The sequence below is a fragment of the Heptranchias perlo genome, chromosome 24 (assembly GCF_035084215.1).
Source record: "Heptranchias perlo isolate sHepPer1 chromosome 24, sHepPer1.hap1, whole genome shotgun sequence".
Taxonomy (NCBI): domain Eukaryota; kingdom Metazoa; phylum Chordata; class Chondrichthyes; order Hexanchiformes; family Hexanchidae; genus Heptranchias; species Heptranchias perlo.
The window spans coordinates 6,684,668-6,918,867 of NC_090348.1; the positions used below are offsets into that span (position 1 = coordinate 6,684,668).

A 234,200-nucleotide genomic window follows, 5' to 3' on the forward strand; every position below is an offset into this window, starting at 1 on the left:
GAGCCAACCACATTGGTGTGGGACTGGAGTCCCAGACCAGGTTTCCTTCCCTATAGGACATCAGTGAACCAGTTGAGTTTTTAAGACAATCTGGCAGCTTCATGGACACTTTTTACCGTTTCCAGCTTTTTATTTCCAGCTCTTTTTTTTTTAAAAAAGCTGAATTCAAATTCTCAGCCATGATTTGAACTCCTGTTCTCTGGATCACTAGTCCAGTAAGGTAACCACTGCACCACCGTCCCCCTGTTCATGACAGAATACCGGTAGCTTTTCCTACCTGTTAAGATATTTGAGCAAATCAGCATGCTTAACTGATTACTTAAGGCAATCAGAAAATGTGAGACATTCTGGGTGTGACGTAGACATTAAGTACGACGTACAGATTTAAGGTGCGACAGGCACTTAATGCAAGACTTCCAGTTATACAGATAGACATACTGCATTTTCATTCAAGGGCATGAAGTTTATTCTACTCTGCATTTCATATTAGCAGAATATTATGGTTCAGAACAATGCAGTTTAAAATTCACAATGTTACAATTTTAAGCGATGAAAAGAAAGCATGGTAAAAATCTATTTTGTTTTACAGTGCGTTTCTTTGCACCAGATAATACTGAAATATTAACACTTAGCAATAATTGCATGCTTGCATTTGAAACTATATAGTGTGACGTGAGTCTTTGTATAATTCAGAGCGACGGTACTTAATAAATAGGATTTACAGAATGATTGTTCCAACAGCCTCACCTGCCAGCTTCCCGGACAGTGAAATACAATATTACGTGTTCAGACTGTGTGTATTTGTCCATTTTTCATTTTAATCACTTGGCATAATATAAAAGTACAGTTATTAAACAGAATCTTATATTAATTGTACATACCAATATACACTGAAGTGTAGCCAAAAATACGATCTAAATATTTTGTTTACTATATACATAATACACTTGGAGTCAGGCAAGTTTCCTTTGCCTGGGCCAATATAATAATTCCCCACATCAGCCAGCCACGTGCTACTTCAGATTCACTGAAATATACATTCCTGTTCATCAGTATGCAGATCCATTTTTAGTAATGAGCAGTGTGTGTGTGTGGGTGTCTGATTTATTGAAATTTGCAAACATTGCAAGCTAGGCTTTGAATCAACAGCTTTAATGTGCTCACTTGTCGGGAGCACACAACAGCAATTACTTTTTATATAAACTAATTTCTATTATCTGCAGACAGACCTCCTTCTGTTGGCTTGTAGTGGCAGAACTGATCACGAGGGTCCATGTATCCAGTAACTGTTAAACGATCGCAGCAGCAGTGCAGGAATCAGCCCTCATTTACAAGTCTCGAAAGGTACGATGCAGAATGCAAGCCACAAATTCAAAAGACAACCCCTGAAAATTGTTTTAGACAAGATTGGATATTTGGCATTTTGGGACCAAAACCGGGACAGACCCAGAGTTGTTTTTTTTTTAGAAAAGAAAAGGTGCTTTCTTTGAATTGTGTTTCCATCATCGCTTAGCAATGCTCGCCGACTACACAAGGAAACTTCTAAAAAGACATGTAAAGTCCCAGACAAGAGGTGTAATATTCTTCTGTAACCAGAGCGTGCAGATAAAGCTCAGCAAACAAATTCAGACCCAATTTTGAAATACTGAGAAGAATTTTTAACCTTTATTACTGAGCAACTTCCTGTTTTTTTTTCCCATGGGGGGGGGGGGGGGGGGAGGGGAGGGGTGGACTCCAAATGAACCGGATTGAAAAAAAACCTCGGATGAACACAACCAAAAACGCACCAGTCAGCAATCCTTTCCCTACACTCCAGAATTCCCACAATAACTTCTGTTTCCGTTTTATAATCTGTCAAGTTGGATCGAAAACCAAACAAATTTGCTGTTAGCAGAATCGACACGCTACAAATAGTGGATTTGCACTAGTTAACTTTACACAGACATTCACGCTGCTGTTCGGTCAGCCAGCCTTGCACTTCCAACAGTTGCCCCCTCCCCCAGCATCAGTGGCTTGGTAGTTTCATGGCTCAAGTCGTGTAGACTGTTAGTGCACAAGGCACATAAATCAATGAACTTGTTAAAACAAGTGGCTACCAGTCACCGACAGACTCTTTCAGAAAGTAAGGAGTATGGTACTTTTGAAACTCTGAGGATGGTTCGGTAGCTGGGAGGTATGTAGTTATACATAGATACCCTCTGGGTTAAAGCCCGAAATCAGCGGGTTCTGAAGAATTCTCAAGTTACTGGGCAGCTGCCGTGCAGACCTGGGCCATTTCAGTGAACCCGTCGGAGTCGGTGACTCTGCAGGAGGGAAAGAAAAAGCAGCAATAAAGCCATGTTACACAAAATATTTCAGGTGACAACCGTACAATGTGTACAAACATAGATAGAATTACATCAAATTATACAGCACAGAAATAGGCCATTCGGCCCAACTGGTCTGTGCCGGTGTTTATACTCCACACGAGCCTCTTCCCTCCCCTACTTCATCAATCCCATCAACATATCCTTCTATTTCTTTCTCCCTCATGTGTTTATCTAGCTTCCCCTTAAATTTATCTATGCTATTCACCTCAACTACTCCTTGTGGTAGCGAGTTCCACATAGTTAACACTCTCTGGGTGAAGAAGTTTCTCCTGAATTACTTATTGGATTTATTAGTGACTATCTTATATTTATGGCCAAGAGTTTTGGACTCTCCAACAAGTGGAAACATCTTCTCTATGTCTACCCTATCAAACCCTTTCATAATTTTGAAGACCTCGATCAGGTCACCCCTCAGCCTTCTCTTTTCTAAAGAGTCCCAGCCTGTTCGATCTTTCCTGACGGTTATAACCTTTCAGTTCTGGCATCATCTGTGTAAATCTTTATTTACACTTTCTCCAGTGCCTCTCTATCTTTTCAGTGTTCAAATTGGCATAAAACTCAATGTTTATAAAAATTAATTTGAGAAGTGTCCTCATGATTACCATTGGTTTGTGAGCACTCTGCTTTAGGACGACATTGATCATTGGGTCCTCAGCAATTCCGTGAACTAGGGCACCCTCCTGTGGTGGAAAGTAGATACTGCGACACCAGATTTTTCTACCAAAACTTTCTCTAGGTGCTCAGGCCTTAAACCAGCAATTTATGTACAAATGCATCTTTAAAACCAAAGGCTGGAAATCTATAATCTGCGCCTGAGGCTTTCAAAATATTAGGCTACGAGCTTATACAACGTGACAAGTGTAATAGGTAGCGGTAACACAGTTACTGTTGGCCACCTGGTGCGGAGGGGGGAGGGGAGCGGGTAAGTCAGTGGAGCTTCTCATGGGTCTGCTCCTGGGCCTGGCCAAGGTGGCCACCTATAGGTCCAGGAAGGACGCGGCCTGGTTGGCGGGGGGGGGGGGGGGGGGGGGTGGGTGTCTCTCTGGCTGCCCGTCTCTGCCGCAAGTCTTGTCCGTGCCCGGGTGGCCCTGGAGAGGGAGCATGTGGCGTTCATCGGTACGCTCGGGGAATTCCGCGACCGGTCGGCACCGCAGGGTATAAGAGTTTCTTATCGACACAAGCAATAATATGATTTAGCTTTCTAAATTTCCTTTTGTTTTGGTGAAAGTTGATATTATGGTTCAGTTCCTTTATTGGTTGAGCTCATTTTAAAAACAAGGGGTGGCGGGGGTAGTTGTACAAATTTGTTTTTTTCTGTTGGTGACACTGGGGCAAACCAATATCATCCTTATGGATCATTTAAACAAAACACTGTTACAGCTTATAGGCACCGACTGTTCTACAATGAGATGCTGTTTAATTTATTTTGGTTACTAATTCAATATCCTGAAACAAACTATCTGGCACAACAATTAACCATTTTGAGTATATTTTAATTAGAGAAACGTGCAAAGCACACTAAAGTCCGCAGTGTAAATAATTTCACACAAAACCAGTCGTGAAACGACATTCAATCCAGTGCTTATCCGACGCTGGTATACGTAAACTGATTCCACAAACCAGTGATCTGCAAGAAGTTGGTTCCTGAACAGGATGTGATGTTTAAAATCTGTAACCTCCTCCAGCCCTCCTACAACTCTCAGAGATCGCTGCGTTCCTCCAATTCTGACCTCTTGCGCATCCCTGACTTCCTTCGCCCCATGATTGGCGGCCTTGCCTTCAGCTGTCCAGGCCCTGAGCTCTGGAATTCCCTCCTTGAACCTCTCCACCTCTCTCTCCTCCATTAAGTCGTTCCTTAAAACCTAACTCTTTGACCAAGCTTTTGGTCACCTGTCCTAATATTCTCCTTATGTGACACGGTGTCAAACTTTGTCTGAATACGCTCCTGTGAAGCGCCTTGGGACGTTTTACTATGTTAAAGGCGCTATATAAATGCAATTTGTTTTTGGGAAGCCCAAATCCAACAGAAATGGGACCTACTCCAGCTAGATGTTCTGTACCGAACACCTTCACCACATGGACTGCAGCGGTTCAAGAAGGCGGCTCACCACCACCTTCTCAGGGCAACTAGGGATGGGCAATAAATGCTGGTCTTGACAGCAATGCCAACATCCCAAGAACAAAAATGTTCACTACATGGCTAAGTGTGTAACAATCACCCAGCTACCAAAATCCATGTCTACCATACTGACAAACTGGTCAGCTTCAAAGTCAAAGAAGGTTAATGTACTGTAAACTCACAAAGCATGCACCGTATGATGAGACCTCTTTAGAAAGAACTTAGTATATTATCAGGACATCCCAAAGCTTTTTATAAGAAAAAAAACTTGCATTTCTATAGCGCCTTTCACGACCCCAAAACGTCTCAAAGCACTTTACAGCCAATGAAGTATTGTTGAAGTGTAGTCACTATGTAGGAAATGCGGCAGCCAATTTGCGCACAGCGAGGTCCCACAAACAGCAATGTGATAATGACCAGATAATCTTTTTTTTTTGTTATGTTGGTTGAGGGATAAATATTGGTCAGAACACCGGGAGAACTTCCCTGCTCTTCTCTGAAATAGTGCCAAGGGATCGTTTACGTTCACCTGCAAGGGCAGATAGAGCCTCAGTTTAACCTCTCATCTGAAAGACAGCACCTCCGACAGTGCAGCACTCCCTCAGTACTGGAGTGTCAGCTTAGATTCTGTGCTCAAGTCTATGGAGCGGGGCTTGAACCCTCGACCTTCTGACTCCGAAGTGAGCGAGCTGCCCACTGAGCCCAGTCTGACACCCAACATTAATAATTTACAACAATTAGATCACTTTTTGAAGTGATGCGGTCTTGTAGGCAAATGCAACAGCAAGATTCCACGAACAGCAAATGAACGAATAACCGGATAATCTGTTGTTCGTGATGTTCATCGAGGGAGGAATGTTGGCCAGGACACTGGGTGAACTCCCTGCTCTTCCAATATTGCCTATGGGATCTTGTGTGTTCACTTGAGCAGGTGGATGGAGTTTTGGTTTAACATCTTAGCCAGAAGATGGCTCCAGTGGAGAGACTGGAGAAGCTGGAATTGTTCTCCTTAGAGCAGAGAAGGTTAAGGGGAGATTTAATAGAGGTGTTCAAAATCATGAAGCATTTTGATAGAGTAAATAAGGAGAAACTGTTTCCACTGGTAGGAGGGATGGTAAGCAGAGGACACGGATTTAAGTTAATTGGCTAAAGAACCAGAGGGGAGACGTGGAGAATTTTTTTTGCGCAGTGAGCTGTTATGATCTGGAATGCACTGCCTGAAAGGGTGGTGGAAGCAGATTGTACAGTAAGTTTCAAAAGAGAATTGGATATAAACTTGAAAAGGAAACATTTGCAGGGCTATGGGGAAAGGGCGGGTGAATGGGACTAATTGGATAGCTCTTTCAAAGAGCCAGCACAGGCATGATGGGCCGAATGGTCTCCTCTGATTCTATAATGTAGAACTCCTTCAGTACTGCACTGAAGTGTCAGCCGAGATTAGACGTTCAAGTCCACATTGGGACTCGATTCCACAACCTTCTAACTCGAGGTTAAATTGCTACCAACTGAGCCAAACCGGCAGTCACAGAGGAACCATGCAAAGCAGCCCATAATCGAACACACCCCTTTATGCAGCATATCATGTGCAATTTCTAATGATCATGCTGTAAACGGTTCACTGCATTAAAACAATATTTTTACATCTAGAATGCTTTTTGAAAACATGCAAAAAAGCAGGGGAAGAGTAGGAAATTGGATTAAAACGGGATGGAAGGGAGGGAACGAGAATAGGAGTTAAGGACATTCTCGGAGTGGTTGGAAGTTTGTAGCGGTGTCCCACAGGGGGCTGTTCTGGGATCGCTTACATCGCTGTGTACATCAATGATTTGGATACAGTGCTAGACTGAATGGTGTTCAAATTTGCGGATGATCCTGAAATAGGAGGCATAGGAAATAATTGTCAGGACCAAGGGGAGCTGCTAGAGGATACTGATCAGATGGATGAACAGGCAAAAAAAGTGGTGGATGGAATTCGGTATCAGTAAACGTGAGATGGTGCATTTTGGTTAAAAGAAGTAGTAATTATATTTTGAACGCGGGAGTCTGGGTGATGTAGGAGAGCAGAGATTTGGGGGTTCAAGTTCACAAGACATTAAAAGCAGCACCTCGAATGGATACGGCCACAAAAAGCTAACAGAATACTGGGTTTCATGGCAAGAGTGTAGAATATGAAAGTTGAGACGTAATGGTGAATCTGTAGAAAACTTTAGTAAGGCTACGGTTAAAGAAATGCAGTTCTGGGCTCCACCCTATAGGAAGGATGTTGAGGCAATAGCGAGGGTACAGCACAGATTCACCAGGACGCTGCCTGGTATGAGGAACTATAAATATGAAGAGTTGAAAAACTGGAGATGTTTCCATTACAGAGGAGATTAAGACTGGGATTTGATAGAGGTTTTTAAAATTACAAAGAGATGGGAGAGAGACGCAAGATTAAATGTAAGAGATATAGACATGGGGACTTAGACATAAGATTAAATGTAAGAGACTGAGGACAGAGAGCAAGAGAAACTCTTTTATTTCACACACAGAGGGTTGTGAGACTGCGGAATGCACTCCCAGAGTTACTGTTTGAAGCAGAGACCATGTCAACATTTAACAACAGATTCGATAGATGGTTGAAGGCAAGGAAGGATAAAGGGATCGAGCACATGGGACTAGGATGCTGCCCATGTGGAGGATAAACACCAACATGGACTAGATGGGCCGAACGGCCCGTTTCCATGTTGTAATTACAGCAAAAGTAACTGAAACACAAACAATGCTTCACCTCTCTTTTGGGGTGGAGGCTGTTCCTCATCGGTAGGTTCAGCGGGCAGCACCGTGACCTTTGTTCCAGTCTGTTGAATGAACTGTTGAAGGTTCACTTGCCGTAGCTCTTTGGTCAGCTGCTCCAGCTCCAGTTCTTTCTCCTGTTGGGACAGGCGAGATTTGTACAGTTTTGGAATGGATATGTGGAAACAAACCAATAAACTAGAGAAACACTTTACTTGCCTATCTCGATCCCGATCTATTAGCCTTACTTACAAACCAAACAGTTGCACAACTCTTTCAGAAATCAAAGAGTCTTATTTCCAATTTTAAGCACTAGAGGAACATAATTAAATTGATATTTTACAAATAGAAGGGTATGCAAAGTAGCAACACAGGGACTACCCTGTGGAATATCTATAGATTGCAATAGGATGCACACTTACTGTCCACAAACCTTACTTTCTTTTGTCACTATTTTTGGTCCTGCTTTTGTGTCAACATTCACCATTGCAAATTGCTATGTCAACTTTTTCCCCATTCAATTTTGCCGTGTCAATGGGTCACAGTGTAGTTAACAAATTCTGGCCACTAGGTGGCCCTGTGGAGCAAGTTTCTGACACGTGTCTCTCTCTCTCAACTCTGTTGCCCTTTTGTATATTATAAACCTTTATTCATCAACTGGGAGTGAGTTACACGCTCGTTGATGAGACTTCTTGCAGCATTCGTGGTAACTAATAACCCAATCATTACCGTATTGTTTGGGGAGGAGGGGGATAGAGAATATCAAATTATTTAGGAAAATGTGCAAGACATCCAAAAACATTAAGTATGTATAATGCTTATTGCATTTGTAATCAATATTTTCAGTGCAGGACATATGAAGATTCTGAGATTATGAATGGGTTAACGTAACTGCAAGAATGACAAGGGTCAGAATGAGTTACAATTAGCAGCACAAGTGAATACAGGTAATTCCCATGGCTCCTCATGTATTCACTTTATAATAAGTTAAGATGGAAATTAAGTTACAAAGATGTAACTTATATTGAAGTGTGGTCTTGAACGGTTCTGGTAACGTCACTGACACTTGTCACGCACGCTGCCAGCTCTTCTTGATTAGGTGATCAGCTTTATTAAATAATTTTATTGTATTTCAGAGATCAAATGACCAATGTACACACTTTTACCGAGAGTATTTTGACTCCAATCTCACCATATATTAAAAACTGACATCATAGAATCAGAGTTTACAGACAGAAACAGGCCATTTGGCCCAACAGGTCTATGTCGGTGTTTATGCTCCACACAAGCCTCTTCCCAACTTATTTCATCTCGTCTTAAAAACATATCCTTCTATTCCTTTCTCCCTCATGTGTTTATCTAGCTTCCCCTTAAATGCATCTATGTTATTCGCCTCAACTACTCCTTGTGGTAGTGAGTTCCACATTCTCACCACTCTCTGGCTAAAGAAGTTTCTCCTGAATTTGTTATTGGATTTATTAGTGACTCTCTTATATTTGAGGCCCTGAGTTCAGGTTGATATAATGAAAACCCTTAAATGTTTCTAGATGTTTTTTTACTCTCTCAAATTCTGTAAATGTTTGGAACAAGAGAAAGGGGAAACAGTCTATTCTGAATTCAAAATTGGTTAATTCGAATTAATCACTAATTTGAATTTTTTTTAGCTTTTCTTTATATTTCCATTTTATTTAAGTTGCTCAATTCAGTTTTGTTTTTCCGTGCAAGAGGCAACTTTGAATTAATTACACCCAAACTATATTTGGCACGTTAAAAGAAACAACTGAAGTTTTAATTTGATTCAAAAATAGATTTTAAAGACTGGTACAAATTCTTTTAATTTGCCAGGGCCATGATTATGGCAACCACTAAATGGGGTACAGGGGCCTAGTAGTTCTGGTACTAGACGAGCAACCCAGATGTCATGAGTTCAAATCCCACCATGGTATAGAAGATTAAGGGGTGATCTAATTGAGGTGTTTAAGATGATTAGAAGGATTTGATAGGGTGGATAGAGAGAAACTATTTCCTCTGGTGGGGGAGTTTGTAACAAGGGGGCATAATCTTAAAATTAGAGCCAGGCCGATCGTGATGTCAGGAAGCACTTCTTCACACAAAGGGGAGTGGAAATCTGGAACTCTCTCCCCCAAAAAGCTGTTGAGGCTGGGGGTCAATTGAAAATTTCAAAACTGAGATTGATGGAGTTTTGTTAAGTAAGGGTATTAAGGGATATGGAACCAAGGCGGGTAGATGGAGTTAAGATACAGGTCGGCCATGATCTAATTGAATGGCGGAACAGGATCGAGGGGCTGAATGGCCTCCTCTTGTTCCTATGATCCTAAGTTGTGAAATCGATCTGGTAATTTGTAGGCTGGCATTGGGAAAGATAAATGACCAGTAAAGCTGCCGGATTGTCGTTAAAAACCCAACTGGTTCACTAATGTCCTTCAGGAGAGGAAACCTGCCGTCCTTTACTGCTCCCACACTATGAGGCTGACTATTAATGCCGTTTGAGGTGGCCACTCAGTTGTTGGAGGGAGGGACAATAAATGCACTGAGAATAAGTTTTTTAAAAAAAAATTCAGGACACTGCACTGTCTGCTGAAAGATCTCTGGAGAGCAGGCTGTGCTGTTGGTCCCTAATGGAGTTAAATTCAGTCTTGTTTCACACTCTCCCTCCTCCTTTCCAAGTGGCCAGTGCTGAGTGAGCATTATTCTTTAAAAATATAATATATATATATCCTGCATTAAAATATATAAACCTTTTAATTAAAGTGAAAAGGATTCCTAATCCAGTGAGGCTACAGGTGTTCTCTGAGATCCTAAGCACTCAAATTCCATACACGTTCCTTGTACTATTTTTGTGGGCGCAGATTGTAGAATAATCAGTTGTGTTACCTGAAGCTTTTTATTGGCATGTCCCAAAGTCCTTTCTACAGCCCGTAGGCTGTTCTGCAACCTTGCGCTATGTTGACACTTGAGCTCGATATCTCCTTTGATTTTAATAAGATTCCCTTTAACCTCCTCCTCATTGACTTGCGACCCTCGCAGCTCCTGCTGAAGCTTCTCACTTTCGATGCCGTTCTCTATCTTCTGAACTTTGCGCGTGTAGTCCTTCAGCTTATCCTCACATTCCTCGATCCTCAGCTTCACCTCCTCCAGCTGGTCCTTCAGCTGCTTCTCATTTTCCTGTTCTATTTGCCACTCATTCTCCCAGAATTCTTCTTCCTCAATCTCGATTTCATTCTTTTTGATTCTTTGGCCCAACCTCAGAATTTCTTCCTCGATTCTGAAATTTGCCTTCCCCTCCCAATATTTCATTTCCACCTTACTAGACTCCAGTTGCCTCTCTAGAGTGTGAAGCTTCTCCTTCTGCAGGAGAACCAGTTTCTTGAACTCCTCTGCTGTGGTTCTGGAGTTGAGAACTTGGTGCTTGATCTCCGATTCCTTACCCTTACCAAAAATGTCAATGAACCCTTTGGGGCATCCTGTGAAGGTCAAGGACTTCCTTTTAGGTTCTTTCCTTTTTAAAGATCTGTCGTTTTGGGGCCTCAGCTTAGCCAGTGGCGGAAGGCTTTGTCGATATAAAGTTCTCTCTGGCACGCGACCGACACTGTCCGATGTAGGTCGTTCGCTCAGTGACGGGCCTGTACGACGTAGTATTAACTGCACATCACTGGCATACTGTCCCCATTTATTCAGGGCGACTAGTGGATTCTCGTGTGGTGCTAGATGTCGCTCCGTTTCCCTCCATTTTTCGATGAGTGTGTAGCGACCAGTTCGTCCTATATAAAAAAAAAAGGATTGGAAAATAAAAGTCTAAAATATAATAAAACTGCTCCAGGTTATTTTTGACTTTTAGAAAATTCCACCAATACGAGTGCAGCTTTTCATACACTGATAAAGGGAGTGCTTGCGCAGTTTCCCAGGAGAGTTTTCAGTAGCTGTTAGGACAGCTCATGCTTTGCCTCCAATGTGTCAGCCGTGTCTCAGTGGGTAGCACTCTCGCCTCTGAGTCAGAAGGTTGTGGGTTCAAGTCCCACTCTAGAGACTTGAGCACAAAATCTAGCTGGACACTCCCAGTGCATCCCTGAGGGAGTGGGATGCGACATTAAACCGAGGTCCCGTCTGACCTCTCAGGTGGACGTAAAAGATCCCACAGCACTAGTCAAAGAAGTGCAGAGGAGTTCTCCCTAGGGTCCTGGCCAATATTTATCCCTTATGACTTATAACCAATATGACTAGAAAAAAAAGATTACTGTGGGATCTTGCTGTGTGCAAATTGCCACGTTTTCTACATTACAACAGTGACCACACTTCAAAAGTACTTCATTGGTTGTAAAGAGCTTTGGGACGTCCCGAGGTCACGAAAGGCGCCATGTAAGTGCAAGTCTTTTTTTCAAACCACTTTCCGACAGACAACTGATACAACCTTCACAAACCCCAATTTATTCAAAAGCGAAATCAGTAAATTTTAAAACTGAGGTTGCAGTCACGTATTTGGTACATTACAGAATTGCACGGTACTGCTGAGTTACTTAGAAGCACAAGGAAAGAGATTAGCTGAAGGTCTAACAATTCAAAGCCTTCCATCCGAATTAAGATTTTAAGCTGGTTAATGTTGGCACAATGCATCAGTTCTCCTTTATCAACCATAATTAACAAGCATGTACCAACAAGCTACAATCTAAACCCTGGTGTTATGCTGTGTTGAATGAAAGCGAGCATTTCTCACAGTAACTCTATTTATTGGCCATTGTCTTCAAGCACTTTGCTGACTAAAGCAGATGTCGGTTAATTGGACATATTTATTTGTGGATTTCTCGGGCACAAATTGATTGCCAGTGGTTTCGAAACAGCAGATGGATCATTGGTGCAGAGAAATACTCAGTGGGACAAGAAACAATTTCATGATTAGTCTGCAAACCAACCCACAATGAAAGGGACGGCAAGAAACAAAGATTCCCCCAGTGCAGCTAGTTCAATGTAGCATCTGTAAGAGACAAATATGGAACTGCGAATGAAAGTGAATAATCTATATATTAAAAGTTTTGAGTCTTTTCATCCCATGTGCTGTGGTGTTGTAGGGTCCCTGCAAGCAATCAGATTGTAGAACGAGAGGTTAATCACATTCCAGGAACTAGTCAGATCCTGATGCCATCTCTGCAGTTATATTTAAGAACATAGGAACAGGAGGAGGCCATTCAGCCCCTCGAGCCTGCTCTGCCATTCAATTAGATCATGGCTGATCTGTACCTCAACTCCATTTACCCGTCTTTGCTCCGTATTACTTGATACCCTTAACTAACAAAAATCTATCAAACTCAGTTTTGAAATTTTCAATTGACCCCCAGCCTCAACAGCTTTCTGGGGGGAGCAAGTTCCAGATTTCCACTACCCTTTGCATGAAGAAGTGCTTCCTGACATCACCCCTGAATGACCTAGCTCTAATTTTAAGGTTATGCCCCCTTGTTCTGGACTCCCCCCACCAGAGAAAATAGTTTCTCTCTATCTAATCCCTTTATCATTTTAAACCCTCAAATAGATCACCACTCAACCTTCTAAATTCAAGGGAATACAAACCTAGTCTATGCAACCTGCCGTCGTAATTTAACCCTTTTAGCCCCGGTATAATTTTGGTGAAACTGCGCTGCACCCCCTCCAAGGCCAATATATCCTTCCTGAGGTGCGGTGCCCAGAACTGAACGCAGTGCTCTAAAGGGGTACTTTAAATACTTCTTCCAACAAGCTTTTTTTTTTGAAGAAAGGAGAAATGGAAAGCAGCGAGAAGCTTCTTCACCAACGGAATGGACAGGGTTCAGAATATCCGCAGCCCGTGACATAAAAAAAATCATACTTTTTCTTTTAAAAAGGGATAAGAAATCCAGATGTTTTATCCTGGATTCTGAGTTGCAGCATAAATAGTAATTAGATTCTGATTGACCTCACCCTGCCTCGAGAGGCTGAATGGCCCACTCCTGTTCCTACGTTCCTATTCTTCGAACAAATTCCGTTCACCCATCACCCCTGTGCTCGCTGATCTACACTGGCTCCTGGTCCAGCAACACCAAGATTTAAAAATCCTTATGTTCAAATTCCTCCAGGGCCTCGCCCCTCCCTATCTCTGTACCTCCTCCAGCCCTACAGCCCTCTGAGAACTCCGCATCCCTCCAATTCTGGTCTCGTGCATCTCCAATTTCCTTCGCCTCACCATTGGCGGCCGTGCCTACAGCCGTCTAGGCCGTAAACTCTGGAATTCCCTTCCAGAACCTCTCCGCCTCACTATCTCTCTCACCTCCTTTAAGATGCTCCTTAAAACCTACCTCTTTGACCAAGCTTTCGGTCATCTGTCCTAATCTGTCTGAATATCTCTATGCGGCTCGGTGTCAAATTCTAACTGATGACGCTCCTGTGAAGAGCCTCGAGACGTTTTGCTACGTTAAAGGCACTACATAAATGCAAGTTGTTGTTGTCCGTAACTGCGACGCAGAAGCATGACACGACAGACAGGATCTGCACACACACGTATCATTTTATTACTGTCACTGGGTCAAAGTCCTGGAACTCCCTTCCCAACAGCACTGTGGGAGAACCTTCACCACACGGACTGCAGCGGTTCAAGGCGGCGGCTCACCACCACCTTCTCAAGGGGATCTAGGGATGGGCAATAAATGCCGGCCTTCCCAGCAATGCCCATATCCCGGGAATTATTAATAATTTAAAAAGAAAGCTATATGAATCCTTGGGATGGTTTTCTATGCTAAAGGCACTATATAAATGCAAGTTGTTGTTGTTGTTGGTCTCCCTTAGCTTTGTTCACAGGAACTCGGAGGACATTATTTTATAAAGAAGTGGATTTGCTGCGGTGCTGCTCAAGGTGAATTGGAGGAGACATATTGTAGTGCGTCAGCTGTGGCTCAGTGGTAGCACTCTCGCCTTTGAGTCAGAACATTGTGGGTTCAAGCCCCACTCCAGAACTGTGAACACAAAATCCAGGCTGGCTCTCCAGTGCAGTTCTGAGGGAGTGCTGCAGTGTCAGGAGGTGCCGTCTTGCATGAGTTGTTAAACCGAGGCCCTGTCTGCCCTCTCAGGTGGATGTAAAAGTTGCAATGGCACAATTGGAAGAAGAGCAGGGGAGTTTTCCAGGGAGTCCTGGCCAATATTTATCCCACAACAGATTATCTGGTTATTATCTCATTGCTGTTTGTGGGATCTTGCTGTGTGCAAATTGGCTGCTGCGTTTCCTATATTACAACAGTGACCATACTTCAAAAGTAATTCATTGGCTGTAAAGTGCTTTGGGATGTCCTGAGGTGGTGGAAGGCGCTATATAAATGCAAGTTCTTTATAATTGGTCTAGACAGAGTAGATAGAGAGAAACTATTCCCATTGGCGGAAGGGTTAAGAACTAGAGGACGTAGATTTAAGGTGATTGGCAAAAGATCCACAGGAGACATGAGGAAAAACTTTTACACAGCGAGTGGTTAGGATCTGGAATGCACTGCCTGAGGAGGTGGTTGAGGCAGATTCAATCATGGCCTTCAAAAGGGAACTGGATAAGTAATTGAAAGGAAAAAATTTGCAGGGCTACGGGGAAAGGGCGGGGGAGTGGGACTAGCTGGATTGCTCTTGCATAGAGCTGGCGCGGACTCAATGGGCCGAATGGCCTCCTTCCGTGCTGTAACCTTTCTATGATTCTATGTATCAGAGCCACTGATTTACGATGTTGAGACAGTCAAATGGCATTTTCATTAGATATTATTCTGGGAACGTTACTGGTATTTCTTTTGGGCTCGAATTCTGTAACAATGTGCATAATTTTTGTGGAAATTGTGAATTGGTGACCTTGATTATTATTTTATGTTGCTTTGCTTATGTACTTAGTACGCCAGTTTAATCTCCACCTTCCTTTTCAAAAAAAAACACAAGATAAAGTTCTGAAGAAGGACGTGCGGTGGTGTTCCCGCTGGGTCAGCAGAGAATCACTGCACTCTCCTCAGCCCCTGGACTGTGCCTCTGACTTCACACTCCTTCCCCACTATGCCCCCAAACCCCCTCACAGTCACCAGCTGCCCAAAGAGGGCAGGTGGGCAGCTGTGACCGGGGAACGATCGTGAGGTTAATTGTGGAACAGGTCAGGAGGGGAGAATGAGGGACCGGTGGGGAGAGGAGACTGCCAGTTGTTTTTCTTTAGGGGTGTGGGACAATGGAGACCAACAGCCTTCATCGTGTCAGATAGATTTAAGCGGATTGGCGGAAGGATTAGAGGGGACATGAGGAAAAACCAGAGGGTGGTGGGTGTATGGAATTTGCTGCCCGAATTGGTGGTAGAGGCAGGGACCCTCAACTCTTTTTAAAAAGTACCTGGACCTGCACCTAAAGTGCTGTAAGCTGCAGGGCTACAGACCGGGTGCTGGAAGGTGGGATTAGAATGGGCACCTGGTTGTTCTTCGAGCAGGCGTGGACACGATGGGCCGAACGGCCCCCTTCTGTGCCGTATCTTTTCTATGGTTCTATGGTGTCTGAGTCCCATCCTCTTCACACCCATCCCTCCCAAACCCTTGCGTCCTCCTTTCTCTTTCACCTAACTGCCCCACCAGTCTGGCTTATTCTCTTCGCCAGTTTCACGGCCTCCTGTGTTTAAAAGGGTTTGGTGCGTATACACGACATTCTCCTCCAACCCTCCATCAGAAGTAAGCAAAGTCAACTGTTAGGAGATGGGCACTGGGTTCTGGGACCTGGGAGCAGGTGGGTGGTCCTGGGGTCAACGAAAGCTGTGGAGGGGGTGTGAAGGTTCGGCAGGATCAAGAGCCCTTGTGGTGGGGTAGGCACTAGGGGGATGTCCTGAGATCTTGGGGGGGGGGGGGTGGCTGGTCCTGGGGTATCTAAGTATTGGAGGGTCTCAGGGTTCAGGAGTAGAGAGGAGCATGGAAGTATTGATGGAGGGAATGACTATGGTCTGGCAGTGTCGGTGGGGGTGGAGGAGGATGGCATGGTTGTGGCTACACTGATTGGTGGTTGGACTGGGCCCAAGATCCCCCCGCTGCTTTGGGGCCGTTAGGCCCATTCTCCCCCCCCCCACCTCGGTAATGAACTGGATAACTAGGTGAAGGATAGAATACTAGAGCCTGATCTTCAGTTGCTTCCAAGCCTTTATTCACAGAGCTCCAGATTACCCCCTTCCACAGCCTGGATAAGCTCTCATATAAATGGATACAAGGGAGTCCCCAGTTGATATGCACCACCTGAATACAATTAACACTAATTGATATAAATACTATGGATACAATTAACACCTCTCCCCACCTCCGCCATTTCTGACCATCATTGAGTCAGCCGTGGCTCAATTGGTAGCACTCTTGCCTCTGAGTCAGAAGGTTGCAGGTTCAAGTCCCACTCCAGAGACTTGAGCACATAATCCAGGCTGACACTCCCAGTGTAGTACTGAGCGAGTGCTGCACTGTTGGAGGTGCCGGTCTTTTGGATAAGATGTTAAACCGAGGCCCCCTCTGCCCTCTCAGGTGGATGTAAAAGATTCCATGACCACTATTTCAAAGAGAAAGGGAGTTCTCCCCGGTTTCCTGGCCAATATTTATCCCTCAACCAATATTACTAAAATAGGTGATCTAGCCACTATCACATTGCTGTTTGTGGGAGCCTGCTGTTCACAAATTGGCTGCCGCGTTTTCTACATTATAACAGTAACTACACTTCAAAAGTACTTCATTGGTTTTAAAGCACTTTTGGACATCCTGAGGTGGCGAAAGACGCTATAGAAATGCAAGTCTTTCTCTCCCCCCTCCCCCTCCATGGCTGTCAGCTGTTCCCATCTAGCATTCCCCAGGCCATCAGGGGGTTGGCCCATTTTGCTTCGTTTAAAGTACAGGTGTGCTCTTACTGCCTTTATTGACGAAAGTCGCGGCCACACAAGGGAAGGCGTAAGTGAAGCTGGAGTTCAGACGGCTGAAGGAATTAGCAGCAGCAGCGGCGCCATTGGATGAGAGGCCTGATTGGAACCAGTGCCTCATCTGACGAGGAGGTCAGAGGTTAGACAAGGGGAGGAGACAGAGACAGAGAGTGTTCAGAGCTTACTGTCATCTAGTGAATTGGAGCAGAGAGGACCACCTTGGGATAGAAAATTGAAACTGGAGAGAAGAGATCTACATAATAATGAATTTATAAAGTGCTTTTAACGTAGTAAAATGTCCCAAGGCACTTCACAGAAGCGATCAAACAAAATTTGACACTGAGCCACATAAGGAGATATTAGGACAGGTGACCAAAAGGAGAGAGGTAGAGAGGCGGAGAGGTTTAGAGAGGGAATTCCAGAGCTTAGGGCCTAGGCAGTGAATAAGTACAAAATAAGCAAATAGAAAAAAAGAGGCTTAAACACAGCCATTGAAAATGACAGAGGGCTCGGTGCTCATGATGTACATGATGACACAAGAAATTTCATTATAAAAGGGTCTGTATACAATCATTCTGTAATGGTGTACTTGAAGCAAACAAACACACAGCACGCCTCTGCAGAATGCCAGAGCACCAGCGCGTCGCATTATTGAACGATGGAGCAAAGCTCAGATTCTCCACTCTGCTGAGTTCCTGATCTCGGTCAGGTCACTCGAGGTTGTTGTGAAACACAGGTCAGGTTGTTTCCCCACAGAGGAAAAACAAATCTTTCACACCCACGCACGCACGCAATTAAACAATCGATTAACAGCATCTTACCTATGGCTTGAGCAAGGGCAATGACAACCTCCTGGCAGGTTGTGACCTCTGTGACACCGCACACGATGCGCTGGACTCCATCTACCCATACCTTCAGCTCCATTATGTACCATCAGCTCATCCTCACAGCCGAGCAAATGTGGATATAGCAGGCTTGAAGTCACCAACTGTAACACATGATAAAACTCTAATATTAGACATGATTTTATTTACTGTATAGATTAACAACCAGACCGCCAATCACAGGAAGCTATAAACTGTTCGCACATTAAGGACATTGTTGAATTCTGAAGTGTTAAATGGTACTATACTAAAGTAAATGGGCCTGATCGTGCTGGAGCGAGGCATCTCATGGCACGCCCCATTAGTTAGACCTTTTTTCCTGCAACCATCAGCTCAAAATCTTTTTGCACTGTAACTTGCTGGAAGTGCGAGCAGATAACGGTGTGACGAGGGCAACGGGCCATCTGGGACCTTAGTGAACGGTGGGAGCAACAGTCTATCTCCTTAACCAGTGAGATTTAAGGAGTGAGAAAGGAAAAGGAATTACAAATTCTATATGCTGCAGCGGCTGAAGGTGGCCAACTAGGGAAAGGCAGTAAATGTGGCCTTGCCAGCATCATCTCCAACCCGAGATTAATATTAAAAAAAAGTCAACATCGCAGAGCGTGAAATCAGGGATACGTGGTGCCCCCGCCGGCGCATCGCACGGTGCCCGCGCATCGCACGGTGCCCGCGCATCGCACGGTGCCCCCGCCGGCGCATCGCACGGTGCCCCCGCCGGCGCATCGCACGGTGCCCCACTATCTTATTAAAAAAATCACTGAACAAAAACATTGCAAAGGAATGAGGAAAATCACCACAGTGATTTATTGCATTTTTTATTAGGAAAGGGTGACGAGTGTAAAATGTCCCATGGAATGCCAGGAACTCAATATATTCAAATTAAAACATTGGTAGCACACCCTGAGCAAAAGGGCAGTGGTCAGCAAAACTTAACAGGGAACCATCAAGCTAATTTTAACTGTCACTAGCAACTTAATAACAGGCCCCATCCATCAGCATAGCCCACGGGCTCGCCTCCCAGGAATCACAGCTCGCTAAACAAACAAGTTAATTTCAGAGTGAATCTTTATGGAATGATGCTAATTAACCGGGGGACAATGCTGAGGGAGGCATGAGTTGTTATATATTTGAAGCATCTTTAATTTTATGTGGAATCATCCTGCTCAGCAGTACTGGCCTGATAAAGCCAACGACATCAATAGTGACTAAAGAGATAGGAAATACCAACTACAAGCAAACTGCCAGGGGCCAACGCCACTGGTGAAATATGTACCTTCATTTAAGTGACAGATATGAACTCATTGAATATCTGAGACATTCTCAGAAGGAAAAGTACCATGGGGGAAGAGAAAACCACAGAGATGATCATGGAATCTATGGAAATCAGTGAAAACTGGGAATGTACTAAATACATCTACTGAGGGATGGGTTTTAGTTTTTAAAAAACAAACACTGCATGTTCCTTTAAACTCATTCAGTACATCTTCTACACTCAAAAGTATTGTTCCAACACAATGAACCGCTTTAAACTGCATCATAATTCCCTGGGCCTTAATCCTTGTTTACCACTAACAACAAAAAACAGTTTGATATTTTCCCACAAAAGGGACTTTCAAACCTCACACTGCATGTACATTTATACATGACTGAAGGCACACAGATCAAATTCAGTTATGATCTGAATTCATAGAATCAGGAGGCCATTCGGCCCATCGTGCCTGTGCTGGCTCTTTGAAATAGCTATCCAATTGGTCCCACTCCCCTGCTCTTTCCCCACAGCCCCGCAAATTTCTCCTTTTCAAATATTTATCCAATTCCCTTTTCAAAGTTACTACTGAATCTGCTTCCACAACCCTTTCAGCCAGTGCATTCCAGATCATAACGTGTTGCTTAAAAAAATTCTCATCTCCCCTCTGGTTCTTTTGCCAATTATCTTAAATCTGTGTCCTCTGATCACCGACCCTCCCACCAATGGAAACAGTTTCTCCCTATCTACTCTTATCAAAACCACTCATAATTTTCCTCTCTCCAGCTATTAGATGAAAAATGAACGAGAATGGGGATTTGCTCAAAAACCAGTAATTATACACTGCACTGACAGCAGAGACAGTAGTTCTGAGCATTGCCCGCACAGGTTAAGTCATTACACAGAAGAGCTAAAAGTAACAAAAGAGGTGACCATTCTGCATAAGTCTGACCCGCAGCCCCTCGACACTTGCAACAACGCACGTAATGAGAGAAGTCCAGGTTTATTAGTTACAAATCTACTGTATATTAACCTAGATTGGACAGAGGAGCAGGGTGATACAGATTTATAGTGCCACAGTATTCAATTTATACACACTGAAACCCAGACATAGAAAAAGCAAAGATTGGATCACTGTATAGTCTAGATGTGCAGACAGCTACTAGGGTTTAATCTTAGTCACAATGTAATCACAGATGAGAAAAAACTTGCATTTATATAGCGCCTTTCATGACCTCAGGACGTCCCAAAGCGCTTTACAGTCAATTAAGTAATTTTTGAAGCCCACTCAGCTTTAGTTCACTCAAAAACGCCCTCCAGCCTCTCCACTGCAGCATCTAATTGTTCCTCAAGTTATACTCACTTTAGGTGGTGGAAAGGTACTCAGAAAACTAGCAAACTTTAAAAACGGTTGAAAGACAATAAAAATTGCCCACTGCCGACGGCGATTACACCCAGCGACAAGCATTGAGATGATGACGGGCTCTGCACTGGAGGAGATCGCCCCTTTTATATCAATCCCATCACTTGCACGAAGTCATATTATCCCCATGTGTGAGCACCATGTGCCCCAGTCATTGCTGCCAACCGGCAACGTGATACTCTGCTGCAGAAACCTAAACAAACAGTACAATAACCCAGCGTCAGCTACACAATACCTCAAACACTGTCCAAACACCAAAGGGAAATAGTTCCGTGGGAACCCCCCGCAACTTGTAGCTTGAGTCAGTCCAAATATTAATGAAATTTGAGACACTAGATGTCCATCATCTGCAGATCCGGATGCTAAAATGCACCAAGAATGCGGAGAGAGGAGGAAAAAAAAGTAACAAGAGTCCACAGATAAGGCAAAACTCGAGAGAGAAGATATCTCACTGCTGACAGCAAGTTATGCAACGCTTAATACTTGGATCTCACAAGAGTACTTTGTATTGGGCTGGAAGAGAAAATGTTCAGAGGGGAAAGGAAAGGACGAGGGTGAAACTGAAGACAATATCCCCTTATTGTTGGATTCTTAAAACCACAAAGTATCCTTATTTTTAGAACAGGCTCCTTCCTTATGTTTGTAACACGATTATACCCAGTGCTTAAATACAGGAGGAGGGAAAAATCGGCTTTTAAAGCTTTAGTATCCACATGGTCAACAGACATTGTTTATCATTGGCACCAAGGACTACTAAATTGCTACTAAATTACCTACTGCACACATGTGTCCGACTTTTTGTTTTGGCTCTCGTGCGTCCAACGCAACAGCAGATACTCACTGTCTTAAAAGTTTGAAACCTCCCCGAAAATCGTCCATGCCAACATATTTTCAAAGCAAGAAATAAAGTCTGGATTCAGTTAACAACGAACAACAACAAAAAAAAAACTCAACTCGGTATAAATCTGACAAGCTGCTCAGACCCAGTTAGAAAAGGAAAGAGCGCTTGACGTTGCTGAATTTTCCACCGGCTCTATCGACCGTCTGGACTTCAATGAAACAAAACAAACACAAGAGGTTTACTTTTATTTTATGTGTGTTAAATTGTCCTCACCTAGCCAGCAGTAACACTGCAGCTTACCAGACTAGCGACATTATCAAGTTTCCTTACCTACCGGGAATACAGTGCTTCCTTCTAACATCAGCTCCAACTGAGTGGCAGTAAAGAGGCTGCGGGATAACCGTGGGTAATTCAGCTTTCTGTAGTTAAACATTCCATTGTCTGGACTCTCTGTGCTGGCCGCTGCTACTCTCAGTCTCCATATCCCTCAGGGCAATATGTCCTTCACGCTGTTCTGCACCGAACTAGAACACCAGAGGAAAAAAAAATTCTCTCGTGGTCAATGAAAACTACAAAAAAAAACTACCTTGCAAGGCTTAATAGGAACAAGCCCATCAGCTGCATCATTCCGTGACTCCCTTCCTTCCTTCCTCCCTCCCCCTCTTTACCATCCGGAATTTTAAAAGAAAACAGTAATGTGCAAGTTAGAAACTTAACTTCAAAGTATAGAAATAGAGGGCTAGGTTATTTAAACACCCCTTGCTGGGCTGTACAGTGCAGGGGAAGAGCTGACATCAGCTGCTTTATGGAAACTGATCCTATTTGCATTTTAATGGTGTCAGATCTGGAGTTTGACCAAGCTCCAAGACAAAAAATAAAATGAGTTTCCAGCACTTTAATAAAAATGGCAACTTTTAAGGTCTCATTTTATTTTTGTCTTGGAGATCTCCAAATTTGACACCATTAAAATGCAAATAGGATCATTTTTTCTGATTTTCTTCTTAGTTTCCTGCGCTTTAAGAAAAAAATGACAACTTTTAAGGTCTCAATGAAAATGTTCTCCTGTTTCTTTTGAAGGGGAGGGGGAGGAGAGAGAGAGAGGAAGAAACAAAACAAAGCACAAAGACTTTCAGATCCAAGAGTAAGACTGACCAGTTCCTGACATGTAAATGTTTACGCATCGAGACAGTACTATACATCTTAAAAGGGGCCCTCACGGGGAATATTCAAGCGAGCTCAACTCCTAGAATAGCCTGCTCCCAAAACTCATTTGAACCACTGCCACATTGGCTGTCTCAGCCAAGTCTTGTACCAAAGTGCAGCAAATAAAATCAACTTTTTTTTTTGCAATGAAGCTTTACTATTTCTATTTTTTTTTTAAAAACCATAAGCAATATTAATGTTCCTTTATTTAAAGCGACAGGCACAGTCCGCAACGTGACATTGTACGCCCCTCCCTCATTTACAAGCATGGGTCGGGTTTCTCACAGGTCATTTAACCAGACCAGACCCCTTTAAAAGTTTCTGCCCCATTCCACAGCCGAGGGGAGGGGGTAGCACTCACTTACAACAACAGCTTAGAACAATCTGAGCTGCGACACTTACAGTCAATGCCAAGTACCGGAACTTTAATAACTTAGGATACCGCTACAGTCGGAAATGTAAAGATCACTATTAAGAGTCGCCAATCCTCCAGGATTGTCCTGGAGTCTCCAGGAATTAAAGATTAATCTCCTGGACACGGCTGTGAGCAACACACGGGAGAAATAAATCACAGGGGCATTTAAAAAAAAGTGTGCATTTTCTTTTCAACGCTTTCACTTATTAGTTATAAAAATACTGGCGATGGAAAAAAAAGTTATTGGCCGGGCGGGGCTGTTGGAGGCAGAAGGTCATGTGATGAAACCACCAGCAATACATCCAATCAGAGTTGGTGACCCTAATCACTATATAGAGTACAAGTCAAATTTTAGATGAATTTTAAAGGTTTAACAGCTTTAAGAAAAATTAGACTTGTACTCCGAGTACTGCATCGCAAAATGAATGTTCGCAGGTCTATTTTTTTTTTGAACATCAGTAATCAAAGCTACGAGATCTCCTCATCCCGCACACAGTTTACTTCAGGGCAGCCACCCACTCGCGGAATAGCAGCTCACTGTGAAATACCAGAGGATTACAAAACAAAATCCCAGCAACACCTTTTACTGAGAAACAGCAGGGGAATGGGATTGGAACAGGTATCTGCAGTCGAAGAGATAGCACCAATTTAGTCACAATGGACTGAAGGGCCTTCCTCTGTGCTGCACTTTGACGCTTCTATGAAAGTTGTAGATTCAATTTGTATTTACTGGAGTTACAATGTATTTTAGAGTCATAGATTCTTACAGCACCGAAGGAGGCCATTCGGCCCATCATGCCTGTGCCGGCTCTTTGAAAGAGCTATCCAATTAATCCTACTCCCACCGTTCTTTCCCCACAGCCCTGCAAATTTTTCCTTTTCAAGTATATATCCTTCTTGTAACTTCTGTATTTTGGATGCCGTAGCAATTTAAAACTGTGCACGAGATTTCATTTCACAGGCATGCATTTTTATTACAAACTGCTAAAGAGACTGAAATATGCAAATTCTTGACTTGTTCTAGCTCCACAGAGAAATAGCGGAGCACTGAAGAAGGACAAGCCAGCTGCAATTTTTCTGGCTACTTTCTGCCCAGTTGTACTATCCCAGTGTCGTCCAATAGAAGGCACTGACTAACCAAAGGTGACAAACCTTATACGTGTACCAACTATCATTAAGAACCTCCTCTTCCAACCCCCCAGCCAAAGCATAACAGCTATTATTCAATGCCAAATTAAGCTGACGCAAAACTTAGCTACAGCTAAGGGCTGAAGTATTAATATAGAGTAAAACCAGGAAGCTTCCTAATCTTATTATCTCTCCAGGGACTCCTCAGCCTCCTCCCGATAGCCCCATTATCACACAAGCCAGCCTTCAGTCAATTCGATTCACTCCATGTGATATCAAGAAACGGCTGAGTGCCCTGGATACAGCAAAGGCTATGGGCCCCAGCAACGTCCCAGCTGCAGTGCTGAAGCCTTGTGCTCCAGAACGAGCCGCGCCTCTAGCCAAACTGTTCCAGTACAGCTACAACACTGGCATCTACCCGACAATGTGGAAAATTGCCCAGGTATGTCCTGTCCACAAAAAGCAGGACAAATCTAATCCGGCCAATTACCGCCCCATCAGTCTACTCTCAATCATCAGCAAAGTGATGGAAGGTGTCGTCGACAGTGCTATCAAGCGGCACGTACTCACCAATAACCTGCTCACCGATGCTCAGTTTGGGTTCCACCAGGACCACTCGGCTCCAGACCTCATTACAGCCTTGGTGCAAACGTGGACAAAAGTGCTGAATTCGAGGTGAGGTGAGAGTGACTGCCCTTGACATCAAAGCAGCATTTGACCAAGTGTGGCACCAAGGAGCCCTAGTAAAATTGAAGTCAATGGGAATCAGGGGGAAAACTCTCCAGTGGCTGGAGTCATACCTAGCACAAAGGAAGATGGTAGTGGTTGTTGGAGGCCAATCATCTCAGCCCCAGGTCATTGCTGCAGGAGTTCCTCAGGGCAGTGTCCTAGGCCCAACCATCTTCGGCTGCTTCATCAATGACCTTCCCTCCATCATAAGGTCAGAAATGGAGATGTTCGCTGATGATTGCAGTTTTCAGTTCCATTCGCAACCCCTCAGATAATGAAGCAGTCCGTGCCCGCATGCAGCAAGATCTGGACAACATCCAGGCTTGGGCTGATAAGTGGCAAGTAACATTCGCGCCAGACAAGTGCCAGGCAATGACCATCTCCAACAAGAGAGAGTCTAACCACCTCCCCTTGACATTCAACAGCATTACCATCACTGAATCCCCCACCATCAACATCCTGAGGGTCACCATTGACCAGAAACTTAACTGGACCAGCCACATAAATACTGTGGCTGCAAGAGCAGGTCAGAGGCTGGGTATTCTGCGGCGAGTGACTCACCTCCTGACTCCCCAAAGCCTTTCCACCATCTACAAGGCACAAGTCAGGAGCGTGATGGAATACTCTCCACTTGCCTGGATGAGCGCAGCTCCAACAACACTCAAGAAGCTCAACACCATCCAGGACAAAGCAGCCCACTTGATTGGCACCCCATCCACCACCCTAAACATTCACTCCCTTCACCACCAGCATACTCTGGCTGTGGTGTGTACCATCCACAGGATGCACTGCAGCAACTCGCCAAGGCTTCTTCGACAGCACCTCCCAAACCCACGACTTCTATCACCTAGAAGGATAAGGGCAGCAGGCACATGGGAACAACACCACCTGTACGTTCCCCTCCAAGTCACACACCATCCCGACTTGGAAATATATCGCTGTTCCTTTATCGTTGCTGGGTCAAAATCCTGGAACTCCCTTCCTAACAGCACTGTGGGAAAACCCTCACCAGACGGACTGCAGTGGTTCAAGAAGGTGGCTCACCACCACCTTCTCAAGGGCAATTAGGGATGGGCAATAAATGCTGGCCTCACCAGCGACGCCCACATCCCATGAACGAATTAAAAAAAAACTTGAGCACATAATCGAGGCTGATACTTTCAGTACTGAAGGAGTGCTGCACTGTCAGAGGTGCCTTCTTTTGGATGAGACATTAAACAGAGGTCCAGTCTGCCCTCTCAGGTAGAAGATCCCACGGCACTATTTCGAAGAGTAGGGGAGTCCTCCCTGGTGTCCTGGTCAATTTTTATTCCACCACCATCAGTAAAAACAGATTATCTGGTTATTGTCACCTTGCGGTTTGTGGGATCTTACTTTGCGTAAATTGGCTGCTGCCTTTCCTACGTTACAACAGTGACTACACTTCAAAAGTACTTCATTGGCTGTAAAGCGCTTTGGGACATCCTGAGGTCATGAAAGGTGCTTTATAAATGCAAGTTTTTTTAAAAAAAACAGCACATTAAATTTATAAAGTGAATAGTACCTCCATTCTGAAAAGTCTAGAATTCTAGTTTTAAGTAGGAATAGTTTTCAAGGTGAAAGACAGCGTGGATGTCGACGTAGATGGGTGGTCCGATGGTGCATGGTCCTGGAGATCCAAAGCTATAATTTTGTAACCGGCAATTTGTGCCAGGGTACTTTGGTGAATTACACATTGCTGGCTTCTAATGAAATGTCAGAAAATTCTGACCTCAGTATTTACATTCTTTTAAATCTTTGATTGCCTATATGGCAACTCTCAAACAGTATATCTGTGAGAAACTCAAAGCACAGTCCAGTAAAGACATGCATCAAAAGAATGCATGGTGCTGATACAGTACGCAGCAATGCAATATCTAGGATTATGTCATACAAAGTGCGATCAAATGCTGTACAACACTGCATGAAAAAAAGACATAAAAATCACAATTTCAGTGAGTACTAATCAGTGAAGGAGCTGGAGGGAGGGGAGGAGGGGAAGAAAATGATTTGCTCCTATATAGTTCAATCACACACAAATAGCTCACAATCATAGTGGCTTTAATAACACGTTACATTGGTTTGAACCCAGAGTGTGTCCCAGGAGGAGGAGAGATTGAGACAGGAAGAAAACCATCGAGTTGCCAACCAAAGTTCAGGAGATACAGGATTTCTATCAAATATATTCAATCAGCTTTTCCGCACCCCCCACCCCCCACCTTTTTTTCCTGGGGTTCGAGGATGGAGATGAGAGGAAGAAAAGGCCTAATTGTTTCCTATTGAGGACATGAGCCTCACCAATGGTATCAGTGCTTTTGGGAAGGAAGGGGAAAGACAGACATTCGAATGGGTGAATAACAAAAGGGACTGTCTGGACTCTTAAGCAAATATACACTTAGATTTTTTAAAAATTAATTCTCGGGATATGGGTGTCACTAGCAAGGCTGGCATTTATTGCCTATTCCTAATTGCCCTTGAGAAGGTGGTGGTGGGCCTTCTTCTTGAACCGCTGCAGTCCGTGTGGTGACTGTTCTCCCACAGTGCTGTTAGGTAGGGAATTCCAGGATTTTGACCCAGCGATGATGAAGGAACGGCGATATATTTCCAAGTCGGGATGGTGTGTGATTTGGAGGGAACGTGCAGGTGGTGTTGTTCCCATGTACCTGCTGCCCTTGTCCTTCTAGGTGGTGGAAGGCATGGGTTTGGGAGGTGCTTTGTGAGGAAGCTGGCCTTGAACACAAATTCTGATACAACACTCGTTTCCTTATAATCCTCACTTGTTGGCCAAATTCCCAAATTAGAAAAAGCCGAATCAGGGTCTTCACCTGAATATCCTGAGCTATGGCCGACAGACAATGATGTGTCCACAGACCTGACCTTAGCTGGTTTGTATGGAGAGACCAGGTAACTTTTAGGTGAAGCCAAATGATAGAACATTTTCCCACTTGGTTGACATCAACATCAGGCACTCCCAAGTCAGGTACAGCACAAGTTCAATAAAGAGTAAAGCTCTACACTTCTAAACAACAGACTGCAACATTAACCTCAGAAAAGGCCCCTTACCGCATCCATTTCCCACTCCAGCCATGCCTGAGCAAGAATGCAACTTTGGTGCTAGATAGTCCTAAATTAAAAGGAAGTTTTGTGCTGTGCAGTTCACAAGGATTCGCTTGAGACCAGCCAAACTCATTTCTGCTGAAGACTTGTACAGCAACTAAAAGAGGTTTTCATCCCAACAGTCTGGGTTGCACTTGAATATAGGGCCCAAAAGTGAAAAGGCAGAGTTAGCCCACTGTACAGCACTTGTTCAACTCTGCTTTTACTGTCATCGGTAGCAGCTTTAGTGTGACCCAATCACAAAGTTCAAAATCAGATATCTTATTTACTGTCAAAGAGCGTAGATATCTTGTGCAACTATCATTCTGAAAATACAACAAGCCCCAATATTACAATTTGAGTGAATTGAAGTTGGGGGAGGTGCTGCAATAATAAAATTCAAATGCCTGTGGCAATACAGCTTTCCCTAATTTTATAATACTTTACTCAGACTGAGAAGATTAACGGGCAATCTTTGTGACAGATGTAGCTTCGAGAAAACATGCACTAATTAGTCAACAGAATGCCATCCAAGTGTAGAAGCTCTGCGAAGCTTCTGCTCCCAATAAGTGTTCCCTTGTAGCAACACAAGAGGAAATTTTGAATTACTCGTGTGGAAATGATCAATTACCAATTCCAAGAAAAAAATATTCCTGAATATTCTGAGCACCTGCGTGAAACGGTTCTCTATTTTCACATTCTTAAAAAGGTTAATATTAAGGTTTGTTCCTCCAATTCTGGCTTCTTGTGCATCCCCAATTTCCTTTGATTCACCATTGGCGGCCGTGCCTTCAGCTGCCTAGGCCCTAAGCTCTGGAATTCCACTCTAAACCTCTCCGACTCTCCACCTCTCTCTCCTCCTTTAAGACGCTCCTGAAAACCTACTTCTTTGACTAAGGCCTGTCCTAACATCTCCATGTGGCTCGGTGTCAAATTTTTGTCTGATTATGCTCCTGGTGAAATGGCATGGTACGTTTTACTACATTAAAGGCGCTATATAAATGCAAGTAGTTGTTGTTAGTGGCTCAGAAATTTGATTCCATCCCCAAACTAAAACCCTACACTGGGGTTCACCATTATATAGATGAAATCGCAAACATGCAGTCACCAATATTCTGACAGAGTACGACTCGGAGTTAAAGGTCGTTGCGATCTAGTTTCCAATCGCCATGTAGGGCGTTACAGTGAAGGAGGGTTGAATACAAGAACATTGATCAACTCCTATTATAAATCTCAAACATACGGTTTTGTTCAGCTGCAGAATCTTTAAGCTCCTGAAGTCAGAACTGCTATTTGGCCAAGGGAGCCCAGTGCAGCACTGATTGTAAAAACAAAGGCACAGGTGCCTCTAATGGAAGAGTAAAGATTAATCCAAGGGGTGCATTTTAGCACTCTGCTTTACTTCACTCCACTCCTAAAACTATATATTAATGCAGGGCTTCTGGTTTGCAAAAAAAATTGCCTATTTAAAAAACGCATTAATGTAGGAGATACTTATAGGAATAGGTTCAAAGAGAAAATAGCTTTCGAAAATTGATGTTATGCACCCAATTCTGGCATTCTCCAATCCATCCTTAACTTCCATCATTGGAATACATGCACATTGAAAGTGCTAGGCAAAAAGGCAACTCCTGAGGTTTATAGCAACGCCATTCAACGGCGGTTAATGATTAAACATTAAAGTCACATTTTAAAAGCTACCATTGTCGAATGTGAATAGAGATAGCCACTTAACCCCAATAGAATACACCCCTTTAATGCAAATTGCGCACTGCATTATTTTACTTTCAGAATGCAGAGTATAAAAACACAAAGGATCGAGTCAGCCTGTCAGCAGAACAATATCACTTTTACAAAAAGAGATCGGTTTGTAAAATTCAAACAAATGGCCATTCTGTAAAGGAAGCACCCAGACTCGGAACTGGCTGAACTCTGGAACGGTTCATAGCCCTGGGCAGATTGTGCGCCTAAAAACCAGCTCCTACGGTCCTGGCCTTCTCACTCAACATCTTTCTCTCACGTACCTTAGCAGCTGCACTGGGAGTGAAGGTTTTGTCTTTGGGGCTCATCGTGAACACACTGGCTAATCCTAAAGTTTTCTGCTTCTGTGCTACCCCAGCCTGTGATTTTCCTATCCATTAAAATGGACGGGGAGGAGATTTGGAGGGGGCGGGGGATGGAGAAGGAAAAATAAACAAATAACAGGCTGGCAAGTGCACAAGCAGATAACCCTGGCCCAAATCTATTGAGTGTATGTTCATTTGTTCATTTTCTTCTTCCTCACTGGTCAAATGCTTTTTATTTTGTTTTCTAACTGGTTATTTTCTATTTTTGTTTTCCCAATAATTTTGCACAAAACTTATCTCCCGAAGTAAGTTTCTCAAAATCACGGGGCACCAAATAAATTCCACCCAATCATGCAGCAGCAGAATAGGGGTCTCCCCCCCTATTATCTCGCAGTCAGAGTTGGTCACCTAGAAAGTGCAGAGTGTAAAACACATCCCACCAACTTAGCTCAGTTGATATCACTCTCACCCGAATCAGAAGTTTGTGGGTTCAAATTCTACTCACGGGCAAATACTCTAGGCTCACACTTCATAGGAACAGGAGTAGGCCATTTAGCCCCTCGAGCCTGATCCGCCATTCCATGAGATCATGGCTGATCTGTGACCTAACCCCATATACCAGCCTTAGCTCCATATCTCTTAATACCCTTGGTTAAAATAAATCTATCAATCTCAGATTTAAAATGAACAAGTGAGTTTGCTGCATCAAATGCCTTTGCAGAAGAGAGTTCCAAACCTCTAGCACCCTTTGTGTGTAGAAGTGTTTCTTGACTTCACTCCTGCAATTCCTGGCTCTAATGTTTAGGCTATGTCCCCTAGTCCTAGACTCCCCAACCAGCGGAAATAGTTTCTCTCCATCTACCCCATCAGTTCCCCTTAATATCTTGAAAACTTCAATCAAATCACTCCTTAATCTTCCAAATTCCAGGGAATACAACCCTAATTTGTGTAATCTCTCCTTGTAATTTAATCCTTGGAGTAGTCCAGGTATTATTCTAGTAAATCTACGCTGCACTTCCCCCAAGGCCAATACATCCTTTCTAAGATGCGGTGCCCAGAACTGAACACAGTGCTCCAGGTGTAGCCTAACCAGGGCTTTGAGTAGCTGTAGCATAACCTCTACCCCCTTGTATTCTAGTCCTCTAGATATTAAGGCCAGCATTCCATCAGCCTTCTTGATTATTTTCTGTACCTGTCCATGACATTTTAATGATCTATGTACACGGACCCCTAAGTCTCTTTGGACCTCCACTGTTTCGAGCTTTTCACCATTTAGAAAGTACTCTGATCTATCCTGTTTAGATCCAAAGTGGATGACCTCACACTTGCCTACACTGATATCCATTTGCCACAGTTTTGCCCATTCACTTAATAGATTAATATCTCTCTGTAATCTTATGCTTCCATCTACACTGCTTACAGTGCTGCCTATCTTTGTGTCATCGACAAATGTGGATATGTGGCTCTCTATCCCGTCACCTAAGTCATTAATAAATAGTGAATAGTTGAGGTCCCAACACAGATCCCTGTGGGACACCACTAGTCACATCCTGCTAATTTGACTACCTGTCCATTATCCCTAATCTCTGTCTCCTGCCGCTCAGCCAATTTCCTAACCAGGTCAATAATTTGCCCTCAATTCCACTAGCTTCAACTTTAGCTAACAGTCTCTTATGAGGGACTTTATCAAGTGCCTTCTGGAAGAGGATAGCATGCCAGACACCCCAAGGAAACTAATTTTGAATCAGGGACGGGGACTCACCATAATTAATGTAAGCAAATTAACAGTAATGAAGAAAATAATGGCATTAAAGAGTGACAGATCCCCAGGACCAGATGGTTTCCATCCCAGGGTTTTAAAGGAAGTAGGTGAGAACATTGCAGATGCCCTAACTATAATCTTTCAAAGTTCCTTTAGATTGGAAAATTGCATGTCACTCCGCTATTTAAGAAAGGTGAGAGAGGGAAACCAAGGAATCATAGACCAGTTAGCCTAACATTTGTTGTCGGGAAATTACTAGTGTCAATAATTTTCAGCTCATTAGAGAGAGCCAGCATGGATTTATAAAGGGCAGGTCATGTCTGACGAACCTGATCGAATTTTTTGAAGAGGTGACTAAAGTACTGGACAGGTTCATATAGTCTTCCAGAATCGGCTTTAAGCAGGGGAGGGACTTCCTGCTCTCCACAGGCATACAAATCTGCCTGGGTTAGACCCAGAAGTGAATGTGTTGGAGCCAGGATGCGATTCCACTCCGAAAACGTAGCATTTTCACTGCCAACCGCCCCCAACCCATCTTTTCTTGGGGGTTAAAATTTACCCCTTTGTTGCAGAAAGCCGTCCTGAACACACAAGAAATTTGCTACCTTTCTGACATGAGCTCACCTGCTTATCCCAATTAGCATGAAAGTTAAAATCCCCCATTAAAACCTCTCTGCCTTTGCTACATGCTTGTCTAATCTCTGCATTTATACATTCTGCCACTTCACAGCTGCTACCAGGGGGCCCGGCCTATACACAACTCCCACTACAGTCTTAAATCCTTTTCTATTTCTTAATTCTACACTGCCTGCTTATCTCTTGTTATATCCTCTCTTATCATTGAAGTAATTTCATCCTTAATCACTAAGGCTACTCCTCCCCCTCTACCAGTTTCCCTATCCTTCCTATAGACCTTATAACCTGGTATATTCAGTTCCCAGTCCTGACCGTCTTGCAGCCGTGTCTCAGTAATGGCTACCATGTCGTACCCTCTAAGTTGAATTTGTGCCTGCAATTCATTCAATTTGTTCCTCATGCTCTGTGCGTTTGTATAAAGAACGTTTATTTGGGCCACACAACGTAACCTGTCCTTCTGCTCTAATGTTTTTCTCACAAATTACTTATTTCTCTCTCCTGATTTAATTACTTTACACCTTTTAGTTCTCCTTCACCTGTAGTGCCTAAAGCATAATTTCTGACTATTATTCTACTAGGACCCTGGTCCCAGCCCGGTTCAGGTGCAGCCCGTCCCAGTGGTACAGCTCCCTCCTGTCCCAGTACTGGTGCCAGTTTCCCATGAAATGGAACCCCTCTTTCCCACACCACTCTTTCAGCCACGTGTTCACCTCCCTAATCTGCTTATCCCTAAGCCAATTTGCATTTTTCAGAGATTATAACCCTTGAGGTCCTCTTTTTTAAATTTAGCTCCTAGCTTTTGGTACTCGTTGAACAGGACCTCTTGCCTACTCTTTCCTGTGTTGTTGGTCCCAACATGGACCACAACGACTGGATCCTCCCCCTCCCTCTCCAGTATCCTTTCAAGCCGGTTCCAGCTTCAATGCAGCACTGAGTGATGCGCTTGTGAAACAATAGCGGTTCCCTGGGACGCCATTCCCTGATGGAGACTTCTGCCAGTCTCATTCTGCACAAAAGTTGTATGCTGTTTGACTGCCCATCTCTTCCTCCCTCTCACCGGGGAAAAGAAACAACTTGCATTTAATATGCCTAATTACATCCCAAAGCACTTCACATCCAGTGAATGACTCTTGAAGTGCAGTCACTGTCATGTAGGCAAATGGGCATAGAATTTGCACACAGCAAGTTCCCACAAACAGCAAATTAAACGAGCGATCGCCTGTCATAATTCTTCTTAAAAGAACCCATTGTTTTCTACCTTTCAGCCAATTTCTTATCCATTCGCAAGATTTACCTTGAATCCTCACAGCTTTAATTATAGCAGGGAAGTTCTCCCCGGTGTCCTACAGAATCACAGAAAGGTTACAGCACGGAAGGAGGCCATTCGGCCCATCGAATCCGTGCCGGCTCTATGCATAGTCCTGGCCATTTATCCCTCAACCAACATCACTAGAAAACAAATTATCTGGTCATTATCTCGTTGCTGCTTGTGGGATCTTGCTATGCGCAAATTGTCTGCTGCTTTTCCCTACATTTAAATGTACTTCATTAGCTGTAAAGTCTTGAGGTCGTGAAATGTGCTATAGAAATGCAAGTTTTTTTTTTCTTTCTTTCATTTGGAACTTTGTCAAATGCCTTTTGGAAATCTAGATATAGCCGTGAGGTTTTCTACAGTCCACTTGGAATGTCATTTCCTCAAGGAAGTTAAAGAAGTTGGTAAGACAGGATCTACCCCTTCTGAATCCATGTTGACTGATGTTAACTATGATATTATTATATAGATAATCCCTTTGAAGAAGAGCATGGGGTTCTGCCAGTGTCCTGGCCAACAATCCTCCCCAAACCAATACCATCCAAAAACAGATTAACTGATCGCTCGTTTAATTTGCTGTTTGTGGGAACTTGCTGTGTGCAAATTCTATGCTCATTTGCCTACATGACAGTGATTGTACTTCAAGAGTCATTCACTGGATGTGAAGCGCTTTGGGACATCCCGAGGACGTAATTAGGTCCTATATTAAATGCAAGTTGTTTCTTTTCCCCGGTGAGAGGGAGGAAGAGATGGGCAGTCGAACAGCATACAACTTTTGTGCAGAATGAGACTGGCAGAAGTCTCCATCAGGGAATGGCGCGTAAAAAAAAAAAGGAACAGACAACAACAAACAACAACTTGTATTTGTATAGCGCCTTTAACATAGTAAAACGTCCCATGGTGCTTCACAGGAGTGATTATCATACAAAAGTTGACACCGAGCTACAGAGATATTCGGACAGGTGACCAAAAGCTTGGTCGGGGGGTAGGTTTATAAGGAGTGACTTAATGGAGGAGAGAGAGGTAGAGAGGCGGGGAGGTTTAGGGAGGGAATTCCAGAGCTTAGGGCCCAAGCAGCTAAAGGCACCGCTGCCAATGGTGGAGTGATTAAAATCGAGGATGCACAAGAGGCCACAATTGGAGGAGCGGGAAGATGGCGGAGGGTTGCAGGGCTGGAGGAGGTTACAGAGATAGGGAGGGGCGAGGCCATGGAAGGATTTGAACACAAGGATGAGAATTTTAAAATTGAAGGTTTGCCGGACCGGGAACCAATTTAGGTCAGCAAGCACAGGGATGATGGGTGAACGGAACTTGCTGCAAGTTAGGATACAGGCAGCAGACAAAACGGTGAATCATTAAATTGACAATCAATTAGATGAATGGTGTGAAACGTCTCTGATGACTAGTTGAAGCTCCAAGTCAGAGATGAGAATCCAGTAACTACTATGAATTAGTCTCATAAATGCACTTAATTAAAAACAAAAATCACATTTCATTTGTAAATGTAAAGCAGTTAGAAGTGTAAATGGAGCCATTGTCACTATTTCCTGATTTAAGTCTACACGGGCCATTCCAAACTTGCCCACATCAGAATCTGATGAGAAATTCTCTCCACTTTGAGTAAATGTGCCAGATTTTTTGTAAAACCAAACAGCTTGATGCAATTTTCAAAAGCCGTACACAAGAGTTTTACAAGGGGAATTACAAATAGACTGCTTTACTGGTTATGGAAATATAGCAGCTTTTATGAAGAATATCTGAAAATGACATTTTGAGAGCACAAACTGGTGTTCAAGAACGTTACACTTTTAGGTGCTACAACTAAAAAAACAATAATCTCCAAAGAGCTTTTAGAAAGGAAACCAAAGCAGGATACAGGAAGTCACTTATAAAGTCTGGCAAAATTGAAAAATATTTTTCAATGAGGTAATTACTGACAGACACAGCAGGCTACCGGCAGTTACAAAGGTTGTCCATTTTCAAAAAGGAATATTGTTTGTTGGAAAGACGTTACAGGTAAAACATTTAAAGTGATTGGTAGAAGGATTAGAGGGGAGCTGAAGAGAATTTTTTTCACCCAGAGGGTGGTGGGGGTCTGGAACTCACTGCCTGAAAGGGTGGTAGAGGCAGAAACCCTCAACTCATTTAAAAAGTACTTGGATGTGCACTTGAAGTGCCGTGACCTACAGGGCTACGGACCAAGTGCTGGAAAGTGGGATTAAACTGGATAGCTCTTTTTCAGCCGGCATGGGCCGATTGGCCTCCTTCTGTGCTGTAACTTTCTATGATTCGATGATCTATGAAAACAATTGGACTATAAAATTCATTGGAGAGCTTAGATTCCAAGGCGAGCGCACAGCTGGCCAGCGGCATAACATTCCCCGTCCGTCTACTCACCTTTAAATAAACGGCCACTGTCTTGTTCAGATGATCAGTACCATCCTGTAGAATTCTGGAACATTCTCCCTACCAGGCCAAATGGTCAATAATTTCTAAATTCACATCTCTTTTTCAACAGCAGCACATTTCCCCTGCTCGTGTACAATTTGAACCTTCCAGAAAATATTAATCAAAACCTCATCTATTTCCTTGCTTCGTTCCGTGAGGATTCTAGGGTGTAGCCCATCTGGTCCAGATGTTCTTGTAGACATTTAGCTCCTCATATTTCTTCTCGACATATGCTTTGTATAGATTCCTCTGCCAAAACGACTGGCTCGGAAAACTGTACACCGTTTTCATTTACTTCTGCTCCTCATACTCTAACTGACATCTGGATCTGTGGGCGATGGGAGGAGGTTGGGGGTGGGGGGTGTGGGGGGGATAAAGAAAAGATGCCAAAAAGGAAAGAAAAACACGACCCAGAATCCAGCCCAGCAGAAGTTTCAACTTTTTGCAAGGCTCGCATTTTTGCAACACGTGTCCTCTAAAACACACCACATTTAAATGCAACTGAGCTCGGATTTAAAAGCTACAAGTAAACCTTTTTGTATTCATAGAAGCCTCACTATTAATGACCTGAGGATTAACAGAAAGCAGTAAATGCCATTTAATTATCTAGGTACGAACTGGAGTTCTACGAATACACGGATAAGTGTTGCAACTGGAATTTTTTCTTTTAAAACCCTGTAAACATTTTATCTCGATTATCCTCTGCTGCAGCAGTACCACAGCGTGATTGCAAACATGCTGAAACTTCTATTAATGAACTTAATCTAGCGCTAAAGAGTTCCAGACCTGAAAAATCGCAAGCCACATGCCTGAATTCCCTGAACAGAAAGTGAACGGGTTTACATAACAAGCTCTAAGATACATGAACAAGAAAGACTAACAGAATGTGTAAATCCTAACCATTTTCTTAAAAAAGATGATTCAGCATAGGGTAGTGTGGTGGTTATGTTCTTGGACTAGTAATCCAGAGGCCTGGACGAATAATCCAGAGAACGAGAGTTCAAATTCCACCATGGCAGTTTGAGAATTTCAATTCAGTTTTTTTTTTAAAAAGTCTGGAAATAAAAAGCTGGTATCAGTAAAGTTGTCAGATTGTCGTAAAAACCCAACTGGTTCACTAACGTCCTCACCTGGTCTGGTCTATACGTGACTCCAGTCCCACACCAGCATGGCTTCTGAAGTGGCCTAGCAAGCCACTTAGTAGTACCAAACCTTTCCAGGGCAACTAGGGATGGGAAATAAATGCCGGCCTTGCCAGCAACGCCCACATACCACGAATGAATTTTAAATAAATATTTCACTGCCAAGCAAGTGAAGATAGTAAACAGTAGAAAACCTTGCCAGTTTGCCACCCAATGACAGCATCACATCCTCCCCAAGTCAAGTACAGCATAGGCGAGATGCAGAATAAAACACCCCCCTCCCCCTCTACGAGGATGTTGCCAGGACTGGAGAATTTTAGCTACGAGGAAAGATTGGATAGGCTGGGGTTGTTTTCTTTGGAACAAAGGAGACTGAGGGAAGATTTAATTGAGGTATATAAAATTATGAGGGGCCTAGATAGAGTGGATAGGGAGGACCCATTTCCCTTAGCAGAGGGGTCAGTGACCAGGGGGGTCAGTGACCAGGGGGCAAAGATTTAAAGTAATTAGTAGAAGGATTAGAGGGGAGCTGAGGAGAATTTTTTTTACCCAGAGGGTGGTGGGGGTCTGGAACTCCCTGCCTGAAAGGGTGGTAGAGGCAGAAACCCTAAACTCATTTAAAAAGTACTCGGATATACACTTGAAGTGCCGTAAACTACAGGGCTAGGGACCGAGTGCTGGAAAGTGGGATTAAGCTGGAGAGCTCTTTTTCGGCCGGCACGGACACGATGGGCCGAATGGCCTCCTTCTGTGCCGTAACTTTCTATGATTCTAGTCCAACTGCCACTTCCAAATCCTGGGCTCTGATTAAATTAACTAGCTTAATTTTAAACTGCAGCCTACCAGGATCATAAAAAAATGAAAATGGGCGGGGGCAGAGTTTTCGCTTTGGATGCAATCGGGAAATTGCATCCAAACTCACTTGCATAATCACAAACATAAAATCTTCCATGAACCAGCACAATCAGGCAGTGTAACAGAACATAATCCATTAAAAAGTATTCCATGATGTATTTAAGAGTGGTAACTTGTCGCAATTTTCTTAATACAGCTGAAAATGGGTTTATTACCAAAAATAAACATTCTTAATAAGGGTGTCCAGTCCTCCACCTGTGAGTAACCCGATTTAAAATCACTCAAAAGGTCTTTTTAAAAAAAAAACTATTCCGAATCATTTAATAGTTTCGTTGGTGTACACTAGTCAGTTTCTATATTTTTTGATATGAGAAAACTAATGGCCCAGATTTTGCTGGATGAATGACCCTCGCTGACATTAGCGTGCAAATCGGCCAGCAGCTTGTGGCGAGGAAGAGATACCCCGTGAATTGCGAATCGCCACAAGTTGCTGGCCGATTTGCGGCGGTCCGTCGTTAACATTGTGGCATCTCCCGCTTAACCTCCCCGTGATTTTCATGAAGTTGCTGCATTTGCCCATTAATCTCACCACAGAAAATTAAGTCTAGTAATTAATAGTGCAAGTACCCTTTTAATTATTAATGACATTCTGTAAGCTCTCTGGCCCAGAAAGTGAACAATTAAAAGTGTGGAATCTCATTCCTTCAGGTTGTGAATTGTTCTTGGAGATTTTAAAAATGTCAAATTTTAAATTTAATTTTTATTCCTTTCCCTCTCTTTATTTCTCTTTCTGTACCTGATTTCACTCTAATTCACCGTCAGTCTTTCCTCTGTTTATTTTTCAATCCTTTAATCTCTCTGGTTAAGGAGATACACTGGTCTTGCCATTGACTAAGGTACCCGATGCCCTCTTGCTCCTCACTGCCCCGTTATCAGCTCGCACGTCCAGCAACTTGCTGAAGGGTGCAGGAACAAGCCTAACTAATCAGTCAAGCCACGAGATGCCCCACTCCAGCAAATTCTGGGCCAATGTTTTTTTGATATGAAAAGACTTTGAAAACGTGCCTACCAGTGCCTGTGCGTCTATAAAAACTAGCACGATTTGAAGAGCCTTCCTGAACCAGCCCAATCTCACAATCTCAACCTGGGGGCGTGGCCAGTTTTGTGGGCGGGGCCTGATCCGGCGAATTGAATCTTGAACCAGCGTAAAAGATCGCGGAAAACACAAACGGAAGTAGTTTTGGGCGTAACTCACTTATGTTTAAAATTCCCCGCTCTTTTGCGCTGGTTGGGCCGATTCCGCCCGGATTGAGCTGATATTACTGGAGGAAACAAGCGGAAACTCGACCCCTGGGTTTGTATTTAAAGAAAAGATTTAGTAGACTTTAAAAGCCAGAGCTGGCATTTCTGACACTAGAACAAGGAAACACCAGGCTTTGTCCCAGTGAAAAGAACTATTCACAAAATAGGTCACCATTAATTTGCATTCCCTGCCTGAAAATAAGTCACTTGAGAGATTTAATATCACATAATCCATTTGTTGATTGGTGCCTGGTTTGTTAATCTGATTTAACCGGCTAGTGAGATAATCTCTTCACAAACAGACAGCAAAATACGAGCATCAGGAAGATCAACAAGAGACCGTGGGCATTATCAGTAGAGGAGAAAAACTGTCTGAAGACACACTGAACTCTGGCACATCAGCTACCAGGGTCATCCACAGGTCAGCTATCACTGCACCTTAAATATAAAAGGAGCACAACACACATCAACTGTGTATTGTATCATAGGCTATCAATTAAACAGGTGCAAAGGAAACATGTTCATCATCGACTCAGATAATGTCATGTACTTTTATACATGGAGGATTGCACACAATTGATTGGGTTGCCACTGCATCTCAGTTTTAATACTGTGCGCAAGGAAGAACAAAAGTATAGAAGAGAGGTGTACAGCAAGCACGCTGCAACATACAGTAAACGGATCGGACTGATCTGTGACAGCAAATGTTTACCTAGTATACCTGTATCATTCCTTTACATCCCTGTTTTAACCACTAATTAGTAAAAGATCCTTTCCATTTTAGACAATGATCTCTGATAATATTAATATAGGAATAGAAGTAGGAACTGAGGATTCTGTAGTCCAATGGATGAAGACAAAAATGGAACGATTAACAAAATGGAATTTTTAATCCATATCATCACAATTGGGAGCTAGATGTAGGAGTGTGTGTGCTCCTGTAATTACTTCAGACGAGCAGCCCTTTTAATTGCACTTGCCAGCCGACCCAATTCTGTACTCTACTTACCAGCACAGTGCTCCTGGGGATAAGGGAGAGAGAAAAAAAAAGAGGCAGTGTTGAAATCTGAAATTTAAAAAAAATAGAAAATGCTGGAAATATACAGGAGGCCCATCAGCATCTGACAAGTAAGGATAACATTTTGTGTTCTGATGAGGGGTCTCCAACCAAAACATTAACCCATTCCTTTCTGTTTCAGATGGAAGATCACTAAAACAGATGATCTGGTCATTTATCTCATTTCCGTGTTTGGGACCTTGCTGTGCACAAATTGGCTGCCGTGTTTCCCTACACCACAGCAATGACTACACTTCAAAAGTACTTCACTGGCTGTAAAGCGCATTGGGACATTGAAGTTGTGAAAGGCGCTATATAAATAAGAACACAAGAACTTAAGAAATAGGGGCAAGAGTAGTCCATTCAGCCCCTCGAGCCTGCTCCGCCATTCAATAAGATCATGGCTGATCTTCTACCTCAACCCCACTTTCCCGCCCTATCCCCATTTCCCTCAATGTCCAAAAATCTATCTATCTCAGCCTTAAATATACTCAATGACTCAGCATCCACAGCCCTCTGGGGTGGAGAATTCCAAAGATTCACAATCCTCTGAGTGAAGAAATTTTTCCTCATCTCAGTCCTAAATGGCTGAGCCCTTATCCTGAGACTATGCCCCCTAGTTCTAGACTCTCCAGTCAGGAGAAACAACCTCTCAGCATCTACCCTCTCAAACCCCCTCAGAATCTTATATGTTTCAATGAGATCACCTCTCATTCTTCTAAACTCCAGGGAGTATAGGCCCGTTTAACTCAATCTCTCCTCAAAGGACAACCCTCTCATCCCAATGCAAGTTCTTTCTTTCTAGATCATGGTTTCCAACATTTTGTTTTTATACTACATGCCCCTGTTCTTCGAGATACTCTCCTAGCAGTACCTAACTTCCCTTCGCTGCAGCAAAGTTAAAAGAAACAAATGCAACCACTATGTTGAATACTCAAAGATAGCACTCAAAAAACCTAACACTTCCATTTAACCAGGTGGTTTTTGAACTGCACGCCCAGCCTGCTGCAGCATCCTCACCATTTCGATTTTCGGAACGTTGTGCTCGCTTCAAATTCAACAACAACTTGCATTTATTTAGCGCCTTTAATGTAGAAACAACATTACGAAGGTTGTAGGTTCAAGTCCCACTCCAGAAACTTGAGCACATAATCCAGGCTGACATTCCCGGTGCGGCACTGAGGGAATGCTGCACTGTCGGAGGTGCTGTCTTTCGATGAGACGTTAAACTGAGGACCCGGCTGCCCTTTCAGGTGGATGTAAAAGGTCCCATAGCATATAGAATCATAGAAGTTTACAACATGGAAACAGGCCCTTCGGCCCAACATGTCCATGTCGCCCAGTTTATACCACTAAGCTAGTCCCAGTTGCCTGCACTTGGCCCATATCCCTCTATACCCATCTTACCCATGTAACTGTCCAAGTGCTTTTTAGAAGACAAAATTGTACCCGCCTCTACTACTGCCTCTGGCAGCTCGTTGAAGACACTCACCACCCTTTGAGTGAAAAAATTGCCCCTCTGGACCCTTTTGTATCTCTCCCCTCTCACCTTAAATCTATGCCCCCTCGTTATAGACTCCCCTACCTTTGGGAAAAGATTTTGACTATCTACCTTATCTATGCCCCTCATTATTTTATAGACTTCTATAAGATCACCCCTTAACCTCCTACTCTCCAGGGAAAAAAGTCTCAGTCTATCCAACCTCTCCCTATAAGTCAAACCATCAAGTCCCGGTAGCATCCTAGTAAATCTTTTCTGCACTCTTTCTAGTTTAATAATATCCTTTCTATAATAGGGTGACCAGAACTGTACACAGTATTCCAAGTGTGGCCTTACTAATGTCTTGTACAACTTCAACAAGACATCCCAACTCCTGTATTCAATGTTCTGACCAATGAAACCAAGCATGCTGAATGCCTTCTTCACCACCCTATCCACCTGTGACTCCACTTTCAAGGTGCTATGAACCTGTACTCCAAGATCTCTGTTCTATAACTCTCCCCAACGCCCTACCATTAACGGAGTAGGTCCTGGCCCGATTCGATCTACCAAAATGCATCACCTCACATTTATCTAAATTAAACTCCATCTGCCATTCATCGGCCCACTGGCCCAATTTATCAAGATCCCGTTGCAATCCTAGATAACCTTCTTCACTGTCCACAATGCCACCAATCTTGGTGTCATCTGCAAACTTACTAACCATGCCTCCTAAATTCTCATCCAAATCATTAATATAAATAACAAATAACAGCGGACCCAGCACCGATCGCTGAGGCACACCGCTGGTCACAGGCCTCCAGTTTGAAAAACAACCCTCTACAACCACCCTCTGTCTTCTGTCGTCAATCCAATAGGCTACCTCACCTTGGATCCCGTGAGATTTAACCTTATGTAACAACCTACCATGCGGTACCTTGTCAAAGGCTTTGCTAAAGTCCATGTAGACCACGTCTACTGCACAGCCCTCATCTATCTTCTTGGTTACCCCTTCAAAAAACTCAATCAAATTTGTGAGACATGATTTTCCACTCACAAAACCATGCTGACTGTTCCTAATCAGTCCCTGACTCTCCAAATGCCTGCAGATCCTGTCTCTCAGAATACCCTCTAACAACTTACCCACTTCAGATGTCAGGCTCACCGGTCTGTAGTTCCCAGGCTTTTCCCTGCCGCCCTTCTTAAACAAAGGCACAACATTTGCTACCCTCCAATCTTCAGGCACCTCACCTGTAGCTGTCGATGATTCAAATATCTCTGCTAGGGGACCCGCAATTTCCTCCCTAACCTCCCATAACGTCCTGGGATACATTTCATCAGGTCCCGGAGATTTATCTACCTTGATGCGCGTTAAGACTTCCAGCACCTCCCTCTCTGTAATATGTACACTCCTCAAGACATCACTATTTATTTCCCCAAGTTCCCTAACATCCATGCCTTTCTCAGCTGTAAATACCGATGTGAAATATTCATTTAGGATCTCACCCATCTCTTGTGGTTCCGCACATAGATGACCTTGTTGATCCTTAAGAAGCCCTACTCTCTCCCTAGTTACTCTTTTGCCCTTTATGTATTTGTAGAAGCTCTTTGGATTCTCCTTTGCCTTATCTGCCAAAGCAATCTCATGTCCCCTTTTTGCCCTCCTGATTTCTCTCTTAACTCTACTCCGGCAATCTCTATACTCTTCAAGGGATCCACTTGATCCCAGCTGCCTATGCATGTCATATGCCTCCTCCTTCTTTTTGACTAGGGCCTCAATCTCCCGAGTCATCCAAGGTTCCCTACTTCTACCAGCCTTGCCCTTCACTTTATAAGGAATGTGCTTACCCTGAACCCTGGTTAACACACTTTTGAAAGCCTCCCACTTACCAGACATCCCTTTGCCTGCCAACAGACTCTCCCAATCAACTTCTGAAAGTTCCTGTCTAATACCATCAAAATTGGCCTTTCCCCAATTTAGAATTTTAACTTTTGGGCCAGACCTATCATTCTCCATAGCTATCTTAAAACTAATGGAATTATGATCACTGGCCCCAAAGTGATCCCTCACTAACACTTCTGTCACCTGCCCTTCCTTATTTCCCAAGAGGAGGTCAAGTTTTGCCCCCTCTCTAGTCAAACCATCCACATACTGAATGAGAAATTCCTCCTGAATACACTCAACAAATTTCTCTCCATCCAAGCCCCTAATGCTATGGCTGTCCCAGTCAATGTTGGGAAAGTTAAAGTCCCCTACTATTACCACCCTATTTTTCTTGCAGCTGTCTGTAATCTCCTTACATATTTGCTCCTCAATTTCCCGTTGACTATTTGGGGGTCTGTAGTACAATCCTATCAAAGTGATCTCTCCCTTCTTATTTTTCAGTTCTACCCATATAGACTCAGTGGGCGAACCCTCGGATATATCCCCTCTCACTACTGCCGTGATGTTCTCCCTAATCAAGAACGCAACTCCCCCTCCTCTTTTACCTCCTGCTCTATCTTTCCTATAGCATCTGTACCCTGGAACATTGAGCTGCCAGTCCTGCCCCTCCCTTAGCCATGTTTCAGTAATAGCTATAACATCCCAGTCCCATGTACCCATCCATGCCCTGAGTTCATCTGCCTTGCCCATCAGACTTCCTGCATTGAAATAAATGCAGTTTAATCTGGACTTCCCTTGGTCTTTGCCCTGCTTTCTCAGACCATCTGTCCGGTCATGTTTTGTACACTCTCCCTTACTGCCTTTTGTTTCTGTCACCACTTTACTTCCCACTGACTTCCTGCATCGGTTCCCATCCCCCTGCCACATTAGTTTAAACCCTCCCCAACAGCACTAGCAAACACTCCCCCTAGGACATTGGTTCCAGTCCTGCCCAGATGCAGACCGTCCAATTTGTACTGGTCCCATCTCCCCCAGAACCGGTTCACACCAATGCTGCAGCCAGGGTTGCCAATCCACCACGATTGCCCTGGAGCTTTTCGAAGAAGAGCAAGGGAGTTCTCCTCGGTGTCCTGGGCCAACATTTATCCCTCTACCAACACCTAGAACTGATTATCTGGTCATCATATTGCTGGGACCTTGCTGTGCACAAATTGGCTGAATGCAGGGCGTTGGAAGCAGAGAGTGGATTCGCAGGGACAGCATCTAACAGAGACTCTCGAGAAAGCTGCTGTAGTGTGCGGCCAGTCTAGTATTTACACAGCAAATCCAGGGAAAACTAAATTAAATGTCTGGGACGCCAAAATCATCCTCATTCACACCAACAATTTGACAATAAGTTAGCAGGGGGAGAGGTTGGCAGAGCCACATCCTTTGGCACCGCATTCTTAAGGCACGGCTGTAGCTAGGGTTGCCAACTCTGGTCGGACGTATTCCGGGAGGTTTCATCACCTGACCTCCCGCCGCCAACCGTCCCGCCCCCACACTCCTGCCATTGGTCACCTGACGTCCAAGCACACCACCTTCCCACAGCAATCGGAAAGCGAACAGTCTGCGTTACCCGATTGGATAATTCTTGACTGTCAGTTAATCGTTCTTTCCCCTGCCTTCTCCAATACTTTTATAACTAATAAACAAAAAAGTGTTCAAAGAAAATTAAAGAAACACAATATTTATAATGCCCCTGTAATTTTACTCCCGGGTGTTGCTCGCAGCAGTGCCCTGGAAATTAATCTTCAATTCCAGGAGACTCCAGGGCAATTGTGGAGGATTGGCAACCCTGGCTGCAGCATTGGTGTGAAGTGGTTTGGCTTCGTACAGATGCTGCCATTACAGTGTGAATGGAGCCTGAATCCAGAGCCAGGACCCGACCTGACACCAGGGTGAAATGGACAGCTTTAGAGTCAGTCCAGGCCTCAACACCCGATTTACGCACTGCTCAAGTTTAGTGTTGGCGTGAAGCTGAAACCACTTCACATCAATGCTAGATTCCTAGTGTAAATGCACTGTTACTCACTGTCTGTTCACGAGCTGAGATCCTGAAGTGTGAGCAGAGCCAAAAGGCTCTTTCACCCTTCCAAAAGAAACGAACACAAGCAGTTTTATCAGCCCCACAAAAAAAAACAAACATCATTAACCAATTAAGGATTTAATTCCAATTGCGTTGCTAAACCAAATGACCTACTTGTGGGGTTAGGGACAGGTCATACAAGAATTGTGAGTAACTCAGAGGAGATCACAAAGCAGTTAGCGATTAGAGTGATTGATACATTACAAGAACAATGCTAACATGGCCTACACAATTTATGTGGCAAGTTTAGTCAGCTGTCAAAGTGTGCTGCTTGCAGCTGAAACAAAAGTGCGATTGGCATTTAATTGGAAATGCTCGTTTGGACTTTCCTCTGTGGCCAAATTGTGCCCATTTTGCCAACGTCAAGTTTCGCCCAAGCATCCTCCCAATCTCATTAGAATACGGCCAAACTTTAAATGGGCATAAATCAGCGTAAACAATCGGAGCCCAAGGAACCACAAAAGTACATTTCTTCTTTGAGTTTTAAATTTTAAGTTTCAACTCATTTAACCATCATTCACGTACATTAGGCACAGCATGTTTAAGAACCTGCAATCGGGGAAGCGTTTCAACTTTTAAGGCGATTTACACTTTGCCATAAAAATGCATTCAAAGAAACAAAAAATACACAGCAGGTCTCAGTGAGGATAATTTTTTTTAAAAATGCTCTAAAAATTGCAAATAAAAGACCGGAAAAATGACCTTGTTTCCTGCTGCTCCTGAAAATCTGGTCGCAATGTTGAGAGACCCTCGAACGAGCTCAATCGGAGGATACTCGCATTTGAGAGTCGGTGGCATGGCTAGTTTTATGGGCGGAGATTAGTTTGGACGGAAGATCTGATGGACGGATGTAAATGATTGAGGAGACTTGGGCATATCGTAGTTACGCATGTAACTCACTTATGCCCAAAATTCCATGACCTTTTCCCCAGCCACATAATTGGTTGGCGTCCAGATTATGATTGTCTCGTGACGTAAATGCAAAGGACACTCCAGGCCGCTGCGCCCATTCTTGCATCTTTTGTACTCTGTATTAAGAAAACTCACTGCCTGTTTAGTCCAAGGCGGGGAGGCCTTCGACTAAATGATGTCCCAGTATTTGCATATCTACAGTTATTGTATAATGCACAATTTTACAACTTTGATAAAAACCACACAAGAATGAATGAAAAACAGTCCTTAGGACGTCCCAAAGTTCTTCATAGCCAATGATTTGCGTTTGAAGTGTAGTTACTATTATGTACGAAAACGCAACAGCCCCCAATTTGCGCACAGCAAAGTCCCACAAACAGTGATGATATAAATGACCACGTAACTTGCTTTGCTGGGAAGAATGTTACCCCGGATACCAGGTGACGCCCCTGCTCTTCTTCGGATAGTGCTATGGGATCTTTACCTCCACCTGAACAGGCGGGGGGGACCTCGGTTTGACGTCTTATCTAAAAGACGGCACCTCCTACAGTGCAGCACTCCCTCAATACTGCAACCAAGAAGTGTCAGCCTGGATTATGTGCTCAAGTCTCTGGAGTGGGTTTTGAACCTGCAACTTTCTGACTCAGAGGCAAGAGTGCTACCTACTGAGCCAAGCTAGCACCAAAGCCAACCTAAAACATAAGGAGACTACAGCCATCATTTTCTATGAATGAGACAATGGTACTCACAGCAAAGAGATGTGAAAGAGATGGCACCTAGATCTCAGCTGATCACTTCTTACTTTATACTGGTGCTGAGGCTGCACAGCAGGATCCTTGCAAGGAAGTTCACCTACTCGTATGAAATTATCCTTCCCCTATTTGCGGAGCCAAAGGATTAAAGAAATTAAAAAATAAATCCCTGGGGGGTAGCTCAGCTGTTCATCAGGGTGAGAAATTACATAGCAGTAAGAACCTGAAGTTTTGTAGTCTATCCTCCTCCTTTTAAGAAAGACTTGCATTTTATAAAATGCCTTTCACAACCTCGGGACGTCTCAAAGCACTTCACAGTCAACACTGGCCTAGATTATGCTCTTCTACTTTATCCAGCCTGTGTTGAAATTTTCACTTTCACCTTCCCCTCATCCTCAATTTCACCCCTAGCTGGTTAAAATAAAAGTCATGCACCATCCCGACTTGGAAATATATCGCCGTTCCTTCATCGTCGCTGGAGTCAAAATCCTGGAACTCCCTTCCTAACAGCACTGTGGGAGAACCTTCGCCTCACGGACTACAGCGGTTCAAGAAGGCGGCTCACCACCACCTTCTCAAGGGGTAACTAGAGATAGGCAGTAAATGCTCGCCTTGCCAGCAACACCCACATCCCAAGGATTAATTTTTAAAAATCAAACTGGGGAGGGGGGCTCCATTCACTGGACCGGCCAAATCAACCGCGTGGCATTCTCTCCTCCCGTACTTTCCTATGTTTCCGAATCAAAGTTACAAAGCAGACGTTTAAAAATATCACAACCGCAGTTCCTTTGTTGCCCAATAAAATGGAGCCACTTTAGCTTAAAAACGTCAGCCGGAATGGATGTACAGACAATGAAAGTTTGTTTTGTGTAGACCTGCCCTCCCAGGAGAGCTACCACAGCTGTTCGATGGCTTGTCCTTAAATAAGGACTGATGGAAAGACAGTTAGAGGAGTCGAGTCAAAATTAATTGAAACTCCCAGTTAATCACTGCATCAGACTGTCTCGGTGTGAAGTGAAGTGAGATCAGCTGCCTCGAGTAATCAAAATGCGGGATAACTCCTCGCAGGTCAGCTGTCCATAATCCCAAACCTACATTACGCTGTGATTCACTTCATGCAGTATCACAGTGAAGGTTGATAATGTGAGCCCTAAGACTCCACACACATTTTTATTTAAGATAATTAGCTGGGCAGGCCTGCAATAGGCAGAACTGGTTAATAATCGAATGCATCCACACCTGCACAACTAGATTAGCCTCCATCAGAAATCAGCGGGGTTGTGAGGAACAGTTCAGGGACACACACTGCCCAGAGATGCTGAAAAATACTTAGCTCCTGATTCAGTTCAAAGAGCCTAATTATTTGGAAAGTTACAAGCGACTGGGCAATATAATAGTGAATGGTCAGGATGTTGTCGTTTCACGTCTGGAATCTGAGTTTAAGTCTAGTTCAAACTGGCGGGAGGAAGGCAGACTCTCTTTCATCTTGACGGCTGCAAAGGTCCCAAATGAAAAGGTTTGACAGCATCAATCTAATTCCCAGTGAACACAAGCTTGACCATAATTGAGCACCAAATTGCAGACTTACTAGGAGTGCATTTACACAAACAAGTCCTGCTTGGATATGGAGCAGTTTTAATTCGCACAAACACTACATATAGCCTGAATCCAGAGTCAAGGCCCTGACCTGAAACCAAAGTGAAGCAGAGCGAGACTCCCGAGAGGAGGGAGTGCCTCTCTGCTTTGCTTTGAAGTCCGACCAGACCTCAACTCACAAATTTAATCTCGGCAAGAAGCAAAGTCACTTCACATCGACACTAAAACGCACCCTTGGAGATGCCACACGGAAGGGTGGTGCGGGAAATGAAAATGTCACATTTAGTATAGTACAGAAATATTCTTCTGAAGTTGGGGCAGTGAAGGAGTTGTAACCTTCGTCTAGAGTGCTATGCCCTGACTTGGGGACTGTTTGATGTGCAGACTGGTACACAGGACAGAAGATTGCTGCATTCTTTGCACAGGCATCCCTTCCATTGATCAATATAAAGTCAACCCCCAAATGTACTCCTGTAAGAATCGTCAAATCACAAGCCACTCCAAAGTCAAAAACCCTAGTGCTGAATTTCTTTACTCAGTGGAAGTTCTCAATGCACTGAGCTGTTCAAAGCCAAGAGCTTCAGATATAGAATTACATAGAATTTTACAGCATAGAAACAGGCCATTCAGCCCAACAGGTCTATGCCAGTGTTTATGCACCACACGAGTCTCCTCCCACCCCGCCTCATCTCACCCTCAGTATATCCTTCTATTCCTTTCTCCCTTATGTACTTATCTAGCTTCCTCTTAAATGCATCTATGTTATTCGCTTCAACCACTCCATGGGGTAGCAAATGCAAGGATTTGATATGGTAGACGCAGAGAAATGTTTCCACTTGTGGGGGTGTCCAAAACTAGAGGTCATAAATATAAGGGTCACTAATAAATCCAATAGGGAATTCAGGAGAAACTTCTTTACCCAGAGAGTGGTTAGAATGTGGAACTCACTACCACAAGGAGTAGTTGAGGCGAATAGCACAGGTTCATTTTAAGGGGAAGCTCGATAAACACATGAGGGAGAAAGGAATAGAAGGATATACTGATAGGGTGAGATGAAGAGGGGTGGGAGGAGGCTCGTGTGGAGCATAAACGCTGGTAAAGATCAGTTTGGCCGAATGGCCTGTTTCTGTGCTGTGGACTCTATGTAACTATGTATGAATTCCACATTCTTATTGAGGGAGGAATTAAAAAAAAGGTACAACACAGCTTCAAATAGATCACCAGGTCCTGTACAGAACAAAGGACAATGGACTGAACGGATCTCATGCAACCGCTGATTTCCTATTACTGAGGAGCTAAACAATGGATATGACTCCAGAAGGAAAACTGGAGAACAAATCTGAAGACCAAATGGATGCCTTTCTTCCTGTTGAGCAATTCCCCCCCCCCCCCGCCCCACACAGTGTGGCAAGGGGAATACTTGAGATTGATGGGGCTTTGTCTTCCTTTTATCCCCTCCACTCACCCACCCCCACCATCCTTCCCCCACCCCCAAAAAACGTTGACCCCTTCCTACGGTTTCATTCCGTCGGTGCGGGTTGTGCTCCACTTAGTTGTCCAAGCAGCCATTATTCACGTGCGAGTTTTGACGGTAAACAGCGGAAGATTATCCAGGGCTTCATATCCAAGGCCAATCTGGTCTTAATCTAATGTAAACAAGTGCACATGTGCATGCACAAACTCACACTTCAAGGAGTAGGAATCCTGGGTGATTTCCACCACCCCCCCTTCTTAACCCAAAGGTTCTGAGGCCAAATGTAGTGCCCCTACTACCGTGCCCCTTTCCAATCCATACATACCTGGTGTCAAATCTCGATCACAGGTGGCTAAAGACAAGGCTATTTAAGATCGTGCATGATTTCGTTCTGAATATCCAACTGCCAAAAAGGCTGTGTGCAAACGGGGGATGTCATGATATTTGGCTTTCATTTTTTTTAAGAAAAGGGACAGTCATGTTTGAAATTGTTCCCAGCTCAGTTGGCTACCCACCTATGCTATGTAGAGTATAAGAAATGAGTCACAGCTAAATTTGCGTGGTTTGCTCCAGACGCACCCAATTAACAAAAATACAAAATTAACAGATGTATTAATATTAAAAATCCTACATTTGCATGCATTTGTCAATTTTTTTTAATAGGAATTTCTATGCCCACATTAATCAATGCTGCCTCTGTAAACTTGTCACCTCACCATCAGTACAGCCACTCTAGCACCACCACAGGTGGGATGGTGTAATTACAATGTGACACGTTTACATAGGCAGTTTCCATTATAAATGTGAACAGAGGAATTTATGATGGAAATATAAAAATAGGAACAGAACATATGACTTTAAAATGGGGGCTGATTTCCATCTGCATGCCCTGGCCCAATTATACCATCTCCTTATCACATGAAGACAACACTTGATCTGAACTCCTCGCGAGCAATGCCATGGGAGATCGACTAGTGCCTTGTTAAATCAGTTTCATTTTTAAACAGTGAAGCTTTTACATGAGTGTATACGAAGCACTGTGTGTTTTTTCTGATATTTATTGCTTGCACTACATCTAACAAATAGAAAGACCTGCATTTATATAGCGCCTTTCACAACCTCAGGACGTCCTGAAGCACTTTGCAGCTAATGAAGGATTTCTGAAGTGTAGTCACTGTTGTAATGTAGGAAACGCAGCAGCCAATTTGTGCACAGCAAGGTCCCATAAACAGCAATGTGATAAATGACCAAATCATCTGTGTTGGTGATGTTGCTTGAGGGGTAAATATTGGCCAGGACAGGGGGAAAACTTCCCTGCTCTTCTTCGAAATAGTGCCATGAGATCTTTTACAACCATCTGAGAGGGCAGGCAGGGCCCTCTGTTTAACAGCTCATCTGAAAGATGGCACCTCCGACATTGCAGCACTCCCTCAGTACCCAAGTATAAAGTTCAAGATCTCGTACAACCAAATACAGAGGGTGGTTCTGGAATAGCATCTTAAACAAGAATGGTTGTGAAAAATCACCCTTAGAAGTGGAATAAAGATCTAGGGGTCTACAGTCACCCATGCTATAATTTCTTGAAAATTCAAAACATGAAAATATTCAAAGAACTGTCAGTGCAGCAGATACCTTAATGCTACTTATCTATTCACACAAGGCTGCATCTCTCCTCAATCGTTATCTGCATAGCTCGAGACTTGCACAAGAACCATAGGGGCTGACTCGCCTGCTTTCTTAAACCTCTTGTGGGAGAAATTCTTTGCCTCTGCTTTGCAGACCTTCTCCCCTGACCTGCACCACCAGAACAACAGATTAACTGGCCGTTCATCTCACTGCTGTCTGTGAGATCTTGCTGTGCGCAAATTGGCTGCTGCATTTGCCTGTACAACAGCTACTGCATGTTTAAATAATTCCTTGTTCGTGAGGTCCTTTGGGATATTTTGGAGATGAGCAAAAGGCCCCGTATCAGTGTAATTCATTCTACTTGGAGACCCAGTCTTCAACATCTTATCTTTGATCAAACTTCATTTCAGGAATTATGAATGCAAACCATCCCAAGTTAATGAAAACATGTACACCTAGTCACAAAGCTGAAAGATTTATTTGAAAGGTGAACAGGTGCAGACCCAGTCAGGGAACTGTCAACATGCTGAGCAGACTGGTCCTTGGCTCAGTTGGTAGCACTCTTACCTCTGAATCAGAAGGTTGTGGGTTCAAGCCCCACTCCAGATATTGAGCACATAATCAACGTTGATGCTCCAGTGCAGTACTGAGGTAATGCTGTACTGTTGGAGGTGCCGTCTCTTGGATGAGTCGAGTGCCCTTTCAGGTGGAAGTAAAAGATTCCATGGCATATTTGATGAAGAGCAGGGGAGTGATCCCCGGTGACTTGGCCAATATTTATGCCCCAACCAGCAACACTAAAACAGATTAGCTGGCCATTTATTTCACTGGTGTGCATGGGATCTTGCAGTGCGCAATTTGTTGCCTAGTGACTACACTTCAAAAGTACTTAATTGGCTGTAAATACTTTGGGATGTCATGTGGTCGTGGAAGGTGCTATATAAATGCAAGTTCTTTCTTTACCTCTTTTTCCTCCAACAGTACCAAATGATTACACACAGCAAGAGCCATATAGAAACATAGAAAAGATACAGCACAGAAGGGGGCCATTCGGCCCATCGTGTCCGCGCCGGCTCGAAGAACAACCAGGTGCCCATTCTAATCCCACCTTCTAGCACCCGGTCCATAGCCCTGCAGCTTTCAGCACTCTAAGTGCAGGTCCAGGTACTTTTTAAAAGAGTTGAGGGTCCCTGCCTCTACCACCAATTCAGGCAGCGAATTCCATACACCCACCACCCTCTGGGTAAAAAAGTTTTTCCTCATGTCCCCTCTAATCCTTCTGCCAATCAGCTTAAATTTATGTCCTCTAGTTCTTGAACTCTCCGCTAAGGGAAACAGGTACTTCCTGTCTACTCTATCTGGGCCCCTCATAATTTTGTACACCTCAATCAAGTCTCCCCTCTGCTCCAAGGAAAACAACCCCAGCCTATCCAATCGCTCCTCGTAGCTGCAATTTTCAAGCCCTGGCAACATTCTTGTAAATCTTCTCTGCACTCTCTCCGGAGCAATTACGTCCTTCCTGTAGTGTAGTGACCCGAACTGCGCACAATATTCCAGCTGTGGCCTTACCAGCGTTTTATACAGTTCCATCATTACATCCCTGCTTTTGTATTCTATACCTCGGCTAATAACAGAGAGCATTCCGTATGCCTTCTTCACAACCTCATCTACCTGTACTGCCACCTTCAGGGACCTGTGCACATGCACTCCAAGGTCTCTCACTTCCTCTACCCCTCTCAATATATTCCTGTTTACTGCGTATTCCCTTTTACTGTTTGCCCTTCCTAAGTGCATTACCTCACACATCTCCGGGTTGAACTCCATTTGCCACTTTTCCGCCCACTCCACCAACCCATTGATATCTTCTTGGTGTCTACAGCTATCCTCTTCACTATCAACTACAAGACCAATTTTTGTGTCGTCTGCAAATTTGCCAATCATGCCCCCTACATTCAAATCCAAATCATTAATATATACCACAAACAGCAAGGGACCCAACACTGAGCCCTGTGGCACACCACTGGAAACGGATTTCCATTCGCAAAGACATCCATCGACTTTTACCCTTTGTTTCCTGTTACTGAGCCAATTTTGGATCCAATTCGCCACATTTTCCTGTATCCCATGGGCTTTTACCTTTCTGACCAGTAGTCAATCCTTGTGGGAAATAGTGTCTCACTATAGTGCCAGCACTTGCACAGCACACAGAACTAGCAATGACATTATCCCTTCATTTCCAGCCCAGTGCTAGAAAAGTAACCCGGCTTTAGAGCTGACCAGTGCTGCTCAATCTAACACTCGACAAGTATTGGCAGTAACCGCCGCACTCAGTTCCTCGGTTTCTCTCCTCATTCCCTCATTTCCCCTTCTCCTTCCTCCCCCCCAGTTAAGAGTCGCTGTCTGAGATCCATAGCTATCCTTTTCAACCTTCCAGCATCTAAAGACAAAGTAGCAGTAAGTAAAAACTGGGCAGCAAAATCAGTCTGGAAATAGTCAGCAAAGTTGGGCAAAAGTAGACCATCAGAAACACTCGCAGGAAAATCAAGGACTGTAGACTTTGGTCATCTTCTGCATTAGAAAGCCAAATGAATCTTTGAACAGCCTCTATGTCTGAGAGGTTCTGTGATTGATATTTTATTGCTAAGTAAAACAGATTCCACCTCCTTCGCCCAGTCGTATGTTCAAGGGAGACACTGAAATTTTAGCTAAGAAAACAAAAGGTTATGCAACGTAACACAAACTCTGAAGACCACCATGGGAAAACCCTGGAGGCCAACAGCTCTACACCACGGTAGCAAAAGGTTGTAGCATCTCGACATTCACTCATTTTGCTGGATTTAACATAGAACGATACTCAGACACTGACCTCAGTTACGTATGGACCCTCTCTTTAGACTCCCTCATGTGCATTGGGCAGCAAGATGCCTGTCAAGACGCCTAGCAGAGAGGGAGTATTGGCCAAACACTTTCAAATGAGCTGGTGCTCGTCTCCGCAATGTTCTGCATTTTTGAAATTGCATGACTGTTCATCAAAGAACATTCATTTCGCTATCAGCAAGAATTAAGACATGCCATGCCTTTAGTGTTTAAAGACAAGAAGCTGAAGTACAAGATACTTTTGGCACTTCAAGGCTATTTCAAGGCTCAACAAGCGCACTAGGATTCTACCACATGTAACTGAAGCTGTAGGGGTGCCTTAAAGCAACTAATGAATCAGAGGTTTTTAATTAAAAAGTTCATCCCCGTGATTCACTAGAGGAAGAGTAGATCAAGTCACAAAACTATTATTGGTGCTCAAGAAAAACTGTTACAAAATTGGCATGTGATAACAGGAAGGTCAAAAACAAAATATATTTTTAAAAATGTTTAATATTCATTCTTGTGATGTGGGCATCGCTGGTAAGGCTGGCATTTATTGCCCGTCACTAGTTGCCCTGATTTGATACAAGTGAATGGCTTGCTAGACCACTTCGGAGGGCAGTTAAGAGACAACCACGTTGGTGTGGGACTGGAGTCACATATAGGCCCCGGTAAGGATGGCAGGTTTCCTTCCCTAAAGGACATTAGTGAACCAGTTGGGTTTTTAAACAATCCAATAGCTTCATGATCACTTTTTTAAAAAAACTGATACCAGCTTTTTATTTCCAGAATTTCTTTGAACTAAATTCAAATTCTCAAACTGGGATTCGAACTCACGTGCTCTGGATTACTAGTCCAGTTAGGTAACCACTACACTGCCATACTCCTTCCATGTTCGGTATATCTAAGTGTTACAAAGGTTTACTTCCATAAAGCTACAACCAAGTAGAAGTCTGGTTGACCTGGAGTTGCTTGTATGAGACAATTACCACATATCTGCCAGAACACGAGTCAAGCCAAAGTAATTTTTAGTAGTTAGAACAGCGATGGAATCACCCAATGGCACACAATTTCACTGACACTATGAACAGACTGAGGGAATAAGGGCACTTCAGCATAAAGTGAATGGATTCTGTAATCAGGAAACTTGCCAGCTGGGTAAAGATGCTTCGACCCTCTTAAAAACCCCGGTATAATTGAAAATGTGGACGCAGGAGTTGCAAGTTGGGGTCTACAAATCCTTCATCCTTTTAAGAACAAACCCTTTGAAATGAACCTGTCATCATCCTTATTCCTCTTCCAGACTTTGAGCTCACCCCAATACACACACACACTCAGTTCATTGACGTTCCCTAAATGGCAACTTAAACTTTTCAAGATGGAAATGATGCAATTTTCTCCTCAAAAACATAAACAGCGTGTTCAGATTTCACACAGTGCACTAGCTGTTAGGTATTTTAGTTAAGGTGTCAGCCAGGGCTCAGTGGTAGCACTCTCACCTCCGAGTCAGAAGGTTGTGAGTTCAAGTCCCACTCCGGAGAATCCAGCTGGCCGCATTCCCTTTTGTTCGATGTGCGGTTACCTTTGTTGTTGGTCTCCTACATGACATTATTACAAATTTCAGATCTTCACTGGATGTTCTCTTGGGTTCAGCATCACTGGACTCTCTGTTAAGTGGATCCTGCATCCCTTATGATCAGGAGTTCACCTTTACTGCCCAATATCTCGTTCTACTCGGGGGCCGTGACAACAAAAACCCCTAGTTTCCTGAAGTGGATACTGCAATCCCGTGTGCTTCTCCAATCTTCCGAAAGGCAGACTTGTTAACACTTTAATTAGACGGAACAAAATATAAATATGTGCTGGTTTCTTTTATAAACCATAAATGGACGATCAGAGTAACATTTATAGTACATCTCTCCTTGCTTTAACTTAATTCAGTAAAACTTATAATAAAGAAATTAATAAATGCGCCATATGCCTCAGTTGGCAGGCTTTAATATAAAATTTTACTGACCGGTAATTCCTCTGAACTAGACTGGTTCTACCAGAATGAGAACACTCACTCCCACTATCTGCTTCTCTTACCAGATCTTCTAAAACTGACTTGTCTTTCCGGACTGTGTGTTCTTTTGTCCTTTTTGTTTCGTAGCTGGATCGTAAGCCAAGGGTGTGATCTCTGACTCCCTCCAGCACTTTGTGTCTGGGTACGGCCCAGCTAAGCTGCACATTAAGCCAGTTACCACACTCTGAAAGCTGAAAACTCCCAGAAAGTAACTCCTGGGGAGCTCAAATGGATGGCGGAGTCCAACACTTAAAGTGCGGATTAAACTGGTACGATAGTGTAGTGGTTATGTAATCCAGAGGCCTGAACTAGTAATCCAGTAGAACGTGAGTTCAAATCCCACCATGGGCAGTTTGATAATTTAAATTCAGTTTTTAAAAATCTGGAAATTATTTTTTTTAAAGCTGGCATCAGTAAAAGTGACCACGCATTGTCGTAAAAACCCGACTGGTTCAGTAACGTCCTTTAGGGCAGGAAACCTGCCGTCCTTACCCGGTCTGGCCTATATGTGACTCCAATCCCACACCAACGTGGTTGACTCTCTGAAGTGGCCTCGCAAGCTACTCAGTTTGTATCGAACTAGGGATTGGCAATAAATCAAGGCCTTACCAGTGACCCCCACATCCAGAGAATGAATCTTAAAACATAGTTACAACATTAGCACCTTCTGTACAATGCACGTAGGGCTCATGACTCCAAGACAAAGACCCACTTGTCAGAAACCTTTGTACAAGGTCAGGTATTGTGAAATATTTGAAACATTTTATCCCACATATCTAGGACGTTGTGAATTCCACACCAGCTAATTTGCCACAAACACTTCTTTTCAGCAACTGATTTACTAGTTTTCTTTGCAACAAGCACATCTTGCAGACTGTTGGAAGACATATTGCATCCACTTGATTTGTGAGGCACTCGAGAAAACACTGGCGATTCCAGGAATTGAACAACTGTGTCTGTATCCAAAAGGACTTCTTTGGTAAAGTTTAGGAACTCACAACAGTCAGCTTTTGCCCTTTGTTCCTTGACGTGTATTAGTCACGCTATTAAAGCTAATTACTGAAACACATTTATAACAGCATTTTAAGTAAATCAAGTCTTTGTAAGGCCCAGACATGTTAACATCCAAAAACCCCTGGGTGGGCTTCATTCCCAGGCCAAATTTTACAGCTCATAAAAGTGCAACTATCTAACTCACAAGAACTGAACATAATGTGCCAGTATCTCCCTCAAGTGTTACAAACATAATTAGTGCGTAAAGTATCTATCAGTAACTGACCTGCAATAGTTACCAGTTCTGTCAGTGTATTTCCCTATTATTCACAATTGCTGGCAAGTTACTTCACACCAGTAAAAAAACATGTTAATACGCCTACTAAAGAGGCCTTGACACATGCTGCACTGCAGCTATAAAAAGGCATTACATCATAGAATCGTAGAATCTTACAGCACTAGAGGTCGCTATTCGGGCCATTGTGCCTGTGCCAGCTCTTTGCAAGAGCCATCCGATTAGTCCCACTCCCCCGCTCTTTCCCCATTGCCCTGCAATTTTTTTCCTTTTCAAGTATTTATCCAATTCCCTTTGGAAAGCTACCACTGAATCTGCTTCTACCACCCTTTCAGGCAGTGCATTCCAGATCACAACAACTCGCTGCATAAAAAATTCTCAACTCAACCCTGGTTCTTTTGCCAATTATTTTAAATCTTTGTCCTCTGGTTACTGACCCTCCTGCCTGTGGATACAGTTTCTCCCTATCTACTCTATCAAACCCCTTCATTACACAACCAACTTACTCAAAAAGGATTACTCCTCTGCAATAATGTCACATCAAAAGTGCATTGATAAGTAAAAACATTCTAAAGTTTCATGTTAAACATTTGATTCAGTCGTGTATCGCTGCTTCTTCATTGTCACTGGGTCAATATCCAGGAATTCCCTACCCAACACCATTATGGGAGCACTGTCACCACACGGACTGCAGCGGTTCAAGGAGAAGGCCCACCACCACATTCTCAAGGGGCAACTGGGGGGGGCAAGAAATGCCAGTCTTGCCAGTGCCCATTTCCACCGCGCCAGGGCACAGTGCCCATTTCCACACCAGGGCACAGTGCCCATTTCCACACCAGGGCACAGTGCCCATTTCCACACCAGGGCACAGTGCCCATTTCCACACCAGGGCACAGTGCCCATTTCCACACCAGGGCACAGTGCCCATTTCCACACCAGGGCACAGTGCCCATTTCCACACCAGGGCACAGTGCCCATTTCCACACCAGGGCACAGTGCCCATTTCCACACCAGGGCACAGTGCCCATTTCCACACCAGGGCACAGTGCCCATTTCCACACCAGGGCACAGTGCCCATTTCCACACCAGGGCACAGTGCCCATTTCCACACCAGGGCACAGTGCCCATTTCCACACCAGGGCACAGTGCCCATTTCCACACCAGGGCACAGTGCCCATTTCCACACCAGGGCACAGTGCCCATTTCCACACCAGGGCACAGTGCCCATTTCCACACCAGGGCACAGTGCCCATTTCCACACCAGGGCACAGTGCCCATTTCCACACCAGGGCACAGTGCCCATTTCCACACCAGGGCACAGTGCCCATTTCCACACCAGGGCACAGTGCCCATTTCCACACCAGGGCACAGTGCCCATTTCCACACCAGGGCACAGTGCCCATTTCCACACCAGGGCACAGTGCCCATTTCCACACCAGGGCACAGTGCCCATTTCCACACCAGGGCACAGTGCCCATTTCCACACCAGGGCACAGTGCCCATTTCCACACCAGGGCACAGTGCCCATTTCCACACCAGGGCACAGTGCCCATTTCCACACCAGAGCACAGTGCCCATTTCCACACCAGAGCACAGTGCCCATTTCCACACCAGAGCACAGTGTGCATAGGAGCAGGAGTAGGCCATTTAGCCCCTCGAATCTGTTCCGCCATTCAATGAGATCATGGTTGATCTGTGACCTAACTCCATATACCCCCCTTAACCAAAGGTATTAAGGGCTATGGGGCTAACAAAAATCTATCAATCTCAGATTTAAAATTAACAATTGTGCTAACATCAGCTGCTGTATACGGAAGAGAGTTCCAAACTTCCACCACCTTTTGCACACCACAGCACGGTGGTCATTTACACTACAACCGAGCACGGTGGTCATCTTTCTTAAAGCAGGAACCCAGGTAGAACCGTTCAAACTTTATATACTTGCTATAATTTTCAATACTGAGGATTAAAAAGATAACAGAATAGGTCAGCAAAAAGAAAGGTTTTCCCACTTGAAAATGGGCCGTAAAACACAGCTGGCAATTCAGTTTATAAAGATTAACCACACGGTTGATTGCCAACAGTTTTCGGAAGTAAGTTTTTCCATGCAGGAGCTTGGTTTGACAGCCACACCCAACAAGAAGTAACTGCTTTGCTGCACAGATGTTTCATCAAGGAGGTTAGCAGCAGGTTTCTGGTTACAAATTTAATTCACTGACCGTAAATGTTTTCAACCCATACTTGGTGGAACGTCAAGTTTTTGAGGATCATTACGGACCAAAAGAAAGGAAGGGAAAGATGTCAAATGCAAATATTGACATGCAGAGCGAGCCAATAATTGGAGTGCAATATATTTGTGGTCAGATTTTATACGCGTCCTGGAAATTGCAACTCACAGGATTTGATGTTACTAAGGGCAGATTTTTGTACCGATGTATTGCTAACTGATTTAATTCTCTTTCCTTTGGCAGCAACAACGGCCAGAACCTACCCAGCTAATTTTACACATTACAGCAGCTGACAGCCCATGTCTCTGATGAGTAAATGGGCCTTCTATATAAAGCAGCAGTAGTGTCTTGCCCTACATTACTCTACTTGGGATGGGGAGGCAAATCAAAAGGACAAAGAGAGTACTCCCTATCATATTTGTTACACTAACAAAACCTTAAAAAGTAGCAGAGTTTGGTGGGGATTTTTCCATTCTCTGGATGTGGGTGTCACTGGCAAGGCAACGCCCACATCCCTAGTTGCCCTGAGAAGGTGGTGGGGGGCCTTCTTGAAACGCTGGTGGCGCTTTTGATTCAACTGAATGGCTTGCTAGGCCACTTCAAAGGGAAGCCGAGAGTCAATCACGTTGGTGTGGGACTGGAGTCACTAATAGGCCCAGACCGGGGGAAAGACAGCAGGTTTCCTTCCCTAAAGGGCATTCATTGGTGAACCAGTTGGGGTTTCACGACAATCCAACAGCTTCATGTTCACTTTTGACAGACTTCAAAATTCTCGAAATGCCACGGTGGGATTTAAACTCAAGTTCTCTGAATTACTAGTCCAGTAACATAACCACTACACTGTCACACCCTACGTAAACACACACCAGTAGTTACTACTGATTAGTATGGATATAAAAAACATTAGCCTTTATCAATTTAACTCTAATGAGGCAGGCTTTTTGTAGCTCAAGTTTACTTCGTTAAAACACAGTGAACTGGGAGGTGCAGTAGGCTGGCCAATGTTCCTTTCACCACTGGGCCTACAGTTCGAATCCAGCCCCATGTTTGAAATGGAATGAAAGTCTATTCTCTGCATTAGCTGTAAGAATCCCAATTAAGAGGCGAGTCTGGTTTATCTCAACCCAGTCCCCAGGTGCAGGTCAACAGCACAAAGCTGCCCACAAAAAGCCTCACAAACAGGCAATCCCAAGCAGAGAGGCCATAAAGATGCGGGAAATGGAAAATTTACAATGGTGCAATAGAGGTGACCTTATGGGGGCCTGGTTTAATATTGTTGTTTATCATTAACCTGGAACATTAACATGTGAATGCAAGTTATTGTTGGGTCAGAGCAGGGAAGCATTCTGCTCTGCATCTAACTCATGCCACACGTGGGGGTGTGCGTCTATGCTGTTACTGACATCCCTCACTTGACAAACACAATTTTTGTTTGGCGCTTTCACCGCACCGAGAACTGATTCAGTTTCCTTCCCGCAGCGACCGAGGCAGTTAGAACATCTCAATTTCCACTCGGCCATCCTAAATGTTGCAGCAGTCATTTTCACCAAACAGCTAACTCATCTGCCCAATGAGTAAATGGCTCTTTGAAACCCAGCAGGAGCCTTTCGAAACTGGCGACGCTGCGTTTGCGCTGGTTTTACGCCGGCTTGTACTGTCCTCCGTAGGAAAATGAGGACATTTCTGCAGCAATTCCCGTCGGCAGGATCGCTGCAGAAACTGGTATAACGTTCGGCATTTCTTCAGTGTGAGCGCGATCCAGGAAATTTGGAGCCTTGAGGAAGAAGATGCATTTAAGGGGAAGCTAGATAAGTACATGACGGAGAAAGGAATTGAAGGTTTTGCAGATAGGGTTAGATGAAGTAAGGTGGGAGGAGGCTCGTGCGGAGCATAAACACCAGCATGGAGCTGTTGGGCCGATTGGTCTGTTTCTGTGGTGTAAAATTCTAAGTAATTCTAAGAAAGAAACAAAGACTAAAGTAGTAGGTAAGCACACCCCGTGCGCACAATACATCAATTAGTCAAAGGCATTATACAGAAGAAATGGTATGCACTACAATACTGTATCAGCAATTGGAGTCAGTGATATCAAACTGAACAGAGTAGAGCAGACTGAACAGAGTACCCATTCTGATAGAATGGGTTAGAATATCCACAAGCATTACCACTTTTTAAAAATGTTATCTCCAGGGTATACAAGATAAAATATCGTGTACATTTGGCAGTCTATTATTACCACTGCGATTACCATCATCTATAAGCAGGCGCATGGGAACACCATCACCTCCAAGTTCCCCTCCAAGTCACACACCATCCCAACTTGGACATATGTCGGCCGTTCCTTCATTGCTGCTGGGTCAAAATCCTTGGACTCCCCACCCAACAGCACTGTGGGAGAACCTTCGCCACACGGACTGTAGCGGTTCAAGAAGGCGGCTCACCACCACCTTCTCAAGGGGTAACAAGGGAAGAGCGATAAATGCCGGCCTTGCTAGTAAGGCCCACATCCTGAGAATGAATAAAAAAAAACATACTTCATGCAGCGTATTACGCACAACACACAACTAGAATATCAATGACGGCAGAAGTGCCCCAAGGGAAAAGCAATGTAGAAGCCCTAGAGGACGAGAAGTCAGAAAACAGCAATTTCGTTCAAAAAAACATGGAGATGGTTAGGGAGGAGACAATGAGGAAACACTGTGCATGCTTCCCGCATGGTACATTGCATGCTCCTGTCAAGTGTGCCAGTGCGGCAAATCAGCTTCTTTGGGCTGGAAGGGCAACACGCAAGTAAACAAAGGGCGCATCAGCCTTGGGGAGGGGTGGCAGAGATGTTGAATGCAATGTCCCACGCCCACCTCACTTAGACTGAAGTCAGGAAGAAGCTACAGCAAGCAAGAGGCACAAGGCAGCTAACCCGTTCTGTTGAGTGTTATAAGGGTCGTGTGCAGGGCTCATTCTTTGAAGATATCAGCAATATGTACTGCCCCAGCAGTCTCCCTTCCACACGGTCTACCCTGATGGATCTAATGCCCTGGCATTATCCAAAGCACCTTTCTATGCCTCATGCTGAGGCCTCTTTCGCTAGCAGTGCTGTGGAGCCAACAGAACACAGTCACTGTGGAAACCCTCTCTGAGGCAAATTGTTAAGGCCCCTTAATATCTGTATAACGAGCCTCCATATGCCTTGCTGTAGTTCTGCTGGGGTATGGTGTGCGATGCACATGCGTCCTTAACCATGGTTACAGCTCGTAATCAAGGTCTTTCAGGAGTCGACCTTTGAACCACGTTGAGTTGGGTCGTGCGTGATTGTCTGTAAACGTACCAATCACGAGCACTCCCAAAGGAGCACGCATTCACAAGGGTAATTTTTATGCTATGGTCACATACAATTTGTATCTTCATGGAGTAGTAGTCCTTCCTGTTTATACAGGGCACAGAATTGTGTGCCGTCTATGATACCCTATGCCCTAACCAAGTCATATTTGTAGAAAAACAACATACCGTCACCATACATGTCACTCAGGGTTTCTTACTCTTTTCACATTCTTTTGATGCTTTGCCACTTTTCTCACTCCTCCAGTTTAAGCTGCACTCTTCTCCGTCCGTCCGTCCGTCCCTCCCTCCCTCCCTCTCCCCTCCCCAACCACAGTCCAGTTTCATACTGGCAGTCTAGCCTTCTCGTTCAGGCCAGTGTTGAGACTCTTCACCCTCCCACCTTCAATCCCAAGGCTACACTCTTCACCCTCCCACCTTCAATCCTAAGGCTAGCACTCTTCACCCTCCCACCTTCAATCCCAAGGCTACACTCTTCACCCTCCCACCTTCAATCCTAAGGCTAGCACTCTTCACCCTCCCACCTTCAATCCTAAGGCTAGCACTCTTCACCCTCCCACCTTCAATCCTAAGGCTAGCACTCTTCACACTCCCACCTTCAATCCTAAGGCTAGCACTCTTCACCCTCCCACCTTCAATCCTAAAGCTAGCATTCTTCACCCTCCCACCTTCAATCCTAAAGCTAGCATTCTTCACCCTCCCACCTTCAATCCTAAGACTAGCATTCTTCACCCTCCCACCTTCAATCCCAAGGCTACACTCTTCACCCTCCCACCTTCAATCCTAAGGCTAGCATTCTTCACCCTCCCACCTTCAATCCTAAGGCTAGCACTCTTCACCCTCCCACCTTCAATCCCAAGGCTACACTCTTCACCCTCCCACCTTCAATCCTAAGGCTAGCATTCTTCACCCTCCCACCTTCAATCCTAAGGCTAGCATTCTTCACCCTCCCACCTTCAATCCCAAGGCTACACTCTTCACCCTCCCACCTTCAATCCTAAAGCTAGCATTCTTCACCCTCCCACCTTCAATCCTAAAGCTAGCATTCTTCACCCTCCCACCTTCAATCCCAAGGCTAGCATTCTTCACCCTCCCACCTTCAATCCCAAGGCTACACTCTTCACCCTCCCACCTTCAATCCTAAGGCTAGCATTCTTCACCCTCCCACCTTCAATCCTAAGGCTAGCACTCTTCACCCTCCCACCTTCAATCCTAAGGCTAGCACTCTTCACCCTCCCACCTTCAATCCTAAGGCTAGCACTCTTCACCCTCCCACCTTCAATCCTAAAGCTAGCATTCTTCACCCTCCCACCTTCAATCCTAAGGCTAGCATTCTTCACCCTCCCACCTTCAATCCTAAGGCTAGCACTCTTCACCCTCCCACCTTCAATCCTAAGGCTAGCATTCTTCACCCTCCCACCTTCAATCCTAAGGCTAGCACTCTTCACCCTCCCACCTTCAATCCTAAGGCTAGCACTCTTCACCCTCCCACCTTCAATCCTAAGGCTAGCACTCTTCACCCTCCCACCTTCAATCCTAAAGCTAGCATTCTTCACCCTCCCACCTTCAATCCTAAGGCTAGCACTCTTCACCCTCCCACCTTCAATCCCAAGGCTACACTCTTCACCCTCCCACCTTCAATCCTAAGGCTAGCATTCTTCACCCTCCCACCTTCAATCCCAAGGCTACACTCTTCACCCTCCCACCTTCAATCCTAAGGCTAGCACTCTTCACCCTCCCACCTTCAATCCCAAGGCTACACTCTTCACCCTCCCACCTTCAATCCCAAGGCTACACTCTTCACCCTCCCACCTTCAATCCTAAAGCTAGCATTCTTCACCCTCCCACCTTCAATCCTAAAGCTAGCATTCTTCACCCTCCCACCTTCAATCCCAAGGCTACACTCTTCACCCTCCCACCTTCAATCCTAAGGCTAGCATTCTTCACCCTCCCACCTTCAATCCCAAGGCTACACTCTTCACCCTCCCACCTTCAATCCTAAGGCTAGCATTCTTCACCCTCCCACCTTCAATCCTAAGGCTAGCATTCTTCACCCTCCCACCTTCAATCCTAAGGCTAGCACTCTTCACCCTCCCACCTTCAATCCCAAGGCTACACTCTTCACCCTCCCACCTTCAATCCCAAGGCTACACTCTTCACCCTCCCACCTTCAATCCTAAAGCTAGCATTCTTCACCCTCCCACCTTCAATCCTAAAGCTAGCATTCTTCACCCTCCCACCTTCAATCCCAAGGCTACACTCTTCACCCTCCCACCTTCAATCCTAAGGCTAGCATTCTTCACCCTCCCACCTTCAATCCCAAGGCTACACTCTTCACCCTCCCACCTTCAATCCTAAGGCTAGCATTCTTCACCCTCCCACCTTCAATCCTAAGGCTAGCATTCTTCACCCTCCCACCTTCAATCCTAAGGCTAGCACTCTTCACCCTCCCACCTTCAATCCTAAAGCTAGCATTCTTCACCCTCCTGTTGTAAGAATGGAGCGGTCACGGGCTGTGGGAGCAGCTGCACCGAGTCGGAAATAAGCCGGGAATGAACAAACCATTCCAGATACTTGCAGCGGTCACCAGGACAAGTTTTTCTTCCAGGTTGCTCACAGCAGTGCCAGGTAGTCTCCTGTCTCATCCATTTCAACCAGTGTTCTCCAATCAAAACACTAGACCACCCACAGGAAAGAATCAAATTCTTTACTGATGTATCTTGGCTCAAGACACCGATGTTAATGAGAACCTATTACACAATCTCAAATCACAACAATCTGTCACCTCCTTGGCAGGCTGGCTTCAAAGCAAAGTCGATCAACTTCCCACACTTAGAATCTCATAACTTAGAAATGAAAGAATCCCTTGTCCCCACTGTGAAATCTGAAATGTGATCATCAATATTCAAAGAATGAACTTGCATTTATATAGCGCCTTTCATGATCTCAGGACATCCCAAAGTGCCTCACAGCCAATTAGATACTTTTGAAGCATAGTCACTTTTGTAATGAAGGAAACGCGGCTGCCAATTTGCACACAGCAAGATCCCACAAACAGCAATGAGATAAATGACCTGATAATCTGTTTTTAAGTATTGGGTAAGGGATAAATATTGACCAGGACACCGGGGAGAACGTCCCTGGTCTTTTTCAAAATAGTGCCATGGGACTTTTTACATCCACCTGAGAGGCAGACGGGGCCTCGGTTTAACGTCTCATCCAAAAAATGGCACCTCTGACACGACAGCACTCCCTCAGAACTGCACTGAAGTGTCATTGAGATTTTGTGCTCAAGTCTCTGGAGTGGGGCTTGAACCCACGACCTTCTGACAGAGAGGCCACAACACTAAGCCAAGACTGGCACCCAAATATTGTTACAGAACTCAGTAAAGTAGGATATGCCTGCTGCCCCTGGCATATTTGAGCAGTTGTCGAACTGAATACGCAGGATGTAGAAATCGGGTTACAGTAAATGGGCACTCATTTTTATCCCAACAGCTACTGATGGAAAGCATACTTAGCTTCATTCAGTCATCATCAGGGATGTGATGAGTCATCAAAAATAACATTCTTTGCTGATTACAATTCCCAATACAGAATAGTAACTCCCTGTCCTAAGGAAAAGCAGTGATCAAATCACTTGGGCAGTGGCACAGAATCGGACAAATGGTGCATTATGTTCAGCGTTAGTCAAATAAAGTCAATAACTTGACCATGATGTCCTGACCATTGATGCTCACTAATCAATGGGAGTACCAAACTCTCTTCAGTTACCAGCACTGACTTCTGTGGTTGCCAAACAATTTTCAAAGTTGGCTAGAAAAGCTATTTCAGGAGTAGAAAACATCAAGGAATCTGTGCTCCACTTGTCACTTAAGGAATTTTAGTGCTTCACAGTGTAGATATCCACTTAGTGATTGCAGCCTGATCTGGCAGGCTGCAGGGAAAAATCCATTCCTTGCTACTTAGGGTCACACTGTTCAAAGTTGGGTAAACCAGTAGGCTGGATAACAAAGTCTGAGTCCAAATCCGACTCCTTCAGCCTCATCCTTTACAAGATCAAAGCTGAAGAGTTGTTGACTTGCAAGCGAAGACAACAGCACCTTAACATTCTGCGATAATGTTAAGGAGTCAGCCCGGAACAAACGATACAACACGTCCCCTGGCGTGTGAAGCCTTTCTATCAATGATACCATTGTCAGGAGCTCAGTCTCTTGTATGTGAAAACTTTACTTAAAAGTTGTTCCCACCAATGTTCTCCGTTCCTCCATACACACAGTATATGTAAGTCAGAACGCTCTGGAAGGATTTGGAATAAACTTTTAAATCATTTTTTTTTAAATACAGGACTCAAATGTTCCACAAGACTGTAAACAATAATCTCAAGCTGAAGCAGTACAGAATGACAGAGGATTACTGATGGGGATTGAGTAGTTCAATCCAATGGGTTCAGCAAGCTGAGCATTCACCTCTGACACCTGGGTTTGAATCCCACCTGGGTTTCATGAGAAGAAAGTCTCCTTTCTTGTAACTATAATGGCCCTACATGAAATACACATCTCGGTCTCAACCCAGTTCCTATTGGGAGAAGATGTTTTGGTACCAAATTGGCACTCACTTGAACCCTCAATGAATAATTCTCTACTGGTGTAAGTGTGCTCCTGAGGAAGGTTAACACTCTTTGTTGGGACAAAGTAAAACAAAATAACACATATGAATGTGCAATAGACATTACTTACATAATACTGTTATGATGTTTGGCTGCATACCAATAATGACTACGCTTCAAAACAAATAATTAATTGGATCTGGAGCTCTGAGATGTCCTAAAGGCAAAATAAGATGCTGTATAAATACAAGTTATTTCTTACCAAGACAGGTTTCACATTCCTTACTAAATATAGTGTGACTATGATAAAACTTTTAGGGGGGGGGGAAAAAAACTTTAAAATGTAACACAGCTGAATAACTCTGCATAACCAATCCTAGTATCCATTCGTATTCCAAAGCAGATTGATAGTGTGACTAGTTCACTCGCACAACTCCTTATACTTCAACTTTGGTGAAATCCCTATATTGCAGGAGAGATTATGTCAGAAAAAAGTCTTCCCAGTTACTGTAAAAGGCCATTTACATGCTCTCCTTATCCTTTAAAAGAGGCTTACAAGTGCATGCAGACTATAACTGTAGCACTGATGCAAGGTCATTTCCCATCAACACTGCAGTTAAAAAAGATGAATACAGTCCGAATCCGGAGTCAGGACCCAAGCTGACACCAGGGCGGAGGAGCAAAGCTCCCTGGAGGAGGGAGTCTCACTCCGTTTCAATTCAGAGTCAGCTCGGGCCTCGGCACTCGATTTCCAATCCACAAGTCCAGACAAAAAAGTACTTCATTGGCTGTAAAGCGCTTTGGGATATCCTGAGGTCGTGAAAGGGGCTATATAAATGCAGGTTCTCTCCTCATTGATTCAAAGCCGAAACAGCTTTACACCATCGCTAAACCTTGCATGGTGAATGCACTGCTAGCTCTCAGCCGAGTTTCACACTCAAAGTGGCACATATCTGATGATTTCGATGAAAATTTAGGGGAAAAAAGTCAGAGTTTCTCTTAAAAGGAGAGCTCTTCAAGCTACTTCTATTGCAAAGGAAATTTTCAAAAATATATTTTACATTCAGTGTTCCCCTTTATTTCATACAGGTCTCTCTGAGCCTTAGTAAAAAAAAACTCCAGTTGATAAGCTATACTACAAGCAGGATCAAGTGTGATAATTATACAACTTGCTCTACATTCAAAACACGAATGTGAAAGCTATTCATGTAACAGATCACCTTGTGCGTTGTGGTCAGTCCAGCTTATTGCAGGGGTGATACATTTCGTCTCTCACGGTAGGCGTGCCATCCCCAAATCCAATCAGCCCGAGGAATCTTGTACGGATATTAGTTTAGAGGCATCGGGGGAGCTTAATGAAGAAGCTGTCAAGCCAGTGCAGAATACGCAAACAGCCAACTATAACAAACGGTGCCCGTCAGCTTTTCACCAATCTGATGCTCTCATTCAAAAGGTGCAGTCTCTATCAGCTCTCCCATTTCCCCAAAACTCCGTATTATCAGGAGGATGAAAACCAGGTGAAGACTAGCTAAATTAAATTTCACTTTAGATTCTTAATAGCTTTGGATTCAAACTCGGGTCCCATGGGAAACGGGTAATGTTTCTAACCCAGAGTCTCCTTTTTATTAAAAAAATCTTTTTATATTAGTTTATCAAGTAGATGCCCAGAAACTGTTGATCACTCAACTCCTGGAAACAAATTGTTCTGAACTAACCCATGCTGAAAGCCTGCCTCGGACAGAAAATTGTCAAGGACACTCAAGCACGCAGCTTTATGGAGGAAGGATGAGTCCACATGGAGACAGCTCACAGCTGGACCAAGCATCCTCACACGTCACACTTCATACACTACGCCAACATTTCTTCCCCTCCCTCTCAGCCATTTCAAAAGACAAAAGTCTTCTGTCCCCAAACCAAGCTTTCTTCACACTTCAAAACCTCTGTCACTTGTATTGGTTTCAACAGCTATCTTGATGAATGCATGAGTGAATGAGTGAGTTTGTACTGTGCAAGTCCCTTGGATGTTTTAACAGGCCCAAGTTCCCCTTGGAAAAACATACATCCTGAGCCGTCAGTCTCAGTTATCGAAGTGTTAAATTCCGCAATCATCACAAACCGTAGCCAACAATGACTGCAAGTAGACACGTTTCTCTTATATTATTTTTTTTTCTTAAGCAGCAGATTCATATTTACAAATACGCACACTTTCAGATTTTCCACAGCAAGCACCAACAACTCAATGATTTCAGGTGTTGGCCGTGACTCAGTGGGTAGCACTCTCACCTCTGAGTCTGAAGGTTGTAGGTTCAAGTCCCACTCCAGAGACTTAAGCACAAAATCCAGGCTGACACTCCACTGCAGTACTGAGGAAGTAACTGCACTGTCGGAGGTGCTGTCTCTCGGATGAGACGTTAAACCGTGGCTTCCTCTGCCCTCTTAGGTGCACGTGACCGTTCCCATGGCACTATTTCAAAGAAGAGCAGGGGAGTTCTCCCTGGTGGCCAATATTTATCCCTCAACCAAAATCACAAAAGCTGATGATCTGGTCATCATCATATTGCTGTTTGTGGGACCTTGCTGTGCACAAATTGGCTGTTGCATTTCCTACATTGCAAGAGTGACTACATTTCTGTACTTCATTGGCTGTAAAGTGCTTTGGGACGTCCTGAGGTTGTGAAAGGTGTTGTATAAGAAAGAAAGAAGGGACTTGCATTCAAAGTACAATACATCAGTGACTCAAAAATCATTTGCAAATCACGGTGTATCAAAAATATAAATCACTGAAATATATTCAGAGGTTTCTTCAGAGATAACAGTCTTTATTGGTGAAAATGAACACAATTCTATAAATATTGACACTTAATTTTCAATGGTCAATCTTGTATCTTGGAGGGAACCCAGATTATTCAGCAGTTTCCATATTGTCTCCTCTTTTCTCCATTCAAGGCAGGCAGCTCACCTGCCACTGGGTCCCTCACAATACTAGTTTCTAACTGCAAGGGTAGATGCACAATACCTCAACTCTCAGTTTCCCCATTCTTCTCTCTGGCAGAGCATCTCACTACCTCACAGTTCAACCAAGATCAGGGGCTTCCTTTGTTAGAAATGAATCTTCATTCAACGGTGTTACAGTGTTAAACCACAAACCGCAAAATCCACATCTCATTGTCCAACCCAGTCACATAGCCGACTTTATAGAGAAATAAAAAAGTGAACACTGACCAGCGGGTTATTGGCTCGTACCGTATCATGATACTTCATGGAGCCTTTCTGATACTGGAAGAAGAGGAAATTGAAAATTGTATTTAATATATTTCACTGAAGGCTGGAATCATCGAATTATAGAGCACAGAAGGAGGCCAATCGGTCCATCGTGCCTGTGCCTGCCTAAATTCCTGGGCCTTGACCCTTGTTTACCACTAGCTACATAAAACATTTCAATGTCTTCCCACAAAAGGGACTTTCAAACCAAACATTGCATGTACCTGTGTATATGACTGAAGGCACACAGATCAAATTCAGCTATGATCTGAATTCATAGAATCTTATAGCACAGAAGGCCATCCGGCCCATCGTGCCTGTGCCGGCTCTTTGAAAGAGCTATCCAATTAGTCCCGTTCCCCTGCTCTTTCCCCATAGCCCTGCAAAATTTTCCTTTTCAAGTATTTATCCAATTCCCTTTTGAACGTTACTACTGAATCTGCTTCCACCGCCCTTTCAGGCAGTGCATTCCAGATCATAACAACAGAAAAAAAAATTCTCCTCATTGCCCCTCTGGTTCTTTTGCCAATTACCTTAAATCTGTATCCTCTAGTTACCGATCCTCCTGCCAGTGGAAACAGCCTCAGTGATCAATCTAGATCACCCGGTTTCAAAAGGAACTTCCTTGCCCTTAGTTCAAGGAAATGTCTGTTAGTATGGTCGTTCAAACGCTAACAGTACTCATTGCTGTCCTAGTTATCCTGATTGAAAACATTCCCTGCCACAAAATAGTTTTGTGATGATTTGCAACGGTTTGCAGGAAGTGTGTCATGGTGAAGTGGACCAGTGAGCATAAGTACCACCAGTCCACAGAGATAACTGCCCACATAAGGCTGACTGACACAAGCAACCACAACTAACTCTCTAATGTCTCCTTATACCCTGCGACAGAAAGCACTTTCTAGTTAAGAATGGATTACATGACGATGTGCCTCACAACACTAACCACTGCATTTATAATAACTCTACCAGTTCCACTTCACTCAGCAGGTTGGGAGTTAAAATTATTCTTAAGCAACGCTTAAGTAAGCCTTGGAAACGATTTCGAAATGATTTGCACATCTGAAGGACAAAGTTGTTTTTACATTTTTCCAGATTTGTTTGTCTCCAAGTCTGTTCAGCATGTCCTGTCCTGACACGATTGATTATACAACAAGCCAACAAGGCATGATATTGGCTGCGCTGCATATTCGGCCTTATTGCTGCTTTGGATTATACCTCGGTGTCATGTTGCAGCAACTTCCCCCCTGAAGTTTGCACAGAACACAAGAGTACTATTACGGCAATAAAATGTCGACATATTAAATTCTTGACCTCCTTGAGTCACCATTGGCTTCAAATTACAATCCATTTGTGCAGCCGAAGGACCGCAAAGAGCGGCAAGAGGTTTGTCTGGCATCACAATCTGGCCGTGCTTGGTATCTGGGTGAGAGTTTGTACCTTGAAGTCAGAAAAGAGAGAAAGTACAGACTTCTGATAGACAGGAGTCTGAAGAAACGACTGTAAGGTCACGACCTACAGGAGCATCTCGATCAGCAGTGCCTTTGGGAATGAAAGCTTGGAACCATGTAGGATTTGCTAAACCCATAGCTGGATAGGAAGTTTCTCTCTGTGCTGAATTGTTATGCATACAAGTTATTTTGAGTCGAAATATTTAGTCAGTCAGGGTTATATAAGCATAAAAAAACGATTGCAGAAAGTATGTGGGGGGAGGGCAGTATGGGGGAGGAGGGAGGAGAGGAAATACTATTTGAATAGCTAGTTGAACTAATGCAAAGCCAATCATCTCTGGACATAATTCTAACTAATTTTTCTACATTCATGTTCATTTTGTTAACCAAAAAAGTACAACCGGTGAAGCCTTTCCTTTCATTAAACATACCTGATTGTCTGAAAAATGGCATTTTCAATCGATAGAGTTGTACCATATGGGCAAGCAATAAAAAGGATGGCCAATTATCTAAGGGGCTCATTTACAGAATGACAATGCTCTGTAATTGTCCAATTCCTTTACTATAAACAAGCAATTTACAATGCATGACTGATACAAGATAAGAGTGGCAGGAGTTTTACATAAAGAGCACTGGCCAGAAATCTTACCAACAGAGTTTTAATTTTCAAAATGCAAAGCTAATGGAAAAGTACATTGGTTTTCTGAGAATCCTTCAAATGTAATTAAATATTATTTAAATTATAGGACACAGCAACCTCAAAGAGGCCATTCTGTACAATAAGACAGGGCTACAAGAAAGTCAGATCGAGATGACAGCATAAAGCTGGAAATAAAGCTCAGTTATTTGACATTACAATTATTTTGCAGTCTTGAATCCAGGATTCTTACAAAAAAAGCAGAAACCTCACTAGTAATGTGAGAATGGTAGCTTTGGGAAGTACTGCGAGAATCCTTGCAAGATACAACTTTCACTCAGCTATTTCTGTTAACAGAACAGGACATGCTCACTGTTTAATTAACTGTCTCCCCTGTACTCACACATGAGGGAAAACAGCACACAACACAAACATTCTCCAAGCAACCACGCAGCTAACAATAAACAAGAGGGTTAATCAAAGGCACTGGTCTCTGTTTCTTTTTTGCTATCAAATGTCAAATGAGCCAGTCACTTTTAATCCTATTTCCCGAGCTAGTCTCAAACATTTGTATTTCTTTCTACCCATGGTTGGTGTTATTTTCCTATCTTCGCACTCTCCCCTTGGAGAATAGCGTGGAGTTGTGGAGGGATTCGCAGGCTGATTAACAGTCTGACAGGGTGGCGTTATTGTTATTTTCATATCTTCACACTCTTCGCTTCGACAATAGCACGAAGCAGTGGAGGGTTTCACGGGCCGATTAACAGTCTGACAGGCCAGAATGTGATCGCCCCTTCCATGGCTGTAACCATCTTTATGCCAGTCGATAGGGTGCTTAGTCCTATATGGTGGGAGGACTTATGGGCTCCCACAACCCATACAATGAGCGGGGGCCGCCCACACCCACCAGTAAAAGTTACCCGCTGGATGTCAACCCAGAATTCAGAGCCGGAGCTCCGGTCTCCGTTCGCCAGGACTGTCCGGAGCGGGGTGTTCAAACTCTGCACCTTCTGACTCAGAGGCAGGAAAGCTACCACTGAGCCAAACACTCACCAATGGTGCACACAGCAATGACTAAGTATTTGTTTATAGGGCACTTATTCACTAGCCTAACCCAACAACAACTTGCATTGATACAGCGCCTTTAACGTAGTAAAACATCCCAAGGCGCTTCACAGGAGCGTCAAACAAAATCTGACACCGAGCCACATAAGGAGGAATTAGGGCAGGTGACCAAAAGCTTGGTCAAAGAGGTAGGAGGGATTTAAAAGGGGAGAGATAGATAGAGAGGTGGAGGTGTTTATTGGGGGGGGAAAAGAGTTCCAAAGCTTAGGGCTTAGGCAGCTGAAGGCCACTAATGGTGGAGCAATGAAAATCGTGGGACCCACAAGTGGCCAGAATTAGAGCAGCGCAGAGATCTCGGAGGGCTGTAGGAGTTACGGAGATAGGGAGGGGAAGAGGCCATGGAGGGATTCGAAAATAAGGATGAGAATTTTAAAATCGAGGTGTTGCTGGACCGGTAGCCAATGTGGGTCAGCGAGCACAGGGGTGGTGGGTGAACAACATCTTAATGCACTTGTGGAAACTTTCTGACGAGCAGTCAGCAAGTTTACAGAAGCAGCATTGGTTCAACAAAATATAATTTCTAACTTAAAGTAGCATCATTGACATGAAGTAAGTACAATGTCAGATGAAGGGAACACATACAGGCAAGGTGAAAGCACAATAATTTAACACACACTGCGCCTATGCCTGTAACGTCTTCAACCATTACTAAACACTGCGACTTACATTCAAACGATGCAACTCATTTTGGAGGACGGGAGTAATTGTAAGTGACACATGCAGCTGCCACGCTAAAGCATTATTTTCAGGCAAGGCCCTGCCTTCAAGCTCTCTACAAGGCAGTGACATAATTGCTATTTACCTTTATATAGTACATTTCACATAATATAGTGTGCCCAAGATGCTGTGGAGGAGCAAAGGCATCTGGGTGTCCATGTACACAAAATCATTAAAAGCCAGAGTGCACAGGTACAAAAAGGAATCAAAAAGGCTACTGGAACGTTGGCCTTTATCTCAAGGGGGTTGGAATTCAAAAATGGGGAAGTGAGGCTTCAGCTGTACGGAGCCTTGGTCAGACCCCATCTGGTGTACTGTGTTCGGTTTTGGGCACCAAACCGCAGGAAGGATATTTTGTCTTTGGAGGGGGTACAATGCAGATTCACTAGAATGATACCGGGGCTTAAAGAGTTAAATTATGAGGACAGGTTGCATAAATTTGTATTCCCTTGAGTTTAGAAGGTTGAGGGGTGATCTAATTGAGATATTTAAAATTTATAAAGGGATTCAACAGGATAGATACAAAGAAACTATTTCCTCTGGTGGGGAAATCCAGAACAAGGGGACACATTCTTAAAATTAAAAGGAAGGCCATTCAGGACTGAAACCAGTTAGTGGAAATTTGGAACTCGCTCCCTAAATGTCAGTGGATGATGAGCCAATTGGAATTTACAAGACTGAGATCGATAGATTTTTTTTTTATTAGGTAAGGGTATCAAGGGATATGGAGCAAAGGCAGGTAAATGGAGCTGAGGTACAGATCAGCCATGATCTAACAGAATGGCAGAACAGACTTGAGGGGCTGAATGGCCTACTCCTGTTCCTATGTTCCTATGCCTTACAGGGGAGCACGGACACAGAGAAAGAAGTTAGAGAGAAGTTGGGAGGTGAACAAAGAAGCTGATGTCGAGAAACTTTTTGAAGGTGAGAGAAGAAATGGCAAGGTAGAGGGGTTTAGGAAGAGAATTCTAGAACATCGGGGCATAATGGCTACACACACTGTCATTGAAGGGTTGGGCAACTGGAACAGTGGAGGGTGCAAACTGGAATGTAGGTCTGAAGGACTCTGCAGAGGTAGGGTGGAGTAAGGAATCTGAATTTTGAAGCTGACACACTGGGGATAAGGATTCAGTAAAGGTATTCACTGGAATTTGTGCTCGATAGGGCACAGGCTGCAGACGTCTAGAAGAGTAGCAGTTTGTGCACAGTGGGCCTAAGAGGGCCTGTGAGGAGAGCACTGGGTGAAAATCAAATTATGAAGTGACAAAGGCAAGGTTGAAGGCTCCAGCAGAAAAAGGGTTGAGGGAGGAGCTTAAGAGGGCGATGTTCCAGAGGTGAAAACAAGCTGTCTCGGCAATCCATTGGAGGAGGGGTTTGAAGCTCAGCACAGGGTCGAATAAAACGGCCAGGTTGCACACCTGCGGGTTCAGTGTGGGCGAGCTGGTGGCGAGGGAGATGGAATCAGCAAATGAGGCAAAATAGCTTTGGTCTTGTTGATGTTGAATTCTAGAACGTATCTTGGCTTACTCCTAATTAAAAAGCCTTATTTGTCCAGCAGTTTTGAAAAACGTGCATAAATTACCAATATATGGAATTATAGTAAGAAACAGCAACAGTTGAGGGAACACCAATGATTTAGCAATGAACTGAACAATCTGTAGACACCAGGGCAGCAGCGACAAGCAGCGACAGCAGCTTTCAAGGTCACCTGCCTGCCAACTCTATGCTCCACAGCAATCAGCGATGCAGTATCATACTGCTGTAGCCACTTGACTGGCACTATGTCACTTGACGCAAGTGGTACTCCATCTGTCCCTGGCAGTGCTAAGCACTCCGCACAGTTACCCAAAATACGATTTGTAATCAGAGAGCCGTGACACAAGACAGTACGTGACAATCTACTCGATGGACACCCGAAATTCCGAGATAGAATTGGACCGACCCAGCACACGTGGGCAATACATATTTGAATGCACAAGTATATATGCAAATTAACCATGATTCAACAGCAATAAGAGGTTTTGTTCAAATAACATGATATTGATATTAATACCTAGGACTACTTATTGACAAAGCTTGCTTTTGATAAAGTAGGTAGAAGAATTTGCATTGATTTCATTACTTAGAGCCATAAATGTGCCTGATTTGATTATAAGTGTATCAATTTTTACAATGGACCCATTAAGACAAAGCATCATTTTTTTTAATAGAATACATAAATCTGTGAAGGCAGCAGGACAAGTTGATAAAGCTGTTAAAAAAAGCATACGGGGTCCTTGGCTTTATTATCAGAGGCATAGAGTACAAAAGCAAGGAAGTTATGCTAAACCTTTATAAATCACTGGTTAGACCTCCATTAGAGTATATTTGTCCAATTCTGGGCACCACACTTTAGGAAGGACGACAAGGCCTTGGAGAGGGTGCAGAGCAGATTTACTTGAATGATAATAGGGATGAGGGGTTTCAGTTATCTGGAGAGACTAGAGAAGCTGGGATTGTTCTCATTTAATAGAGGTGTCCAAAATTATGATGGTTTTGATAGAGTAGATAGGGAAAAAACTGTCTCCACTGGCAGGAGAGCCGGGGGGAGATGAGGAAAAAATGTTTTACTCAGCGAGTTGTTATGATCTAGAATGTACTGCCTGAAAGAGTGGTGAAAACAGGTTCAATAGTAACTTTCAAAAGGGAACTGGATCTCAACTTAAAAAAGGAAAAAGTTGCAGGGCTATGGGGAAAGAGCACGGGGAGTGGGACTAATTGGATAGCTCTTTCAAAGAGCCGGCACAGGCATGATGGGCCGAATGGCCTCCTTCTGTGCTGTATGATTCTATGATTCTTTATAGTAGACTGCATGGGACTGCTACTTAATCACAAATAGGGCAAACACTTGCTTTATCATATGCAACCCAAAAAATCACTTTGCCACATTCGACCACAGTATCTACAGTAGAGTAACATTTGATAGTTGCTGAGTAAATACCAGCTGTGTTAATAACTACCTACTTTTCTACACTCCACACTGCAGTAGAAACTAAAAAGTGCACCAGTTATTATTTGCCCCAGAATACAGCTGAGATGTCAAGCACACCGCACAGCTTCACACCAGCCTCGACATGTTTTCCAAAGTCCTAGCATTGACGTTAAGTTTTTTTTGGATGGATGATCTGAAATGGAATGGAGGAGGACCAGGAATAGGCAATAAATTGGCACTTTGCCCAACAAAAGCTTGCCTGTCCCAGACATGTAGTTATTTCAGTCCCTGACTCACTTCATCTTGCAAGGCATCAACCCATGGTACATACCCATAATATAGTATAGTGACACATCATGGTGTTAGCTGTAGCACTCACCTCTCAGTCAGAAGGATGTGGGTTCAAGTCTCACTCCAGAGACTTGAGCACAAAATCCAGGCCTACTCTCCAATGTAAACTTTGTCAATAAGTAGTCCCTGGTATTAATACCAATATCTTGCAATTTGAAACAAAAAACTCTTAATGATGGCAAATCTTAGTGCATTTGAAAAGAAAGAAGTGATAATGACCAGATAATCTGTTTTTTTTAAAGTGATGTTGGTTGAGAGATAATTGTTAACCAGGACACCAGCGAGAACACCCTGCTCTTCTTTGAATAGTAGCCATGATGTGGAGATGCCGATGATGGACTGGGGTGGACAAATGTAAGGACTTGCACAACACCAGGTTACAGTCCAACAGTTTTATTTTAAATCACAAGCTTTCGGAGCTTACCTCCTTCGTCAGATGAGTGAAGGGTTCTAAAAACGCATAGCATATATAGTCAGAGAACAATGCCTGGTGATTACAAATAATCTTTCCAACTGCCCCCTATCACATCTTGGCTGGGAGACGATCACAGCGATCAAAGGTGTCATTGGTGTTCAGACAGGTTAGCCACGGAAAACATTACATCCCAGTATACTGAATACACAATGGGTCAGATTACAAAGACAGAGAGAGAAAGAGACCCGAAAGGCAGAGAGAGAGAGAATGTCCAGTTGTATTAAAAACAGATAACTTTTTTTCGCTGGTGGGGTTACATGTAGCGTGACATGAACCCAAGATCCCGGTTGAGGCCGTCCTCATGGGTGCGGAACTTGACTATAACCTGGTGTTGTGCAAGTCCTTACATTCTTTGAATAGTGCAGTGGGATCTTTTACATCCACCTCCTGCATGTAAATGTTTATTGATTACGCGGCCTGGATAGGTCCAATCGGCCAAGGTACATAGACTGACACAATGTGAAGAGGAGAATTCCAGGGCACTAATGGTATGTTGAAGATAGAACGCCGCAACATGTACATAAATGTGGTCCCAGTGATGGGTTATCGAGGGTTAAAATCACTTGTTTAACGTATAGTCAAATATTCCTCAGATGCACAGTGATACTATGTTCTTGTTGACAACAATCTTGCATGGACTGAGTAATTTCAGCAAATGATTAATTCACAGCCATGCATTACTCAATTTTCTATCTCTACAGCTATCCATTGTCTACATGTTTTGTGTCACCTTATTGTCAGCTATACTAAAGTTCCATCCACCACATCAGCATAATAAACATAATGTATCTCGCTCACTTTAAATGATATCACTCTCTCTTGCAACTGGTCACCTCATCTCACAATGTGGAGTCATCATCAAATTTGTTAATAATATGGAGAGTATTTCTAGCAATGTTTATCAGAGCTGTAAATGGCAAGGAGCCCAGAACGGACCCCTGCTGGACTATGTACCATGGGCAACAGTGTAGTGGTTTTGATACGGGGCAGAATCTCGAGGTGTCAAACCCCACCGGGAAAGTTGCGAAATTTAAGTAATTTGTGGACTGGCACCAGAATCTGTGAGCAATGAAAGCTGCCAGATTGCTGTAAAAACCCAACTGGTTTTCAAAGCCAACTAATGTCTTTCGGGGAAGGGAATCTGCAGCTCCTACCCCAGTCTGACCTACACACGTCAATGCGGTTTACTATTTTGAAGTGTCCTGGGCCTAGAATGCCACTCAGACGTACCATGATTGCTTCAAGAAGGCTCACCACCCCTAGGGACGGGCAATAAACCTGGTCTTGCCAACTTTCTGTTTTTCATTAACCAAGGCCATCTCCAATCTCAGCTCGTCAATTGGTCATTAATTCCACACACCTTCAGCCAGGTGTGGCTTTATTATTTTGAACACACATTGAATTCGTTATTCGTGCCCATTTTCAACTTTACTAGAGGGGGAAAAAAAATACTAAATAAATCCTGGCTGCAGACTGGTTTCTTTCCCAGGTGGTCTTGGGAATAGGTACCACTCAGAAAACGCTGCTCATTAGCTTGCAGAGTTTTTGCCAAGGCTGACCAGCAGGCAACAAAAACATCTGGAAGGGCTCGACGCAAGTGAAAATGCATCCTTTGTTCCCCTGCCATGACTCCTTTTATTTGCTAACTTTGAAGTTTGTGCCACAGGGGGAGGCCACAACAGCTGAGGAACATGTGTTAAAGGTAACCGCAACAGCTCTACAACAGACTGAAACTGCGACAAAAGGGGAAAACTCAACAACGCTAAACAGAAACACAGCCTTATCTTCAAACCCTCTAGTGTCTGCAACAAATAATCAGATTCACAACCAAGGAGAGAGTGGGAACGTGTTTTTCTTTTGAAATAAATGCCATTTGTCCTGTGTTCTCCCAGGTTAGCCTCTGTATTCCAGAAAATATTTTAACAAACACACTGCTGGCAACAGAAAACAAATGTTAACACACTTCAAGGTGTCAGCTGTGGCTCAACGGGTAGCACTCTTGCCTCTGAGGCAGAAGGTTGTGGGTTCAAGTCCCACTCCAGAGCACAAAATCTAGGTTGACACTCCCAGTGCAGTACTGAGGGAATGCTTCACTGTTGCAGATGCTGTCTTTCAGATGAGGTGTCTGCCCTCTCAGGAGGATATAAAAGGTCCCATGGCAATATTTTGAAGAAGAGCAGGGGCGTACTCCCTGCTGTCCTGCCCAATATTTATCCCTCAACCAACATCACTAAAATATATTATCAGGTCATTGTCACATTACTGTTTGTGGGAGCTTGTGCACAAATTGGCTGCTGCATTTCCTACATTACAACAGTGACTACACTTCAAAAAAGTACTTAATTGGCTGTAAAGCACTGTGGGAGGTCGTGAAAGGCGCTATATAAATGCAAGTTCTTTCTTTCAAGTATCAGAATGTTAGCAAAATAAACATTAAAATTTGGGTTGTCGCAGATTTAAATTTAGTTTTGAGACAGATTACAGATCTGCTGCAAGATGCTTCTGTGATCAACCCGATAACCCACGACTTCATAAAGTGCTAATTGCTGATTCCAGTGCTATTTTTATTACCACTCTATGAAGATTCAGTTGGTACTGTTTAGTATTGCTGAAAGAGGGCGGACACAACTACAGCCCATGAACAACCAAGCGATATCTGGTTTTCCTGTTGCGTTACACTCTGTTATTGTTGAGGACGGGTGTTTCATTGGGTCTCCTCCTACTTAAAGGTCATCAATCAGTAATGTCAGGCTCGGAGAGGACAGAGTGTGACCAGTGGTTGACCAGCAGTACTAACCCTGTAAGGATTAGCTTCCCGCCCACCATTTTGTGAAAGCCCTTTTCATTACTTGTTTTCTTCTGTCCCATGAGCAACTAACGGAGTGGAGGAGTCATCAAATGGGAAAAGTCTTGTGTAAGTGGAGTTTACTAAGTCCAGAGATATATTTAACCAGTTCATGCCCAGATCTTCCATTGAGCATAGTGCTCAATGCCATTTTGACCAAAGTGTAGGGGCTCGATTTTGATTTTGTCTTGAATTTAGCAACGAATTACATTTTTATGTTACCTAGTCAACACTTTATTTTGTCATAATGATAATTACGTCGAATTACATAGAGTTTACAGCACAGAAACAGGCCATTTGGTCCAACTGGTCTATGCCGGTGTTTATGCTCCACACGAGCCTGCTCCCACCCTACTTCATCTAACCCTATCAGCTTAACCTTTTATTTCTTTCTCCTTCATGTACCCGATCTAGCTTCCTCTTAAATACATCTATGCTATTCGCCTCAATTACTCCTTGTGGTAGCAAGTTCCACATTCTCACCACTCTCTGGGTAAAGAAGTTTCTCCTGAGTTCCTTATTGGATTTATTGGTGACTATCTTATGTTTATGACTCCTAGTTTTGGACTCCCCCAAGTGGAAACTTCTTCATAATTTTAAAGACCTCTATTAGGTTACCCGTCATATATCTACAACTAACAAAGCATTAATGACAAATCCTCAAGCGAAGAGAGTGGACAGGGGAGAGGGGATAAAAAAGACAAAACCCAATCAATCTCAAGTACCCCGCTCACTTTGCTTGCTACACTTAAGAAAAACTTAAAACAAACCAAACAAATCCACCAGAAAAATAAAAAATACCTTCCCCGAGAACCACATCAGTCTGAAAAAACCCACTCACATAATACCCAATAGGTACATCTTCAGCTGTGTGTCATTAGAGCTGTGCTTCAGGAGGGATGAAAAGGGAAACATCCTTTTCAGCCGTGAGTGTTGACACTTATGTAAACACAAAAAAAAATTAGATCTGACCACGGACTGAATCCAGTTACATCATCGCTGCAAAGTTGATTTAGGAGTCTTCCTAAATCTCTCTCCTCCTTTAAGACGCTCCTAAAAACCTACCTCTTTGACCTGTCCTAATGTCTCCTTCTTTGGCTCGGTGTCAATCTTCATCTGATAACGCTCCAGTGAAGCGCCTTGGGATATTTTGCTATGTTAAAGGTGCTATATAAATGCAAGTTGTTGTTGTTCTTAAAGGGAAAATGTCTTTCTTGGGCTGCAGGGGACGAGGCAGCAAAGAAATGTTTTACTTCTTCATTCTAATAACTGACTACTCCTCTTCTTCCTCAGAGCTCACAATATTTTGCAAGCTATATTGACTCATCTGTTTTCTTTCTGGGGAGGGAAGGGCATTACAAACTCCTTCCCACTCCCACTCTGACCTCTCCCTCTTACATTGCTCCAATGGAGCTCAATGGAAGCTCAAGGAACAGCACCTCATCTTTCGTTCAGGCACTTTATAATTTTCCAGACTCAACATTGATTTCAATAACTTCTGATCATAACACTGCTCCCATTTTTTGTCAGCTAGTGCTGGTAATGGTTCTGCTGCTGCCATTTACAGCTACTCCTGATCAATCTTTTGTTTTTTAACCTGTCCCATTACCACCTTCCTTGCCTTGCACCATCATCCCGTGTCATTTAATCCCTCGAGCCCTCTACCCTATCACAGACCTTCCCTTTTGTTCTTTCCTCTCCCCTACCTTTCCCTGACTCTGTACTTGCTCAAAAACTTTAACTCTTTTAACATCTTCCAGTTCTGACGAAAGGTCATTGACCTGAAATGTTAACTCTGTTTCTTTCTCCACAGATGCTGCCTCACTTGCTGAGCTTCTCCAGCATTTTCTGTTTTTATTTCAGATTTCCAGCATCTGCAGTATTTTGCTTTTGTTTTGTTATTACAAAGATGGTGATTTCTCTTCACCCGCTCCACACACCAACTACACAAAGATATCGGGCTAAAGTGCCAACTCACAGCCACGTTGCTACAACCATTGCTATTGGATAAATATGTCTGCAGGTGGGATTGTCCGATGTAATGGTTCCAGAGGCAGCTCAGCTACCCATGCTCCCCATACAAGCCAATCCTCAGTCAATGCAGGATGCAATCCTAACATTTCTGATCCCATCCTTCCCCACAGTATTCTTAAGGATTTTAAAAACAGAACTATACAATACCCAATTTTGATTCTTCCCTTCGTCCCTGTTGAAAAGCTCATAGCTTCTGCTCAGCACTTCCTACAACAACAATGCCGAGAATGAGAATCAATATGGGATGGGGGAGGAAGAGAAGGGTTGCGCAACAGGCTGAAGGGGCTGAATGGCCTAAGTTAGGTGCTAGCCGTAGCTCAGTGGTAGCACTCTCACCTCTGACTTATTTGGTCGTGGGTTCAAGTCCCACCAGAGACTAGAGCACATAATCCAGGCTGACACTTCAGTGCACTACTGTACTGTTGGAGGTGCTGCCTTTCGGATGAGACATTAAACTGAGGCTTGTCTGCCCTCTCAGGTGGGAGAGGGGAAAAAAAATCGAATTGGAACTATTCGAAGAAGAGCAGGGGGAGTTCTACTGGTGTCTTGGCCAATATTTATCCCTCAGCCAACATCACTAAAACAGATGAACTGGTCATTATCGCATAGCTGTGCACAATTTGGCACATTACAACACTTCAAAAAAGTACTTAATTGGCTGTAAAGCACTTTGGGACGTCCTGAGGTTGTGAAAGGCGCTATATAAATGCAAGTCTTTCTTTTAGGCAAATAAAAATCCATTCCATAACAAAAATAGTAAAATCATTATAGCCTTCCTAACACAGCCAGCCTAACAGCAGAGTTAGTTAAATCCTGCTGCTAAATCCAGAAATAGCAGAGCAGCAACAAGTCTCGCTGTGTGTAATGGGACGAGCCGGTCGCTGCCCGCGAGCCAGTTCCATACCTGTCAATCAAGAGCCCGGCAGCCCCGGGATCGCTGCGGGTTTATCCTCCTCAGCAGGACGCGGCTGACAGTCCCAGCCCCCGGTGGAAAGGTTCCCCAGCAGGCGTGCTGTCCCCCGGCACCTGTTGCATTGGGGAGGGTCCCGCAGGGGAAGCCGTGCAGACGCTTTACAACTTGCATCCAACTCACCGGCTCCCAGAGTCCCGCAGATGAGCGAGTACCCCCCCTGGAGCACGGATCACCCCCCCCCTCCCCGGGGGAATGCACTGCCCTCCTCCCCGAGACCCGGTCCACTTCCACTGGGGTAGAGTGCAAAGCAGCCCCCGGCCGTTGCCTGCGATCCAGCTCCCTCTCTCTGTGACCCAACTACAGGCTCGCAATTAGCCGGCCTGCCGACCGACCGTCCCCCTCCCCTCCCGCGAGCATGCCGGGATCGTTTAAAGGGGACATGCACTGCCCGGGCCCGGGGTCCGGAGGCCGGGGGAGGGAGCGGACCGATTGCAGCGCAGGTTCGGGACGGTGTCTGCAGCCCCGGGAAAAACCGGGCTCGGGATTCCCGCCACCCGCCGCTCGCGCCCCGGCCAAGCGTTGTGACGTCATTGCACACCTTCGGAGCATTGTGATGTCAGCGTCGAGTGGAATGTTCCCACTGTGAGGTCACAGAGGCAGGGACACACATATCACACACACATGATGTATACACAGACATGAACACAAACATATCACACACACACATGATGTATACACAGACATGAACACAAACATATCACACACACATGATGTATACGTAGACTGGTACATACAAACATATCACATATACATGATGTATTCATAGACATGAACACAAATTTATCACACATGATGTATACATAGATAGGAACACAAACATAAACACACACAAACACATGGTGCATACACAAGACAGGAACATATATACATAAATGCACATACATATAGGACTGCAACACTCAAACATAGAAAGAAAAGAAAGAACTTGCATTTACATAGCACCTTCCATGGCCTCAGGACGTCCCAAGGTGCTTTACAGCCAATGAAGTACTTTTGAAGTGAAGTCACTGTTGTAATGCAGGAAATCACACATAAATATACATACAGACACATGATGTAAACACAGACAGGAACACACAAACATCATATATATATACATAAACTTACATACACATAATATATACCCAGACAGGAACATACAAACATATCGTACATAAACACATGCAAATACATAATATACATGGACAGGAACACAAACATATCACACATACGTAAACACATGATATATGCACATACAAACATATCACACACACACATATGCAAAGATGATGGCCCAGAATTTGTTGTCAAAATAACGGTGATGCTAATGGTGCTCACCATTATTTATGCACAAATCGCACAGCAACTTCAGGCGAGGGCAGATGTGCAGGTAAATGCAAAAATCCAGAAGTTGCTGTCTGAAGTGGGCCGCTCTGCTGTTAGCTTCATTATAACGGCATCTCGCTGCCTGCCTCACCATTGAAACACATTGAACGGCCTGAAGTTCCTGTACTTGTTTGGTAGATACGAACTAAACTCGCCACAGGAGGTTAGGGCTTGTCCATTTCAGTCTAAGTACCCTTTTTGACAGTGTGATAAGTGTTAATTACTGTCAAACAACCTCTCTGGCACTGAAAATTAATTATTACGTGTGTGGAGTCTCATTCCTTCAGCTTTTAATTGTTGGAGATTTTTTTTTTAAATTTATTACATTTTATTTTTTTTACTTTTTCTTTCTGTCTCTTTTTTCTCTCTCTCTTAATCCAATCTTTCTTTCCCTCTCTTTATTTCTCTTTCTGTAACTGATTTGACATTGAATTTACTATTCTAACTGACACTTCCTGATTCAGACCTTGTGCTGGTCATTTCACAATCCTTCAATCTGATTGGTTAAGGAGATACACGGTTGCTTGCCCCGTTCACACAGATCCCAGATGCCCTGTAGGGGGCGCCTCATTGTTTCCATCTCCCACTTCCAGCAACTTCCAGTGAAAGATCTCATAGAAATTAAACAGGCAAGGGTAAGTCTAACTAACAGTGAGCGTCATTCTGCGAATTCTGGCCCATCACATACTCATAGCAAAAGTTCTGCTTAAAGTAGGAACGAGTTAAGTAGCAACTACTTTACCAAAGTTGTCGTAATGTTGATACTTAAGCTTTTGTACCCGCCACTGACAAATTAATCCTCTTTTGACGTAAAAAAGGCAAATAATAAAGTACATCCAACAAAGATTAATACTTGGTTGATAGTAAATATTTATACCATGCCAATAAAACCAAATTCAAAAAAAAATGATGTAATTTTTTGGCTGCTTTCTGTCCAGACTGAGCAGTGCTAAGGAGAGTTTATGTGAATCTCTATTAAGTTTATTTGCCCGTGTAAACATAATGTTTGACTGTGTTTAACCAGTTTCAGTTTCATTAGTAAAACAGAGAACTATACCCAGAATCAGAGAGTATTATATTATAAAAGGTATTAAATTAAAGCTAAGTAACAGTGTCAAATAAATGGGAGAAGTGAGAGAGGTGGATTTCACTCGATCAGAATTGGCTATCAAATCATAATTTAAGATTTTGAAATATTATATTGTTCTGGGGTGTATATTTTAGGGTTTTTACATTAGATATTTTCTCAGGTTGAGTGTCTCTGACCACCCCCCTGTAATCCGAAGTGTACTATTGCCACCCAAAATCTAGGTATATAACAGCAAGATCCAGCGAACATGACAGGGAGCCCTTCATTTATACACCAGCTACTGGGGTGTATCATGTGCCACCATATGATTCCCCTCTCTTTGAAATGAAAACTGAATATATATACTCTCTATTAGACCGAGACTCAGACTCTAAACCAATTGACAGATTATTTAAATAAAGCAAGTAAACAAACAGTGTGAGTGTGAAGCAGTGATTCATACACTTCTCTATTCTCCTTGATACTTCAATGCAGTACTGAGGGAATGCTGCAATGTCATCTTGCGGATGAGTCGTTAAACTGAGGCATCATCTGCCCTCTCAAGTGGACGTAAAAAATTCCACGGCACAATTCAAAGAAGAGCAGGAGAGTTCTCCACGGTCTGGCCAATTTTTAATCCCTCAACCAACATCATTTAAAAAAAAATTGTCTGGTCATTATCACATTGCTGTTCCTGCGATCTTGCTGTACGCAAATTGGCTGCCATGGTTCCTACATTACAACAGTGACAACACTTCAAAAAATTACTTAGTTGGCTGTGAAACACTTTGGGACTTTCTGAGGTCATGAAAGGCACTATATAAATGCAATTTCTTTCTTTACATAAAATAATGTAAGATGTAAAATAATAATAAGATATTTTCTCCATACATAGAGGTGAAAACAAAAGCTCACTTCCTGAACGGGACCTGGAGTCTGTGCTGCAGGACAGAAAGGGTGAAATTGGTCTTGAGTGGTAGTGCAAAAACAGGCGATAGCGAATCAAATTGACGTTAATGGAAAAGAAAATCAGGTGGGGGACAAAATGGGCGGCCGATTCGTTTAGACCAATTTCACCCCCAGAGCGCTTCAGCGGGATGAAAAGCAGACTGTCCATCCGAACCCCCCCACTTCCCATAAATAGTATGAATATTATACATGTTAAATTGTACATGAAGGTGATGATTCGTTTTTTTCCATGAAGTACTTTTGAAGTGTAGTCATTGTTTTAATGTAGGAAATGCAGCAGCCAATTTGCACACAGCAAGGTCCCACAAACAGCAATGATACAAATGACCAAATAATCTGTTTTTAGTGATGTTGGATGAGGGATAAATATTGATTAGGACACCGGGAGAACTCCCCTGCTCTTCTTCGAATAGTGCCATGGGATCTTTAACCTGAGAGGGCAGATTTAACACTTCATCTGAAAGATAGCATTCCTTCAGTACTGCACTGGAGTGTCAGCCTGGATTTTGTGTTCAAGTCTCTGGAGTGGGGCTTAAACCCACGATCTTGTGACTCAGGGGCCAGAGTGCTACCAACTGAGCCAGGCCCGACACCTATGTGAAGTTCAGTTGAAATGGTCCTATTGATCTAATTCCCCCCATCATAAACAAAATTGCAGATAAGCATTTTAAATTGATAAAAATTTAGCAGTGGAGTTTCCTGCACCTCACCAGTCTTTGACTGGGCTCCCAATATTCAATTTTTGGTCATGCTTCTGTGTGTAAGAGAGTCCTTCCAGTCTGCATGCTCTCAAAGTGTATGTTAAAAAGAAGAAATTCTGTACAATGGAAGCTGTGTTTATATAACTCCTTAAACACGAAGCCAACTTCTCGTGATTTACAAACAGAACAATCTGTTTGGCCGGTTGCTTTGTTCTGCCATATATTTTATAGATATTTGTGGTTGTACAGATGACATCACAATTAAAAAAACATAAGTGTACAGCAAAAAATGTCCGGAAATGTTGTTCATTTTTCTTATTGACTCCTCATCATATCACAGTCCAGACATCAAGACTACTTTGGGCAAGATTAATGGTAGTTTGCAAATTTCAATCTAGGTTTAATACAGCAGTAAATTATTCTTAAGTTTCATGGCGGGGTTTGTTATTCAAGAGATAGCAAAATACATCATACACAAACGGTCACAGAATTATTTGGTAAAGGGAACAAAAAAGTTTTAAACAGTCAAAAGATTGGAAAAGGATAAAAAGTAAAATAATATTTTACTGCTCTTGCAGACCACATATTGTGAAGTGAAGTGAAGTAAAGAAAGGGGAAGAGAGAGAAAGGGATAGAGAGGGAGAAAAAGAAAGAAAGTAAAGAACTAACTTGCATTTATATGCATTGGTTTTGATCTTCCAGAATTCCCCAGAATTCTAGAACGGTCCCTGTGGATTGGAAGGTAGCGAATGTACATAGGAACATAGGAACAGGAGTAGGCTATTTAGCCCTTTGAGTCTGTTCCGCCATTCCATGAGATCATGGCTGTTCTGTGACCTAACTCCATATACCCGCCTTAGCCCCATATCCTTTAATACCATTCGTTAACAAAAATCTATCAATCTCAGATTTAAAATTAACAATTGACCTTGCATCAAATGCCATTTGCAGAAGAGAGTTCCAAACTTCACTCTAACTTTTTTCTAACTTCACTCCTGAAAGTCCTGGCTCTAAGTTTTAGGCTATTTTCCCTAGTCCGAGACTCCCCAACCAGCAAGAATATTTCTCCCTATCTACCCTATCAGTTCCCCTTGATATCTTGAAAACTTAGATCAAATCACCCCTTAATCTTCTAAATTACAGGGAATACAACCCTAGTTTGTGTAATCTCTCCTCGTAATTTAACCCTTTGAGTCCAGGTATCATTCTAGTAAATATACGCTGCATTCCCTCCAAGGCCAATATATCCTTCCTAAGGTGCAGTGCCCAGAACTGAACACAGTACTCCAGGTGTGGTCTAATTGGGGCTTTGTATAGCTGTAGCATAACTTCTACCCGCTTGTATTCTAGTCCACTAGATTTAAAGGCCAACATTCCATTAGCCTTTTTGATTATTTGCTGTACCTGTCCATGCAACCCCATTATTCAAGAAAGGAGAGAGAGAGAAAACAGGGAACTATAGGCCAATTAGCCTGACATCAGTAGAAGGGAAAATGCTAGTATCTATTATTAAGGATGTAATAACAGGGCACTTAGAAAATCATAATATGATTGGGCAGAGTCAATACGGTTTTGTGAAAGGGAAATCGTGTTTGACAAATCTATTAGAATTTTTTGAGGGTGGCACATAGATAAAGGGGAACCAGTGGATGTATATTCGGATTTTCAAAAGGCATTCGATAAAGTGCCACTCAAGAGGTTGTTACAGAAGATTAGAGCTCATGGGATTGGGGGTAATATATTAACATGGATTGAGGATTGGTTAACGGTCAGAAAACAGAGAGTAGGAATAAACGGGTCATTCTCAGGTTGGCAGGCTGTAACTAGTGGGGTGCCGCAAGGATCAGTGCTTGGACCTCAGCTATTTACAATCTATATCAATGACTTAGGTGGGGGGACTGAGTGTAATGTATTCAAGTTTGCTTATGACTCAAAGCTAGATGGGAAAGTAAGCCGTGAGGAGGACTCAAAGAGGCTGCAAAGGGATAAAGACAGGTTAAGTAAGTGGGCGAGAAGTTGGGAGATGGAGTATAATGTGGGGAAATGTGAAATTGTCCACTTTGGTAGGAAGAATAGAAAAGCAGAATTTTTTAAAAATGTGAGACACTAAGAAAGTTTGGCATTCAGAGGGATTTGGGTGTCCTTGCACATGAATCACAGAAAGTTAACATGCAGGTACAGCAATCAATTAGGAAGACAAATGGTATGTTAGCCTTTATTGCAAGCGGGTTGGAGTATACGAGTAAGGTGATCTTGCTGCAATGTCCTTTAGGGAAGGAAACCTGCCGTCCTTACCTGTTCTGGCCTATATGTGACTCCAGACTCACAGCAATGTGGTTGATTCTTAATTGCCCTCTGAAATGGCCTAGCAAGCCACTCAGTTGCACAATCTCGCTACAGAAACTCATAAGAATAGAACCAGATGGACCGCCCGGCATCGGGCCACTAGGCGCCGGACACGACAAAGGCAAACCAAGCCCAGTAGACCCTGCAAAATCCTCCTCACTAACATCTGGGGACTCGTGCCAAAATTGGGAGAGCTGTCCCACAGACTAGTCAAGCAACAGCCTGACATAGCCATACTCACAGAATCATACCTTTTAGCCAATATCCTAGACTCTTCCATTACCATCCCTGGGTATGTCCTGTCCCACCGGCAGGACAGGCTCACCAGAAGAGGCGGTACAGTGATATACAGTCAGGAGGGAGTGGCCCTGGGAGTCCTCAACATTGACTCCGGATTCCATGAAATCTCATGGCATCAGGTCAAACACGGGCAAGGAAACTTTCTGCTGATAACCACCTGCCGTCCTCGCTCAGCTGATGAATCAGTCCTCCTCCATGTTGAGCACCATTTGGAGGAAGCACTGAGGGTAGCAAGGGCACAGAATGTACTCTGGGTGGGAGACTTCAATGTCCATCACCAAAAGTGGCTCGGTAGTACCACTACTGACCGAGCTGGCCGAGTCCTGAAGGACATAGCTGCCAGACTGGGCCTGCGGCAGGTGGTGAGTGAACCAACACGAGGGACAAACCTACTTGACCTCGTCCTCACCAATCTACCAGTCGCAGATCCATCTGTCCATGAAAGTATTGGTAGGAGTGATCATTGTACAGTCCTCGTGAAGACGAAGTCCCATCTTCACACTGTGGACACCATCCAATGTGTTGTGTGGCACTACCACCGTGCTAAATGGGATAGATTCAGAACGGATCTAGCAGCTCAAAACTCGGCATCCATGAGGGGCTGTGGGCCATCAGCAGCAGTAGAATTGTATTCCAATACAATCTGTGACCTTATGGCCCAGCATATTCCTCACTCTACGATTAACAATAAGCCAGGAGATCAACCCTGGTTCAAAGAGGAGTGTAGAAGAGCATGCCAGGAGCAGCACCAGGCGTACCTAAAAATGAGGTGCCAACCTGGTGAAGCTACAACACAGGACTACATGCATGCTAAACAGTGGAATCAACATGCTATAGACAGAGCTAAGCGATTCCACAACCAATGGATCAGATCAAAGCTCTACAGTCCTGCCACATCCAGTTGTGAATGGTGGTGGACAATTAAACAACTAACGGGAGGAGGAGGCTCTGCGAACATTCCCATCCTCAATGATGGTGGAGTCCAGCACGTGAGTGCAAAAGACAAGGCTGAAGCATTTGCAAACACCTTCAGCCAGAAGTGCCAAGTAGGTGATCCATCTCGGCCTCCTCCCAATATCCCCACCATCACAGAAGCCAGTCTTCAGCCAATTCAATTCACTCCACGTGATATCAGGAAACGGCTGAGTGCACTGGATACAGCGAAGGCTATGGGCCCCGACAACATCCTGGCTGTAGTGCTGAAGACTTATGCTCCAGAACTAGCTGCGCCTCTAGCCAAACTGTTTCAGTACAGCTTCAACACTGGCATCTACCCAACAATGTGGAAAATTGCCCAGGTATGTCCTGTCCACAAAAAGTGGGATAAATCCAATCCGGCCAATTACCGCCCCATCAGTCTACTCTCAATCATCAGCAAAGTGATGGAAGGTGTCATCGACAGTGCTATCAAAGCAGCACTTATTCACCAATAACCTGCTCACCAATGTTCAGTTTGTGTTCCGCCAGAACCATTCAGCTCCAGATCTCATTACATCCTTGGTCCAAACATGGACAAAAGAGCTGAACTCCAGAGGTGAGGTGAGAGTGACTGCTCTTGACATTAAGGCAGCATTTGACCAAGTGTGGCACCAAGGAGCCCGAGTAAAATTGAAGTCAATGGGAATCAGAGGGAAAACTCTCCAGTGGCTGGAGTCATACCTAGCACAAAGGGAGATGGTAGTGGTTGTTGGAGGCCAAACATCTCAGCCCAGGACATTGCTGCAGGAGTTCCTCAAGGCAGTGTCCTCGGCCCAACCATCTTCAGCTGCTTCATCAATGACCTTCCCTCCATCATAAGGTCAGAAATGGGGATGTTCGCTGATGATTGCACAGCGTTCAGTTCCATTTGCAACCCCTCGGATAATGAAGCAGTCCGTGCCTGCATGCAGCAAGACCTGGACAACATCCAGGCTTGGGCTGATAAGTGGCAAGTAACATTCGCTCCAGACAAGTGCCAGGCAATGACCATCTCCAACAAGAGAGAGTCTAACCACCTTCCCTTCACATTCAAGGCATTACCATTGCCGAATCCCCCACCATCAACATCCTCGGGGTCACCATTGACCAGAAACTTAACTGGACCAGCCACATAAATACCGTGGCTACAAGAGCAGTTCAGAGGCTGGGTATTCTGTGGCGAGTGACTCTCCTCCTGACTCCCCAAAGCCTTTCCACCATCTACAAGGCACAAGTCAGGAGTGTGATGGAATACTCTCCACTTGCCTGAATGAGTGCAGCTCCAACAACCCTCAAGAAGCTCGACACCATCCAGGACAAAGCAGCCCACTTGATTGGCACCCCATCCACCACCTTAAACATTCACTCCCTTCACCACCAGTGCACCGTGGCTGCAGTGTGTACCACAGGATGCACTGCAGCAACTCGCCAAGACTTCTTCGACAGCACCTCCCAAACCAGCAACCTCTACCACCTAGAAGGACAAGGGCAGCAGGCACATGGGAACAGCTCCACCTGCACGTTTCCCTCCAAGTCACACACCATCCCGACTTGGAAATATATCGCCGATCCTTCATCGTCGCTGGGTCAAAATCCTGGAATTCCCTACCTAACAGCACTGTGGGAGAACCTTCACCACACGGACTGCAGCGGTTCAAGAAGGCGGCTCATCACCACCTTCTCAAGGGCATTTAGGGATGGGCAATAAATGCTGGCCTTGCCGGCAACGCCCACATCTCAAGAAAGAATGAAAAAAATTATGTAGGGCTCTGGTGAGACCGCACCTGGAGTACTGTGTACAGTTTTGGCCTCCTTACTTAAGGAAGGATATCCTTGCCTTAGAGGGGATGCAGCAAAGCTTCACTAGATTGATTCCTGGGATGAGAGGGTTGTCCTATGAGGAGAGATTGAGTAGAATGGGCCTATATTCTCTGGAATTTAGAAGAATGAGAGGTGATCTCATTGAAACGTATAAAATTCTTAGAGGGCTTGACAGGGTAGATGCTGAGAGGCTGTTTCCCCTGACTGGAGAGTCTCAAACTAAGGGTCATAGTCTCAAGGTAAGAGTTCGGCCATTTAGGACCAAGTTGAGGAAAAATATCTTCACTCAGGGGGTTGTGAATCTTTGTAATTCTCTACCCCAGAGGGCTGTGGCTGCTGAGTTGATAGATTTTTGGACACGAAGGGAATCAAGAGATATGGGGATAGTGAGGGAAAGAGGAGTTGAAGTAGAAGATGAGCTATGATCTTATCGAATTGCAGAGCTCGAGGGGCTGTATGGCCTACTCCTGCCCCTATTTCTTATGTTCTTATGTTCTTGTATAGCATCTTTCACAACCTCAGAATGTCCCAAAGTGCTTTATAGCCAATGAAGTACTTTTGGAGTATAGTCACTGTTATAATAATGTAGGAAAAATGCAGGGCTGCTAAGACAGACTGCATATTGTCAAAAACCTTCACTTTGCTGCAGTATAAAATTGATTGCTCCCACTCTATATGAATGGCAGTGAAAATTGTGAGAAGCTAAAGAAATATAGTCTAGGGATAATTCAGTTATTGGTTGTGAAGATGGGCTTGTCATTAGTCTCATCTATAGCTGTAATTAAAGTTACCTGGACAATGGTTTAAGGATATTTGCGTATTTAGGGCAGCCTGTAGTTGGGATTACCTAGGCAACAGATTACATTATTTTGGTAAGTTGCAACTTTTTGAATCTTGTGCTGTTTTAACAGCCCTGCTTTTGGCTGTCATTTAACACTCACCACTATCATTTATGTTATTTCTGAAGATGCAGACGTTTTACTTTTTTATGCTCTGTCTGTCTTTTGTCATTCATTATTCCCTTCTTCAAATAACTCTGTAACTGGCAGTGTATAACTCATTTCGATGAACAACAGTGTCTGTTCAACACTGAGCCAATTATTGTACATTCGGAATAATAATGAGGTCAGGTCATTTTGTTTTAAATGGAAGCCTTCCCAGCAGTGTCTGCTTTAAACAGGCCTGTTCCTACCTCCTGGTTGCATTGGCAGGAGGCTTCCTCAGTTAAATGAAATTGTAGGCTATAATGAGCTTTGTGCACATTCACTGAGCAAGCTTCAAGCGCATGCTGTGCACTATGATGCTGTGTCGGCACGGACCTCATCACTCGTTAGTATGAATACCCCACACCTGATGCGCTTGACATCAAATTATCGACTCCCATGGTGTCCTTATCCTTAGTCAGTTTGAACATGATAATTGAAAGCGAGGCTGGCTTTTGGAGGATCATGGTTGCAGTCTGAAACCATTTCACAATTTAGAAATGACAGGAGTAAAGTGTGCCAGCCACATATGGTCAATCAACTTGGTGATTTCGAGCAACTTAGGCGAGTGCTTTACAATACAATCTATCCAAGGTGTGTTGCATGACTTTGCTACTCATCCAGTTGGATGAACACCTTCTGCCGCGGCTATAATAATAAAAATAAGATTCCAACAGCCTGTTCCAGCAGATGAACCATCACTACCTTGAGAGGTTCATAGAAACCTCATTTGCATTGCTTTTGTTGTTCTTTCCAATATTGAGATACGTTAAAGGAATGATTTGGAACTGAGAATAGGGTAGCAAAACTCTTTAGCCAAGACATTTGAAGAGGGCAGCAGATGTTAATCTGGGAATCCCCTCTACTGATTCTGGATAGGATCTTCCTCATCTTCCCAGGTCAATGATGAGGCTGCTAATTTGATGTCTTAACAAACCATTAGTACCACGTCAAGTTGCCATGTCTCAGAATATGCAGCATCCACGGTGGACTAGTTAGTGCCTATGCATTTACCAGCGTATAACTGCCCAACGAGCCTTAACTTAGTCTGAATTTTGAGAAAGAATGTGCATTCTTATAGCTCCTTTCACACCCTCAGGACATCACAAAGCATTCACAGCCAATTCAGTACTTTTGAAGTGTAGCCATTGTCGTAATGTAGGGAAACGCACAGGACATACAAACAACAATGAGATTAATAAGCAGATAACCTGCTTTTGGTTGAGGGATAAATATTGACCAGGACTCTGGGAGAACTCCCCTGCTCTTTTTCAAATTGTGCCGTGGGATCTTATACATCCACAAGAGAGAGTAGACAGAGAATCATCTGAAAGACACCACCTCCGACAGTGCAGCACTCCCTCAGTACTGCACTGGAGTGTCAGCCTAAGTTACGAGCTCAAGTCTCCTGAGTGGGGTTTGACACCCCAACCATCTAGCTCAGAGGTGAGAGTGCCACCAATTGAGTCAAGGCTGACACCTACATGTTACCTATTCCCCGCATTGATCAGCTGTTTCTGATATCAGAACTACCTGTAATTTGAATTTGACTTAGTTACCACTAAATTAATTACTGAAATTCATTGAAAGGGGTCAAATATTAGGGTAGTCATATCTACAAATATAAGTACTGAAGGAGTGCTGCATTGTCAGAGGCGCCGTCTTTCCAATGAGGTGTTAAACTGAGGCTCCCATCTGCCTTCTCAGGTAGACATAAAAAATCCCACGGTACTATTTGAAGAAGGGCAGGGGAGTTCTCCCCGATGTCCTGGCCAAAATTTATACCTCAACCAACGCCTAAAAAAAACCAGATCATCTGGTCATTTATTACATTACTGTTTGTGGGACCTTGCTTTGAGCAAATTGGCTGCTGCGTTTCCTACATTACAACAGTGACCACAGTTCAAAGGTACTTTCCAGCAGCAGTTTGGTAGCGAGTCTGAGGGGGGTATTTCCAGGCTATCCCAGGAATTCCACCCAGCCTTCCCATGGCTGCTGAGAACAGTCATGTCTCCCTATTACAACGGTGACCATGCACCAAAAGTACTTCACTGGCTGTAAAGCACATTGGGATGTCCTGAGGTCGTGAAAGGTGCTATATAAATGCAAGTTCTTTCTTTATTTCTTACAGAGACGTTCCCTTGTGCGTTTCTAATAACAAGAACGATGACCGTTCAGTTTGAAATCCTGAGGGAGTTATTGTGACGCAGTAACCAATTAACCAATCACAGCCCGTGACATTTATTTGACCAACACAGGTCTCATTATGATATCATTGTGTAACTTTTACCTATAACATTTTTTGTTGCTTTAACTTTTTTATCTCTAACAGTTCTTATTGATTAAACTGCAAACATATGACCAGAACAGAGATTTCCTATTGGATCAGCGTCCACAGGTGTAGTATGATATTTTAAAATATGTATAATAGGCCAGATCTTGCTGGAGTGTGCACCGTTGGTTGGACTTTTTGCTACACCCTTCAGCTCCAATATAATTTGCCCCCTAACTTGCTGGAAGTGCGAGCTGATACTGGCGTGGGGAGGGCAATGGGGCATCTGGGACCTTAGTGGGACCAACAGTCCATCTCCTTAACCAACGAGATTTAAGGATAGAGAAAGAAACTGAGGAGCGACAGAGAAGGAAATAGGGTGAATTAGTGTCAAATCAGGTTCAGAAAGAGAAATAAAGAGAGGGAAAGAAAGATTGGATTAAGAGAGACAGAAAAAAAAGACAGAAAGGAAAAGTAAGAAAAAAATGTAAGAAATTTAAATTTTAAAAATCTCTAAGAAGCATTTACTATATGCAGGAATGAGACTCAACAGTTTAAACTGTTCCGTTTCTGGGCCAGAGAGGTCGATTGGCACTGCATTAACAATAATCACATCATCAAAAGGGTATTTACGCTGTTAAGTACGAGTCCTAACTTTCTGCGGCGTCTTTAATTCGAGTTTAATGTGCAAATCCAACAAGTTTTTTAAAATAATGGTGAGGTTGACGGTAAGCTTCCGTTTGTGCGAGGCAAACGGTGAGGCGGCATAAATCAACCAGTTCTGGCGATTCGCAATTCACGGCGTATCTCTTAATCCCCTGAATTTGCTGCCTGATTTGCGCATTATTAATGCCGCAAGTCGTGAACTCGCCATTATTTTACAGGAAGATTTGGCCCAATGTTTGCTTTTCCCCAGCCTTCTTATTTTCTGCTGGTGAGTGGGGCCTTCTGGGTGCAGACTACTTTTGGGACTATTTACATAAATAATGCTGATAAATGTGATGGCTTTGTAGTTGGTTGAGGCAACAATATTAGTTTGTTTTGCTTGGCTTGTTTGCCAACACTCTCGCCTATGATTCAGACAATTGTGGATTCAAGCTCCGCTCCAGGACTTTTGCACATAATCTTGGCTGGCATTTTATTGCGATCTTGAGGGAGTGCTGCACTGTCCTCAATCCAGACATTAAAACAACATCTGCCTGTTGACGTGCACAAAAAAGATCCTGTTGCATTTTTTTTTCAAAGATGAGGAGGGAGTTCTCTCAGTGTCCTGGCCAACTCCACCAAAAACAGATGAACTGCTTATTTATCTCACTGCTGTTTGTGGGACCTTGCTGTGTGCAAACTGACTGTCGCATTTGCCTACATTACAACAGCGACTAAGCTTCGAAAATAATTCATTGACTGTGAAGTGCTTTGGGGCACCTGAAGATGTGAAAGGTGCTATATAGTTGCAAATCCGTTCATTCTCAAGGAAGAAAACTCTGCCACGTTATTATTATTCTGTCTCATGTCCCAGCTGCAAATTGGCTGAACTTGCTTTCAACTAGTGGCAGACAAACTGGAGTGCCTCTCAGGCCTGAATGCCCAATTAACTAGTTGGCATACAGACGGTCTATTATCTTTGGTTCTGGGAAACCCTAGCCCAGTCGTGCTGTTTCAAATAAATTACGCTATATTTTCAAAAGCCAGTGTGTGTGGCATAAACCAAAATAATCTTGTTTAATGAAACAATTACTGCATCAGTATTTTGCTTTAATTCCCATTGGCTTTAATTTCCATATAGAGGATATCTGGAATCTACATTCTGAATTAGAAATAAAGTGGCATTATCTACAGATTAGGAGAAGTTTTAAAAAGTAATAAACTATGTGTCTCTAATTTTAAATTGGGACATGCTTTTATCAAAGGGGTAAGAAAGATCCAACAGTGTTTGGGAAGCCAGAATCTCTTCAGCATGTCCCAGTGACTATTCCTCCAATTTGGCAGGGCTGGAACAATAATTAAAGCTTTTGTCCAACTGTCTGGATTTATTCAGTGCAGTCCCAAGTCTGACCCCAGTGGCACCACATTTGGATGACATGAGCAGAATGTGGTGGTACAGGCGGCTTACATATCTCTGCAAAGAATCCACGTTCCTCTTTCCATGTTTGCTGTATCAGATACACTGAATGTCCTAGTATAGGTATTAGCCTTGGCTCAGTTGGTAGCAGTCTCATCTCTCAGTCAAAAGGTCATGGGTTCAAGCCCCACTCAGCACTATGACTGAGTACTTAAACAAATATGGATTGATTAGAGCGAGCCAGCATTGGCTTTGTTAAGGGTAAGTCATGTCTGACTAATCCAGCTGAATTTTTTGAGGAGATCATTAATAAGGTAGATAAGGAGTGTCTATGGATGTTGTCTATATGGATGTTCAGAAGGCATTCGATAAGGTTCCACACAAGAGGTTATTAGCAAAAATGAGAGTGCACGGAATTGGAGGTACACTTTTAATTTGGATTGGAAATTAGTTGTGAGGGAGGAGAAAGAGAGTGGGGATAAAGGGCCGGTACCCTGATTGGTGGGATGTGACATGTGGTGTTCCCCAGGGATCTGTGTTGGAGCCTCAATGTTTCACCATATTTATTAATGACCTGGATGAAGGAATAGAGAGTTGTATATCCAAGTTTGCAGATTACACTGTTAGGAGGGACAGAAAATAGTGCACATGGGAGTAGGAAGTTGCAAAGGGACATAGACAGATTAAGTGAGTGGACAAAACTATGGCAAATGGAGTTCAATGTGGGCAAGTGTGACGTCATCCACTTTGGACCCATGAAAGATAAATTGGAGTATTTTCTAAATGGTGAGAACAAAAAGACTAATGGAATGTTCGCCTTTATCTAAAGAGGGCTGGAATACAAAGGGGTGGAAGTTATGTTTCGGTTGTATAGAGGCTTGGTCAGACCCCATCTGGAGAACTGCATTCAGTTTTGGGCACTGCACCTCAGGAAGGATATATTGGTCTTGGAGGGGGTGCAGCACAGATTCACCAGAATGATACCGGGGCTAAAAGGGTAATATTATGAGGACAGATTGCATAGACTAGGCCATGATTCCCTTGAATATAGAAGATTAAGAGGTGATCTAATTGAGGTATTTAAGATGATCAAAGGAGTTTATAGGGTAGATAGAGAGAAACGATTTCCTCTGGTGGGAGAGTGCAGAACAAAGGGGTATAACCTTAAAATTAGTGCTAGGACATTCAGGGGTGATGTCAGGAAGCACTTCTTCACACAAAGGGTCGTGGAAATCTGGAATTCTCTCCCCCAGAAAGCTGTTGCGGCTGGGGGTCATTTGAAAATTTCAAAACTGAGATTGATAGATTTTTGTTAGGCAAGGGTATTAAGAGTTCGGGAACCAAGGCGGGTAGATGGAGTTAAGATACAGCCATGATCTAATTGAATGGCGGTACAGGCTCGAGGAGCTGAAGGGCTTACTCCTGTTCCTATGTTCCTATGCAGCACAGGTTCACCAGAATGATACCGGGGCTTAAAGGGTTCAATCATGAGGACAGGTTGCACAAACTTGGCTTGTATTCCCTTGAGTATGGGAGATTGAGGGGTGATCTGATTGAGGTTTTTAAAATGTTAAAAGGCTGTGGATGCTGGGGGTCAATTGGAGCTTTCAAGACTGAGATAGATAGATTTTTGTTAGGTAAGGATATCAAGGGATATGGAGCAAAGATGGGTAAAAAGGGTTGAGGTGCAGATCAACCATGATAATTGAATGGTGAAGCAGGCCCGAGGGGCTGAATGGCCTACTCCTGTTTCTAATGTTCCTACGCTCCAGGCTGATACTTCAGTGTAATGCCATACCATTATTTGAATAAAATCAGGGCAATTCTCCTAGTGTCCTGGTTAATCGTTATTCCTTAACCCAACATCACTAAAACAGATTATCTGGTCATTAATTTCATTGCTATTTGTGGGACCTGTCTGTGCGCAAATTGGCTGCCACGTTTCCCTACATTACAACAGTGACTACACTGAGAAATACTTTGTTGGCTGTGAAGCACTTTGGGGCATCCTGAAGTTGTGAAAGGTGTTATATAAAGTTTCTCTTAGACGTAGAGGGTTCCTTTATAGGAAATGGTGTACACTGAGCCTCAGAACAGAAAAGGACTTGAGAAATTTGGGAAGTAATGTTAAACTATAAAAAATAGTTAAATTAGACTTCAGATTATGCTAGGTACGATGTAAATTTGAGTATCAAAGCACTCTGCCCATGGACTTTGGTGCCCGTGATGTTCCCACACGATGAATTCATGGAAATGTACAGAGAGCAGGCTAGTTCTTCTGCATACAGGGGTGGCAAATCAGAAGGCAAATATTCCCATGCCTCTCATGATGATCAATTACATTATAAAATTAGCAAAGAGGTGGACATTTGGACAGCTGCCCATTCTTTCACTAAAGAAATAGTGCATGGCAAATGGGTGCTTAAAGAGACAAGGCAAAAAAATTGGGGACATGGAAATCATCAAAGTATGTTTCATTTTTTTGCACTTTGAAGGAATGGTTTCAGAGTAAATGATTGGCTGTTGTTCTTGGCTCCTTTCCTGATGCACGTTCTTAGACTTTTGGCACCTTAATGGAACTTAAAATTTCAGTTTCTCGTTCTAGGCTTTGGATCCGCGGGGACCCACTTATGTTCTCATGCAATCCGGTACTTCCGGAACAGCTTGCACCCTGACCAATCCAGAAAGTCTTTTCTCGCCTTATGTCCCCATTTATTCTGCCACTGACACAAGAGCACGTCTCAATTCAGGCACAGGTAGGTTGTGAAAGGCTAAATTTTTGGTTTACTTTTGGTGAAAGAAAGCAAATTCTAGTAAATCTACATTATTGGTGCTTGGTAGAATTCATTCACTGTGAGCCCAACACCTAGAACTTGTACTCACAAAGAGTCATCTCGGTGACAGCTCTCAACCAGAGCACAGCATGGGATTAAATATGAGCATACCAAAAATGATGGACAGGAAAAGACCTACTCGTCCATCCAGCCTGGTGGATCTGATGCCTTATACAAAGCAAACACTCCCCACCCGCCAGGAGCCATGCAATCTCCTGGGAGAGGCGAGAAACCAGATTAAAAACCCAGGCCAATTAGAGGAAAAAATCTGGAAAACTCCTCTCTGACGCCCTTAGGCGATTGAAACTAGTCCAGGAGATCACCCTGGCCCTGATTAACGTTACAGGGTACCTACCTCTTTATGAGGTGATCACCACCCCAAACAGAAACAAGTCCACCTCTCGCTTGAAAGAATTCAGCAAAACAGCGTTCATGCACAAGCCGGCAACCTGTTCCACAGGTCCACCATTCTCAGGGAAAAGAACCACCTCCCAACACCTAACCTAGATCTGTCCTTGTATAACTTATAAGAGTGACTCCTGATATTCCCTGACCTATTCAGTTGAACAACTGGTCTACACAAATACAATCTTGTCCCCTCATTATCTTATGAACCTCATTGAAATCACCCCAAAGTCTGCGCTTCTATAAAGAGTACAGACCCAGCTCTTTGAGCCTACCTGGGTAACCAAGATGCTTTAAACTGAGAATTAATTTTGTGGCCCTTCTCTGCACCCTTTCCAAAGCTTCACCATCAATAACAATACCCTCAATAACAAGCATTCCTTGAGAACATTTTATATTACTAAGGTAAGTATAAATAAAGTATAAAATAATTCTAAATGATGTATGCAGCAGAAATGTTCCTTTTTTGAATAGGACTCATTTATTATAGATTGATGGACCGATAGCTACACAGATAGATAGATAGATGAGAGAGTTGGATAGATAAATAGACAGAGACACATTTATCACGGTTACACTGGCAGTGCCAGGCTGTAGGGTGGAATCTGTAAGCCCGGGTTAGTGCAGTCTGATTATTATAAAGTGTTGGTCAGATGAACTGACCCGAGCCCCCGGGGGGGGGGGGGGTGGGGGGTGTCCGGTCACCCTGTCCTCCCGTGTCCCTGGGAAGCGGTGACAGCCCGCTCCCCTCTCCCCCGCCAGCCGCAGCTCCATGGAAACCGTCAACAAACCGCGCTCGCAAACACGGAAATCCCGAGCGGCGAGCCCGCAAGTATGGTCCGGCGGCCGGCGGCCCGAGAGCGGGGAGAGCGGGGCGGACAGGAGCCGGCGGCGGTGCGGGTAAAGTCCCATCTCCCTGCAGCTGTAGCCGGGAGCTCGGGTGTTGGGGACCGGCGTGGGGGGGGGGGGGGGGGCAAGCGAGGTGTCTGGACACACGGAGAGTTTTGCCTCCTCTTTAGATCCGCTGCCTTTACCTTTGCCCATGTGTTTTTTTTGGGAGGGGGCAACCCCATTTTTAATTGTGTATGATAAGAAAGACTTGCATTTATTACCATGCCCCAAAGTAAAGAGGTAGACAGACAGGCAGGTACCGTCTCTGAACAGTGCAAAGCCCATGTGGGTTCTTAGAAATACAACTTACCCGATCAGGATGATACCTGGGCTTGGAGGGTTAAATTATGAGCACAGGTTACATAAGCTTGGCTTTTGTTCCCTTGAATTTTGGAGATTGTGGGGTGATCTGATTGAGATGTTTAAAATCAGAAAAGGATTTGATGGGGTAGATACTAAGAAACTATTTCCTCTGGTGGGGGAATCAAGAACAAGGGGGGGGGCATAATCTTAAAATTAGAGCCAGGCTGTTAAGGAGCAGTATCAGGAATCACTTTTTCACACAATGTGTAGTGGAAATCTGGAACTCTCTCCCCCAGAAGGCTGTGGATGCTGGGGGTTAATTGGAGCTTTTAAGACTGAGATCAGTTGATTTTTGTTGGGTAAGGGTATCGAGGGATATGGAGCAAAGGCGGGTAAATGGAGTTGAGGTACAGATCAACCTTGATCTGACAGAATGGCAGAACAGGCTCGAGGGGCAGAATGGCCTCCTCCTGTTCCTATGTACATAAATCTTAATACTATCCTTGTCAAAATTGTAAATGGTATAGTGTACATAGTATTTGTAACAGAACTGATATATGGGTTGTTAGTTAGTTAGAACATAGAAAACACAGAACATAAAAAAATTTACAGCACATTCGGCCAATCTTGTCAGTGCCGGTGAAAAAAGAGCTACTCATTAATCCCACCTTGCAGCACTTGGTCCGTAGCCAAGTACATTTTAAATGTGATGAGGGTTTCTGCCTCTACCACCCTTTTAAGCAGTGATTTCCAGACCCCCATCACCCTCTGAGTGAAAATATTTTTCCTCAGCTCCCCTCTAATCCTTCTACCAATTACTTTAAATCTGCGCACCCTGGTTATTGACCTCTCTACTAAGGGAAATAGGTCCTTCCAATCCACTCTATTTAGGGCCCTCATAATTTTATACACCTCAACTAAATCTCCCCTCCGTCTCCTTTGTTCCAAAGAAAACAATCCAAGCCTATCCAATCTTTCCTCATAGCTAAAATTCTCCAGTCCTGACAACATCCTCGTAAATCTCCTCTGTATCCTCTCTAGTGCAATCACATCTTTCCTCTGATGTGAAGACCAGAACTGTACATAATACTCAAGCTGTGGCCTTACTAGTGTTTTATACAGATCTAGCATAACCTCCCTGCTCTTATATTCTATGCCTCGGCCACTAAAAGAAAGTATCCCAAATGCCTTCTTAACCACCTTATCTACCTGTCCTGCTACCTTCAAGGATCTGTGGACATGCACTCCAAGGTCCCTTCCTTCCTCTACACCTCTCAGTATCCTTGCATTTATTGTGTACTCCCTTGCTTTGTTTGACCTCACACTTCTCCGGATTGAATTACATTTGCCAATTTTCTGCCCACCTGACCAGTCCATTTTGTGTCATCTGCAAACTTCTTAATCATGCCCTCTACATTTAAGTCTAAATCATTAATATATACCATAAAAAGCAAAGGACCTAGTACTGAGCACTGCGGAACCCCACTGGAAACAGCCTTCTAGTCACAAAATCACCCATCGACCATTACCCTTTGCTACCTGCCACTGAACCAATTTTTGGATCCAATTTGCCACTTTCCCTTGGCTTTTACTTTTTTGACCAGTCTGCCACGTGGGACCTCGTCAAAAGCCTTGCTAAAATCCATGTAGACTACATCAAATGCACCACTAAGAGTGTAAGGATAAACCCAATAACTATAGACCAGTCAGTTTAACCTCGGTGGTGGGGAAACTTTTAGAAACGATAATCCAGGACAGAATTAGCAGTCACTTGGACAAGGGTGGATTGATTAGGAAAAGCCAAAACGGATTTGTTAAAGGCAAATCGTGTTTAACCAACTTGATAAAGTTTTTTGATGAGGTAACAGAGAGGGTAGATGAGGGCAATGCAGTTGATGTGGTGTGTATGGACTTTCAAAAGGCATTTGATAAATTGCCGCATAATAGGCTTGTCATCAAGTTTGAAGCCCATGGAATAAAAGGGGCAGTAGCAGCATGGATACAGAATTGGCTAAGTGACAGAAAACAGAGAGTAATGGTGAACGGTTGTTTTTCGGACTGGAGGGAGGTGTACAGTGGTGTTCCCCGGGGGTCAGTGCTGGGACCACTGCTTTTCTTGATATATATTAATGACTTGGACTTGGGTGTACAGGGCACAATTTCCAAATTTGCAGATGACACAAAACTAGGAAGGGTAGTGAACAGTAAGGAGGATAGTGATAGACTTCAAGAGGATATAGACAGGCTGGTGGCATGGGCTGACACATAGCAGATGAAATTTAATGCCGAAAAATGCGAGGTGTTACATTTCGGTAGGAAGAATGAGGAGAGGCAATATAAACTAGAGAGCACAACTCTAAAAGGGGTACAGGAACAGAGAGATCTGGGGGTTTATGTGCACAGGTCATTGAAGGTGGCAGGGCAGGTTGAGAAAGTGATTTAAAAAGCATGCGGGATCCTGGGCTTTATAAATAGAGGCATAGAGTACAAAAGCAAGGATGTCATGATGAAACTTTACAAAACACAGGTTCGGCCACAATTCTGGGCACCGCACTGTAGGAAGGATGTGAAAGCCTTAGGAAGGGTGCAGAAGAGATTTACTAGAATGATTCCAGGGATGAGGGACTTTAGTTATGTCAATAGACTGGAGAAGGTGGGGTTGTTCTCCTTGGAACAGACAATGTTGAGAGGAGATTTGATAGAGGTATTCAAAATCATGAAGGGTCGAGAGAGAGTAGATAGAGAGAAACTGTTTCCATTGGTGGAAGGGTCAAAAACCAGAGAACATAGATTTAAGGTGATTGGCAAAAGAACCAAAGGTGACATGAGGAAAATCTTTTGAATGCAGCGAGTGGTTAGGATCTGGAATGCACTGCCAGAGGGTGTGGTTGAGGCAGATTCAATCATGGCCTTCAAAAGGGAACTGGATAAATACTTGAAAGGAAAAGATTTGCAGGGCTACGAGGATAGGGCGGGGGAGTGGAACTAGCTGGATTTCTCTTGCATAGAGTTGGCATGGACTTGATGGGCTGAATGGCCTCCTTCTGTGCTGTACCTTTCTGTGATTCTATGATTATACCCTCGTCAACCCTCCTTGTTACCTCCTCAAAAAATTCAACCAAGTTATTCAGACACGACCTTCCCTTAACAAATCCATACTGATTGTCCTTGATTAATCCGTGCGTTTCTAAATGACAGTTCATACTGTCCCTCAAAATTGATTCCAATAGTTAGTTAGTTAGTGCTGAGTGCTACATGAGGTAACCCATTTTTTTTATTCGATCATGGGATGTGGGCGTCTCTGGCAAGGCCAGCATTTATTGCCCATCCACAATTGCCCTTGAGAAGGTGGTGGTGAGCTGCCTTCTTGAACCGCTGCTGTCCATGTGGTGAAGGTTCTCCCACTGTGCTGTTAGGAAGGGAGTTCCAGGATTTTGACCCAGCGACAATGAAGGAACGGCGATATATTTCCAAGTCGGGATGGTGTGTGACTTGGAGGGGAATGTGCAGTTGGTGTTGTTCCCATGTGCCTGCTGCCCTTGTCCTTCTAGGTGGTAGAGGTCATGGATTTGGGAGGTGCTGTCGAAGAAGCCTTGGTGAGTTGCTGCAGTGCATCCTGTGGATGGTACACACTGCAGCCACAGTGCACCGGTGGTGAAGGGAGTGAATGTTTAGGGTGGTGGATGGGGTGCCAATCAAGTGGGCTGCTTTGTCCTGGATGGTGTCGAGCTTCTTTAGTGTTGTTGGAGCTGCACTCATCCAGGCAAGTGGAGAGTATTCCATCACACTCCTGACTTGTGCCTTGTAGATGGTGGAAAGGCTTTGGGGAGTCAGGAGGTGAGTCACTCGCTGCAGAATACCCAGCCTCTGACCTGCTCTTGTAGCCACAGTATTTATGTGGCTGGCCTAGTTAAGTTTCTGGTCAATGGTGACCCCGAGGATGTTGATGGTGGGGGATTCAGCGATGGTAATGCTGTTGAATGAAAATGGGAGGTGGTTAGACTCTCTCTTGTTGGAGATGGTCATTGCCTGGCACTTGTCTGGCGTGAATGTTACTTGCCACTTATGAGCCCAAGCCTGGATGTTGTCCAGGTCTTGCTGCATGCAGGCACAAACTGCTTCATTATCTGAGAGTCATAGAGTCATAGAGTCATAGAGTTATACAGCACGGATAGAGGCCCTTCGGCCCATCGTGTCCGCGCCGGCCATCAAGCCCTGTCTACTCTAATCCCATATTCCAGCATTTGTTCCGTAGCCTTGTATGCTATGGCATTTCAAGTGCTCATCCAAATGCTTCTTGAATGTTGTAAACAATTTTACAACACCAAGTTATAGTCCAGCAATTTTATTTTAAATTCACAAGCTTTCGGAGGCTTCCTCCTTCCTCAGGTAAACATTTACCTGAGGAAGGAGGAAGCCTCCGAAAGCTTGTGAATTTAAAATAAAATTGCTGGACTATAACTTGGTGTTGTAAAATTGTTTACAATTGTCAACCCCAGTCCATCACCGGCATCTCCACTTCTTGAATGTTGTGAGGGTTCCTGCCTCCACAACCCTTTCAGACAGTGAGTTCCAGACTCCAACCACCCTCTGGGTGAAAAAGTTCTTTCTCAAATCCCCTCTAAACCTCCCGCCTTTTACCTTGAATCTATGTCCCCTTGTTATAGAACCCTCAACGAAGGGAAAAAGCTCCTTAGTATCCATCCTATCTGTGCCCCTCATAATTTTGTACACCTCAATCATGTCCCCCCTCAGCCTCCTCTGCTCCAAGGAAAACAAACCCAATCTTCCCAGTCTCTCTTCATAGCTGAAGCGCTCCAGCCCTGGTAACATCCTGGTGAATCTCCTCTGCACCCTCTCCAAAGCGATCACATCCTTCCTGTAGTGTGGCGACCAGAACTGCACACAGTACTCCAGCTGTGGCCTAACCAGTGTTTTATACAGCTCCATCATAACCTCCTCGCTCTTATATTCTATGCCTCGGCTAATAAAGGCAAGTATCCCATATGCCTTCTTTAGTATCCCATATGCCTTCTTATGGTTGTGAATGGAACTGAACTCTGTGCAATCATCAGCGAACATCCCCATTTCTGACCTTATGATGGAGGGAAGGTCATTGATGAAGCAGCTGAAGATGGTTGGGCCTAGGACACTGCCCTGAGGAACTCCTGCAGCAGTGTCCTGTGGCTGACATGCTTGGCCTCCAACAACCACTACCATCTTCCTTTGTGCTAGGTATGACTCCAGCCACTGGAGAGTTTTCCCCCGATTCCCATTGACTTCAATTTTACTACGGTTACATTTCTACCGCTGCCGTCTGTCCAGAGCAAGGTATTTGACTCCATTGGAATATCATCTCGCTGAAGATCTGCATTTGATGTTTATATTTGCCAGTCAAGCACAGACTCATGTTGTCTCTGGATTGCTTCCGTAATGAAAGGTATTTTTATGTAGACAGGTCGTTTGCGGGTTTCACAACCCTTTACCAAGAGGACCATATATGGGTGGTGGAGAAGCAAGGATGATTCAAGAGGCATCACTTTCATGGGCAACACAGAAATCTATGCATAATTTCCATAGTGTTTAGTGAATTAAATTCTAAGTCATGCTAGCAGCGTTTTAATATTCATTGTAGTACTATAGGAGCTATGAATTTTTTTCAAAGGTGGGAATCCCTCTTCAAGGATCTTTTATTTACTTAGCTCCTCTCTCTCCCTCACACCATGATCCGCCCGAAGGTTAAACCGGTCTCCCAGGCTCCCGTCAGTGCTGCTATGGCACTGACGATTCGGAGTTGTGCAAGAGAAGTGCAGGATGGCTCTCTATTTTACCCTCCCTCATCCCTCCCTGCAGAGAAATAACTGGCTTAAACTCCCCGCAGCAGCACAGTTGGGATTGGCAGTTTAGTGCACAAGGCATAATAGGTGCAAAACTGTTTTAGCAGATTAGTGTGAGGGGAATGTCTTTTAATGGAATGTGAAACATTTTCTGAAGACTGTATAATATTAATTGGTATTTTTGGGTGTATTTGATTAGAAATACAACCGTAGTAGCTTGTGAGATTTCACTAAGTAAATAAGAAGGTTGCTGAAACCACATCAGCTAGCTCTTTCGGATGAGATGTTAAACCAAGGCCCATTCTATTCTCTCAGATGGCTGTAAAAGATCCCAAGGCATTATTTCGAAGAAGAGCAGGGGAGTTCTCCCCGATGTCCTGGCCAATATTTATCCCTCAACCAATACTAAAACAGACGATCTGGTCATTATCACATTGCTATTTGTGGGATCTTGCTGTGTGCAAATTGTCTGCCGGGTTTCCTACATTACAACAGTGACTACACTTCACAAATATGTTTCAATGGCTGTAAAGCGCTTTAGGATGGCCTGAGGTCGTAAAAGGTGCTATATAAATGCAAGTCCTTTGTTCTTTCTTTCTTTCTAAATGTAATCTGTTTAGTGATGTTGGTTGAGTGATAAATATCGGTAAGGACACCAGGAGAATTTCCCTGCTCTTCTCCGAATAGTGTCATGAGATCTTTTACATCCGCCTGAGAGGGTAGGTGGGGACTCGGTTTAATGTATCATCCAAAAGAAGGCACCTCCGACAGTGCAGCACTCCCTCAGTACTGCACTGGAGTGTTAGCCTGAATTATGTGCTCAAGTTCTAGAGTGGGGCATGAGAGTGCAAGCAACTGATCTGTGGCTGACGCCTGATGTAGCATTAGCTGTTCTGTTCAGTTTAGCGTCTTTATCAATCCTAAATTAAATATTCGGGTCCATTTATATAGCCATCGTTTCGATTGCACAACAAGGCAAAAGTGGTGGCACACCTCCTGAGTCAGGACCTGATCTGTCTTCAGAATGAACCAGTTTGAGGCCCCCCCCCCCCACCACCTCCCCCAAGGGAGGCTGCCTCACACAATTTGGGTTTGAAATCAATGTAAGTGCAGTGTCAGTCTAGAATTACAAAGTGGTCAGGGGGGTGTAGACCTCCTGGGTACTTTGTAAACTCAACCTGAGCTCTTTGTTTCATAACGTTATGAAAAAGTGTCTGCTGCCCACACTCTCAAAGGATGAAGATTTATGGGCCGGAGAGCCAATGCCTGGTGGTCAGAATGTGTTTCTCAGTTTGCAGCTTAACTCAGCTGCAGCAGCAAGGAGAGGCTAGCTGGTTTCTTTGGCTTCCCCAAGATTCGGGGCGATGCAGGTGAGACCCATTCAGACCCCATCCAAGGAACCTATAAACCTCATGAAGAGGAAGGGATTGCACTCCCTTAATGTGCAACTAGGATGCAATGTGCAGCAGCTCATTTTACGTTGCGAGCGCCTGCTCTGCTGGTGCCTGCCATGATTCTTCCGTCTTCCAGCGTGCCAGATCTAATCGCAGAGGGCAGGATGAATCCTGGAACAATGAGGCCTATTCACTGCTGCCACGGCTGATGGCACTGGTTGCACTTCAACCCAGTGCAGCACACAGTCTCAGTGCAATATAACCGCAGCGTTAAAACGCAGTAAGTGTACATTCATGCAGGATTTATATTATGAACCCGGATTTCTTGGCACCGTTCCAGTAATTTTGAATTATGTTTCAGTGAATTGAATTACTTTGTTTTTCCAGCTAACATGATGGCCGATTGTGGATCTACTAACCGACGGAATGAGAAAGCTCAGTTACAAGAGCTGAATGACCGATTCTGTCACTATGTACAAAATGTGAAATGTATGACAGAGCAGCTTGGAACGGTACAGTACTGAAAAGTGTTCCTGAAAATTCTTTTCTAAATTTTTCCTTTGTCTGCTCTGCCCTGTTTTTCGGTTGTCCTGAGGTTGTGAGAGGCGCTATATAAACGCAAGTCTTTCTTTCTTTTAATCATTTGAAGCGATCTCACCCACGTGGAATGTAACAGCAGAAGCACCTGTAGAATTGGAGACTTGAAACCGAATGGTTTCTGTCCCTTCAACTGTTTTCAGATGAGCCTCTAGGTAGAGAGCTCGACTGGAGAAAACCGACCCACCAAGCGCACAGCAGGAATTGTTTCTCCCGCATTCCCCATCCTGAGGAGGATGGATACGGTGATGATATTGAATTATACAAAGAAGCAATAAAGGGGGGAAGGAGTAAAACATGTTATTTTTTAGAAATCCAATTAAAAGTAACATTTCTCAAGTATTTACTTGGGTACTGCATGAATTAATTTTCTTTTAAAAAATATGTTTGTGTGTGTGATGGGGAAATGAAGGAGAATCATGATGGCCTAGTTGTTACAACACAAACTTTTAAACCAGAAAATCTGCCAGCTTTTGTCTTTCAAACCATCTCCCATCATAGAATTGTTGCGATGTGATATGTATATCTAATTTTTTATATTTATATGGTTAAAAGGAATTTCAGGTTTTTAACACCTATGAAAAAAAATTACAGGAAGATCTCAGAATCCTAATATAAGAGAAGCATTGCTTTTTGTCTCAAACATATTTTTGTAAAGGCGGAGAAACAAACATGTTGTGACAGTTAATTTGGTTACAGTAATAGAGTCAAATAAGTATGTGCCTTTATATGCTGGAGTGTTACTGTACATGCTCATGCTTAAAGTGAAAATGTTATGTCCCCATTTTTGGTCCATAACTGTTTGTGGGTGGTGGCGGGGGGTTATCTCATACTGCAGGTGATAGAGTGGAATCCAGTTATAGTGGTTCATTTGGTCAGATCTCCAAGTGACCCAAATTATCAGTAAATCAGAAGATGATGGTTCCATGATGCCCTGTGGGGTAGCTATGAAAAGGAGCAGGAGAATATACTGGAGGAAGAAGAAGTGGCGGAGGAGGAAATGCTGGAAGAAAAGGAATCATAGAATCATAGAAGTTACAACATGGAAACAGGCCCTTCGGCCCAACATGTCCATGTCGCCCAGTTTATACCACTAAGCTAGTCCCAATTGTCTGCACTTGGCCCATATCCCTCTATACCCATCTTACCCATGTAACTGTCCAAATGCTTTTTAAAAGACAAAATTGTACCCGCCTCTACTACTGCCTCTGGCAGCTCGTTCCAGACACTCACCACCCTTTGAGTGAAAAAATTGCCCCTCTGGACCCTTTTGTATCTCTCCCCTCCCACCTTAAATCTATGTCCCCTCGTTATAGACTCCCCTACCTTTGGGAAAAGATTTTGACTATCTACCTTATCTATGCCCCTCATTATTTTATAGACTTCTATAAGATCACCCCTTAACCTCCTACTCTCCAGGGAAAAAAGTCCCAGTCTATCTAACCTCTCCCTATAAGTCAAACCATCAAGTCCCGGTAGCATCCTAGTAAATCTTTTCTGCACTCTTTCTAGATTAATAATATCCTTTCTATAATAGGGTGACCAGAACTGTACACAGTATTCCAAGTGTGGCCTTACTAATGTCTTGTACAACTTCAACAAGACATCCCAACTCCTGTATTCAATGTTCTGACCAATGAAACCAAGCATGCTGAATGCCTTCTTCACCACCCTATCCATCTGTGACTCCACTTTCAAGGAGCTATGAACCTGTACTCCTAGATCTCTTTGTTCTATAGCTCTCCCCAACGCCCTACCATTAACGGAGTAGGTCCTGGCCCGATTCGATCTACCAAAATGCATCACCTCACATTTATCTAAATTAAACTCCATCTGCCATTCATCGGCCCACTGGCCCAATTTATCAAGATCCCGTTGCAATCCTAGATAACCTTCTTCACTGTCCACAATGCCACCAATCTCGGTGTCATCTGCAAACTTACTAACCATGCCTCCTAAATTCTCATCCAAATCATTAATATAAATAACAAATAACAGCGGACCCAGCACCGATCGCTGAGGCACACCGCTGGTCACAGGCCTCCAGTTTGAAAAACAACCCTCTACAACCACCCTCTGTCTTCTGTCGTCAATCCAATTTTGTATCCAATTGGCTACCTCACCTTGGATCCCATGAGATTTAACCTTATGTAACAACCTACCATGCGGTACCTTGTCAAAGGCTTTGCTGAAGTCCATGTAGACCACGTCTACTGCACAGCCCCCAGGATATGCTGGAGGAGCAGGATATGCTGGAGGAAGAGGAGGATATGCTGGAGGAGGAGGAGGATATGCTGGAGGTGGAGGAGGATATACTGGAGGAGGAGGATATGCTGGAGGAGGAGGAGGATATGCTGGAGGAGGAGGAGGATATGCTGGAGGTAGAAGATATGCTAGAGGAGGAGGAGGATATAATGGAGGAGGAAGAGGATATACTAGAGGAGGAGGACATGAGTGATGTGATGTGCTTCTGCTGAATTTGTTTCATCAAACATGCCCTGGATGAACTTTGTCACCTTTTGGGTCCCTACCTTCAATCATGATCTTCAACATGCTCCATCTTGCCAGTGGCTATCAAAGTCACCATACCTTTGAACGTTTCTGCCACTGGGTGTTTCCAGGCTGCCAGTGGTGATCCCTGTACCAACAGCCAGGTTGCTCTACGATGCTGCAACCAGCAGATCACAGACCTTCTCTTCCAGAAAGCCCCACGGTTAATCCATTGGAGGACAATGGCACAGCAGCAGCAAGGAGTAGCTAGTTGGATTCTTTAGCTTCGCCAAGATTCAGGGCGGTGTAGGTGAGACCCATTCACACCTCGTCCAAGAAACCCATAAACTGCATGAAGAGGAGGGGATTCCACTCCCTTAATGTGCAACTAGTATGCAATGTGCAGGCGCTCATGCATTTTTGCATGTGAACGCCCGCTCTGACTGTCCGCGTCCGGATGAATCCTGGGAGGACGAGGCTTACCCATTGCCGTCACGGCTGATGGCACCTTGGCGAATGCCCGCCTCGTCAGGTGAACACTGGCACGACAAAGGCACAGGCAGCTACTGGAAGGGTGACCAAGCGGACTGTCGGGATCCTGAGCGGTTCGTTTCTGCTGGCTGGTTCGTTCGGGCGGGAGAGCCTTTGCGGTGCACGCCAGAAAGTCTCTCTTGCATTGTGGCGGCTTGTTGTGTTGGTGCACAATCTTGCCCAGCAACAAGGCCTTGAAGTGGAGACATCAGAGAGAGGGAAGGCCAGCGTCGCATTGAGGAAGAACAAGCATCCCAGCAACGAAGTGGAGGAAGAGGAACTGGATGAACCAACAATCCCAGGGGTGAGAGACATTCGCCAATAGATTATAAATGATTCCATCAGGTAGCTGCCATCTGTGTACTCTGTACCTTTGCCTCTTTCACAGCTTCAATGCAAAACCTTATCTTCACTCAGTACAAGTGATCCCTTTTGAAATCGACAATTTCACAGCCTGCCACCAGCACTCTCTGCCATATTTTTGCTGTATCCCAGGATTCTTTCTGGCTTTTTGGAATTATCTCCTTTATTATTATATACGGAAGCAAGTATTCAATCTCCCAATTTGTTCATCAATGTGCCAGGTATTGTTGTTCAAATCTTTGACTGTGGAACTCTCCATGAGACCTGGCACTAAACACTGTCCTCTGATATCCTCATGAGCCCTGGCATGAAACACTGTCCTCTGGTGCCCCAAGTGCCCTGGCACTAAACACTGTCCTCTCATATCTCCATGAGCCCTGGCACTAAACACTGTCCTCTGATATCTCCATGAGCCCTGGCACTAAACACTGTCCTCTCATATCTCCATGAGCCCTGGCACTAAACACTGTCCTCTGATATCTCCATGAGCCCTGGCACTAAACATTGTCCTCTGATATTTCCATGAGCCCTGGCACTAAACACTGTCCTCTGATATCTCCATGAGCCCTGGCACTAAACACTGTCCTCTGATATTTCCATGAGCCCTGGCACTAAACACTGTCCTCTGATATTTCCATGAGCCCTGGCACTAAACACTGTCCTCTGATATCTCCATGAGCCCTGGCACTAAACATTGTCCTCTGATATTTCCATGAGCCCTGGCACTAAACACTGTCCTCTAATATTTCCATGAGCCCTGGCACTAAACACTGTCCTCTGATATCTCCATGAGCCCTGGCACTAAACACTGTCCTCTGATATCTCCATGAGCCCTGGCACTAAACACTGTCCTCTGATATCTCCATGAGCCCTAGCACTAAACACTGTCCTCTGATATCTCCATGAGCCCTGGCACTAAACACTATCCTATGATATCTCCATGAGCCCTGGCACTAAACACTATCCTATGATATCTCCATGAGCCCTGGCACTAAACACTATCCTATGATATCTCCATGAGCCCTGACACTAAACACTGTCCTCTGATATCCTCATGAGCCCTGGCATGAAACACTGTTCTCTGGTGCCCCCATGTGCCCTGACACTAAACACTGTCCTCTGATATCCCCAAGTGCTCTGACACTAAACACTTCCTCTTTTGCTGTCTCCCTTTAAATGCCCAGAGAACTTTTGACCTACCTGCTTCTCCCTAATTCTTCTGTTGCCCCTTTAAACAAATGCCTTGCAGCACAGGAAGTAGCTGAGCCTCAGCCTCCCCCCTCCCACCCACCCACAGGATGTAACTCCCCACTCAGAAGGGGGAGTTATGTTGCCGACCCTCGTTGAGATATTAAAATTAGCTGATGCTGGAAATTCCCACAGGGTCAGTGTCAGAACCATTCAGCTGTGTAAGTCCCACTCTGCTACTGCTGCACCTAATGGGTCGGGACTTGTGGGTTTTCAGGACCAGTATGTTGAGTATTAAATGGGATGAGAAAAGACCATTCAGCCCAACAAAGCTTGTTCCTTTTAGTACATCAATCTCCTATTATGGCCTCTAATTGTATTTTGAACAACCCCAATGTTTTTTCCCCTATTACTTTACATAATCGATTATTCCAAACACTTCTCATTGTTTGAGTAAAGAAGCTTTTCCTGTTATCCATTCTAAATTTACTTTTCACCAATTTCCATTTGTCTAGTTCTCTGCTTCTACTTTTCTGACTTGCACTGAAGAAACTATCCAGTTTTACTTTATCTGTGCCACTTCATATGTTCGATGATTTGAGGAGGTCCCTTCCTTAGTTGCCTTCTTTCTAGATAATAAACATTAAGCATCTCTAATCTTTCCCTACAGCTCATCCCAAACATGCAGAATGAATCTTCTTGTTCTTTTCATTATCCTGTCTAACATATAACCTCCAGGGGAAGGTAACAGATAAAAGGAAAGATAACTGACTTTCCTAGAAGTAATATGGCCAAATGGCTATATATACTCTATCTCTCCACTTTGACAGCACCTCCCAAACCTGTGCCCTCCACCACCTAGAAGGACAAAGGCAGCAGGTGCATGGGAACACCATCACCTCCAAGTTCCCCTCCAAGTCACACACCATCCCAACTTGGACATATATCGCCGTTCCTTCATCGTTGCTGGGTCAAAATCCTGGAACTCTCTCAGTAACAGCACTGTGGGAGGACCTTCACCATACGGACTGCAGTGGTTCAAGAAGAAGGCCCGCCATCGCCTTCTCAAGGGGCAACTCAAAGGGATGGGCAATAAATGCTGGCCTTGCTCGTGACGCCTGTTTCCTGAGAATTTTTTTTTTCAATGCCATGCTTCCCAACCTTCCTACAAGTTTGGGGAACGCGTATCCAATTATTCTATGTCACGCCTCAAATCAGCACTTTTTTTTGAAACCTTAAAACAAAATCCTTGGAATCTGTGAGAATATAGTCCAGGATTTGCTCATCTGGGAGATTGTTGTCTTGAAGTGAAACCCTACACAAACGCACAAAGACTGTTGGATACTGTGTTTTTAAAAAATTTGTTCATGGGATGTGGGCGTCGCTGGCGAGGCCAGCATTTATTGTCCATCCATAATTGCCCTTGAGAAGGTGGTGGTGAGCTGCCTTCTTGAACCGCTGCAGTCCATGTGGTGAAGGTTCTCCCACAGTGCTGTTAGGAAGGGAGTTCCAGGATTTTGACCCAGCGAAGATAAAGGAACGGCGATATATTTCCAAGTCGGGATGGTGTGTGACTTGGAGGGGAACGTGCAGGTGGTGTTGTTCTCATGTGCCTGCTGCCCTTGTCCTACTAGGTGGTAAAGGTCGTGGGTTCAGGAGGTGCTGTCGAAGAAGCCTTGGTGAGTTGCTGCAGTGCATCCTGTGGATGGTACATGCTGCAGCCACGGTGCGCCGGTGGTGAAGGGAGTGAATGTTTAGGGTGGTGGATGGGGTGCCAATCAAGTGGGCTGCTTTGTCCTGGATGGTGTCAAGCTTTTTGAGTGTTGTCGGAGCTGCACTCATCCAGGCAAGTCGAGAGTATTCTATCACACTCCTGACTTGTGCCTTGTAGATGGTGGAAAGGCTTTGGGAAGTCAGGAGGTGAGTCACTCACTGCAGAATACCCAACCTCTGACCTGCTCTTGTAGCCACAGTATTTATATGGCTGGTCCAGTTAAGTTTCTGGTCAATGGTGACCCCCAGGATGTTGATAGTTGGGGATTCGACGATGGTAATGCCATTGAATGTCAAGGGGAGGTGGTTGAACTCTCTCTTGTTGGAGGTGGTCATTGCCTGGCACTTGTCTGGAGCGAATGTTACTTGCCACTCATCAGCCCAAGCCTGGATGTTGTCCAGGTCTTGCTGCATGCAAGACTTCAGCACTACAGCTGGGATGTTGTCGGGGCCCATAGCTTTTGCTGTATCTTGATATCACGTGGAGTGAATCGAATTGGCTGAAGACTGGCTTCTGTGATGGTAGGCATATCGGGAGGAGGTCGAGATGCATCATCCACTCGGCACTTCTGACTGAAGATGGTTGCATACGCTTCTGCCTTGTCTTTTGCACTCACATGCTGGACTCCGCCATCATTGAGGATGGGGATGTTTACAGAGCCTTCTCCTCCTGTTAGTTGTTTAATTTTCCACCACCATTCACGACTGGATGTGGCAGGACTGCAGAGCTTTGATGTGTACGTTGTACGCTGATGTGTTGAAGATGCCAGCCTAAGAAGCCTTGGTTATATTTTCATATAAAAAATATTTAAATGCTCCTTTCAATTACTGAGCATTGTGCGTAGTTGGTGGCAGTCGGTCTGATTAGGGGCTTTTTAAGAGTGTCTCTAAGGCCTGTAGCAGATGGCAGTTTGATAAGGACTCATCAACTGAATACCAGTCTGGAATTAATCGCTGAACATTTGACAGCAGTGGCATGACACAAAATCATCTGAATCATTTATGCAGTGCAATGAATATGTTTCCCTACTGGGACTCCGGATTTTCTTGCATATCTTGACAACAACAAAAAAATTGAGTTGCCAAAGAGATAAAGAGCTGTGTTTCTGTGTGAATTTTGAAAAGGTCACCTTTCCAGCTTGGCTTTTTAAACTGAATTAACATGGTGGTCCATAAGGTTGCACATAGGCCCCGATATTTAAATTAACATTTAAACGTACTGAGGATTTCCCCACATTGTTTTGTATCCTGTTTTACTTCAGATAAACCGACTGAAAGATGATAGGAGCCAAGCCAAGGAGTATTCTCACTCACTAAACTGCTGAGCACTGTGTTTTCTCTCCCTGCACAATCTGGAATCGAGTGTGTTGCTCTACTTCTGTCTCACCGTTATCTGTCCAGTATAAACAAACACTATCTGCTCACAGCACAACAGAAACAATGGGGTAAATTTTTTATCTTTACCGCTCCCCTGATACGCTGGGACTGCATCGAACACCCCTCTTACCCCCCCTCGATTCTCTGTCCATTCATTTTAATGGTTGGAACATTTTTGGGACCGCGCACCCGACCTCCCAGTATGTGTTCCTGTCGACTCTCTGCTCATTTCAAAAAGAATTCAAAATGAGGTTCGAAAAGAGAGCGGAATGCTTGTGAACTTTTTCAACTTGGCTTCACACCAGACAGAAGTTATACTGCAGCTGGTGTGACCCAGTTTCCTACAGTCAGTGTGAACCTGAAATGGTGCAGGTTGCAGGAAGTGTCTCACTGAAAGAATGGCCGATTGGTTAGGGTTCAGTATGAACTTGGATCTGGAGGAAGTAGAGTCATTGGGCCCGATTTTACCAGGGGTGCGGGTTGGCAGCGGGTGGTCGGGCGGGCTCGAGGAAAACGCGCCGGCCAAATTGAGTGCGTTGCGCACGCGATCGCGGGATGATTGATGTGATTAGCCGGCAGTTACGGGTTCCGCGCTTCTCAGCTGCGTGCCGGCGGCCTGCGCATGCGCATTGACGTCTGAGCGATGGTTGCGCTCTATTTAAAGGGGCAGTCCACCAAAGCCCCTCCAGCCACAAACTACACTCCATCAAGGATGGAGGAGCACAGGGGTAAGGCTGCTCCCCGTTTCACGGACCACGCCCTCCAGGTGCTGCTGGACGGGGTCCGCATGAGGAGGGAGACGCTGTTCCCCACGGATGGAAGGAGGTGCCCTGCCAGCGCCACCAAGAGGGCATGGGAGGAGGTGGCCGCGGAGGTCACAAGCAGGGGAAACACCACCCGCACTTGGATTCAGTGCCGCAAGAGATTCAATGACCTCACCAGGTCCGGAAAAGTGAGTACACTAACGCATTCTGCATCACTCCGTCTTCCACATCACCTCAAACACCTCACAACCCCATCTCCACTGACAGTACTGCGCTCCCGCACCAATCCTCACAGCCACCCAACTATCATCCTCACAGTGCCTGCACGTACCCACCGTCCCTGTCCCCACTCGACCACTACCACACACCCCAATGCCCATACAATGGGATGGCCATGTGGCACACGCATCCTCCCATCCATCTGGCACACGTTCAACCCAATCACACCAATGCTTGAAGCGTCTCACATTGTAATCATCACTCAATAACGTTTTTGTGTTTTGCCCTCACAGGAGAAGAGGGCCAGGAACGCACGCGATAGGGCATGCACCGGAGGGGGCCCACCACACGAGATGGCCCTGACAGACGCCGAGGTCGAGGCACTGGAGATCAGCCGCACCCTGCATTGCCTGTCGATGGCGGATGGCGAGTCTGGTTCTGGCGAAACGGCCGGTAAGGGAAAGCTGGCACTCATCACTCATGATCGTGAATGATCGTAGCATCACATGGCATATGCCGCACCGCCACATTTGGTCACATGCCTGATATTTCCCTCTGTTCTCTTCCAGGACCGTCTGCGATCGACGTCTCGGTTGAGGGCGATTCCTCAGAGGACATGCCCGTCTCTGAGGGTGCATCGTCACACATGAGCCTTGCATCCACCAGCGCAGATACACACACCTCGGTGGGTCCCCCCCCTCAGCTAGTTGGGATTGCACATGGTGAGTCACCGCGCACACATGAGCATGAGCAGACCCTGGTGGCAGGGTCAGCCGCGGAGGGTCCGCGTCGGTGGGAGCACTCTTCTCCAGGCTTTGCTCAGCCGGACCCAGATGCTGAATCCAGGGGGCCACCTGTCAAAAGGAGAGTCGTCGAGGGGCACCAGAACATTGCTGAGGTACTGGGAGAGGTGCCACGCGCACTCTCCACAATCGCACGGAGGATGGAGGAGTCCAACTCCTGCATGAGGGGAATGGTGGCACAGGTGCAGGAGGGTATCGCCGAGATAGTGTCGCAGGGACGTGAAGGCATCTCTGAGATAGTGTCGCGGGTAGGTGTGGGAACGTCTGCGGTGGAGGACAGGCTAGCCTCCCTCGAGCGTCACGCACAGCTCACCAATGAGTCCATCCAGGCCCTCACAACGGCTGTTCGGATTCAGGGTGAACAACATTCTGCCGCCATCAACAGGTTGACAGATACATTGGAGGTGGCCTTGCAAGGTCTCACCCACGTCATCCAAACTGCCGTCCAGCAGGGTGGAAGGGGTGATGTGGGCCTTGGCCATGAGAGAGAAGATGGTGAACGGGGAAATGGAAGTGTGGACGCTACTCAAGGCGCCCCCAAGTCTCACCCGTTGCCCCCCTCTCAACCAGTGCCCGCAATAGTCCATCCTCTCCAGGTGGCCGAGTCTGCCCCTGCACAGGTGCAGGAGGAGCAGTCTGTGGAGGTGCCCTCACGGGCACCGAAACCCAGGGGGCGTCGGCCCAAAGCATCTACCCGGTCAGGGCACGAACAGGAGCAACCTGCCACCACCTCTGCTGGAGCCACAGGGGTAGCACCACGTAGGGGGTCCCGAAAACGAATGCCTAAAGTTCCGTGAGCACACAGGGATTGCAACAGGGTGTTTGTCGTTTTTTTTTAATTTTCTACTCTTTGAATGTCACCACAAAATAAACTCACTTTTTCTCACCAATGCTGCCACCTCTTGTCCATAATTCTGCGGCTTGTGCAATATGTCCCTTCCCTGCGCCTCATCATGACGACGACCACCCCGTCCCACCCATTGAGCATAATCCAGTGGGTGCAGGTGTACAGGCACCACTCTTCTGTGGAGGGAGCCTGTATGGACCCTCGTCTGTGCACGTTATGACATGTGAACGCCTCACACAGTGTGATGTTAGGAGAACCGTTGGCATATGAGTGCCTCCCTGGCCTGACGAGCACGCAGGTGAGCCGGTGTTCGGCGCATGGGTCGTTCCTCCTCCTCTCCCTCTTCCTCCTCCTCCTCTTCCTCCTCCACCTCCTCCTCATTGTCGTCCTCAATGTGGGTGGCGGGTGTGCATGGGGCCTCCTCCAGCGGCACCCCTCTCTGTAGTGCCATGTTATGCAGGGCACAGCAGACAACTATAATTCGTCCCACTCTGAATGGCGTGTATTGGAGCGCTCCCCCGGAACGATCAAGGCACCTGAAGCGCATCTTGAGCAGCCCTATAGCCTGCTCAATTGTAGACCTGGTAGCAATGTGGCTGTCATTATACCGACGCTGTGGCTCGGTAATGGGGTTCCTCAGAGGTGTCATAAGCCACGTGTGCAGGGGATATCCCTTGTCGCCGAGGAGCCAGCCGTTGCCGGCGTTGGGTGCGTGGAAGAGGGGCGGGACGGTGGACTCCCTGAGGACGAAGGCATCGTGGCAGCTGCCAGGGTATCTGGCGCACACGTGTAGGAATCTCTGGCGGTGGTCACAAATGAGCTGGGCGTTCATGGAGTGATACCCTTTCCTGTTGATAAACAGCCCTGGCTCATGTGGAGGTGCCCGTATTGCTATGTGGGTGCAATCGATTACACCCTGCACCCGTGGGAAGCCAGCCACAGCATGGAATCCAACCGCCCTCTCCGTCTGGCTGCGCTCATCCATGGCGAAGTTGATGTAGGTCGAGGCCCTGCGGAACAACCCATCGGTGACCTGCCTTATGCACTTGTGTGCAGACGACTGACAGACCCCGGTGATGTCCCCCGTGGCACCCTGGAAGGATCCGGAGGCGAAGAAGTTGAGGGCAGTGGTGACTTTGACGGCGACGGGTAAGAAGATGCTGCTTGGTCCATCCGGGAGCAGCTCGTCATTGAGGAGGCTGCAGATGTCGGCGACTACCTGGCGAGTGACTCTGAGCCTCCGTATGCACTGCTGCTCAGAGAGGTCCATGAAGCTGAGCCTCGGTCTGTAGACCCTGTGCGGAGGGTAGTGCCTCCTGCGACGCATCTCTCTCTGCGGATGCCCTCCATCCTGCTGTGCAGGTGGATGTGCCGCAGCACCGTGTTGTGGGGATGCATGTCTCTGAGGCGGACGGCGTGGACTGCGAGGCTGCTGAGGCTGGTCATCCTGTTCGTCCTCCGAGGATGTCAACGCAGCACCCATCTGGCAGGTTTAGGTTTGCGGGGTTGTGCACGCTAGAAAAGTGTGTCCTCGCACAGGGGTTGGACTTCCACGCCGGTGAATCTTCTTGCTTGGAGGAGGGTGGTGGAGGGCAGGCGTTGCCCAATGTTACGGAGTGTCCTCCTGCGTTGGTGAAGGCTCTCCCCCCCCCCACCTGTGGAATGCACCTTGGCAGCTGCCACAGGCTGCTGGCTGCAACACGTCCGTTGAGAGTGTGAGTGTTTCCCCCAGTATGGGAAACAGTCTCATTTCACTGTAAAATCCGACACCTGTTAAATAAACAGCTCAATCAGGTCATTTAATGACCTGAAATACCAAGATAAATACACTCAAGTGGAACCCCGCTGGCTTTAATTGCCTGCGGGATTCCCACCAGCGGGGCCAACGCACGCACCCCCGCACGTCAGCGCGCAACCCGGAAGTGGGCGGGATCGAGGCGCGATCCGGTCCCGCTCCTCGAAACCGGGATTTTAGAGGCCCCCCCGCCGAGAACGCACCCGGAACCGGGTGCTAAAATCGGGCCCATTGTCTGGGCGTAGCCCTCTAGAAAATGTTGAATCTTCACATTTAAAACAATGGATTTTGCTTCATCTTAAGCAACTTATACTTCACAATTCATAGATTTTTAGTCTTAAAAAACCCAGTGACATTTAGATTTTCAACAATCATTTACCCAAAAGTTACCTCAATAGTCTGCCTCCCTTATCTAAAATTCACAAAGGCACCCAAAGTTCATCGAGATGCTGTGCCCTATCCAATTTGCCACTCTTTCAAGAGACGCTCTCTTCAACCTTCCCAGTTCACATTGGCATCCTTCTTCCTCTCCCTTATCAATTCAACCTGACATTCTTATCCCCCTCCAATCCAGTTAAGCTGATACTTCTCCTCCCCACAGGTTGCTGTTGGCACTCTCCCTCCCCATTCTCTCTCAGTTAATGCTGGCACTCTCCGTCCTCCCCATTCCAAAACATTCCCCTCTTCCTCCCCCAAAGCCCCACATCCTGCTTCTCTCCTCTTCTCCCCCACCCCCGCAAAGCACTGCTCCCAGCTTCTTTCCCTCTTTCTTTCATTACCGTTCATGTCCTCTTTTCTCTGTTGCCATCTATTCACCTCTCCATTACCAACTATTTCCCATTCCTTTTCCCCGTCACTTTCATTTCCAGCCATTTCCCCATTTCGTGACCATTCACTCCCCTTTTAGTACTATCCATTCTATCCCTCCACTCCCCATCATTTCATCATTACTATGCGTTTTGCCTCTCCCCTTGCTAACTAATTCCTCCTCCCTCCCATCCCCGAGCCATGCATTCTGCCCTCCCTTGACAACTATTTCTCCCCTTCCCTTACCAATCATTCCCCACCTGTCCTTCCCTACTAGCACTGGGCAGTACTGTGTGGGGTTGCATTACCAGTCCCAACATATTTTAATGCTCATCGAGGTGAAGAATGTCTGAGCTCAGGAAAAGGACACCTTTGGGGTTTTTGCACCAGTGACGGCGTCAAGCACTAAGACAGTCCTGAGATAGAGTCAACCTTTCTCAGTGGAGCACCCCAACTGCAATTCTCACATCTTCACAATCTTTCTCAGTAAAATTACCAATTTAGTGCCAGTTTTGTGGCATGGGTGTATGCTGACACCCCTATCGGCTGGACTGAGAATATTAAACTTATTTCAGATGGAAGAGAACAGCAACAACTTGCATTTATATAGCGCCTTTAACATAGTAAAACGTCCCAAGGTGGTTCACAGGAGTGCTGTCAGACAAAATTTGACACCAAGCCACATAAAGAGGTATTAGTACAGGTGACTAAATGCTTGGTTAAAGATGTAAGTTTTAAGGAATGCCATAAAGGAGGAGAGAGAGGGAGAGAGGCGGAGAGGTTTAGGGAGGGAATTCCAGAGCTTAGGGCCTAGGCAGCTGAAGGCACGGCCGCCAATGGTGGGACGCTGAAATTGGGAACGCGCAAGAGGCCAGAATTGGAGGAGTACAGAAATCTCGGAGGGTTATAGGGCTGGAGGAGGTTACAGAGATAGGGAGCAGCGAGGCCATGGAGGGATTTGAACACAAGGATGAGAATTTTAAATTCGAGGCGTTGCCAGAAGAGGAGACTTTCATGCCTGTAGCCTGGGTTGAATTCAAACCCACTTCCCAGGGATGAAAAGATGGGTGCTAAACCTTTGTGACACCAACCTGCTCAATGTGCTGGGTTTAACTAAAGGCGTATTATTTTTCTTTTTGTCCAGGCTGATAATTCTAATGATTTAAAACGGATTCAAGAACTGGAAGAAGAAATGGTAGCTGCTCGCAATATGTACAACAAAGAAATCCAGACTCTACATGACCAGCTAGACCAGAATTCCAAAGAAAGAATGCAGATTGATCTAAACAACCTCAAAAACTCACAACTGATTGCCGAATTCAGGGAAAGGTCCGAACAGCTTATAGTTTATAATTAAAGAAACGAGGGGAAAAATAACAACCAGAATAGCCAAACCTGGATGACCAAGTTAGAACTTAGTTATTGTAGGATGTGAACTGGGTTTGCAAACATTTTATCAAAGCTGAACATATTGGGGCCGATTTTCACATTGGGTGGACACAGTCGCTTGCCCAATATTCTTGGCCAAGGGCTCGAGCCATTGTGATGACCAGGCCTCATTTACATACCATCGGTGAGCTGTACGCACTGAACTAGCGCTCACCGGGGGTGGGGGGGTGGGGGAAGGAAATATTGCAGCTCCTCTGCAGAGCCGAGGCGGAAGTTGGGTGTTATGGGGTTGGTGTGGGGGGGCGTTGGTAAAGAGGAAATTGTTGGTGGGGGGGAGGCTGTGGATGGGCTGGTGGCAGGTGCGAAGATTTTTTTTTGTGGGACCAGGAGGATCATTTATGCTCCTCCTCCTCATCCTCTGACTAAAATCAGCAAAATACCCAAAACTTGCCTGGTTTTGGAGCACCCTGCAGTGGTCCTGTGAAGGCCTGCTGGTTACGCTGCCCGTTACGCTGCTGGTTACGTCGCCGGTTATACCACTGGTTACGCCCCTGGTTACGCCCCTGGTTATGCCGCCAGTTATGCCACTGGTTATGTCACTGGTTACGCCCAGTACCAATGGGCGGAGCATGCGCACTCACAGTCCACCCATTGATACCTCAAAGTTGCATCGAGATCCTCTGTATGTCTGGCTCACAGGTTAGAGTTGCTGGTTTCCAAGTGGGTAACGGGATAACTTTGAGGCAGTTCATTGTGCAGATTGATGATGACCCTCCGACAAAGCCAAAACTGAGTATGTTTGCATGTTGGAAGGAGGCTCCTGGCCAAAACAGGCCAGGCACCTCAGCTGCCCATGTGTAGGCCCCATCCAAAATGGCAGCAGAGATATCAGAAGCAGAAACAGGGCCAGTAAATGCCACCCCACAATTTTCACAGTGCTACCTCGGAGGGAGTGAAAATCTCTTCCACAGAGGCTGCCTCTTCCCAACATGTATGGCATTGTAATATAGTAGTAATCTCGGTTGACCCTGCTATATCTGAGTTGATTGCCGTTGGCCCACTCCTGTGCAACACATGCTGATACCTCTTTCCTACCTCCTACAGAGCCCTGTTGTGATCAGTGGTGTGCTGGAAGGCATCTTGCGCCCTTCCTTTCTCTAGGGTCTCAGGCTCTGTAGGTCTCGTAGAGGAGACGTTGACTCAATCTCTTCCCAAACGTCACACAGCTGAGGCAGCCTGGGTTTACATTTTGGAACCCAGCACGCACTTCAGTTCAAAACCAAAAGGCCCAAGTCTGGATACCCCGGCGTTTTTCACAGGCTTTCAGTTTTGGCTTTGTCGGAAAGTTATCATCAGACTGCACAACTAACTATCTCAAAGTTATCCCATGTTACCCACTTGAAGACCAAACCTGTGAGCCAGATACCATGTCTGGACTCAGCAGTCAAAATTTCATTGGGCCAGGACAATAGTATTCAGGAGGGCCTTCAAAGCTTACTTACTAATATCAAATAAACAGGCTATTCCATCGGGTTAAAGGATGGGCTTTTACAGTGAAGATCGAACACCCTAAATTTAAGAGAGGATTAAACTAATTTGCTTCTTTCCTGCTTCATCGATCGTCTCTGCAACAGTGTTAGATGAAGTAAGGAGGGAGGAGCCTCGTGTGGGGTATAAACACTGGCATAGACCTAATGGGCCGAAAGGCCTGTTTCTGAGCTGTAAATTCTATGTAACAGCGCTCAGTGTTGCCACAGATCTCCTGCATATATAACGACCTAGATTTTCATAAATGGTACCCAATTTAATATGAATGGACTATTGTCAGCGTTAGGTTTGGAAAATCCAGGCCAACACATCTAAATTTAGGACCTTTTTCGGAAGCTCCCTTTCCTGCTCAAATAAATGGTACAGGACCTCCCTTCTTTGGGTTAACCCTGTTCTTGTGTTCTCACTCAGATACACAGACACGGAAATATTAAAAGAGATTCAACTTCTCCCAATCACTCGGGCCAAATGTCAGGTCCAAAGTTTCACTTGTCACCTGGGTGTTCCACACAGGGAGTGATTGAAAGGCAAGGTGTAAACCACACAAAGGCTGCTCTCACACATCTTCCAGCAATAGGCTTGAAAGTAAGACGCAGAGGAGTGTTAAAGTGGCTTATGTTTTTTTTTAATGGAAAAGCTCCATTCCCCAAATCAGCTCAATGTTCACAATATAAAGGATGCCATTCAGGCTTGTTCCACATATGTAATGGGTAATTGCAATTAATATTTTAATTCACACCTTCAAAAATATTGTAGTGACCTTGCTTTATCTGCTACACTATTCCATACCAAGTGAAACCAGACAACCTTAACTTATACATGCACTGTCAGCAGACTTTCCTTTAGTTATGGAGATTAGTCTAGTGGGGTCAGGATCTCTTCAGAAAGAACACTAAAAAAAAATTCATTAATCCCCCCCATGGATTCGAGAATTTGAATTCAGTTTGAAAAAGTCTGGAAATAAAAAGCTGGTATCAGTAAAAATGACCATGAAGTTGTTGCATTGTCTTAAAAACCCAACTGGTTCACCAATGTCCTTTAGGGAAGGAAACCTGCCGTCCTCACCCGATCTGGGCCTATATGTGACTCCAGTTCCCACAACAACGTGGTTGACTCTTAACTGCCCCCTGAAGTGGCCTAGCAAGACACTCAGTTGTATCAAACTGCTACAGGGAGCTAGGGATGGATGATAAATGCCGGCCTTGCCAGCTACGCCCACATGCCGAGAATTAATTTTTAAAATATATCGTTAGGGGCAAAAGGCACATTTCCTCAACAGATGAGACCGGTCAGCAGTAATATTCATGAGTCCCTGTGGGGAAAGTGTAATGGTACCAATGTGTTTTGTTTTTCGGTGCAGCATACTGGTACTCAACACGGCCATATTGCAGAAGGAGGAAGAGAAAAAGAACCTGGAGTTAATGCTGTGCCAGAAGGAAGCAGAGCTAAGGGAGCTGAAAAACAACACATCAAACCCTTCGACAGAGTTGGACGCACTCTGTCAAGAGCTTGAGAAACTACGCAGGTGCCTTGAAGAAGTCCAGAAGAAGTAAGATTACATTACTCTAAAATATTTAAAACACATAGGATGCATATTTAGGTGTTTCTATAAGCCATCGTTCAAATTAAATTAAACACAATGGGCCCAATTTTCCACTGCCCTCCCCTGCCTGGGTGCTAGCCACGTTAGAGTTCATCCAATGTGCACTCTGCCTGACATGATTCTGAATCCACCGATATTTCTGGTTTCAAATCATTTCACTAGGGCCATGTCCTTTGACTGGCCTTTTTGCCTGGAAATGGGGACCAGAATCCAACTGAGAGGCCTGCAGCAGTGGTAAAAGCAGTCGGACGCAGGGCCTTCTGCCTGCTGTCTCCAGCCTTGATCCACTTATCCCTCCACTTGCAAATGAAGGTACTTATCTTCTGCATGGCTCCAACAGGTGGCATCAAGGCCTTAGTCAGATCGCCCATGACTTTAGGACAGGAGGTACCGTTACATCATTCCTACCTCATTTAAGAAAGAAACACTTGCATTTATATAGCGCTTTTCATGACCTCAGAACAAAGTGCTTTACAGCCAATTCAGTATTTTTGAAGTGTAGTCACTGTTATATTGCAGGAAACACGGCAGCCAATTTGTGCACAGCGAGATCCCACAAACGACAATGGCCAGCGCGGACACGATGGGCCAAAGGGCCTCTATCCGTGCCGTATAACTCTATGAGATAAATGACCAGATCATCTGTTTTAGTGATGTTGGTTGAGGAATAAATATTGGCCAAGCCACCTGGGAGAACTCCCCAACGCTTCTTTGAATATTGTCATGGGACCTTTTACATCCACCTGAGAGGGCAGACGGGGCCTCAGTTTAATGTCTCATCTGAAAGACGGCACCTCTGACAGTGCAGCACTCCCTCAGTACTGCACTGGAGTGTCAGCTTGGAGTATGTGCTTGAGTCTTTTAATGTGATCTCAATGCTTGTGCCTGCTCCACGCTCCTCCACACCCCCTCAGGAGAAACCATGGAAATTGCCCCGGCAACGCAAAGAGCCTGGGGTGGGGGGTGGGTGGTGTATAGATCTTCTTCTGTACCACCTCAGCTGAAAAGCATCGCCTGGGCGTTGCGTGGAATGGAAAACCAGATCGGAAGGAAGCCACGCTCATAGCAGATCCCAGACAGACTTCCCACCGTAAGTTAATGCAAGGAAAATCAGGTGGGTTGTGTTAGTGCCTGTGATCCTCCTGCCTTGGACTAGTCTTCCACCCAGCTGACAATTCACACCCAAGGGGTACAGACTAAAATCTAACCCCACATCTCAATGTCCCTATTTTTCTTTGCTTTGCTCCCGGGCACTGAGTTTCCTGAGCGCAAAGCAGAGGAAAACCGGCTCTAAGAACTTTTTTAGCCTACTTTAGTCTTTACATGAAGCTCCATAAAACATTTTTATTTCTTTTTATTGTTCTTGCCATCCCTCCTTCTTCCTGTCTCTCGCTGTGACCTTTTTGAGTAAATCCAGCCCATATTTGCCGTAATTGCAGTGCTGTGTTTGTCAGTCTTAATGAATCCAGTAATGTTGGTAAGAATTATTTTAGTAATATAAAAACTCAATTTGTAATCCAGCTTGGATTGATGGGAAGAAAATTGCTTCTCTCTGACATGCTGTAAATGAAATACATTTGGAGAATCTCAATTCAGGCTCTCCGTAGCATGGTCTGTCCTTCAATTGGACGGGCCCTCCATAGCACAGATCTCCCCTTTAATTGGCCGGGCACCTCATAGCACAGATCTCCCCTTTAATTGGCCGGGTATTCCATAGCACAAATCTCCCCTTTAATTGGCCAGGTATTCCATAGCACAGATTTGCCCTTTAATTGGCCGGGTATTCCATAGCACAGATCTGCCCGTTAATTGGACGGGCACTCCATAGCACAGATCTCCCCTTTAATTGGCTGGGCACTCCACAGGACAGATCTGCCCTTTAATTGGCCGGGTATTCCATAGCACAGATCTGCCCTTTAATTGGCCGGGTATTCCATAGCATAGATCTGCCCGTTAATTGGACGGGCACTCCATAGCACAGATCTCCCCTTTAATTGGCCGGGCACTCCACAGGACAGATCTGCCCTTTAATTGGCCGGGCACTCCACAGGACAGATCTGCCCTTTAATTGGCCGGGTATTCCATAGCACAGATCTACCCTTTAATTGGACGGGCATTCCATAGCACAGATCTGCCCGTTAATTGGACGGGCATTCCATAGCACAGATCTGCCCTTTAATTGGCCGGGCACTCCACAGGACAGATCTGCCCTTTAATTGGCCGGGCACTCCACAGGACAGATCTGCCCTTTAATTGGCCGGGCACTCCACAGGACAGATCTGCCCTTTAATTGGCCGGGCACTCCACAGGACAGATCTGCCCTTTAATTGGCCAGGCATTCCATAGATTGGTCCCCTTTTTGCCATTCTTTAGGCACTTTAATTGGAAGATTCATTCAGAGACCAGAACGGTGACAGGTGTAAGTGTCGGCAACAGAGAGGATCGGATTAAAGGGAATTGTTGGAGTGAAGCACTGGGACCTTTATACTGCGTATATTCTGTATTGTGTCTGACCCGGGAGGCCTTGAAACTGACAGCTGTCAATCATTGGGGTAGATTTTCAACTTACCACTCGGGTTGTTTCCAAGCAAGTGAAAACCGGGCGGTTTCTATAACGGGCAGCTGATCCACAGTGGCAGTTTTACGCCTGATTGGTAAATTCAAAATCTACTCCATTGTAAATTATGGTAAAATCTTCTATCACTCAGCTTTATCGTTCCTCACAACCATAAAATTCGCCAGAAAAGGCCATGTTTGAATGTCACCAACGTGACCTACTCCTGTTCCTGTGAGAGCGTCTGGCCTAGGCTTGTGATCTGAACCTAGAGATAGAGACGGGTTCAAGTCACATTAGGGTTGGAGTGCACTTTGGGTGAGTGTCTGGGTACAATGTGTGGTGGGCGAGGGAATCGGCCCCATTGAGCGTTGCCCGATGAGCGGCCAAGTGCAGTGAGGGTGGGGGGAGGAACATTGGCCCCATAGAGTTGTCAGTGTGCCGAGTGCACTGAGTTGAGGTTTGATGAATATATCTGTGCCTGCTGCGGACTCCACAGGGAAAAGCCTGCAGGAGTGGGCCTTTGGCAGTATGGTGGTGTACGTGCGGCACTAATGATCCCAGAAATGTAGATGTCCAGGCTGGTAAGGTGGGAGGATTCCTCCCACCCCCCAGAAATATAGATTGGGGCCCCTGTGACATTAAACATTTTATTTAAAAATGCCCTCCGATCTTCGGGATTCCAGCCCCCCCCCCCCCACCTCGCCCTGCACAATCCCACCCCCACCTCCAGATGGGTCCCACTTGTACTATTCAGGAGGCTGACACATCTCATCTCACTACGTTTACCATCTCACTCCAACCATATGCGAGGTCCTATTGAGGCCAAGGAATTCCCAGCGTAGAAAGCCTTCGCCCCTTTCAGTCAGTGGCCTTGTTTGGGTGGGTGTAATGTAACCCTCAATGAAGCCATCGGAGCACATCGTCCTGAGTCCACCTAAGTCTCCTTTCAAGTGCATTCTGGATCCGTGGACCATCACAGTTGCACCGCTAAGTCGAATTAACATTGGCGGAGCTCGGTAACATTTGCTTCAGAAACTCAGTGGCACTTTGGTTTCATAAGAAGACAGAGGCCTAGAAATTGGGCCACGTAGTACCCGTTTATCAGGAGCTACACGGCCTCCTAAGTGTCCAAAATGGCAGGCAGGAAGCGCGCGCGAAGTGTGCTGCCTGCCATATTGGGTAAGGACAAACATAAGGCGTCCTATACCCACGCCTGAAGCAGGCGTTGGGCTCTTTGCTTAAGCAACCTTGTTGAACTTCCCTCACTTACCTGCGTGGCCTCTTCCCACTGCGCCGATGATATGCGAATGAGGTCCGAGGCCTAGTATCGGGGCTCCTCGGACCCTACCATTCATGCACAGGGTAAGTACCAAGAATGGGCGCTCCCGAATTTCTAGGCCAGAGTTTCTTGCCCAGTTTAACCTCTGACTTGGCGTGCAATGAATGAGGCATTGCTATTGTATTGTTGAAGTCACACCAACCAGAGACATCAAAGTGGGCTTAAAGTAACACGACCAGTGTTGGGCAAAAACAGGCTGCAGTCAGACGACTGTTAGAGAATTAGCCAAATGTAAGGAGTCGTACAACACCAGGTTATAGTCCAACAGCTTTATTTGAAATCACAAGCTTTCGGAGCTTTGCTCCTTCGTCAGGTGAGTGAAGGGTTCCATAAAGGCACTGCATATATAGTCAGAGAACAATGCCTGGTGATTACAGATAATCTTTCTAACTGCCCTTTATCACACCTCGGCAGAGAGATAATCACAGCAATCAAAGGAGTGGATGGTGTTCAGACAGGTTAGTCAGGGACACATTACATCCAAGACTACTGAATACACAAGGGGTCAGATAACAAAGACAGAGAGAGAGAGAGAGAGAGACCCGAAAGGCAGAGAGAGAGAGAGAAAGAATGACCAGTTGTATTAAAAACAGAGAACTTTTTTTCGCTGGTGGGGTTACATGTAGCATGTCATGAACCCAAGATCCTGGTTGAGGCCGTCCTCATGGGTGCGGAACTTGGCTATCAATTTCTGCTCGACGATTTTGCATTGCCATGTGTCTCGAAGGCCGCCTTGGAGAATGCTTACCCAAAGATCGGAGGCTGAATGTCCTTGACTACTGAAGTGTTCCCCGACTGGGAGGGAACCCTCCTGTCTGGCGATTGTTGCGCGGTGTCCGTTCATCCATTGTCGCAGTGTCTGCATGGTCTCGCCGATGTACCATGCTCCGGGGCATCCTTTCCTGCAACGTATGAGGTAGACAACATTGGCCGAGTCACAGGAGTATGAACCATGTACCTGGTGGGTGGTGTTCTCTCGTGTGATGGTGGTATCTGTGTCGATGATCTGGCATGTCTTGCAGAGGTTGCCGTGGCAGGGTTGTGTGGTGTTGTGGACGCTGTTCTCCTGAAAGCTGGGTAATTTGCTGCGAACAATGGTCTGTTTGAGGCTAGGTGGCTGTTTGAAGGCGAGTAGTGGAGGTGTGGGGATGGCCTTAGCGAGGTGTTCGTCGTCATTGATGACATGTTGAAGGCTGCGAAGAACATGGCGTAGTTTCTCTGCTCCGGGGAAGTACTGGACGACGAAGGGTACTCTGTTGGTTGTGTCCCGTGATCTTGGGTTCATGTCATGCTACATGTAACCCCACCAGCGAAAAAAAGTTATGTTTTTAATACAACTGGTCATTCTCTCTCTCTCTCTCTGCCTTTCGGGTCTCTCTCTCTCTCTCTCTCTCTGTCTTTGTTATCTGACCCCTTGTGTATTCAGTATTCTTGGATGTAATGTTTCCCTGACTAACCTGTCTGAACACCATCCACTCCTTTGATTGCTGTGATTATCTCTCTGCCGAGGTGTGATAACGGGCAGTTGGAAAGATTATTTGTAATCACCAGGCATTGTTCTCTGACTATATATGCGGTGCCTTTATGGAACCCTTCACTCACCTGATGAAGGAGCAAAGCTCCGAAAGCTTGTGATTTCAAATAAAGCTGTTGGACTATAGCCTGGTGTTGTACGACTCCGTACATTTGTCCACCCCAGTCCATCACCGGCATCTCCACATCAGAGAATTAGCCAGCAGTGGTTGACTAGATGTTTGGTTCCCAGCCTGTGTTTCTGTTTTGGAAGCAAATTAATCCGATTAAGAGAGCTGATGATTGTTATTAAGGCTGAGGACAAGACAATGTCAATGTAAACGACAATTCACTTAATCATTCAGGATTTACATAATGAAAGTTTCATCACCTACTTTACAGTCAGCTGTTAGCACAAATTTGTCAGCACGTTTGTTTATAAGCATGCGCCTAAGCATTTATTTAAAGCGACTGGACATGATATCCCAGTCTCATTTCAGCGCCCGTATCCATTTCGCCCACTTTTTAAGCTTAGCAGAGACATGTACAGCACTGAGAAGCCTCTCTCGGAGCAGGAGCAACTCTGCTACTGCTTGAGTTTGTTTTAAACAAGCTTTCAGTGGGTGCAGGTAGAGGAAGGTGTGAGTTAACCCTGCCCAGAATTATTATGAATTATTGGGGCAGAAATCGTTTGATAAATAACGGGGAGCTCATCAGCGCTCTCCGTTGTTAGTGGCGAAATGGAGGAGCAAGTTCCAGCGTTAGCACCTGCTCAGTGAAACGCGGAAATCCAGAACTTGCTCCTAATGGTTCGCCGGCGATATGACGGCTTCAAATTAAAGGGCCATCGCACGTTGCAATCAGAGAAATCATTGAAAAAGTGCAAACTTGCTTATCTGCCCAGCTGGAAAGTAACTAATTATGCCACAAAACAGGTACGCTTAAAAATACAGGTCTAACCTAAGTTTTAACAGCACAGTAAGTCTTAATGACTGCCAAACAACTAAAAATTAACTTTTAAAAATGTGAAGTCTCATTATTCCTTATTTTATTTTAATAGTTTTTGGTCATTAAATTTTTTTTTTTAAATTAAAGAATTACATTTTTTATTTACTTTTCTAGAAGTTCCCCACCACCGACGTTAGACTGACTGGCCTGTAATTGCCCGGGTTTATCCCTCTCAGCCTTTTTTGAACAGGAGTGTAACATTTGCAATCCTCCAGTCTTCCAGCACCATCCCCGATCTAAAGAGGATTGGAAGATTGTGGCCAGAGCCTCCGCAATTTCCACCCTTACTTCTCTCAGTAACCTAGGATGCATCCTATCTGGACCGGGTGACCATTCCACTTTGAGAACTGCCAATCTTTTAAGTACCTCCTCTTTATCGATTTTTATCCAATCCAATATCGCTACTACCTCCTCCTTTACTGGTAAAATCGCAGCATCCTCTTCTCCAGTGAAGGCGGATGCAAAGTATTCATTTAGTGCCTCAGCCATGCCCTCTGCCTCCTCAAGATCTCCTTTTTTGTCCCTAATCAGTCCCTCCGTTACTTTGACTACCCTTACATGTTCATAAAAGACTTTTGGATTCCCTTTTATGTTAGCCGCTAATCTATTCTCATATTCTCTCTTTGCCCCTCATTCCCTTTTTTAGATCTCCTTTGTACTTTCTGTATTCAGCCTGGTTCTCTACTGTATTATGAATCTTACATTCGTCATAAGCCTCCTTTTTCTGTTTCATTTTAATTTCTGTTCCAGAACATATAAAGTTAAAACAGAGAACGTTACTTGCCAGTGCCTTCATATTAAATGTTGCACCAGAACAATGTAATGCTGGAGTTACTGAACGTTTGGACGTTCATTTCAGTGCAGTACCAAGAGAGCATGGAAAGTAACATTCATTCTTCTAACTTTTATCAGGGGTCACCCAGTGCTGTGCTCTCTTTCCTGCTGCTCCTTCTTCATCTCAATGTCTTCCAATACTCATCATTCAACCCTATTCACTGTTTTGCTGACCATTCCCCTTTATCTTCATCAACTTCCCTCCAATCCCATGCACTCAGTGGTCACAATCTGCGGTCCTCTCTCACTCCTTCTAGACCTCCTCCATACCCCTCAATTGTTCAAGGACTGTTTCCAGCTACCATCTCTTACCTTTGATGGCTCGACTCCTGATCTAAAGTTTCTAGCCACGGCTCTTCCATTACTAAAGCTGCCTTGGTTTCCTCTTTTCGTGCCTAAAATTCCTTATCCCGTCAACAATTCTTAATTCTCTGCAAAGCCAACTTTGTTCAGGACTAGAACACTGCTCCATATCTGGAGAGACTCTTCCAGTACTCTTGGGCAGGATACAAGAAAAAGACTGTTGTTTGATAGATGATGCCTCCAGTTTCCAAACCCTCTCTTTCTCATCTCTAGACTCCAACCTCTCCCTCTTCTATCGCAATCTTTGTTCTCTTTCTCTCTTTGATCAATATTACTGTGGTCACCGTTCCTCTGAGCTGCCCTCTCTTGTTCCTTCTAAGCTTCAAATCTATTTACTAACTTGCTCGTCCTCCTCCTATAATTTGTGTTGAAGGCATGATTTGTGCAGTTTCCCACTTGGGATGTGGGCGCCGTGGCAATTTATTGCCCATCCCTAGTTGCCCGCTATAACTGTGTGTCTTGCTCGGCCACTTCAGAGGGCAGTCAAGAATCAACCAGGTTGGTGTGGGACTGGTGTCACATATAGGCCAGACTGGGTAAGGACGGCAGGTTTCCTTCCCTAAAGGACATCAGTGAAGCAGTTGAGTTCTTAATGACAATCCGACAGCTTCATGGTCACGTTTACTGATACCAGACTTCTCAAACTGCTCATGGGGAGATTTGAACTCACTAAATTTTAGTCCCACAACATAACCCCTACATTACCATACCCTAAACGTTCTTCACATCCTGCACAGCGGGTCTTAGCATTTCAGCTTGACATGTCAATTGAAAAGAAATCTGGTTTGGGAATCTATATGCTAAAATATTGGTGGTTCATTCTAGTAATATGAAAGCAGTTTCGTTTAAATAATGCTTTCTGGCTGCAATTAGGCCTAAAATTGGAGTGTCTTTTAAAGCAGGAAGCAGCACCACTGATGGAAAACACATATAAAAACATCTTAATTGGATGCAGAACTTAGGATCAAATGATAGAGAATGAAGCAGTAGAGATTGGTCGTAGCTGTCATGTAAACTTTTATGTTTGTGGCATTTTGGAGATTCTACCATTGGGGTTCAAGAAAAAAACAAACCCTTTGCTGATTCTGATTTATCCTGTTGAAAAAGCCACCTCGGCTGCTTCAACTGTTTCCCTTTAGAAACACTCTACTCAGAGCTGTGTTGGGGACGGTACTGTAAACACAGAGGCTGTGTTATGAGAGCGAATGGAAGCAATCCTTTTATAAGCTACTAGCAGACCTCCCATGGTGTTGATGGTGCTGAGTCAGAGGACGTGCTGTTTTATAACAATAGGTGTGTTATCGACAAAGTGCAACGGGGCAAGTGTTACAGGAAGTAAGTGTGACACCTACAGGAAGTGCATAGTATAGACTTGATTTTTATGTACAATCTGGCAGCTTCATGGTCACATATATATATTAAAGTATACATACACACATATCTACCAGTCTTTGCTCCATATCCCTTGACACCCTTACCTAACAAAAATATATCGATCTCTGTCTTGAAAACTCCAAATGACCCCCAGCATCCACAGCCTTTTGGGGGAAGAGAGCTCCAGATTTCCACTACCCTTTGTGTGGAAAAGAGCTTCCTGATTTCATTCCTGAATAGCCTGGCTCTAATTTTAAGATGATATCGCCTTGTTCTTGATTCCCCCACCAGAGGAAATAGTTTCTCCCTATCTACCCTATCGAATCCTTTTAACATTTTAAACACCTCAATCAGATCACCCCTCATCCTTCTATACTCAAGGGAATACAAGCCAACCTGTCCTCATGATTTAACCCTCTAAGCCTTGGTGTCACTCTGGTGAATCTATCATATCCTATATGACAGGGAGCCATGCCTGTCTGTCACACATATTGAGAAATCATGGGCATTCTGTCCATGATTTTCCGTGTGGGACTCCCCACGGCACCTTGAGCTCAGGAAAATGGCAGTATTGCCTTGATAGTGATGCTCTTTCTTGGAAGTCTGCCTTTCATATCGCGGCCTTTTCTATTTTACTGTTCTACATAGTTGCTATTGACCTCACACGATCAAACTGAAATCCATCACATTGAAACTTGGTCACTGGCTCACATTGGTGATGGCAAATTTGCAGCTGTCATCACTAATTGGGAACTGCTGTTGATAGACTATGTTTGTCCTTCATTGTTCTTGGCTTAAGTCATCCTGAGATGATGAAAGGCACTATATAAATGCAAGTCTTTCTTTTTTAAGTCTAAACTTTTTATAGACAGTTAAATAAGTTTTAAAAGAATGGATCATCAAATTCACAGCGATACTTCAAGCATTTGTTCTGACATTGTCAGATTAAATCGATGTAGCTTGCAAAGCAAATGTGTGTGTGTGTTGCTGTATTTTGCTTTGGTTCAATATTGAACTCTTGTATTGCCAACTTCCATGAAATTCGCTGGTGTTGTTTTTGCTGTGTCATCAGATACTAAATCCAAGGCATTGCAGTGGCAAACATATCTGAGGAATTGGGAAATGCAAACTTTTTTCTTTTGGTTTATTTTGATTTTTCTCCTGCTCATTAAAATGAGGAAATGTCAGTAATGGGGAATATAACACTTCTGCTTTGTGTACCCAGTATTAAGCATTCCCCAGTAAGATCCAGAATGGGAAGATGCAGGGTACAGCTTTCTCCAGTGGGCTGCAATAAGTTGACCCTGACCACTTACTGTGCCAATGTGAATTTGTCCATTTTCCATACAGTCACCTTAATGGCCTTTCCAACTCAGGATAAAGAAGCAGCTCTTTGTCCAGTAGGTGATGCTTCTCTCATCACTAGCTTCCATCTCCTGTGTCTTTCTCACCTCTAGTTTTCAACCTCTCTCTTTCCATCACAATCTTTCTGGTCTTCCTCTATCTATCTGATGTTCCTCTGAACTTTGCTCTCTTAGTCCTCACCTCAAATGTAGTGCTAGTTTATGCCAATTCTTGGCAGTTTTTTGCATTGATCCCAAACATTAAGAATTGGGTTAATAGTTCCCACTCTTGTTTCACTTAAGACTTTTCCAAAAGGGAGAGAAAAGAAGACATTTATCCTATTGGTTTCAGAGGATAATTCTAGGTTTTCCTACTTAATTTTTTGCATTAATACTCTAGCTCTTTTCACCCCTGTCCTTCTGATTTACATTGACTCCTGGCCTCCCAACACCTGAAATTTAAAATTCTTATCCTTGTGTTTAAATCCCTTTGTGGTCTCACCCATCCCTATCTCTGTAACCTCCTCCAACCCTATGACTCCCTTCAAACTCTCTGTTCTTCTGACTCTGGCCTCTTATGCAACTCCCCCCTCCACCTCCCTTCATCCCATCACTGGTGCCCTTGCCCCACATTCTGGAACTCACTCTCTAAGCCCTCCACCTCTCCACCCCCCCCTCCTCCTTTAAGAGCCTCCTTAAAACCTACTCCTTTGACCAAGCTTTTGGTCACCCCACCCAATATCTCCTTTCTTTGACCCGGCATCCATTTTATTTTTGATTACGCCTCTGTGAAGTGCCTTGGGACATTTTTATATGTTAAAGACGCTATATAAATGCAAACAGTTGTTGTTGTTGTTGTTGTTGTTGTTTATTGCTTGGCCGTAATACCTACTGGCCACACATATTCCCTTACACTGGGCTATATATATAGCTAAGAAGACAGACTGTGGTATTATTATTCTGTACACCCAATGATGTATACTGTTGATTCCTTTGCTGATAGTTGTCATTTGTGTAAACGTGAAAAAAAAATGTGTTGTTCTTGATTTTGCAACACAGCGTTTAACATGTGAAGGGACTAAAAGACTCCAATTTTCTCAAAGGCTATAACCATTAAACAGGAATGGATTTGATCAGCATTTTGTTACATTTAAGAGTAGAAATCTATTCATTAATCCATGCTGCATAATTTTGTTGCATCTTCCAGTCAAAAAGCAACCCCTTTAAATTTTAAAAATGCACAAATTTACATTCAAATAGTGGATTTAACCCTAAAGCTATTATTTGTATCAGTAATTTACATGCAATGTTCTACATTTATTTCCTGTTCAACCTTTATCTTTGTTACCAAATGTCTGCAATTTTCCTTGTTTTCTTTTGTACAATTAACTTTTTCAAGTTATTTTCACTATAAATACAACTAATGTTAACATAATTTCACAGACTAAATTGTTGAAAAGCCAATATTATATATGCAAATTAAATTATAAAAGCTTGTAATGCAGAAACATTCAGTTACACCCAGTGATGGTAACCATTCAGTCTGCAACAGGCATGTATTTCACACATATATGTTTTAAAATGGTGAGTTGGTGTCCTGAGGTATTGTACATGGGCTGTTTTCAGGTGAAGCAGGGTTAGAGGGTATGGGATAACTGGACCATATGTGCAGATGTAAGGCTTGTACTAAGTTGCATAGGGGCTGAACTCTGTAACATCGCCCGTCTCCGCCCCTGCCTCAGCTCATCTGCTACTGAAACCCTCATCCATGCTTTTGTTACTTCCAGACTCAACTCTTCCAATGCTCTCCTGACCGGCCTCCCATTTTCGACCCTCCGTAAACTTGAGCTCGTCCAAAACTCTGCTGCCCGTTTTCCAACTCGCACCAAGTCCTGCTCCCCCATCACCCCTGTGCTCGCTGACCTACATTGGCTCCCAGTCCGGGAACGCCTCGATTTTAAAATTCTCATTCTTATTTTCAAATCCCTCCATGGCCTCACCCCTCCCTACCTCTGTAACCTCCTCCAGTCCTACAAACCTCTGAGATCTCTGTGCTCCTCCAATTCTGGCCTCTTGCACATCCTTGAATTTCATCGTTACACCATTGACGGCCCTGCCTCCAGCTGCCTAGGCCCTAAGCTCTGGAATTTCCCTCCCTAAGCCTCTCCACCTCTCTCTCTTCCTTTAAGACACTCCTTAGTGACCTGTCCTAATATCTCCTTATGTGACTCAGTGTCAAATTTTGTTTGATAATCGCTCCTGTGAAGCCCTTTGGGACGTTTTACTACGTTAAAGGCGCTATATAAATGCAAGTTGTTGTTGAACTGATTCATCATAGGAAACTAGGTATATTGCATGTGCTCAGACTGCACAGTCGGCTAGAAAATGGGTCCAACCAATTTAGCATTGACCCAAACGCAAGAGCAGATTGGGCGCTGGTCACCCCACTGGTAAATTTGTCATCGTTGTGCCCATTTTACACCCTTTATCATGCATGATAGACTATCATCTTGTTTGTCTGGCTTCAAATCCTGGATGAACTTCCTCCAGCTCACCATTGTCTTTGGCCCCAATCATAGACGCCGTTGGCTTGCCACTGATTCCATCCCCCTCCATCCTGGTCATTCTCTTAGGCTGAACCAGACCATTTGTAATCCGGACGTGGCAATTGATCCCGAGCTAGGATTCCCCATGCAGGACTCAGGTTAAAATAGCAGTCGAGCCCCCACATTCAAAGAAAGACCCTGCCGACTTCTGGCAGGTGTCCTTCTCGCCTGCTCAGAAGAGCAGGTTAAGGTCGAACCTCCTGGGAGCCAGTGGGACCTCAGTGGCTGAGTCACATGATTGCCACTCCCCGGTAAGATTGCTCCAAAAAAACACAATCAGCAATATAAAAAAAAAATCTACAGTTCAAAAGTACTTCATTGGCTTTCAAGCACTTTGGGACATCCTGAGGTTGTGAAAGGCTCTGTATAAATGCCAGTCCTTTCTGGGCAGTGGTAATCACGTGACTGTTCTGGGCCTGTCGCTTTTGGACAATAGCACTTTGGTTTGAGTGGGATGATTGTCAAGTTTATGATTTTGCTGCCAATCAGAAAACTTTCCCAATAATGACCGAGAAACCTCATCTGTTATTGGTCTGCGGTAACCGCTGCTCATTGGCCCCTGATAATCACGTGACCGTTTCTGTGGTGAGCGCTATAATCGGTCTGTGGGAACAATGGGGCCTAAATTCCTCAGCGCCCTAACTGGCCGCGATTCCAGCAACGCGCAGGAATGGGGAGCCCCGAAGGACCGAAGTAAATCCATCCTCGGGCCCGGTCAGAATAAATCAGGCGAGCTGCAGGCACCAATCAGGTCGTAAGTCAGGACCTTACCAACTACACCCCCGGCCGAGGTAAGTTTGTGGGGAAGGAGGCAGGTGTGGGGACGTGGGGGAAGGGCAGGCCTGCAGTTGTTTTGTGGAGCCACAAAATACTAAGGAGTAGAAATTGGTGTGCGCTGCACCCATTTTTCCTTAAAGGACATTCAAATCCTTAAAGACTGGAGGCCGCTCAAAAAAGGCCCAATAATTTGGGAAATTTTTTAGGGGTGGACTTTGGTCTGAGCCCAGACTCGGCATTGCCCGACCAGCACGTCCCCGAACCGAGAGGCCCGAGCAAACCAATTTAGCAGTGGGACGGTCTGCCTAAAACAGGCGTTTGGTCCCTCTAGCGCCTGGTGAAGGATCGCGCTTTCTGCGACCCCCCCCTGCCCCGAGGCCTGCTCCAATTCCCCCTCCTGGGATGGAAATCGTTCCTCGGGCCTCTCGGACCGTCGGTTAGGCTGCTCAAGCCCTGGAAATATCAGTCGGAGCTTGTGCATCGCAAACTCCGACTGAGGCAAACGAATATTGTAACGAGGCCTGCATTCGTTTCAGGCAGCCACCAGGACGGCCTAAAAACAGGCCCGGACCAATTTAGCAGTGGCCCGAATGTCTGCGCTGATGGCCCGTGGGCCTCTGCCCTGCTAAATTGGTTATCTTTGCACCTGTTTTAGGCTCATAAAATGGGCGTAACATTGTTAAATTTAGACCCCAATGTGACTAAAACATCTCATCTGTCGATGGTCCATGGTCTGGTAACCATGTTGGACCAATATCCATCGATCCTCGGGCCTCTGAGTTTGGGCATGCGCTGGTCGCCGAGTCTAATGGGCCCAGATCAAAATCAACCCCTAAAATCGGGCCTTTTTTGAGTGGCCTCTAGTCTTTAAGCATGTTAAAGTACTTTAGAACCACTGGTTAGGCTGCTTGAGACCTGAAAATTCAGATGGAGCTTGTGCATCGCAAACTCCATTGCCTGGTAACCATGTGGTAATGAAGGAAACATGGCAGGCAGTTTGCACACAGCAAGGTCCCACAAACAGCAATGAGATAAATGACCAGTTAATCTTTTTTTAGTGATGTTCGTTGAGGGGTAAATGTTTGCCAGGACACCGGGGAGAACCCCCGATGCAGCCATCGGTTTGAATCTTGACTCTAAAAGTTTCGATGCGGTTGGGAATTTCTTTACTTGGCTTGATTTAAAAATTTGTATTTATCTGGTCTTGTGTAGGTATGAGGTGGAACACAAGCAGTGCATGGAGCTTCAGTGCATGGTTCAGCAACTGAAACACAAGCTGGACATCCAAAAGGAAAATCATTGCCAGGTCAGCACTTTTGAATGACACAAAACTTGTAACAAAAAAGAACCTGCATTTATATAGCACCTTTTATGACCTCAGGACGTCCCAAAGTGCTTTACAGCCAATGAAGCACTTTTGAAGTGTTGTAATATAGGAAACGCGGCAGCCAATTTGCGCACAGCAAGATCCCACAAACAGCAAGAAAATGACCAGATAATCTATTTATAGTGATGCCAGTTGAGGAATAAATAATGGCCAGGACACTGGGAAAAACTCCCCTGCTTTCCTTCAAAATAGTTCCCTTGGACCTTTGCAGTCCATCTGAGAGGGCAGACGGAGTCTCGGTTTAACATCTCATCCAAAAAACGGCACCTCCGACAGGGCAGCACTCCCTCAGTACTAAATTTTGTGCTCAAATCTCTGGAGTGGGACTTGAACCCACAACCTTCTAACTCAGAGGTCAGAGTGCTACCACTGAGCCACGGCTGACATTATAGGGGGAGATTTTCAGTTTAGGCCCAAAACAGGCACATTATCGGCGGTGCGCCCACACTGCTTGCCCAAGGCCACGGCCGGGAGGCCCAAACCTTTATCAGGTTCAGGTCTCAGTTAAAGTTAACCGTCGAGCTGCATGTGCCAAGCGGGCATTCTGCCACAGCTGGCCGGATTGCTGCCGTGGCAAATCGTCTGGCTTCTATAGGCTGGCAGGTAGGACTGGTTAAGTGGCGGTCGGGGGGTTGGGGGGGGGGGGCGGGGAGAACGGGCTGGCAATGGGTCAGAAGGTTCTTGTGGGGCCAGGAGGACCATCGATGCTCCTTCTGGCTCCACAAAATCTTTAAAGATAAACTCACATTTTGTGAGCGGCCTCCATTGGCCCCTTCAAGGACCAGGGGTTAGGCCTACAACTGGCAGAGGACCACGATTTGCATATTTAAACAGCCTCCTGCCCACTTGGGTGGGAGTGCTGGGCTTACATATAAAGGTCCATCTGGAAATTGAGCGAGGCTGGGAAGTGGTTGTACAAGGTCCCCAACAGATTCTCCTCGGCCTGAGGCCCATTTTTCAGGTGAGAAACGGGCGGTGGAAACTCACCCTCCTCCCAGGAACCCCCCTCCTTTCCCAGAAACCCCCTCCTCCTCCCAGAAAACCCCCCTCCTCCTCCTCCTCAGCCCAGAAACACTTAACCCTTACACTGCCAGCAACATGTTCTGACAGCTTTTCAGCTCATACATGGCGACATTGAAAATAATACAGAAATTTACAGTAATAGAACTATTCAAACCTGAGGATTTGTTTTATTACTGTATTATTAACTATAAGTAATTAAAAGAAATATTAAAACACAATTTAAATAAAATTCCCATTTACACTATACCTGTGCTTGCCCTCTCTTCAATTCTCGATTTTCTTTGTCATTTTTTTACGTCTTCATAATCTACCTGGGCCTGTTTTTTTTTTCTAATTTTTGTTGCCCCCGAAAATGAAGCCTGCAATCTCCTCCTCGCTTCCCTCTTTTCCCCAGGCTCCCACATGCTGTTTTGGAGGGGGATGCGAGTTTTTGTTTCTTTAAAGACATTTTTCTTGGTTGTAAAGTGCCTTAAAGGATGATTGTCCACCTAATGGAAAACCTTGAAGTACAACCTTAGACACCCTGAGACCTCACCTCAGAGGAGTGTGGAAGTTGCAGCCAGGCTTTGTCATTGAACAGACAATCAGGAGCAGGTCCGTTGTGAATGGCTAACTTTGTCGGACTGATTGTTTGTCTGATTGAGATGAGCATTTTTGACAGGTTGTGAATTTGTGTCATTCTCATCTAATGCCAAGAAGACTAATTACAATAATTTATTCAATGCAAACAATTTACATAAAATTTGCATAAATATCCCATGTTGTCGGTATTGGTGCCACATTCTCATGGTCGTTAATAGAGCTGCTTCAGCAGCCTCCTTTGGTGATATCACTGGAAAACCTTAGCCATCAGGAGGGGAGGGGGAGGGAGGTGGTGGGGTTGGGGGAGTTGGGGTGCACGTTGATGAGAAAAGAAGGTCCCCTTCTCTGTAAACTTTCCTTCTCTGACAAGGACCCAGCATTGTAACTAAAATGCTGAAAGAACAATGTTTCCAAGATTACGTTTTTGAAGGACAATCGCATACCTGGTTCTTATTCTGGAAAAGCCGAGAGATCACTTATCATTGGCAGAGTGAATTGCTCCGGTTCAGACTCACTCAGAGACCGGCATCATCACTACCTGCGGTGATTGGCCGGCAACGGCGCTACGCTCAGCAAGGGTAGGGAATTGCGGCATTGCGCCAAATCACGTGTCCTTACAACGTGGTAGGGTTTGATTTCAAATGGACTGCTTGGGGTAGATTTTCAACTTACCGCCTGGACGTAAAACCTTGGTTCCATATCCCGTAATGCCCTTACCTAACAAAAATCTATCAATCTCAGTTTTGACATTTTCAATTGACCCCCCCAGCCTCAACAGCTTTTTGGGGGAGAGAGTTCCAGATTTCCACTCCCCTTTGTGTGAAGAAGTGCTTCCTGACATCACCCCTGAACGGCCCAGCTCGAATTTTAAGGTTATGCCTTCTTGTTCTGGACTCCCCCACCAGAGGAAATAGTTTCTCTCTATCTATCCTGTCAAATCCTTCAATCATCTTAAACACCTCAATTAGATCACCCCTTAATCTCCAACACTCAAGGGAGTACAAGCCTAGTCTATGCAACCTGTCCTCATAATTTAACCCTTTTAGCCCAGGTATCTCATGGTCTTCACTATTTGTCATACCTTCTATTATGACATCATAGAATCTTACAGCACAGAATGAGACCATTTGGCCCATCATGCCTGTGCTGGCTCTCTGAAAGAGCTAATCCCTTGGTCCCATTCCCCTGTCCTTTTCCCATTTGTCCCATTGTGCCTGTAACAACTCTCTGAAAAAGCTATCCCCTGCCCTTTCCCGAGAACCTTTTAAATTTTTATTTTTCAAATATTTATCCATTTCCCTTTTAAAAATTACTATGGATTCTGTTTCCACCACTCTTTCTGATAGGGGATTCCATCTCCTAACGATCCTCTGTCTAAAATATTTTCTAACCTCTCCCTTTGTTCGTTTGATAATGATCTTGAATTGATACCCTCCAATTATTAATTCACTACCTGGTGAGGACAGTTTTATGGAAACCTTCCATTGTACTGGGGGATTTTCCTTCCTGTACTCTCACCCAGAACATTCATCTATATAATATACTCAAAATTTTACATCTGCACACATTTCCTGTCATTGCTTTCAATTATAAATTCCTATGTCCACATTTATAATGGAAACTGCCGATGTAAACTTGTTGCACTGTAATTACATCCTCCCTCTAATGAAGGTACTACATCAGTGGGTATAATTACAGTGTGACAAGCCACATAGGCAGTTTCCATTATAAATGAGGGAATTCCCCTCATAACCTGAGAGATGGCACAAAGGGCAGTGGGCTCAGTGTGGGGCACTTCTCACAGGGCACATCGTCCTAAACTCAGTTTAGCACCAATATTTCCAAACCACTCCCTGGGCTCGGACTTAATAAAGGAGAGTTTTCATCGAAATATAGGCATTACAGCACAGGAGGAGGCCAAATTCCTCCTTTTCGAATATTTATCCCCTTCCCTTTTAAATTAAGTTTTAATCTCTATCTTATTAGCCACATATGGTGAAGGACCCCACGATCTAATAGCCCTCAGTTCAATAACCTTCCTCCTCTGTTACTCCTTGGTTCTTCCAGTGAGAATCCTTTGTTTCTGTTCCCTTGTTCCCCATTTGCCCACCAGTGGAAACAATCTTTCACTATTTACCCACAGTAAGATCTCCAGGTTTTACTCGCCCCTTTAGTGGCTGCTCCTCTCTCAGTGCCGCTCCCCCTCACCATGTTGCTGCTCCCGGCACTGCAGGAAATGCTGGTCCTCACGTCCACCCCATCCCCGTTCTTTCCCCCCTCCCCCGCTTGAACCCCAATCAGTGACTCAGTGTCCTCTTCTCTCCCATATTCTTGTCCGCGTCTCTCTCCGACCTCCCATCCCCTGATCCCCCATCCCCCCCCTCGTTCCCCAAGCTCCCATTCTCCAGTCTCCCTCACTCCTGTTCTCCAGCCTCCATCACTCCCCCGAGCCCCCATTCTACAGTCCTCCTCCTCTCCCCCATTCCCCATGCCACTTCTCTCACCGAACTCCCATCCTCTGGTCCCCATTCTCCAGTCTCCCCTATTCCCTGAGCCCCCATTCCCAGTCTCTCCCTGATCCTCCATTCCTCAGTCTCCATCTCCCCACCAAACCCCCATTCCTCAGTCTCCATCTCCCCCCAAGCCCCCATTCCCCAGTCTCTCTCCCCACAAGCCCCCATTCCCCAGTCTCTCTCCCCCAAAGCCCCCATCCCCCAGTCTCTCTCTCCCCAAGCCCCCATTTTCTAGTCTCCGTCATCCACATCCCTCCACTCTCGAGCCCCCTCGATAGCCGAGCCCCTCACAATTCCAGAATCCCCAGCCCCCTCCCGACTGCACACCAGCCGGACGCGGCTCTCTGAGACGTTGGTCAGGTGACGTCTCCGAGCCGGAGGATCTCTGAGCAGCAGCCGATGGCATCACGGAGTGGGGGTGGGAGTTGGGGGGGGGGGGTGGATGGAGGGTTGGAGGGGTGGGTGGGAGGGAGGGGATGGGGCTGTTGGGGAGAGGGTGGGGGTGGGGGAGCGCAGTGCGGCGGGAGTTTTAAAGCACTGTTCTCTCGGGCTGCTAGAGGCAGCGCTGTGGAGAGGAATCGCCCATTTCGGGAGGGTCGTGAGCCCTATGAGGGCGGCCGCTGATGAAGCAGTGGCCCGACCTGCGAGGAGTCCCCCGGCGAGCTGCCCGGGGAGTCCAAGTAGGTGTCCGCAGCCGGCCAGCTCAACGATAATGAGGCCTGAGGCCCGATATTGGGTACGCCTCGGGCCTATCCAATCAGGCCTGGGGATCGTTCCTTGAGCCCCCCTGTGCACTCATTTTCGGGCAATCGAATTTTTACCCCGACATTTGTTTTGCTAACTATGACCTTCCGCTGGAGAATCCAGGCTGGCCTTTACCAAGATAAACTTTTCCAAGTATTCCTTCACAATGGGGGAGGGGGGCCGCTGCTCCTGTTGTTATGTTCCGCAAAAAAAAAATCAGCTTGAGTGCCAAACAGGGTTTCCCATCCTGTGTGGGAGGGAGGAGGCTTGTGTGGAGCATAACCACTGGCATGGACCTGTTGGGCCGAATGGCCTGTTTCTGTGCTGTAAATTCTATGTAATTCTATGTACTCAGGTCAAATTGTTTGTGAATACAGGAGGAATTTCACCCCCTAGATATCTCAAAGGCTTTTCTTACAAAAAAAGACAGACTTACTGCACTACTGTTTCCGGAAATGTCTCGTGACACTTTTTGTAAATAATGAATTGATGTTTGTCGTGTACAAAAAATGTCAATTGCAGCTTCACTAATTTCTAAGACTTGTGAGCACAAGTTGCTTGCACTTGGTGATTAATCTATTCTAAGAATGACTTAAAGGAGGGATGGCTCAGACTGCTCTTTCAGTACTAAGTATTCCTCCCTCCCCACGTATTTTTTTTAAATGAAAAATGTACTTTCTGGAAACAAGAAAGAACTTGCATCTATATAGCACCTTCCACGACCTCAGGATGCCCCAAAGCACTTCACAGCCAATAAAGTACTTTTGAAGTGTAGTCACTGTTGTAATGTAGACAATGCAGCAGTCAATTTGTGCACAGCAAGGTCCCACAAACAGCAATGAAATTATCCAGCCAGATAATCTATTTATAGCACCTTTAATGTAATAAAACATCCCAAGGCGCTTCACAGGAGCGATTATCAAACAAAATTTGACACCGAGCCACATAAGGAGATATTGGGATAGGTGATCAAAGGTTTGGTCAAAGAGGTAGGTTTTAAGGAGGAGAGATGGAGAGGTTTAGGGATGAAATTCCAGAGCTTAGGGCCTAGACGGCTGAAGGCACGGCCGCCAATGGTGGGACAAAGGACATCAGGGTGAACTCCTGTGCTCTTCTTTGAATAGCTCCAAGAGATACTTTATGACCATCTCAGAGGGCAGACGGGGGTCTCGGTTCAATGTGTCATCCGCGGGATGGCACCTCTGACAGTGCAGCACTGGGTTATGGGCTCTAGTCTCAGGAGTGGGGCTTGAACTCACACCCTGTGACTCAGAGGCAAGAGCCACGGCTGGCACCATCAGCTGAGATGAGAAACCTGTGTTACAGCCAGGAGCAGTGTTTGCCTTGCGTGGGACCTTGTGCAAAGGTTTGGCTTGGGGCCCCCTACATTTTACTAAACACTGACATTAAATACTGCCAACTTAATCTGGTGTCAAATCCGCACATGTACGATCGTGAAAAGGGCATGTTTGCAATAGGTAATATAAAAATAATTGACAAAATGATCAGGGATCAGCTGCCACCATTATCCTTTCGCTGGACTCGGGGCCCTGTGCAACTGCACAGCCCTAACATTGCCCATGGTTACGGCTTTGAAGTGCGCTCCAAATTCTTTCTAACGCGTACAGAAAAACAGAATTCCTTTTTAGAATTGGATAGCCAGACAATGAAAGACTGCATACTTTTAGTTGCTTATAAACTTTATTTGCTGGGATTCACATTACACCCAATACATCCCTCACCCAAGCCCACACCCTCTCCCCAAGCCTACTCCCTTACATGTGGGAGCCGAAGAGTTCCCAATTGCTCATGCACCTGAACCTAATCATTCATCAATTGATGCAATTCATTTATATACAATTAACATTCATTACCATTTTAATGAAATCTGGAGCAGAGATAAACCCTGTAAATTCTCTTGACGTGAGTGTCGGCAGCTCAATGTGTAACTCCCAAGGAAGTGCAGGTTAAAGTGTTTTTTTTATAGGTTGGCTTATTTAAGTTTAGCGGTTTGGAAGAGTGAATTTAATCAAGTTAAACATTTGATCGATGCAGAATACAGTCAGACCTGTACCATAAATGTAATGTGTGCTGAGGGAACAGTTTAATATCGTATGAATCCAGATATGAGCTGCTGTGGTAATAGAGGGCCAAGTCTATTTGCCTTAAAGAAATACCCCAGGGAAGGCTCACAAGAATCTTGTAATTGCTGACTCTCAATAAAATGTGATTACGCTGGTATACCGTGGCCCCATCAGGTTAATACTTCTAGACTTTTCACCAGATGAGATGGCTAAAAATAGCGTCTGTTGGGAATGCAGTATAGTCTTGTAATAAAATGTTATTGCACATCAGCACTGAAGTCTGGACTTGGTACGCAATTCTCTCAAGCCTTCGTGTGCAATTCAGAGTTGCTGCAGCTCTCGAGAAATGATGCCCATTTTACACCCTGTCTAATTTTACTCTCCACTGACATCAATAGAAAGAACCTGCATTTATGTAGCGCCTTTCATGACCTCAGGACATCCCACAGCCAATGAAGTACTTTTGAAGTGTAGTCACTGTTGTAATGTAGGCAACGCGGCAACCAATTTGCGCACAGCAAGATCCCACAAACAGCAATGAGATAATGACCAGATAATCTGTTTCTTTTAGTGATGTTGGTTTGAGGGATAAATATTGACCAGGACACCAAAGAGAATTCCACTGCTGTTCTTCAAATAGTGCCAAGGGGTCTTTTACATCCACCTAAGAGGGCAGGCGGAGCCTCAGTTTAACGTCTCATCTGAAAGACAGCACCTGTGACAGTGCAGCACTCCCCCAGTCCTGTACTCAAGTGTCAGCCTAGATTATGTGCTTAAGTCTCTGGAGTGGGGCTTGAATTTACGACCTTCTAACTCAGAGGTGAGAGAGCTGCCAACTGAGCCACAGCTGACATTTAATTACAGGGTAGTTAGATACGCCCCTGTTGTCCAATTGCCTATTATTAAGTTAACGTCAGAAACCATGAGGGAGAATGTCAGGCAATTTATCAATGTCATCTGAAGCCAGAAATGTTTAGAGAGGAAGCAGTACTGACAGCTTGATTCTGACAGTGGCTGCCTGAAATGGAAAGTGTTCCATTCCCCAGCATTCGACAGGATGGCACTGATTGGGTTTTATTCCACCCGGTTCACTTTCTCCGTCACGTGAATGGAGCGAGTTGTGCTTCCTGCTCACTGTCCTTCCTCCTGCGGCAAGCAATAGGATCAGGGAGGGAGGGAAAGAAAGATTACTGGCACACTGAGCTGCTTTCAACGGGAAAGTGGCAAGAGAGTGTCTCGGCAATTCCTTAGTATTCTTAATGTCAAACACAGCTAGAACACAGATAATATCCCACAAGTATCTGATATCCTTTGGACCAAGTTGTTTTGCTACTCTCTGAGGCTGAACCAGACCCTTTGCAACCTTGACATCCTATTTGACCCTGAGATGAGCTTCCGACCACATAACCTCTCCATCACCAAGACCGCCTACTTCCACCTCCGTAACATCGCCCGTCTCCGCCCCTGCCTCAGCTCATCTGCTGCTGAAACCCTCATCCATGCCTTTGTTACCTCTAGTCTTGACTATTCCAATGCGCTCCTGGCCGGCCTCCCATTTTCCACCCTCCATAAACTTGAGCTCATCCAAAATTCTGCTGCCCATATCCTAACTCGCACCTAGTCCTGTTCACCCTTCACCCCAATGCTCGCTGACCTACATTGGCTCCCAGTCCGGGAACACCTCGATTTTAAAATTCTTGTCTTTGTTTTCAAATCCCTCTATGACCTCGCTCCTCCCTATCTCTGTAACCTTCTCCAGTCCTCCGAGATCTCTGCAATTCTTCAATTCTTGCCTCTTACACATCCCCCATTTTAATCATTCCACCATTGGCGGCTGTGCCTTCAGCTGCCTGGGCCCTAAGCTCTGAAATTCCCCCCCCGCTAAACCTCTCCGCCTCTCTTTCCTCCTTTAAGACACTCCTTAAAACTCTTTGACCAGGTTTTTGGTCACCTGTCCTAATACCTCTTATGTGGCTCGGTGTCAAATTTTGTTTGATAATGCTCCTGCGAAGCGCCTTGGGACGTTTTATCACGTTAAAGGCACTATATAAATGCAAGTTGTTGCTGCTATGTGTGCAAGCACCAAGGAGTACGGTAGTGTAGTGGTTATGTTACTGGACTAGTGATGCAGAGGCCTGGACTAATGAGTGAAGTCAATGGAAATGAAAATTGTGAGAGATGTATAACGGGCGGCTGAATCGATATTGCCCGTTTCACACTGTCGCCTAAAGTCAAAGTGACCCCGATTGGCTCTTGATCAATCTGCTGGTAACTCGTGCTATTCCAGAAATAAATTTGCCCAAATTCTAGTGCCACAAGAGCAGTCGAGGCCAGCACCTCTATTGCCTTTACCTCAGCTTTTCAATTATACAGGCAGGCACTTCCAAATAATATTGAAGTGCTATCATCGAAACCCCGGTTCATCCTTGGCCTCCTGTGAAATACACATTGAAACCGGTCGTTTTAAAGAGCCGAGTGTGTTTATATAAAAAAAACGAATCTCGAGTTTATTATCGGGCAGTCATTTCGCAAAGCGTTTTGCTCAGTAACTGTTTACGCTGTGTTTTCAGGAGATGATGTGCATGAGAGAGAGGGCTGCCGAAGCAGAGGCATTGATTCAGGAACTGGAAGAAAAGTTGCGAAGGCCAAACACTGATGATGGTGGCGCCATGGAGATGGTCAGAAAAATCCGTGAGGCTAACGAAGCAGAGATGAGGCAGTTCCAGCGACAAGCCGAACAGACCTACAATCAAAACGTAAGCTTGTAATTCATATCATCATAGAATCATAGAATCTTACAGCACAGAAGGAGGACATTCAGCCCATCATGCCTGTGCTGGCTCTTTGAAAGAGCTATCCAATTAGTCCCACTCCCCTGCTCTTTCCCCATAGCCCTGCAGTTTTCTCTCCTTCAAGTATTTATCCAATTCCCTTTTGAAAGTTATTATTGAATCTGCTTCCACCACCCTTTCAGGCAGTACATTCCAGATCATAACAACTCGCTGCGTAAAAACAATTCTCCTCATCTCTCTTCTGGCTCTTTTGCCAATTATCTTAAATCTGTGTCCACTGGTCACCGACCCTTCAGCCAGTGGAAGCAGTTTTTCCTTACTCTATCAAAACTCTTGATGATTTTGAACACCTCTATTAAATCTCCCCTTAATCTTCTCTGCTCTAAGGAGAACAATCCCAGCTTCTCCAGTCTCTCCACATAACTGAAGTCCCTCATCCCTGGTACCATTCTAGTAAATCTCTTCTGCACCCTTTCTGAGGCCTTGACATCCTTCCTACAGTGTGGTGCCCAGAATTGGACACAATACACCAGCTGAGGCCTTCTTTCCACGTGTTAGCTCTTCCGTTAAGCAGACAAAATCGTATGTCTTTAGTTTGATTTTTTAGATACATCAGATGTGGGTTGAACTCATGGGTGAGTGGGACTAGCTGGATTGTTCTTGCATAGAGCCGGCATGGACTCGATGGGCTGAATGGCCTCCTTCCGTGCTGTAACCTTTCTTTGATTCTATGATTCTAACCCAAGAATTAGCATAAAAGCAATCACTGAAAACCTATTGAATTGCTGTCCTGGTCAATGTGGACAGTCTAGACAGCCTGATTCAATAGATTTCGAATTTGTTTATCTGAGATCTATTAATGAACATCTGACTCAAATCAAACTGCTCCATGTCAATGATGTGAATTAACTCATGCCCCAAGGCGACATTTTGAATCTAGTGTGAAACCAAAATTTTTTTTTTTCCCTGTACAAATGGATGGTGTTAAATTGGTTAAACAAGTTTATGTAGGGTGCAGTCATACAATTGTGAGTTGATTTTTCAAAGTTAACACTGCTTTCATTGTGCTTAATCAAAAATGAATCTACATTATTTCCACTGGCTAAGGAACCACATGCTTCACTAACATTTCAGTATTTTCAAATCGATATCAGATCGGCCGCCCGTTATACAACTTTCCTGATTTTCCTTTCCATTGACTTCAAATTGGGAAAATCGGGAGAGGTGTGTAACGGGCAGCCGATCCGATATCGTCCGATTTACACTATCTGCCAAAAGTTAAAATTAACTCCTCTCAGTGCAATTGTCAGTAACAAATTTCCAAGTTTAATCCTGGCTGCAATCAGATTAATTTGAATTTAGTGAGCACCCACTATTCACTTTGGAAAGCTGGTTCCTCCAGAAGCAACGCTTTCAAATGGCAGCGGGATTTATTTCTGGGTTACTCATGTCGATAATTTGCAAAATTTGAATGTGACCAAATTTCCCCTGCACATTTACAGCTACGCATTGAAAGCAGAACTTATTTCATGAGGATATTGTCAGTAAATGTGTGTCTTACATTACAAAATAAAACAATACAGCAATCTCTAGCCTGTGCTTTGGGAAAGCGGATTCACTGTTGGGTAGGCAAATGTGACAGGCAGTTTGCACACAGCAAGATCCCACAAACGCCTGGCCAGTTAATCTGTTTTTTATGAGTTAGTTATGAGAGGAATGATGACCAGGACACCAGGAGAAATCCCCTGCTCTTCTTTGAATAGTGCCACGAGATCCCTTACATTTACATAGGCAGACTGGGCCTTGTTTTAGGAACATAGGAACAGGAGTAGGCCATTCAGCCCCTCGTGCCTGCTCCGCCATTTGATAAGATCATGGCTGATCTGTGATCAAGCTCCATATACCTGCCTTTGGCCCATATCCCTTAATACCCTTCCGACAGATAGCACCTCTGACAGTGCAGCACTCCCTCAGTACTGACACTGGAGTGTCGGCCTGGATTATGTCTCTATGGAGCAAGGTTTGAACCCATGACCTTCTGCCTCAGAGGCGAGAGTGCGACCAACTGAGCCAAGGCTGTCACAAAACATTTTATAAACTGCTCCATACCTGCATCTGTTGCAACCTTGGTAAAGATTATTACTTCAGTGGTAATGAGATTGGCTTGGCTTTATGTTACGTTGCCTTTCTCATCTGTGTTTTAATTTTTATCCTAGCTGATGGAACTAAACATGTGCCTGAATAAGGACAGAATCCAGTTGGAGCAAATTCGGGAGGAAAACCAGTGCTTTCGTCAGCATATTAATAATCTGTCAACTGAGATTAAAATACTGCAAGCCAAGGTTAGTGAGAGTACAAGACAATTAACAGGGTACACCACTCTAGTCTCATAGTAACATAGGAACATTAGGAACAGGAGAAGGCCATTCAGCCCCTCGGACCTGTTCCGCCATTCAGTTAGATCATGGCTGATCTATGTCTTAGCCCCATTTTCCCCACTTTGCTCCATATCCCTCGATACCCCTACCCAACAAAAATCTATCGATCTCAGTCTTGAAAACTCCAATTATCCCCCAGCATCCACAGCCTTTTGGAGGAGAAAGTTCCAGATTCCCACTACCCTTTGTGTGAAAAAATGCTTCCTGATTTCGCTCCTGAATGACCCAGCTCTGATTTTCCACAGGAAATACTTTCTCCTTTTCTACCCTATCAAATCCTTTTAGCATTTTAAATACCTCGATCAGATCACTCTTCAATCTCCTGTACTCGAGAGAATACAAGCCAAACCAGTCTCCCTTCTTTGCACTGTTTCTACATTGTGCAGAACAGATAGAACGATGACATGGGTCGAAAGTTGATGCAGAGTGAAATGCAATTTCTGCTGCTGCGAGAGCCGGCAATGGCTCGAGAGCATTTTGCACAGGCGATGGGGCCTGTCGTCAAGGGCTCCACAGAGTGGCCTATCCCAGTCAAGTCATCGTTCTGGGGTAGCGTTTACACTGCAAGAGTGGCCTCGACGTGAAGTGGTTTCGGATCATGTCAACATTTAGTTCTCACGTAAACTGGAGTCTGAATCTGGAGTCGGGGAACGAGCTGACATGAGAGAAGCAAATGTAAGGAATCTTACAACACCAGGTTATAGTCCAACAGTTTTATTTTAAAATCACAAGCTTTCGGAGATTATCTCCTTCGTCAGGTGAGTGAGGGAAAGGTTCTCAAATCGCATATCTTATATTAGGCTGGGACACCATCACACCAATCAAAGGTGTCGTTGGTGTTCAGACAGGTTAGCCACGGAAAACAGTAGGTCCCAGTATGCTGAATACACAATGGGTCAAATTACACAGACAGAGAGAAAGAGATCCGAGAAAGAGATCTTTCTCTCTGTCTGTGTAATTTGACACAATGTGTATTCAGCAGATTGGGACCTACTGTTTTCCGTGGCTAACCTGTCTGAACACCAACGACACCTTTGATTGGTGTGATGGTGTCCCAGCCTAATATAAGATATGCGATTTGAGAACCTTTCACTCACTCACCTGACGAAGGAGATAATCTCCGAAAGCTTGTGATTTTAAAATAAAACTGTTGGACTATAACCTGGTGTTGTAAGATTCCTTACATTTGTCCACCCCAGTCCATCACCGGCACCTCCACATCATGAGAGAAGCAGAGTGAGGAGGGTGGGGGGGCTAACTCTGCTTCACTTTGCTTCACTCTGGAGTCAGTTCGGGCCTTAATATCGGAGTGTTATATATTCTTCATTAAAAATGGCAACAAAAGTGATTAGCTAAAACCAGACTAAAAATGTGCTGTAAAAATAAAAAAAGAACAAAAAGCTTCTGACCTTTTAACAGACGGAGAATTTACAAAAAAAGGGCCACTCTGGATAAACAGAAGGAGCAGTGTAATCCCATTCCAAGCAGCCCGCAGAGCTTCATTTAAATGTGTTGTAATGTTTAAATAAGCTATGGTTTATTTTTGCAGGGACCATTCTAGGTAGGTCTGAAAGGCCTGTAGAGACCTGTTCCGATCCAGCCCTGGGCTTTGATGATTCAGACTGCGTTTACACTATAACTGTGGTGTCAGTGCAGTGTTGTTCTGCTTTGCACTTTTTTTTATTCATTCACGGGATGTGGGCGTTGCTGGCGAGACCAGCATTCATTGCCCATCCCTAATTGCCTTTAGAAGGTGGTGGTGAGCCGCCTTCTTGAACCGCTGCAGTCCGTGTGGTGAAGGTTCTCCCACAGTGCTGTTAGGAAGGGAGTTCCAGGATTTTGACCCAGCGATGATGAAGGAACGGCGATAAACTTCCAAGTTGGGATGGTGTGTGACTTGGAGGGGAACGTGCAGGTGGTGTTGTTCCCATGTGCCTGCTGCTCTTGTCCTTCTAGGTGGTAGAGGTCACGGGTTTGGGAGGTGCTGTTGAAGAAGCCTTGGCGAGTTGCTGCAGTGCATCCTGTGGATGGTACACACTGCAGCCACAGTGCGCCGGTGGTGAAGGGAGTGAATGTTTAGGGTGGTGGATGGGGTGCCAATCAAGCGGGATGCTTTGTCCTGGATGGTGTCGAGCTTCTTGAGTGTTGTTGGAGCTGCACTCATCCAGGCAAGTGGAGAGTATTCCATCACACTCCTGACTTGTGCCTTGTAGATGGTGGAAAGGCTTTGGGGAGTCAGGAGGTGAGTCACTCACAGCAGAATACCCAGCCTCTGACCTACTGTTATAGCCACAGTATTTATATGGCTGGTCCAGTTAAGTTTCTGGTCAATGGTGACCCCCAGGATGTTGATGGTGGGGGATTCGGCGATGGTAATGCTGTTGAATGTCAAGGGTAGGTGGTTAGACCCTCTCTTGTTGGAGATGGTCATTGCCTGGCACTTGTCTGGCGCGAATGTTACTTGCCACTTATCAGCCCAAGCCTGGATGTTGTCCAGGTCTTGCTGCATGCGGGCACGGACTGCTTCATTATCTGAGGGGTTGCGAGTGGAACTGAACCACTGTGCAATCATCAGCGAACATCCCCATTTCTGACCTTATGATGGAGGGAAGGTCATTGATGAAGCAGCTGAAGATGGTTGGGCCTAGGACACTGCCTTGAGGAACTCCTGCAGCAATGTCCTGGGCTGAGATGATTGGCCTCCAACAACCACTACCATCTTCCTTTGCGCTAGGTATGGCTCCAGCCACTGGAGAGTTTTCCCCCTGATTCCCATTGATTTCAATTTTACTAGGGCTCCTTGAGGCCACACTCGGGCAAATGCTGCCTTGATGTCAAAGGCAGTCACTCTCACCTCACCTCTGGAATTCAGCTCTTTTGTCCATGTTTGGACCAAGGCTGTAATGAGGTCTGGAGCCGAGTGGTCCTGGCGGAACCCAAACTGAGCATCGGTGAGCAGGTTATTGGTGAGTAAGTGCCGCTTGATAGCATTGTCGACGACACCTTCCATCACTTTGCTGATGATTGAGAGTAGACTGATGGGGCGGTAATTGGCCGGATTGGATTTGTCCTGCTTTTTGAGGACAGGACATACCTGGGCAATTTTCCACTTTGTCGGGTAGATGCCAGTGTTGTAGCTGTACTGGAACAGCTTGGCTAGAGGGGCGGCTAGTTCTGGAGCACAAGTCTTCAGCACTACAGCCGGGATGTTGTCGGGGCCCATAGCCTTTGCTGTATCCAGTGCACTCAGCCGTTTCTTGATATCACGTGGAGTGAATCAAATTGGCTGAAGACTGGCTTCCGTGATGGTGGGGATATCGGGAGGAGGCTAAGATGGATCATCCGCTCGTCACTTCAGGCTGAAGATGGTTGCAAACACTTCTGCCTTGTCTTTTGCACTTACGTGCTGGACTCCGCCATCATTGAGGATGGGGATATTTACATAGCCTCCTCCTCCTGTTGGTTGTTTAATTGTCCACCACTATTCACGACTGGATGTGGCAGGACTGCACTGCTGTGGTTACAGTGTAAATGTGGCCTGAATCCGGAAACAATGCATGACCTGACAACAACTACTTGCAGACGATGATGGAGTGGGAACCAATGTCGGTCAGCGAGCACAGGGGGGATGGGTGAACGAGACTTGGTGCGAGTTAAGATACAGGCAGCAGAATCTTGGACAATGGAATGAAGCAGTTTGAGACTCCCAATTTACACTCAGCACGAAACCGAAACTGCTTACATTTGGAAGGCGTAACTTTAAAAAAATTTGTTCTGGAGATGTGGATGACGTGCTGTCAAGACCTGCATTCATTGCCCAACCCTAGAAGCTGGTCCTGGGCCTTCTCCTTGAACCGCTACAGTCCTTGTTTGCACCGGTAGTAATAGCGAAAGTGTCATACAGTCCTAACGGAAATTAGAAAGCCAAAATAAAGTTTGACAGAAATTTTTAACAACACTGTTCCAATGAAGCTCAACAGAAGCTCAAAGAACAGCATCTCATTTTTCCATTAGGCACTTTACAACCTTCTGGACCCAATGGACTTGATTTCAACAATTTCAGACCATAACCATTGCTCCCATTTTTTCAGACAGTAGATGCTGATAATGGTTCTATTGCCATTTACAGCTCCTCCAGACCCATCTTTTGTTTCTTTACTTGTCCCATTACCACCCTCCTTGCCTTGCACCATCTTCCATTAATCATTCCTGCCCTCCACCCTATCATAGACCTTCCTTTCGTTCTTTCCTCCCCTCCCCTTCTTCCCTCCCCCCCCCCCCCTCCCACCCTTTGCCTGGCTCTGTACTTGCTTAAAAAATCTTTAGCTTCTTCCAGTTCTGACGAAAGGTCATCGACCTGAAACATTAGGCTCGATTTTAGGATCGTGTTTCCAGCGGGTTCCCAGCGGGGTGGCCCCGAAAATCCCGATCTCCGGTCACGTGACCTGATCGCGACGAAATCCCGGCCACTTCCGGGTACCGCGCTGACGTGCGGGGCTGCGCGCGCAAGCCCCGCTGGTGGGAATCCCGCAGGCAATTAAAGCCAGCGGGGTTCCACTTGAGAGTACTTACCTTGCTCATTGTGGTCAGTTAATGAGCTGAAGCAGCTGTCAAAAGAGGAAGTGTGGGATTTTCGCTTCAAGGCAGTGAGTTTCCCACACTGGGGGAAACAGTCTCCCTCCAACCAGGCGTGTTGCAGCCAGCAGCCTGTGGCAGGTGCCAAGGTGCGCTCCACGGGGGAGAGCCGTCACCCACGCAGGAGGCCACCGCGTCACATAGGGCAACCCCTGCCCTCCACCACCCCCCGCCAAGCCAGAGGACAGACCGACACGAAACCGCAGCCCCAGTCCGAGGAACCACACACCTACCCTGCACAACCCCTCAGACCAACACCTGCCAGTTGGGTGGTGTGTGGTGACCCTCGGAGGACGAAGAGCATGACCAGCACCAGCAGCCTCGCAGTCCACGCCGTCCGCCGCAGAGACGTGGATCCCCCCAACACGGTGTTGTTGCACGCCCACCTGCACAGCAGGAGGGAGGGCTACCGCAGAGAGAGACGCGTCGCAGAGGGCACTACCCTCGCCACAGGGTCCACAGACCGAGGCGCAGCTCCCCGGACCTCTCCGAGCAGCAGTGCACAGGGAGGCGCAGATTCGCTCGACATGTAGTCGTGGAGATCTGCAGCCTCTTTCATGCCGAGCTGCTCCTGGCTGGCCCCAGCACGAACTGCTTACCTGTCGCTGGCAAAGTCACCACTGCCCTCCACACCTTCTCCTCCGCATCCTTCCAGGGTGCAGCCGGCTACACCGCCGATGTCTCTCAGTCGTCTGCGCGGACGAGCCCTGCAAATACACCTGCACCTACTCTGCAGTAACACGATGGGTGGCATCAGTGGTGGGTCCTCATAGTGATACCCAGGAGCGGGCATTATTGGACACAACGGACAGGATTCGCGGAGACATGGCAGTGGTGGTGTCAATATAATGTGTGCTGTTTGTTGCTCTGAAATTCAATATGGGTAACACCCATGACAAACCCTCAGACACCCTTGTGCACCCCCTTCATGCTGACGAGACGTTTGCCTTACGCTGCCTACTGCACATATGTGATGCATGCCCTGTGGCTGCAGCACAGGTGGTGGCAGGTTGAGTGAGGCTGGCCGTGAGGGAGATGCACGAGAGGGTGAGTATGGGATGGAGCAATGAGATTGTATGAGGAGTGGGTTGCGTGTTAGTGGCAGGGTGAGTACTGGCGAGGTGAGTAGGTGGAGGTAAGATGAGGATGGGGTGTGAGTGGGTATGAAGGGTGATGTGACAGAATAGTGTTGGCGGTGCCGAAGGAGATGTGGGGTGGGGGCAGTGTTGTGGCAGACGGAGTGTAGGGGAAAGACTTCGTGTTCTCACTGCGGCTGAACTACTGCGGTCATTGGAGCGCTTCCTGCACTGCATGCAGGTGGGCGATATGTTGGTGGCGCAGGTGACCCCCTCTGCCACCTCGAGCCAGGCCTTCTTGGTGGCAGAGGCAGGCCGCTTCCTCCCGCCCGCCGGGGGGAAGATCTGTGTCCTCCCCCTCCTCCTCACCCCATCTGATGATAGCTGGGGTGAGGCATCATTAAACTGGGAGCAGCCTTCCCCCTGGGCTGCTCCATGCTGCAATTTGTCCCATTGGTTGCAGCATCTGTCAGTGGAGGACTGCCCCTTTAACTAGAGAGCCTCCAGCTGACAGATCGTACTGCGCATGCACAGCCCGACCGACGCGCAGACCAGCGCCGTGGACCCCGGAGGAGCAGGTAATTGATTCCTATTGGTGGGTTGCCTGCTACAATCGCGTGAGAAACCCACTAATTTCGCCGAGCGTGTTGACCACGCTCCCGGAGGACCACCCGCTGGGAACCCGCAGGCCTGCTAAATTCGGGCCCATTAACTCTGTTTCTCTCTCCACAGCTGCTTCCTGACCGGCTGAGTATTTCCAGCATTTTCTGTTTTTATTGGAAATTTTTTGACATTCTGACTTGGCAGTAGCAGAAATTTTAGATTAACATGTGAAAAAAACCCAGCCCCTTAGTCTTTCTCAAGAAACCTACCGTTGTTTCATCTGGTGGCAAATTGTCACAGTTGGCATTATAAGGCCAGCCATTTGAAGCCACGTTTTACAGATTCAGGACTGAAACACTTTTAGGAACTGTTGGGAAAAAGTAAATAACAACAACTTGCATTTATATAGCGCCTTTAACGTAGTAAAACGTCCCAAGACACTCCACAGGAGCGTAAATCAGACAAAATTTGACACCGAGCCACGTAAGGAGATATTAGGACAGGTGACCAAAAGCTTAGTCAAAGAGGTAGGTTTTAATGAGCGTCTTAAAGGAGGAGGGTGAGCTGGAGAGGTTTAAGGAGGGAATTCCAGAGCTTAGGGCCTAGACAATTGAAGGCACGGCCGCCAATGGAGGGGCGAAGGGAGTGGGGGATGCGCAGGAGGCTAGAATTAGAGGAATGTAGAGTTAAGGTGATTGGCAAAAGAACCAAAGGCGACATGAGGAAAGACTTTTTTGCGCAGCAGGTAGTTATGATCTGGATTGCACTGCCTCAAAGGGTGATGGAAGGAGATTCAATCGTGGCTTTCAAAAAAGAATTGGATAAATACTTGAAGGGAGAAAGTTAGCAGTGACACGAGGAAAGAGCGGGGGAGTGGGACTAACTGGACTGCTCTTACAAAGAGCCGGCATAGGCTTGATTGGCCGAATGACCTCCTTCTGTGCTGCAACCATTCTATGATTCTCGGAGGGTTGTAGGGCTGGAGGTTACAGAGATAGGGAGGGGCGAGGCCATAGAGGGATTTGAGCACAAGGATGAGAATATTAAAATCGGTCCAGGAGCCAATGTAGGTCTGACTACTCACAATGATCAAAAAAAACCATTCGCACACTCTGCTTTTCCTCTTACCATTTTACCAACAAATGCACAAAAAGGTTAAAGTTCACATGCATATGCCGTGCGAATATGAGTATTGAGATCGCAGGCCCACGACAGTGTCTATTACTCATTATTTATGTACTAATTAAAAATGCAATTAGCCACATCTGGTTTCCTAATTAGACACATGTGGCTTGTGGATAACGTACTGGACAACACTGGTTTAGTTACACTGTCCTGCTTTTTATCAAGGCCTGGTGCAGTGAAGGGCCTTTGTTTACTTATTGTAGGAGTGTTTGCTGCACGAATGATCAGAAAATGAAGCAATGTGGTGCACCTAATTTGCTGGGCACTGTTACTCGAAGGGGCAGAGTAACATAGCAGAGATGACAAGCAAATAACCTGAGTCAAAACAGTTAAAAATAGTGGTGCACACTGGATTGTAAAAGGCCTGAGGCTTTGTCTGTCAGTTGGGGCAGAGAATATCCACGAGGTCAAGAATGGTTACTCCTGGTTTCTTTATGTGAAGCGTCTGTGGCCTTTCATAAAAATCTGGCAGTAATCAGACCTGGTTCAGAATGGTCTCAATAATTGTGTAATTGGTTCTTAATGAGGCCAGAAGCAAAGTCTCGAAAGTATAAATTTGCAGTAAATCCACCAAAAGGATCCCAGTGACAGGGCTCAAGAATTGGGCATTTTTAATTCCCTCTGCTCAGATTTTAAAAATTTTTTGATTTGAAAAAATGTAAATGTAGAGTCGCTGAGTCTGGTACACAAACAGATGAGGGTGTCAGTGTGAGTTAGTGTGCGTGTGCACGTGACTGAGTGTGGCCCCGATTTTAACTCCGGGCTGGTTTTGGGCGGGCGGGTAGTGGTGTGAGTGAGAAACTGACCCGCTGCTCCAGAAATGAGGCCCGGGGTATTTTAATTCCTGGGCCTCATGTAAATCCCGCCGGCTGACTTCTCACCCGTTCCGAGCGGGAACATAGGAACAGGAGAAGGCCATTCAGCCCCTCGAGCCATTCAATTAGATCGTGGCTGATCTGTATCTTAACTCCATTTACCTGCCTTGGTTCCATATCCCTTAATAACCTTACCTAACAAAACTCCATCAATCTCAGTTTTGAAGTTTTCTGTTGACCCCCCCAGCCTCAACAGCTTTTTGGGGGAGAGAGTTCCAGATTTCCACTCCCCTTTGTGTGAAGAAATGCTTCCTGACATCAACCCTGAACGGCCCGGCTCTAATTTTAAGGTTATGCCCCCTTGTTCTGGATTAACCCACCAGAGGAAATAGTTTCTCTCTATCTACCCTATCAAATCCTTTAATCATCTTAAACACCCTTAATTATATCACCACTTAATCTTCTATACTCAAGGGAGTACAAGCCTGGTCTGTGCAACCTTTCCTCACAATTTAACCCTTTGAGCCCCGGCATCATTCGGGTGAATCTGCACTGCACCCCCTCCAAGGCAGAAAATTGCGCTGCCCAGAGACCCCCACACCCCCACCCCGCCTACAGCTGGTAAGTGGCGGGATCGGTTGCCGGATCCATCCCACGTGTGTCCCGTAATCGGGGGGTGGGGCGAGACACGGTAGGGGAGGCCTAAGCATTTCCAATGGGGCCCGGAGGATCACTCCTGCTCCTCCTCCTCCTCCTCCTCCACCCCCCCCACCATTTCTCAGTGGGCACACCCTGCACCCGTCCATATGCGGGTGGGCGAATGCAAATTAAATTTAAATGAGGGACACGCGGCCTCCACCGTAAACACCGTCATTTGACCCCTCGAGGTTAGGGCCACCTGTTAGGCCCAAGGCCTCCAGCATTCGTTGGTCCGCAGAAGGGAACGGGTTGGGAAGTTGGCCAGCGGCATTTAAATGAGGCGGGTGAGTTAAAAAAAAATTCACCCTGGGCCTCTTTTACATCAAACCGCACCCACTGAAAACTGCTCCCCCTCCCCCGTCCCTGTCCCCCACCCCAGTTAAAATTGGGGCCAAGGAAAGAAATTGCACAGGGCCTTCAACTTTGCGGTAACTTATCCATTCTGGGTGCAACGGTGCATATCTGCAGCTGCTTACAACGTGACAGACATTCAGGGAGCCTCCGAACACATAGTCAAAGATTAATTAGTTACGCTATCCATATTCTGACACTGTTCAGCTCTTCTGTCCGTTCTAATTAGTGCTTTCAACTTTCAGTAGAAGTCTCCCGATTGCAGTAAGTTATTATAAACGATTTACTTTGCACGCGGCAAATTAGTCCAAGCGGTGCTTTATTCCACAGCTCGTAGTGTTGCTGTACAAAAGGTTATTGCCACTGTTTTCTAAACATGTGCTGAGCCAGACATCAGCACTCAATGTTAATGAGCCAGATTAATCAGCAATACCACAGTAGGCGTTGGATCCATTGGGAGGAAATGAGCGAGTGAAGAACATTTAAAATCACTCATACAGGAATAGTATTTTTGTTTTCTTTTTCAAATTTATCTATGTTTATAAATTATGTAGTTAGATCTACATTGACGAAGGAGGAACTTGCATTTAAACTCATATATACTCAGGATGCCCCAAAACACCTAACAGCCAATTAATTTACTTTTTATAGTCGCTGCTGTTATGTAGGCAGACTTGACTGCAGATTTTGCACAGCAAGGTCCCACAAACAGCAAGCGATAATCTGTTTTTGGTGGTGTTGATTGATGGATGAATGTTGGCCAGGACGCCGGGGACAACTCCGCTGCTCTCCTGCAAATAGTGTCGTGGAATCTTCAACATCCAGCTGAACAGGCAGGTGGGGCCTCGAGTAAGGAACAGTCTCACTGCTGAGTTAGGAGGTGGTGGGTTCAAGTCTCACTCCAGAGGCTTGAGCGCAAAATCTAGGCTGATACTCCAGTGTAGTAATGAGTGTACTGTCAGGTGCTGGTCCTGGGGGCACTGTCAGGTGTTAGTCCTGGGGTGGGGGTGGGAGGGCACTGTCAGGTTTTGGTCCTGGGGGGCACTGTCAGGTTTTGGTCCTGGGGGGCACTGTCAGGTGTTGGTCCTGGGGGGCACTGTCAGACGTTGGTCCTGGGGGGCACTGTCAGGTTTTGGTCCTGGGGGGCACTGTCAGGTTTTGGTCCTGGGGGGCACTGTCAGGTGTTGGTCCTGGGGGGCACTGTCAGGTTTTGGTCCTGGGGGGCACTTTCAGGTGTTGGTCCTGGAGGGCACTGTCAGGTGTTGTTCCTGGGGGGCATTGTCAGGTTTTGGTCCTGGGGGGCACTGTTAGGTGTTAGTCCTGGGGGGCACTGTCAGACGTTGGTCCTGGGGGGCACTGTCAGGTTTTGTTCCTGGGGGCGACACTATCAGTTGTTGGTCATGGGGGGCACTGTCAGGTGTTGGTCCTGGGGGGCATTGCCAGGTTTTGGTCCTGGGGGCTACTGTCAGGTGATGGTCCTGGGGGGGCACTGTCAGGTTTTGGTCCTGGGGGCACTGTCAGGTTTTGGTCCTGGGGGGCACTGTCAGGTTTTGGTCCTGGGGGGCACTGTCAGACGTTGGTCCTGGGGGGCACTGTCAGGTTTTGGTCCTGGGGGGCACTGTCAGGTTTTGGTCCTGGGGGGCACTGTCAGGTGTTAGTCCTGGGGGGCAAAGTCAGGTGTTAGTCCTGGGGGGCACTGTCAGGTGTTAGTCCTGGGGGGCATTGTCAGGTGTTAGTCCTGGGGGGCATTGTCAGGTGTTAGTCCTGGGGGGCACTGTCAGGTTTTGGTCCTGGGGGGCACTGTCAGGTTTTGGTCCTGGGGGGCACTGTCAGGTGTTAGTCCTGGGGGCACTGTCAGGTGTTAGTCCTGGGGGGCACTGTCAGGTGATAGTCCTGGGGGGCATTGTCAGGTGTTAGTCCTGGGGGGCACTGTCAGGTGTTAGTCCTGGGGGGCACTGTCAGGTGTTAGTCCTGGGGGGCATTGTCAGGTGTTAGTCCTGGAGGGCACTGTCAGGTGTTAGTCCTGGGGGGCACTGTCAGGTGTTAGCCCTGGGGGGCACTGTCAGGTGTTAGTCCTGGGGGCACTGTCAGGTGTTAGTCCTGGGGGGCACTGTCAGGTGTTAGTCCTGGGGGCACTGTCAGGTGTTAGTCCTGGGGGACACTGTCAGGTTTTGATCCTGGGGGGCACTGTCAGGTTTTGATCCTGGGGGGCACTGTTAGGTTTTGGTCCTGGGGGCACTGTCAGGTGTTAGTCCTGGGGGGCATTGTCAGGTGTTAGTCCTGGGGGGCATTGTCAGGTGTTAGTCCTGGGGGGCACTGTCAGGTTTTGGTCCTGGGGGCACTGTCAGGTGTTAGTCCTGGGGGGCATTGTCAGGTGTTAGTCCTGGGGGGCATTGTCAGGTGTTAGTCCTGGGGGGCACTGTCAGGTTTTGGTCCTGGGGGGCACTGTCAGGTTTTGGTCCTGGGGGGCACTGTCAGGTGTTAGTCCTGGGGGCACTGTCAGGTGTTAGTCCTGGGGGGCACTGTCAGGTGTTAGTCCTGGGGGGCATTGTCAGGTGTTAGTCCTGGGGGGCACTGTCAGGTGTTAGTCCTGGGGGGCACTGTCAGGTGTTAGTCCTGGGGGGCATTGTCAGGTGTTAGTCCTGGAGGGCACTGTCAGGTGTTGGTCCTGGGGGGCACTGTCAGGTGTTAGCCCTGGGGGGCACTGTCAGGTGTTAGTCCTGGGGGCACTGTCAGGTGTTAGTCCTGGGGGGCACTGTCAGGTGTTAGTCCTGGGGGCACTGTCAGGTGTTAGTCCTGGGGGACACTGTCAGGTTTTGATCCTGGGGGGCACTGTCAGGTTTTGATCCTGGGGGGCACTGTTAGGTTTTGATCCTGGGGGGCACTGTCAGGTTTTGATCCTGGGTGGCACTGTCACGTTTTGATCCTGGGGGGCACTGTCCGGTTTTGATCCTGGGTGGCACTGTCAGGTTTTGATCCTGGGGGGCACTGTCAGGTTTTGATCCTGGGGGGCACTGTCAGGTTTTGGTCCTGGGGGGCACTGTCAGGTGTTGGTCCTGGGGGCACTGTCAGGTGTTGGTCCTGGGGGCACTGTCAGGTGCGATCCTGGGATACTGAGGAATTTCAGTGCCAGTTTGAGCTCAGAAGGTTAAAATCGATCCTCAAAGTTCATTCTAAATTCATGACTGGTAAATTGAAATCTATTTGGTGATTAGCACCTGACACTGCCTATTTCTTAAAATGGATAGGAGTTTGAGGCTGATAGACATTTATTCATAGAAACTGCAGGTTCAATCGAAAGTATCTAACTAATTGAGGCATCACTCATGTAGAAAAGTACGAACTAATTCACACATTTATTGTAAAGTCGGCTAGAACACTATTAACCGAATTAATACCCAGATCGCAATTTATAAACTGAACGCCTCAATCAGGAGTCATGCCACCTGAAGGATAATAGATATTATCACAGCAGCGCAGAGCTCAATCAATCATTGAACAATAGTTTAAAATTTGATTTTGTTAATGTGTGTTAGCTTGAGTTGGTAAGGATAATAAAAATAACTTTACTGGCAAAATTAGGCTAGTTTGATAAGTAAAAACTTTAGCAATAAAAGATCAGGGAAATCAGAACAATTGTCATTTATTCACGAGTCAGAGAGTTAAAGTAAAAATGTGTACAAGAATAAATATTGTACCAGATTAGAGAAACAACAGAAAGTAAGTTTGAGACATGAGCAAAAGGATGAATTGTTGCTGTACCTTAGAAATCCTGTTTGGTGAATGAATCACATTTATATATTTAAAAGAGCTAGGGTAGGGTTTCGTTTGTACAGTGTGTCATGAAAGTATTGATTTTATTGGAAACAGCCCAATGTGCAGCACGACGAAAGGTTGTAGTTTGGAGCCCTAAAATAAAAGATGAAAAGACATTGTGACGCAACACTAAGGCTTCATTGGAAAATGTCAGATAATGTCAGTGAAAAATGGTGTATGTATATGAACATGATTAACGTGAAACTCTTATACTGAAATTGGACCAAACAGATTTTTATCATCTTGTACTTAAGTCAGGACTTAAAAACATCTTGTTCTGGTTTCGTAAGAACATTTTTTATTTTTATTCGTTTACAGATTTTATCTGAGGAAGAAAATAAGATCGCTCTCACTGACAAGATGAATTGTGAACAGCAAAAGAAGCAGCAGCACATAAGTGATTTGAAGGCCAGGTTAGAGGTCAGTGGTCTACCCTTTCAGTGACGCTTATATTAGTCATTGTTTTTAAAGGAACTTTTACAATGAAAGAGTGAAGGCACGGACTCTGACACTGACAACATCGTGGGGGGGGTGGGGGGCTACACAAACTCACGTCTTCCCAAGCTGGTAAACCAGGTGGCAAAACAGGAGGGCCAATGTAAGCCTGAGTTTTTAAATCAGTACAGAACGGGGTTAAGTAGCAAATATCAGGAAACTGGCAATTGAAAGGAGACAAAAAAGATAAATTAGACAATGATGGAATAAAGAAGTCCACACCCAGGATTTTGGGAGAGGCGAGGCTTTCAAGTAAAAACATTATCTAAACCATTAAAAGACACAAGAGACTAGTCCGTTAATAAATTTAATCATGTTATTGTGAAATGTATGATTTTGAATTTTGCATGCATGAGGGAGGGAGAGAGAAGCATATGTGAGGGAGAAGGGAATAGGGGGGATATGGCTGTAGGGTGGGAAGAGGTAAATGGAGTAAATAGAGGAGGCTCGTGTGGAATATAAACACCGGCATAGACCAGTTGGGCCGAATGGCCTGTTTCTGTGCTGTAGATTCTGTGTAATTCTATGCTTAAACCCTTATTTTGGACATTAGAAATTTTAGTTGCTGAGAAGAAATGGTGGGTGAGAAAGAATTTTGAATGATCAGTGGGAGCTTGGTGGCCAGGTTGTGGAAGCAGAGATATACTCTCACTATAAAAAATACTTATTGTGTGTCACACGGTGTGACACCTTTAACATTGAAACTACCTATCGCAGTGCCACCTACAGAAGTAACAGGTCCTTATAATGGCCCGTAAATTGCTCTGAGCGGGGAGCGAATGGTGTTTGCCACTCCATAGATTTATACTCACGCACAAACCTAGCCCAGGCTATTGTGCGGCAACTTCCTTGAATGGTGAGCCGGAAAGAGTCCAGCGTTAACTCCCGGGAACCTAGGATCTGTGGGAGAGGCGAAAGGATCGATCTCTCCCCTCAACCAATCGGATTGCAGCATCCTTGACAAGCCGTGAAGAGTCAAAATCAGGAAGTGAAAGCTACAGCAGTAAAATCATTATAAAAACAGTCAGAGACAGCGAAATAAAGAGAGGGTAAGGTTAAAAGGCTGAGATACAAGAGACAGAAGGAAAAAGTAAAAAAAAAATAATGTCCAAAAACTATTAATATCAGGAGTAATGAGACTCCATATTTTAAGAATTAATTTTTAGCGCGAGAGAGGATTTTGGAAGTCATTAATACCATGCTATTAAAACTTAGTTTCGACCTAAAAAAAACTCAGCATTGCTGTTCTGTGGCAAGATTAGTTCATTTCCAGCTGGGCAGGAGAGTAAGTTGGCGCTGGTCCATTGGTTGCAGCCGGCGAGGTCCCTTTAATGCGAAGCTGAGAGATCGCTGGTGAACCAGGAAGAGCAAGTTCCAGATTTTCACGTTTGACTGCGCATGTGTGGTCACTGGAACTTGCTCTTCGATTTTGAGTGCTGTTAGGCTCACCGATATTTTGAAAGCAATTTCCTGCCCAATGAGTTTTCAATGAAATGACACCTCAGGTACCAATAGATTAATCAGATATAAAAGCACTTTATTCAACACAAAAACTGCACTTTAACAATTATAGTAATTGACCCGCACCATAGGAATAGTTTGAAAACAATACTTTAAACATCTTCCTTAATCAACTTGCTAATGTCAGCATGCAAAATCATGCAACCAAATCAAGTCCTGGGCCCACTTTCCACTGTTGCACTTGAGCTGAATAAAATGTTGTGATTCTTTGGCATCTGCTGCAGTTTTTTCCACATTTCCAAGTGCCTGTCTAGTCCAAAGTCATCAACAGTACAACATCATTCATTTCTCTGTGGATGAGTCATTTTTTCCAGTTCTGCTGAATCTAACCCTGAGGCAGTTATCACTCTGAGAAGGGCAGCAAGGAGGTCCAAGTAGATGTCAAATCCTCCATTGAGAAGACAACTAGCAGCCACCAAAGACACACCAGCCAGGGACCAGATTCTACGTTGTGTAGCCAAGCAACAGGAAGACTCTTCACCTCCTGTTTGATCATAGAATCATAGAATGTTACAGCACAGAAGGAGGCCATCAGCCCATCATGCCTGTGCCGGCACTTTGAAAGATCTATCCAATTAATCTCACTCCCCTGCTCTTTCCCCAGAGCCCTGCAAATTTTTCCCATTCAAGTATTTATCCAATTCCCTTTTGAAAGTTACTATTGAATCTGCTTCCACCACTCTTTCAGACAGTGTATTCCAGATCATAATAACTCGCTGCGTAAAAAATTTCTCCTCATCTCGCCTCTGGTTCTTTTGCCAATTACCTTAAATCTGTGTCCTCCAGTAACCAACCCTCCTGCAACTGGAAAGAATTTCTCCTTATATACCCTATCAAAACCCTTAATGATTTTGAACACTTCTATTAAATCTCCCCTTAAACTTCTCTGCTCTAAGAAGAACAACCCCAGCTTCTCCAATCTCTCCGCATAACTGAAGTCCCTCATCCCTGGTACCATTCTGGTAAATCTCCTCTGTATCCTCTCTAGGGCCTTGACATCCTGATATCTTTCATAAAGCCTTCTCTGGGGACACACCGTACCATCCAGAATTTGTGCTACAACTGATAAGGAGATACGTCAGCAGCAAGAGACAAATGCCAGCTTTCTGATAGCCCCACTGCCCTTTCTGGGCCTGTTGGAAGGGTCTATTGACAATGTGCCAGTATGCAGGCTGAACACATCCAGATGCATAATTACTTTTTAATCTCATAATATGCCGGCACACTTGATGTCGTAGATTGGCTCTCTAGTCAATCTTCTCATTATATTGATCCAAATTCAGCAGCCTTCCTCCTCATCGCTGCAAGATGCTGCTATTCGCAAATCGATCGAGATCTTTGCTGTTTTTTCTTTGTCGGAAGGATCAGTTTTTCCACACAGCTGCCGATCCAAACTAGGACTTCTAACATTTGGATGAATGATGGGATTTTTATTAAATACTTTTTTTCTAAGAATCATTGAAGGGGCAAAAAGAGGGCATATTTAAAACAGCATTTTAGTGCTTAGATGTACGCCAGGTGTCACTGCCCATGTACGCAGTCAAGGAAACCATGCCCCATATGATCAGTTGTCCTGGACGGATAAGGAAGATTCCATAAACAATTTGGCTGTGTTTTAATGTGTTAAAGGATAATCGATGATCAATAACTCATTCATAAAATGGATAACCTGTGATCAATAACTCATTCATAAAAAGGATGACCTGTGATCAATAATTCATTCAGAAGAAGGATGAACCTGTGATCAATAACTCATTCATAAATGATCAAAACACTTTGAAATATAAAGACTGTATAGAATTCATCTACTGTACTAAAAACATATTCAATGGTGCCTCATTTTAAAGTCAATAAGCATGGATTGTTACTTTTCCTCATTCAGATTTAATAGATACACTAGTTAGACTGAAGCTAAGTTTTTTTAATTTAAATTCTTACTGTTAGCTTTTGCTAATTTGAAATCCTAGTTGTACAGAAGATAAGGTAAAAATAGGTTTTCGAGTACTTCAAAAAAATGTCCCTTATCTCTTCCCTTTACGCTAATGGTTCCTTGCGGTCTGAGGCAAGCTCTGGTATCTGGTGTGTTGAAAACCTAGACATGCTCTAGCATTTCAACTGCTGGCACCAGCAACGTAAAGAAACAATCATATTCCTTGGAATGTTGCAATTGGTTGTACTTGGTTCCAAAAACATGAACTAATCATGTAATGAATGAGCCAGCATAGGATCAGAGAAGCATAAAATAAATCGGTGTATTTCATCTGTTCAAGTTTAAATACGCTGAACAAATCCACATGACTATTAAAGAAAAAGAAAGAAAGACTCGCATAAATATTGGCCAGGACACCAAAGAGAACCTCCCTGCTCCTCTTCAAATAGTGCCATGGGATCTTTTACATCCACTTGAGAGGGCAGATGGTTTAATGTCTTGTCTGCAAGACGGCACCTCCAACAGTGCAGTAGTTGCTCAGTAATGCACTGGAGTGTCAGCCTAGATTTTGTGCTTAAGTAATAACCCATAACAATCTGACTCAGAAGTGAGTGCGCTACCAACTGAGCCACAGCTGCCACATTGTGCATATGTGAAATTAATTTGATTTAAATATTGAGCTTCTCGGGGCAACTAGGGATGGGCCCAGCCTTGCCAGCGACATCTACATCTCGAGAATGAATAAATATTTTTCTTTAAAATGCATGCTCCAAAAAGAGGCCGTGCATCGAAACGATTAAGACAAGGCGCCAGTCACAAGCGCATATACATTTGCCTCTTCGAATGGTGCAAAAGAGTGATGTTCGCACACCAGCTCCTTGTGTTTACATTCCTTAAACCAGCTCCGTTATCTCCATGGCAGAATTGTAGACATATAAAATGTCAAATGTAAAAGTGCCGACAGTCAGAACCCCCTCAGCTCTGATGTCCCTCGCTTCTAACGTGGTCCATTGCGGAACACGTTTTAAAGGCATCACACGTGAAACTGTGACCTCAGAGATGGCACAAATCAAAAATATTTCAGTATGTCACACCTCAAAAATATCTCATCTCAGGGTGTTACACCCCAAAAAATCTCATCTCAGAGTGTTATACCCCCAAAAATCTCATCTCAGGGTGTTACACCCCAAAAAATCTCATCTCAGGGTGTTATACCCCATAAATATCTCATCTCAGAGTGTCACACTTCAAAAATATCTCATCTCAGAGTGTTACACCCCAAAAATATCTCATCTCAGAGTGTTACACCCCAAAAATATCTCATCTCAGAGTGTTACACCCCAAAAATATCTCATCTCAGGATGTCATACCCCATTAATATCTCATCTCAAAGTGTCACAATCCATTAATATCTCATCTCAGAGTGTTACACCCCAAAAATATCTCATCTCAGAGTGTTACACCCCAAAAATATCTCAACTTAGAGTGTCACAACCCACTAATATCTCATCTCAGGATGTCATACCCCATTAATATCTCATCTCAAAGTGTCACAATCCATTAATATCTCATCTCAGAGTGTTACACCCCATTAATATCTCATCTCAGAGTGTTACACCCCAAAAATATCTCATCTCAGGATGTCATACCCCATTAATATCTCATCTCAGAGTGTCACACCCCAAAAATATCTCAACTCAGAGTGTCACCTCATTAATATCTCATCTCAGGGGATCACAACCCATTAATATCGCATCTCAGGGGATCACACCCCATTAATATCTCATCTCAGGGGATCACACCCCATTAATATCGCATCTCAGGGGATCACACCCCATTAATATCGCATCTCAGGGGATCACACCCCATTAATATCGCATCTCAGAGTGTCATACCCCAATAATATCTCAACTCAGAGTGTCACCCCAATAATATCTCATCTCAGTGTGTCAACTCATTAATATCTCATCTCAGGGGATCACACCCCATTAATATCACATCTCAGAGTGTCACCTCATTAATATCTCATCTCAGAGTGCCACACCTCATAAATATCTCAACTCAGGATTTCACCACAAAAATATCTCATCTCAGAGTGTTACACCTCAAAAAAAAATTTATTATTCGTTCGTGGGATGTGGGCGTCGCTGGCAACGTCAGCGTTTATTGCCCATCCCTAATTGCCCTTGAGAAGGTGGTGGTGAGCCGCCTCATTGAACCGCTGCAGTCCGTGTGGTGAAGGTTCTCCCACGGTGCTGTTAGGAAGGGAGTTCCAGGATTTTGACCCAGCGATGATGAAGGAACGGCGATATATTTCCAAGTTGGGATGGTGTGTGACTTGGAGGGGAACGTGCAGGTGGTGTTGTTCCCATGTGCCTGCTACCCTTGTCCTTCTAGGTGGTAGAGGTCGCGGGTTTGGGAGGTGCTGTCGAAGAAGCCATGGCGAGTTGCTGCAGTGCATCCTGTGGATGGTACACACTGCAGCCACGGTGCGCCGGTGGTGAAGGGAGTGAATGTTTAGGGTGGTGGATGGGGTGCCAATTAAGCAGGTTGCTTTGTCCTGGATGGTGTCGAGCTTCTTGAGTGTTGTTGGAGCTGCACTCATCCAGGCAAGTGGAGAGTATTCCATCACACTCCTGACTTGTGCCTTGTAGATGGTGGAAAGGCTTTGGGGAGTCAGGAGGTGAGTCACTCGCCACAGAATACCCAGCCTCTGACCTGCTCTTGTAGCCACAGTATTTATATGGCTGGTCCAGTTAAGTTTCTGGCCAATGGTGACCCCCAGGATGTTGATGGTGGGAGATTCGGTGATGGTAATACCATTGAATGTCAAGGGGAGGTGGTTAGACTCTCTCTTGTTGGAGATGGTCATTGCCTGGCACTTGTCTGGCGCGAACGTTACTTACCACTTATCAGCCCAAGCCTGCATGTTGTCCAGGTGTTCCTGCATGCGGGCCTGGACTTCTTCATTATCTGAGGGGTTGCGAATGGAACTGAACACTGTGCAATCATCAGCGAACATCCCCATTTCTGACCTTATGATGGAGGGAAGGTCATTGATGAATCTGTTGAAAACAGTTGGGCCTAGGATACCGCCCTGAGGAACTCCTGCATCAATGTCCTAGGGCTGAGATGATTGACCTCCAACAACCACTACCATCTTCCTTTGTGTTAGGTATGACTCCAGCCACTGGAGAGTTTTCCCCCTGATTCTCATTGACTTCAATTTTACTAGGGCTCCTTGGTGCCACAATCGGTCAAATGCTGCCTTGATGTCAAGGACAGTCACTCTCACCTCACCTCTGGAATTCAGCTCTTTTGTCCATGTTTGGACCAAGGCTGTAATGAGGTCTGGAGCCGAGTAGTCCTGGCGGAACCCAAACTGAGCATCGGTGAGCAGGTAATTGGTGAGTAAGTGCCATTTGATAGCACTGTCGACGACACCTTCCATCACTTTGCTGATGATTGAGAGTAGACTGATGGGGCAGTAATTGGCCTGATTGGATTTGTCCTGCTTCTTGTGGACAGGACATACCTGGGCAATTTTCCACATTGTCAGGCAGACGCCAGTGTTGTAGCTGTACTGGAATAGTTTGGCTAGAGGCGCAGCTAGTTCTGCAGCACAATTCTTCAGCACTATAGCTGGGATGTCTTCGGGGCCCATAGCCTTTGTTGTATCCAGTGCACTCAGCCGTTTCTTGATATCACGTGGAGTGAATCAAATTGGCTGAAGACTGGCTTCTGTGATGGTGGGGATATCGGGAGGAGGCCGAGATGGATTATCCACTCGGCACTTCTGGATGAAGATGGTTGCAAACGCTTCAGCCTTGTCTTTTGCACTCACGTGCTGGACTCTGCCATCATTGAGGATGGGGATGTTTACAGAACCTCCTCCTCCCGTTAGTTGTTTAATTGTCCACCACCATTCACGACTGGATGTGGCAGGACTGCAGAGCCTTGATCTGATCCGTTGGTTGTGGAATCGCTTAGCTCTGTCTATAGTATGTTGCTTCTGCTGTTTTAGCATGCATATAGTCCTGAGTTGTAGCTTCACCAGGTTGGCACCTCATTTTTAGGTACGCCTGGTGCTGCTCCTAGCATGCTCTTCTACACTCCTCATTGAACCAGGGTTGATCCCCTGGCTTGTTGGTAATGGTAGAGTGAGGAATATGCCGGGCCATGAGTTTACAGATTGTGCTGGAATACAATTCTGCTGCTGCTGCTGGCCCACAGCACCTCATGGATGCCCAGTTTTGAGCTGCTAGATCTGTTCTGAATCTATCCCATTTAGCACGGTGTTGATGCCACACAACACGTTGGATGGTGTCCTCAGTGTGAAGACGGGACTTCATCTCCACAAGGACTGTGCGGTGGTCACTCCTACCGATACCGTCATGGACAGATGCATCTGCGACAGGTAGATTGGTGAGGATGAGGTCAAGTAGGTTTTTCCCTCGTGTTGGTTTGCTCCCCTCCTGCCGCAGGCCCAGCCTGGCTGCTATGTCCTTCAGGACTCGGCCAGCTCGGTCAGTAGTGGTGCTCCCGAGCCACTCTTGGTGATGGACATTGAAGTTCCCCCACCCAGAGTACATTCTGTGCCCTTGCTACCCTCAGTACTTCTCAACTTGGAGGAGGACTGATTCATCAGCTGAGAGAAGGCGGTAGGTGGTAATCAGCAAAAGGTCTCCTATGCCCATGAGATCCGGAGTCAATGTTGAGGACTCCCAGGGCCACTCCCTCATGACTGTATATCACTTTACTGCCACCTCTGGTGGGTCTGTCCTGCCAATGGGACAGGACATACCCAGGGATGGTGATGGAAGAGTCTGGGACATTGGCTGAAAGTTATGATTCTGTGAGTATGGCTATATCAGGCTGTTGCTTGACTAATCTGTGGGTCAGCTCTCCAAATATTGGCACAAGTCCCCAGATGTTAGTGATGGGGATTTTGCAGGGTTGACTGGGCTGGGCTTGGTTTGGCATTTGTCATGTCCAGTGTCTAGTGGTCCGTCCAGTTTTATTCTTATTATGACTTTTTGTAGCGAGATTGTACAACTGTGTAGCTTGCTAGGCCATTTTCAGAGGGCCTGGAGTCACATATAGGCCAGACCAGGTAAGGACAGCAGGTTTCCTTCCCAACGAGATGGGTTTTTACAACAATCTCGTAGTTTCACGGCCACCATTACAGATACTATTTTTTTTTATTCCAGACATTTTTTTATTTGATTAATTGAATTTAAATTCCCCAGCTGCTAAAGCAGGATTTGAACTTACAACTCAGATTATTAGTCCAGGCCTCTATGATTACTAATTCAGTAACATAACCACTATGCTACTGAACCCTATGGTAACAATAGCTCATCACAGAGTTACACTCCAAAAATATCTCATCTCAGAGTGTCACACCCCAAATATCTCATCTCAGAGTATCACGCCCCAAAAATATCTCATCTCAGAGTATCACGCCCCAAAAATATCTCATCTCAGAGTATCACGCCCCAAAAATATCTCATCTCAGAGTGTCACGCCCCAAAAATATCTCATCTCAGAGTGTCACGCCCCAAAAATATCTCATCTCAGAGTGTCACGCCCCAAAAATATCTCATCTCAGAATGTCACCCCAAATATCTCCCTCATGGGAGCTGTAGTTTCCACTCTATTCATGTGCAACTACAATATCCAGAGTGTGCCATGGCAAAAGGAAATACGAAAAGGTTAGGAATTGTGTCGAAAAAACAATTGGGGAGGCAAAGAGGAACTATAAAATTAAACTGTCAAAGAATATAAAAAGAAATAGTAAAGTGTTCTACAGACACATAAATAACAAAAGAAAAATCAGAATAGGGATAGGGCCACTGAGGGATACACACGATAAACTCACAGGTAATGACAGCGAAATGGCAGAAATATTAAATAATTACTTTGCCTCAGTATTTACTAGGGAGACTAACATGGTGGGACATTAGAAGAAGAGATCAAAAAAGATATCAAGACATTTATGATAGAAAGTGGGGAGATGATTGATAAATTATTCAAACGTAGAGAGGATAAAACCCCGGTCCGGATGGATTGCATCCACGCATATTAAAAGAAGTTAGGGAAGGGATAGCAGAGGCATTATTACATATATATAAAAATTCATTGGGAAAGGGAATCGTGCCAGAGGACTGGTGGACAGCTAATGTTAATTTTATATTTAAAAAGGGAAATCGAACAAGTCCGGAGAACTATAAACCAATTAGTTTAATGTCGGTGGTAGGAAAGATAATGGAATCCTTACTCAAAGATGTAATAGAGAAATATCTAGAAAGTGAAAATATAATAAAGAACAGTCAGCACGGATTTCAAAAGGGAAAGTCATGTTTGACCAACCTTATTGAATTCTTTGAAGAAGTAACAGAAAGGGTAGACAAGAGTAATTTAATACATGTAATATATGTATATGAGGTAGTAGTCATAGTGGACTCATGACTAAAGTCAGAGCATGTGGAGTCAGGGGACAAGTAGCAGAGTGACAGCAAGCTGACTACAAAACAGAATGTGGAGGTGCCGGTGATGGACTGGGGTGGATAAATGTAAGGAATCTTACAACACCAGGTTATAGTCCAACAGTTGTATTTGAAAATCACAAGCTTTCGGAGCTTTCGTCCTTCGTCAGGTGAGGAAGCTTGTGATTTTCAAATAAAACTGTTGGACTATAACCTGGTGTTGTAAGATTCCTTACAAAACAGAAAGCAGAGAGCAGGAGTTAAAGGTAGTTACTTAGATTGGCAAAAGGTGGGAAGTGGTGTTCCACAGGGATCGGTGTTGGGACCAGTGTTGTTCACCATTTACATAAAGATTTGGACTCGGAAATCGGAAGTACAATTTCAAAATTTGCAGACGACATCAAATTGGGGGGTGTAGTTAATACTGAGGAGGGCTGTGACAAAATACAGGAAGACGGTAATGATTCTACGTTAATAAACTTGCAGAATGAGCGTGTAATTGGTGAATGAATTTCAATACAGGTAAGTGTGAGGTGGTATATTTTGGTAGGAAGAATAAGGAGGCCACATACTCCTTGCATAATAGATAAAATGGGGTAGAGGAGCAGAGGGATCTGGGGGTACAGAGACTCAAATTGCTAAAAGTAACGACACAGGTTAATAAGGCCATAAAAAAGGCAAATCAAGCACTGGGGTTCATTTCTAGAGGGATAGAATTGAAAAGCGAAGAAGTTATGTTAAACTTATATAGAACCTTGGTTAGACCACACTTGGAGTACTGTGCACAGTTCTGGTCTCCATGTTATAAAAAGGATATAGAGGTACTGGAGAAGGTGCAAAAAAGATTTACTAGGATGATACCAGAATTGAGAAGTTATACCTATATACCTATCAGGAAAGATTGAGCAGGCTGGGGCTCTTTTCTCTAGAAAAAAAGAGAAGATTGAGGGGTGACCTTATAGAGGTCTTTAAGATTATGAAAGGGTTTGATAGGACAGACATAGAGAAGGTGTTTCCACTTGTGGGGGAGACCAGAACTAGGGGCCATAAATATCGATATTCACTGATAAATCCAATAGGAAATTCAGGAGAAATTTCTTTACCCAAAGAGTGGTTAGAATGTGGAATTCGCTACCAGATGGAGTAGTTGAGGCGACTAGCATAGACGCATTTAAGGGGAAGCTAGATAAATACATGAGGGAGAAAGGAATAGAAGGATATGCTGATAGGGTTAGATGAAGTAGGGAGGGAGGAGGCTCGTGTGGCTTATAAACACCGACATGGACCTGTTGGGCCGAATGGCCTATTTCTGTGCTGTACATTCTATGTAATTCTATGTCACCTGACAATCGGTGAGCAAAGGACTGGGAGTTCTGGCTCCTGTGGAGAAATTCTGTGTGACAGCTGCAACATGGGTGTTGTTGTCTTGAGCTGCTCCTGTGGAACTACAATACCCAGAGTATTTTCCGACAACCAAGCAAAAAATGTGTAAGTGATGAGAGAAAAAAGCATTTAATTTTTTTCAGTCGTTTATATAGTTTAAACAATTACGTAACATTTCCGTACTAACAATGTTGTTTGGGATGAGAAGTTTTTATGAGTCAGTGAGGGGGACCAAAAGCGGATGTTTAGGAGGCACCTTGTTGACCCCAGATGTTGTGGCCAGAGTCAATCAGTCATAACTAGACCACAACCATCTTCAGTTGCTTAGTCAATGGGCACTCAGCCAGTGCAGTAAGTCCTCGCTGGCACTGTTACAGCAACAATAGTTTCAGCAAGAATTACAAGTCTATCATGGCAAAAATGAAATGTATTTTGTAATCAAGTTGGTGAGAAAAATGATGAGAAAAAGAAGGAAGAATGAACAAATAAAGAATGCAGTATACGTCTTAAGCAAATGTACTAAGGGAGCTGGAGCAAAAGACAATCGCAATGTAAATAACTGGGAATAAGAGGTTTTGGGGAGGGAAGGATAAATAGTCACTTGTATCTCTGACAACACAGCACTCCCTCAGTACTGCACTGAAGTACCAGCCCAGATTATGTGTTCAAGTCTCTGGAGTGGGGTTTAGAACTCACAACCTTCTGATACACAGGCAAGCATGCTACCCATTGAGCCACGGCTGAAAACACTGTTGTGTTTAGTTTTTCTTCAGTTTGACTCATGCACATCTGTAATGGCAATGTGTTTATTTCTTACAGGGGCCAAAGAGGCTCCCTTCCTGCTTGCTAAGGGTAATAACGTGTGGTTTTCATGGATCTACTGCAATTGGTTCTATACTATAATGAACAGCTGGTAGTAGCACAGGACAGCTGAGCCGAAAGTTCAGCAGAAGTTCACGTTTTTGCACAGATTTGTCTCACAGTGGCCTGAAAGGGCAACACCCAGAAACTCACCCCCTTGTGAAACAATTGAGAATGTGAATGGATGTAGTTTGGATCACAGTTGCATCCACAGTAACTGGTTTGCATAATCCTAGTAACAACATGGCTCAACACCACCACTGGTAGCAAAAACACTTTAAAGTTTTTCCTAAAGTGGATGCTGAATCGCAAAATGATAATTTATTGCCCCTCCCTAGTTGGCCCTTGAGAAGGTGGTGGTGGGCCTTCTTCTTGAACCACTGCAGTCCGTGGGGTGAAGATACTCCCACAGTGCTGTTAGGTAGGGAGTCCCAGGATTTTGAACCAGCGACGATGAAGGAACGGTCGATATATATCCAAGTCGGGATGGTGTGTGACTTGGAGGGGAACTTGGAGGTGATGGACTTGGAGGCATTGCAAGGTGCAAACAAGCCTAGAAAATACTATCTGTGATCTTAGTGGACAAATGTGCAATGCATTTCTATGACATTCCTTTGTTGACTACTTTAGTGTTAACCCATTTAAGGTAAACAAGCTAACATCCGCATTAAAATAGCAGTCAGAGACGTGACACAGGAACACGTCATGTGTCTGGTCATTAATATGAAAAACGATAATATCGAGGCAATAGTCACACCATTTTTGAAGTAGTACTGCAGCACTGAAGGAGCATAGGAGACAGGAGTGTGCATATCCTAACCCCATGACCTCCCCCACCTAGAAAGACAAGGGCAGCAGGTGCATGGGAACACCATCACCTCCAAGTTCCCCTCCAAGTCACACACCATCCCTACTTGGACATATATCGGCCGTTCCTTCATCGTCGCTGGGTCAAAATCCTGGCACTCCCGACCGAACAGCACCGTAGGAGTATCTTCACCCCACAGACTGCAGCGGTTCAAGAAGAAGGCCCACCACCACCTTCTCAAGGGGCAACCAGGGAGGGGCAATAAATGCCGGCCTTGCCTGTGTCACCCATATCCCAAGAACAAATAAAAATATATACATATATAAATATATCTGCATAGAATGACATATCATATGAAAGTAATGGAGGACGAATACTCCATAAAATATGTAATTGAGATATGGTCCTGTTGTGTACTTTACTGTCCTCTACACAGATTCTTGCAAAGTAAATAGAATGTGTGTAAAGGACAAGAGTCAAAGGCACTGTTAGTATCTTATCATTCACACTTTACATGAGCACAAAATTGCCAAATAAGCTCAATGAATAAAAGTATCTGTTCTGCTCAGTTCAGTCAGCAGAGGCGACTTATTATTAAGGATACAGTTTTGAAAGGCCCCCGTTTAATGCGGTCAGTATATTGATCATTTTGCAGACTCCGACAGATTAAACATTTGGCTCTAAGTGTGTATGAATGTTGGCCCCATCTGTCAGTTTTTTATTGTGTCTAAACATCAGACGCTCACTGTGCCTGCCAGAAAAAGATAAAAACAACAAATTGAGCTGAAGCATCTATGATCTAGCTCAGTAAATCAGATTATTTTTATACATGACGGTGGAACATTATACCAGACAAACAAAGTTGAATGTCAGATGGTTGAAAGCATAGCCAAACAAGGACATTGGAAGTGAAGCTTTCTTTTATCATGCTCTACTGGCTGACCTCCTGTCCTCCACACTCTGTAAACTTCAGCTCATCCAAAACTCTGTTGCCTGTATCCTATTCCACACCAAGTCCCATTATCCCTGTGCTCGCTAACTTACATTGGCTCCTGGTGCCCCAAAACCTCCGATTTTAAAATTCTCATCTTTGTGTTTAAATCCCTTTATGACCTTGCCCTTCCCTATCTCTGTAACTTCCTCCAGCCCTACAAACCTCCTCCCCAGAACACTTTGTTCCTCCGCCTCTGACCTCTTGTGCAATCCCCCTTGCTTTGCCCCACCATGTAACTGTGCCTTCAGCATTTAGGCCCAATACCTAAACCGCTCCGCCTCTCCACCTCCCTTCTTAAAGCTCACCTCTTTGACCAAGCTTTTGGTCGAGCCACCTAATATCTCATTCGATGGTTCAGCATCCATTTTTTGATTCCGCCTCTGCGAAACGCCTTGGGAATTTTTCTACGCTAACGGCGCTATATAAATGCAAATGTTGCTATTAAAAAATCTATTTGTAAAGAGTGTTCACTGTAGAAGAATCTATCCAGCCTTGCATCTTGCATATCAAACACAGAAAAGACATGTTGCTGGGATTGTCTTTGTACAAGAGCAACAATAAAAAACCTAACTTAGAAACAGATAGCAGTTGGTAGTAATTTAGCATTTCTGAGGGAGTGCTGCACTGCAGGAGGTGCCGGCTTTCGGATGAGACATTAAACCCTCTCAGGTGGACGTTAAAGAGCCCGCGACACTATTCCCAGTGTCCTGGCAAATATTTATCCTTCAACCAACATGACTGAAACAGATGATCTGGTCATTATCTCATTGTTTGTTTGTGGGATCTTGCTGTGCACAAATTGGCTGCTGCATTTCCTGCATTACAACACTTCAAAAGTATTTCACTGGCTGTGAACCACCTTGGGATGTCATGAAATGTGCTTTATACATGCAAACCTTTCTTTTTCTTGCTGGTGAGGATCCTGCGAAGAGGTTCCATTGCGTAAAACATGCGACCCAGGAAAATAGGGGTCGCAGCAGGGTCGGAGCAGCAGGTGTAAGTTCCATCGCAACTCCATAGGAGCGGGATTAGGAACGTCGGGGGTGAAATTGGTCTCGGGCAGCAGAGCGATACAGTCAATAGCCAATCGACAGCCCGTTTTACACAGCGTCCAATTTCATTTTCCGTTGACTTCAATGGGAAAGAAATGCGGGCACGGCGTAAACCGGGGTTTGTAGCGGCCTCCTCTCCCTCCCATCCGCCCCAAACACTTACCTGCCAAAGGCAGGCCCCTGTGTCGGCCCAGGCCTTCAGTGGAAGCTTTTCTTCTGATCTTTGGGGGACACTCCTGCCCCTTTAAGGCCCCTCGCCACCTCTTTTGGACCGGCCGCGACACCTCCATTGAGGCACCAGCACTGGCGGGCTCCCACCAGGAACCCCAACGGGAGTCCGTCACCAATATGGATCCAATCCCTACCCAGGAAAATGTGTCGGGGCAGTTATCACATAGAATTTTACAGCAGGTCCTTGCCGGTGTTTATGCTCCACACGAGCCTCCTCATCTAACCCCATCAACATATCGTTCTATTCCTTTCTCCCTCATGTGTTAGTCGAGCTTCCTCTTAAATGTATCAATGCTATTCCCCTCAACTACTCCTTGTAGTAGCGAGTTCCACATTCTAACCACTCCGAGTAAAGAAGTTTCTCTTGAATTCCCCATTTGATTTATTGGTGACTGTCTTCTATTTATGGCCCCTAGTTCTCATCTCCCCCACAAGTGGAAACATCTTCTCTACATCTACCCTAATCTTAAAGACCTCTATCAGGTCACCCTTCAGTCTTTTTTCTAGAGAAAAGAGCCCCAGCTCAAGACAACCAAATGGTAGAATCAGCAATTTTAATAATCGAGTACAACTAGTTACACAAGGCAGTGAGTACAAAAGATGAATATTACCCCAATCCTTTGGGGAGCAGGTGACCATGAGTCTTCGAACAGTCTGACCCTTTGTTCTCTGCTCTGCCTTCCCCCTCCTCCTGAAGGCGGTTCTTTATCTACCCCTAGCCCCATGAGGCATCCACATGACCGTAACATACTCTACCCTCATCCAATCAGCGGCACTGTAGCCAATTCTGCCCATGTATGGACGTGCTTCCATTTTGTTTCTCCCTGATTCTTCAACAGTTTCAGTCATTACGGTGCCTTACAAGCTACAGTGAAACAACTTAAGATTACATATTGAGCCGTGAAAGAACAAAGCTCTCCCACAGTAACTTCAGAGGGAGATCGGCAGAACTGGCAGAGAAACGGCGTGGTCAGCGGTTCTCAGCCAATTGCGCCATTTGTCCGGAGGATTCTGCCAAAGTTCCGCCAGGAGATCGAGAGAACAGCCCCGGAAATTCAGGGCCCGAGTGAATAGTAGCAATTGCACAACGTTTATTTTCACATCAGTTGTTAAGGTTAACTAGATCAAGTGGTTAAAAAAAATAACAAATAGTTTGCAATTGCTGTGGTAAATTATGATGAGTAATATTCTTATACAGTGACTCTTTTCCTTTTCTCACTGCCTGGTCTGACCAACTCTCTTTCTAAGGGTTTAGGCAGACTCACTGTTTTGAAAAAGACCGGCTGTTAAATACTTTCACAAAAATGACCATCACCAAGCAGATTTAAATAACGTGTCTGTTAAATCCAGAAAAGGAACTGCCAATCAAACAAATATTGGAATAAACCCTGAATGATGTTTGTATTTGAATTAAATGTCTTGGTCCCTCGCCTCGGACAAACTGGCTAATTGTTGCCTCCGTTCTATCAAATTGAGATGGGCCATGATTTCTGGGAGTGATCCTGTGCTGTGGAAGGATTAACGAAACCAATACCGAGCTAAATCTTAGACATAAACATTTGTTTTTATTTGTCACACCATGTGTGCTGGTTGTGCGATTGACAGAGATTTGCAACCGGTCTGGGGTCAGGCAGAGCTAGAGATTTTGTGGAATCAGAAGGTTGTGGGTTCAGGTCCCACTCCAGGGACTTGAGCACAAAATCTAAGCTGACACTCCAGTGCAGTACTGAGTGAGTGCTACACTGTCGGAGGTGCCGTCTTTTGGATGAGACATTAAATCAAAGCCACATCTTCCCTCTCAGGTGCAGGTAAAAAATTACATGGCACTATTTTGAAGAAGAGCAGGGGAGTTCTCCCAGCGTCCTGGCCAATTTAAACCTTCAGTCAACATCTAAAAACAGATTAGCTAGTCATTGTCTCATTTCTGTTTGTGGGACCTTGCTGTGCGCAAATTGGCTGCCGCGTTTCCTCCATTACAACAGTGACTACACTTCAAAAAGTACTTAATTGGCTGTAAAGCGCTTTGGAAGGTCCTGAGGTCATGAAAGGCACAATATAAATGCAAGTCTTTCTTTCTTGAGCACATTCAAAGACCCATATTCAGAATGGACTTATCGCAATATGAGGTGAGAGTGACTGCCCTTGACATCAAGGCAGCATTTGACCGAGTGTGGCACCAAGGAGCCCTAGTAAAATTGAAATCAATGGGAATCAGGGGGAAAACTCTCCAGCGGCTGGAGTCACACCTAGCACAAGGAAGATGGTAGTGGTTGTTGGAGGCCAATCATCTCAGCCCCAGGACATTGCTGCAGGAGTTCCTCAGGGCAGTGTCCAAGGCCCAACCATCTTTAGCTGCTTCATCAATGACCTTCCCTCCATCATAAGGTCAGAAATGGGGATGTTCACTAACGATTGCACAGTGTTCAGTTCCATTCACAACCCCTCAGATAATGAAGCAGTCCGTGCCCACATGCAGCAAGACCTGGACAACGTCCAGGCTTGGGCTGATAAGTGGCAAGTAACATTCGCGCCAGACAAGTGCCTGACAATGACTATCTCCAACAAGAGAGAGTCATAGAGTCATAGAGAGTCATAGAGTTATACAGCACGGATAGAGGCCCTTCGGCCCATCGTGTCCGTGCCGGCCATCAGCCCTGTCTACTCTAATCCCATATTCCAGCATTTGGTCCGTAGCCTTGTATGCTATGGCATTTCAAGTGCTCATCCAAATGCTTCTTGAATGTTGTGAGGGTTCCTGCCTCCACAACCCTTTCAGACAGTGAGTTCCAGACTCCAACCACCCTCTGGGTGAAAAAGTTCTTTCTCAAATCCCCTCTAAACCTCCTGCCTTTTACCTTGAATCTATGTTCCCTTGTTATAGAACCCTCAACGAAGGGAAAAAGCTCCTTAGTATCCATCCTATCTGTGCCCCTCATAATTTTGTACACCTCAATCATGTCCCCCCTCAGCCTCCTCTGCTCCAAGGAAAACAAACCCAATCTTCCCAGTCTCTCTTCATAGCTGAAGCGCTCCAGCCCTGGTAACATCCTGGTGAATCTCCTCTGCACCCTCTCCAAAGCGATCACATCCTTCCTGTAGTGTGGTGACCAGAACTGCACACAGTACTCCAGCTGTGGCCTAACCAGTGTTTTATACAGCTCCATCATAACCTCCTTGATCTTATATTCTATGCCTCGGCTAATAAAGGCAAGTATCCCATATGCCTTCTTTACCACCTTATCTACCTGTTCCGCCGCCTTCAGGGATCTGTGAACTTGCACACCAAGATCCCTCTGACCCTCTGTCTTGCCTAGGGTCCTCCCATTCATTGTGTATTCCCTTGCCTTGTTAGTCCCTCCAAAGTGCATCACCTCGCACTTTTCCGGGTTAAATTCCATTTGCCACTGTTCCGCCCATCTGACCAACCCATCTATATCGTCCTGCAGACTGAGGCTATCCTCCTCGCTATTTACCACCCTACCAATCTTTGTATCATCAGCGAACTTACTGATCATACCTTTTACATTCATATCCAAGTCATTAATGTAGACCACAAACAGCAAGGGACCCAGCACCGATCCCTGTGGTACCCCACTGGCCACAGGCTTCCAGTCACAAAAACAACCTTCGACCATCACCCTCTGCCTTCTGCCACTAAGCCAGTTTTGTATCCAAAGTGCCAAGGCACCCTGGATTCCATGGGCTCGTACCTTCTTGACCAGTCTCCTGTGGGGGACTTTATCGAAGGCCTTACTGAAATCCATGTATACCACATCCACTGCGTTACCCTCATCCACACGCCTAGTCACCCCCTCAAAAAATTCAATCAAATTAGTCTAACCACCTCCCCTTGACATTCAACGGCATTACCATCGCTGAATCCCCCACCATCAACATCCTAGGGGTCACCATTGACCAGAAAATTAACTGGACCAGCCGCATAAATACTGTGACTACGAGAGCAGGTCAGAGGCTCGGTATTCAGTGGCGAGTGACTCACCTCCTGACTCCTCAAAGCCTTTCCACTATCTACAAGGCACAAGTCAGGAGTGTGATGGAATACTGTCCACTTGCCTGGATGAGTGCAGCTCTGACAACACTCAAGAAGCTCGACACCATCCTGGACAAAGCAGCCCACTTGATTGGCACCCCATCCACCCTAAACATTCAGTCCCTAAACCATCAGCGCACCGTGGCTGCAATGTGTACCATCTACAGGATGCACTGTAGCAGCTCGCCAAGGCTTCTTCGACAGCACGTCCCAAACCCGCGACCTGTTCCACCTAGAAGGACAAGAGCAGCAGGCACATGGGAACAACACCACCTGCACGTTCCCCTCCAAGTCACACAGACCATAAGACCATAAGAGATAGGAACAGGAGTAGGCCATTCAGCCCCTCAAGCCTGCTCCGCCATTTAATGAGATCATAGCTGATCTGATTTTTACCTCAACTCCACTTTCCCACCCTTACCCCATATCCTTTGAATCCCTTGCTGATCAAAAATTTGTCCAACTCAGCCTTGAATGTATTCAATGACCCAGCCTCCACAGCTTTTTGGGATAAAGAATTCCAAAGATTCATGTCCCTCTGGGAGAAGAAATTCCTCCTCATTTCCGTCTTAAACGGGCGACCCCTTATTCTGAGACTATGCCCCCTAGTTTTAGATTCCCTCATAAGGGGTAACATCCTCTCAGCATCTACCCTATCGCGTCCTCTCAGAATCTTGTATGTTTCAATAAGATCTCCTCTCATTCTTCTAAACTCCAATGAGCATAGACCCAACCTGTTCAATCTTTCCTCATAAGACAACCCTTCCATACCCAGAATCAACCTAGTGAACCTTCTCTGAACTGTCTCCAATGCAAGTATGTCCTTCCTTAAATAGGGGCACCAGAACTGTACGCAGTACTCCAGGTGTGGTCTCACCAGCACTCTGTACAGTTGGAGCATGACTTCCCTGCTTTTATACTCCATCCCCCTAGAAATAAAGGCCAATATTCCATTTGCCTTCCGGATTACCTGCTGCACCCGAATGTTGACTTTTTGTGTTTCATCTACGAGGACACCCAGATCCCTCTATACCGCAGCATTTTGTTGTATTTCTCCATTCGAATAATATTTTGCTTTTTTACTTTTCCTCCCAAAGTGGATGACTTCACATTTTCCCACATTATATTCCATCTGCCAAATTTTTGCCCATTCACTTAACCTGTCAATATCCCTTTGCAGACACTTTGTGTCCTCATCGCAACTTGCTTTTCCACCTATCTTTGTATCATCAACAAATTTGGCCACAATACGCTATGTTCCTTCATCTAAGTCATTGATATATATTGTAAATAGTTGAGGCCCCAGCACTGAGCCCTGCGGCACCCCACTATTTACAGATTGCCATTCTGAAAGTGACCCTTTTATCCCGACTCTTTGTTTTCTGTTAGTTAGCCAATCCTCTATCCATGCCAGCACCATGAGCTCATATCTTGTGCAGTAATCTTTTATCGAATGCCTTTTGGAAATCCAAATATACTGCATCCATTGGTTCCCCTTTATCCACCCTGCCTGTTACTTCCTCAAAGAACACTAATAAATTTGTCAGACACGATTTCCCCTTCATGTTGACTCTCCTTGATTGTATTATGAGACTCCAAATGTCCTGCTACTACTTCCTTAATAATGGATTCTAGCATTTTCCCAATGACAGATGTTAGACTAACTGGTCTATAGTTACCTGCTTTCTGTCTCACTCCCTTCTTGAATAGGGGTGTTACGTTTGCGGTTTTCCAATCCGCTGGGACCTTTCCAGAATCTAGTGAATTCTGGAAGATTACAACCAATGCATCCACTATCTCTGTCCAGGGGACTTGTCAGCCTTTAGACCCATTAGTTTACCTAGTACTTTTTCTCTGGTGATAGTGATTGTTTTTAGTTCCTTCCTCCCCTTTGCCTCTCGATTTTCTACTATTATTGGTATATTATTATTGTCTTCTACTATGAAGACAGTTACAAAATATCTGTTCAATTCCTCTGCCATTTCCTTGTTTTCCATTATTATTTCCCCAGTCTCATCCTCAAAGGGACCAATGTTTACTTTAGCTACCCTCTTCCTTTTTATATACTTGTAGAAGCTTTTACTGTCAGTTTTTATATTTCTTGCTAGTTTACTCTCATAATTTATTTTCTCCCTCTATTATTCTTTTAGTCATCTTTTGCTGGTTTTTAAAGTTTTCCCAATCTTCGGGCTTACCAGTAATCTTTGCCATGTTGTATGCTTTTTCTTTTAACCTGATACCATCCTTGACTTCCTTATTTAGTCATGGTTGGTTCACCCTTTTTGTGGAGTCTTTCCTCCTCACAGGGATATATTTTTGTTGCGAGTCATAAAATATCTTTTTAAATGTCTGTCACTGCTTATCCACCATCATACAATCTAATCTGTTTACCCAGTCCACTTTAGCCAATTCCGCCCTCATTCCTTTATAATTGTCCTTATTTAAGTTTAATACAGTAGTTTCAGACCCAAGATCCTCGCTCTCAAACTGGATGTGAAATTCTATCATGTTATGATCACTGCTTCCCAAGGGATCCTTTACTTTGAGATCATTAATTAATCCTGTTTCGTTACCCATTACCAAATCCAAAATGACCTGTTCCCACAGCATCCCGACTTGGAAATATATCGCCGTTCCTTCATCGCCGCTGGGTCAAAATCCTCAAACTTCCTACCTAACAGCACTGTGGGAGAACCTTCTCCACACGGACTGCAGCGGTTCAAGAAGGCGGCTCACCACCACCTTCTCAAGGGCAATTAGGGATGGGCAATAAATGCTGGCCTAGTCAGCAACGCCCACATCCCATGAACGAATAAAAAAGAAATATAAGTGGACAGAAGGGATGAACTTTGTTTTGAGGCAGTGGGCACCATAGTAACTCCTCACTTGTTTTCTGGATCAAGCACCCCAGTACGAAAATAACTTTGATGCTCATCATGAGAGAAAGTGTGATATTCTGGGAAACCATTTTGAGAAGACCGAAGGCAATCTCTCTCAGCTCCCGTGGGGAGATACAAACTCCAGACATGACAATGTGCTAACCCCTACAACCTTAGTTCACTGGCATGGCGTTCTACTGCAGTCATTGTTTGTAGTGTAGGAAAACAGGGAGGTAGAAAGGCTGTAATTTAATACGACATCAGTAAACAAGAGCGCAGTTTCCACCGGGAGGTTTAATGGCTATGACACTGAGCTCCATCAGCTCGCTTCTCAATCTGAGCTGGATACCTTTCAGGCTGGGTCAGATCTCCCGTCCATTTCACGCAGTCTCTGACATTTAATGTTAAAATCAGTGCTCTTCAGCTCTTGTGTATTAATAGAGTTCTGTAATTATACCACAGGAACATTAATACAATTATAGCATGTACTCAAATATTTACCATCCTCTGCATTACTAACTACTGTTGGCTCTTTTTTAAATACCGTATCTGATGTAACATCCCTTGGGTAGATTTTTTAACTTGCCACAGATGTAAAACTGATGATGTGGATCAGCCGCCTGTTACAGAAACCGCCCCGTCCTCATTTCCTTTCATAACAGGAAGGATCTATATCGAGGGCTGTCTATATCGGGGGGTGGGGGTGTCTATATCAAGGGGGTGGGGGTGTTTATATCGAGGGGGTGTCTATATTGGGGGTGTCTATATGGGGGGTATCTATATTGGGGGGTATCTATAACAGGGGTGTCAATATCAGGGGTATCTATATCGGGGGGGTAACTATATCGGGGGTGTCTATGTCGAGTGGTGTCTATATTGGGGGTGGGGGTGTCTATATCGAGTGGTGTCTATATTGGGGGGTGTCCATATCGGGGATACCTATATTGGGGGGTGTCTATATCGGAGGTGTCTATATGGGGCGATGTCTATATTGGGTGTATCTATATTGGGGGGTGTCTATATCGGAGGTGTCTATATGGGGCGATGTCTATATTGGCTGTATCTATATTGGGGGTTGTCTATATCGGGGGTACCTATACCAGGGCGTTTCTATATCGGCGGTATCTATATCGGAGGGTGTCTATATCAGAGGTGTCTACAGCGGTGGGTGTCTATATCGGGGGTATCTTTCAGGGGGGGTATATATATTGGGGGGTGTCTATATCGGGGGTGCCTATATCGGAGGTATCTATATTGGGGGGTGTTTATATTGGGGGGCATCTATATCGGGGTATCGGGGGTGACTATATTCTGTGGTGTCTATATTGGGTGGTGTCGATATCAGGGTGAGTCTATTTGGGGGGTATCTTTATTGGGGGTATCTATATCGGGGGTTTATATATCGGGGGTGTCTATAGCGGAGGTATCTATATCGAATGTATCTTTATCTGAGCTGGATACCTTTCAGGCTGGGTCAGATCTCCCGTCTATATGGGGGAGGGGTCTATATCAGAGGCTCTCTATATCGGGGTGTGTCTATATGGGGGGGCCTATGTCGGGGAGTGTCTATCTCGGGCGTATCTTTATTGGGAGTATCTATATCGGGGGTGTCTATTTCGGGGTGTCTATATCGGGGGTGTTTATATCGGGGGTGTCCATATCGGGGGTGTCTATTTCGGGGGTGTCTATATCGGGGGTGTCTATTTCGGGGGTGCCTATAACGGGGGTGTCTATTTCGGCGGGCCTCTATATCAGGGGGTGTCTATATCGGGGTATGTATATCGGGAGTGTCTGTATCGGGGGTGTCTATATCGGGGGTGTCTATATCGGGGGGTGTCTATATCAGAGTGTCTATATCAGGGAGTGTCTATATCAGGGAGTGTCTACATCCGGGGTTATCTCTATCGTGGGGTGTCTGTATCGGGGAGTGTCTACATATGGGGGTATATATATCGGGGGTGTCTATATCGGGGGTGTCTATATCGGGGAGTGTCTATATCGAGGGGTATCTATATCGGGTGTGTCTATTTCGGGGAGTGTCTATTTCAGGGGTATCTTTATTGGGGGGTATCTATATTGAGGGGTATCATTTTCGGGGGCAACTGTATCGGGGTGTGTCTATTTTGGGGGGTATCGATATCAGGCGGTATCTTTATCATGGGTATCTATATCAGGGAGTATCTATATCAGGGAGTATCTATATCAGGGAGTATCTATATCGGGGGTATCTATATCGGGCGGTATGAAGGCCAGCATTCCATTAGCCTTATTGATTATTTTCTGCACCTGTTCATGACACTTCAATGATCTATGTACCTAAACCCCTAAGTCCCTTTGGACATCCACTGTTCTTAACTTTTTACCATTTAGAAAGTACCCTGTTCTATCCTTTTTTGGTCCAAAGTGGATGATCTCACATTTGACTACATTGAATTCCATATCGGGGGGGGGTCTATATCGAGGGAATCTATAATGGGGCCATCTATATCGGGGGGGTGTTTATATCGGGGGGTGTCTATATTGGGGGGTGTCCATATCGGGGGGTGTCTATATCGGGGGTGTCTATATTAAGGGGTGTCCATATCAGGGGTACCTATATTGGGGTGTGTCTATATCGGATATAGACACCCCCGATATAGGCACCACCCGATATAGACACCCCCCGATTTAAATAGCCCCTTATAGATTCCCCCGATATAGACACCCCTGATTTAGATACCCCCCGATATAAGGGGTGATGTCTATATTGGGGATATCTATATCGGGGGTACCAGGGGGTTTCCATATCGGTTGGTATCTATATCGGAGGGTGTCTATATCAGGGGTGTCTACAGCTGGGGGTGTCTATATCGGGGTGTCTATATCGGAGGGTGTCTATATCGGGGGTGTCTACAGCGGGGGATGTCTATATCGGAGGTTGTCTATATCAGAGGGTGTCTATATCGGGGGTGTCTACAGCGAGGGGTGTCTATATCGGAGGTGCCAATATCGAGGGTTGTCTATATCGCGGGTATCTATATCGGATGTATCTATATTTGGGGGTGTATATATTGGGGACGTCTATATCAGGCGGTGTCTAATCGAGGGGTATCTGTATCGGGGGTGTCTATAATGGGGTGTGTCTATTTCAGGGGTATCTTTATCGGGCGATATCTATATCATGGGTATCTATATCAGGGAGTATCTATATCGAGGGTGTCTATATCGGGGGGTATCTATATCGGGGGTGTCTATTTCGGGGCTGTCTATATCTGGGGGTATCTATATCGGGGGTGTCTATATCTGGGGGTATCTATATCGGGGGTGTCTATATTGGGGGTATCTATATCGGGGGTGTCTATATCGGGGGGTATCTATATTGGGGGTGTCTATCTGGGGGTATCTATATTGGGAGATGTCTATATCTGGGGGTATCTATATTGGGGGTATCTATATTGGGGGTATCTATATCGGGGTGTCTATATCTGGGGGTATTTATATCGGGGGTGTCTATATCGGGGGTATCTATATCGGGAGTGTCTGTATCGGGGGTATCTGTATCGAGGGTATCTATAACGGGGGGTGTCTATATCAGGGGTATCTATATCGGGGGTATCTGTATCAGGTGGTATCCATATCAGCCGGTACCTATATCGAGGGGTGTCCATATCAGGGGTACCTATATTGGGATGTAACTATCAACACCCCCGATATAGACACCCCCCGATAGACACCCCCGATATAGACACCCCTGATATAGACACCCCTGATATAGACCACCCCGATATAGACACCCCCGATATAGACACCCCCGATTTAAATAGCCCCTTATAGATTCCCCCGATATAGACACCCCTGATTTAGATACCCCCCGATATAAGGGGCGATGTCTATATCGGGGATATCTATATCGGGGGTACCAGGGGGTTTCCATATCGGGCGGTATCTATATCGGAGGGTGTCTATATCAGGGGTGTCTACAGCGGGGGGTGTCTATATCGGGGTGTCTATATCGGAGGGTGTCTATATCAAAGGGTACCAATATTGGGGATTGTCTATATCGGGGGTATCTATAGCGAATGTATCTGTATTTGGGGGTGTCTATATCAGGCCGTGTCTATATCGAGGAGTATCTTTATTGGGGGGTATCTATATTGGGGATATCTATATCAGGGAGTATCTATAGCGGGGGTATCTATATCTGGGGCCTCTATATCGAGGGCGTCGATATCGGGGGTGTCTATAACGGGGGTGTCTATATCGGGGGGTGTCTATATTGAGGGGTATCTGTATCGGGTGTGTCTATATCGAGGGTGTCTATATCGGGTGGTGTCTATATTGAGGGGTATCTGTATCGGGTGTGTCTATTTTGGGGCGTGTCTATCTTGGGGGTATCTTTATTGGGGGGTATCTTTAGCGAGGGGTATCTGTATCAGGGGTGACTTTATCGGGGTGTGTCTATTTCGGGGTGGTATTTTCATTGGGGGATATCTATATCGGGGGCATCGATATCGGGCAGTATCTATATCAGGGGATGTCTATATCGGGGGTCTCTATATCGGGCGGTACCTATATTGGGGGTGTCTGTATCGAGGGTGTCTATCTCGGGGGTATTTTTATTGGGGGCATCTACATCAGGGCTGTCTATTTCGGGGGTGTCTATTTCGGGGGTGTCTGTATCAGGGGTGTCAATATCGGGTAGTGTCTATATTGAGGGGTATCTGTATCGGGTGTGTCTATTTCGGGGAGTGTCAATCTCGGGGTATCTTTATTGGGAGTATCAATATCGAGGGGTATCTGTATCGGGGATGACTGTATCGGGGTGTGTCTATTTCGGGGGTATCTTCATTGGGGGGTATCTATTTCGGGGGCATCGACATCGGGCAGTATCTACATCGGGGTTACCTATATCAGGGGATGTCTATTTCGGGCGGTATCTATACTGGGCGGTATCTATATCTCAGGCATCAATATCGGGCAGTGCCTATATCGGGAGGTGTCTATATCGGGGGGTATCTGTATCGGGGAGTGTCTATATCGGGGGTATCTATATCGGGGAGTGTCTATTTCAGGAGTATCTTTATTGGGGGTGTCTATATCGGGGTGTCTATTTCGGTGGTGTCGATATGGGGGGGTCTCAAAAACAGGGGGTGTCAATATCAAGGGGTCTCTATATCGGGGTGTATCTATTTCAGGGTGTATCTATATTGGGGGTCCCTATATTGGGGGTGCTATATCAGGCGGTATCTCTATCCGGGTGTATCTATATCGGGGGTATCTATATTGGGGGTCCCTATATTGGGGGTGCTATATCGGTGGGTGTCAATATCCGGGTGTATCTATAAAGGGGGGTATCTCAATCGGGGGGTATCTCTATCGGGGGGTATCTCTATCGGGGAGTATCTAAATCGGCGGGTATCTCTCTTGGGCAACCGATCCGCCAACATCAGTTCTACGCTGGGCGGGAATTTAAAAGTCTACCCTCCTCTGCCACTGACTTATATATGATGTGGAGATGCCGGTGATGGACTGGGGTGGACAAATGTAAGGAATCTTACAACACCAGGTTATAGTCCAACAGTTTTATTTGAAAATCACAAGCTTTCGGAGGCTTTCTCCTTCATCAGGTGAGTGTAGGATTTCATGGAAGGTACCGCATATATAGTCAGAGAACAATGCCTGGTGATTACAGATAATCTTTCCAACTGCCCGCTGTCAAGGCAATCAAAGGAGTCGAATAGTGTTCAGACAGAGAGACATTACATACAGGACTACTGAATATACAAACGGTCTGTCTTTGGGTTCTGACCGTTTGTATATTCAGTAGTCCTGTATGTAATGTCTCTCTGTCTGAACACTATTCGACTCCTTTGATTGCTTTGAAAACGGGCAGTTGGAAAGATTATCTGTAATCACCAGGCATTGTTCTCTGACTATATATGCGGTACCTTCCATGGAATCCCACACTCACCAGATGAAGGAGAAAGCCTCCGAAAGCTTGTGATTTTCAAATAAAACTGTTGGACTATAACCTGGTGTTGTAAGATTCCTTACAACTGACTTATATACTTTGTTTAGTAACAATCCCATTTTATGTTTCAATAAAATTGTGCACTGCTTGCATTCAATGGATTCTGAAACAATCAGCTGTTCCTATTGCTTCTGGCAACACCACAATCTATCTGGAGAGGTTCTAAGTGTATGGTTCATTGTATAGAGTTCCTGCATGGTGTTCCTTTTGTGTTGTGCATTAATATTATTTCTTATTTACTGGTCAGGAAATGGAGGATCTCCTCTTGGCCAAGATGAAGGAACTTAGTTCTAAACAAGAGACCAGCACACCCTCCTTACAAATGGATATTGCGGCATTCAAATGCATGCTTGAGGCAGAAGAAAGAAGGTGAGCATTCACTGATTATGCAGAAATGGTGTGTTGAGGGTATTGACTTGTTTTTATGCTTACATTTGTTTCTGTCTCCTCCACTACCGGCGCACTGTGGCTGCAGTGTGTACCATCCATAGGATGCACTGCAGCAACTCGCCAAGGTTTCTTCCACAGCACCTCCCAAACCTGTAACCTCCATCACCTAGAAGGAGATGGATGGGAACACCATCGCCTCCAAGTTCCCCTCCAAGTCACACACCATCCCGACTTGGATATATATCGTGATGTGGAGATGCCGGTGATGGACTGGGGTTGACAATTGTAAACAATTTTACAATACCAAGTTATAGTCCAGCAATTTTATTTGAAATTCACAAGCTTTCGGAGGCTTCCTCCTTCCTCCTTCCTCCTTTCCACAACATTCACCTGAGGAAGGAGGAAGCCTCCGAAAGCTTGTGAATTTCAAATAAAATTGCTGGACTATAACTTGGATATATATCGCCATTCCTTCATTGTCGCTGGAACTCCCTACCTAACAGCACTGTGGGAGAACCTTCACCACACGGGCTGCAGCGGTTCAAGAAGAAGGCCCACCACCACCTTCTCAAGGGCCTCTAGATATGGGCAATAAATGCCAGCCTTGCCAGCGACACCCACATCCTGAGAATGAAAGAAAAAAACAGAAGTTACAATGGAATCTTTCTTGAGAAAGTTGTTAATGTTTTTCATGCTCCCTAATGTGTCCAATAGCTGTGCAAAGTAGACTAAGAGCTGTTGATGAAAGCTCTGTTGGGATCCTATGTTACAGGCAGGGTCTGTTGTAATTCTAATGGTGCCGCAGTTCCGCTTGTCACAGAGTACTGCCCCACTACTCTTAGTTTTTTGAGTTGCTCGCTTTCTTTCCCCCCTCTCTCTTTCCTTTCTCTTTCTGATGTCTGTTATAAGCAATAGAACACCAATGGGTCCACAACTGTCACTCTACCTCACTTCGTCTTTGCTTGCTGTTCTTTCCTGTATTTGTCCATAAATGCTCTTGTTTCTCCTCCCTCTCTTCCTGTGTGTTGCTCCACTCTGTCTCTTCCTGTCTGATGCTCCTCCCTCGATTACGTCCTGTGTGTTGCTCCACTCTCTGTCACTTCCTGTGTGTTTCTCCTCCCTTTATCTCTTCCTAAGTCTCCTCTTCCCTCTATTTCCATCTTTACTTGCTCATCTTCTGTCTCTTCCCATATCTGCGAGTCCCCCCTCTTTCTTTACCTGTATCTGCCACTCCTTCCCTCTACCTCTGCCCAATGGTGATGCCAACCTGGCAGCCACGAAACCTCATGAATGTTAGTCTACTGGCCAAAAAACATTTATGTGCTGAATTTTGAAGTAACTTGTATGGCGAAGCGGGCTTGCTTTTCATTAACCAGTTTACACTGGCTCCTATTGGGGAGTCTAATGGTTGAATTCAGGACGTGGCTCTCATTTTGAGTGGAATGGTCATTTGCTACCATCAACTCCCATCTGTTTTTGGCACACTGCAGGCAGGCAGTGTCATGTTTCTATCCATCCCCGTGGCGGGTAGTGTAGGTGTGGTCAGAAGGAGGCTGGCGAATGCTTCATATTTTTCTGCTGCGCTGCCTCAGTTCATTCCAACGTGAAATCTACTCCTGAAGCATCGCTCATTCATGTAAACAACAACAACTTGTATTTACTTGGGGCCTTTAACGTATTAAAATGTCCCAAGGCGCTTCACAGGAGTGTAATCAGACAAAAGAATTGACACCAAGTCAAAGAAGGAGACATTAGGACAGGTGACCAAAAGCTTGGTCAAAGAGGTAAGTTTTAAGGAACGTCTTAAAGGTGGAGAGAGAGGTAGAGAGGCGGAGAGATTTGGGGAGGGAATTCCAGAGCTCAGGGGCTTGACAGCTGAAGGCACGGCCGCCAATGGTGGGGTGAAGGAAGTGGGGGATGCACAAGAGGCCAGAAGTGGAGGATCACAGAGATCGCGGAGGGTTGTAGGAGGTTACACAGATAAGGAGGGGTGAGGCCATGGAGGGATTTGAACACGAGGACGAGACTTTTAAAATCCAGGCGTTTAGGACGTAGGATGCTTTTGGAGTGCAGAGCTTAGCGGATTGAGTCTGACCATTCACTATTCAGCAACATAAACGAGGAACAGTATTTGTTGCCAGGTTCTTCTCAGCCTTAATCAGGTGTGCTTTGAACTGGATGTGGATCTAGGTCACCACACAGGGAGGACATTGAATGAGTCCAGTGCCTTTGCGAAATGTGTTATTTGGGGCCCTATTTTCCGATAGCTGAGCGATGGAGGGTTTAACCACCTCCCTGCCATTGAGCAAACCATACTTCCACCGTTCAAACATGCAAGCGCCTGCCAAGCGGTCTTCCCCGACTGGTGCTACCATTTTCTTGTGGGTAGGACATTGGGAGCAGCAAGTGGCCCTTGTCCTGTGATGTAAGTGCTCTCAGTGAAAAATATTTTACCTATTTTTGGAAAGATAACGAGACGTGTGCCTGTGCGGCTAGAATCCTGTACCCATTAAATGAGTGAACGCTAATGTTGGTAGGTTAGTTCTTTTGTGGTACTAGAGACATTTAAATTCAGTCCCCACCACTTGCACCACCCGTGCTTTTCGCAGGCAGCCACCTATATCGGGCAAACAGCGCTAACCATTTTCTAGTGCCATAGGCACTCATTACAAAGGCGCTGCTTAAATCGTATTAAGCTTGCCGGTTGCCTTGGGCGATTCGAGTGGCTGTCCCGACCTCGTTGAAGTGCGATCCCCTCAGTGATGTATCTGTCGTTGAGTCCTTCCGTGATGTCTGCGACTAGTATCAGGCAGCCCTGCCCCCTCCCCGGGGCCTCCAGAACTCCTCCCATTACTGCCAGCGCTCCTTGCCGACCTCCTCCTCCTCCTCTCGTAGCGTTTGGTGATGGCGACCCAAGGTGGCGGGGAGGCATGATGCGCCATTCCTTGTTGTCCAACGCCACGTTGCCCACCAGCCCTGGGATCTTAAGCCGACAGGTACTGGAGGATGGCTGGAAGTGTCATGTTCATCATAATTTGGGGGACTGTCCTTCTCAGTGTCAGTATTGCTATTTATGTAATTTCTTAATGTATTTTTTTTTGCCCCACCTCTGTAATCTGTTAAAAGTTGGGGGTTTTACCATCCATCGAGTGTAGCCAGCACCAACATGCCCATTATAAGTGGTGGGGACTGTAATGGTAACCACTCCGGGAGTATAGGGTTATGTTTAAAAAGCCCCTCCCTCTCTCTATAACCTCCTCCAGCCCTACAACATTCAGAGATCTCTGCTCTCCTCCAATTCTGACCTCTTGAGTATCCCCCAATTTCCTTCGCTCCACCATTGGCGGCCGTGCCTTCAGCTGCCCAGCCCCTAAGCTCTGGAATTCCCTCCCTAAACCTCTCCGCCTCTCTGGCTCCCTTTCCTCCTTTAAGATGATCCTTAAAATCTGCTTACGTGGCTCATATCAAATTTTGTTTGATAATCGCTCCTGTGTCGGGCCTTGGGACATTTTGCTACGTTAAAGGCGCTATATAAATGCAAGTTGTTGTTTTTGTTGTTTTTGTTGTTGTTGTAAGTACAGTCTGTTGGCACACCAGTGCTTGGCACCATGGAGTGTGCCCCCCACCCCTACCCCGCCCCCCAAATTCCTTTAGGTGTGGGTCACCATAAAGATTGACCTGAGGCAAAGTAGTACAGATTTAATGTAGTAAATGTTACACGATATTCGAGTACGTGTATGTAAATAGAATCAATTACAAATGTGTTCTTTGTTTTTGTAAAGGTTGAGAGACGGTCCATTACCGTGCTGCAAGAAGAGCTCGCCATGCAAATCCTACTTACCTTCTGCTCGGACCGTATGTGCTCCTCCTCTGAACCAACGAGCTCCTGCTCCGTCCTCGTGCCCTCCTGTGAACCGATCTTGCCCACCGCCTCCTATTTCAAATCCGTGCAGGCCCGTGCACCGACCATGTGGCACACCATCTCCTGCTCCAAACTCCTGGACTCCTACCACCTCACTGTGTTGTCCACCATCTTCTGCTTTGACCTCACGCCTTCCTGTCTATCAGCCAAGCTGTCAACTATCTCCTTTGCTTTCCTGCCTTCCTGTGTGTCGGCCGAGCTGTCCATCAACTTCTCCCTTGATCTCCTGCCTTCCTGTGTGTCGGCCGAGCTGTCCATCAACTTCTCCCTTGATCTCCTGCCTTCCCATGTGTCGGCCGAGCTGTCCATCATCATCTCCCTTGCTTTCCTGCCTTCCTGCGTGTCGGCCGAGCTGCCCGTCATCATCTCCCTTGCTCTCCGGCCTTCCTGTTTGTCGGCCAGGCTGCCCACCATCTTCTCCTCTGGCCCTGTGCGCTTCTATGAGCCGACCACGGTGTCCTTCACCTCCTCCTCTGACCTCATGCCTTCCTGCAAACCTACCGCACTGTCCAGCCCCCTCAGCAACTTGCAGAACTGCGTCAACTCAGCCATGCCTTGTGGCTCCAGTAGCATATCCAAAACCTTGTCACCCACCTGAAGTGTCGAGGTTTAGACATGAACAATGTATGGGTAAGATGATGAAGACTTAGTTTTCCATTACTATGATTGTGGAATAGACTAATATCTGGCAAATATGAAGTCAAAGTTTTTTTTTCCTTGGACTGTCTATTTTCCTCACTTAGTCATTATAATACACACCTGGCCTGTAACTGACGCTCAGTGATTTATAAGGTTCATCTAATTAACATTAGCTGGAATGTTTAGGGTGCACCTACTAGCTTGGCACCAATGTGAATTTGACCACGATGCCAATGGGCAGTGTTGGGTTTGCCCATGTTGCGCTCTGCTCACTTGCCTTTGACATTAGTGAACTTTCCGACGTTGGGAAACAGCAGATAAGACATCAAACTCTTTTCAATGGATTAGAAATTTGAAAAGCACCCCGACAGATTTACCTCTCTCGTATGGAGCTTAAATTGGAAACTTCTAAAGTTGCCCCAGCACTGCTTACAGGTACACAGCAACTGGTGCAAAGTGTGAAGTGGAGAGTGAATATCTCCTCTGTGAGCTATGAGCGGTGAAGTCAAAAGTGCTTATGTGTCCGCTACATATATATATATATATATATATATATATATACACTTTATACTGTATATACATATACGGTGAGAGGAGGGGAGGGGGTGGAGTCTCACACTCAACACTAGGAGCTAAGCTGACAGCTGCTTCCACGGCAGTTACACTCCTGGTCCTGTGTTGTAGGAACCCCCAGCCGTGCCTCAGCAACACAGCATTTGCAATACGACTGAGTCTTTAGGCTTGTTCTCAGTGCATCGTTATGCAGCCCTGTTTCAGCGTTAAAATTCTGTAGGATGCAGGCCTACCAGTTGTTCTGCATTCACACGGTGCCCCATTTACACACTGTGCGAGTCATTTCCAGGTGTTTCTCTTGCTGAAGAACGGAGCAAAGCGAATGAACAGGGCTGGGCAATCACACCCTTCCTAGGGGTGGTGAAAGCCCTCTGATAAAGAGATAAGGCATGTGATAGGCATCAAAAAGAAGAGATAGAAAGAGAGTGAATAAAGCAGAGCTATAGGAAAAAGGTAGAGATAAAGAAGAAAGAAGAAAAGTTGCATAGAAATTACAACACAGAAACAGGCCATTTGGCCCAACCAGTCCATGTTGGTGTTTATCCTCCACATGTGGTCTCCTGCTATCCGAAAACCTGCTCCCCCCTCCACCCCTGCTGGCCAGGCAGTAGATCCGGTCAGATTCAGGCGGGAGACCGACAAACTCCATTTAAAGGAAGCCCGGGAGTTAAAATCTCACGGGCCTTGTGCTGAGGAGGGCCGGAGGGCCTGTCACTCATCCCAGCCCCCACCATCCTGAGGTAAAATCGCCCCCGCCCCCCCCCCAATACTCAGCATGGTCAGATGACACCCCTCTGACTATAATTTAAAAAGTAAACAAGCGAAGGCCTGTGTTACAACAGAGACAGAGGAGTGTGGTAAGAGTGTGTTACGCGGTCCTCCGTTAATACCAACAGCAGCCATTTCTAGGCTTCAACATCTACAATTTTTGACTTAGCTGACAATTTAGAGAATTTTCTACACAGGGCAAAAGAGTAACTAGGGAGAGAGTAGGGCCTCTTAACGATCAACGAGGTCATCTATGTGCGGAACCACAAGAGATGGGTGAGATCCTAAATGAATATTTCACATCGGTATTTACGGTTGAGAAAGGCATGGATGTTAGGGAACTTGGGGAAATAAATAGTGATGTCTTGAGGAGTGTACATATTACAGAGAGGGAGGTGCTGGAAGTCTTAACGCGCATCAAGGTAGATAAATCTCCGGGACCTGATGAAATGTATCCCAGGACGTTATGGGAGGTTAGGGAGGAAATTGCGGGTCCCCTAGCAGAGATATTTGAATCATCGACAGCTACAGGTGAGGTGCCTGAAGATTGGAGGGTAGCAAATGTTGTGCCTTTGTTTAAGAAGGGCGGCAGGGAAAAGCCTGGGAACTACAGACCGGTGAGCCTGACATCTGAAGTGGGTAAGTTGTTAGAGGGTATTCTGAGAGACAGGATCTGCAGGCATTTGGAGAGTCAGGGACTGATTAGGAACAGTCAGCATGGTTTTGTGAGTGGAAAATCATGTCTCACAAATTTGATTGAGTTTTTTGAAGGGGTAACCAAGAAGATAGATGAGGGCTGTGCAGTAGACGTGGTCTACATGGACTTTAGCAAAGCCTTTGACAAGGTACCGCATGGTAGGTTGTTACATAAGGTTAAATCTCATGGGATCCAAGGTGAGGTAGCCAATTGGATACAAAATTGGATTGACGACAGAAGACAGAGGGTGGTTGTAGAGGGTTGTTTTTCAAACTGGAGGCCTGTGACCAGCGGTGTGCCTCAGGGATCGGTGCTGGGTCCGCTGTTATTTGTTATTTATATTAATGATTTGGATGAGAATTTAGGAGGCATGGTTAGTAAGTTTGCAGATGACACCAAGATTGGTGGCATTGTGGACAGTGAAGAAGGTTATCTAGGATTGCAACGGGATCTTGATAAATTGGGCCAGTGGGCCGATGAATGGCAGATGGAGTTTAATTTAGATAAATGTGAGGTGATGCATTTTGGTAGATCGAATCGGGCCAGGACCTACTCCGTTAATGGTAGGGCGTTGGGGAGAGTTATAGAACAAAGAGATCTAGGAGTACAGGTTCATAGCTCCTTGAAAGTGGAGTCACAGGTGGATAGGGTGGTGAAGAAGGCATTTGGCATGCTTGGTTTCATTGGTCAGAATATTGAATACAGGAGTTGGGATGTCTTGTTGAAGTTGTACAAGACATTAGTAAGGCCACACTTGGAATACTGTGTACAGTTCTGGTCACCCTATTATAGAAAGGATATTATTAAACTAGAAAGTGTGCAGAAAAGATTTACTAGGATGCTACCGGGACTTGATGGTTTGACTTATAGGGAGAGGTTGGATAGACTGAGACTTTTTTCCCTGGATAGTAGGAGGTTTAGGGGTGATCTCATAGAAGTCTATAAAATAATGAGGGGCATAGATAAGGTTGATAGTCAAAATCTTTTCCCATAGGTAGGGGAGTCTATAACGAGGGGACATAGATTTAAGGTGAGAGGGGAGAGATACAAAAGGGTCCAGAGGGGCAATTTTTTCACTCAAAGGGTGGTGAGTGTCTGGAACGAGCTGCCAGAGGCAGTAGTAGAGGCGAGTACAATTTTGTCTTTTAAAAAGCATTTGGACAGTTACATGGGTAAGATGGGTATAGAGGGATATGGGCCAAGTGCAGGCATGTGAGACTAGCTTAGTGGTATTAACTGGGCGACATGGACATGTTGGGCCGAAGGGCCTGTTTCCATGTTGTAAACTTCTATGATTCTATGATTCTATCATCTGAAGAGACGCAAAAACCTGCCCCACAGGACTGGGGAACAATAACCCACTCTACCTTCGGGTTGCCAACTCTGGTTGGATGTATTCCTGGAGGTTTCATCACATGACCTCCAACCGCCTCACCCAGTCAAACACCACTTTTTTCCCCCCATCTCCAATATTTTTGTAACTAAGAAACAAAAGTGTTCAAAGAAAATGAAGAAAAGACACCATTTTTTTTAATGCCCCTATGATTTTACTCCTGGGTGTTGCTGGCAGCAGTGTCAAGGAGATCATTTTTTAATTCCTGGAGATTACAGGGCAATTCTGAAAGGTTGGGAACCCCACTCTACATACTTATAATACTTCACACTTGTTGACTAGATTCAACCTAGTTTCAAATGAATTGAAGTTTGTGACAATGTAAATATTCAAATTAACACATTTATTTTAATTTGTAAACACCATTAAAACATTTCATTCCTGGGTGGGAGCACTTCGAGTTAATGCAAAGGTTTCTGTGTGCTTTTTAAAAAAAAAAATTAGAAATATTTTACTTTACTTAATTTTTTTTTGAGTACAGTGATACGTATTTTACCTGCATATTGTTAACTGAACACTAGAGGCCCTCTGCCCCTCGCATGGGAGTAATCACGCTGTAGCAATCACACTCCAAGGTCTTCTCTTGTTACCGAATGTTATATCCCTGGCGAGAATGTTGCAGGGTTTATAATAAAAAAGCAGCTGTTGTATGGCCACATCAACTTGAGTGTTTATTAGGACATAACAGACAAGACTCTCTTATTTTTAATGGTATTTTCTAATTCCATGCCTTTCCCCTGCCTCATTTTCTCCCTCTGCTGCCCTCCATCCAAAAATATAATCCACTCCACTGATGTCACCCAAATCCAAGGTGGGGGGTGAGGATAGTCTTGGGGGGTCTTTTTCTATAGGAACACAGCTGACCTCCACCTTGCAGATTCCCACAGCGCCACACAGAAGACAGGGAAATCAGTAGGGATCTTGGCTCCAGACTTGTGCCCCAGCACTCATGTCAATACGTGTACATAGTTTTGCCCCCCACCGCTCTGCCCCACTGTACCTGTCTAAGTTTTAGAATGTTTTTTGAGGTGCATTTTTGACGGGGAAGTTCTAAGCATTGACCTACCTTCACCTGTCTCTTGAACCCAAATAATAGTACACAGCCTCTTTGTAAGGCCGCTAGCTTTCCAAAGGGGCTTTGCTGATAATCTTATGTTCACCTGTGACGAGAGCAAGGTGCAGAAAAAAAAGCACAGACAGCTGTTTTAGGACGTGAGGCTGTTGGGAGCAACTACACTGACATCTCTTCTCCTACAGCGACGGAGTGTTGTAATGATGAACCAAAGAGGCTTTGCTCAAAGCCTCCAACCCAATCTCTAAACAGCTGCAAATTTGGCCAAGGTCGAGACTATTTCAACGCCATGTTCAAGGAACTGAAGAGGGACAGCATATGCAACAAGGTCCCCGTTTGCAAGCCAGTCATCAATGCCTGCAACCTCAACATACCTACCTCCAGGTAACGCCAGATAGGATCTATAACCGAGAATCGAGTTGGCTCATTGCTTTATATCGAACCTCGTTTTACATTTGTAAGCTGATAAACAAGTTAGGAAGTGCTTACCTCTAATGTTAATAGTGCCATCCCATGGTAAACATTTGCAGGGGTTTTTAAAAAAAAAAAAATTAAGTCTTGGGATGTGGGCATCACTGGCATTTACTTGCTCATCCCCTGTTGCCCTTGAGAAGGTGATGTGGTTTGATACAATCAGGCCACTTCAGAGGGCAGTTAAAAATCAACCACGGTGATGTGGGACTGGAATCACATTTAGACCAGACCAAGTCATGACATAAGTGAACCAGTTGGGTTTTTATGACAATCTGACAGCTTCATGGTCACTTTTACTGGTACCAGTACCAGTGGTTCAGTCACAGCTGGAGTATTGTGTCCAATTCTGGGCACCGCGCTTTAGGAAGGATGTGAGGGCCTTAGAGAGGGTGCAGAAAAGATTTACTAGAATGGTTGAGGGACTTCAGTTACGTGGATAGACTGGAGAAGCTGGGGTTGTTCTCCTTAGAGCAGAGAAGGTTGAGAGGAGATTTGATAGAAGAGTTCAAAATCGTGAAGGGTTTAGATAAAGTAAATAAAGAGAAACTGTTCCCATTGGCAGAAGGGTCGAGAACCAGAGGACACAGATTTAAGGTGATTGGATAAACATTTGAAGGGAAAAGAATTGCCGGGCTAAGGGGAAGGAGCGGGGGAATGGGACTAACTGGATTGCTCTTACAAAGAGCAGGCATATATTTATTTCCCTTCAAATATTTATCCAATTCCTTTTTGAAAGCCATGATTGAATCTGCTTCCACCACCCTTTCAGGCAGCGCATTCCAGATCATAACAACTCGCTGCCTAAAAAAGTTTTTCCTCCTGTCGCCTTTGGTTCTTTTGCCAATCACCTTAAATCTGTGTCCTCTGATTCTCGACCCTTCTGCCAATGGGAACAGTTTCTCTTTATTTACTTTATCTAAACCCTTCATGATTTTGAACACTTCTATCAAATCTCCTCTAAACCTTCTCTGCTCTAAGGAGAACAACCCCAGCTTCTCCAGTCTATCCACGTAACTGAAGTCGATGGGCCGAATGGCCTCCTTCTGTGCTGTAAGATTCTATTGTGTAATGTGGTAGAGAATCAAGGGATGACACTATTGGAGGAGAACTGACACAATTATAAGGCGTTAGAAAACCTAGAATATTCTTGTACAGCGTTGATACAATAAGTAGACAGAGTGTAGGGTTGTCACTGTAGATGTGATGTGTCTGCTGGTGTATTGTATAGGCCGATGTTATGTGTTGCCTCGGGGATGTGCATCTCTTTTCAGTGTTCAAGTACAACCTGTCTTTGCTCCTCCCTCTGGTCACTGTGGCGACTGGGGTCTCCACACTGCATACATTTTGCTACTGAAGCCACAAGCAATGGGGTTGCCAACTCTCCCGGAGTCTCCAGGAGTTAAAGATTAATCTCCAAGACACTGCTGCGAGCAACACCAGGGGAGAAATATCATGGGGACTGTGTGATTTTTTCATTTTCGTTAGTTATAAACATAGTGGAGATGGATGTCGGCCAGGTGAGCTTGTTGGGCCTGGATGAAGCTCTCCAGCTCCTCCGGGTCCACAAGCAGACCATCATTCGGTGAGATTTAAGGTGGTCATGGAAAAGGACAGGGAGGGGCCGGAAATAAAGGTTCTAAATTGGGGGAAGGCCGATTTTAATAGGATAAGGCAGGATCTGGCCAAAATGGACTGGGATCAGCTGCTTGTAGGAAAATCCGCATCGGAGCAATGGGAGTCTTTCAGAAGGGAGATTGAGACCATACAATGGCAACATGTTCCCGTAAAGGTCAAGGGTGGTTCCAAGAACTCCAGGGAACCTTGGATGTCAGGGGATATACGAGAATGGATTAGGAAAAAAAGGAGGGCTTTTGGCAGATACAAAAGGCTAAAGACGGAGGAAGCCCTAGAGGAGTACAAAAAGTGCAGGGGGATACTTAAAAAAGAAATTAGGAGATCAAGGAGGGGCCATGAAATAACACTGGCGAGCAAAATAAAGGAAAATCCTAAGATGTTTTATAAGTATATTAAGGGTAAGAGGATGACTAGGGAAAAAATAGGGCCCATTAGGGACAAAAATGGCAATCTGTGTGTGGAGCCGGCAGATGTAGGAGGGGTTCTAAATGAATTTTTTGCATCTGTTTTCACTATGGAGAAGGACGATGTAGACATAGAAATACGGCAGGGGGACTGTGATATACTCGAACATATTAACATCGAGCAGGAGGAGGTATTGGCGGTTTTAGCAGGCCTAAAAATGGATAAATCCCCAGGCCCGGACGAAATGTATCCCAGGCTACTGTGTGAGGCAAAAGAGGAGATTGCGGGGGCTCTGACACATATATTCAGAACCTCTCTGGCCACAAGGGATGTGCCAGAGGACTGGAGAACCGCTAATGTAATACCATTATTCAAGAAGGGGAGTAGGGAAAAACCGGGGAACTACAGGCCAGTGAGCCTAACATCAGTGGTAGGAAAATTATTGGAAAAAATTCTGAAGGACAAAATTAGTCTCCACTTGGAGAAGCAAGGATTAATCAGGGATAGTCAACATGGCTTTGTCAAGGGAAGATCATGTCTGACTAATTTGATTGAATTTTTTGAGGGGGTGACTAGGCGTGTGGATGAGGGTAACGCAGTGGATGTGGTATACATGGATTTCAGTAAGGCCTTCGATAAAGTCCCGCACAGGAGACTGGTCAAGAAGGTACGAGCCCATGGAGTCCAGGGTGCCTTGGCACTTTGGATACAAAACTGGCTTAGTGGCAGAAGGCAGAGGGTGATGGTCGAAGGTTGTTTTTGTGACTGGAAGCCTGTGGCCAGTGGGGTCCCACAGGGATCGGTGCTGGGTCCCTTGCTGTTTGTGGTCTACATTAATGACTTGGATATGAATGTAAAAGGTATGATCAGTAAGTTCGCTGATGATACAAAGATTGGTAGGGTGGTAAATAGCGAGGAGGATAGCCTCAGTCTGCAGGACGATATAGATGGGTTGGTCAGATGGGCGGAACAGTGGCAAATGGAATTTAACCCGGAAAAGTGCGAGGTGATGCACTTTGGAGGGACTAACAAGGCAAGGGAATACACAATGAATGGGAGGACCCTAGGCAAGACAGAGGGTCAGAGGGATCTTGGTGTGCAAGTTCACAGATCCCTGAAGGCGGCGGAACAGGTAGATAAGGTGGTAAAGAAGGCATATGGGATACTTGCCTTTATTAGCCGAGGCATAGAATATAAGAGCAAGGAGGTTATGATGGAGCTGTATAAAACACTGGTTAGGCCACAGCTGGAGTACTGTGTGCAGTTCTGGTCGCCACACTACAGGAAGGATGTGATCGCTTTGGAGAGGGTGCAGAGGAGATTCACCAGGATGTTACCAGGGCTGGAGCGCTTCAGCTATGAAGAGAGACTGGGAAGATTGGGTTTGTTTTCCTTGGAGCAGAGGAGGCTGAGGGGGGACATGATTGAGGTGTACAAAATTATGAGGGGCACAGATAGGATGGATACTAAGGAGCTTTTTCCCTTCGTTGAGGGTTCTATAACAAGGGGACATAGATTCAAGGTAAAAGACGGGAGGTTTAGAGGGGATTTGAGAAAGAACTTTTTCACCCAGAGGGTGGTTGGAGTCTGGAACTCACTGTCTGAAAGGGTTGTGGAGGCAGGAACCCTCACAACATTCAAGAAGCATTTGGATGAGCACTTGAAATGCCATAGCATACAAGGCTACGGACCAAATGCTGGAATATGGGATTAGAGTAGACAGGGCTTGATGGCCGGCGCGGACACGATGGGCCGAAGGGCCTCTATCCGTGCTGTATAACTCTATGACTCTATGACTCTAATAAAGGCCCTCACCTCATGGATCCGGCCCTTCCCGCCTGCTTTCACCTGACGTGAATCGGAAGCGACAGGAAACCCGAACAGGTAAGATTAAATTTGTTTAAATTTATTTGTAATACACCAAAAATTAAGTGCCACAACTATCATGATGAGGTTCATTGCCCCTTTAAGTATCGGAGCTGGGATGCGGTCCCGCCCCAGAAATCAACTATTTTTACTGCCCACCTGCCCCCAACCCACCTGTTCTTGGGGGTTAAAATTCCCCCCCAGGTAGTCAGAGACAGACATGGCGATACAGGCAGACAGACAGTAAGAGTGAGACAGAGACAGAGCGAGAGCAAGAGCGAGAGCGAGAGAGACAGACAGACAGAGGGAGCAATAGAGAGGGAGAGAGTAAAAAGGGACAGAGAGCAACCAACAGATACTGAGGGTGAGTCAGAGAGAGTCAAATAAAAGGAGAGACACAGAGACAGAGGGAGAGAGAAAGAGAAGTGAGAGAGAGCTAAAGAGGGAGAGACAGACAGAGAGAAAAACAGATTGAGAGAGAGAGAAAGGAAGAGAGAGTCAGATGACAGGCAAAGATGGAGAAACAGACAAAGACAGAAAGGGAAAGAGACAAACAAGGAGTCACAGAGAAATAGAGAGAGACACAAAGGGGCCTTAAGGCACTGCTGGAGGCCGCTCGAAAAATGGCCGAGGAAATTTTTACCTTCTATTTTCCTGGGGCCAGGAGGAGCAAGAGTGCTCCCACAAATGTTATGTTCAATTTGTATAGAACCTTGGTTAGACCACACTTGGAGTACCGGGTACAGTTCTGGACTCCATATTATAGAAAGGATATAGAGGCACTGGAGAAGGTTCCAAAACGATTTATAAGGATGATGCCAGACTGAGAGGTTATAATTATCAGGAAAGGCTGAACAGCCTGGGGCTCCATTCTCTAGAAAAGAGAAGGCTGAGGGGTGACCTGATAGAGGTCTTTAAGATAATGAAAGGATTTGATAGGGCAGATGTAGAGAAAATGTTTCCACTTCTAGTCCAAAACTAGAGGTCATAAATATAAAATAGTCGCGAATAAATCCAACAGGGAATTCAGAAGAAACTTCTTTACCCAAAGAGTGGTTAGAATGTGGAACTCGCTGCCACAAGGAGTAGTTGAGGCGAATAGCACAGATACATTTAAGGGAAACTACATACATAAGCATGTGAGGGAGAAAGGAATAGAAGGAATCCAGATAGGGTTAGATGAAATAGGGTGGGAGGAGGCTCGTGTGGAGCATAAACACTGGCATAGACCAGTTGGGCCGAATGGCCTGTTTCTGTGCTGTAGTCTTGAAGTAAAGCTTTATATTAAAAAAAATCACCTCACCAAATTGTGCGTATGAGTTTGCTGCATGAACACATCAACAAATGGGAGATTATGAACAAAAGGCTCAAAGTTTGAATAAGTTCACTGTGGCAATCTGAACTGTAAACGAATCCTGACTTGAACCAATATTCCCCTGATCTGTGTGTGTTACATTGCCATTCTGCCAACAAGTTTGAAATGCCCAGGTTAACATGGTTTTCAAACACATGGCACGAGGTTTTTTTGTTGCAGATAACTAACCTATCACTTGTATCAAATATCAAACCCACAGTCCCTCCTATGTACTTAAAGGCACACCCATTCCAGTTACTTCCATTGTTCAAACTGGCTATTTAAAACACAACATACTTGAATGTATCACAATTAATATTAAGTGCCTGGCAAAATACTGCGGATACTGGAAATCTGAAATAAACACAGAAAATGCTAGAAACAGGCAGCATCCGTGGAGAATAGAAAAAAAGGTTAGGTTATAATGTTTGGGGTCTATGACCCTTCGTCAGAACTGGAAGATGTTACAGATGAGTTTTTTATGTTTGATATAGTTTGAAATGTGTTTTTCGAGACTGCTTGTCGTACTGCTGATGGTTAACTGTGAATGTGTTATTCCATTACTCTAAGCTTCCTTAAACAAATGAGTTTTCTTGGCCGCCGTTCTTACATGATTGGGTGAGTTTAGCTTCAGTTCGCTGTCAGCTCTGCGAGATCCACTTTTGGACTTTGGTCGCACAGAGCAGGCTTCTGCAGTACTCAGTCTATCAGTGGTTACGTCTCAGATTTCAAAGAGATTGCCTCCTTTCATGGGATTTTCCAACTGCCCCCCCCACCCCCACCCCCCAACGATTTAAACAGAACAGGTTTTTGTTTACATCCCAGAAAAGAGTTATCGGGACTTTCAGGATTTGGAATATCTGACCTGTCGAATTCAACTAGGAACTGTCAGTCAAATAACAGAACATTGTTTAGATTTGAGTTATCTCTCTCTCTCTCTCTCAACAAAACTCACAATGCAGTATCAGGACAGGCCCAGCACAGCTCTTGTGGCTTTAACTGACTACAAAACATCACATATATTATGATTGGGTTTCAAGGGACAGCTACCAGACCAACACTAATCTGTTGTGGTCTGTGGAGTTGAGTTGTGGATAGGAGAACGGTCCTGGATCTGGTGGAGTCAAGGGAGAAAGGGCACTTAGGGAGCAATTCAGCAACAGTGTTAATGTTAGTGTTGAGGACCAGAGGAGAGGAAGTTGGGAGTTAGGGAGGGCTTTTATGATGGCATTTGGGAGTAATTTTTGCAAGGGCAGAAGGAGAGGGTGAAGGGGTTGGAGCTGGATAGGAGGATGTGTATGAAGAAGTGATCAAAGATAGTCTTGTCAGTGATTGTGAGCTTGAAGGGACATTGTGGAATGGCAAAGTCATTAGGTGCTCCTGGATGTAGGCAGGAGAGGGGGTGCAATGCATATCCACCACAATGATACTGGAGTTTAGAGAGTTAAATTATGAGGACAGGTTGTGTAAACTTGGCTTAATTGAGGGGTGATCTGATCGAGATGTTAAAAGAATTCGATAGGTAGATACAGAGAAACTATTTCCTCTGGTGGGGGAATCTTAAAACTAAAGCCAGGCCATTTAGGAACAAAATCAGGATGCACTTTTTCACCCAAAAGGTAGTGGGAATCTGGAACACTCTCCCCCAAAAGGCTGTGGATGCTGGGGGTCAGTTGGAACTTTCAAGACTGAGATTGATAGATTTTTGTTGGGTAAGGGTATCGAGGGATATGGAGCAAAGGCGGGTAAATGGAGTTGAGGTACAGATCAGTCATGGTGGAGCAGGCTCGAGGGGCTGAATGGCCTACTCGTATCCCAAAGTTCCTATGTTCCTAAGAGGAGGATGAAGTACAAATTAACTTCATACTCATTCAACCTGTTTACTTTAGATCAAAGCTTGCTACTTCAGGCATCAGAGACAGCATGTCCTTTCAAAATATGTTGTTTTCAGCAATGCTCTCAGAGGAAGATCCATTAGAACTTCCAGTGGAAAAAGCATAAGCAGTAACCAGTGAGTGAAGAGCGCGGAGATTGAAAGGCGCGGAGATTGAAGCGTGCGGTGGGTTATTTCAGCATCTGCAGGGAAGCAGGAGCTGGTTGCGTTGGATGTAGTGGGTAAATACCTGTCTTGAATCAGCGGCCTTGAAAGAGAATTGAAAACAGCCTCTAGACGGACGTAGGTCCTTCTTCACTCAATAACAGAACTTATGTGTTGTTTACATGGGAATGGCAGATGTGTTGTAATTTTAAAAGTTGATTTGGCACTTGGAGGCAACACAAGTTCATGTAGCCCTTCCTTTAATGCAACCACACGGACTGCAGCGGTTCAAGAAGGCGGCTCACCTCCACCTTCTCAAGGGCAATTAGGGATGGGCAATAAATGCTGGCCTTGCCAGCGACACCCACATCCCATGAATTAATTTTAAAAAACGCTATATAAAACAGTGTGCAACATACACCATAACTTGAAGAACAATGACTAAAGATCGGTTTTCTACCTTTTCATAAACTGGAAATTGCAGATATTTTTCCCGTAGCGATTTAGAGATATTAACTGTTTGAAAAGATGGACAACTTTAAGATTTCAGCTTAAATGGAAATGGAAATGCATATTCATTTTGACACACTAGAAACCAGTCTCAAGTTGTGAGTGCCCTCCAGTTTCTGAAATGTCTACCAAAATGGTGAAGCTTCAAGAAACCTACTTATTGTTATTTGCAACTTTGACGTATTATCTCCAATTGACTGGAAAAATGAGAATACAAACTCTTTCTTTATTCCAGCAACATGGGGAACATCAAAATAGTCGAAGTTGCTGCAAACGGCCACTTCGTTCGACTCTTAAATATTTCAAATGACAAAGAGGAGGACATTGGAAACCATATTCTGCAGCAGAATATTGGCGGCCACCCTGTAACAGTGTACAACTTCCCCCCCAGGACCCAAGTGAAAGCCGGATCTAATATAACGGTAAGAAAAGATCCATTCATTATTTTTAACCCCAAACTGTGTGCTAAGCTCAGCTCCATGTCACACACCATCCTGACTTGGACACATATCGCCGTTCCTTCATCGTCATGCTAGATTTGTCCTGTTTCCCCCCCCCCCATCCAACAGTCTGTGCTAAATTAGTGACCTTTGCCACGATTGCCGGGGTCACTAACAATTGGTTCAACTGTTCTTGGACCAAAGTGGCACAAAAATCCTGGAACTCCCTACCAAACAGCACTGTGGGAACACCTCCACCACACGGACTGCTGCGGTTCAAGAAGAAGGCGGCTCACCACCACCTTCTCAAGGGCAACTAGGGATGGTCAATAAATGCCGGCCTCGCCAGCGACGCCCACGTCCCAAGAATAATTTTTTATAAAGCTCTCTGTAAGTCATTAACACAGTTTATATCATTGCATTATAGGTTTGGGCAGCTGGAGCAAGAGTCCCTCATAATCCTCCAATAGACCTTTTATGGAAGGAATGTAATAAATTTGGAACTGGTCCTGAATGTACAACAATCTTGTGTAAATCCAACGGACAGGCAAGTGTTTATGATTTTATGTGGAATAATCCAAGTGTCAATGGCATTAATACAGCTGACTATTTTCATAGAATCATAGAATGATACAACACCGAAGAAGGCCATTTGGCCCATCTGGCCTGTGCTGGCTCTTTGAAAGAGCTATCCAATTAGCCCCACTGAGGCAAATAGCATAGATGCATTTAAGGGGAAGCTAGATAAGCACAAGGGGGAAAGGAATAGAAGGATATGCTGATAGGGTTAGATGAAGTAGGGAGGGAAGAGGTTCGTGTGGAGCATAATTTCCAGCATAGGCCAGTTGGGCCGAATGGCCTGTGTCTGTGCTGTAGTTTTGATGTAACTCGATGTAACACTCCCCTGCTCTTTTCCCATAGCCCTGCAATTTTTTCCCTTTCAAGTAAATATCCAACTCTCTTTTGAAAGTTACTTTTGAATCTGCTTCCACCACCCTTTCAGGCAACGCATTCCAGATCATAACAACTCGCTGCATAAAAAAATTTCTGCTCATCTCGTCTCTGGTTCTTTTGCCAATTACCTGAAATCTGTGTCCTCTGGTTACTGACTCTCCTGTCAGTGGAAACAGTTTCTCCTTATTTATTCTATCAAAATCCTTCATGATTTTGAACACCCCTATTAAATCTCCCCTTAACTTTCTCTGCTTTAAGGAGAACAATCCCACCTTCTCTAGTCTCTCCACGTAACTGAAGTCCCGCATCACTATTTTAGTGGATGGATACACTGCCCAATGTGATAGTCAGCCTTACAGACCTGGGAGATACTAGAGTCATCCCCCAATCTGTGCTAAATGAGTGATCTTTGCTAGGATTACAGTGGAGATACAACCAATTGGCCCCACTGTTCTTGGACCCAAGGTAGGGCAAAAATCAGATGAGGGTCTTGCTCCTGATCGCCATCTAATGATTCATGGTGGAAGTGCAGTTGGTGCACATCAGGGAGGGAGGGATGTTTTCCTATGGCTGCTGCTTGTTGCAACATCACAACCAAATGCAGGAAGATCTTCCTGTGGTTGGTTCTAGTGAAACTGTAGTTGTGTTTTAACTGAGCAGGTGTGTGTTTTCACTAGAAATACTGGCCAGAGGAAATCTTCTCACATTTGTTTACAGTGTCACTGCATACAGCAACAAGAGGGAATTACCCACCCTCTGCACCCCCATAGGCGAGGAAAGGACGGGGCAAGTTTGCGATGTCCTTCATAAATAAATAACCTGCCAAAAACCTCCATCCGACTACTAACAGACAAGCAGAATGACTACTGGTCTGGCAAACTGTGGGCCGTGGAATTGTAAGTCAGCAAGATGAGCAGGGTGGAGAATGAGAAGAAATCTTTGGCATAATCTTTATATCACATGGATTATTTCAATAAAGGAAAATATGTGTTGTGATTGCTCTGGAGTGGATTGATGGCAGTGAATTCTATTAATGTTGAATTGATATGTTGTCGTCCAAAGTGTCACAGGGTCTTGCAGTATGTTGGCAGTGAATGTAGACCTCACCGAATGACAACCCACTGATGTGGGCACTTGCTGGGCTCGGCTATTTTGGATGTTATAGGAATGTTTTCTGTGCGAGAACACGTCAGTCACCTTTTACTGACTTGTGACCTTCCCTTAGGCTGTTGCTTGGTTCACTCCTGCTCCTGGGAACTCAAAGTTGAACAACCCTTGCAAACACAGAGGACAGTTCACAGACTATGCTCATCAGGTCTCAACCAATGACTGTCAAGATAATTTTCAACTAGACAAGGGAAAGGAAGAGACTCCTTCATATGTGTGCTACTTTTCATCAGAAGTTTTATCTACAAAGTAGGTATTTGTGGTGACAAATATAGAGTCCCCTTTACCTGGGGTGACACCAGTATTGCTTATTCAAAGGTGTCTGGGATAAGGAGCTGATATTCATGATACTGCCATTCCTGGACAGTTGCACAGGACACAAATCATTTAAAACTAGTGCACAGGTACAAAAAGCAATCAAAAAGGCTAATGGAACGGTGACATTTATCTCAAGGGGGCTGGATTACAAAGGGGAGGAAGTGATGCTTCCGTTGTACAGAGCCTTGGTCAGACCCCATCTGGAGAACTGCATTCAGTTTTGGGCACCGCACCTCAGGAAGATGCCCAAAACTGAACGCAGGCGTGTACTGACCTTGGAGGGGGTAGAATGCCGATTCACCAGAATGTTACCGGGGCTTAGAGGGTTAAATTATGAGGACAGGTTGCATAAACTTGGCTTGTATTCCCTTGAGTTTAGAAGGTTGAGGGGTGATCTAATTGCGGTGTTTAAAATGATTGAAGATTTTGATAGGGTAGATACAGAGAAACTATTTCCTCTGATGCAGGAATCAAGGACAAGCGGGTATAATCTTAAAGTTAGAGCGAAGCTATCCAGGAGTGAAATCAGGAAGCAGGCTCAAGGGGCTGAATTTTTTTTTATTCGTTCATGGGATGTGGGCGTCGCTGGCGAGGCCGGCATTTATTGCCCATCCCTAATTGCCCTCAAGAAGGTGGTGGTGAGCCGCCTTCTTGAACCGCTGCAGTCCGTGTGGTGAAGGTTCTCCCACAGTGCTGTTATGATGTGGAGATGCCGGTGATGGACTGGGGTGGACAAATGTAAGGAATCTTACAACACCAGGTTATAGTCCAACAATTTTATTTTAAAATCACAAGCTTTCGGAGAGTATCGCCTTCGAAGGGGATAATCTCCGAAAGCTTGTGATTTTAAAATAAAATTGTTGGACTATAACCTGGTGTTGTAAGATTCCTTACACAGTGCTGTTCGGAAGGGAGTTCCAGGATTTTGACCCAACGACGATGAAGGAACGGCGATATATTTCCAAGTCAGGATGGTGTGTGACTTGGAGGGGAACGTGCAGGTGGTGTTGTTCCCATGTACCTGCTGCTCTTGTCCTTCTAGGTGGTCTGAATGGCCTACTCCTGTTTCTAGCATTCCTAGAAAGCATGGCAATGATTCCAGGAGAGTAGAATTTCAACTTCCCGCCTGAGTGTAAAGCTGGCTAGCGGATAGGCCTCCCATTACAGAAACCAGCCTGTTCATGATTCCATTGGAAGTGAAAATGAGGCAGTTTCTATAAGGGGCAGACGGACATAACCACCAGTTTTACACCTGAGGGGGAGGTTGAATCTCTATCCCCATTGTCTCTACACTGGCATCTCACTGCTTTTTTGAGAATTGTCACAGATCAAAGGGGCAATTTCACTTTAATTCCAAGCTCATATACGCACTACACCAACACTACCGTCATAGAAGAGGGAACTTCTTTTACTCACCTGCATCAGAATAGTTTTGGGCCAAGAGATAGCTGACAGTCAGAGGTCTGTTACTGGAGTCAAAGGCCCCGATATTTACGGAGAGAAGGGGAGAGTGTGGGGGTGCATGTCAGCAGCCCAGTAACCCGGAAATACCGGGAAAGGCGGAGGTCCCGCTGAACTTCCTTGGAATTTCTTTTACTGCTACCTGCAGCCGGGCAGATTGAGAGGCAGGTCGTGCTGCCGGGCAGGAAAACCTATGGTGCAAGGCCGTGCCGGGGACCGCTGGGGAATCAAGAAGATCGGGGGGTTGGGGAGGGGGGCTCCAAGAGCGGCAGCGAGGAGGGAGGGAGAGGAGGGGGGGGAGTTTGCCGTTGGGGGGGAGGGAGCGAGAGATCGCGGGGTGGGAGAGATTGCAGCAAAAGATTTGCTTGGTGGGCCGGTGGGGAACTCTCCTCCTCCTCCTCCTCGCCCACTGGAAAAACACTGGATCCGGCCGTTCTCACTTCCCTTCAGCTGCCGGGTTTCCCGAGCCCCGGGAAACCGCAACCATTAAATTCAAATGGCTGCCAAAATCTGAGGAACGGGGCCCCATTTAAATATTATAATCACCGACCCACCTGTCCAGAGTGGGTTACTCAGACGCCCCCAAACCCACCGCGGTAAAACCGGAAGCAGGCGTGTTCAGGGCGGGTTGGGGTCGGGTTTCACATGTTTACCAATTTAACACCCCCCCCCATCCCGGACCCTTTCCCACCTATCATGTGGGGGTTAAAATTCCCCCCAGAGGGTGGGGAATGGGGCAGGGAATTTGTAATTTATAGTTTGCATTCTGGTGAATTCCCCCTCCCCCAAAAAATTACATGACAGAGAAAGAACGGCTTCTTTAAAATATCTATTTTTTACTATTACTTTCTTTTTACAACCTAAAAATCCAGCCAGTCCTAATTTTGGTAGCTTTACCAGTCAGCACAAACTTTGATCTACTCTCGACTGAATTATTTTTTGTCTTAAATTCAAATAAAGGAAAAGGAAAGAAATTGCATTTAGCACCTTTCACATCTTCAGGACGTCCCAAAGTGCTTCACAGCCAATGAAGTATTTTTGAGGTGTAGTCACTGTTGTGATGTAGGAAACATGGCAGCCAATTTGCAGACAGCAAGATCCCACAAACAGCAATGCGATAATGCCCAGATAACCTGTTTTAATGTTGGCTGAGGGATAAATATTGGTCAGGACACCAGGGAGAATTCCCCTGCTCGTCTTCTAAAAGTGCAGTGGGATCTTTTACGAACCACCTGAGAGGGCAGAATGGGCCTCGGTTTAACCTCTCATCTGAAAGATGGCACCTCTGACAGTCCAGCACTCCCTCAGTACTGCACTGAAGTGTCAGCCCAGATTATGTGCTCAAGTCTCTGGAGTGAGGTTTGAACCCACAACCTTCTGACTCAGAGGTGAGAGTGTTACCCACTGACATGCCTTCATTCATCGCCTAACGCCATCTCCTACCTTAACTATTAGCTGGGAATTAGAATGAGAAGAACAGAGAGGAGAAGAAAAATAAAGTGAACTGAAAAACAAACACATTTAATGATAAGAATAAACTATGTTTAGAAAGAATGTAGCCAGCTGGCCTTGTCTCACTTTGGACTTTCTAATGTTCCTAAAACGTCTTTGTTTTTGCAGAGAGACGCCCCCTGTGTTACTTGCCCCTGCACGGTGTCCTTGGGGTCAGAGTACAGCTTCTGCTACACACCCGGATTTCACTGTACCCAGAACCCAGTCCATGGGTAACGATGGGAGCAGTCTATGCAGGGACTCTCGCTCACAGTCTAGTAGGCCCGACCCTACCCCAGGTGAGGCAAAGATCAAACATTTCTGCACAAAAAGCGAGTACCTGAAGAAAAATTGGATGAGGGGTATGGGAGGTATCGTGGGATACAATATTTCCTGGACAATGGGATTGGCTCGAGGGACTGCAGTGAGCTTTCCCATTCCTATGCATCCCCTATACTCCTTTCCCAAAGTGATAGTAGGACACCAAAAGGTTCTTTGTGGCAAAGACAAGTTTTTTTTAAAAAAAGATTCTGTGGGACGAGGTGGTAGAGCGTGTTTAGCAAACTGCCCTTTCAGCTCAAGTTCAAATGCAGACCATCCTGATGGAATCAATGCCTTCCCTCCCTGTTAGCTGGAAAGGCCCTGTGTTTAGGTGTGGAACCCATTGCATTAAATTGGTACCAAATGACTTTACATTGGCGCTGTAGGAGGTTGTCACGGACTGCAGCAGTTCAAGAAGGCGGCTCACCACCACCTTCTCGAGGGCAATTAGGGATGGGCAATAAATGCCGGCCTCGCCAGCGACAACCACATCCCATGAACGAATAAAAAAAAAAGATATGGGCACATGGCAGGGTGAGTTTTAACTTGCAACTGGCTATGGGGTACCTGGTATGAGAGCATTGGATGCTTAGTGCCTGAAATGGCAAAGTATTTGATTCTCTTGTGCTAATACCCTTTGCCTCGATGAACATGGAAAGTTATCAAACAAATTTTTATATAAAATAAGTTTGTATTGTCGCGATGCACCTCAGAACTAATTTCAGCCGGACAGAGGAATATTTCGCACTTGCTCTCTTACGAGTTGCATGAGTTGCAATCACATCTCCTTGTTAAAAACCCTGCGAGGGTCCCTGTGTTTTCTCTTTATTTGAAAGTGAGCTTCAAATGTTAAAAAAAAACTCACCAATAGTTTTTGTAATCATCACATCTTTTGTATTAAAATCACCCTCCGAGTCGCTGCAAAGATAACTTTCTGTGACGTTGCAAGGAATAGATTTCTTTGCCCCTTTTAAGGTAGTATTTCCTCCGTCCCCTCCCCTCTTTGCATCATGGACCATTCCTCAGATGAAAGGGGGAGAGAAAGGATTAGGTTTCCTGCTCGGGTCCCTGTCTGCGCTGATTTTGATCCAGTCCCTGGGTGTGGGAGAGTGCTCAGGGTGACTGTTGATCCACAGATGTTGACGTCTTTGCTAAGATCAGGGACGTGCCATGTAAGGAATTGCTGGTATCGACCTGCATCCCATCCCTTGGTGGCAGAGCGGTTGCCCAGACCCCATCATGTCACGCAATATTAGACTTCTGTGTGTTTTAGCAACGTCTGATGGTAATCTTTCACGTTCTTCCCATTCATTCTTACAGGCAACGTTTACTCAGGACCTAACGTCTCCAACCAGTGCAGGAAAAGCTCTTCCGACAAAAAGTCGTCAACATGCTCTGCAGCAGTAAGCAAACTATCAAGTCACTAACTCTTGACAGAGGGGAGGTGTTTTTGACATGGAGCCACAGGAGGGCTCAACATTAAACCATTTGTCTACCACATTACAAAAAGTTATATCCTTCCTCAGTCATTCAGCCTCTACGTACAATCATAGAATTGCTCTCACTCAAAGAGATAATCACCCAGGACTCTATCATTTAAGAAATTCACCCCCTGGCTGTTGAAGTGATCTGTCCCACACTACTATTAGACAAGGGCCTTGTTCTTGGGTCCAACCAAATTGGAAAAAAAAATTAACGAACATTTGTGTTAGTCACTCTTTGGTAGAAAACCGGCCAGACCCTTTCTTAAGGTCTGTGGCGCTTACAGAAAAGGAAGTTCCTGCTTTTAGAATTCATGTCAAGTTGCCATGACACCTATCTTCCATCATTTCAATGTGATGCTTGTTCCGTATTCATCACAAGGCCTCAAAGCAACCAGTTCATTTGTTAGAAGGAGTCCTGACTAAAAGGATGTTGATTCTTCTTGGCATGGAGAAGCCTTCAGACCCAGAAGCATTCCTCTGCTCCCAGGTCAGAGAATCAAGCATTCTTTCCAAAGATCACAATCTCAAAGGTGGCCCAGTCAACCCATACTCAGGACTGACTTACATGGATAGGGAGAAAGCATAGAGGGTCTCAAGGTCTCATGTATCCTCCTCCAACATTGGTCACAATTTGGGCCAACCTTTGTGTTCAGCCTCCAGCCTGGTATCCAGGTTAATAACTGATCCCATCTTCGGCATTGCCAAAACCAATTATCTCCCCCTCAGAATAGGCGTCAAGCCAAGTTGACTCTAACACCAAGCTCCAATAAAGTGTGACACAAGCATATGTTATAGAGTCATAGAGTCATAGAAGTTTACAACATGGAAACAGGCCCTTCGGCCCAACATGTCCATGTCGCCCAGTTTATACCACTAAGCTAGTCCCAATTGCCTGCACTTGGCCCATATCCCTCTATACCCATCTTACCCATGTAACTGTCCAAATCCTTTTTAAAATGTGTTCTTCGCACACATGTTGATGGTAGAACTATTGTACCATATTGAAGTGCAGATAGGGTAGTTCTCAAGACTAATATTGTCTCTGATTCTCCTTTCCTTCTTGAAGTCTCAGTGCAAATTAAAAGTAAATTTCCCAATTGTCTTCCCTCCTTTTCCGCTGAAGGCACTGACTGTTTCTGGCAATGCCAATCAGAAGCAAGAACCCCAGTTGATTTACCCCTCACTAGCCCAGGGATGCTGAGACTAACTGCATTTCCCAAACTGATGTGTTCAGGAAATCTGGAACTCTCTCCCCAAAAGGCTGTGGATGCTGGGGGGGTCAATTGAAATTTTCAAAATTGAGATTGATAGATTTTTGTTAGGTATAAAACCAAGATGGGTAAATGGAGTTGAGGTACAGATCAATAATGATCTCAATGAATGGCAAAACAGACTTGAGGGGCTGAATGGCCTACTCCTGTTCCTATGTTCCAGCATTGAACACTGCCACTGTGAAAAGCAGCACAAGTATCCCAAACTATTAGAAGTCAGCTGCGAGCTGGTTGTATAGAGAATCATGCTCCCACCCTGAGTGTCAGCTTCAGCTCTGCAACACACTGTAGGTTGAGAAATGTATCACATACTTGAGCTGCATAAGGCACCAACCTTCTATATAAATCAGCATAGTTTTACCTTTGAGAACAAACCATTAGGAAAGCCATAACCAGAGGTTAGCAAATTTGAGTGGTGGAGGATTACTGTCTTGAGTTACTCCTTGACAGGGCACAACCCATGAAAATTGAAGCTTATTCCACTTTTTTCCCGGTTGGCACTTCTTAAAGCCGTATGCAAGGCAACAATCTGGAGCAATCAACATGCTCTCACTCATTATCACTGTCTTGTTCTAAAACCCAAGATGACCAGGACATTTGGCATTGCAGTTCTTTAGGCAGGACTGAAATTGTAGGTCTTCAGAACCCACCGCCAGTTCTGGACTATGTCCACGCTCCTATGTGTATTTGCAGGTTGAATGAATGATGAGGAATGTAAAGATTATTGACCGTACTTTGGCTCATTCTTTGAAAGAGGTCCAATGAAGCTTCCTCCGGGTCCAAAGCCCATTCCAGCTTCCATCTCGTTAGGACTGAGAGATGCCTTCTGTTTACTGTTATTTTTTCAGTGCTCTTGGCACTGTATGGAGCATTGGTGCCGCCTTCTCCAGGCAAAATTGCGCCCCCGTCCTGGAGGGCTCCTGATGTAAGCTCAGTGAGAGTCTGCCAGAACGGGCTGCAAACTCGGCTGTTATCTGAATACCCAGGTCGGTGGTGTAGGGTCTCTCCCCGCCCCTAAAGGCCATCAACATAAGGGGTGGGGATTCCTTAAGTCGGGACTTCTCGCTTCTATGCCCTTGTCATTTGGGACTTGACATACTATCGGCACTGATCCCAATGTAGGTGGGGCCCACCTGAGGCTCTAGACAGGTCGAGGCGTGGACGCCCAAAGATCGTGGAGTGGGGGGGCAGGGGAGAGGGATTTTGTTGGCAGTAGTGATGTGTCCCCAAATAGACAGCAGGGAGACGAAGGTCACCTGATAGGTTGACATTAGTCTCTCCTTTGCTTGGAGAGGTTGAACTTTTTTCAAGAAATGGTAAAGCCCCACCCTAAGGTAGGTGATCTAACATATTTTACATTGGTATAAGATTGTATTGTTACCATCTATGGCTTACTTCAGTGAAGATATAATAATAACCTATATATCTGAGGAAACCCTCCATCACTGTTGCACCGTGACTGCAGTGTGTACCATCTACAGGATGCACTGCAGCAACTCGCCAAGGCTGCCTCGTCAGCACCTCCCAAACCCACGACCTTCACCACCTAGAAAGACAAGTGTAAACAATTTTACAACACCAAGTTATAGTCCAGCAATTTTATTTTAAATTCACAAGCTTTCGGAGGCTTCCTCCTTCGTCAGGTTCACATCGTTCACCTGACGAAGGAGGAAGCCTCCGAAAGCTTGTGAATTTAAAATAAAATTGCTGGACTATAACTTGGTGTTGTAAAATTGTTTACAATTGTCAACCCCAGTCCATCACCGGCATCTCCACATCATGACTAGAAAGACAAGGGCAGCAGGTGCACAGGAACACCACCACCTCCAAGCTCCCCTCCAAATCACACCCCATCCCCACTTGGACATATATCGGCCATTCCTTCATCAGTACTGGATCAAAATCCTGGAACTCCCTACCTAACAGCACTGTGGGAGCACCTTCACCACACAGACTGCAGCGGTTCAAGAAGAAGGCCCACCACCACTTTCTCGAGGGCAAGTAGGGAAAGTCAATAAATGCCGGCCTTGCCAGCAATGCCCACATCCCAAGAATGAACTTTTAAAGAGTTTAGGCAGGTTTCCGAATGCCTTTGTTCACGACGCAGTAAGTAGGAACCCGGCTGTTAGCTGATTGGCAGATCGGAGTTAATGGTTCTGCCATGGCGGATAGCAAGGCCTTCTCGGAGTCCTTGACACCTTGACTGCTTGACTGCCTCAGAGTGTGGTTGTTGTGCCACCAGCAGCACCTTCTACTGCACTATGAAAAAGAAATTCAGCTACCCAGGTGTTCGCACGTCACATGTGAAAGGCCGTCTTTGGCGAGGAAGAGCGAACCATAACCATTATAAACCTACGGGCCAAAACACAATGGGGGTGAATTTCCATGGGGGCTCTCCCCTTACAGCAGATGAGCAGGTGAAGCCCCACCAAAATTCACCCCCCGTGTGCTCTGCACCATCTTATACCTAATAAATTCGACTAGATCTAATTAACCAGGTTCTATTACTGTATTTCCACAAGATAGAAAGATTAGAGTACAGATGGGTAGGAGTGGAGAAACCTGTGAGAAAATTACAGATAATCTACAATTTTTTTTTTGCACAACCTACAGCACCTACTCGTGCGGAGAGAGAAACAGGATTAATGTTTCGGGTCGATGACCTTTCATTGAAGATTTTAAAAATTAACAGTTTCTGAGCAAGTGCAGAAACAGGAATAAGGGAGCAGGAAAAGATGAAACGGGAAAGGTTTGTGATGGGGTTGAGGGCAGAAGTGATTGAATGACAAAAGGGATGATGGTGCAAAGCCAAAGGAGGTGATAATGAGACAAGTATAGAAACAAAATATGGGTCCGGGGAGGTGTAAATGGTTACAGCAGAATAGCAGAGGGGGAATGAAGCAGGGAAAATGCTATAGGGTGATGGTTTGATTGACACTTGCCACAAAATATCCTATTCCTTTGATTTTCTATTCAGCAGGCTTTCACAGTCATACTAAAATCTCTTCTATAAAGTGTTTCTCTTTATGATTTCTGTTTCCCTTATTAATGACATTAATTGCTCACTGGGTGAGCTGAATAGTACCTTGTGGGGAAATGTGAGGTTATTCACTTTGGTAGGAAGAATAGAAAAATAGACTGTTTTTTAAATGCTGAGAAACTATTAAATGTTGGTGTCCAAAGAGACTTGGATGTCCTGGTACAAGAAACACAAAAAGTTAGCATGCAGCTATAGCAGGCAATTAGGAAAGCAAATGGCATGTTGGTTGCAGTACAAGAGTAAAGAAGTCTTACTATAATTGTACAGGGCTTTGGTGAGACCTCACCTGGAGTACTGTGTACAGTTTTGGTCTCCTCATCTAAGGAAGGTTATACTTGTCTTAGAGGCAGTGCAACGAAGGTTCATTAGATTGATTCCTGGGATGAGAGGGTTGTGCTATGAGGAGAGGTTGAGTAGAATGGGTCTATACTCTCTGGAGTTTAGAAGAATGAGAGGTGATCTCATTGAAACATACAAGATTCCGAGGGGGCTTGACAGGGCAGATGCTGAGAGGCTGTTTCCCCTGGCTGGAGAGTCTAGAACTAGAGGGCATAGTCTCAGGGTAAGGGGTCGACCATTTAAGACTGAGATGAGGAGGAATTTCTTCACTCAGAGGGTTGTGCATCTTTGGAATTCTGTAGCCCAGAGGGCTGTGGATGCTGATTCGTATAATTGAGTATAATCAAGGCTGAGATAAATAGATTTTTGGACTCAAGGGATATGGGGATCGGGGAGGAAAGTGGAGTTGAGGTTGAAGATCAGCCATGATCTGATTGAATGGTGGAGGGGCTGTATGGCCTACTCCTGCTCCTATTTCTTATGTTATTAAGTTCTTGTCTCCACTTCCCTCTATAACACACAATACTAACGATGGAAACAAAATTAAAGGAACTGTACAAAACTTCCATTGTATAATAGGTCTCTCACCAGAACATGTTTTTGTGTGACTCCCAAAAGTGTCTTTTGAAAGAGCTCTTTTGTATCTCCTCAATGCAGTTCAACAAGACGCTGTACATTTTTAGCTTATCATTTTAAAGCTCACACATTGTCGTCCCTAGAGACAGGATCATACCATTCACAGACGCAAGCAGCATTTAGCACAATTCAATAGTTCTGTTACTTGCCTGCACGAGATACAAGGCGGGTGAGTCATTAGAGTTCCATTTTTGAAGGTCTATACATAAAAGTAAGTGCCAACAGCACCAGTATTCACTTTGCATTATGATTTCATTATTTGAACCCGTACCTTAAAACCTTTCTTTTGGGGAGGGGGAAGAAAATGAAAAAATAATAAATAATTTGCAGGGCTATGGGGAAAGGGCAGGGGAGTGGGACTAATCGGATAGCTCTTTCGAAGAGCCGGCACAGGTACGATGGCCCGAATGGCCTCCTTCTGTACTGTATCATTCCATGATTCTATGAAATTAATTTTGTATGAATTCACCGATCTTGCGCTCTCAGTGAGAAGCAGCACCTGGAAGGGAGCATGGGTCAGAGACGCAGCTCCAGCACTGTCCGTGCTGATTCCCTGAATTACACTCCCCTCACTGCTCCCTTCAGGTATTGCCCTGCCCCACTGGGACTGTAAGGTCAATGAATCTACCCTGCTGGCCCCAGCTCTTCCACTCAAACAACTAACTTTTTTGCAGCTGGACGGTGCTTTATAATAATCAGCAGGTATTGGTCATTGCACATTAACCAATAGTTCACAGCAGTAAACTCATTTGGGGCCACATTTCTGGTGCCAGAGAAGGGCGGAGACTGAGCGGGTCATCCGCCAGGGGGAACAGAATTGGGGGTGGACCCTCAACCCGCCGGGTTTCTGACCTCCTTTAAATTCTGGTCGAAGAGGTGGGGAGGGAAGTCAGTGATAATTCAGCCCACCCTCACCCCACACCTTGGGGGTTCATCCAGGGGGAAAATCCCAGGGTGCCAATTATGCCGCCATTAGGCCCAATGGAACTCTCACCAGCTGAGAGCGACCATTGAGGGCCTTACTAAAAGTCCAAAAAGTTCTGGTGTTAGAGGTGATTGATCGATTACCTTGCTAAACTCGGTCGTTTGCTCCCTCCGGTGCATTTTACACAATTTGCCACCTTTTTCTCTTCAGCACCTTCCTGGGCCTTGATTCTGCTGTCGTTGTGTGGCATGGCATCACGCTGATTTTCCTGCTGGCATTTAGGGCGGGTGCCTTACGGGCACCAGCCACCCACACTGGGACTTTAAATGACCCCCCCCCCCCACAATCGGGTAATGGGGTCTAAGTGCGTCCCGTTCTTCTGCATGTCCAATGACAATCGGGCGGGTTCTATCAGGAGCGAGCAATTCGCTAAGCCAGATTATCACCCAAGTGGTGAAAACTACCTCCAGAGATTTTAAGGGCTATTTTCAGGCAGATGACGGATTAGACCCCCATTTTGAAGGGTTATACTGAACCTAACATTGCTTCAAACATGTCCACACGATCGTTCACATAATTCAGAGAGAGTGCAGCAATATTCAGCAGCACTCTCCATTTCCTGATCTGTAAACGGGAGTGTTGTTAAGCACAACTAACACTGCTCCAGACACTTAAATTTCACTTTTTTTTAATAAGAAAACATATTATGCCCCCCTTTCCCCAAACGTGAAGTCTTGTCCTTCAACCATGTCAAAACAAGACAGCTGAAATTAGTATACCATAGAATCTTGCAGCACAGAAAGAGGCCATTCAGCCCATCGTGCCTGTGCCAGCTCTTTGAAAGAGCTATCCAATTTGTCCAACTCCCCCGCTCTTTATCCATAGCCCGTCAAAATGTTCCTTTTCAAGTATATATCCGATTCCCTTTTGAAAGTTACTATTGAATCTGCTTCCACCACCCTTTCAGGCAGTGCATTCCAGATCATGACTTGCTACGTAAATAAATTTCTCCTCATCTCGCCTCTAGTTCTTTAGCCAATTATCTTAAATCTGTGTCCTCTGCTTCCCGACCCTCCCGCCAATGGAAATAGTTTCTCCTTATCTACACTATCAAAATCCCTCATAATTTCCAAGACCTCTATTAAATCTCCCCTTAACCTTCTCTGCTGTAAGAAGAACAATCCCAGCTTCTCCAGTCTCTCCACATCGAGCGTCAGTCTGGAAGCTGGGCCAGCCCTCTATCCTTTAATTTCCCCAACATTGAATCAGCAATATTCACCTTAGTGGCCTAAATACTACTGGAGACAAGTTAAAATATTTTAATATGGGCCTTACTGGAAAATGACGAGATCTTGGCTACTCTCTGTAAGTGGAAACCCTTAACATCTATCGCCACTGAGTAACATGAAGTGCCAGTCAGTAGGCATCCCTTAAAGGTACAGACTGTTGAATGAATAAGGCACACAGAGACTGCACCTTAAAATTTTAGTTGCAGAGCAAGAAGTAGCATCATGGAGACTTTTTATTGTTAGCCCAGGTTTTCTCCCTCTAAGGATTTTTCACTTGCAAAGCTCACCCAGGAGCTGAGAAGGATAAGCCTTGAGGTTATAGAGTCCCATGTGATTTTATTTCTGCCCCCCCCCCCCCAATTTTGTACGTCTACTGAGGTTACATATGAACATATGAAAACATCGGACAGGATAAGTAAGACCTGCTAGCCTGTCCCATACAGTTGTGGTGCCTTATGCATCAGGTCAAGAGACCCCTTACCCTCTAGTATTCTGGGAGAGGTGAAAAACCAGGTAAAAGACCCAAGGCTAATTTGGTGGGGGAGGGGGGAAATCTTGGAAATTCCTCTCCGATCCCTCTAAGCAATCAAAACTAGTCCAGGAGACCGTATCAACCATGACGTATATTATTGCTGTGTGACACATTCTCAGTGATCTTAAAAAGTTCTGTTGAATTTGTGCCAGAGAATTTTTATGAGTGTTTTCTTATTATTTGCAGAATAGTTCAGGGAAACAACAGAACATCTTTCTTCCGGGAACATTCGTATCCCGCGTTCAACAAAACTGCACAGCGATGCAGCATTTACAATCCATTCAGAACTTGGCATTCCAGCCCCCAATGCCTCGTCCTCCCCCAGTTGCATCCTGGTGAACTTTGATCATTAATCCAGGTCAGGCTTTAAAATATTTAAAAACCGTGTGCATATATATGGGAGAGAGAAAAATATTTGACACACACATATATACATATGAAATTGTGCAACATTCGTTCCCATCAGACTCTACTTGAACTGTGCAAACGTTTTCTCAATAGCATACAACTCAACCCCACTTCAGGATACCCAAGTTTATAATTCTAAACAGAGCAAAATTCTCACCCCCACCTCCAATATTGAGCCCTTTGCTGGTTGGAGCCAGTACTGATTGGTTAGCATCGCCTTGGTGTTGCAGCACTCCCAGATAATGGGCCAAATCTTGCTGGAGTGGGAACCTTGTGGCATGCACCGTTAGTTAGACTGTTTCCTGCACCCTTCAGATCGAATATAATTTGCCCCCTGACTTGCGAGCTGATAATGACGCAGTGAGGGCAACGGGGTACCTGGGACCTTAGTGAACGTCAAGACCAACAGTGTGTCTCCTTAACCAATGAGAGTTAAAGATTGAGAAAGAAACAGAGGAATGAGGGAGAAGGAGGGTGAATTAGAGTCAAATCAGGTACAGAAAGAGAAATAAAGAGAGGAAAAGAGAGAGAAAAGAGACAGAAAGGAAAAGTAAGATAAAAATTTTAAATTTTAAATTTTTTAAATCTCTAGGAAGAATTTACTACCTGAAGTAATGAGATTGAACAGTTTAAATTGTTCCCTTTCTGGGCCGGAGAGATTGATTGGCACTGCGTTAACAATGTTCACTTTGTTAAAAGGATTCTTACGCTGTTAATTATGAGCCCTAGTTTTCTGTGGCGAGTTTAATGGGCAATTTATGTGCAATTCCAGCAAGTTCTTAAAGATAATGGGGAGGCAAAGGGTGAGATGCTGT

At 45.1% G+C, this 234,200-nt stretch overlaps 2 protein-coding genes across 7 annotated transcripts; one reads left to right on the forward strand and one right to left on the reverse strand.

Annotated features, from left to right (window-relative positions):
• Positions 1-798: 798 nt before the first annotated feature.
• rassf8b (Ras association domain family member 8b) lies at positions 799-86,272 on the reverse strand. 6 transcript variants are annotated; one of them, XM_068004679.1, is made up of 6 exons: positions 85,743-86,272; positions 21,895-22,088; positions 17,989-18,155; positions 10,159-11,045; positions 7,259-7,400; positions 799-2,303 (listed from the first exon to the last, which is right to left on the reverse strand). In XM_068004679.1, the coding sequence occupies exons 3-6, from the start codon at positions 18,089-18,091 to the stop codon at positions 2,182-2,184; spliced, it is 1,254 nt and encodes a 417-aa protein (XP_067860780.1). In that variant the 5' UTR covers positions 18,092-18,155; positions 21,895-22,088; positions 85,743-86,272; the 3' UTR covers positions 799-2,181. The 6 variants fall into 6 exon arrangements, with proteins under 6 accessions (XP_067860780.1, XP_067860781.1, XP_067860778.1 ...); XM_068004680.1 differs by lacking the exon at positions 21,895-22,088 and adding an exon at positions 72,194-72,247; XM_068004677.1 differs by having other exon boundaries at positions 21,899-22,088; positions 85,743-86,271.
• An 18,448-nt stretch (positions 86,273-104,720) lies between these two features.
• Positions 104,721-233,329, forward strand: LOC137341816 (uncharacterized). Its single transcript, XM_068005320.1, has 17 exons — positions 104,721-104,795; positions 112,708-112,832; positions 127,019-127,203; positions 130,172-130,360; positions 145,340-145,433; positions 155,031-155,216; positions 157,469-157,594; positions 171,189-171,290; positions 199,821-199,942; positions 203,746-204,515; positions 209,213-209,411; positions 217,545-217,731; positions 218,177-218,296; positions 219,929-220,119; positions 223,270-223,439; positions 224,782-224,864; positions 233,164-233,329. The coding sequence occupies exons 2-17, from the start codon at positions 112,713-112,715 to the stop codon at positions 233,314-233,316; spliced, it is 2,997 nt and encodes a 998-aa protein (XP_067861421.1). The 5' UTR covers positions 104,721-104,795; positions 112,708-112,712; the 3' UTR covers positions 233,317-233,329.
• Positions 233,330-234,200: the final 871 nt, after the last annotated feature.

Excerpts from the sequence above, each read along its gene's own strand:
- LOC137341816 (XM_068005320.1), top strand. The coding sequence starts at position 112,713 with ATGATGGCCGATTGTGGATCTACTAACCGACGGAATGAGAAAGCTCAG. Across the intron at positions 155,217-157,468 it reads AACAGACCTACAATCAAAAC|CTGATGGAACTAAACATGTG; the intron begins GTAAGCTTGTAA and ends TTTTTATCCTAG. Across the intron at positions 204,516-209,212 it reads TAGACATGAACAATGTATGG|CGACGGAGTGTTGTAATGAT; the intron begins GTAAGATGATGA and ends CTTCTCCTACAG.
- rassf8b (XM_068004679.1), bottom strand. The coding sequence starts at position 18,091 with ATGGAGCTGAAGGTATGGGTAGATGGAGTCCAGCGCATCGTGTGCGGT. Across the intron at positions 7,401-10,158 it reads ATGCCAATAAAAAGCTTCAG|GAGAAAGAACTGGAGCTGGA; the intron begins GTAACACAACTG and ends CTGTCCCAACAG. Across the intron at positions 2,304-7,258 it reads GCCTCCACCCCAAAAGAGAG|AGTCACCGACTCCGACGGGT; the intron begins GTGAAGCATTGT and ends TCCCTCCTGCAG.